Raw genomic sequence first — 288,358 nt, forward strand, 5'->3', positions numbered from 1 at the left:
CATTCACCAGCGACAGATTTATGTTATTAACATTCTAACTGAATGAGATTTTCACTCTGCAGCGGAGTGTGCGCTGATGTGAAACTTCCTGGCAGATTAAAACTCTGTGCCCGACCGAGACTTGAACTCGGGACCTTTGCCTTTCGCGGGCAAGTGCTCTACCACTTGCCCGCGAAAGGCAAAGGTCACGAGTTCAAGTCTCGGTCGGGCACACAGTTTTAATCTGCCAGGAAGTTTCAACATTCTAACTCTTTATTTTTCATGTCTACATATATATTTCTCAACATAGTCACCCTGGCGAGGAACACGCTTATTCCAACGAGAGACAAGTTAGTTTATTCTGTCACTGTAGAATGTATGACTTTGTAGACAGACCCACACAACCTTACCTGTGCTTGCACTTTCACTGCTTCATGACTATGGAAGTGAAGTTTTTGAAGGTGTTCTTTAAGTTTTGTCAACTGATGAAAGTCAGGGGGGGCCAAGTCGGGACCGTACAGAAGACAATCAATGATAGTGATACCAAGGCACTGAGTGTTGCAGATTTCACTGTGCTCGTGTGTGGTCTGGCATTGTCAGACTGAAGGAGAGGGTGCTCCATGTGTGGACAAACTCTTTGAATTCTAAACATGATTACAGCATGTCGTTTCTCATGTGCTGACTTAGGTACATTACATACCACCATGTTATATGCTACCATTTGAAGCCCTCTAGTCCCAGAAGGCGGCAAATATGAAGATGTGAAGAGTGAAGACATAGGATTTTAATAAAATTTGTCTTATTTAAAACGCTTTAAGAGTTTCCATATTAAAAAATCAGAGGCATTACTGTTCAGCTAACACTCATATTTTTCCTAGCACACCTTTGAAACCCTGAATAATCTGAATTTGAAACTCCAAGATGGAAACAACACAATAATGGATGTCAATGATGCCATGAGGGCTTTCTTGGAAAGGACACAGCTATGGGAATTGTTGTCTGGTTGCTCCCATTACTTACTCTTTATCATTCCCTCAATTCAATGAACTTCTGAAATAGACAACAGAGCAATGTCAACAACTTGTGAGTTATCATCGGTGAACACCTGGAATAGCTTTAGGAACTTTAATTTCCTCATTTGTCTACAGAAACTGGCAGTGAAAATTAGCAAGATCAACATACACAATTGATGGGCATGCACTTCCTGATGCAACTGAACTGAAATGTGATATGAATGCTAAAGAATAGTTTCAAAAATGTGGTTGGGAGAATTTTGGGCCAGTTTCCTTACTGTTTATCCAGCAGTGGCAAAGGAAACCTTAAAAGTTCTCACACAGTTCTCATCTACATATCTGTCTGAGACTGGATTCCTGACACTTGCCTTGTGAAAACAAAACACTGGAGTCACCTGAATGTGGAGAATGTGAAACCAAACATTTGAGAGCTGCTTAAAGAAAAACAATTTCAACTGTTTCATTGATGTTCTGAATTTTTCTTGTGACTTTCATCACATAAAAAATTTATAGACGTAAAAGGTGTTACTCAAAACAATATCAACACACACACACACACACACACACACACACACACACACACACAGGTATATACACATTCTGGGATTGCAAAGGGGGGCACCAGAAAGAAAAGGTTGGGAACCAAAGGTGTAGATGGATGTGGTACACACAGTGACAAGCAGGGCACTGGGTGGTAAAGGAGCTGTGGAAAATGATTGGTGTATTTTTTTGTATGATGGTATGTTACAGGCAATAGCCTGAAGGTGCTGGTCCACAAGGGAGTTGATTCTCTCTGTGCAGGCTCAGAAACTGGCAGCAATGGGTTGTTTTGGGTGATCACATTTATGTATTTTAGGAAGCACACAGAAGGTGGTGGTGCAGGAAATGGTGATTGTGAGGAAAGATATAGAACCAGGGGAGAGGATCTGGGATGAAACTCAGGATTTGAGAAGGGAATGGCGATCCTGCTGGATTTCTGGAATGGGAATACCGTGTCAGGGTTTGTATGTGGATGTATCCGAAACTGATGGGAGTCCGTCTGTCAGGTAGTTCCTGTGGTTCATAGCTGCAGTGGTGGAACCTTTGTCAACAGGTAGGATTATAAGGTCAGGATCAGTTTTGATACGGTGAAGTGTGACACTTTCTGCAGAAATGAGGGTATTGGGAAAGACAGTGGGGCAAGATTCAAAGTTAGGAAATTCTGGAAGCTAACACTTTGGAGGCAGTGGGGATAGAGTAAATTGAATCAGTCATGATTCAATGTTGATTCTGGATTGAGTCTGATAGTGTTATTGGTGAAAAAAAATGTTTCCACTGTAGGGATTGGGAGAAGTAGAGAAGACCTTTAACAAGCCCAGCATCAATGAATTTGGAAGTAGGGCAAAACAAGGCCTTTGGAAAGGACTGATATTTCTGTGAGAAAGAGGCTTTCAGAGGACAGGTTCATGATTGTGTTACAGGGCTCTTTAGACTACAGGTTCTGTAGGGTGAAAGGAGAGAGCTTCTGAGGGTATGGAAGACCTAGTATGTCTACAAAGCACAGTTCAGTGGCTAAGAGTAACCATGGGAGAGGTTTGATGGAGGCTCTTGCAGTGGTGATGGATGGTTGTAGTCCAATGTGGCAGTATTAGGCGAAGTGATTCAAGAGTTTTTTGAAGTGGCCTTGTGCTTGCTGCACCACTTTCTGGAGCACAAAGGTTTCAATCTGAGAGATGGGATGCAGCGGTCTGATATTGCAGAGGGGAGAATTTTACAGATGGAGAGAAGGTAGAACAAGAAGGTCTGAGCCTGATTTATATGGTTTTGCAGGACTAGGTTGGTGAGGGTTATGGACTGATATAATTTGAACAGCTAGGGGTCATTGTGGGAGGAGGGACTGCAGCTGGTGATGTGTATTTTGATGGTCAGGCCATTTGGGGGAATTCCATGAGCTAGGATACAATGCGGGAATACAGTTCTGCCTAGGAATATGGAAATTTTTCTGTATTGGCACACGTGGAAGGCATCAGAAACCATAGGTGAGGATAACAAATTCATGGTACAGCAATGGTAACCGGCATGTTAACCTATTCATAGGCCATCTAGAGCAATCCTTTCTAACCATCGGATTCTAATCATCCAGAATCCCAAACCCCTCACCTAGTTCAGATTCACTGAGGACACCTTCACGATCTGGACTGCGGGCGAGGACAATCAATCAATCAATCACATTCCTCCAAAACCTCTACACCGTCTCATCTATTTACTCTACCTGGTCCTCCACATCCCTCATGTCTATCTCTACCTGAAGGATGGCTACATCTGCACCTCTGTCAACATCAAAACTGCCAATCACCAACAATACACTAGAGTCTCGCTAATCTGACCATTCCTGGCACATATGGGTGCCGGATTAGCAGAAGTGCCGCATTATTGAGTGTCTGAAATTTGTTTTATTCATTTATTTTGTTTTTTATTTATTTTGAAAACATATGGGATACAGTGTGCTGTACTTTATTAAAATTAAGGATACAGTTTTAAAACATAGAGGATATACTTTTATTAAATCCAAAAATACATTAATTTTCAAAGAAAACTTAGTCCTTGAGTGTATACTGTACATAATTATAGTCGTATCACTCACTATGAAACATGTCCCTAATTTTTAACTGTCGCAATCATGATACGCAATGGTGGCATGCTTTATCATGCAACCACTTTAGAAGCATTACATCGGTACTGCCTGTATATGGTTGTTGCATATTGTACTCCAGGAAGACCTTGGCAGCTTCAGCACCAGCAGTGTGAGAAATCTTCATACTGTCTCCTGCTGTGTCCTCTTCTTCATCACTTTCATCATTACTTTCTTGCACTCTTTTGATTATTTCTTCATCTGTTAAAGTTTGGTCCATACCACAGTTTTCTTCATTCAGCCAGTTAGTATCATGTTCATCATCAATTTCTCATCCTCCTGGAAAGTTGTGCTACATGTAAATGTGCAAAGTGTGAACTGACTGGCACATCGCTGCCACACACTACTGGATCCAACTCAGCATCCCATGCTTTGGCTGCTTCGAAAACATCACTTATGTTAATTGCTTTCCACACCTTCAGCATTGTCTCAATAGCATCGTTTTCACTTTCATTCAGCAAGGAGACGAGAAGTGAATGTCGATAATGATGTTTAATTGATTCCAAAATTCCATGGCCCTAGGGCTGAATTAGGGCTACCACATTGGGTGGGAGAAAGAGTGCCTGTACATGTATACCATTGGACTTTAGAAAAACACCTGAAGTAAGTGGGAGCAGTGTCAATTATAAAGATAGCTTTCAGTGGAAGCTTTTTCTTCTTTAGCTTTTTTCCCACTGCTGGTAAAAACATTTCATGGAACCACCGAGAGAATATTTGTCTGTCCACCCATGCTTTCCTCCGAGTGCAATACTGCACTGGTAGAGAATTTATGTCAGTGTGTTGAAAACAATGTGGATGTTGGGATTTTCTGTTCACCATAAGCATTAGTTTATGACTCACATTTGCATTACAACACACCATTAATGTTACGCGTTGTTTCTGTTGCTTGTAACCATGAGGCTCCTTCTCGTTCTTGGCAGCTAATGTTTTTGAAGGAAGCATCTTGTAAAAGGGTCCTGTTCCATCAGCATTATACAAGGAATCAGCAGTTAAATCTTCTTCCTCTATTATCTTCTTCATCAGCATCCTTATCGTTAGCTGAGCGACTTTCCCCAGTGACTATCAGCCGTCGAATGCCTTGTCATTTTTTCCAGTTTGATAGCCAACCTTCGGTCGTTGCAAACAAGTTACCACCTCAATTTAACTTATACAAAGCATTGTGTAACTAAGTATTTTTTTGGTCGATAATTTATTGTGCACGTGTTTTTGTATGTGTGCCGGATTCAGAGAGGTTCGACAACTGGGGGCCGGATTAGCGAGAGTCTAATGTCCTTCCTCTTTGACTGCTAACACTCAAGACATCTCATTCACACAGCCTAGCCACCCACGGTCGTTGCATCTGTCGTGACAAAGAGCTCCTCTCCAAATATGCCAAGGGTCTCACTGAGGCCTTCACCGACCATAATTACCCTCCCAACCTTGGCCAGAAACAGATTTCCCATACTTTGTCTCCCCAATCACCTACCCATCCACACACTCACCGCCCAGCTACAAAGCACCACTCCTCTTGTCACACAGTACCACCAGGACTGGAGCAACTGGATAACATTCTCCGACACAGTTTTGACTACCTCTCATCGTGGCCTGAAATTAGAAAAAGCCTCCACACAATCTTACCCACACTCAAAAAATGGTATTCCGCCACACACCAAACCTACACTTTATCCTTGGCCATCCTTACTCCACTCCTTCTCCCAACCCCAAGGCTCATATCCCTAAAATATACATAGAAGCAAGATATTTCTCATACATCCTCCCATTTCCACCAACTCTAGTCCTCACACAGGCATCTCCTATCCTGTCAAAGGCAGAGCCACCTGTGAAAGCAGGCATGCCGTCTACAAACAGAGCTGCAGCCACTGTACCACACTGTATGTGGGCATGGCTACTAACAAGCCATCTGTCTGCACGAATGGCCACTACCAAACTGTGGCCAAGAGACCGCTGGGCCACCCTCTTGCCAAGCATGCCACCTAACACAATGTACTTCACTTTCACGACTGCTTCACAGGCTGTGCCATATGGATACTTCCCACCAACATCAACTTTTCTGAACTGCACTGGTGGGAACTCTTCCTGGAACACATCATTCGTTCCTATAAAACTGCTGGCCTCAACCTTCACTAGACCCTGTCTTTTCTATCCTCTGCCCCATGCCCACTCCAGTATTTTATAAGCCTTCTATCCCACCAATGCATGTACAAGGTCCTGGCCCCTTCTCTTCTTGTCTCCAGTCCCCTCCCTCCTCTGGTTCAAATGGCTCTGAGCCCTATGGGACTTAACATCTGAGGTCATCAGTCCCCTAGAAGTTAGACTACTTAAACCTAAGGACATCACACACGTCCATGCCCGAGGCAGGATTCGAAGCTGCGACCATAGCAGTCGCGCGGTTCTAGACTGAAGCGCCTAGAACCGCTCGGCCACAGTGGCCGGCCTCCCCCCTCAGCAGCAGTCTCCCAGTACTGGACCTGGCAGCACATCCTTGCATACTCCCACAGACAGTATTAGCATCTTGCCCCCCCTCCCCCCCCCATACTATCTCTTCCCATCCCTGCCCCACACCTCTTCTATCCCCCCCCCCCCCCGCCCCCCCCCCCCTCCCCACTACCCACCTACCCTAGCTAGACAGCTGCTCAATTCAGACACAGTTGCATTGAGAACCAAGCTCCTGGAGACACTAGTGGCCGTGTGTGTGTGTGTGTGTGTGTGTGTGTGTGTGTGTGTGTGTGTGTGTGTGTTTTTGTATAAACACATATCTGTGCAAATTTCTTTGAGCAAGATGAATGTATGACTGTTGAAACTTTTTTTTAACAAGGGATAGACTGGGCAGTTTAAGAATCAGCCCATTAAAAAATCTCAGATCTTTTCAACCAAATACCAGGCTAGCTAGCAGTGGGGCAGAGGGATTCCAAATTGAGAGTAAATGAAATAGGGGGGAGATTACCAATGGTGGCATCTGCTGTACAAACAAGAGAAAACTCCCAAAACCCCTTGTCAGGACCTGGGGACTGGAACTATTTTTAATTATGCTGATTGTTCCAGGTCATCCTCATCATCCTGGACAGTTTCCAGCCTCTGGTCAAGTCTGTTTGGAGCATAAGCCTCTCCATCGTCTTTTGTCTTGCCACCATCTCTCTGCCTTCCTTCACCTTTGTCCAGTCTTCTCCTTTCTTTTGGATTAATTCCTCCACTCCTTTCAGCCATCTGTCTCTCAGTCTTCCTCTTGGCTTCTTTCCTTTCAGTTTCATCTCGTGTATCCTCCTGGGTATCTTCTTCTCCTCCATTCATTTACGATGCACATACCATCTCAGCCTTGATTTCTCTGTTCCCTCCTGTAATGGTTCCACCTTCATTTACTCTCTGATCCTCTCATTTCTTTACCTGTCAGTCTTTGTCACTCCGATACTGATCCTCACGAATTTCATCTCACTAGCTTGTATTTTGCTTTTCTCTCTTCCTTTCATGACCCAGGTTTTGGATGCATATGTCAGGATCGGGACATAGTATGACCAGTATATAATCTTTTTACTGATCTGGAAGCCCCCAGCAGGTTATTACTTTATTGAGAAATTAAATGGAGTATTAACAAGGCTTAGTATAAATAACTTGGAAGTGTGTGTCTGTGGAGATTTCAGTATCAATTTCATCCTAGGTATCTCTCTTCAAAGGCATCTCAAGTTAGTGATGTCCACCTTTAGTGTGGCTGCCACAGTAACATTCCCAACAAGAATAGAAGTACACAGCACAACAGCAACTGAGCGTTTATTTCTGAATTTCACTGTCTTTAATGAACAGATGTGACCCTCATAATAAATGCTTTAGCTGAACTTGATGGTTAAATGGCAGCTATAAAGCATTTAACTAAGAAAGAAAAGAAACATTTCACAAAAGTGTAAATCCTGACTACACTATTTAAAGATAATTTACAAGATGAAAATTGGGAAGAAGTTTACCAAGGATATACAGTATATGAGAAATTAAATTCCTTCCTAAGAATATTTTTACAACATTATGAATCCAGTTTTGTTTTACAGCAGGTCAGGGATATTTACAGTGGAAGCTGAGAAAAAGGGTGGCCAACAACTGATATCAAACTGTCATGTATTAGGGAGGAAGGGCTTCATTTAATGCAAATGATTAGCTCTAATCACGACTTCAAATTGCACTAAAAGCAGAATTACAAAATTCTTCTGCATGCCATAAAAATGGCAAAAACTAAAACACTACACACTAAAAATTCAAAATTACAAGGATGTAGCAAGGTCAATTTGGAGCGCTTTTAGCCACTAAACAAACCCTGCAGGGTACACGATACTGAGCTGAATGATGACAGTTAAATTTAAATCACTGACTACTAAATTCAATGAATTTTTCATAACAGTAGCTGTAAACATGAGGACAAAAAAATACCAGCTTTCCAACTGACTTCATAGAAAGATCACAAAAATCATTAGGTCAGTAAAAAGTAGTATCTCTTCTGGCTATGATGCTACATCAGCTTAAGCACTGAAATCCTGTATTGACTTGGCAACACCATCCTTGAGTACATTTGCAACCAATCAATGAGTCAAGGTGTATTTAGTGAAGGATTGAAGTATGCAGCAGTAAGACCAATATACAAAAGTGGAGAGATGTACTGACCTCTGATTATAGTGTGATATGCCTCCTTCCCAAGATTTCAAAATTTTTTGAGAAAGCAAGTTCAACAGATTACTGAATCACTTCTCTGCAAATAATCCCTTAACAATAGCTCAGTTTGGTTTCTCTTCTGAAAAGACAATATATGAGCCCATGAACTCGATTCTAGAAGAACTGAACAATAAAAATTACCCTGCTGGTATTTTCTGTGATCCTGCCAAGATCTTTGAGTAGATCACAAAATTCTGCTACAGAAACTAAAATGTTATGGCATTAAAGGAAAGGGTGACATTAGAAAAAAGGGATAAGTTTAAATTCGAAGTGTAGGAACATCAAATATGGATAGCTGCAATGTTCAGCTGCTCAGCCCACTCCTGTTCTTAGTCTACATAAATAATTTACTCTCAACACTGGAGGATGCTTCAAAAAATCTAAAGTTTGCTGATAACACAAGTACATTGTTAAAGGACCAAAACCCCATCCATATAGACACAACCAGAAGAATAATGGAACAAGCTTACAACTGGTTCTCCGACATCATCATGTCCCTTATAAAATCTCACATTGTACAACTCCAAACAAATCATAACGACATACAGGTACTAGAGTAGAGATCAATGGGTATACTCTGGACGGGACTCTACGTGTGAAGTTCCTGGGCATGCTGATGGATAATAAACTGAGTTAGAATCAGCAAATGGTTCAGTTCTGCCTGCTTTGCACTTAGAATCTTTTTCATTGCTTTGAATCACCGACAGGATTGTTAGTATAATTTCATTCAGTTCCATCCTACGGCACAATCTTCTGAGCATTGCAGCTAAGGAGAAAAAAGTATTTATTCTATAGAAGTGTGTAACATACATGTTGTGTAGTTGCTAATTGAACATCTTACAGAGACCTCTTCAGGGACCTAAGAATTCTTACACTTCCATGCTAATACATATACTCCCTAATGATATTTGCGTTTAATAACACAAGTGAATTTACAATCAACAAAGTGATGCACAACCACCGTACATAGAAGTAGAAATGATTTCCTAATGGACTATGCATCTTGCACTAGTGTTCAGAATGGAGTTTTATATTCTGATGGAGAAGTCAAAGACATGTTGTCAACAGCAAAAAGTTTGGGATTGCAACTAATAGTATCCACTACATAATTAATATATGAGATGGTGAGTAATGATCCTATTACATTTTCCTGAATCACACCTCAAATTACTGCGAACAACTCTGTACCCAGAATAACATATTCTGCCTATAAAGAAGTATTTGGTGTGGTAACAAACCTGGTAGGTATCCCATACATACGCAATTTCATATGCAAGAGTTATTAAGTGGGATTCTTTATCACAACAGTGTGAAACCACACATTGGTAATTAGAACATTAAACAATATTTTAAAAGTGAAATTTGAAATTACCAAAATTTTACCTGTAGCTCCATATATTTCCTATCTATATATAAAAACACTACCAATGGGCTATGAATATCATTCCATTAGGAGAAAGATATATTTTCATTTCTTTAAATATAATCATCACATTAATCAATTTCACATACATAATTAAAATGCTTTCAGATCAACAACTGCCAACCATTTAAACAGGCAGAAACAATAAAGAGCAAACCTATACAGTAGAAAGGCATAATTTTCTACAAAGGCTATTTTATCAATAGATGCAAATTATACAGAGATTTGTACAATACACAGTTAAATATAATTTATTTATAAATTTTTACTGAAAAATATGCTACGATAAACACACAATTCACAGATTCTGTTGACAATGTTGCAAGTACAATGTTAATAATACACAACATTTTGAATGGCACAAAAGCTGGAACACACACGTAAAAGTCACAAGAGTATTATAACTTCAACTTTGCAGCAGACTTTTGCAATATGGCACTGAGTGACCAAAGTGTAGTGTTTGTCTTTACCTTTTGTTCTTCAGCTCTTTCTTGAATGCCTTTTCATAACTCCTTTTCTTACCTGTTTCTTTCATTTACTTCTGTTTCTTTTTCACAATCTCCTATGTTTAATATATACTTGCAATCACAATTTGGCACTAACAGTTTCAATTTTTATTCTGCTGAGTACTAGTAGTTTTACCGGCTATCCATACATCTGTTTTCAACTTAAAACTTTTCATCTAATCCGTACCTACATTTGATTTAATATCTGCACCAGCTACATATTTATTTTCAAATTCTTACTGCTTATTCAGAGAGCAGTAATTTTAACAAAAAACATATGAGGTAAGTTATCATTTTAAAAATTTTGTAGATATAACTAAAACTTTTTAACGATTCTGATGTGTCCGCATGTGTAACAAAAGATTATGTTTGTGTTTTGACTTCTTATGGCAAATAGGGCACTCAAACTTAGGCTCGACACCACACTCAAATCGCAGGTGCCTGTTCAAACTGTGAGGTCTCGCATAGGAATTACCACAGCGTGAACAAGTAAAGCTGGCTACTGTTTGATGCTGATATGCAGTAGATGCAGATACACCAGTTGTGAGAAGCTTCATGTAGATATTTGAAGGCAGCAGTGCTTTTCCTCGAAATTTCATTTCTCTTCGATATGACTCTGCAGAAAATGTAAAAATTATTTACTTAATTTATAACTGGCATATTGTTCATTACTCTATTTCTATCAACATGTGACTACAATGTAAATTACAGTGATCACTGTCACACAAAGAAAATACATTAACACAAGTAGGTTTCATAACACATTTGTGACACATTTAAGTAGTGAAAAGCACTTTACTTACTTACAACAGTGAACTGCTTACAATATATCCTAATAGGTAACATTAAGTTAGTTAAAACCTATTTTATCAACAAGATAGTGAAAGAAAAGAAACTATTTACATTGTTCATTGGACTTCATTAAGGGGCATGTTGCTGTAATACAAATTACCGAACATACAAAATACACCCAAGTAAGATGGGCATTCAAAATTTGCCTGCAACACATTTCAAGCAGTGAAAGCTTTCTAGAATGAATTTTCACTATACAGCAGAGTGTGCACTGATCTGAGACTTCCTGGCAGACTAAAACTGTGTGCCGGACTGAAACTTGAACCTGAAATATCTGCCTTTTTTCAGGCAATTGGTCTACATAGTTTTAGTTTGCTAGAAATTTTCAATGCAAGCCTTTTTCCCATCATGCAACACAATACTGTTTAAAACATTATCTAAAGAATAAAAAAAATATTTGAAGCCACAAAAGAAAATTAGTAACAAAGGTGTGTACGAGATAAAAGGGCTGTATACATCAAAATTAGAAGAGCACTCAGGCCTAAATGACCAATCAAGAATTGTAAGCAACTTGGAATCAATCAGCTCCCACAAATAATAAAACAAAAAAACAAAAAATTTGGTCACATAACAAACAAGCAGTCAGAAGGACATACGATTTTTAGCCACTGCATGTTTTTATCAGTAGTTCCACACATTAAGAACTCTATATATTTCACTGATAGAAACAATTTTTTTAAAAAATTTTCTGAACACTTTGGGAATTATACAAGTAACACACAACCCAGTGACTGCTTGATCTGTGGTTAATGATGGGATGTAAAATGGAAGAATAAATGGTTACATGCAAAATATGTAGGAGAAGATTTTAAGTGTGAAGCAACTGTTTTCAATCCACTGCACTCTCCTGGTTCATAATATTACCTTGGGAACAATAACAAAGTGTGCAGTAACACTTGAGTATCCCTTTGAATCAGTTCCTATTAATGCAGCACATCTGTCAGAAAAGTTAGTTCAATTTTAAACTTGATTTATAAACAAGGTGAAAAAGATAATTTTGGACAACTGCTTGTATTTCAGAGAAGACTTTTTACTTACAAACCTGTAACTAGTGCTGCTCAAAACATCAGCAAACTTACTTGTGTTATTAAACTATTTTTTTTATCTTCATGGTATTCATGTATAAACAATAATCAAGTATCCATATTTAAATACATAATAAAAATCACACAAAAACACATTAAACTGAAAACCATGTGTAAAGCTATTGTCTAATCATAATTTGAAAGTGGTTGGGGGATCTGATATGACCCTCCTGTTATCGCAAAACACCGGAAAATTTGATAAGAATGAGAGTATGTCAAATGTAGAAACAAGACAAATATAGGAAAGTAAAATCATAAAGGTCTAGTTAAGTCTAGGAGGAATCTAGACAGGATCAAAAAGAACAACAAAAGTATGGTAACAGAAAGGGAGGAAAAAGCTGGAAGAGGAATTTGAGTTCAGAGAGAAGAAATTCAAGTTTTAAGATTGTCGATGACATTGTAATTCTGTCAGAGATGGCTTAGGACTCAAAAGATCTGTTGAACGGAATGGATGATGACTTGAAAACAGGCGATAACATGAATATCAATAAAACACAGATGATGGAATTTAGTCTAATGATACTAGGGAAACTTGATTAAAAATCTGACTCTAGGATTTGTAGAAGAGTTTTGCTATTTGTGCAACATCAAAACTGATGAGGGTATAAGAGAAAGGAGATATAAAATGTAGCCTGGCAAAAGCATGCCAAATTATTCTGAACAAAAATTAATACTGAATATAAATTTCAGTGTTCAGAAATCATTTTCTAAAATATATGATGGGAGTACAGCATTATGTGGAAGTTAAAAGCTTTTGGAATGTGGTTGCACAGAAGAATGTTTACATTGTAATGGGTAGAGAGGGTAGCTAATGACAAGATAATGAACTGATTCAAGAAGAAAAGAAATTTAATGATAGGACACACCCTGAAGCATCAAGGAATAATTAACTGGTTCATGGAAGGAAGTTTGGGCACGTAAAATTGTAAAGGGAGACCACAGTTAGACAACAGTAAGCTCGTACAGATGGACCGAGGTCACAGTAGTTATCCGGAAACACTAAGTGGTCTTTGGTTTGAAAAAAACAACAAAATCATTTAAAATAGCATATTACTACATGTAAACCTTTTTTTTTAATCCCACAATGTTAAGGTGATTTAATCAAGAAATACTCACATTCACTTTTTCTCAACTAACTTCTTGGTTTTAACAAGCCAGTAAAATGCAATACTCTAGTCTCAATGTCAGATTTTTCTAGTAAAGCAATGGGAAGCCAATGCATTAAAAGCTCCATCAGGTTATCCCTAGTTCCTTTAGACTACAACACTCCATAGTTAACATAGTCTGCTGCAGTAATAGAAACAATTCTCATGTATAAACACAATAAATTCTCCTGAAGACCATGTTCAAGTGCCTCTGAAAAATTATGCTGAAGAGAAAAAAATTCCAAATAAGACAGAAGACAGGTACAAGACAGGTGGATTTAAAATGTTATATGCCCAAGGATATCAGTAGAAACATGTGAGAATCAGATTCTTGATACTCTTATGTTTCTTATGATACTACTGGGCACTTAACATTTTAAACCCATCTGGCTTGTACTTTTCTCATTTGGACATCGTTTCTCTGCATCATAACGTTTCAAAAACTCTTGAAAATTGTCTAACATACATGCTGAAACTGGTAACAGTCTCACTGAAGTTCTCAACAGCAACTGGGGTGGTTTTTCATTAATTAACTTAATAAGCCAAGAGTTTCTGCAAAGGAAAGAGATCCATAGATAGCAGGTATGTAGTTCCAACTACCCAAAAGATGATGATGTTGAAGGATGAAAGGCAGGAAAGTTAGAGTTTAAAGTCAATGAGTTCTTTAGAGACAGCATATGTGACAGGATCGAGGATGGGGCCAAAAACTGACCATGATATTTTTTAAGGAATCATTCCAACATTCACCTTAAGTATTTTAAGAAAACTACATAAAAAACTCATTTTTTAAAATCAGACATCAATTTCAGCAATACTCTCCCTGACTATGAATTCTGTGTCTTAATCATTGCATCAGTACATTATTTAGCTGGCAACTGTTGCCAGTACCTTATATTCCAGATGATATGTGCACGGCATTAACAGTATAAAATAGAGATCAGCTTTAACCTTCTACATCAGTTATATAACATTTAGTAAATGGAAGGCAGCAACGAGCAGTATGTGTGTGACCATGTTATTGTTGGAACAAATACTAAATTACACAGTTATAAATCTAATTTAAACTTTAAAGAGAGCATTTATCCTTTAAATCTACAGAGAAGTTATTGCGCCTGTAACAGTCCATTCTGGCATATATATATTTTTTTATTTACTTCAATAAACTATGACATACATAAAATATACAGTATTCCACAAAAATATTTTAAATAAAATGAATGGTTAATTGATTCTCCCATCACTGCTTTGTAGAACAATTTCATACTTACGAATAAATGCACAAAAATGCAGATATTCCACAGGATGTGGTAAAAAAGTATACTCTAGAACATCCATATTTTTGTGCTTTTCATTTATAAAACAAAATTAATTATTATAATTAACCACAAAAAGCATTCATTTCACAGTACAGAATCTAATTACCACTAAGATACATTTTTTCAGACTCAAAAGAACATCACTACACGGCAGATGATGAATTTTTACAGCTAACAGAGTTGCCATCTCAGACATACAATCTCGTATCAAAAGGAAAGTTCAGACGAGGAAAACAAAAACACAAGACAAAATATCTTGCCAATCCTTTTCTTCAGGAGGCGTTAGTCAAGAACTGCCAGTAGGCACATACAAAAAGCACAAAAACTATATCTAGTTCTTGGAACTGCGAGTTTTTTTTTCTCAAGGATGAAAGAGAGTTTGGTTGGGGAAGGTTAGAAAGGAAGAGCAAGTCATTCAGATTCCAAACCACACCTGTCTTTTGGCAGTACTGGAATTTTGCAATATGAAGACAAGTATCGGCCAGCCATTCTGTCTCCTTGTAAAGGAATATAATATAGAATAAATAAAGTGTACCCAGTACACATCATGTTAATATCATTGTCATTGGACAGTCAAGTGCCAGGATGAGAACAAACATGATAATATTTTACATATCAAACATATCACACACACACACACACACACACACACACACACACACACAATACACAACTAATTCAAACATTTTTGAACAGACTTGATAAAGCACCATCAAAATGTGCAAAACATGTCTGATAGACAGAAAGTATACCAGACTTCAAGTTAAGAATGCATAAAGTTTTTATAATATGTTTTGGACAATGACTACGTACGTCCATTTGGTTTTATTCATTAGCACAGTTTTTTGGTTAATGACAAGACCACGGAGGGTGAAAACTGAGATCAGGAGGTACCTTTTCTTAAAACAAAAATGTAACTCTTTTCAACTGCTTTTTAACACTTGAGTGGCATGCCTAAGTATGACTGCACCAACTACAAATAACACAGTCTTGTACCGCTCCACTGTTGTTTTACAACTGTGAGCTCATATGTATTCCTTCATTATTGCTTCAACAAACAATGTGATGTGTTGTTATATGCCCCAGAGAGCAGTAGTAATGTAAATAGCAGCATGATCCCACAACAAGGAAACTGTTTACGAGATAATTAGCAATCGAATAAACGGTTGGCTGCGATCAAATGCATCTTTCCTGTTTAATGATTAGAGCTGGCCATTACTGTGGGAAACACTTGTTTGAGGCAACAGGGTGATATAATGAAAGTTTATTTTATTATTATTTAATTAAAAAGTGATTTGGTTTAAATAAAGTAACTAAGATGAATTCTGATATTCCTCATACATGATTACCTTGGTAAAAAACAGACAGCTATTCTTGACATGTATACAAAGTACATCACACACCTGTTTATGTTATAGAGAACAGCGCACATGCTCAAGGATTAAAAAATGCTTTGCACATGTGACTTTTAGTAAAAACAGACCACTTTTCAGCTTGTGTCCAAATAGCCTCTTTTACAATGGATGCCATATTTCATCTTCAGATGAAGTGTTTATAAGAGTTATCATCACAAAATTTTGCTAGATAACCTAAGTGATGTCCATACCAATGGCAATCTATTTGCATGGTTGAAGTATTGCATTCAAAATGGAAAACAGTTTGTCCTAGGGGCATGCTGCAACAAATAGGTAAGACTATTCTTGACTTGGAAGAAAATGTAGTTTAGCATTCAATATGATACCACATTTCATCTGCTAACGTTCTTGACTTAAACAGATTACTTGCAGAGTCAACAGTAAACATTTTAAAAAAGAAAAAATAGTACACTACCCACTGATGATGCATATAAATCTTGAATTGAACTATACCAGGCTACAATCATAGTAAGAAGTTTACAGTAAACCAGTGTATCATTAAATCTCACAAAAATTACACACATCCTATCTGACAATAAAATTTATTTGTGATAAGCACTGTTGTTGTTTTACGAGAAGAAATTCAATGTGTTAAATTTTTTTTGTGTTCGAGTAGATAACACATTAAAATGAAACCATCATATCTATAATCTGAAAAAAATGATCTGCATGTGGGAAATATTTTTCATTGTGTGGACTATCTGATAAATATATTAGCATATTCTTAAATTTTTCACTCATTGGTATATTGCAAAATTACCTTCTGGGGACAATGATGCAATGGGCACAAAAAATTTATTCTACAAAAATAAGTAATAAGAATATTAAACAATGGAAATTCCAGGATGGAACAACAACAATATTATGACAAGGATAGACTATAATGTAAATGGATAGATAAAAAATCTACTCACCAAGCGGCGGCAGGGGAACACACACATAAGGATTTAATGCTTACAAGCTTTTGGAACCAGTGGCTCCTTCTTCTGGCAGAAGAGTCAAAGGGGAAGAAAGAGGGATGAAGGGAAAGGACTGGAGAGGTTTAAGGAAAGGGGTACAGTTCCCTTGCCACTGCTTGGTGAGTAGATTTTTTTTTATGTATCCATTTACATTATATTATCAAAAAGGATAGAGTGCTACTTGTCTCATAGAGGAAACAATGAGTTGCAAACAGGCACAGTAAAAAGACAGCTATACATTTTTAGCTTTCAGCCAAAAGACTTCCTTCTGAAGCAGAAAACACACACACAGTCACACAAGCACAACTCTCACACACATGACCACTATCTCTGGCCACCACTATCTCTGGCCGCTGTGGCCAGACTGAGTCGTAGCTGTACCTGATGCGAGTAGCAATTTGACTGAGGGGCTAAGGAGGAGAGATGGTGTGGGAAGGGAAGGATAGCAGGGTGGCTTGGGGGTTGGTTCAAATGGCTCTGAGCACTATGGGACTTAACATCTGTGGTCATCAGTCCCCTAGAACTTAGAACTACTTAAACCTAACTAACCTAAGGACATAACACACATCAATTCTCAAGGCAGGATTCAAACCTGCGACTGTAGCGGTCGCGCGGTTCCAGACTGAAGCGCCTAGAACCGCGTGGCCACACCGGCCGGCTGGCTTGGGGGAAAGGATAACAAGGTGCATGGGGGAAAGGATAACAAGGTGGCATGGGGGAAAGGATAGTGCTGCTTGTGGGAGCATAAAGGCACATCAAGGGGACAGAATAGGGGCTACTATCTGCAGTCGGAAGGTCTGGATGGGGATAGGGGTGCGGGAGGGAGAGGGGGGGAGTGGAGAAGTGGGGAAGGGTGTGCGGGAGGGGGAGGGGGGGGGGAGGGGCAAGGGGGAGTGGAAAAGTAGAGAGAGGGAAAAGCACTAGTGAGAGTGTTGGTGAAATAGAAGGCTGTATTGTGCTGGAGTGGGAGCAGGGAAGGGGATAGGTAAGTGGAGGACAGGGACTAGCAAAGGTTGAGACCAGAGTGGAGAAGGGTTACAACAACACAGGATATATTGCTGGGAGAGTACCCATTTGCACAGTTCAGAAAAGCTGGTGTTGGTAGGAAGGATCTAAATGGTGTAGGCTGTGAAGCAGTCACTGAGAAGTACATTGTGTTGGGCCACATGTTTAGCATTCGGGTGGTCCAGCTGTCTTCGCCACAGTTCATCGGCGGCTATTAATGCAGACTGACAGCTTTCTACACATAGTGATTAGAGCTAAGTTTGTAGACCACAATAACCAAAACGGCCTTGCTGTGCTGGTACTACGAACGGCTGAAAGCAAGGGGAAACTACAGCCGTAATTTTTCCCGAGGGCATGCAGCTTTACTGTATGATTACATGATGATGGTGTCCTCTTGGGTAAAATATTCCGGAGGTAAAATAGTCCCCCATTCGGATCTCCGGGCGGGGACTACTCAAGAGGATGTCGTTATCAGGAGAAAGAAAACTGGCGTTCTATGGATCGGAGCGTGGAATGTCAGATCCCTTAATCGGGCAGGTAGGTTAGAAAATTTAAAAAGGGAAATGGATAGGCTGAAGTTAGATATAGTGGGAATTAGTGAAGTTCGGTGGCAGGAGGAACAAGACTTCTGGTCAGGTGACTACAGGGTTATAAATACAAAATCAAATAGGGGTAATGCAGGAGTAGGTTTAATAATGAATAGGAAAATAGGATTGCGGGTAAGCTACTACAAACAGCAGAGTGAACGCATTATTGTGGCCAAGATAGATATGAAGCCCACGCCTACTACAGTAGTACAAGTTTATATGCCAACTAGCTCTGCAGATGACGAAGAAATTGAAGAAATGTATGATGAAATAAAAGAAATTATTCAGATTGTGAAGGGAGACGAAAATTTAATAGTCATGGGTGACTGGAATTCGAGTGTAGGAAAAGGGAGAGAAGGAAACATAGTAGGTGAATATGGATTGGGGGACAGAAATGAAAGAGGAAGCCGCCTGGTAGAATTATGCACAGAGCACAACATAATCATAACTAACACTTGGTTTAAGAATCATGAAAGAAGGTTGTATACATGGAAGAACCCTGGAGATACTAAAAGGTATCAGATAGATTATATAATGGTAAGACAGAGATTTAGGAACCAGGTTTTAAATTGTAAGACATTTCCAGGGGCAGATGTGGACTCTGACCACAATCTATTGGTTATGACCTGTAGATTAAAACTGAAGAAACTGCAAAAAGGTAGGAATTTAAGGAGATGGGACCTGGATAAACTAAAAGAACCAGAGGTTGTACAGAGATTCAGGGAGAGCATAAGGGAGCAATTGACAGGAATGGGGGAAATAAATACAGTAGAAGAAGAATGGGTAGCTTTGAGGGATGAAATAGTGAAGGCAGCAGAGGATCAAGTAGGTAAAAAGACGAGGGCTAGTAGAAATCCTTGGGTAACAGAAGAAATATTGAATTTAATTGATGAAAGGAGAAAATATAAAAATGCAGTAAGTGAAACAGGCAAAAAGGAATACAAACGTCTCAAAAATGAGATCGACAGGAAGTGCAAAATGGCTAAGCAGGGATGGCTAGAGGACAAATGTAAAGATGTAGAGGCCTATCTCACTAGGGGTAAGATAGATACCGCCTACAGGAAAATTAAAGAGACCTTTGGAGATAAGAGAACGACTTGTATGAATATCAAGAGCTCAGATGGAAACCCAGTTCTAAGCAAAGAAGGGAAAGCAGAAAGGTGGAAGGAGTATATAGAGGGTCTATACAAGGGCGATGTACTTGAGGACAATATTATGGAACTGGAACAGGATGTAGATGAAGATGAAATGGGAGATATGATACTGCGTGAAGAGTTTGACAGAGCACTGAACGACCTGAGTCGAAACAAGGCCCCCGGAGTAGACAATATTCCATTGGAACTACTGACGGCCGTGGGAGAGCCAGTCCTGACAAAACTCTACCATCTGGTGAGCAAGATGTATGAAACAGGCGAAATACCCTCAGACTTCAAGAAGAATATAATAATTCCAATCCCAAAGAAAGCAGGTGTTGACAGATGTGAAAATTACCGAACTATCAGCTTAATAAGTCACAGCTGCAAAATATTAACACGAATTCTTTACAGACGAATGGAAAAACTAGTAGAAGCCAACCTCGGGGAAGATCAGTTTGGATTCCGTAAAAACACTGGAACACGTGAGGCAATACTGACCTTACGACTTATCTTAGAAGAAAGATTAAGGAAAGGCAAACCTACGTTTCTAGCATTTGTAGACTTAGAGAAAGCTTTTGACAATGTTGACTGGAATACTCTCTTTCAAATTCTAAAGGTGGCAGGAGTAAAATACAGGGAGCGAAAGGCTATTTACAATTTGTACAGAAACCAGATGGCAGTTATAAGATTCGAGGGACATGAAAGGGAAGCAGTGGTTGGGAAGGGAGTAAGACAGGGTTGTAGCCTCTCCCCGATGTTGTTCAATCTGTATATTGAGCAAGCAGTAAAGGAAACAAAAGAAAAATTCAGAGTAGGTATTAAAATTCATGGAGAAGAAATAAAAACTTTGAGGTTCGCCGATGACATTGTAATTCTGTCAGAGACAGCAAAGGACTTGGAAGAGCAGTTGAATGGAATGGACAGTGTCTTGAAAGGAGGATATAAGATGAACATCAACAAAAGCAAAACAAGGATAATGGAATATAGTCTAATTAAGTCGGGTGATGCTGAGGGAATTAGATTAGGAAATGAGGCACTTAAAGTAGTAAAGGAGTTTAGCTACTTGGGGAGCAAAATAACTGATGATGGTCGAAGTAGAGAGGATATAAAATGTAGGCTGGCAATGGCAAGGAAAGCGTTCCTGAAGAAGAGAAATTTGTTAACATCCAGTATTGATTTAAGTGTCATGAAGTCATTTCTGAAAGTATTCGTATGGAGTGTAGCCATGTATGGAAGTGAAACATGGACGATAAATAGTTTGGACAAGAAGAGAATAGAAGCTTTCGAAATGTGGTGCTACAGAAGAATGCTGAAGATTAGATGGGTAGATCACATAACTAATGAGGAAGTATTGAATAGGATTGGGGAGAAGAGAAGTTTGTGGCACAACTTGACCAGAAGAAGGGATCGGTTGGTGGGACATGTTCTGAGGCATCAAGGGATCACCAATTTAGTATTGGAGGGCAGCGTGGCGGGTAAAAATCGTAGAGGGAGACCAAGAGATGAATACACTAAGCAGATTCAGAAGGATGTAGGTTGCAGTAGGTACTGGGAGATGAAAAAGCTTGCACAGGATAGAGTAGCATGGAGAGCTGCATCAAACCAGTCTCAGGACTGAAGACCACAACAACAACAACAACAAGACTACTATCACAGGTAGCCCTGCCTTTAGTAGGACAGGAGACATCTGTGCATCTGTGACAGGATTGGAGTAGGTGGTGGTGGTGGTGGTGGAGGAGGGGGGGGGGGGGGGGATTGTATGGGACAGGTCTTGCATCTAGGTTTATTGCAGGGATATGAGCCATGGGGCAAGGTGCTGGGAGTACAGGTGGACAAGGATATTGCAAACATTTGGTGGTTGGCAGAATACCACTATGGGGAAGTTGGGAAGGATAATGGCCAGGCCAAGGCACTCACTTTTGTCACATCTGCAGTGATTAGCAGCCCCTCTCCAAGTACACCAAAGGTCTCACAGGGGCATTCACAGACCAAAGTTACCCACCAACTTTTACAGAAACAGAACCCCTGTGTCTTGTCTCTCCTGTCACCAACTACCCCCTCACATAGCCACCGTCTGGCCACAAAGGAGCATTCCCCTCGTGACTCAGTACTGCCCAGGACTGGAGAAACTGAATCACATTCTCTGCCACAATTTCAATTCTCTCCCTTAATGCCCTGCAATGAGGAATATCCTACCCACTATTCTACCCTCTATATGGTGAGTAGCAATCTATCCTTCTTGTAACATTGTTGATAAGAATATTATGTACAGTAAATAATCAAGCATGGTGCAGAAATATTTTCATGAATCTTGGGATTTTTAAATGCGTGTCTGACAAATATGCTCATCAATGTTACTCATAACAAACAACATAGTTCATTTCAAATTAAATGTCATAGATTAACACAATACAATTTATGAACATTATTTTCATAAGAACTCTGCACAAACAAACAAGCTTTATTCTAATGAAGAGGCTTTAGCAAGTTGCACACAAAGAAGTGGTAGGATACTTCATAAATTGAAAACTAAATTAAAATTGTATCTTTTAAGCAGTTCCCATGAATTATCTAAATATTTGTATTCTGTTTGTAAAAACACACCAGTGGAGGTTGATGATAATAAGCTTCAATTAATATGCTACATATTACCTGTAATCTTTTGACAGCAATGAGTATATCTACTTATTATTTCATAGTGATGATCGAATAACAGCAGAATAGTATTCCTATTAGTTGTAGCCTTCCCACTGACTCTGAAAGACATTTACTTATGCTCATTTCAATGGCAAATGCTGTATCATAATAAGTACCTTTACCATGTAACAATCAGATTCAGATCAATAGTGATAGTTTGCTATTAATGTTGTCAGAAAAAGCAGCTGATCATAGCTACACCTCTATGATTTTATACATTTGAATTGTTAAGTTTTTTGATGGAAGGTCTGCAATAGAAAGTGTGAATGAGTGCACATTCATTGCGACTGGTCATTGCTGCAGATGATTCAATGATATCCTTAGTGGTAAGTAATCAACAACATATTAAAGAAACATACAAACAAGAATGTCTGGTTTGTGATCATGTCATCATGTTTAGCATTCTATTGTTGTGTGAACTTGTATGACATTCATAAAAGAAAGAACAGTTGTTATTGAAGTGTGATGGTTGAATATCAGAAGATTAGGGTCATTCTCACATTCTCTTGTGTGTTCAACAATATCACAGTTCTCTTCCAAGTTCATTTATCCAAAATCACAGGAGTTCATCAGTTACAATCAAACAGAGATGAATAATTTACACTTTCTGAAGAATAAGGTTTAATTTATATATGTACAGCATACTTTGCTCTCAATCAATGGTAAGTAAAATGATGTGCTTAACTACGAAAATAACACACAAACTGACTCAACAAAATGCCTCATATGCGATATTGATTTATTGAAATGCTTGCAATCACACTGTAAAATCCTTTTACAGTCAAAATTGCTCTTATTTCACTGTAAGTTCCTGAATCTGTCACAGATGTTTCTTCTTACATGCGTTGCGAGAGTAAACCTATGCTTAAATTTGCGACCACATGAGAAACATGCATGTCTTCCTTCTTGTCCACATTCTACACGCAGATGGCGTTGGAGAGAAGTATTCAGGTGATAATATTTCCCGCAGTTATTGCACACAAATCTTGCCTCTAAACCAATTCTTTCATCAGAGCCCTCCACACAATTTTCAGACCAGTTAACTGCTTCCACTGGCCATGTAATCCCTAAACGAAAAACTAAATGTCAGTAAAATTCTATAAATTTTCTAATACTAACAAAAGCTTTACTTGAGTTTTAAACATGTACATTTAATATGTTGAATATCTGTGAAAGGAATGATCACTCCTTGTTTCATACAAACTGTGATTTGAATCGTCTCAGTCAAGTATTTGTTCGAAGTGTAAGCCGCTCTCTTTCTTTTAATTATCTTTAAAAAAAAACACTGGTTCATTGCTTTCACAGTATCAATTGAGTGAAATGATACAGAAGTTACTACTCAAGGCACACTGGATGTAAATGTCAGAAATGATACATAACATCAAAGCTACTTGTAAGAAACGATAATACAAAGATACAAAGAACAAAAAAGAAGAATAGAGCAGAGAATGTGTGGGGTTCTCTGTCAGCATAAACAAGAAGTGGCTATTCCCACCTGCGTCTGTGAACACCTAAGTGATTAACAAGGTGATGCTTATGCTTGAAGCGACGACTGCAGATGGAGCAACAAAGGTTTCCCTCTTTTCCACATTCTAATCTCATATGTCTGCGCAATGAGATCATCCAGCGATATACTTTGAAGCAATTAGGGCATGAATACTGCTGATTCCAATTGCTGTCTGGAGCAGCCCAGCTTTGTATGTGTGGAACAGTTAGCATCTGGCCTACAAAATTGATTATCCTGTATTACACCATCACAGAACACCTGGAGGTATTCTCCTACTGTATAATGGATACATAAGCACTCTATAAGCCTCAAATAATATAGTCTGTGTAAATGCTGCACATTAGTGGCACTTATTCAACACTAACAACAATATATTGAATTCTGAAATGTAAATGCAGTCCGTCAGGAACAAGGTTTTCCTGTTTCTCCTGTTACTACAGCCTAAATGACCAAGTGAAATGCATTTATCATTACACAAAATCAGTATCTGACATTATAGCTCCAACATTTTGATCCACAGATAACTACAAATAATTTGAATACATATTTTAGAAACGCAGGAATGCACTCAAGTGTGAATACATTTGTGACCGAATAATGGCACGTATATGGGTCTAATTACTTAATGATGCCTGTATGCTTTGTATAAAGGAGATAAATAAGGAATTTAATTAGAAATTAATTTTGGAAACTGCAGCACCTATAAAATAACAGAAATGAAAATTAAATCTCAAAAGAAATGCCAACATTGTAACAATAATTATTGCGCTTGTAGCTTATATCTACAATGTGGTTTCTCACGATATATGCAATCACATTTAATACATTGATTCTTGTAAATAGCATCCAGATTTGTGTTATAATAACATCAACAAGATTACTACATTTTCTTTTATAATGATAGTCTATAAAATAAAAATTAGCATCACTACACCTCAAATTTGTAAAAATGAACATATGTAAAATTTATAAGCCGTTAATGGAAAAAATAGGTAATAAATTACAACATTACTTATTCATTCGTTAATGTTTGTTGACACTGACTGCAAAGGTACCCAAATTCTTTTCCAAAAATAAATTCTATACAAAAACATGATGGACAAGCCATATTTAAAAACTCCTGATGAACAAGAATCTCCCCTTCTCAGAATCGCAACAAAGTCTCAATTCTCTATGTGCGTCCAAGACTTACCTATTGATTATTGAGACAAATTACATTTTAGGAAAGATCATTCCCTCAACAGCAATTAGTCTCAATCCATTAATATATAGTAATCAAATTTTCACATTTAAAAATTCATATTAACCAATAGAAAATTATTCATCTTTTGGATTTTGCAGTTCTTGTATTTTTTTGTGTGTTCGCAGTTAAAATTATTGGATATGGGTTCCACCTTTTATGCAAAACACTGTATTTTCTTGTTACCCAAACATGTTTTGGCACCTCTGTGCCACCATCAGTGGGTTTTGTTTATTGAACAACTTGATTTTACATTATTTGGTGTTGCAGGATCATCTGTATGGTGTTCTACACTGATACCTTGTCATGTTTTGTTGGGACTGACCCTTCTTCTTTCACATTCTGAGGGCACTGCACACACGTTAAACATACTTTGCGCAAAACCAAAATTGCGCAATCAGGTAATTATTCTTCTGAATCTTCACCTCATGGTATTCTAACACACGCAATCCATTTTAATAATTAACCACACAATTCAATAGCACTGTGGATTTACTGACTTGACACCTTCTATGCTTCATTCTTAGAAGCATAAAGTTTTGTCTGTGACTGACACTGATAGTCTTATCTTTGATGTAGGCACATTTATCCCAAAGAATTGTGCCAAGTGGTTGTAATTCTATCATTGACTCCCACTGAAGATGGCTGCACGGTTGTCTGCAAATATATCAGAAGAAGAATTTTTAACATGCAACATGCACACCAGAAAGATGATGGTATATCCTGTCCACTGGGAAAATGTCAAGAAACACTTCTCCATGCATTAATGAATACCACACCCAGAAATAATTCTCTGACCCCTCTGCAAGTAGTTTTACTGAGTGAAGAGCCATTGTGTATACGAGACTGTGCTTGCATTCTCATGTATTAATGGATGTCATATCCAGAATGAATTCCCTGAACTCCCAAAAAGTAACTGTATCGAGTGAATTGCCACAGTGGATATGAGACCAGACTGGCATTCTGGAGGACAGGAGTTTCTAATCCTTGTCCAATCATCCCAATCTAAATTTTCTGTGGTTTCTAATATCCTTTACATTAAATGCTGAGAATGTTCCTTGAAAAGGATGTTGCTGATTTTCTTCCCCAATTAAAGCTTGTACTTCACCCTGATGATGAACCATCAACAGAATGTTAAGACTCATCTCCCCCCTTCAAAACTGTGAAAACGTTTGATAGCAACAATTCAACATTATTTGTCTATACATAATAATAACCACAAAAACAGCAATTAGACATACTGCTGACAGTGTATTTGCATGAACCACTTCAATGAATAATTAATTACATAATTAACAAATTAATCATTACTTTGAAGAAGGATTTACTGACAATAAACTGAAAACAGTGGCGGATTTGGATGCATATGGCGATCTTGTTGAGAAATTGTCAGTTAACTTTTCTGAAGTAAGTTCAGTTGTCATTACAGTCCAGTTCTATCAAAAACTGTTGAATCGGGATTCAAGCTAGGATTGTAATTGACTGGCAACTCTGCATCAACTGCATCTTACAAAACACACCAAAAGCACCAGTAAAAGAGAAAATAAAACTTTTTGTGTACTCAGGTATATAGTAAACTCACTGTTAGCTGCGAGCGGATTATATGTGGCCTATTTCTCCCAACTTTCTTCCTTCCTTTTTTTTTTTAGCTGCTGGATGCTGAAAATTTTTCTTCTACCTGGAAGGATAATGTCATGTTACAACACGAGTGTAGTAAACGATGTGCTGTTCAAACACATCAAGTGCTGGACTGTACTGTTGCGGTGGATACTGTAGTCATTTGGTTTCTGTTATTGCTACACACAGTCTTAAAAGCAAAAATGTGTTGTTATCATGATACAGCAGAAACTGTAAATAACACACAAACTTGAAGAAGGCAACACTGATAAGTAGAATCTGGCACTGATTTACAATGTTGGTGAAACAACAATCTGTGATATTTGGAAAACAACACAAAATAATTGAATTTGCCAAACTACCTTCTTCCACATACAGTTCAGATAATATCCACGACAGTAATACCAGGAAAATTTGTACTTATACAGAAGAAGACAAAAATCATTCTTCCTGCACACATTATGAGGATGGAATCGATAGGAGCTAAAATGATACTGGTACACTATGTGCCCTCAAAACATCCAGCTTGACAGGAAGCAACATGTAGATCTTGATGAATGTTTGTCATACTTGCTGCCAACGTAATGTGTAAGAAACATGTTTCATCACCAAGCAGTCATGTACCAGTGAACTGTGAACTCATATTCACACGATCTTCATTTGTGGTATCTCAACCATAACTTCATATAACTTCACCATATCTTTAATTCAAGGCTGCTACTTACAGCAAATAGTGTTAAGGTTGATGGATGGATGGATGGATGGATAGATGTGTGGATGGATGGATGGATGGGTGGGTGGGGTTAAAGGAACCAAACCGTGAGGTCACCACTCCCTTAATCCTTTGTGTGACAATCTGGGAATCAGAGAGGAAGGACACAAAAGACAAATCACAATGGGCTCAACTGTATCTGAGAATAAAGAGTCAGAAACAAGTAGAAGTGAGAGAGGGGTAAAAGGGTGAAGGTGGAAGAGTTGCCCTGCCTAGAAAGCAGCTGGAGACCCAGTGACACATTATGCAGCTAGAAACAAGTCCTCTGCACCCAAATGGTGATGCCATACCCTCTATAACCACAAGTAAACTAGCTACATGGACAAGATAAAATCTCAGGAAAGAGAACAATTACGTCAAGTCTGTCAACCGACAATAGATGTGAAAGAATAACATGATTTAAAAAGGTGAAAAGGGCATGAGCTAGGATGGACCACTGAGCAAGGGCAGCTGTAGTACCCTCGGTTCGGAGCAGGTGATTGGGGCATCCCTCCAATCCCTCACGCAGCCAATGAGGCTAATGTGCTGTATGACACAGAGAGGATGAAAAACTAAACTCACAAGTAAAAAATTAAACCAAATCAACTGCTCTGGTCTCGTCTGCTAGCACCAGCGTTATTGCATCAATATATTTAAAGTTTCACCAAAAGGTGGCCAGGACAGTAGATTCTCTAATTAATTAAAACTTCTGGGCTAAGAGGCCATGGTTGAGCAGTAGAAATTCTTCCTGATGTTTCGTTGCTAGCTGCAGGCAACATCTTCCAAGGTGAGTCAACAACTGGCTCCTGGACTGTGGACTGCAGAGGTCCCGTTTATGTAGAGTGCATAGAGGGTACCATCACTTGTCACATGCTGTCACCAGTGAAACTATCTCTGACAGTCAAAGTTGGCAGCCATATCTTATCTAACTTTAAGGCTTCTTCTTTTCTGTTAAAATTATTGTGGTGTTCATAAATCTTCTTGGTGTGTCTAAAGATTGTTTCAACTTCGAAAACTTGGGCCATAACTTTCCCAATACGGTCCATAGTATTGTGGATAAATGGAAGAAAAATTTTCCCAGTCGATGGTTGCTGCTGCTGCTGCTGCTGCTGCTGCTGTTGTTGTTGTTGTTGTTGTTGTTGTTCCATGTTTTTGGACACTTTTCTTCTGCGATGGAGTGCTCAGCCTATCTCATTATCAGTGTATCCATTTTTCTTCCAAGCTGTTTGCAAATGATCTAGTTTCTCATGCAAATAAACTGGCTCACAGATTTTATAGCCTTGTCCATCAAAGTTTTAATAACACCTCTCTTCTGCCTGGGATGAAGGTTCAAATCGTTATGGAGGTAATGGTCGGTACGTGTATCTTTCCTATATACTTTATGACCTAAGGTCCATCGCCCTTTTAATTACTGAAACATTCAAAAAATTAAGCTGTCCATTGCTCTCTGACACTATTTAAATGCACCAAGAAACCATTCAATTCCTCTTCATTGTGATATCACAAAAGCATCATCCACAACATCAATACCACTTCAGAGGACTTTTATTGGCTGACTGCAGCGCCTGCTGTTCAAAAAATTCCATAAAAAGATTAGCAACTGGACTTAGAGGGCTTTCCATTGTCACTCCTTCAATCCGCTCACAGAACTCATAATTATACTGAAAATAATCATGGATAGGGAATGTCAAAACAAAGATACCGTAACAGTGGGAAACTTATCAGCCACATAAGAAAGAGCTTCGTTAATCAGAACCATGGTGAACAGGGATACCAAATCAAAACTGACAAGAACATTACTTGGGCTGACAGTAATCTCCTTCAATTTTTCAATAAAGTGCATAGACTTCTTAATATGATGGTTAGTTTTTCCAATATACAGTTGTAAAAAGAAGGTGAGATGTCTAGCCAACTCTTGAGGAGTGGATCCAATAGCACTCCAATAGCACTTGAAGAGTGAAGGCAACCATACGAAGATCAGTGATGTTTTGGAGCCTACCACTTATAAAAAGTTGAAAAGGATCCTACAACAAAAGTGTTAACAGCTACCAATCATTTAATAAAAAAAGTCTTCCATTCCTACAGATGATAAAAAATACCCTTGCAAAAAAAAGGAAGCATACCCTCCTAGATTTTACGGGCTACCTAAGGTGCATACGCCTTCTGTCCCATTGAGACCAATAGTGAGTACTATTGGATCCCCTATTGAAGTTTATATTGGAACAATGAAAAGAAGTGTTAATATCTGCCTAACCGAACGAAAACGAAACTGACACCTGGGAATCACTGACAAATCGGCTGTAGCAGAACATGTTTTTGAAGATGGTGATCATGAATTAAAATGTAGTGAGAAAAGCATGGTAGTTATGACATAGCATTATTATGCATGTACGTACAGAAAAGCAATAGAGATTTATAAACATCACAATAATTTTAACAGAAAAGAAAAAGGCTTAAAGTTAGGGAAGATATGGCAGTTGACTTTGTACCAATGATGTGACAATTGATTCCTAGTCTCCAACAACTGTCAGCATGGAGTCAACCGAAGGTCTGGTTCTGCTACCCCCACCTCCAAAGTTGGCATCCTGGTAGCCAATTTAGCCATACAGTCAGCATGTTCATTCCCAAGGATCCCAATGTGACCAGTGGCCCATACAAAGATGTCTGACCATCCAGCATGGTGGAGATTATACAGGAGATCCTGGATAATGACAACCAATGAGTGTTGAGGGTAGCACTGGTCGACAGCCTGAAGACTACTCACGGAGTCACTGCTGATTAAGAACAGCTTGCCAGTGCAAGAATGAATGTGGTTCAGGCCTCGAGCAATGGTCACCAATTCCACAGTCAGTACACTGCATCAACTCAGCATAGGTGTAGTTCACTGCATCTTGCATAAGTGTACGCAAAACTGGTTCACCCACTGACTTTAGAACCATTAGTATACACCACGTCTGAGCCTGGAAATGCACTGAGGACAACCAGGAACAGGTTATGAGAAACCAAAGGGTCTATAGAGTCTTTTAGTCCATAGGAGAGGCCAAGGCAGATCTGAAGATGGGTTACACACCCTGGGAGTGCATGTGATTGCTCCCTGACACAAAGCAACAGTGGAGAAAGATGGAGTTCAGGGCAGAGATTTTGTATGCGAACTGCAATCATGATGCCAAACCATGACCTCTGTTATGGGAGGTCAAGCTCATTAACAGGAAAAAGTACACGGTAGTTCAGATGCTCAGTTGAGCAGTAGCTGATGACGGCCGATCTATATGGGATAGACGCCAGCTCTGTGACCAGGCTGTTCACAGGGCTAGTCCAAAAGCTACCTGTTGCAAGTTGGAAACCATAATGGTATATCGGGTCCAGCCAGTGTCTGAAATGCTGAAGATGATGCCAGGCTTCCATAATCAGGGTGTGAAAGAATCAGAGCCTTTTAGAGACCAAAAGTGTAGAACAGTCTTCACCGCAGTTGGTGTAACAGAGACAGCGATGAGTGTTAAGGTGTGACCAGCACATTTGCTTAAGTTGGGGAAGATGAGGAAGCCACATTAACCAGGCACTGATGACCAGTCCGAAAAAATGATAAGACTACACCACACTGAGCATTTGGTCTTTGGAGTAGATTTCAGGTTGGGGATAGACAGAACGACAGCAACAGAAGTGCATGACACATCTTTGCGGCAGAAAACCAGAAGCCATGGGTGACAGACGAGGACTGCACATTTGAACAGCACCCTGCAGTTGGCATTCAACAACACCTACAGTTCAGGAGCAATAGTGGATGCAAAAGTCATCAGCATACGAGGAAGGTGACACTGCAGACTCCACAGCTGAAGCTAGACCATTGATACCCATTATAAAAAGAGGCACACGCTATACAGAGTCTTGGGGACCCTATTTTCTTGTATATGGGGAATGCTGTCGAACCCAGAAAGTATAGTAAGGCAAGAAGTTTGAGACAAAAATCAGGAGTTGACCCTGGAGACCCACACATGGAGGATAGAAGGGATGTGGTGATGACATGTCATCTTGTAAGTCCTATGTCAGTCAAAGGAAGACAGCAATAAGATGCCAGTACCAGGCATAAGCTGACAGAATATCAGATTCTAGGCATACCAAACTGTCAACAGGAGAATGGCCTTGGCGAAAACTGCTCTCGGATGGCACCTGAAGACCCCTGACACAAGGTACCAACACAGCCATCACATCACCATACAATCGAGCAACTTGCAGAGAACATTCATGAGAACATTGGTGATGTTAATTGGGCGATAACTGTCCATATCAAGGGGATGATACAATCACACTTTCTGGCCACTGATTAGGGAACTCATCCTGTTATGGTTGAAAAGGCAAGGATGTGATGCTGGCAATTCACCAATAAGGTGGTCATGGTTCGCAGTCATGTAGAACTTTTTAAAGGACATCATATTTGCTGATAACTGTAGAAATTATTTGTTTCGCAGTTGCAATTTTGGGTTTTGAGCCATTTTCAAATGGTGCTGCAAAAGATTTTGCTTCAGCACATGTCGGACTTTCAAATTCTCCGACATCTATACATGACATCGTCAAAAACAAGCCTTTTCATTGCAGAAATACAGTACGCAAAATCTTTTGAAGTCCCAATTGAAAATGGCCCAAACCCAAAATTGCAATTGTGAAATAAATAATTTCTACAATCAACAGCAAATATAATCTCCTTTAAAATGTTCTACATGACTATGAACCCTGACCATGAGAAGTTAATCCATTATTGATGATTGTTTGAGTGTTTGGCTGTGGATGCAGTCTGGCCCTGGACCCATGTCAGGGCAAAGAGTTAGGGCACTGATGAATTCCCACTCACTGAATGGAGCATTATAAGGTTCCACAAGACATACAGGAAATGGTGTAGGAAGTGACTCTACCCGCTACAGATGACGAGGGTACAAAATACAGGCTGATAATTATCAGGTGCAGAGGCTCATGCATAATGAAAAGCAGAATGTTTGGCAACAGTGTCTGGATCAGTGTAGACATCATCATTCATAGAGATACCAGGTACACCCACGGCCTACTGATATCCATAGAGGCATCAAATCCTCACCCAAACCTGCAAAGGGGGGCTATGTGGTCCAATGGTTTCCACACCCTGCTCCCAGCATCCTTGTTTCTGTCATTTTATGAGGTGGTGGACCTGAGCATGGAGCCATTTAAAGGCAATGAATTGCTTCCATGATGGATTATTATTATTATTATTATTATTATTATTATTATTATTATTTTACACTGGAGAACTTGCCTGCAATCGCCAATGGTTGCAACGATTTCAGAGGTCCACCAAGATACTGTCTTCCAACAGGGGCACCCAAGGAAGAGGGGATCGCTAAGTCTCAGCTGCGAATAGAATGGCTGCAGTTGTGCTGAGGGCAATGGCTGTTGTCAAAGCACCCTGTCAGCTTTGGAGAGAGACTTTCGAGGAGGGTCAAAACAATCGGAAAATGATCACTGTTGCAAATGTGATCATGGACTCTCCAATGGATGGATGGGAGAAGACCTGGGCTACAAATAGAAAGGTCAGCGGCCGAATATGACCCATATGTCACACTGAAGTGTATGGTAACATCAGTATTCAAAAGTCACAGACTGAGCTCAGGGAAAAAGTTTTCGACAACTTTACCACAGCCAGTGTCATTCTTACACTTGACAAAGGGTTATGGGCATTGAAGTAACCCAGTATTAGGAAGGGTGGAAAGAGGAGGGGGTGGAGGGGGGGACTGAGAAAACCACGCAGACAAAACATTCTGGGACGTTTCATTGTCAGAAGGGAGACACAGGTATTAGAAGGTAAATTCTACAGACTTCTTCACATGAACGGTCACAGCTTCCAAAGTCTTGTTGAGAGGCACTTGTTTGCTGTAGACAGAGTACAGAACGTTTTGTTTACGACCTTCCACTAAGGAAGGGATTCTATTTGTGTTTATCTGCTCTGCATAGTAACTAACAGTTCTTGATAAAACTTTATGTAGTTTTCGTGTTAGATTTCTTAGTGTTTTCTTGATCGTTTAGAACAGAAAGCGCCCTAAAACCGTCTTTTGTTTGTTTCGCGGCCGTTAGCCACTAGTCACTTGAATCAGCAGTTGTCTTGTGACAGCCAGAGCGAGAGCACCAGCAGCAGCGAGTACTGTTTGTATAAAGCGTTTATTTTGCATTTTGTTTACGACCTTCCACTAAGGAAGGGATTCTATTTGTGTTTATCTGCTCTGCATAGTAACTAACAGTTCTTGATAAAACTTTACGTAGTTTTCGTGTTAGATTTCTTAGTGTTTTCTTGATCGTTTAGAACAGAAAGTGCCCTAAAACCGTCTTTTGTTTGTTTCGCGGCCGTTAGCCACTAGTCACTTGAATCAGCAGTTGTCTTGTGACAGCCAGAGCGAGAGCACCAGCAGCAGCGAGTACTGTTTGTATAAAGCGTTTTTGTACTTATTTGCTGCGCTTAGCTTTTAAATAGTTTTTCTGGGAAAACCTAGCGTAGTTTTCGCGTCTCGTATTTCAGTGAGTGTTTCTTGATTATCAGAGTAGCTCTTCAGAAGATTATCTTGGGAATTTGTCACCGTATAGAGTAGGGTAAACATAGACATGTGTAGGGACTGTGGTTGTTGTGAGCGGACGCAAGGAGAATTGGCCACTCTTCGGGGGCAGGTGGAGGCTTTGTCTGTTAGGCTCATCGAGCTCGAGGCGCAGGCGTCGGCTCGTAGTGGCGTTGGGGCAACTGTGGTGAGACCTATGCCTACTTCGGTGGCCTTGGAATCACATGGAACCCCTGATGTCGCTGCGTCTTCCGGCAGTGAGCATCTTACCGGTCAGCCATCACTCCAGGGTGAATGGCGGACAGTGGTGGGCTCGCGCGTGCCTGGCCGAAAGGCGAAGGTGGGATCTGGCCGCGTGGCAGCTGCCTTACCCCTTTCCAACAGGTACGGGGTGCTTCCTAGTGGTGATGACATCGTTTCCGAGCCACCACAGGATGCCTCGCCTGTTGGGCCAGTGGCCGATTCTCCGGCAAGGTCCCGACAGTCACAGAGGGCGGGCCTATTAGTTATAGGGAGCTCCAACGTTAGGCGGGTTATGGAGCCCCTCAGGAAAATAGTGGGTAGGTCGGGGAAGAATGCCAGTGTGCACTCGGTGTGCTTGCCGGGGGGTCTCGTCCGTAATGTGGAGGAGGCCCTTCCGGCAGCTATTGAACGCACTGGGTGTGACCGGCTGCAGATAGTAGCACATGTCGGAACGAATGACGCCTGCCGCTTGGGTTCTGAGGCCATCCTTGGTTCCTTCCGGTGGCTGGCTGATTTGGTGAAGACAACCAGCATCGCACGCGGAGTGCAAGCTGAGCTTAATATCTGCAGCATAGTGCCCAGAGTCGATCGCGGTCCTCTGGTTTGGAGCCGTGTGGAGGGTCTAAACCAGAGGCTCAGACGACTCTGTGACTATAATGGTTGCAAATTCATCGACCTCCGTTATTGGGTGGAGAACTGTAGGGCCCCCCTAGACAGGTCAGGCGTGCACTACACACCGGAAGCAGCTACTAGGGTAGCAGAGTACGTGTGGCGTGCACACGGGGGTTTTTTAGGTTAGAGGGACCCCCCCTTGGGCGAAACGATAAAATACCTGACGGCTTACCAGAGAGGACATTATCATCGTTGATAAAGAACGTCCGTCCTCAGAGACCAAAAACAGGAAAAGTTAACGTAATATTGGTAAACTGCAGGAGTATCCAGGGCAAGGTTCCTGAATTAGTATCTCTTATTGAAGGAAATAGTGCGCATATAGTATTAGGAACGGAAAGTTGGTTAAAACCGGAAGTGAACAGTAATGAAATCCTAGACACAGAATGGAATATATACCGCAAGGATAGGATAAACGCCAATGGTGGAGGAGTATTTATAGCAGTAAAGAATTCAATAATATCCAGTGAAGTTATTAGCGAATGCGAATGTGAAATAATCTGGGTTAAGTATCAAAGGTGGGTCAGATATGATAGTCGGATGCTTCTATAGACCACCTGCATCAGCAACCGTAGTAGTTGAGCGCCTCAGAGAGAACCTGCAGAACGTCGTGAAGAAGTTTCGTGATCATACTACTGTAATAGGGGGAGATTTCAATCTACCAGGTATAGAATGGGATAGTCACACAATCAGAACTGGAGCCAGGGACAGAGACTCTTGTGACATTATCCTGACTGCCTTGTCCGAGAATTACTTCGAGCAGATAGTTAGAGAACCAACTCGTGAAGCTAACGTTTTAGACCTCATAGCAACAAATAGACCGGAACTTTTCGACTCCGTGAATGTAGAAGAGGGTATCAGTGATCATAAGTCAGTGGTTGCATCAATGACTACAAGTGTAATAAGAAATGCCAAGAAAGGAAGGAAAATATATTTGCTTAACAAGAGTGATAGGGCACAAATCGCAGAATATCTGAGTGACCACCATCAAACGTTCATTTCTGAGGAAGAGGATGTGGAACAAAAATGGAAAAAATTCAGAAACATCGTCCAGTACGCCTTAGATAAGTTCGTACCGACTAAGGTCCAAAGCGAGGGGAAAGATCCACCGTGGTATAACAATCATGTACGAAAGGTACTACGGAAACAAAGAAAGCTTCATCATAGGTTTAAGAGTAGTCGAATCATAGCTGATAAGGAAAAGCTGAACGAAGCGAAAAAGAGCGTAAAGAGAGCAATGAGAGAAGCATTCAACAAATTCGAACATAAAACATTGGCAAACAATCTAAACAAGAACCCTAAAAAGTTTTGGTCATATGTAAAATCGGTAAGCGGATCTAAATCCCCTATTCAGTCACTCGTTGACCACGATGGCACCGAAACAGAGGACGACCGAAGAAAGGCAGAAATACTGAATTCAGTGTTCCGAAACTGTTTCACTGCGGAAAATCGTAACACGGTCCCTGACTTCAGCCGTCACACGGACGCCAAAATGGAAAATATTGAAATAAACGATATCGGAATTGAAAAACAACTGCTATCACTTAGTAGCGGAAAAGCATCCGGACCAGACGAGATACCCTTAAGATTCTACAGTGATTATGCTAAAGAACTTGCCCCCTTTCTATCAGCAATTTATCGTAGATCGCTGGAAGAACGTAAAGTACCTAGCGACTGGAAGAAAGCGCAGGTCGTTCCCATTTTCAAGAAGGGTCATAAATCAGATGCGAATAATTATAGGCCTATTTCGCTTACGTCAATCTGTTGTAGAATAATGGAACATGTTTTGTGTTCTCGTATTATGACGTTCTTAGATAATACAAATCTCCTTCATCATAACCAACATGGATTCCGCAAACAGAGATCATGTGAAACTCAGCTCGCCCTATTTGCCCAAGAAATTCACAGTGCCGTAGACACTGGCGAGCAGATTGATGCCGTATTCCTGGACTTCAGGAAGGCATTTGATACGGTTCCGCACTTACGTTTAGTGAAAAAAATACGAGCTTACGGAATATCGGACCAGGTTTGTGATTGGATTCAGGATTTCCTAGAAGAAAGAACACAACATGTCATTCTTAACGGTTCAAAATCTGCAGATGTAGAGGTAATTTCGGGAGTACCGCAGGGAAGCGTGATAGGACCTTTATTGTTTACAATATACATAAATGACTTAGTTGACAACATCGGTAGCTCCGTGAGGCTATTTGCAGATGACACGGTTGTCTACAAGAAAGTAGCAACATCAGAAGACTCGTACGTACTCCAGGAGGACCTGCAGAGGATTAATGCATGGTGCGACAGCTGGCAGCTTTCCCTAAACGTAGATAAATGTAATATAATGCGCATACATAGGGGCAGAAATCCATTCCAGTACGATTATGCCATAGGTGGTAAATCATTGGAAGCGGTAACGACCGTAAAATACTTAGGAGTTACTATCTGGAGCGATCTGAAGTGGAATGATCACATAAAACAAATAGTGGGAAAAGCAGGCGCCAGGTTGAGATTCATAGGAAGAATTCTAAGAAAATGTGGCTCATCGATGAAAGAAGTAGCTTACAAAACGCTTGTTCGTCCGATTCTTGAGTATTGCTCATCAGTATGGGACCCTTACCAGGTTGGATTAATAGAAGAGATAGACATGATCCAGCGAAAAGCAGCGCGATTCGTCATGGGGACATTTAGTCAGCGCGAGAGCGTTACGGAGATGCTGAACAAGCTCCAGTGGCGGACACTTCAAGAAAGGCGTTACGCAATACGGAGAGGTTTATTATCGAAATTACGAGAGAGCACATTCCGGGAAGAGATGGGCAACATATTACTACCGCCCACATATATCTCGCGTAATGATCACAACGATAAGATCCGAGAAATTAGAGCAAATACGGAGACTTACAAGCAGTCGCTCTTCCCACGCACAATTCGTGAATGGAACAGGGAAGGGGGGATCAGATAGTGGTACAATAAGTACCCTCCGCCACACACCGTAAGGTGGCTCGCGGAGTATAGATGTAGATGTAGATGTAGAACATACACGCAAACACCACCTGATGCTCTTTCATTGTCAGTGCAATTCTTAAAATAGCCCCCACCGCCATGGAGGGGAGGGGTCCTCATGGCTGGGAAACAAGTTTCCTGGAGGGTCACACAAAAAACAGGGAAAGTGAATAAAAGATGATGTAGTTCAGTCACTTGGTGAAAAAAACTGCTACAGTCCCATTGCATCATGCTACCAGTATCCTGTTGGGGTGTGAAGGGACCGAGGAGGCACGCCATGCCTCAGTGCTGCCTGTTGCCACTGGCTGTGAAGATATTCAATCAATACACATTTGTTTCGAATCGAGGCATGTGTGTGTGTGTGTGTGTGTGGGGGGGGGGGGGGGGGGGGGGGGGGGGGGGAGGTTGCTGGAGCTATAGGTGCCAACAGGAATACTGCCTTGGGTACAGAGGTGGAACATGTGAAGTGTAATGGCATGGGAGCCATCAGAATCTCCCTGCTTTAGGAGGAAAACTTTTTGTCCTTAGATGATTTGGCTCCTACAGCCACCTGTTGGCATCCAGCTGCAGGGCAGTAGAGCTCTGGGAAGGGAGTGTCCCAAAGGACCCCTTCCTGGTAAGGGGTGCTGGAGTAGGATGCTGCTTCTCTGGAGACTGTCATCTCCAGAGGATAGGGAGTCGATGATCCCTAAGGGGTGTGTGGGAGAAGCAGTAGGACAGCCCCGAGGCCTGACATAGACGACACAGAGGGTGATGGCGCAGTCACTAAAGAAGGCAATGTCATCATAGTAGTAGGAGATTTCATTGTTTCATAGTAGTAGGAGATTTCACTGTTACATGCATACAAAGTAGGTGACTGCATTTCTTCTTGGCCTCTTGATATGTGAGGTGGTCAAGGGTCTTGTATTCCTCGATTTTCTTTTCACGTTTTAAAACGGTGCAGTCAGGTGAACAGGGAAAGGTTTCATGCCACTGACCCAGATTGGGGGGGGGGGGGGGGGGCGGGGGAGGGGCACAAGGCTTGTGTGGGGAGCTTTCAGCAAATCAGGCACCAACAGTGTGATCCCTGTGTGGGGGCTACCCACTTGACAATGCGACCTACTCCCCCCCCCCCCCCCTCCCCAGCACAATGGTGTGACTACTGGGTGGTAGCCATTACAAGAAAGAAGGGTAGAAAGAGAAAAAGGCAAAATTTTGGAATACACACCACACTGGGCAGCCTTCCATGCATGACGTGCACTTCTGTGAAATTTAGAAAAGAAGTAGCAAGGGAAATCCAGCAACAAGAGGACCACACAATTAATAACGAAATGTTGTAGAAGATAAGAAAATGAAGGTCCAAAACACAAACCAGGTCCAAGCACAATTGGCACCAAGAAGACCATCCAACAGAAAGGTAGAGAGGAAAAACCAGAATAGGAGAAAGATAGACTTGCAGCATAGAAAGGGAAGTAGCACTGCAAGGGCTGGGGCCCCGTGGTGGCCAAGCACGTACTCACAAAAGAGATGTGAGCCCCCTGGGGGGTGTCAAGCTTGATGTACATTCAAAAAACACTAAGTATCAGTAACATGGTTATTAATGAAAGGGACATCAATAAATGAGCCTATAATCAAATAAAGGGAGAAAGGAATCAATTAATATGTGGCAAGATATCGGAAATTTATTTGTGACACTCAATTTTCGCAATCGAACTCTGCCATTGCCAGTTCCAAGCCCGGTGCCCCATCTAACAAGCCATGGGTAAGGAGGAGGGGGAGGAGTAACAACCTCGTAAAAAAACCTGGGTCCATCTGGCTCCGGATGGTAGCACCCAGTTAGGGCTCCTACCTAGGGTTACAGGCAAAGCCCAGTCAACAGTCTCGAAGGCGGAAAAGGAACGTCGCTTCCCAACGGCAGAGAGAGTGGAAGAGCCACTGAAACAAATCAGGTAGCAGCTGTACTTCATGTTAGGGGCAGCTACCAAAGGCGTCTGTGTCCCCATGTCAGGGGCGGCCTGAACCCATCTTCTGGGGGCTAACAACTACAGTCGTATAACTGGACGGACATGAGCTGTCCCATCAAAAAAATTGTTTAGCTCATGGAATGGATCGCACTATGGAATCGAGATTACCCTAGGGGGACAATCACCCGTTGAGCAAGGTCGACGCAAGCGGGCATTCGGATTCTGGGGGACCTGCCAAAAAGTGCATAACAGAAGAGTCGGAGCTCCCAAGAACCTAAAAGAAGATTAAAACTAAAAAGACTTTCAGAATTGGAACCATAAATGTACAGACAATGATTAAGACTGGTAAACTTAAACAGGTAATAAATGAGATGAAAGAGAGAAGCATTGAAATATCAGCAATGCAAGAAACAAGATACACTGATGAAGATACAGTGTAGTCAGAAGGCTTCATAATACTGAAGGGGAAACCAGGAGTTAAAGTGGGAAAGGAAAGACATGCACCTAGATGCTTTGGTACAGGGTTCATAGTAGACAAGAGAAATGAGGATGGCATAACTGAAACGAAGAGCAGGTCAGAAATGATATCAACACTGACATTTCAAGCAGGGAACAAAAAGTATACAATAATAAATGCACATGCACCTACAAATGACAAAAACAGGAAAGACAAGAAAGTTGCAGATAGCTACTGGGAAGAGCTAGATGATACACTGAAAAACATACCATATAGGCATGTAAAGATACTCGTAGAAGATTATAATGTACAGATTGGAAGAAAGAAGCAACATAAAGGAGTAGTGGGCGAGTACCCTGCACACCAGCAGACAAATAAAAATGGAGAAAGACTAATTGAACTGTGTCGAGAGCACAAAATGAGATTGATGACAACACATTTCAGGGCCAAACCGTGTAAGAAAAAGACATGGGCAAATCCATGCACCCACCTTGGGGAATAACAAATTGACCACATAGCAATCAGCTGGACAAATGCTAAAGAGATCATGAACACAAAGGTCAGAAAGAACACAAGAATAGAATCGGATCACTATCTTATAGAAGTTAAGTGCCTTTGGATTCCAGACAGGGACAGACTGCCACACACGAATAGAAGAACAGAAAACATAAATGTATACAGAGGCAAATTAAGACACAATCAATCCAGATATGGGGAAGGAATTGAATCATTCAATGAATGGGACGACATGAAGCGAAATATGGTGAAACAGGCTGAACTATGGGGAAAGGAAGCACTGGTGGTGGAACAAGGAATGTGAGGAAGCGGTAGAGACTCAGAGGAAAGCCTGGAGAGACTGGAGCAGCAAGAAGGACCCGGAAAAATGGGAAGTTTCCTTAGGAGCAAGAAAGGAAGCTGCCCGAACAATAAGACGGACCAGAAGACAAAAGATGAAGCAGGAACTGGATGAGATTGAGACCAACTTCACGGAAAACAACAGCAGACACTCTTTTGGGAAATTCAAAAAGAGTCTGATTGGATACAAGGGTAGAGAACTGTTTATAAGAGATAAGAAAGGAGAGCTGGCTGTCTGTGTGAAGGAGAACTGTCAGATTTTTGCAGAGCACTTTCACGACCTGCTGACCTGTGAACCACCTCAAGAAGAGCTGGAATTGGGGACTGACACACAAGAGAGAGAGTCACATCCTCCAACCAGGGATGAAGTCGCACAAGCCATAAGCGATCTAAAGACTAATAAGGCAACTGGAGAAGATGGTATAGCAGCCCAGATGATAAAAAAGTGGGGAGGCAACAAAGCAATAGACAACATGACCAACATAATTCAGCAGATCTGGTGAACAAAGAAGTTGCCAGAAGGATGGAAGAATGCAATTGTAGTACCAAGACATACGAAGGGGGACAAGAGAGATGCAAACAACTATAGAGGAATATCACTACTAGAGGTCGGATACAAGGTGCTGTCAAAACTATTGCTCACGAGAGTAAATGAACAGGCAGAAAGTATACTTGGTGACTACCAAGTGGGTTTCAGGAAGGGAAGAAGTTGTATAGAACAGATATTTATCATGAAGCAACTGATAGAACATAGGGCATTAAAAAACAAAAAGACAGTAATAACCTTCGTGGACTTCACGAAGGCACATGACTCCATCGACAGGCAGACTCTTGTTAGGATCCTGAAGAACAGAGGACTTGATGGAACTACACAAGAACTCATAAAAGAAATTCTGACAGACACAAAAGCAAGGGTCAAATTCAGAGGGGCGCTGTCAGAAGAATTTGAGATCAAGACTGGTGTTAAACAGGAAGATGGATTGTCACCACTGTTGTTCAATATAGCACTGGACGAAGTGATCAGGCAGTGGAGAGCAATAAACGAGGAAATGGGAATACCAAAGACCCATGTGGGGGACAAAAAGGACAACAGGGCTCAAGTGGACTGTCTAGCCTTTCCAGATGACATAGCAATAGTAAGCAAGACGGAAAAAGACACAAAGACACAACTCGGCAACTTAAGTAAGATAGCCAGAAAGGTGGGACTAAGGATGGCCTATAACAAGAAAAAGACATTGAATACCACTGCAGACTGGGAAACACCGGAAGGCACTGTGCAAATGGTGGACAAATTTAAATACCTGGGAGAATTTATAACAGGAAGGAACAGGAGCAAGGAGGGAATAACAGAGAGGATAAAGAAGATGAGGTCAGCCTTCTGCATGACGAGAGAGATATATAATAAAAAGAATATATCCACAGAGGAAAAGATAAGTCACTACAAGGCAACGGTAAGGAATGCAGTATTATATGCTGCTGAGATGATGACACTAGGAAGAAACGGGGCAGATCAACTAAAGAAAGAAGAGAGAAAAATACTGAGAAAAATACTAGGTCCCAAAAGATGTGAAGAGAGGTGGATGCAAAGAAGACCTAGGGAAGAATTGTACCAGAACAAGAGAACAATATCTGGGGAAATCACACTCAAAAGAGCAAGATTTGCTGGACATGTAGGATGAGTATGGACAGAATGACGAAAAGAGTGTGGGAAACAACGGGGAGGATATGGGGAAAGACAGGAACCAAGTGGGTTGTTGAACTTCGGAAGGACTGGTTGGAATTGGGGATCAAGGTTGAAGGAAAGGAAAATTGAAGGAACAAATATACAATGACCAATATGCCGGAGATCAATGACAAAGAAGAATACAGGAAAAGATCAGAGTGTCACCAGTGGAGCCAACAGGAGAAATGGAATCTGAAGATCTCTGAAGAAGAGTGGGAGGGAAGAAGAGAAAGAATGAAGAGGTTCTGGGAAAACAAGAGGAAAATGCAGTCCACAAAGGGGCTACCCGTGGTCTTACTGAGGCCATAATGCAAGAAGAAGAAGATGAAGAATTTTCACAATCGCTGATCACATATATGTTCAACACATTTTATTCAAATAATTATTATTATCTTTTTAATTACATGTATGTATCTTTTGTGATTAGAGAAATTGTATTTTTCTGTTTCCATGTAACGGCTGATCACATGAAGAATGTGTGATGCCTTTGAAGACGGGTCGCACTGTCGAATGGTCACAAGCCAACACACATTACGTTATCATCCTTCAGAGCGACAATCACATATTGTCTCTGTGTATCTTGATGTTTTTGGAGCATAATAATTCATCACATTGTTCCTACTTTTTCTGAGAGACATATCATGAATTCATAACATTATGTTAATGAATTTGGGAAATCTTAGTTCATTATTTATTGATATGTCATTGAGACTTTGTCAGCCAACTTTGAAGATAATAAAAGTTGTATGAGAGTTGGTGTTGCTTACTCACATTAAAAGTTATATATTAATGGAAGTAATGTACTGATTTATTGAGATGTTGAATATTATTTTTATCTAGAGATATATTTTATTTTTACCAGATGAGAAGACAGATAAAGTAGTTACAGAATTTTTAAAATAAAGTGTTGGATTCTGGAAAGTTTAAGTATATTTTACGTGAGAGAAGAATTTGATTTTTTATTTGTCTACCTTATATAGATGTTCTGTGCTACTCAGAGGTGATTTAATGAAAACTATTAAAAACAGATAGATATGAAGTTTATCACAGTTATTATTATTGTTCTACATATGTTGTTATCTTTTCCTTCTAGAGATGGAGCAAGCCGATCCTGCAATCTAAAAAATGGAAAGTAATATTATTTGGGTAAGAAGAATTTTGGTATGTAGCAGGAAACAAAGAACTTTGAGCGAGATTGACTGCTGTCTTAATTATCGTGTGTTGTTCAACAACCTTGAATAATACAAAAATATAATAAGTACAAAAACTATGACATGTCACCACAACTGTTTATTTCCTTCATGTCCTCATCTGCCATCTCTCTTATGACCCATGTCCTGGATAATTTTGTTACTGAAGACTTGAAAAATGCATTTCTTGTAAACCTGATTAATGAATACGTGGTTCCAAAAGGCAGCACTTATATCTTCTTCAGTTTGATGTAATATATACTGCATTTGGTAAATGCCAGTTTGTCTACATTTGCTGGACAAAGTTTATCACTGTAAGTCATGTGCAGTTGAAATTTTGAATTTTTTTGAAATTTTAAATTTTATGATAATTTCTTGATGGTACTGCAATTTTTGTAACACAAATGAATTTTGCAATATTTTTAACAACAGTTAAAGCTCGCAATAATTTCAATAACAATTTAGAAAATGTTGATAAATTTTTATTGGAGCAAACCAATGATTTCATATTTAAATTATTCATACTGGTAGATTATAAACATATTCATTGCTGTAAATGCCAGTTGACTTGCAAATATATACTTTGCTGTAAATCACTTTTTTGCAAGTTTACTGAAAGCAACCCTTGAAAATATTCAGGAACGTAATTCATTTTTTCTTTCTTTTTTTCTTTTATGTGACCAAGTGTATTGTTTAAAACATTGGGAATGATGTTTTAATGAAGTCAACTGAAACACTACTGAAATTAGTAGTTACTGAATGAATTTACGGAAAACCTAGCCATTCTTCTTTTACGGCAATAAGGGAATGTCTCACACACAAATATACAACATCCTACTGATAAATAAAACAATAAATAAACAAACACAACAATGAAAGCCAAAAATTTAAAAATACCAGTCACTTCCCAATAGGAGTATCCCTAGGGCAGTAACCAGCTAATGTGGTTGCAATTATTACCAAAGTGTGGAAAAAGCAAACTGAACAAAAGCAATGAAACAGCTAATAAGAGAACAGAATAATACATATTTATATATGAAAATTGGCACACAGCATAGCACGTTAAATGCATATGGGAGTCAGAAATCTAGATGTTTAGCTCCAGAGCAAAATTTAAAAAGAAACTTATGAAAAAGTTAACATAATATTATTTTAAAAAAAATAACCAATTTGTTGCTGTTATCTAAACTATTCCAACTTTGACATTTAAAGATTTTGTGTTTCTGTATGCTTCACACTGAAAACAGAACAAAATATGCAGTACAATAATTAACTTAAGTTTAACACCTACAGCAGATCCAGTGCATAAATGTTGCTCACTGACCATACTTCCATTAGGGATTATCACTGTTTCACAATCGTGCTGAATGTGTTACAGTCTTGATAGCAAACAGGTAGACGCCTGAAATCTGTATTACTTCAAATTTCAACTTTTCAGTTTTCATACTTTACACTTTTCAGTAGAGATTAGATATACTCATCTAATTTGGCTCTGTGTTCAGAAAGCCAAACATTCAAAGAAAGTGAGATGAGAGAGTTCAAAGAGCTGTAATGATTACATCGCATGGAGAAAGTGTTAACAGAAAGTCACTGAAATAAAAAGATGATTTGATATGATGGTCAAATATAATTTTCATATTTCATACATTAAAACACTACTGCTCCAGTTATCAATAAAGTAACATGAGAAAATCAGTCTATGTTAAAAACTGCTAAGATCACTTACGAGTCTTCAGCACTTTAGGTGAACTCCAAATAATTAATGTTTGACTCAAAGATAAAAAAAACTTCCTATCTTGTCACAGTATTTCTAATTCACACAAAAATATACATAAGAAATTAATTGCCATCTTCTATTAACATATGTTACCTACCTCTACGTAAACAAACATTTATTTCCAAATCACATTATATTTATGATTAATATACATATCAAATTATTTGATTGACATCAGAGAATCAAGAAGAACATTTTACTCCAAGGTCTCAAATTGGAGAGTGTGTGACATTTTCAGACGATGACCTTTTTCTAACAGTATAGTTGCAATTCATGCTTCAAATTAAGATAATGAGAATTCCTTAATTTATACTGTTGGTGTTATAAAACTGTTTTGTCCTCTACACTTAGAACAAGATGCAGTTTTATGTTTTTTTTTTCCGGTATTTTGAACACAGTACAATAGATGGATGTTCAGAGAAATAAACTGATATGATTTGATATCAATGCTCAAAAATTTCTTTGACCACTTAACTTTATTAATATTATTATCATCATTACTGTTATTTATAGCACTAATAAAAATAAATATGTATATGTTTAATAGTTTCTTTAATTTCCTGGTTTTGACTCGACCATGTTTTTATGGCAAATAACATAACAAAAAGTAAGCCTAACATTATTGTACAAACTTAGACTATAAATATTTGTGGCAGTCTCCATACAGCTCTTAAGTCTGCTATTTCAGATCATATAAATGACATTGCAAAAACAAATCTCCTTAATATTATAATGTACTTTCTGGTGGCAGGAATCTTTTTTTAACATGATTGTCCACATGTACATACCTCCACCAATCTTGACAACCAATATTATCAAAATGTCAAAATAAAACTATGGAGATCTCTCTAATCTAACGATGTCTTCACAAACTCACTTTGACACTATACATCATACATCCAATAAAGAGATAACGCTTTCTCTGTGTCTTGGAATGGCAGCTACAACATAGTTTTTATTTCTGCACAACCACGTATTAAAATGTAATACTTGTAATTTAAATAATTCACAGTATCCTGTCCCACTTCACATAGAGCAAAGGTTTATTTTGATAAGTTTCAAGTGACTTGTCCAAAGTAGTACAAAATTAACTGCTGTAGTTCCCATTCAGGCAGTTTCAGGTGGGCTAATCCCAATATTAAAGAGGACAACTAGAGTTTCACAGCCTATAGTAAAATTTAAGGTTGAGAAATACAAGCCATTGCTGAGAACAGTACAACTTTGAGGCAACAAATGCAGGTTGGGCACCTCATGACATCTAAACATCAGCTTATGAGAACTATGTAAGCAAGCATTTTGACACTGCGGTATATTTAGTTTAAAATAATCAGTCATGACAGTAGGATGTTCCAGGATTCCAATATCAGAAGGAGAGTCAACAAGTTTTGAAATCACGCAATAACACATGATAAACATCACTTGCTGCGTAAAATTTGCTGTCAGCTTTAAAGCGCCAACAAAAAATATTAGTATTCCATTCTTACTGTTAACACACATATCAGAAAGTCACACTAAAAATACCATTTAGTATTGGTATAAACAGTGGACAGAAATAGACACACTATTTCATCTATCAAGTATTTTTGGTTTAGACAGGTGAATAAGAGAGAGGATGGGGGAATAGCTGCTGCTGGCAGAGTGAATCACCAGGATTGAAAAAAGCCAGTCAAGAGCCCAATCCAGTAAATAAACTTACTTAAAATTAAAGAAAATAACACAAATACATAAAAATTGGCATCATTAGGAAAAGGAATTAAAAAAAAAACTAATTGTGACAAACCAAACTGTTAAATTAAATCAGATCACAAAACAATTAAGAATAGAAAAAAAATCTATATTATAGTTGGACATGTGGGGATGAAACTCTCATTTACACAATAAAACCCTAAGGCTATGTTGCTGACTCACACCCATGTGTTAATAATATTTGTTTCCATGAGTGAGTTTCGACACACTTCACAACTACGTTGAGCACACTAGACAATATACAAATTCTGTATGTAACAAAAACAAACACACAACAGACACACCAGACACACTGTTTAGGTGGTGGTCTTTCACACCATACCTCTATCTGCAAAAATTATACTAAGGAGTGTCGACTAAAAATATAACAATTTTCTGCATTCATACCACGATGAAAATCATGATCACTACTCTTCTTTCACAAATAATGAAACAAACCACAGTTAATTTTCCAGTGTAAATACTAGATTTTCTACTTAGAAATGGTCAATATGTTAAGCCATGAACATGCAAGACATGTCTCTGCATTGGTGCCTTTTGTTTTGCTCTGTACGGACACACTGGGCATGAAAAAGTTGGTTCTTTACCACATTCATATTTAAGGTGACGGGCAAGAGACGTTTGAAACTTATATTGTTTCTTACACCTGGGACACACATGCTGAAACTTTGGGCGTTGATCAATCCCGTACCTCCATGCTGCAGCATGCAGTGGCAGCCAATCTTTCAGTAGCAGTATTCCTGGAACAAATAATTTTACATTAGACTAAAGTTGTTTTAATTTTTGTAGTGAGTCTCTGTGAAAACACAAGTTTAAAATCTGCATAACATAGAGACTGGCAAATTATTCTCACTGCCACATTTTCTTTCCTCCTTTCTTTCTTACTTTTTTTAAAATATGAACCACAATTCACCACATTCATATAACATTGCCTTGTTTTTACATTTTCTAGCTGTTATTTATACAGATTCTAAGAGATTCTGCAGAAACATATTTCAGATATGATCATACTTTCTGAATCTATTTTCGAATTATTTTCCAATCTCCAATCTTGAAATTTTGTATTAAACATGAATTACAAATCATATCAGTGACATCCAACACAGACAACAAACTAGGCAGAGGTCATCATGCTGTAAATATTTGAGTGTCCACACTTACAGCAGTCTTTCACAAGACATACGTTATATACAATTCAGGACATGACTGGAAGTAGTCCCAGTAAATTATATGAATGAGTGTGTTGGGGCAGGGTGGAGTGAACATGTATGGTTTACACAACATTGGACAACCCTTGTAAAACTGCTTGCTTGAATCAATAGAAAAAATATACTAAGTCACAAAACTGGCACCAAATCATATCACTGAATCCAGTTTTAAGTCATAACACATTTTAGTTCACTGGTAACTCACATAATATAATGTGGTTAAGATACTTTTGCTTTACAGGAAATAAACTGAATAGCATGAAATTGTGTATAGAAATATATATTCTATTTTCCTACATTATTTTTACAGCTCTTGCTTACTGAACTATGATGAACTATGTGTTAGGGGCGACTAAATGCACTTTTCTACTGAATGATATTGCAATGAAACTCTTTTCTTTATTGCTAAAGATAACCTCTGTGAAGCACTTGTGTGAACTGCAGAGTAGTCATGTAGGTGTAGATGAACTAAAGTAATAAACAACAGCTATTTACATATCCCTGAAAATGTGGAGGCACACAGCTAAAACAAATGAGATGGAGACCCTTTTTCCATTGTTGCGTTAATACATGCTATATATGAAGACACACATGGCCAAACGGGATAACCCTCAAACGTAAAAGCTTAGAGATAAGTGTTGCCATCTGTTGCTGGCTACGGGAACTATCAAAATTCACACCGGCCTCACCCCTAAATATCACATTAGGATATTTAGGCGTGAGAGCAATGTTAATTTTGATAGTTCCCATACCCAGCAACGGATGGCAACACTTATCTCTAAGCTTTTACGTTTGAGAGTTAGCCCATTTTTCCGCAGTCTTCATATAAGAAAACTGCAAAACCATAAATGAATATCAGAGAACGAGCTTTATCTTGTGTATGACTTACAGTAATATAATAATGAAATTTCTTTCTCTTTTTCAGAGTATTCAGTGAAGTGAAGATTCATTGTAAGTTAAAACATGTGCCACACTGAGACTACAAATATCGACATAAATCTAGCACACACCACACAAAAAAGTTCTCTTGAAGCCATCATTAATAACAATTAACAGCTTCTTCATGTTCCAATGCTGAAAAAGTGGAGTGAATATGCGCCTGCCTAGCAGTATGTATTCATCAGAATTCACAGTTCAGTGTCACAAATTGACCAAGATGATGGTCAGTCTTGCTTTTAACAGTTTCAATCAATGTGCAGTGTATTGGTAACAAGTACGGTTAACATGGGTGTTACTGATGAAATGGTGAGTGTTATGCCGTGACGGAAGCTTGGAAATTGCTGACAACAAAGTGTTAAGTTAAAGTTTTGCTTGAATATATTGCAAAGCAGATAGTATCTTGGTGAAACGTAGTACTAAGAGTGAACTTTAGTCCTAAGACAGTGACTGCAGCTAATGCTATATCCTCTTTTTAGCAGTTGAAACATCTCTTTTTTTCAATGGTGGACCACAGCAATACAGTATACTATGGCACTAAGCTTGTTTGTATAGGTAGTCATCACCACAGTCCAACCACATATATGACACTGCTATTATTGTGCCTCCATTACGGGGGAAAAAAAAGGAAATCTGCTGCTTTAAGGTAAAGTTAGTCCTCCCTATACAATTCCACGAGTGCTGCAATTGTTGTCAAATTTTGTAATGTATTTTAACATGTGCCCATCAGCAGTACCTCAATTTCATCTTTTGAAGATAACATAATTTTAGTTTTCTATAGTGAACCCTCCTTTTGATACACTAACTGTATATCCATACATTCAGTCATAGCATTTTGTTATCCACAAAGTTCAGCAGTTTTCCTCTTATGTATTGCAGGTACATGAAACAATGGCCACTTTAGTACTGTTCAGATTCTGAAGTTGGGTTATGAGACACATCTGGTTATCAATAAAACATATTGTGGTCCATGCAGAATAAGCCATTGCTATTCTAGCTCTTTAACAGTACAATATACATGACATGTGATAACCTAATGGACACAAACAGTACACACATGAATATTCACAGTATATTTCAGTTACATGCAAGTTCTGTACTGCCTGCGATTTCCAGTTTAATGAGATGACTCTTTCACTGGACTGTAGTTTTTGCATATTGAGACACAGGTAACATTTCACAGACATAGGTAACACAGTTACTTTGGAAAGTGAATAAGAAATATCTTCTAAAGATAGGGAAAGAACAAAAGAAAAAGAGGAATCATTGATGGAAATAAAAGGATATAACATTCGCAACTACAACTCACGTCAGGCGAAGACCAAGCAACAGGATGGATGGAGTCCTCTCTTCCTTCTGAGCTACAGGATATAATTTTTTTTCTATTTATCTTTGTAACCTTTTAACCCCCCCCCCCCCTTTCTCCTCTCCAGCATTTTCTTTATACTCAATAAGACTATATTTACTTGTCACTGCCTTCTTTTATTTGACTTAACACTTCCTTGTGCCCTGCATCACACTCCTTATTCACTTTATCCAGATCAGTACCCACTTTATCTACTATTTGCTACATTTTAGCTATACTTGCTGTTCCCATTACAACCTACACTTACCAAATTGCTTATGACATCTTGTGCAAATTTGCCACTTCAAGTTTAACACTGGAGCTGATCTGACCATTATTTTGTTTAGTATATTTACTAATTTTCTCCCAAAACTCCATTAAAGTTGCAGTCAGTGACGCAAGAAAAAATTTTTCTCTAGACCTGGTACCATGACATCAGTACGATCCACCACTGACTCTGGTTTTCTGTTGAGCAGCCTCGGTCCCCGCAGGCCTTGAATCACTCAAGTTTATTGTCAGTCCTTCTTTCTAGTCTGTCTCCATTAACTCCCCCCTACTTGACTCTACTCTGCTTCCATCAGCGATTAATCTGCATCTTCTATCACTGTATCACTGTCATGTAAGTAGGAGCAACATACACAACATTTATAGCCATAAATCATAAACTGAACTCAAAATTTTATTGTAGACTATATGAGTTTTTTGGTTCAATTGCAGCAGTCATTCTGCTTCCCAGCATTTGCCCCCAGAAATTTAAGGAAGCCATGGACAACACTAATATGAATGTCTGGACAGAAAACTAAATCCCAATACAACAAAAACTGAGTCCTGTCTCTTAACAGTACTAAATTTGCAGCATTTACAGAACCAGTACTACAGTAACTGAAAATAATTAATCAAATAGGAAGGGTGAAGTTAAAAACTATGTATTTTTTAAGATGGAGACACTGATAATGCAGTGAGAAAGAGTTCAGTTACATTCACAGCACAGTTTACAAAATTTTAAAAACACGAAGAACAGTGACAAAGACAATATTTTACAAAACCATATCCATTCCCAATCTGTTAAACAGAAGTAATATACAGCTTCCAATGAAACAAAAAGAACTATTTACAGAAATGAAGTTTCTTAGGAGAATAAAAGAGTACACAAGAGACAGAAAACAAAACTAGGAGTAAAGAAGGAATTACAAATATAAAAAACAAGAGATCACATACAGGATGTGGAACAATGAGGACCATACTTAGATGCCTTAAAAGACGTATCAACCTAGGCAACAACAGCCACTGGGGTAGCTATGAAAGTGATAAAAGTGAGGGCAATGTAAATAATAAAAAGAGTGTGCAGCTGAGAAGGTAGGTGGTGGGAGACAGGGTGTAGGAAGAGGAAGTGCAGCACATGATGATGTAGCCAAAAGAATCATTTGATATCTGTATATATATGCTTTCTATGGTCTTTCAACAGGTGTTTTCTCAGACCTTGGATACACAACAGAAACAACAAACATGAATTCACAATATACAGGAAGCCCACAAACACCAGCACAGTTATCAACAAATAATCCAATCACTGCATATCACAAAAAAACACAATGAATGGAACACCTATGAGCAACCACAACAAAGCAAACTGCACAAGACAATGGCTATAATCCACAGACAGTAGCTAAAATAAATAACAAAATACAGATGCAGATAACTCATAATCAGTAAACATGCACACAACACAAAAACATACAACACAACAAATCAGCATACAGTAGGTAACAAATGAGACATAATGATATAAACAAGAAAGTCACACACAGTGTAGATAACATACTGAAGAAACAAGGACTCAAGCTACCATGCTGAACTAACAACACAATACAGAACAGACTTTGAAGACAAACCAGTAACATGATAAATGCAGCCAATCTTGTATCTGCCAATTAATTTGTAATTGCTGTCAATCTGTATATGTGAGCCAAACATGTAGAACTTTTAGAACGAGATATACAGAACATCTCAGAACAACATTTGCTGCTCACTTAACCCAAATCATCCCAGCACTGCCATATGGCAACGCAGCACAAGCGTAGTTGTTTCTGCGAATTGGCGCTACACGCTTGTTGTGTCACAGATAATCGCATCAGAATTACATTGTTGGAAACTTGAGCAGGCATCTGGTACAAGCTTGGGTCAGTTGTTGCTTTGCCACCTGTGAGAGAAGACTCGGAAAATCAGCGCGATGTCGGAGAAAGATGATCCCTCGTATATGACAAGGTAAAAGTTACTTTTGAATTATTTACGTATTCAATGCAGTAATTATACTTATTGGAGATTCTTGTTGATACATGTGTGTTTATTTTAGTATTGTCATTTCCCAAAAAAACTATTTTAAAAGTAGTTTTATGGTATATTGTATTTTTGTTGCCATATGGCAATGCTAGGTCATAAAGAGCTTCTCCCTATTGTTGACATTTTTGGTACGCTATTACATATTTTACGGTGTTTTGAATAGTTTATTTAGAACTGAAGCTTGATTACAATAGATGGATAACTTTCTCCCTGTTTTCACGTTATTTTAGGCTCATTTCACTGAAAGAAGCCCTTGATTACTTCGGGGAAATTATGGGTGAAGATGACGAGCCAACAGCATTGTATTTACAACTCTCTGAACCCGAATATGGAGATGTTAGCAGAGAAGAGGATGAGGGAGATGAAGAAGGTGGGTTACCAGATAATGTGTGCTGTGGACAGTTAAAAGGTAATTGTGAAATAGTTATGAAAAGTGGCAGCCGTATTGAGCTATTGAACAAATGAAATCACAACAAAACATGGAAGCAGAAATTCAAATAGATGACAAAATTTTGGCTGAAGTTTTAGAATGTTCTCAACGAACTGTGAGTACTAATAATGGAGATATTATAAACAAACCATCTTGCAAGCCTTCAGTGAAGTTACAATGTGTTCAGTCAACGAGGTCTACATGTACAATTCCATCATTCAACAAGAACGCAGATTTAAAATGGGTGGAAGACAAATCTGAATCAATTGCTGCAGTATTTCCTCCCGCTAAATACCAGGATTGTTTTGGAATGCCACCCAATGAACAATTTGAGAAATTTTTCAATGACGCTCTATTACAACATATTTGTGATGAGTCAGGAAAGTATGCCTTATTTCTTGGGAAGCCTAATACTAACATTACTGAGGAAGAGTTGAAAGTCTTTATTGGTCTTTTACTTGTAACTAGATACAACTATCACCCATGTGTACAATCATTTTGGAGCAATGATGGTGATCTAAAGAATGAAATGGTCTCAAATGCCATGCGAAGAAACTGCTTTCAACAGATTCTGCAGTTGCTTCACTTTGAGGACAGTCAGAAAAAAGGAAGTGAGGGGGATAAAATGTGGAAATTACGTCCCATTACAGACCGTCTGAAAGCAAATATGCTAAAACATTTCCATCCCAAGCAGAATCTTTCATCTGATGAAAGAACAATAACGTACTTTGGACGTCATGGCTGTAAGCAGTTTATAAAGGAGAAAACCATTGTGATTTGGATACAAGGTTTGGTCTTTATGCACACAAGCAGGTTACCTAATAAATTTCGAAATATATCAGGGTAAAAATCCACAAACAGTTCAAGAGTGTGAAGCAAGATTTGGAAAATCGGCAGCTCCACTTGTGACTATGATTGATGAGTTCGTGTGGCGTCACCGCCAGACACCACACTTGCTAGGTGGTAGCCTTTAAATTGGCCGCGGTCCGGTAGTATACATCGGACCTGCGTGTCGCCACTGTCAGTGATTGCAGACCGAGCGCCACCACATGGCAGGTCTAAAGAGACTTCCTAGCACTCGCCCCAGTTGTACAGCCGACTTTGCTAGCAATGGTTCACTGACAAATTACGCTCTCATTTGCCGAGACGATAGTTAGCATAGCCTTCAGCTACATCATTTGCTACGACCTAGCAAGGCGCCATTATCATTTGCTATTAATCTTGTGATGCATGTACCGGCAGACCGATGTTCACCTATTATGGATTAAAGTTAAGTATTCCAACAGCTACGTACTTTATTTGCTAGACTCAAATCCTTTAACTGTTCCAGACCTCACGCCAGCCTGCGTGAGCTTAAACGCGTGCCTTTCGGCTTCACCTCCTAGTGGCTTGGCTGTCTTGCCAAGTCACAACAGTTCGAAACAGATGTCCATTTTATTTTGATAATTTATTTACTGGATTTCCATTGTCAGCAGAACTGAAATCTCATGGGTCCTCTGTAACAGGAACTATCTGTGAGAACAGAATTCCGAAAAACTGCCCACTTGAAAGCAAAGCAGTTCTAAAGAAAAGGCCAAGAGGATATGTTACCTCTATCAAAAGGGAGGATACTGGTGTAATTGTCACCAAATGGTTAGATAATGCTGTTGTAAATGTTGCATCGACATCATATGGAATGAGTGCTGTTTCATTGGTGCAGCGTTATTCGAGAGAACACAAAAAGAAAATCTGTGTTAACCAGCCCTGTGTTATCAAAGAATACAACAGATCAATGGGAGGCAAGGGCCGAATGGACCTGAATGTAAACCTTTATTTAATCGGGAATCGTGGTAAAAAATGGTGGAGTGGCATCTTTACATAGTTGGTTGATGTGTGCGTGCATAATGCATGGCAGCTACATAGAATTGCCCACCATATCATATCTCACTTAGAATTTCACTGCCACATTGCCATCTACTACTGCAACCACTATGGAGAAAAATCCAAAGGCCCAGGACGCAAGTGTGCTTTACAAGACACACCTTATGAAAATCTATGTTAAGATGGACTTAACCTTTGGCCAGTTCCAATTGAGAAGAAAAGGAGATGTGCAGGTGAAAAGTGCTCCACAATCGGTCAAACTGCATGCTCAAAGTGTGAAACTGGACTATGCATAAAATTACCATTTAAAATTTTAAAAAAGGTACCAAAACCCATGTAAAATATTACTGTATGTTCATACGTCATGTTTATAATGAAATTTCTCATGTCTGTACACAGTAAAAGGTAGTATGGAATGAAAAATGCGTTGGAGTATTATTTTCCTGTGTATGGCCCAGCGTTGCCATATCGCAACGCATTTTTGGGAGAAAGTGAGAAGTGTGAAAAGAAAAGTATTGATAGTTTTTAGATAAATGCATCTGTCTAGTTATGGTTATGGACATTTTTTGTATTCTTTTTGAAAAAATTAATTTGGTACATAATGGGTTAATAGCCCAATATCACCATCCCACAAACATGAAAACTGATTAAATTTTTTTAAAATGAGCTTGTACTAAAAATTGACAATAGATGAGAATTATCACATTCAAAAACCAATAAGTCAAGAAATGAAATTACTAAATGAGTACACGTCACTATCCGATAAAATACTACACACACACACACACACACACACACACACACACACACACACACACAAAAGCTACACATCTCAAATGTCAAAACACTTTGGAATTGGGTGACACCCTCCAAACAAAACAAATGAACAACACACAGTGAAACAACATGCGAAATGGTGACAGAAACAGTGTGCATGCATAACAGCATGAAAGAACAGCAAATGTAATTAAAATGTTTTAACACACATTAAACAAGGGAAGCAAGCCTACACCATAAAAAGAACAGTAATCAAGATGCTAAATAATGCGATATATAGTACTTCTCAGCATGAAATGGATGAAAACAGGAATATAGAAAATGAATTGTTGTCTGCAGATAACAAGCTGTAGAATGTATGGTACGTATAAAACTACCAGTACATAAAACTAATAGTTTCATATGAGGTATGTGAAGAAATGTACAGGGTGGCCCATCTGAAATTTTGGATGAGATTATCTTGAAAACTATACATCGGGTAAAAATAGTGGGTAAGACAAGTTTGTAACTTTAAAGAGGGACATCAAATGATACTACACATGACCTCCAGACCCCACCCCCTTGGGTGGGGTGGAGGCAACTTTTAAATCTTACATGGAAACCCCATTTTTTTTATTGCAGAATCAGATTTTTGATAAAAAAGTAATCAAGTTTTGTCTGAAACATTTTTTAAACCGTTGGCAGATGGCGCTGAAATCGAGAAAAAAGTAAGATTGGGGATGAACTCTGATTTATTTAGAATCATCCGAGAATGACGCATCAAATTGATAAAAAGTATGCACCAATTCTTTCATTATGCCAAATTAAGCTATTTTTGTACAAAATCTACTGTATCCTACTTTTAGCGTTACCCTGGAATGACAACATGGATGTAGAAGAATGGTGTTCCCATGGGGTGCTCCATTAGTGTGAGTCCCCTTGCCTCTCACACTTTGGGGTGCTTAATTAATGAAATTAGCCACGAAGAAATTGTTCAAAATTATCCCCATTTGCTTCAATGCATAAAGTCAATCGTCTGCAAAAGTTGTCCACAGTTTTGAGCAGCACGTCCCGTGGTATGGCTACACATGCTCTTCGAATGTGTTGCTCCATATTGTTTTGGGTTGTGGGCTGTCTGTCATAACAATATTTTTTAAATGACCCCACAAGAAAAAATTAGGAGATGTTAGGTCTGATGAATGTGGAGGCCACTGAATTGGTCTGCCGCATCCTATCCACCGACCAGGGCACCATAAATTTAAAATGTTCTGCACATTTTTAGCATAATGGGGAGCTGCTCTGTCCTGTTGGAACCACATTTGTTGCCTATTTTCTAAACCAACATCGTCCATTAGCTCCAACAAATGATCACAGAGAAGTTGTAAATAAGATTACCCTGTAACATTTCGATCAAAAAAAATATGGTCGTATCAAGTAACCACTTCAAATTCCACACCAGACCATTAACGACCATTTGTGTTGATTGTCAATGGGTCTGTGCCAGTGTGGATTGACAGGGGACCAATAATGACAATCACGACAATTTAATTCGCCATTGTTTTTGAATATGGCTTCATCGGTGAACATGACGTATCTAAAAAAATCATTGTCAACTCTATCATTTCCAAGGCCCATTAGCAGAAATGCACGCATATTTGCATATATTTGGGCATTAATGTCTGTGTCAGCGTGATATGACACGCATGATATTTATGTGCCTTCAAAATCCTCAAAACAGTTGATTTCAGTATTCCAGTTTGTGTCTGAATCGTACAACTACTCATTTTGGGATCCAGTTGAATGCAGGTGAGAACCGTAAGGGTACGAGCATCATTTTCATTGTATTTACGAAGATGAGGTGGACGGTGCATTTATCCATTTTGAGCTCGTTGAGTGCAATTTCAAATAGTGCTTTCACTTGGATGTCGTCTGTTTGGGAAACAATCTGCATACAATTGCACAGCTGCAGAATAATTGTTATGGCATTCATCTAAAATTAACATCATATCGACAATCTCTGTAGAAGGATAGTGAGCCATGTTTCACTAAAGAATAATTTACTTTCGTCAGTTGATGTTTACGGTTCACAGTTTGAAAGTGAAGTGACACCTGATCACATTGCACCAACCTTTATACTGAGCCATAGTTCACAGTTTGGTCACGGATGCTCCACAGTCAGGTGAGTAATGCAATTGTGAAGAGTTCTCTAATGAGATTTTAATACCATTCCACCTCCATCCATCAAAAACTGTGGCGGATAGGATACATTTTGTAAAAAATAAAAAGTTTAATTTGGCATAATGAAAGAATTGGTGCACATTTTGTATCAATCTGATGCGTCCTTCTTGTATCATTCTAAATAAATCGGAGTTCTTCCCCAATTTTAATTTTTCTCAATTTCAGCGCCATCTGTCAATGGTTTGAAAAAATGTTTCAGACAAAAGGACTCGCAATACGGCGGCCGAACTCCCCCGAATGGGGCCTCCCGGCCAACAATGCCATATGATCATTTCATTTCATTTCCAAATTTAATATACCAGACCTAAATCTTTCAGTAAAGCACATGTGGACAAATAATGCCACAATTTGTGACATGCCTTCAGCTATATTGGCTCTAAGCACTATGGGACTTAACAGCTGAGGTCATCAGTACCCTAGACTTAGAACCACTTAAACCTAACTAACCTAAGGACATCACACACATCCATGCCCGAGGCAGGATTCGAACCTGTGACCATAGCAGCAGCGCGGTTCCGGACTGAAGCGCCTAGAACCGCTCGGCCACAGTGGCTGACCTTCAGCTATATACCTCACACAAACTACTGAAAGATATTTGTTACTTAATTATAACTTTTTTTTGCAAGTTTAAATAACCTTTAACAAAAAATTCATATAACCTACACAATACGTTAACATGCAATAATAATTTTTCAGAAAGTAAATAAACAAATAATTCCATTACAGTGTTGAAACGTGATTGGATAATATTACAACCATTTAAAGGGTGTCTTGCATAAAGCGGAATTTCTCTTCAATTCTCGAGATGCTTGCAGTTTCGATTTAGAATAATGTAGATAGAGTTTTCCCACACAAATAGTGCTCATCACACTTCACTTCACGTAATGTCCAGGGCCTCTGACTTTCTTCACTCCCCCCCCCCCCCCCCCACACTCACCCCTCCAAATTTCTGTTTTTCCCTTTACTAACAACAAGGGAATTGTATGTGCCCATTCAGTGGAATAATCTCAAAAGTAGTAAGTATGATATTCAGTTTAAAAGCATGTATTAACAGTAAAGGGAGAGGTAACAATGTAGAACTAATGTAGCCTGTGAGAGTACTTTTTCAAAATTTACTGACTTGGTGTTTCATTTCTCAAAAGCATTAATGTTCTGCTAATGTTCTACTATGTTCAGAGATTTAAAAACACACAGCTGCAGTGTTCTACTCGTCATATCAGCAAACTTTTGTTTGAATGTGTTCCTCGTCCAACTTGTTCTGTCATGTATGCCACCTATGTTGGGCTGTTTGTTTGCTACCAATAGACGTTACTGGAGTACAGTTTATTCCTTGTGTTTTGCCATCCCTGTGAAGAAGTGACATTAAGCCAAATATCATATTAGACTAATTACAGGAAATAATATAGAATGGGCATAAAAAATGTCAACAAGAAAAAAAACATTTTGCTAGTAACGAGGAACAAACTAATGTTTTCTGTTGACAGTGGGCATCACGGGAAACACATAATGACTAGTATTCATTTGAGATGCTTATATTTACACACTTCAACAACAAAATTGCAAATATATACTTAAATGCCAAAGAAAATGTACCTGACGACTGTCATTAAAGTCATCTGCTGTGTGCGTTTGGTGAAAGGGAGCAAGAGTGGGGAAACTAAAGATTGCAGAAACTAAAGATTGTAGACAAAAATTTCTCCTCTATTTCTTTGTTTGGCTAATAGTTTAGTTAGTAATGAAGTTTTTTGTTGGTACAAATAACCTGTAGAAACTGCCTGCGGTCAGAAAATGCAGGTAGACACTGATGTTGGTGCAAGCAGTTGACCAGGAAACTCCCTGGCTCATGTTGAGAATACACGACAAATACATACAAGGAAAATAACATCATGTTTCTTATACAACACATAACAAGTAGCTCTGCCAGACATGTCTGTAGGAAATAAAGCATTTTCAAAATTATGACCCCTTTTGCTTGGTTCCTTACAGAAACTTTTTATGCATGCTGTGACAAACATGCTTCATTTAGACAAAGCATCTCCATGCAGTCTTTATAATGTGATATTTTATGTATGAATCAGTTTATTTTATTTACTTCAGACTTGCTATTTGTGAACGAGAAAGATGTAGCAATAGCTCTGTAAATTCTGGTTTGCATGAAAAAAGGGAACACATTTTTTTCAGTTCCTTTCCAAATTATCTGTACAGTGTTCAACTTTCTGTATCAGTGATAGTGACAGTAATCACAGCAATGGCTATCCCTTAGGTATCTGGGTAGCTGATGCAATTATCAGTATCAAGGATGGGAATTAACTTGTAACTAGGACCTTAAATTGCCTACCAGACTCACCCATACATGTATCCGAAAACCTTAGAGAAAACCTCAGTTCGCAGCTAAGTATGTTTCCCAATCACACTGCAATAATCAGAGTAGACATTAATCACCCAAAAATTGCCTAAGATAATTACAGTTTTGTAGGTGATGGGTGCTATAAGACATCATTGAACTAAATGCTTACTCTGAAAACTAAATAGAACTGATGGTTCAGAATCAATCTCATGAATGAAATATATTGAATCTAACAGCAAATGAATAAATGAGACCTCTTTGGGGATGTTCACACCATAGGTTTTGATAGCAATAACCATAAGGAGCTATAGAAACAATGTTCACCAATGTACGATGGGCAATTAAAACAATTCACTGTGCACTAGATAGGTACATGCCTAGTAGAACAGTTCATTATGTGAGGGACCATCTACGTCTTATACTGCTAATTTTTAAAGGCAACAGACCCATCTACACAATATGTATATAAAAAAAGAATAGGTTTAATAGGTAGAGAGATGCTACACAAAATGTATTTGGTTATCAGAAGGTCAATGTATAAAGTGTTCATTGACTACCACTGCAGAATCTTACAGAAGAACTCTCACAACCCCAATTAATTTCAGTTTATATGTAAAAATATATGAAAAAAGAGATGGCTTGTCAAGTACTTAACCTAGCTCAATACAGCAGACAGTCAAACAAAACTGATGAAAATAAATAAAACCTAGCTTTCAGAAATATTTTCTTTCATTAAGGAGGAGGGAGGAAAAGTGGCGGTGGCGGTGGGGGTTGGGGCGTTGGTGAGGGGGTGGAATGAGGAAGAAGCGAAAGCGGATGCAGGTCACTCAGAACCTAAAATAATAAAAAATGAAGTGTGTAAAACAAGAAGGGGGTATCAGGCGTGAGCGCGCGCATGCACACACATACACAAAACTGCGTGTGCGCACAGATGTAAAAGACCAAAGAGGAGACAGGTATAGAGGTCAACATAGGTTGACTCCAGGGGGTTGGTGAGATGGAAGGATGTGTTGGGACGCAAGACCCCACCTGTGCATTTCCAAGTAACTGGTACTGGGAGCGAGGATCTAAGTGGCTTGTGTGGTGTGGCAGGCAGCTAGATCCTCAGAGTTATGCTGGAGGGCATGCTCCAGCAATGGATATTGGGCACTCATAGGCAGACAGTTTGTCTGATGCACTACCTTTGACTTATAATACTCCATCTTTGCTTACCTTCCCCACTGTTAAGCAGTGTGTGTGTGTGTGTGTGTGTGTGTGTGTGAGAGAGAGAGAGAGAGAGAGAGAGAGAGAGAGAGAGAGTCTGTTGGTCATTATGTATTTTGTTATCTTTATTTTCTTACTTATTATTATTTTTCATCTCACATATATCTCTTTACTTCTCAGCCTACCTTCTTTGCTTGACAGCTGGCACTGTAGTTATAATGCACCTTCTTGGAGTTTCCTTTGACATCCCTTACTCCATCTTTGACTTTCCTTTATCCCCGTTACCTTATAACCCAGGTTGTGGGTGGCCTGCATCCACCTTATCTTCTTTTCCCATTTTCCCTCCCATCTCTCTCGACCCTGACGAAAGGGCTAGTTAATGAAAGGCAGGTTTTACTTATTTTCATCAGTTTTGTGTGACTGTCAATTTTACTGGGCCAAGGTAAGTATTGGTCAGCCCATCTGCTCTTTGTATACTTTTAACATTTCTGTAGATTTTGCTTTCAATCAGCTGACTATATGCAAATTCCGGTCATAGAGCAAAATTTAGTATAAACACACACACACACACACACACACACACACACACACACACACACACACATTCCTTTCCAAAGTATGAATACTGTTTCCGAGGTTGATTGTCATAATAGCTAAACTTGATTTTGACTCTGCCGATCTAATCAGTCATAGGGAAGTGCTTCCAAAACAGACACTCATATTCTATAGCCACAATGTTCATCTTCTACCTATTGATTTTTTTTCTTCCATTAAGAGTATTGGAATACTTTTAACTTTTCTCCCCTCATGATATAGTCAACATACTCCAGTTTTCTGGTTCTGACTGTGTTCCTTAGAACTTCTCAATTGGTAATTGTCTGTGTTGAAGATATTTCTAACACTTACCGATAAGCAACATTTCGAAAACCTCGTTCTTCTTATTTGTTATCCTATGCACTATTAAGTGTTCATGCCTACATTGTATACAATAGTGGCTGTGTTACTGTGATGGAAAAGGCAACGGGAAACCATTCCATTATTTCTCTAGTAGAAATCATTATGGCTAAAGTAACACTGTAATATTAATGTGTCACAATTGGAATCAGTCAACACATGCAAATATGTGGTGTAATAGTTTGTAGGCATATGAAATGGGATGATAGAAAGTGAATTCTTTATTACAGGTTACACGCTGTTAAGAAACAGTGATTCCTATCTCCAAAATCAACATTCGACCAGGAATCACGATGCATCAGTTGCATAAACATTTAAACATCATCTTAAACTCAAGAGAGAATACAGCCGACAAGCATAACAGGAATACACAAATTTTTTTTTCCATGTGCGAACAAAATCCCATTAAAAAAAAAAGAGAAAAAGCAAAGAAGAAATAATAAACAACACAAGTGACCCTATTCGAATGGCCAGATGCCTTTACATGACCTCCACCACTCCACCACAATAATCTGTGGCATCATGTAAAGGAGATCGGTGAGCGACAGCTACTTGCAGAGAATAAACAGCAATTAAAAGAACAATGTAATAAACTAGGAGACATTTTCTTTGTTCCCAAAAAATATCTAAGTGCAACGTGTCTTGACAAAAATGGTCTACATCTGAATCGGATAGGCAGAACAGATGGAGGGCGGGAGGGAGGGAGCGAGGGAGCTACCGCAGCAGGGGGATAGGGAGATAGGGGGAGGGAGGGAGAGAGCGCAGCAGGGGGGATAGGGGGAGGGAGGGAGGTACCGCAGCAGGGGGGATAGGGGGATAGAGAGGTAGGAGGAGGGAGGGAGAGCGCAGCAGGGGGGATAGGGGGAGGGAGGGAGGGAGCGTAGCAGGGGGGATAGGGGGAGGGAGGGAGGGAGCGTAGCAGGGGGGATAGGGGGAGGGAGGGAGGGTGCGCAGCAGGGGGGGATAGGGGGAGGGAGGGAGGGAGCGCAGCAGGGGGGATAGGGGGAGGTAGGGTGGGAGCGAAGCAGGGGGGATAGGGGGAGGGAGGGAGGGAGCGCAGCAGGGGAGATAGGGGGAGGTAGGGTGGGAGCGCAGCAGGGGGATAGGGGGAGGGGGGGAGGGAGGGAGGGAGCGCAGCAGGGGGGATAGGGGGAGGGGGGGAGGGAGGGAGCGCAGCAGGGGGGATAGGGGGAGGGGGGAGGGAGGGAGCGCAGCAGGGGGGATAGGGGGAGGGGGGAGGGAGGGAGCGCAGCAGGGGGGATAGGGGGAGGGGGGAGGGAGGGAGCGCAGCAGGGGGGATAGGGGGAGGGAGCGCAGCAGGGGGGATAGGGGGAGGGAGCGCAGCAGGGGGGATAGGGGGAGGGAGCGCAGCAGGGGGGGATAGGAGGAGGGAGCGCAGCAGGGGGGATAGGGGGAGGGAGCACAGTAGGAGGGAGGGAGGGAGCGAGGGAGGAAGCGCAGCAGGGGGGATAGGGGGAGGGAGCGAGGGAGGAAGCGCAGCAGGGGGGATAGGGGGAGGGAGGGAGGGAGAGCAGCAGGGGAGATAGGGGGAGGGAGGGAGGGAGCGCAGCAGGGGGGATAGGGGGAGAGAGGGAGGGAGGGAGTGCAGCAGGGGGGTGAGAGGGAGGGAGGGAGTGCAGCAGGGGGGTGAGAGGGAGGGAGGGAGTGCAGCAAGGGGGTGAGAGGGAGGGAGGGAGTGCAGCAGGGGGGTGAGAGGGAGGGAGGGAGTGCAGCAGGGGGGTGAGAGGGAGGGAGGGAGTGAGTGCAGCAGGGGGGTGAGAGGGAGGGAGGGAGTGCAGCAGGGGGGTTTAGTGCAGCAGGGGGGTTAGGGGGAGGGAGGGAGGGAGTGCAGCAGGGGGGTTAGGGGGAGGGAGGGAGGGAGGGAGGGAGTGCAGCAGGGGGGTTAGGGGGAGGGAGGGAGGGAGGGAGGGAGGGAGGGAGTGCAGCAGGGGGGGTTAGGGGGAGGAAGGGAGGGAGGGAGGGAGTGCACCAGGGGGGGTTAGGGGGAGGGAGGGAGGGAGGGAGGGAGTGCAGCAGGGGGTTAGGGGGAGGGAGGGAGGGAGTGCAGCACGGCGGATAGGGGGAGGGAGGGAGGGAGTGCAGCACGGGGGATAGGGGGTGGGAGGGGAGGGAGTGCAGCACGGGGGATAGGGGGTGGGAGGGAGGGAGTGCAGCAGGAGGGATAGGGGGAGCGAGAGAGGGAGGAAACGGAGCAGGAGGGATAGGGGGAGGGAGGGAGGGAGGAAACGGAGCAGGAGGGATAGGGGGAGGGAGGGAGGAAACGGAGCAGGAGGGATAGGGGGAGGGAGGGAGGGAGGAAACGGAGCAGGAGGGATAGGGGGAGGGAGGGAGGGAGGAAACGGAGCAGGAGGGATAGGGGGAGGGAGGGAGGGAGGAAACAGAGCAGGAGGGATAGGGGGAAGGAGGGAGGGAGGAAACGGAGCAGGAGGGATAGGGGGAGGGAGGCAGGAAACGGAGCAGGTGGGATAGGTGGAGGGAGGCAGGAAACAGAGCAGGTGGGATAGGTGGGGGGAGGGAGGAAACGGAGGAGGACAGATAGAGGGATGGAGGGAGGAAACGGAGGAGGACAGATAGAGGGATGGAGGGAGGAAACGGAGGAGGACAGATAGGGGGAGGGAGGAAAGGAGGGAGAAAAGAATATGAGTAGGAGGGACAGGGGGTGGGAGGGAGGGAAAAAGAGGAACATGAGGGATACTGGGAGAGAGGGAGGGAAGAAGCGGGATGCGAGGAAGGGAGGGAGGGAGGGAAGAAGCGGGATGCGAGGGAGGGAGGGAGGGAGGGAAGAAGCGGGATGCGAGGGAGGGAGGGAGGGAGGGAAGAAGCGGGATGCGAGGGAGGGAGGTAGGGAAGAAGCGGGATGGGAGGGAGGGAGAGAGGGATGGAAGAAGCGGAGTGGGAGGGAGGGAGGGAGGGAGAGGGATGGAAGAAGCGGAGTGGGAGGGAGGGAGGGAGAGAGGGATGGAAGAAGCGGAGTGGGAGGGAGGGAGGGGGAGATGGATGGAAGAAGCAGAGTGGGAGGGAGGGAGGGGGAGATGGATGGAAGAAGCGGAGTGGGAGGGAGGGAGAGAGGGATGGAAAAAGAGGAGTGGGAGGGAGAGAGGGATGGAAAAAGAGGAGTGGGAGGGAGAGAGGGATGGAAGAAGCGGAGTGGGAGGGAGGGAGGGAGGGGTGGGAGGGAGGGAGGGAGGGATGGAAGAAGCGGAGTGGGAGGGAGGGATGGAAGAAGCGGAGTGGGAGGGAGGGATGGAAGAAGCGGAGTGGGAGGGAGGGAGGGAGGGATGGAAGAAGCGGAGTGGGAGGGAGGGAGGGAGGGATGGAAGAAGCGGACTGGGAGGGAGGGAGGGAGGGATGGAAGAAGCGGACTGGGAGGGAGGTAGGGTGGGAGGGAGGGAGGGAGGGAGAGAGGGATGGAAGAAGTGGAGTGGGAGGGAGGGAGGGAAAGAGGGATGGAAGAAGTGGAGTGGGAGGGAGGGAAAGAGGGATGGAAGAAGTGGAGTGGGAGGGATAGAGAGGGGGATGGAAGAAGTGGAGGGATAGAGAGAGGGATGGAAGAAGCGGAGTGGGAGGGATAGAGGGATGGAGGAAGGGAGGGAGCAAGTGGACAAGGAGTGGGACGTAAGGAGGGAGGGAGGGAGGAAGCGGACAAGGAGGGGGACTTAGGGAGAGACGGAGCGGACCACGAGGGGGAGGTAGGGAGAGACGGAGCGGACCACGAGGGGGAGGTAGGGAGAGACGGAGCGGACCACGAGGGGGAGGTAGGGAGAGACGGAGCGGACTACGAGGGGGAGGTAGGAAGGGAGTGAGCGGACCACGAGAGGGAGGTAGGTAGGGAGTGAGCGGACCATGAGGGGGAGGTAGGTAGGGAGTGAGCGGACCACGAGGGGGAGGTAGGTAGGGAGTGAGCGGACCACGAGGCGGAGGTAGGTAGGGAGTGAGCGGACCACGAGGGGGAGGTAGGTAGGGAGTGAGCGGACCACGAGGGGGAGGTAGGTAGGGAGTGAGCGAACCACGAGGGGGAGGTAGGTAGGGAGTGAGCGGACCACGAGGGGGAGGTAGGTAGGGAGTGAGCGGACCACGAGGGGGAGGTAGGTAGGGAGTGAGCGGACCACGAGGGGGAGGTAGGTAGGGAGTGAGCGGACCACGAGGGGGAGGTAGGTAGGGAGTGAGCGGACCACGAGGGGGAGGTAGGTAGGGAGTGAGCGGACCACGAGGGGGAGGTAGGTAGGGAGTGAGCGGACCACGAGGGGGAGGTAGGTAGGGAGTGAGCGGACCACGAGGGGGAGGTAGGTAGGGAGTGAGCGGACCACGAGGGGGAGGTAGGTAGGGAGTGAGCGGACCACGAGGGGGAGGTGGGTAGGGAGTGAGCGGACCACGAGGGGGAGGTGGGTAGGGAGTGAGCGGACCACGAGGGGGAGGTAGGTAGGGAGTGAGCGGACCACGAGGGGGAGGTGGGTAGGGAGTGAGCGGACCACGAGGGGGAGGTGGGTAGGGAGTGAGCGGACCACGAGGGGGAGGTAGGTAGGGAGTGAGCGGACCACGAGGGGGAGGTAGGTAGGGAGCGAGGGGGAGGTAGGTAGGGAGTGAGCGGACCACGAGGGGGAGGTAGGTAGGGAGTGAGCGGACCACGAGGGGGAGGTAGGCAGGGAGTGAGCGGACCACGAGGGGGAGGTAGGCAGGGAGTGAGCGGACCACGAGGGGGAGGTAGGCAGGGAGTGAGCGGACCACGAGGGGGAGGTAGGCAGGGAGTGAGCGGACCACGAGGGGGAGGTAGGCAGGGAGTGAGCGGACCACGAGGGGGAGGTAGGCAGGGAGTGAGCGGACCACGAGGGGGAGGTAGGTAGGGAGTGAGCGGACCACGAGGGGGAGGTAGGCAGGGAGTGAGCGGACCATGAGGGGGAGGTAGGCAGGGAGTGAGCGGACCACGATGTGGAGGTAGGGAGAGGGGAAGCGGACCACGGAGGGGAGGTAGGGATGGACAAAGCGGAGCCGGCTGAAGTGGCCGTGCGGTTAAAGGCGCTGCAGTCTGGAACCGCAAGACCGCTACGGTCGCAGGTTCGAATCCTGCCTCGGGCATGGATGTTTGTGATGTCCTTAGGTTAGTTAGGTTTAACTAGTTCTAAGTTCTTGGGGACTAATGACCTCAGCAGTTGAGTCCCATAGTGCTCAGAGCCATTTGAACCACTGACAAAGCGGACCACGAGGGGGAGGTAGGGAAGAAGCAGAATGGGGGAAGGAGGGGCGAAGCAGAGCAGGAGGGGGGAAGGAAGATGGAAGCAGAGCAGGAGGGGGGAAGGAAGGAGGAAGCAGAGCAGGAGGGGGGAAGGAAGGATGAAGCAGAGCAGGAGGGGGGAAGGAAGGAGGAAGCAGAGCAGGAGGGGGAGGAGGGAGGAAGCAGAGCAGGAGGGGGCAAGGAGGGAGGAAGCAGAGCAGGAGGGGGCAAGGAGGGAGGAAGCAGAGCAGGAGGGGGCAAGGAGGGAGGAAGCAGAGCAGGAGGGTGCAAGGAGGGAGAAAGCAGAGCAGGAGGGGGCAAGGAGGGAGAAAGCAGAGCAGGAGGGGGCAAGGAGGGAGGAAGCAGAGCAGGGGGGTGAAGGAGGGGCGAAGCAGAACAGGAGGGGGGAAGGAAATAGGAAGCAGAGCGGGGGGGGGGGGGGGAAGGAAAGAGGAAGCAGTGAAGGGGGGAAGGAGGGATGAAGCAGAGCAGGAGGGGGGAAGGAGGGATGAAGCAGAGCAGGAGGGGGGAAGGAGGGATGAAGCAGAGCAGGAGGGGGGAAGGAGGGATGAAGCAGAGCAGGAGGGGGGAAGGAGGGATGAAGCAGAGCAGAGGGGGGAAGGAGGGCAGGAGGGATGAAGCAGGGCAGGAGGGATGAAGCAGGGCAGGAGGGATGAAGCAGGGCAGGAGGGAATAACGAGAGCTGGAGGGAGTAACGAGAGCTGGAGGGAGTAACGAGAGCTGGAGCGAGTAACGAGAGCTGGAGCGAGTAACGAGAGCTGGAGCGAGTAACGAGAGCTGGAGCGAGTAACGAGAGCTGGAGCGAGTAACGAGAGCTGGAGCGAGTAACGAGAGCTGGAGCGAGTAACGAGAGCTGGAGCGAGTAACGAGAGCAGGAGCGAGTAACGAGAGCAGGAGCGAGTAACGAGAGCAGGAGCGAGTAACGAGAGCAGGAGCGAGTAACGAGAGCAGGAGCGAGTAACGAGAGCAGGAGCGAGTAACGAGAGCAGGAGCGAGTAACGAGAGCAGGAGCGAGTAACGAGAGCAGGAGCGAGTAACGAGAGCAGGAGCGAGTAACGAGAGCAGGAGCGAGTAACGAGAGCAGGAGCGAGTAACGAGAGCAGGAGCGAGTAACGAGAGCAGGAGCGAGTAACGAGAGCAGGAGCGAGTAACGAGAGCAGGCAGGGGGAGGGAGGAACCGAAGCAGGAGGGGGGGTGAAGCAGAGCAGGAGGGGGGGATGCGAAGCAGAGCAGGAGGGGGGTAGGAGGGAGGAAGCAGAGCAGGAGGGGGGTAGGAGGGAGGAAGCAGAGCAGGAGGGGGGTAGGAGGGAGGAAGCAGAGTAGGAGGGGGCTAGGAGGGAGGAAGCAGAGTAGGAGAGGGGAAGGAGTGCGGAAGGAGAGCAGGAGGGAAGGAGGATTCAGAATAGGAGCAGGAGGGAAGGAGGATTCAGAGTAGGAGCGGGAGGAATGGGTGAGGGACGGGGGGAGGGAGCAGAGCAGGAGTGGGATAGAAGCTGGAGGGAGGCATGGTGGGAGGCAAGGAAGAAGCAGAGCAGCAGGGGTGAAGGAAGGGGAAGGGAAGTAAAGAGGAACACTGAAGGAGGTGGGGGGGAAAGGCGTAGGGAAATAGGGTGGAAGAAGTGCAGGGGGAAGGAGGGGAGAGGAAGAGAAGGAGGGAGAAAGCAGAGAAGGAGGGTTGAGGGAAGGGGAGGGATGGATGGAGGAGGCAGTGTAGGATGGTGGAGGGAAGTGGGAGTAAAGAATGAAGGAAGGAGGGAGGAGGGAAGAAGGGAGGAAGCTGTGAAGGAGGGGGAAGAAGGGAGGCAGCTGTGAAGGAGGGGGAAGGAGGGAGGAAGCTGAGGAGGGGGAACGAGGGATGAAGCAGAGCAGGAGGGGGAAGGAGGGAGGAGACAGGGGAGGACGGGGAGGGAAGGGGAGAGGAAGCTGAGCAGGATGGGGAGGGAAGGGGGCGAAATCTGAGCAAGAGGGTGGAAGGGGCGGCAGCTGGTCTGGGGGGGGGGGGGGAGGGAATGAGGGAGGAAGCTGAGCACTAGGGGAGGGGGGGTTGGAGGAAGCTTAACAGGAGGGGGGAAGGAAGGGGGAGGAAGCTGACCAGAAGGGCAAGGGAAGGTGGAGGAAGGCTGACCAGTAGGGGGGAGGGAAAGGGGGAGGAAGCTGAGTAGTATAGGGGTGGGAAGGGGGGAGGAAGCTGAGCATGAGGGGGGAGGGAAGGACGGAGTAAGCTGAGCATGAGGGGGGAGGGAAGGACAGAGTAAGTTGAGCATGAGGGCGGAGAGAGTAAGCTGAGCTGGAGGAGTGAGGGGGAAGGAGAGAGTTAGCTGAACAGGAGGAGTGAGGGGGAAGGAGAGAGTTAGCTGAGAAGGAGGAGTGAGGGAGAAGGAGAGAGTTAGCTGAGCAGGAGGGCGGAGGGAGTTAGCTGAGCAGGAGGGCGGAGGGAGTAAGCTGAGCAGGAGTAAGGGGGAAAGAGAATGCAGTACAAGAGGGGTAGTGGGAGGGCAGTATGGAATACTGCAAGAGGGCCGCAGAGAGAGAGAGAGAGAGAGAGAGAGAGAGAGAGAGAGAGAGAGAGAGAGAGAGAGTGAGAGCGAGGGAGGGAGGGAGGGAGGGACGGAGGGAGGGAGGGAGGGAGGGAGGGAGGGAGGGAGAGGGTGCTGAAAAATCCAGAGTGTTAGTCAGAGATCGGGCAGGAGAAAAACGTAAGACGAAGCACAGTGGCATTTCCTTAGTCAGCAGGTAAGATGACGAAGTCTTGGTCATCCTAAGTATGCCGCATCTTGACTCAAGCTTCATCTAAAAGGTCCAAGTTTAACACCACCTCAGCGGAAAGGAATGCTCTACGAGAATTGAGAGAAGACCAAGACATCATCATCTTACCTGCTGACAAAGGAAATGCTACTGCGCTTCTCTCACGCACAGAATATAACACCAAGATATACAATCTGCTCGACGATCCTACATATAGAAAATTAAAAAGTGATCCAACGGGTAGGATCCAGAGGAAAACTGTGGAACTCATCAGGAAGAGCTCAATTCAGCGATAGCCGCTAAGGGTTTGCATCAACAGGCTGTAGTTCCTCCTAGACTCTATGGCCCACCCGAGATCTATAAGAATGGGGTGCCTCCCTGTCCCATTGTAAGTAACATAGGAGCACATACTTATTTTGTTGCCAAATACCTGACATCACAATTGGGACCTCTCGTAGGAAAGCATGACCATCACATTCGAAACTCTGAAATATTTCATAGGTCGCCTGAACACCCGTAGATTGCAATCATCGGATCAATTACTAAGTTTCGAAGTTGTGTCTTTATTTACAAAGGTGACCTTGCAGGACTTTTTGGAGCTCATTAGCAACAAGTTTGAGGAGGACATAGTATCATTATGCAAACACTTGCTTACTTCAACATACTTCTTATTTCAAGACCAATATTTTGAACAAGTGGACAGTGTCATAATGGGAAGCCCTCTGTCTCCTTTGGTGGCCAATTATTTTATGGAGAACTCTGAAGAAAAAGCACTACAGTCAGCCACTCTCAAACCCTCCTGTTTTCTGCAGTATGTGGATAATACATTTGTGGTGTGGCCTCATGGACTACCTATGTTTCTTCAGCATCTGAATTCGCTCCATCCAAATATAAACTTCACAAAGGAAGTGGAAAAAGATGGTACTTTACCTTTTCTTGATGTCTTGGTACAAAGGAAAGCAGATGCAACCTTTGGACACAGCGTCTACCGCAAGCCAACGCATACAGATCTATATTTGCAGGCCACAAGCTGTCATCATCCTGCACAATGCGGTAGTGCATTACGTAAGTTAGTTTATAGAGCACATGTGGTATCTGATCCTGAGAGCCTGTCGAGTGAAATACAACATTTGAAGACAGTGTTCCGACAAAACGGTTACTCTTAGAGACAGATACATAATGCATCCAGGCCCAGGAGAGTTCAATCTATCAAGCAGAATGAAGATACGAAGACACCCACCACTTCGGCCTTTTGCTGTATTTTGGTGCCATGTCGTCAAGAATCAGAAGAGTCCTTGAAACATACAGTTTTAAGTACGTTTTTCAACCATCTGCAAAACTGAGAAACCTGTTGGGTTCAGTTAAGGATGACCTGGGATTGAGGAAATATGGTGTGTACAAGATCCCTTGTCAGTGTGCGGCAGTGTATATAGGCCAGACATGCTGCACAGTACAAGAACCCTGCAATGGACATCAGTGTCATACACACCTTCGTCAACCAGAAAAGTCAGCAATTGCGGAACACTGCCTGAATACAGGACATCTTATGATTTATGAAAAGATGGAAGTTTTATCCCCGGCATCATCTTTCTGGGACTGCGTCATTAAGGAAGCAATACATAACCATACATCCGATAATCTCATCAACAAGGATATGGGATTTCAACTGAGCACAGCCTGGAACCCTGCATTGGCTGCTACTAAATCACAATGCGAAAATCAAGAGTCTTTGATAATAGGCCCGTCTTAACACTGGCATAGTACGGCTGTTGGTGAGTAACGTCTGGCCGCACTGTTGGCAAATGCAGTGAACAGTGCACGTGCGGGAGAGCAGCTCTGAGAAGGAGTTTGAATAGGGCAAATCACTGCACATGTGTGATTTCCGCAGCTGCGCATTCTTTGCGCACGTATTCTAAAAACGGGACATCGGTGTGCTGATACCGTCAGCCGTACCTAGCCACGAGCAAAGTTGAACCACCTGAAGATGTCGGACAGTTGCTCCGGGGAAATATTGTGGAATTTGCACAACGTGATATGGCGGCAAACCCGTGAAAACTATTTACAACACATCCACCGGGAAAGCTTGAAGAGTCACAATATTAGAACTGTCTAGCAGAGACGCAAGGAATATCAGTGACACACTCAACTAACACAACCAAGCAAATCAGCTGCCACCAACAAGTAATATAATATAATAATGAAATGACATATAATGAGGTGACTATTGTGATCCAATTACCAAGTTTCTGGGATAGTGAAGTTAAGGAATCTATCAAAATAAATCTTTCAGAAAATCCAATAAACACATTGGAAGTTTCAATTTAAACAGAGTTTGGGATCCAGCATTAAATTTATTACAATTTCTCCATCCATCACATCCACCAGAGCATGGAAACACTGAGAGAATGTGCATTTCACAGAAAATCGTTGCAGGCTCTGAAAAATAAAAGGGCATCAAGGCATGTAGAGAGTGTCGAGAGTCAAACTGAAACGCACAATCAGTTATGGTGGCATGAAACCAACAACAGCTCACAGGTTGGTTGGAATCCAGGCAGTGAATACACATAACAGCATATCTCGTATCATCTGAAGAAGATGACTGGGTTGGAAATCAAAACACTGTGAAAATAGAAATACAAACTCGGCTGAACACCTGGATGTACTCCATTAATACCTGAACTTCCTTCTCGACTGTATGGTTTATATATAAATATCTGATAATTACACAATTGACATATCATTCTGATCACATACAATGAGAGCAAGCTAGTTTACAGGCTGTTAACATAATTATTTTTTTGTGCATGGGCCCATTTACCCAATTATAGGTAAATACATACAAGAAAAAAAAATACTTTCCTTCATCTACAATAATCTAAATCATTTTTCATAAAAATATGATAAAATCTTATATACAAATATTTGTCTACGGAATGGGAGTTGACATGAACAAACAGGTTTCAACCCCAAATATAATATTTTTAATATATAATTTTTCTGTACTAATTCCTTTCTATTAACCTGCCTCAAGGTTCTGATTATGATGGAGGTGATGTTTGATTCAGCATCTGGCAGTAAGTCATTTTTGTCACTGACTTTCTCCACTAATATCAAGCTCTTTCTTTTACCTTATAACTTAACATGACAGACACCCATATTTTTAATTTATGTTTAGAGTCTTTATTCAGTAATTAGTACATACCTTTAATTAATAATTAAGGAAATTAAATACTATACTACATTCACTATTTCCTGTTTTGGTTTTTTAAATCTATTTACACTCTTCAAAACAATAAGGAACAAACTATAAGAGACAGTAAATTGGCTACAAAAGAGAAGTACACTTGCAAACATTTAAACAACATTCTATTCTCAATAATTCCCCTATTTTCAAATTTAAAAAGAAAGCAAAACTGGATAATTATGGGGTATCTCAAGACATCATGAGCAAACATTGGTTGCCCATCAAGAAATTGGGATCTATATACACCAAGTAACAATGTAATTAATACAAAAAATATATGTTGCTGATATCTGTTGAATATTTCTTTACAAGAGTAGACCCTCTTTCACTCCAACAAGAGCATCACTGAACTCAGCCACATTGATAAAATATCTATGGGTCATATTATGATGTGATATGAAATGGGACATATGCATAAAATCAGTTGTAGGGAGACAATAGATGACATAACATTTACTGGCTGGATTCTAGGAAGAACTGCAGTACAATGAATTATTATTTTTGTGTTGAGTGTAACTGTTTCATCACATTATGTTTTAGACCATTACCCAAAGGTGTGCTCATTACTGATTAAATGCCAGAAAGGTTATTGGGCATTGACTTTTATTATTTACGAAACTCTCTATTAAGAACTGTGAAATTTATTTAAATGATGAAATTCCAGTTGTGACTGAACGGTGAATTTTGGAATAAAATGTGGTCAGAACATTACGCACACACGCCGCCCCCCCCTCCCCCTCCCCATACACACACACACACACACGAGTATCTGAACAATGATGAAACTTAGCATTTCTCACATTAACAAACATTGCCAGAGATTGACTGAAAGTGATAAGTGACAGATAAAAATCCTACAACTAACCATGGGTTGAGATTGATACCTCTGGATCTGAGATGTGGCACCTTACCACTGAACCACTCAGAAAAGAAAGGTAAGAGCGGAGTAGAAAAGGTGGCGGCAATGTTTGGGAGTGGCATTGACATATAAACAGGAATGGGATAGGAACACGAGATGGGGTGGGGCAGTTGGAGGAAGGAGATTAGCAGAAACCATACCAAGGAATTTGTGGGAAATCAACAGATATAGAATGGAGGGTTCCCACTTTTGCAATTCACATAAGAAACTTCCAAGTGCTAGAGGATGCAGATGGAACAGTTTGTGAATGAACCACTGGAGTCCACTGTATTGTTTTCAGCAAGATATGCTTAACTGGGTGATCAAGTTGGCATCTCGCTACAGTTTGATGATGTTCATTCACCTGGTAAATAAGAGTGTCTGTGATCTCATCCAATAATACTGCATGCTCTGCATCAGTTGCTGTGAAACTGAATTAGCTGCTTTGCTTTTGTGTGTGTGTGTGTGTGTGTGTGTGTGTGTGTGTGTGTGTGTGTGTGTGTGTGTGTGTTTCGATGCAACCTCATGCACATAATTATATCCTTTCCTTGAATTTTTGTTGATATTTGAATGTCTCATTTATTTGTATTTATTTCAAATTACCCCAACATTTAAATGAACGTAATTCAATAAGCCAGTAGTCTGGGAAGTCTCTACACAAGTGCCACATAAGCCTCTGTTCCTGTGCATCGCTAGGGAATTCACGAAGTAAATCCAAAAGAATAATTTTCATTTCTATTCTATCCCACTTCCCAGCCAAAGCCTCTATCGGGCAAAAAATATCGCCCATAAATAGTCAAATTACCAAAGGTGGACTGTCACTAAAATTTGACAATGATCAGCATAGAGTAGTACACTTCCCCACAAAACAAAAATCCTAAAAATTGAACTAAAAGGATATACATAAAATGTGACTAACATAAACGACCTTCTTTATGCAAACATTTATCAGAAGAATTTATCAACAGAGTAACAAAATATGTGGGCAAAGACATAAACATTCTAGTAATCTGTGTAATTAACATATCAATTATGGCATAAACCAAGCACAAGAATTTTCATAATGGAGAAAGAAAAAATGAGAAAAACACACAATGTTTCTGAACGTAAGTGAATCCCTCCACCATGATATCATTACTGTACTGTCAGGTCCACTTGTATCTGCTAGGTCAATGAATAGCCCAAAATGTATTGATAAATAGCAACAGCAATGGAAAAGGAAAAGAGGGAAAAACCAATTAACCAAGGGATTAACTCACTGTAATTTTTAGCATGGCATACAAAAAGAAAGCGCAATTTCTAACACAATAATCCAAAATAATTCTGTTACACAAAATAAAAAATAATAAATCAAGTGTACATTTAGAGATACAACATGTGAATAGTTAAATTATTTGTGATTGACATAGTAGTATGTTGAGCAGTATCCAATTACCACTCACTGTTGAAAAGTACGAGATTATTTGTTTTCTCTTCATGGAGATACTAGCTCAACAATTTTTCTTTGACACTTTCTGAGGGCCATGCTGCAGAATGCAGTTATCTAACTACACAGGATGAACGCAGAAATGGAAAAAAGTGAAGGCACTATTTGTCTTTCATACTTACAAGGGAACCTCCCCATTGCACCCCCCTCAGATTTAGTTATAAGTTGGCACAGGGGATAGGCCTTGAAAAACTGAACACAGAACAATCGAGAAAACAGGAAGAAGTTGTGTGGAACTATGAAAAAAATAAGCAAAATATACAAACTGAGTAGTCCATGCGCAAGATAGGCAACATTAAGGACAGCATGAGCTCAGGAGCGCCGTGGTCCCGTCGTTAGCGTCAGCATCTGCGGATTGGGAGGTACTAGGTTCAAGTATTCCCTCGAGTAAAAATTTTATTTTCGCAAACTTATGATCTGTCCGTTTGTTCATTGATGTCTCTGTTCACTGTAATAAGTTTAGTGTCTGTGTTTTGCGACCGCACCGCAAAACCGGGCGATTAGTAGATGAAAGGACGCGCCTCTCCAATGGGAACTGAAAACATTTGATCGCAAGGTCATAGGTCAACCGATTCCTCCACAGGAAAACACGTCTATAGGACACTGGTGACGGCATGTGCGTCACATGACAGGAATATGTTGTCGACCCACCTAACTTGTACACTTGGCAAATGGGTAAAAAGATTCTTCTACCTTGCCCGACTTAGGTTTTCTTGTGGATGAGATGATCACTCCCAAAAAAGTGATGAAAACATAAACTGCAACAAATGAATGCAACAGTTCACAGTCACACAGTTTTCCCTGTGTTTTTAACGTTTTCAAATTTTTCGGTGTGTAGACCGTCAAATCCTGCATATGTCCAAGCAAATCTGAACATGTCCTGGAATTTTGGAGAGCGAAGATGATTATGTGTGAGTGCCTGAACTTTGATAATTGACACACGATCACGTAAACAATACTGCTCTGTGTTCTTGTGCAGCTTCGAAAAATCATAGAATCTTTTCATAAAGTATTTCACTTGCTGAAAACCAAACACATCTATTGGTTGCACAAGAGGTGTACACCCTGGAGGAATGGTAATCACGTCTTCTCCCACACTAAAATTGTACAATGCCTGATCCTTCTGTCCTGTATAGCTGTCAAGGAGATAATAATTGTCTGAAAATGTTGTCGTTGTTGTGGTCTTCAGTCCTGAGACTGGTTTGATGCAGTTCTCCATGCTACTCTATCCTGTGCAAGCTTTTTCATCTCACAGTACCTACTGCAACCTACATCCTTCTGAATCTGCTTAGTGTATTCATCTCTTGGTCTCCCTCTACGATTTTTACCCTCCACGCTGCCCTCCAATACTAAATTGGTGATCCCTTGATGCCTCAGAACATGTCCTACCAACCGATCCCTTCTTCTGGTCAAGTTGTGCCACAAACTTCTCTTCTCCCCAATCCTATTCAATACTTCCTCATTAGTTATGTGATCTACCCATCTAATCTTCAGCATTCTTCTGTAGCACCACATTTCGAAAGCTTCTATTCTCTTCTTGTCCAAACTATTTATCGTCCATGTTTCACTTCCATACATGGCTACACTCCATACGAATACTTTCAGAAATGACTTCCTGACACTTAAATCTATACTCGATGTTAACAAATTTCTCTTCTTCAGAAATGCTTTCCTTGCCATTGCCAGCCTATATTTTATATCCTCTCTACTTTGACCATCATCAGTTATTTTGCTCCCCAAATAGCTAAACTCCTTTACTACTTTAAGTGCCTCATTTCCTAATCTAATTCCCTCAGCATCACCCGACTTAATTAGACTACATTCCATTATCCTTGTTTTGCTTTTGTTGATGTTCATCTTATATCCTCCTTTCAAGACACTGTCCATTCCATTCAACTGCTCTTCCAAGTCCTTTGCTGTCTCTGACAGAATTACAATGTCATCAGCGAACCTCAAAGTTTTTATTTCTTCTCCATGAATTTTAATACCTACTCCGAATTTTTCTTTTGTTTCCTTTACTGCTTGCTCAATATACAGATTGAACAACATCAAGGAGAGGCTACAACCCTGTCTTACTCCCTTCCCAACCACTGCTTCCCTTTCATGTCCCTCGACTCTTATAACTGCCATCTGGTTTCTGTACAAATTGTAAATAGCCTTTCGCTCCCTGTATTTTACCCCTGCCACCTTTAGAATTTGAAAGAGAGTATTCCAGTCAACATTGTCAAAAGCTTTCTCTAAGTCTACAAATGCTAGAAACGTAGGTTTGCCTTTCCTTAATCTTTCTTCTAAGATAAGTCGTAAGGTCAGTATTGCCTCACGTGTTCCAGTGTTTCTACGGAATCCAAACTGATCTTCCCCGAGGTTGGCTTCTACTAGTTTTTCCATTCGTCTGTAAGGAATTCGTGTTAGTATTTTGCAGCTGTGACTTATTAAGCTGATAGTTCGGTAATTTTCACATCTGTCAACACCTGCTTTCTTTGGGATTGGAATTATTATATTCTTCTTGAAGTCTGAGGGTATTTCGCCTGTTTCATACATCTTGCTCACCAGATGGCAGAGTTTTGTCAGGACTGGCTCTCCCACGGCCGTCAGTAGTTCCAATGGAATATTGTCTACTCCGGGGGCCTTGTTTCGACTCAGGTCTTTCAGTGCTCTGTCAAATTCTTCACGCAGTATCATATCTCCCATTTCATCTTCATCTACATCCTCTTCCATTTCCATAATATTGTCCTCAAGTACATCGCCCTTGTATAGACCCTCTATATACTCCTTCCACCTTTCTGCTTTCCCTTCTTTGCTTAGAACTGGGTTTCCATCTGAGCTCTTGATATTCATACAAGTCGTTCTCTTATCTCCAAAGGTCTCTTTAATTTTCCTGTAGGCGGTATCTATCTTACCCCTAGTGAGATAGGCCTCTACATCCTTACATTTGTCCTCTAGCCATCCCTGCTTAGCCATTTTGCACTTCCTGTCGATCTCATTTTTGAGACGTTTGTATTCCTTTTTGCTTGTTTCACTTACTGCATTTTTATATTTTCTCCTTTCATCAATTAAATTCAATATTTCTTCTGTTACCCAAGGATTTCTACTAGCCCTCGTCTTTTTACCTACTTGATCCTCTGCTGCCTTCACTACTTCATCCCTCAAAGCTACCCATTCTTCTTCTACTGTATTTATTTCCCCCATTCCTGTCAATTGCTCCCTTATGCTCTCCCTGAATCTCTGTACAACCTCTGGTTCTTTTAGTTTATCCAGGTCCCATCTCCTTAAATTCCCACCTTTTTGCAGTTTCTTCAGTTTTAATCTACAGGTCATAACCAATAGATTGTGGTCAGAGTCCACATCTGCCCCTGGAAATGTCTTACAATTTAAAACCTGGTTCCTAAATCTCTGTCTTTCCATTATATAATCTATCTGATACCTTTTAGTATCTCCAGGGTTCTTCCATGTATACAACCTTCTTTCATGATTCTTAAACCAAGTGTTAGTTATGATTATGTTGTGCTCTGTGCAAAATTCTACCAGGCGGCTTCCTCTTTCATTTCTGTCCCCCAATCCATATTCACCTATTATGTTTCCTTCTCTCCCTTTTCCTACACTCGAATTCCAGTCACCCATGACTATTAAATTTTCGTCTCCCTTCACAATCTGAATAATTTCTTTTATTTCATCATACATTTCTTCAATTTCTTCGTCATCTGCAGAGCTAGTTGGCACATAAACTTGTACTACTGTAGTAGGTGTCGGCTTCGTATCTATCTTGGCCACAATAATGCCTGAAAATAAAAAATTAAAATTCTCACTGGACGGAGTGCTTGAACCAAGGACCTCTCGTTCCGCAGCTGTTCACGCTAACCACGGGACCACGGCGTTCTTGGGCTTACACGCTCCTTGATATTGCATATGTTACCCATGGACTTCTCAGTTTGTATATTTTGCTTATTTTTTCACAGTTCCACACAACTTCTTCCTGTTTTCTTGATTGATCTGTGTTCAGTTTTTCAAGGCCTATCCACTGTGCCAACTTATAACTAAATCTGAGGGCGGGGTGCGATGGGGAGGTTCCGTTGCTAGTTCAACAAACAACAAAATTGGAATATACATTCCTTAGTGTGTTTCAAGCTTCCATCAAATTAAAACTGGTATGCGGGTGTAATAAAGGAGAAAACAGTTCATACAATCAAAGCTGAAACTTCTTCAGTGATCAGAGTATTGTGTGGCTGGGTTTTTTCTGTAACAGACCAGAAGTAGGTTCATGCCCTATCACTAAACAATGACACTGTGGTTGCTATTGTGATACTAGTTTTGGATCAACCAGATTCTCAAACACTTTTGACTTCTACTTTCAGCCATTTCATAATTTGGGACACAAGACGCTGACACAGTGGTGCATATGCAAAATCTGCAGCATACCAGTAGCGGTGAGGTAATTGAGACTACTCTGTCATATTCCTAGCTGTCAATCACAAGATTCTGAGAATACCAAACAAACAAGCACAGTCTTTTCGGCACAAAAGAAGAAAATCCACAAAATAAAAACTATCATAAGAACTTAATAACATATATATTGTTTACTTACAATGTCGTTTATGTTTATACACTTCAATTCTGCTGTGCCATTAACCACAACTGTCCGCTGATGAAGCATGCATTATGTTCAGTTCTTGTACTTTATCAAAATGAACACTGAGAATGTGTCTCTTAAGGTTTTCCTTGCGTTTAGTGCACATTGAACAAAACTGGCATTGCAGTTGAGGCTTCAAGCCACACTCGCGACGTTGGTGAGCAACCAGATTCCTGAAATGTCGATATGACCGTCCACATTCTGCGCACGTGTAACTACGCCACTGTGTGGCTGCGGCCTGCCTTGCAGAAGAGTTATCTTCTGCCACTGGCAAACCTACAATTGTTAAGGCATTAAAAAGCCTCCATGAAAAGAAGTTCTGTTAAAAACACAGGCAGACTGAGAATATATACAGCAAACCACAAACCTGACTACCTTTAGATGAACCACTATCTTAAAAATACATATGTTATTGCATAACACAAAGTATAATAAAAACCATCACATCTCTCTGGTCACGTCAAGATAGCAAGCAACAACACAGTCTAGTGATGACATTACAATACTTTAAACCACAAATATTTCTTCAGTGCTACCACAAATAACTATAAAAGAAAAGATAATCTGATGTAAGGCTTAGAAGACAGAATTCTAAATGGTATGGAAACTTTTTCAGCTGCAAATATATATTGTAAATAAAAACTTTTGCATATTCTGTCAAGATCTCCAGATAAATATACAGAAACCTAGTAACAACTGTATCATAAGTTGGAAGTACAGACTCATGAGGCATAATATTAAAAAAATAAATAAATAAAAATAAAAAAATGGTACAATGATGAAGTCTAACTTTCTTCATCAAAATACTTTTGGGAATGACAAAAGTAATGTAATGTCAACAGCATTCATGGGTACCACATGTTGTGGCAGTAACTTTCGAACTGACCACTGATTACGTGAATGAGCATATTTCACTCTGTGCCAAGCAATATCAGAAAAACTGTAGAGTATATTTTAAAAAGTGTGAAATAAAAGCTGGGTATAAAGTTCTTTTGAAAAAACTGAGACAAACTGTAGTAATGTGAAAATTATACTTCGAGAAATAAACTCTATTTGGGAACTAGTTTTAGCTTAAATACACAAAAACTGAGATTTACACAGCTTGTACTCAAAAATAATAAACGCCATGTTTTTGGTTATAATAGAGGGAAACATTCCACGTAGGAAATATATATCTAAAAACAAAGATGATGTGACTTACCAAATGAAAGTGCTGGCAGGTCGACAGACACACAAACAAACACAAACATACACACAAAATTCAAGCTTTCGCAACAAACTGTTGCCTCATCAGGAAAGAGGGAAGGAGAGGGAAAGACGAAAGGATGTGGGTTTTAAGGGAGAGGGTAAGGAGTCATTCCAATCCCGGGAGCAGAAAGACTTACCTTAGGGGGAAAAAAGGACGGGTATACACTCGCACACACACACATATCCATCCACACATATACAGACACAAGCAGACATATTTAAAGACAAAGAGTTTGGTAAGTCACATCATCTTTGTTTTTAGATATAAACTCCATGTTTTGAGAGAGATGGGATAAGAAGTTGGAAAATGGATTCAAGATTTCATTATACAGCAATAAAACAGCAAATCTTACAAAAATAAAATTTACTGTTTCTTGTATTAGAATCTGCTGTCACATTTTTTCCTCAATGATAATTGGATTTGTTTAATTACAGAAAATCTTCAGATAAACATTAATTGCAGAGCAAGAAATCAGTTTCAGATCCGTTTGGACACCATAATAAGTAACTACGGACTTAGTGCCCTATGAACTATGTGTACAGCAACCAGAAACTGAGTGGCTGCAACTGCTACTGATATGAAGCAGCTCTGCAACCAAACAAAACTGGTTACCATTGACAAAAAAGTGTGACAGTACACTGTCATATGATACCACAATATTGAGCTCTTGCAAGGTATTTTGCTTGATAATATGTCAAGCAATTATAAAACTGAATGTTTCAAAGAACATAGAGGACACAAAAAGATGACAGTCTGTCCAGTGTGACCCATAGGATGTGGCACTGAATGTAACATGAAGTTCTTAAGATTTCAAGTTTCAAACACAAAATGATTAGGTGAAAACTACTTCTGTCTTTTCTAGGATTGTAAAAGGAATTATGCACACCTTAATCAAAATAATTACACTTTTATTTATCCTCATAGTTGAGAGATCTACTGCAAACCCAAAATACGTTGGAGGGATCAGAATTTCAGCTACTTCTCTCTCCCTTCTCCTCTTCTTTGATTCTCAAATACAACCAACTTTTTCTAGTGCAGTATATTAGCCAGACTCCACATACAAGGTGTTAAATATGATGAGTCTTATTTTTCGTTAACATATCTGTTGGAAACTAGGTTTTGAAAAATATACTTCCAACTGACCAACGTGTGTGACAATTTCAATCTCCTACATACTATTTCAAGGTCAGCACAGTCATTTTTGTATGTCTTAGACTCAGTAACAGCAAATGATGATGATGATAATGATGATGTCTGCAGTGGTCATCAAAACACAGCCCAGATCAATGGAATTGATAATCCAGATGGATATGCAGAAATATTTCTTTCCTTTACTCATACTATCTGCTTCTTATCAACATCTATGTTCATGATTATCACACATTCCAGCACCATTTATTTTGTCGTCATGGGGCCTCAGAGAACACATCATATAATCATTGATGTCACAAGTATTCACTCATTGTCAGTACAGTGATGTCACATATGCCATAGCACAGATGAATCTGACCACTTAAATAACACATAAGGAAATAAAAATGATTTCATGGCACCTAGGAAAAGGCCCGATTATGCAATTTCATGAGTCTGACACTAATTATGTTCCAACATATGATCAACAACAACACAAGGTGAGCACGAGTCCTTGTTTTTTAAATTATACAAGCAGACAAGTGCAAAAAGGTGGCCAAGTGTGACATCACCATATCGTTGTGCTATCAGCATGTCTAATATACCAGATAGTATATACATTCTGAACAAATACTTGTAACATCTACAATTTCATGGTAGCTTTGCTTTGGAATCCAATGCTGGAGTTTACCAACCATGAACTGCATTATATTTGAATATAGCTGTTAATAAGAAATTAATTTTGTGAATAAAAAGTACATGGCATTACACCTCAGCAGCTCAGACCATCTTTCAATGGAATCTCCCAATATATTATTCATCAATTAAACACAGAAAACTTCATAAATTACAAGCTCATTTGTGATGTTCCTCTTTTAAATCATCTACATTTCGTCCTTTCTGCCTTTTTCTCCTCAACCTTATAGCCTATATGAAAAGATATATCAAAGCCTGACAACTTTTCATGTTGACACTATTTCTACATGTAAAATTACTTCAACATATTATTTTGAAAACAGATATCTTTCAAATTGTGTATAAGCAGTATCTGCTGCATCATTTTTTGTCTTCTTTTATCATTATTGTGCGTGCCTTTCAGTGATGGATCGGAACAATTTGTGTGCAATTTGTGATTATAATGATGTTGATCTTTTACACTTTTTCATCATGCTGTTAGATAAAACCCAAGTTTTACATACTATGGGAAAACAATGTTTCAAAAGAATGATTACAAATTCCCAATGAAGTTGTTCAAAGATTTAACTTTTTGGTAAGATACAGAAAGTGGCATCTGACAGACTCCATACAGGCTGTAATGTAAGGAAATGCCTGAACAATAACACAAATAAAATGTATTGAATTGCAGTTTTTGATGGTTTCCAGTAATTAATTAATACAACGAAAGAAAATATTCAAACAAATTACAAACTAAGGTAACTGTTAATATGTTAAGCAAATCTGCCCTTTTAGTGAAGTGTTGTAGTTACACAGTTGCAATTCCCACACTTCTATGGAATATATTAAGCACAATGTAAACATGACAAACAAAGTTTTAATATGATGGGTAAAAATCAATTAAATGATGAAAATTAAATCAAATTTATGTTGTTGTCTCCACGTCAACTTATACACCCAAGTATTGAACTCAACACTTCAATACTTATTTTATGAATTCACCAACAATGTTCATACTCTTCAGATTTTACAGCAGATGTGTTTCATTTTCTTAATTTTTGCCAAATGACTCATTCCACGTCATTATGATATATCATGCAAAATGATCCATAGAACATGTAAACCTAACTAACTAAATAACTAATTAACTAACTTGCAATAATAATGCTGCTGCATTTCAGCTGCAACTTTTAATATTTGTTGAGTTACAAATTAATACCATCAAAACTGTGTGTATAGAAAATGTACTAGTCCAACATGTTCTACGAATTGGAACAATACAGAAACAACTGTAGTGTTATGTAACAGCTTCGTCTCTGATTTCACTGTTCAGTATTCAATAGATGATCTCTAAACCTCAACATCTTTCTAACATTATACTTTCTGCACAAGCAATTTCAATATCAGTAGCTCTTCGTGTACCAAACTCATATCACTCTTCCTTTTGGAAATGAACCTATACATCAGAAATTAACCTACTACATACATCTTTGGTAATATAAGACCCATATACTTTTGTCAAAGAGCTGTAAGTTGACTGCTAGTGTCAACTCTCAATGGCTGTCAACACTCATAAAACAACCATTAAAAAGTAAATTGCCTTCAGACTATCTGCCATATAATTTGTCACATGTCTTTAAACATGTCAGAACATAGTATTAATTTATTTGATTCTGACTAAACACTAAATTTAGTTATACAGACATAACCACTGCCTCCACATGAACAAAATTAAACTTAGAATTTTTAAATTGATAACAAACAACTGAACACGTAAAATTGCAATACATTCAAATTCACCAACAATGTTATTAAATGTTGCATAAGTGCAAACTGTTTACTCCACATTTATCAAAAATAATACACAAACATTACACCTGAGACAAAGCAATTTCTATCAAAAGTAATGTTAATATAATTCTGAAAGTATGAACTGTTGATGAATGTAACACCTATCCTATCATGACTCCTGAACACGTAAAATTGCAATATATTCAAATTCACCAACTATGTTATTACATGTTGCATAAGTGCAAACTGTTTACTCCACATTTATCAAAAATAATACACAAACATTACACCTGAGACAAAGCAATTTCTATCAAAAGTAATGTTAATATAATTCTGAAAGTATGAACTCTGGATGTATGTAACACCTATCCTATCATGACTCCCACTGCCTTCCTGCAACGATGCAGACCACATTAAAACACAGCTACAGTTCCCAGTGCAATAATACAAGCTGCAGTGAGAATCACAATTTCACCCCCATGAGCAGAAATAGTATTCTCTGAGCAATGGACAATGGCTATATCTCCCACAAGAAAGGAAATTTCTTACAAATTAGTTACCTCAGTTTGTAAAACATTTCCTGTCATTTAGGTGTTATCTGGCTGGTGCAAACTATCAGAACATACACAAAAAGAATAGGAATAATTCTATATTCATAAATTATCACTACTTTTATACTCTTGTACAAACACATTTTGCTCGTCCATTTACAAGTCGCAGTCCAATATTCATATAACACAGGTCAAACATTAGAATATAACAAACTCTTGCAAAAGTATTTAATTTAATTCCTTAATGTGATTCTTCCAGACCATTAGTATTTTTTAAAACAACATTGCCATTTGATTTTCACACATATCTGAAACATTGGTCGCCAAGGCCGCTATCCCTCAGCAACCAAAAATTATCTTGCTTCAGATCTAAATGACATATGAAGTGACAGAAGAGAGAATTCAGTCTCAAATCATTGGGAACATATTAACAAAACAGGAACAGAACAGAGGAAAGTAAAGACTGGAGGAATTACAGGTCCTAAACTAGTAAGTACAACAAACTAACACAACTGAATATAATGTTCTCTTCATTGTCCTCTAGTATTTTTTCTTAGGTGGTCTATCATCAAAGAAAATCTTAAGGATCTTTTTATGTTTAATTTGTACTCACATTGTCAAATATGTGCAATACTGAAATTGAGAGCATAGCAGACCAGTACTTACCTTCACAAAACAAAATTATAATACTGCCACCAAACACAGAGGGAGGACAGAGAAATTGCTTTGGAAAGTTTAGAAAACAACGTTGCCTTTGATGAACAATGTATAGTAGTGGTTGCCTCCTCCCCCAAAGGTCTGAGTGACGAACCATTCAACATTGTTTTCCACATAAGAACACTTCACATATATATTTTAATTACCATTATGAATAAAAAGCTCACAAAACATCCCAAAACTAACTGCTTCTGCACATGCTCATGTTACATGATGCATAAATAGGTGACAGGCATCAAGGTGACAACGTTTTACAGCTGGTGTGTAGACCACTCAATAGATACACAGAACCATCTAACATTCAGTGTTCCTATTGACATCATTACACACCAGATGAAGTTTAGTCAATCATTTGCTATTTATTTGTAATTTAAAATGTGCTCTCTTAGTATTGCATTTGAGTATTTAAAACATAACTCAGTGCTTACAAGTTCTAAATTTAAACCAGTTTGCAGCAGCCTACATTGTACCGCAATTCATTTTTACTCTATTAATCACATTGTTTGATATTTTCAGTTTAACATAAATATATATACTGTGTGTGCTTAGGTATCCAAATAAAAAATAAAAATTTCAGAATGTCATCATTATGAAAAGGACAGAATATTACTCACCATACAGCTGAGATGTTCGAGTCACAGATTGGCACAACAAAAACACTGTTGAAAGGCCTTCTTATGAATAAGACAACAATCCATTAACGCAAATGCAACTCACACAAACATGACCACTATTCTGTGAGACTCGAGAATCTGCATGCATAATGTGATCTGATGGGTCCACTATGGCTCATAACATGGAGCTGAACTTGGCTGCTGATACTGGTGTGTTACCAACAGAGTCTGGCCTCAGCAGCAAGAGACAGTAGTCATGTGGTCATGTGGTTTTGAGTTGTGAGTGTGTGTGTGTGTGTGTGTGTGTGTGTGTGTGTGTGTGTGTGTGTGTGTGTGTTGTCTAATTTGGAAGAAGCTTACTTGTTAACATCTTTGTGTTGTGCCTCTGCAACTTAATATCTCCACAATATGGCGAATAGCAATCTAACCTTTTCATAATATTATCAGTATTCAATACTGGATTTTCAGTTGTTAAATTGCAGAATGTGTCATAATAGATGTACTCCTGGGTGTCACAACATTCTGATATTTTCATTATTCTGCAAAATGTTTCAAAGAGTTATCTTGTTGTTCTTACCACTTGCTGACAGCTACTATCTTGGACATCTCACTACCTGAAGTCCAATCAAACTGGGATGATACGTTTTTGCTAACACGCCAATATCAGCAGCCAAGTTCAACTGCCTGTGTTAACTACATGTAGCCCATGTTGGTGAGGTCAGTCATCAGAATATTATACAAAATAATGGAGTTATCAGCATAGTAGGTCATCGCAAAGTACATGTCTTAACAGGGAAATCATTAGAAACTATCATTTTGCCCAAACTGCACGCTTCTCATTTCACAAATGTTTAATTCTTGCGTGGTACAAATACTACTACCTTCTACGTAATGTGATGCCACCTTTAGTTGTAATTTTATAAATTGGGAACTGGTTATTTGATGGGCACCTCATCAAAGAATCAAATTAGAAGTGGTGTATTCATTGTTTACAACCGTATTTACAGAGACAAAAAAGTCCTTCATTATGAATTGTTGCTTAAAACATCATCCTAAAGTACAACCTTATTTACCTATTTAATATCTTTTGTAAGTAAAAGTGTGCTTCCCACACCTTTTACATCGTACTAGTCCAGATGCATATTGTAGGCTATGTGACATTCTCAATGCTTACAAATATAATAGGAATGCAATCTCTGAAATGTCTCACAGTGAATTTATATTAATAAAGATTTTCAGCCAAGTTTTTGAACTCACTTTTTAATATAATTCTTTCCAGTTTCTATACATGTAATCTTTTATGGGATAGCAGCTACCCTGGTAGTCTGTGGCATAAAATATATAGATGAAAATCATAAAACAATATGGTATCACAAAAGCAAAATGTAACTATTCAAACACATAAGAGTTATTGTTCACTTCAAAAACTCAACAAAATACACAGAGAGGCATCTCTGATCATATTTGAATACCATGTTAATACTACTGCTTGAAGTGACTTAAATGATCTGCATATTTATGGTGAAAAAAAGAACATGGAGAAGAAAAGTTTGATCTTAAAATAAAAAATCACCCTACACAACTTTAAGCAAATGCACCGGGATGACAGCTAAAAAGATGTCGCATTAAACTGTGGCGATGTTTTGTCCGTCTAGGACAAAGGGGGCACTGCTGTGCAGCCTCTTTCCCACACTCCACACGTAAGTGTCTCCGAAGTGTATACTCGCAAGTATATCTGCGACCACACCGTTCACAGAAATGCTTCCCTGGTGGCCGAGAGAGGCTGAGCCATACTGCAACAGTAAAGAACAACATGGACTTTTGTGATCTTCATGTGGCAGTTCAAAGAACATCATTGTAAGTTAAAAACTAATCTCAAACTGCCTCTTCTCATTCACACCAAAATATGCATATGCAGCAAAAAATTTATTCTTTTTGTGTTCTGGAAATGTAAATCTCACACTATAGTTATCCTACGCAATAATTGAAAACCTGGTGTGTACGAGGGTTGGAACTTAAATAGTGGCAACTATTTATTCACAACCAACACAAAAGAGTTACATGTTTGCACCTATTAGTGTCCTTCAAAGTAGTCACCAGCGTTGTGTAGAACCCATTGCCAGTGATGTGGAAGGCGTAGTACACCATTAGCAGAGCCTGTTCTGTTGATGGTGCGAATGGAGCGGTCTACTGCCTGTCGAATCTCTGGAACAGTTCTGAAGCGAATGCCACTGTTAATGCACAGTACTTCTGTTTGTTTCTGGAGCATCACCTGCGACCAGCTTTGCAAAAGAAGCAGAGACACTTTCTGCACAACTGACCCATCATTTTGCATGACAATACACGGGCGATACAGCAGAAGCTGTGGCTGTTCTGTTCGGTTGATGGGACTGGGAAGTACTGTATCGTCCACCATAATCCCCACACATAAGTCCTTGTGACTTTGATTTGATTCCAACTTCGTGGCAATAGCTTCAGAACTGTTCCAGAGATTCAACAGGCAGTAGACTGCTCCATTTGCACCATCAACAGATCAGGCTCTGCTAACAGTACACTACGCCTTCCACACTGCTGGCAAGGGGTTCTACACAACACCAGTGACTACTTTGAGGGACAGTAACAGGTGCAAACATGTAACTCTTTTGTATCAGTTGTGAATAAATAGTTGCCACTATTTATGTTCCAACCCTCTGATGTGGACAATGCAAATGACATCTTTTTTACAGTGCTTATTTCACTTAAATAACATACAAATTAACATTGAACTGTGTAGCTACCTTTAAAATCAATTATGACAAATATGAAAGTACTTTGTCTTGTTTTCCTTGTAGCTTGACAAATTTCTTCACATTAAAGAGAAAGTTTTAAAAGCGAAATAGTTTCTCATTTTGAAGATACATAATTAACATAAAATATCATGTACAAAGGAGGGATTATGTAAAGAGAATATTATCTAAGTTTAAGGAAAAGGTGCTGTTGTATAATACTGTCTGTGTTTAGTCTACACTTTCTCAATTTAATATATGAGGAAAGGGAAATCCCTTCCATTATATTTATGCACGAAAATTCTTAGCATAAGAGTGCTCTAATATAGCAACAGACAGCAAGATATTTTTTATGTAAATATTTTATATCTGTTTCGGGACTTGAAAACCACAAACAAGCAGATCATCAAAATTATTTTTTAACCAAATGGAATAGATTCATCAAGTATTCAAGATTAAAGATGAACATTCAGTAACTTTTTTTTTGTATCTCCTATTAATTGAGAGACAACCCTAAGTACTACTAGTAGCATAATCTTTGAATGTAATCACCCACAGTGCGTGATCTAGAAACAGCACATTAGTACAAGTTAAAAACTGAACTCCACCTGACATTTTGCGCACATACCATTCATCATCTTAAACACTTAGTACAATGGTGAGCCATGTGATCAAGAAAAACATTAATTAGGAGATGTGGAAGGAAACTGTCATTAAATAAATCTCTCAAACTCACAGGCACCTCTGCTGAAAACACACCTCAAAAAGAAAAAAGTTCATAAAAAATTAATAGTAATAAAAGCATTTCACTGATATATGATCTGACTTGAAGAACGCAAGGGCAGATATTTGGAAAAATCAATGCAGCAAAAGAAATAGAGTACTTACTCGTGTATAAAAATAATCATTATAAATGTGATTGCTATTGTGCAGTTTATGATTACAATTCAACACATTCTCAGTTGTGAAAGTTACCACGTACCTTCAATTTTTCCCAAAACAAGGCATACATGTTGGCTGGGAGTTAATATACAATACAAAGGAAAGTGCAGGCAACAAGAAGCTAGTGTCTATTTTCTATTTTTAGAGACAACTTCATGACTGCAGCATTTTAAACCGGATATCAATTGTGGCAAGAACCTGCAGGCCCACTGCTTTTACATTACGAAGAAAAGAAATATAGTTCTATATGTCACACTTCTCAACCACATCCAAATCATCTGCTCATCAGCAACGTAACTGAATTCATTGCATGACTCATAATCCATAGATTCCAAGTGAAGAAGTCACTGGGGTGTGGAAAAAAGTACAATATTTACAATTTATTTAAGTGAAATGCAACACAGCAATGAAAAGTGATTACACATTGTACTAGCAAACTGTTAATATGAATTACGTAACAAAGAAAACTGTGATGGATCTCCTCCACAGACTAAAGGTAGTTGCAGAACAAACAATTCTTTGTATTAGTCAACCTCCATAAATAAATACGTCTACTATTCTCTGACAGATTGTTTAATAGTTTTTTGTACCAATGCCTCCAACTCCTTTTTAGGTGATGAATGGCAGACCCTTGAAGACTGCAGATTCATTTTTGATGCTGCTCCCACAATCATGATTTAACAAAACTGGCTATTTCAAACCTGATATAAAAACAAATACAATGAATCTGCACTATTTTTTACAAAAGCAATGTGATTAATACAATTGTGTCTACAATAAACAATTCCTTTTCTGCACTGAAATCCTACAAGTACGAGGACTGTACATGGGATATGCACAAACATTCTATAGGGAGGAAGGCAGTGGGCGGGAGGGGGGGGGGGGGGGGGGGGCAGACATTTCAAACTTGTTTGATGTGGCCCACCACAACTTGGTCTCCAAAAAAAAAAACACCAATTTTCTGTACAAAATAGTTTTCAGTGAATGAGTAAAAAAAAAATTATGGTCAGAGGAGAAACACTAATCTGTATTTAGCAAACACACACTAATGTTCACGTAACTGTGTACAACATATTCTAATTGTGTGTAACATATCCTCAGACACAGTCATGTTTATGATCTCTTAACTATATAACTGTCCCATTGTTCATAACACTGCACTATAATGCTAAAAACACAAAATGTGAGTGAACTACACAAGATCAACAATTCTATAGACCTTCACAAGCTTTAATAAAATGCATACAACATAAGGGTACAATAAAACCAGTGATGATTCATAGAAGGACAGGCAGGTATCCCACAAATCAAATTTAGTAACAATAATACTATGTACAATAACACGTAACTGAAAGTCTTGTTAAACAGCATGCTGTTTTATGAGACTTGGAGTTATTTTACATGGTATATTCCTGTTTTAATCTTGAAAACCAGCTTATTGTAACTGTTAGCTTCACACAACATTTGCATTTTTTTTTTTTTTTTTTAATGAATAAAATGTAACGTGTCACTGAGAAAGGAAGTAACTGAACAGAAACGGCATTCAGATAATGAATGGAAATATTTAGCCTTGTGCTAATATTTTAATAATTTACTAATTTTTCAGTCATGAAGCTCCAAATGCCAAACTCAAACTCAAGTTTCATAACTGGGAAGGATGGATGTTAGCATGCCTGACTCCCTGGTGCTTAATCAATTTATCTTTGTATTTAGTTCTGTAATGGAAGTGGTTACAGTGCTGGTGTGCCTCTTTGCCATTTTCCACATGCTGATGCCTTGGCAGGTTCTCACGATGACAGTATGCTCGGCCACAGATGTTACAGTCGTACCGACCAGCTGATGATCCTACAATATTTGCAGCGACATTTATAGCCACAGATGGAATCTGGTGCACTGAAACTATTCCTGAAAGATAGAATGCAATCTATGATAACTAAAAACATTAATTCGTAATCATGAATAAAATATTTCACAATAAAACAGTTTCTAAATTGCCACCTGCTTTGAGAAACTTTACACAATGTCACAGCAATTTCTACTTACTTTGAACAAAGTCGACATACCATGAAACATCAGTGAGATGTTCTAAAAAAAAAAAAAAAAAAGTATGAACCACACAAATTCATTCCTATGGAAGATCTCCGCTGAGGATTGTTTAAGATGTTTTAAAAATTAAGCTAATCATACTTCTAAGGAGCATGCTAGAAAATTATAAAAATTACAGTGCACATCATCACTTTTCTTACTTGACATCATGTTATGGGATGAGATAATAAAAATAGCAAGACCCTTAATTATAGTTAAAAGTGAAAATTTTAGATCAATTCCATCATAGCAAACAAGAAATTCTGAGAGCAAAACAAACAAAACACTCACCATTCTTAGTGTCCTGTGGAGTTACCTTGGTGTCTTCTTGCAGATTTTCTCTGAATTACAAAGGTAAATCTTTACACAAAAGAAACAAAGGAAAACACTCACTTATAGCTAACTAATGAGTGGAACATAGGAACACCCAACAGAGAACTACTTATACTAGCTTTCGAGCTCTCGCTCTTTCTCTAGTAAAAGCGCACGCATCCAAATGCACATGCTACAGTGAGACTGACACTTGATATTGCAGATCAGTCAGCAGCTGCATAACAAGATGAAAGGAGTTTAGAAGATAGAGCATGTAAGAGGTAAGGAGGGGGAATGGGGGAAAGGAGAGGAAGAGGGAGATCAGGTCGAAGGCAGGGAGCGAAGAGAGTTAAGAGAGAGGGGCGGACAAGGAAGCGAGGGGGAGTAGACTGGAGTGTGAGGAGAAATGGGATGAAGGGAGAGGGGGGAAGGGGGGAAGGGAGGCAGGGAGGGGGGAAGGGAGGCAGGGAGGGGGGAAGGGAGGGAGGGAGGCAGGGAGGGGGGAGGGAGGGAGGAAGAGAGATAGGGGGAGGGGGAGGGGGAGGGGGGAGGGAGGGAGGGAGGGAGGGGGGGGAGGGAGAGAGAGAGAGAGACAGAGAGAGAGAGAGAGAGAGAGAGAGAGAGAGAGAGAGAGAGAGAGAGAGAGAGAGAGAGAGAGAGAGCCTGTATGGGGGAAAGGGAGAAGGCAGCAATTACCTACTCCCAAAATTCCACATCACAAACCCAACACCACAGGTCTCCCTATGTAATGACTCGAGAATTTCGGGGTAAATTCTATAACCACTTGGCTCTCCACCGTCTCAACAGTTGAGAAGGTACTCTTGAGAAAAACTTTTGTCTTAGCCTTGTTGAAGGGAAGATGTTTAATATAGATCATGTTGAGACAGGGCACAGTGTTTAAGTCAACTTTTTCTGATATGTAAATTAGTTTGTTTATAACATTTAGATACACGAGAGGCTTACAAAGCAGTATATATTTATATGAAGAGTGAGATTTGTAATATGTCTGAAGTTCAAATATATGCTGTTAGTTGAAGCAAATGAAATTGGTATGTTTACTTATTTTTATACGTAGAAAGAGTGTTAAGAAATTCCTGTACCTAACAGCATACTTCAGAGAGGAAATTGAAACAGAGTAAGCAGCAGCAGGCTAACCAGCAAGGAAAGTCGGCCGAGCATGTCAAGTAAGCCATCTCTTAAAAGAAGTGGAAGTTAGTATATTTACTTCACACGTAAATTATTGTCCAAAGCCATTAGACTTGCAACACACTTCTCTGACAACTGACCAGCCGTGTGCAGTAGCAGCAGCCACCACCAAATGAAGCCGAATATCTGGCGGGTCACACACAGTTATACTGTATGAATAGAAATGAACACTAATTAAATTTCCCTTCAGTGAGTTCAGTATAACTTGTGCAGAAACCAATCATGAAATATGCACTTATCTGTTTAGTGACTTCAAATAGTATTACACAAATATTTTGTTTCTTATGGTAATTAATAATGCACACTACTTAAACTTCAAAAAACAGTTCACAATATTTGGTGCAGGGATTACTAACAAGAGAAATAATAGCTATATATTTCAAAATTGTACATAAAAATAACAGGATATTTTGTTGTTGACTGATGAGTAGCAATACCTATAGTGAACATGGGTCTTATTGATAATTGATTAACACACTAAACATTTATGGAAAACACAAGACAACAATTGAAACCAGATTCAATCAGGTAGATACTAGATTCAACATAATAGGAGAAAAAATGTCTCATCAGGGAAAAGATGGCTAGATTAGAACATAGATTTGAAATGGGATTCAGACATGTTGAAGAAATGGATAAATGATTAAAAATAGTAGAAGACAAACTAGATGGCAAACTGGGACACACACACACCGTTAAATCAACACAGGACAAGTTGCTTGAAAGAATTAACATTTTAGAAATGGAGCTATTAGTAACAAAAACTAGTTTAGAGAAAGTGGTAAACACATGTGCAGATCCGACATCAATGCTGAGCAGTGAGTTAGTGTCGACAATACAAAGGCTAGAATGTTGTTGTTGTTGTGGTCTTCAGTCCTGAGACTGGTGTGATGCAGCTCTCCATGCTACTCTATCCTGTGCAAGCTTCTTCATCTCCCAGTACTTACTGCAACCTACATCCTTCTGAATCTGCTTAGTGTACTCATCTCTTGGTCTCCATCTATGATTTTTACCCTCCACACTGCCCTCCAATGCTAAATTTGTGATCCCTTGGTGACTTAGAACATGTCCTACCAACCGGTCCATTCTTCTAGTCAAGTTGTGCCACAAACTTATCTTCTCCCCAATTCTATTCAATACCTCCATATTAGTTATGTGATCTACCCATCTAATCTTCAGCATTCTTCTGTAGCACCACATTTCAAAAGCTTCTATTCTCTTCTTGTCCAAACTATTTATCGTGCATGTTTCACTTCCATACATAGCTACACTCCATACAAATACTTTCAGAAATGACTTCCTGACACTTAAATCTATACTAGAAGTTAACAAATTTCTCTTCTTCAGAAACGCTTTCCTTGCCATTGCCAGTCTACATTTTATATCCTCTCTACTTCGACCTTCATCAGTTATTTTGCTCCCCAAATAGCAAAACTCCTTTACTACTTTAAGCGTCTCATTTCCTAATCTAATTCCCTCAGCATCACCTGACTTAATTCGACCACATTCCATTAGCCTTGTTTTGCTTTTGTTGATGTTCATCTTATATCCTCCTTTCAAGACACTGACCAATCCGTTCAACTGCTCTTCCAAGTCCTTTGCTGTCTCTGACAGAATTACATGTCATCGGTGAACCTCAAAATTTTTATTTCTTCTCCAAATTTTTCTTTTGTTTCCTTTACTGCTTGCTCAATATACAGATTGAATAACATCGGGGAGAGGCTACAACCCTGTCTCACTCACTTCCCAACCACTGCTTCCCTTTCATGCCACTCGACACTTACAACTGCTATCTGGTTTCTGTACAAATTGTAAATAGCCTTTCGCTCCCTGTATTCTACCCCTGTCACCTTCAGAATTTGAAAGACAGTATTCCATTCAACATTGTCAAAAGCTACAAATGCTAGAAACGCAGGTTTGCCTTTCTTTAATCTTTCTTCTAAGATAAGTCGCAGGGTCAGTATTGCCTCTCCTGTTCCAATATTTCTATGGAATCCAAACTGATCTTCCCCGAAGTCAGCTTCTACCAGTTTTTCCATTCGTCTGTAAAGAGTTCGCGTTAGTATTTTGCAGCTGTGACTTATTAAACTGATAGTTCGGTAAGTTTCACATCTGTCAACACCTGCTTTCTTTGGGATTGGAATTATTATATTTTTCTTGAAGTCTGAGGGTGTTTCGCCTGTCTCATACATCTTGCTCACCAGATGGTAGAGTTTTGTCGGGACTGGTTCTCCTATGGCTATCAGTAGATCTAATGGAATGTTGTCTACTCCCGGGGCCCTGTTTCGACTCAGGTCTTTTAGTGCTCTGTCAAACTCTTCACGCAGTATCATATCTCCCATTTCATCTTCGTCTACATCCTCTTCCATTTCCATAATATTGTCCTCAAGTACATCGCCCTTGATAGACCCTCTATATACTCCTTCCACCTTTCTGCTTTCCCTTCTTTGCTTAGAACTGGGTTTCCACCTGAGCTCTTGATATTCATACAAGTGGTTCTCTTTCCTCCAAAGGTATCTTTAATTTTCCTGTAGGCAGTATCTATATTACCCCTAGTGAGATAAGCCTCTACATACTTACATTTGTCCTATAGTCATCCCTGCTTTGCCATTTTGCACTTCCTGTCGATCTTATTTTTGAGACTTTTGTATTCCTTTTTGCCTACTTCATTTACTACATTTTTATACTGTACTGTGCTGTACTGTAGTGAATGATAAAATGGGATTGTCTCATTTAAAACTGATTGTGATTCTGTACATCATTCCCCCTAGATTTCTTTTTGTTCTCTAAAGGCCAGAAAACAAAAAGAAATCTAGGTAGAATGATGTACAGGATCACAATCAGTTTTAAATGAGACTATCCCATTTTATCATTCCCTACAGTACCATTAGCACTGACTTCAACATCAAATAGTAAGGAACATACTTTTCATTAATTATTAATAACAGACAAGTAACCGCTATTTCTTTAAGTAACTGTGCACGAAATGTAGACTGCAGAGGTCATAATGAGAGACAGACAGATAGACATGAGAAAGAGTCAACTAAAATCAAATTAAATTATAATTCAAATGGAAGATTTTAACAAATATATTGAGTAAAGATATAAACCATAACTTCCCTAAATCCACACCATTTGGTGATTTACACCCTGTTTTATTCTTGGAAGCATTTCATGCAATGCTACCAAACAACTGGGCTCAAAAACAAGTTTTGTAGTACAGGGGATAGGCAAAATAATGTGAACACCTGTACTTACTTGGAAACGGTTTATTATTAAGGGGTTGGACCCCCATTTGCCTGTGATACAGCTGTGATTCTTCTTGCAATACTGGCATACAATGATTGGATAGTCGTTAGTGAAATGTTATGCCACTCTTTCATCAGAACCTCTTCTAACTCCTGTAGTGACAAGGCAGGCAGAAATCTGCTCCAGAGTCTATGCTCCAATACCGCCAACAAGGATTCTATAATGTTCAAGTCTGGGGACTGTGCTGGCCTGGGAACACGCTTCAATTTGGTTGAATGCTCCTCATACCAAAATTGTACTGTGCTGGCTGTTTGAATAGGTGCTCTATCATCCTGAATTATGGCATCATTGTTGGGGAACAACATTTGAATTACCTAAAATGTTCACATAATCACAGGATGTAACACAGCCTTTGAGACTAATGATGAGACCAGCAGAATAGCATGATATGGCTGCCCACACCATCACACTTCCACCTCCATTCTTAACTGTTGGAGTCAAGCAATCAGGATTGTAGGCTTCATGTAGTTTTCTCCAGACGTAAACCCGGCCTGATGCTGGAAATAACAAAATTGTTGTTGACCATATGACATGTTTCCATTGATCAGCCATCCACGATTTACACTCCTGACACCATGTTTTACGAGTTTTTGTGTTGGTTGCCATCACTAACTGTTTTGAGAGAGCAGCTTGTTCATGAATAATAATCACTTTATGGATTTCTTGGCGGACAGTGTTGATAGATACGGTGGGTCAAAGGTGGCTACTGAGCTCTGCAGTCGCGACAGCCGCCATACTTTTATGCTGTTTTGATACAATTCATGTTAGTGTACAATGATGATGATATTAGTCATTTAGTTTTGATTTGTGCCCACTATTATGTTTACAGGATGATGTATTTCCATGTTTCGTCTAGACTGTCATGACTGTTGAAACAGTTGCTCTTGCAACATTCAATAAGTTGGCTATCTTGGTTACTGATGCTCCAGCTCATCAGGACCCCACAATCTGCCCTCTTTGGAACTCTGTTAGGTCTTTCATTTCACGTTAACCTCGACCTCTGAATGCAAGTACGAAGTGTGCACTACTCGAAAACAATCTGCACTTATGCCTAGTCTGTACTGAATATGCACAGTCCAGCGCAGCACATGCCTTATCTGTGTTGTTGACCGTCAAACACAACCATCCAAATACTAACACTGTTCACATTACTTTGCCTATCCCCTATACATCACCTAAAATGAGATGCAGCAGAATAGGGTATGTTAAAATTGGATAACTTTAAAATAGACTACAGTGTTGAGGTCGCATTTCAATCAAATACTGGAACAAGGGAGCCAAGAAAAAACTTCATGTGGAGTTTTGAGGACCAAAACCATACAACAGCAATGACTGGATTTTGTTGAGTACCATCTGAACAAATCTAAGTACTTAGACAACCCAGTTAGAGACAAACATCTCTTAAAGGTAATTATAAATCATCTACCATGGAAAGTACGGGATAAACCAGTAACAAAGGACTGGGGAAGGGTAAGGAACCTACAAGAATACAATGATCAGATAGATTGCCAGTCAGGTAGGTGGGATACCAACTATAAGGTAATGCACAATAACACGAATGAAAATAACAATAATGGAGACACAGGACCAAGGAATACCGAAGTGGTGGTGCAAGACAAAGGTGGAGGGATAATGGCAATAATAGGGACCAATTCAATAGGTAGGTAGGTTGGTTGGTTTAACGATTAAATGGAGCAGACTATGAGGTCGTATGACCCTCTTACTGGGAACAGGCAAGTCAACAAAACTACACCCCAAAGAAGGGTATATGTGCAAAACTCAAGGAATGAAAACCTTAAGACCTACTGAAGTCAACAAATCCTAGAGAAAAGAACAATGAAAAAGAAAACGGAGGAGGGGGGGCGAAGAAAAGCTGGCGAGGTGCCCCACCCAAGGCGGAGGCCACAAAGGGCAGAAAGTGCATTGGGGGACATGCCCACTGCCAGTGACCAGAGGCACACCACACACAATACCCAGAGAAGACTATGGTCCTACCAATACCTCAATGTGAAGACAACGCCAAGGTGCCCTCCCTTGGAGAGAATGGTAAAAACCCCTCCATGAATAAATTGTAAAGCCAGGTCAGCCACCAAGGCATCATCCGCTAACACAAGGCATAGTGCATCAGGAAGATTGAAAGTCCATCACAGGACAGCTAGGTTACAGTCCAGCAAAATGTGGATCACCATCACATAGCCACCACAGCGACAGTGGGATAGATCCCTGCAATGGAGGAGATGGCCACGTGTTGACCAATTACGGCCAATGAACAGCAAGCAAAGGAGGATGGAGTCCATGCGAGAGGCCCAATTCAGTAGCACTTTTGACAGTACTACTAGTACTACAGAGAGGGAAAACCAGTAAGATTCCAGGGATGGGCTCAGTCTCCAGAAGTACACAAAAACGAGCCACATCAAATAAACTCACACCTTCTAAGACACAACAATGCGATTAGTACGGATGATGACTTGTTAGAGGAAACTGAACAGCCTATTAGGGAATATATTCGACCAAAACTAAAAGGTACATTAGAAAATGTACCAACAAATATCATTTCAGATTCAGGTAGCAACGTGCGCGTACAGACCAAAGCTTTCTAGAACAGAATGACATACTGCAGCACTTTCCAGCATTTCCAGTAGTTGGAGTCACAGGAACCAATGGCAAACCAATACAATCAGAAATGATAGTGTGATTTAGTCTTTAAAAATAAACATTTAAATACTCCATGTCATTTATTTTAAGATTAAATGTCCCAATAAGTCTAGGTACAGAGCGAGGAGTGTTATTAAATTTCAAGAAAAGGGATAATAACATCCATTTATGGGAAAGATGCAGAATTAGTGACACTCCCTTTTGGAACAGTTATGTCGCAGGATTCTAAAATAACACTTATAACACAAACAACTTTAGACAAACATGACAAAGTCCATATATATGATTATAATAAGCAGATAAATAAAGAGGAGATGGTAACTAATATTAACAAATCCTCAGGACATGGAATCAATGAGAAGGTAGATGTGACAGCCCCGCTACGTAAATACGAAGACATTTTCTCCATGACACCAGGACTCATTAAATATTTTGAATGTTCACAAAAGGTATAACCTCACACACCATTTTTTCGTTACCCAATATTGGTAGTAAAAAAAGTTTCAGTAAGACAGGAAATTAACAAGTGGATTGCATGGGACATTACAGAAACTTCTAATAGTTGTTATATCAGTGCATTGGTAGTCGTTAAAAAACCCGGTGGATCAGTGTGATTAGTACTCAATGCAAGAAGAGTTAATAGGGACTTATTAACTAAGTTCACAGAGACAAAATATATCAACACAATGGATTTGACACAGCTTATTGGCAAATAAAATACACTGCATTGTTGTTTGACAGTAGATCACATCACTTCAAAGTGTCGCCACTTGGTCCAAATATTTCTGTTTCATTTCAGAGCTTTATACAAAGCAATAGGTAGTAACTTATGAGAAAATGTGTTACAGGGTTACCACGAGCAACCCCAAGTGAAATTCCCTGATTTCCACATAAGTTTTAGCACTTTTCGCTGACAAATATTGAGATCTCAAGAGTAAGTAAAGACATAAGTTGACACTAAAAATGTAACAACTTCTGTATTTGTAAAAGTGTTATTAACCCTCTAGTTTTGAATGAACAGCAAGTTGTCTACTTTACAGGGATTTATGATCTGAAGGGTAAGTAAACATTTAAGTTGTGTAAATGGAAGCTACTTTTAGATGAAGAATTTTTGTATTTATTGATGAGTTAACTGTAACTTTGAATTAATAGCAATCCCACAATTGCTGACATTAAATCAGAACTTTTCTTCTGTTACTGTTAGTTTACTTTTTTAGTTCATTTATTCAATTCTTAAATACACACATGGTGAACATTACATTCTAAAACATTCAGGTAAAACTACTATAAACATATCAGTCCTCTTCAAATGCAGAACTAATATTAACACACACCTGTATGTTGTATTGCTTCAAGAATTTCCGGGTTAGTTCTAGAAACTTTTGGCTCTCCACCACCTGGAACACCCAATATTTTAATGACGAGGGTGGGAGAGCCTTTTTACTGTGCCACACATATCTGTGTGTGCAGGAGGGACAGCTGTCACGAGAAGCCAGGAGCTGCATCAGACGAGCGGTCTCGACAAGTGGTTACCAGCAGCGCCTTGGAATTTATATCAAAAAGTGAAAGAGTGTTTGTATAATGTTCTGTGGTTTGTGGTGTCATGAGGACTGTTACAGAGACAGATAAAGCGCGTATTTTATAGAGACTCTTACTTCATGGCTTGGCTCTGCATGAGGCAGCACATGTGTAATAGTGTGGGTGTTTTGTCAATTCTGACATTTATCTTGGAACCAGATGGCTTGCTGGAGCTTGTACAGAATAACTGTTACTTTGGGGATGAGAGTTGAAAATATATTGTTGTTAAACTGAAAAGGTTATACGAGTACATGATTTATTTCAAGAGTAGAGAGTTGGTTCATATTATTCCCTTTAACGTGATACTGTCTTCGGAGAAGAATTAAACGGCGAGAGTGACATAGCTGATGACCCAAAGAAGAGGATCAGCTGCACGCACAATGTATGAGTCAACTGGAAGAGACATGCAAGTCGTGCAACCCAACACAGCACTGTCTCTTGTTGTCCAAGAAAGTGTTAGAACATGGTGACCAAGTGACAGGACACAAAGGAAAAGGGAAATTGTAAACCAAAAAGGGAAGAAGATATTTGAGTTTCCATAGCAACCAGGCATAACAAGACTGAGAAACTGTTTCGGGTAATTGCGTTGTGTCTACTGAACCAAAGGAAGAACGTTGCAAATGCAACACAATATAAGACAGAAGAAGGTAATAATGTCAAAAGAACAGAGGGAAGATCTCAACTTTTCGATTAAGAAGATTTGGGCGTGGGGAGGAAGCAATTTTTACACATGCAGTAACCAGCCACCGAATTCGACGCAGTAACCAGCCGATGCAGTAACCAGCCACTGATGCCAACACAGTAACCAGCTCAGCCACCAATGTCGACGCAGTAACCATCTGACGTCGACGCAGTAACCAGCAGACACCGATGCAGTAATCAGTCACCGACGCTGATGCAGTAAGCCGCCAGTGTTGCTGACTGCAATGGCTGCCGTTCACGGTTGCTGACTTCGCATTTGCTCACGTCTGTGCGATCCTACACCTGCTCGCCGATGCAGCATAAAACTCTACATCGGGTGAGCGAACAACAATAATTGTTGAGTAGAGAGAAAGAGAGTTGGGGGGGGGGGGGGGGGGGGGAGAGGGACTGTTCAAAGACTGTAGTACTGTAGCTAGTACATTTCGAGGAGAAGTTTTGTTAGATGATCATTAGGTCAAAAATCAATAGGGATATGGATAGCATTCAAAAAACAGAGGAAACCAGAACCAGCCATGGCTATGACAGTGAGTAAGGAGGCACCAGACTGGTCTGAGGTAGTGAATTTACTGAAAGCCCAGAGAGCAGATAGCAGATTCAGCAGCTTTACGAAAAGAACTAAATGCTCAAAGACAAGATTTAAATGATCAAAATGCTTCTTTAAGACAAGCACTAAGTGATCAAAGTCTTAAGTTAGATTCAGTAAATACACAATTAAACATCAAATTAGATGCTCAGTGTGAAATTTTAAAGTTATCAAAGCGAAACCATGAACAATCAAGCAGTTAATATAGTTTTGTTAAAGAGTGAATTTGACTCTTTAAATAATAAGGTAGGAAATCTCAAGTTAGATTTAAAGAGTGAACTCACTAGTTCTTTGAATACTCATGTTAATCAACTATTCATTGACTTTAATTAGAGACAGAATGAAACTAAATATTCAAATGACTTCTCATCTGAGTACCGTTCTATCTGTCCCTCTTTCCATATGCATATACTTCTATCACTGAAGTCCTTCTCATTCTCCGTGGTTTCCTATAACCTTCAACTTATTTCAAATAAGTAGGCCAAATAATCAGGCTGTACGAACACACATCGACGTACGCACAATATTACAGTTAGACACAAACATGAAAATTACGGGCTAGAAACTAAAGCGATGTCAGAACTACCAAGGGTTAAAGGGGAATAAAGACGTATGTACATCTGGGTAGATGCACATATTGTATCGTTGATATATGATGGTTCTGCATCATAGATGCACATATTGTATGGTTGATTTATGACGATTCTGCAGTGTCCCTTTTTTATCTTTTATCGCTTCTTATATATATATATACATAGGTATAAGAACAGAGATGGTTCTATATCGCAGCACAAGGAAGTGTGAGAAATGAAGAACTAATGAGCAGAAGCCAGTGAGGAACTAATGGTGATAATTATTTAGAAATATCAGTCGAATATCTGTTCGGCTGATTTGTAGGATAGTGGGACAAGTCTAGAATAAGGAAAGGTATGATATAGTGAATTATATATAAATATGAGGTCTGCTGAAAGTGTAGAAGTTGAAAAGAAGTGGAGGACTCTAGGGGATCAAATAAGGTACCCAGAGGTAAGAGTGAAGTGTGAAGTACAATTGAATTTCGCCAGGTAATATTTAGCGACAGTATACATAAAGATGTAAACTAGGGCAATAAATCATGGGGCCTGCTCACAAAGGATAAGGGGGGTTACACCCAGCTTTTATTGAATGAAGAAAAGGGAAGATAGGCAGACCGAAGAGAGGCTGACCTACACTGTGCGAGCAGGGGTACCAAGAAGGGGATTGACCTGTACCATAGAATACAGGAATAAGAAACGGACGTACCTACCAAAATGGAAGGAGGTAGTGCATCCATAGGATCAACCCGGAGGTAAAGTATAGGTACTGTGCCTAAAGGGAAGGACATTATCATGACAGAAGTCACACAATTTTATAGAGATTATTCTGGTAAGTTTGGATTCTTTACATCGACAGCGTTATTAGGAGTTACGAGTGTTGGAAACAACATGTTCATTTTTTTTCTCCAGAGTTTCCTCCAGAATACAAGTTACTGTAGGAAATGAGACTGTTAAGTACTAAAGAAAAGATAGTTTAGAGAATTATACCAAAGAATGAGGCAGTTAAAAGTCTATGCAACCTGGAGTTTTTGACTGGAAATCAAAAGTGTTGTCCACGTGATTACTAGATGTAAAAGTACTAACTCCAACATCGGGTGAAATGCTCAGATAGTTATTGTTGAAACGAACAAAAACAAGAAAAAGAAAATCTAGGTATTTAGTACACAAGACTTAAAAGAGATATATTGTATATTGATTGAAATATAAATTAGTGTCATGATAGATATTAATGTACATGATGAATATGTGTAAAATATCGTTTGTTTGAGCTAAGGGGAGGGTTTCTTGGATGACAAGAGACAGTGCTGTGTTGGGTTGCACGACTTGCATGTCTCTTCCAGTTGACTCATACATTGTGCGTGCAGCCGACCCTCTCCTTTGGGTCATCAGCTACGTCGCTCTCCCTGTTTAATTCTTCTCCGAAGACCGTATCACGTTAAAGGGAATAATACTAACCAACTCTCTATTCTTGAAATAAATCATGTACTCGTAGAATCTTTTCAGTTCAACAATAATATATTTTCAACTCTCATCCCTAAAGTAACAATTATTCTGTACAAGCTCCAGCAAACCATCTGGTTCCAAGATAAATGTCAGAATCGACAAAACACCCATACAATTACATACGTGCTGCCTCATGCAAAGCCAAGACATGAAGTAAGGGTCTCTATAAAATACACGCTTCATCTGTCTCTGTAACAATCCTCATGACTCCACAAACCACGGAACATTATACGAATACTCTTTGACTTTTTGATATCAATTCCAAGGTGCTGCTGGCAACCACTTGTCAGGGCCACTTGACAGCTGTCCCTTCTGCACACACAGATATGTGTGAAGCAATAAAAAGGCTCTCTCAACCTCATCATGAAAATATCAGGTGTTCGAGATGTTGGAAGCCAAGTGTTTCTAGAATTTACCCCGAAATTCTTGAAGCACTACAAAGCCTATGATGTACCCTTAAAAACACAAATGTATTACAGCAAAGAATTAAAGTGTATACAGAAAATTCTACTTGGCTAAAACTGTTTTGCGTCTAATAGCTATGACAGTGACATATTATGAACTCATAATTTAAAAGAAACTTTTATGGCAGAACCCAACATTTAATTACAATTTATCACTCCAAAATCTCCTACATTGTGTCAAATACTTTGATTTTAAGATGTTTATATTAAGCCCATCAATTCTTTTCAAGATAAAACACATTTTCTATGGAATCAAACCTTTTAAACATATGTGAGGGCATTTTGCCTTTTCATTAGGTGTTACAATATGTGGAAATTCAGAAATTTTCAGCAAATTAGGTGCCACTTTCAGTCCATTCAGGTAAAATTCAAACAAATTTTAAGTTGTGAGAAAATACACTGCATGTCTAAAATGAGCAATCAAAGGATTCAGGCATTATAATTAGTCTTAAATGATAGAGAGTTAGGAAATTTTAAATTTGTGCTTGAAATTACCTTCCATCAAATACGTATGTTTCCAAATGTATCTGGAAAGTTGTTAAGAAAGAAAAGAAGAATTTTAACAACAATTCAAATCATAACTTTAGTACAGACCTTTGTAACTTGTTGCCTGGAAATGGCAATTCACCTGTGCATTAACATTATTGATTTACTGCTATCCTGTTTTTAAGTTTTGTCTCAAACCGTATAAGTCAGTTTTCAAATGATGGGCTGAGGGTAAATATTGCAGCAGAGATGACATTAAAAACTATTCTTCAGAATGCATCTTTCTTTCCACAGAGGATTATCAGTTGTCACGCACCCTCCTGAAACATTAGCAGTGTGTGCTGCATTAGGACACAAACCTACACTCTTGCATTGAACTCCAGTTGAATTGGAAAGTTGAGATAGATACTGACAGAATGAAGCAGTGTTATGGGTAATGACACGTGCCTGAAAAGGCCGGAAAGTAAGAGGTTCCTCCACAAAATGGGTGAGAGGTTCCTTCACAACTGATAGAACTGGAGTAAGAAATGTTTTTAGATACATGGCTTGAAATACTTTTTGGAAACAGATTGTAACATGTTTTTTAACTAATTTATTTATGAATTTTCTTTTCCTTGTGAGCAGTAAACATCTGGCACGTAAGCTGCTTGGCCATTATTTCCCTAAATCAGCATAGATTGTTATGGGCTGTCTGCTGCGGTCAAGTTTCTGGCACTAAAAAAAAATGGACATAAATTACAGTGTATAAAACACACATTTATATCCTGACACTCCGGGCAAACTGACCATCAAAATGTAGACAGAGGTCTTTTCAGTCACCTTTCCCATTAGGTTTCATACTTTGGTAACACCTTCATCCTGTCATATAGGATTTATGAACTTTCCTGGCAAGATAATGCATCAGACCAGACAAACATAAAAAATGTAATATAACATAACAATAAAGTTTAAAAAATAAGAACAGCACTGGGGTAAATTTAGTGACTTTTCTCTACCAAATAATAATAATCCGTATTTTTTCAAACAACCAGTTCAAATCTCTTCATCAATTCCACTTAGTACAGTGGCCCTTTTGGCCAGTATCTGTGACTTTTTGGCCTTCTGTCCTTTAATTTCTTCATGTTGCTTCTGCTTTAAAGCCTCACCATACTGATCTCAAGCGCTGCGATAGTTCAGAATTATTCTCTTGTTAAGAACAATCTTGAAGACATCGCCAGGTCATCATACACTTGACATATGGCTATCAATGACTTGGCTTGGCTGACTCTCATACACTCTTTATTAATGGAAAAACTTTGCTCTACAGAGACTTGAACATGGCTCAGAAAGAGAAGCTTTTGAAGAAAGCTTTAAGAATGCTGACAGGTAGTATCACCATCAAATAAGTCCCTCCACATGTGATCAGTTCCCATCTCAGTCCTCTTGCAGTTTGCACAGAGAACTAAAAATACATCCTTACCAAAAAGTTGCTCAAATTCAAAAGTTTCATCTCAGTCCTTAGCACTTATCCAATTCTGTGAAGAGAATTTCTGCAAGGCCTTCAAGATTCAAGTCTTGCTAGTTCTTGGGCCAGTATTTATCACAAAAGCTTATGTATCTACGAATACTGTACTTCAAAGATGACTTTAGGATGATTAGAAAGTTGCTGCACCCAGTCCTGAAAGTTAAAATATCTTTGGCAGGCACTTTTATTTTTCTGAGCTCAGACTGCACAGTATGACCTAAGTTCATGTCTATTGCAGAGATAAGATTAGCTTTATTATCAAGTTTCATATAACACACTGATTTTGCAGCAGATAATACTTCAACCTTAATAACTAAGGACTTCATATCAGCAAATAGAAATGACAAAGCACTGTATTGGAAAGGTGCCATGGGGGCCACACATTGGAATTCCCTCAAAACTGGCATGACCTGCCCCAAAACAAAGTTAAAAAAAGATGTTTTAGCCAGCAGCAGAGGATCTTCAAGGTACTTCAACATCTCTCGCCGGCTGTATCTATTTTAATCTTGTGCTTGGTCCGCATAAATCTTCAGAAAGATGATAATTTTTACAACCCAGTCAACACATCCTCATTTTTCAGCCAGCGCATGGAGAAAAATATTTTACTGGAGGAAAATGTTTAGGAAAGGTTGAATTTTTGGGTTTATTAAATCTTTTATAGTCATCTCTTCTTGCACTTACTTTATACATCAATCTCAGAAAAGGTACAACATCCTAGTTAGTCTTTAAGGCTGCAGTCTTGAAACTGTGATGAATTGTATGAAGACCACAAGATCTCATATCAATAAAAGTTTATGCACTGTCCCAAAAGTTGATGCACTGTCCCAAAAGTTGATGCACTGACCCCATGAATACTCTTCAGATCAAGACACAAATTCTTCAAGAATGCTCAATTGACATTAGGACCATCCATTGATAACTGAAGCATGTTGGTAAGATTCAGATCAGGAATTTCTATCTTAGAACCATCCAATATATCAGCAGCAGTGATATGACCTAACATACAGATGAAAAACAGTGCATTTCAGCTTGTTTGTTAACTTTGTGCCAATATATGAGAGCAATAACCATTTGCTGCAAATGCCTTGTTAAGGCTCTGATCAAATAAGATTACAAAGGAATGTCTCCTCCATGATCTTCAAAAATATTTTTCCTAAAGTGCAGAGCTAAACCATGAACAATACTGTATGATATCTTGGGCTGCCCAAGCTGCATCTTACTAGCTACATTATTGTTAGGGAACATGACCAGAAACAAAGCAGTCCACCTTCCTGTGGTAGAAAAGAACACATGATTTTTGAGGGCCTGCAAAGTCTATAATACTTCTGCCCTTGTAACATCACCCTGAATCAGACACTGTGAAGTACAACTGTTAGCCAATGCACTGTTAGCGGCAGTGGAGGAGGTGACAATACGACTGTTAGTTGATGTAGCGTTAGTGGCAGCAGTGGAGGTAAAGCCAGGCTGCAATAGCTGGGAGGTCGACAAACTGACTTCAACTGCAAGCTTCCCGATTCACAAGTCACCACAATCTTATTACGTATAAAGGGAGCATTTTCATTATCCCCAGTCATACTGCTAGGTGACAGGGTGTTTGATCCAGAAATATCAGCACCCTTAAAATAATCAAATATCCAAATAAGACAATGACATGATCCTTGTGACACTACATATCTGCCAAACTTTACAACTAAACATCAGGAGATGCAGTTTAAAAACATCAGGAGGTACAAATGATCAAAAACTGCTGGTCATTTTCAGTACGGTCTCAAGACAAATGATGTGAGTCTTTTCCTGTGACGTCAAAAAGCTCTGTAATGGATATAAAAATACTGGAACTAACCAAAGTATCAATTCCACACCTGTTGTCTGTAGCGTAGTTCAACTGCGGAATTAGGCTGGGGTGTTTTTGACCACTTCTTCTGTGATTGTGACAGTTTTGCTCTTGTAGAGCTGTATTTTTTCATTATATTGCTATCTGACAACACTTTTCTGAAAATGTTCACTTGCATTGTCAGTGCAATTAATTGGCAAATTGTAAATGATGTAAGTAATTCTAACACCAAATTCCATTTTTTCCCCCACAAACTTAACATTTTCTCAGTGGTTTGAAACATCACTTTTCCCACTATGTGATATACAAATGTCACATCAGCAAAGACAAAATATCTGTATTGTGCAAAAAGTGGAAACTGACTGTAAATAAAGAAAAGTGTGATAAAGTGTGATAAATCACACGAATCTCAAGGCTGTAAATTCAATTAAGTACATAGTAATTACAATTACAAACAACTTTAATTGGAAAGACCATATACATAATGTATGGAGAATGTGAAGCAAAGACTGCGCTTTGGTGGCAGACACTTAGAAGATACAGCAAGTCCATTATAGTGACTGCCTACACTACACTTGTCTGTCCTCTACTAGAGTACTGCTGCATGGTATGGGATCGTTACCAGACAGGATTGACAGAGAAAAGACCAAAGAAGGGAAGTTTGTTTTGTACCATTGTGATACACGAAAGAGTGTCACAGAAATGATACATGACCTGGGGTTGCAATCATTAAAACAAAGGCGTTTTTTGTTGTGACGAGAGCTGTTTAAAAAATTTCAATCACCAACTTTCTGCTCTGAATGTGGAAATATTTTGTTGACCCCCATCTATATATGGAGAAAGTGTCATCATAATAAAATAAAACAGAGTGTGAACAGAAATATTTAGGTGTTCATTTCTTCTGCATGCTATTTGAGACAGTCTGGTAAAGAAATAATTTGAAAATGGTATGACAAACCCTCTACCACACACTTACATGTGAATTGCAGGCCAGTCACATAGATAAAGATTATAAAGTGCAATCAATATATCTTTCCTTCATGTAATAGTGCATGGAAATTGTTGCATAATTGCTCCAAGAAAACAGAATAAAAATGTCTGATGTCAGCTGATTTCAAAAATGTTGAAATGATTGCTTTGGTTGCAACACTTAATATATCATTGTTATTCCTAAACTTTTGGACACACTAATGTCAGTTGATTCATTAAGTGTTATACATGCTGTCACCAATATCTTGCAAGTTTTTCACAAAATCATATTTATAACTGCACTACACTTTGTCCTACGTATTTGAAGTTTTCTGGCAACATCAAAGTCTGAATTTAGTCATGTACAACTCACTCATGTGGCCACATGATATGATTGCACAATGGCAAACAATGCAAGGGAAGCCTCAGCTTGATTCATTTCTAAAGATTCTTTCATGGTTTTGAAAGGTATCATTGTCTAGGGTGTGGCAGCTGTCTTGTGTTATCTTCCACTATGGCTTATATGTCAGCATAAGGTGCTAACATAGTTGTTGTTGTTGTTGTTGTGGTCTTTAGTCCTGAGACTGGTTTGATGCAGCTCTCCATGCTACTCTATCCTGTGCAAGCTTCTTCATCTCCCAGTACCTACTGCAACCTACATCCTTCTGAATCTGCTTAGTGTATTCATCTCTTGGTCTCCCTCTACGATTTTTACCCTCCACGCTGCCCTCCAATGCTAAATTTGTGATCCCTTGATGCCTCAAAACATGTCCTACCAACCGATCCCTTCTTCTAGTCACGTTGTGCCACAAACTTCTCTTCTCCCCAATCCTATTCAATACCTCCTCATTAGTTACGTGATCTACCCACCTTATCTTCAGCATTCTTCTGTAGCACCACATTTCGAAAGCTTCTATTCTCTTCTTGTCCAAACTAGTTATCGTCCATGTTTCACTTCCATACATGGCTACACTACATACAAATACTTTCAGAAACGACTTCCTGACACTTAAATCTATACTCGACGTCAACAAATTTCTGTTCTTCAGAAACGATTTCCTTGCCATTGCCAGTCTACATTTTATATCCTCTCTACTTCGACCATCATCAGTTATTTTACTCCCTAAATAGCAAAACTCCTTTACTACTTTAAGTGTCTCATTTCCTAATCTAATTCCCTCAGCATCACCCGATTTAATTCGACTACATTCCATTATCCTCGTTTTGCTTTTGTTGATGTTCATCTTATATCCTCCTTTCAAGACACTGTCCATTCCATTCAACTGCTCTTCCAAGTCCTTTGCTGTCTCTGACAGAATTACAATGTCATCGGCGAACCTCAAAGTTTTTACTTCTTCTCCATGAATTTTAATACCTACTCCGAATTTTTCTTTTGTTTCCTTTACTGCTTGCTCAATATACAGATTGAATAACATCGGGGAGAGGCTAAAACCCTGTCTCACTCCTTTCCCAACCACTGCTTCCCTTTCATGCCCCTCGACTCTTATAACTGCCATCTGGTTTCTGTACAAATTGCAAATAACCTTTCGCTCCCTGTATTTTAGCCCTGCCACCTTCAGAATTTGAAAGAGAGTATTCCAGTTAACATTGTCAAAAGCTTTCACTAAGTCTACAAATGCTAGAAACGTAGGTTTGCCTTTTCTTAATCTTTCTTCTAAGATAAGTCGTAAGGTTAGTATTGCCTCACGTGTTCCAACCTTTCTACGGAATCCAAACTGATCTTCCCCGAGGTCCGCTTCTACCAGTTTTTCCATTCGTCTGTAAAGAATTCGCGATAGTATTTTGCAACTGTGACTTATTAAACTGATAGTCCGGTAATTTTCACATCTATCAACACCTGCTTTCTTTGGGATTGGAATTATTATATTCTTCTTGAAGTCTGAGGGTATTTCGCCTGTCTCATACATCTTGCTCACCAGATGGTAGAGTTTTGTCATGACTGGCTCTCCCAAGGCCATCAGTAGATCTAATGGAATGTTGTCTACTCCCGGGGCCTTGTTTCGACTCAGGTCTTTCAGTGCTCTGTCAAACTCTTCACGCAGTATCTTATCTCCCATTTTGTCTTCATCTACATCCTCTTCCATTTCCATAATATTGTCCTCAAGCTCATCGCCCTTGTATAAACCCTCTATATACTCCTTCCACCTTTCTGCCTTCCCTTCTTTGCTTAGAACTGGGTTTCCATCTGAGTTCATGATATTCATACAAGTGGTTCTCTTCTCTCCAAAGGTCTCTCTAATTTTCCTGTAGGCAGTATCTATCTTACCCCTAGTGAGACAAGCCTCTACATCCTTACATTTGTCCTCTAGCCACCCCTGCTTAGCCATTTTGCACTTCCTGTCGATCTCATTTTTGAGACGTTTGTATTCCTTTTTGCCTGCTTCATTTACTGCATTTTTATATTTTCTCCTTTCATCAATTAAATTCAATATTTCTTCTGTTACCCAAGGATTTCTATTAGCCCTCGTCTTTTTACCTACTTGATCGTCTGCTGCCTTCACTACTTCATCCCTCAGAGCTACCCATTCTTCTTCTACTGTATTTCTTTCGCCCATTCCTGTCAATTGTTCCCTTATGCTCTCCCTGAAATTCTCTACAACCTCTGGTTCTTTCAGTTTATCCAGGTCCCATCTCCTTAAATTCCCACCTTTTTGCAGTTTCTTCAGTTTCAATCTGCAGTTCATAACCAATAGATTGTGGTCAGAATCCACATCTGCCCCTGGAAATGTCTTACAATTTAAAACTTGGTTCCTAAATCTCTGTCTTACCATTATATAATCTATCTGATACCTCTTAGTATCTCCAGGATTCTTCCAGGTATACAACCTTCTTTTATGATTCTTGAACCAGCATGATTAAGTCATGCTCTGTGCAAAATTCTACAAGGCGGCTTCCTCTTTCATTTCTTCCCCCCAATCCATATTCACCTACTACGTTTCCTCCTCTCCCTTTTCCTACTGACGAATTCCAGTCACCCATGACTATTAAATTTTCGTCTCCCTTCACTACTTGAATCATTTCTTTTATCTCGTCATACATTTCATCTATTTCTTCATCATCTGCAGAGCTAGTTGGCATATAAACTTGTACTACTGTAGTAGGCATGGGCTTTGTGTCTATCTTGGCCACAATAATGCGTTCACTATGCTGTTTGTAGTAGCTAACGCGCACTCCTATTTTCTTATTCATTATTAAACCTACTCCTGCATTACCCCTATTTGATTTTGTATTTATAACCCTGTAATCACCTGACCAAAAGTCTTGTTCCTCCTGCCACCGAACTTCACTAATTCCCACTATATCTAACTTTAACCTATCCATTTCCCTTTTTAAATTTTCTAACCTACCTGCCCGATTAAGGGATCTGACATTCCACGCTCCGATCCGTAGAACACCAGTTTTCTTTCTCCTGATAACGACGTCCTCTTGAGTTGTCCCCGCCCGGAGATCCGAATGGGGGACTATTTTACCTCCGGAATATTTTACCCAAGAGGACTCCATCATCATTTAATCATACAGTAAAGCTGCATTTCCTCGGGAAAAATTACGGCTGTAGTTTCCCCTTGCTTTCAGCCGTTCGCAGTACCAGCACAGCAAGGCCGTTTTGGTTAATGTTACAAGGCCAGATCAGTCAATCATCCAGACTGTTGCCCCTGCAACTACTGAAAAGGCTGCTGCCCCTCTTCAGGAACCACATGTTTGTCTGGCCTCTCAACAGATACCCCTCCGTTGTGGTTGCACCTACAGTACGGCCATCTGTATCGCTGAGGCACACAAGCCTCCCCACCAACGGCAAGGTCCATGGTTCAAGGGGGGGCTAACATAGTACTACAACAAAATTGCAAGATGCTCTTGTGTCATCACCAAATTTCCTTCTAACCAGTTTGCAAGTTTACTATCGCCTAGGTATTCAGCACATCATACTATGCCTTTACTTTCCCTATGTTTAGCACTAAAACGATATCCAGTGATGTATAAAACACCACATTAACACTGGCACTGTAGGTATGCACAATGCATTCAGCTGCAGATTTATTACTACTGGAATACACAACAATACGGATACAAAGACAGAATACAGTGTATTATAAATGTTTAGATGATATAAATTCAAGAGATAGTAAATGTTAATAAATTAAATAGTGCTATTTTCTGTATGTTGAATGGATCAAGTGATTTTTAAAAGCAATTTTACTGTAAAATCACACCAATATGTTTGAAATCTACCGTAATTCCCACTAACCATTACACAGTCACTCAAAACCGCCAGATTTAGTGGGAAAACCACTTACTTGGCAGTACTGACACAGTGACAATACACAAACCCCAAGTCCAGACAGAGCACGAATCTGTGCAATATGAGTATACATTTAACAATATGCGCCAGGAAAGAGGAGGAAGTACAATCTTTAACACATCGCACATGACTTCCTGATTTCTACAAACTCTGAGAAGTACATCGATTAAACAGACTAATAAGCAAAGGGCTTTCCACAACTGACCAAAAACTGAAAGATGGGTTTTCAAAACAACCATTTTGGGCTTGACGACCATTAGCTAAAAATCAGGAGAAATAATGGAATAATTGAGAGGTGGGAGCAAAAACTGAAAATTGGGAGGTGGGAGCAAAAACTGAAAATTGGGAGGTGGGAGCAAAAACTGAAAACTGGGATTCTCCAACCTCAACCAGGAGAGTTCACAGTTATGTACTATCAGGGGAAGAACAGTGGTTGTCAGTAGATGGGTATGTCTGGTTTCAGAACGCAAGCACGGTGAAGAAGAGATTAATGAAATTATCTCATCTAAAGAGGAAGCAAGAAGAACATAAACATCGGTAAAGCAGGGCGGCAAGGTGTACCTTGCCGATCCTCCTCCTTCACTGAAAAATCACAGGCAAGTTTCCATAATGATGTCAAAACTTGACATTAGAAAAGGATAGGTTACATTAAGCTGCACAGGGGTATGTTGAAAATGCCAAAGTATGTTGGTTTCTTTTGAGTGCCCCTCTGTTGGCTAGGTTTTCCAGCTTGTCCGATGTTCCTGTTCTCCATGCTATGTTTTAAAGCATTATTGGAATACCCTTTTAAAGGCCTATTCCATTATCAAAATGGCAAGGTCAAAAACAATGCAGTCATTGAAAATAAAATCATATTAAGATCAGTGAGATGCTGGGCAGCCTTTAAGAGTCTACGCATCACTTAACAGTCGTAGAACTTCACTTACCAAGTAATGACGAAAAATACAAATGTCCACTGTCTTCTTGACTGCCACGACTGCCTTGAAGTGCTTAGCTCCTTCCACAAGGCTGATTAAGTCATCTTCCCAAGTTGCTGAGAGCAAAAGACTTGCTGCATACTGTGCAGTACGCTTGGAATTCTGATGTGTTATGGGCCTTAATGGCCTCAAACCTCTGTCATTCAGCCATTCAGCATTGAATTTCACCTTGCTTGGTTTCACCATTATATACAACCAGATCACTGCAAGAGTTGAAACATGGTTGAAGACGGAAAGTTGTTTGTTGACAACATTTCTGCAACAATCAAAAGTTGTTGCATCTTCAAAGGCGAGATGCCTCACAAAAAAAGGATTTTCCTGATGGGTCATGGATATTCCCAGTTGATTCTTTGATGGCTGCAGCCCGTCTGCATGTTTGTCGAGGCCCAACCTTGAGACTGTACCAACCAAATGTGATAATAAAATATTCACAGCTTCCCTCATGCCTCATAAATGGTCCACGTTATTTAAATGAGATTTTGGCAAATGATAGTACAGAAACATTTGAGTATTTTTCTACTAAGGATGTGGAATCTACCACATTATATGGGTAACAGCAGACTTATGTAATTGAATGATGTAACTTTTCTAGGTCTTCGATAGCTACTGAAATGATAATTAGTGTGGCTTTGCAATGAAATAAGTTAAGAAATCACACATTTGTTTTTCTACTGAAAATGTGATGTTTAATAAACTTTTGACCTGACTTGACTGCACTTCCTCATTTAATAAACCACTGTTTCAGGATTCTGTCACAAATGCAAGGGTGTCAGGATGTTAGCGAGATGACATTGTGCAAAGTTTTGCCAAAGAAAGTAAATTTTAACAATAAAACCAGAGATACGTAGCTGTTACTTGAAATTTGATACTTCTGAGTGATTGGTTTTCAACAGGCAGCAAGTTTTACTTGTTACAAATGCAATGTTAACTAACATTACAGATGACCTCCTATAAATGTAGGTTCTACTATGTTTATTATTGTTGGTTATTACCAGTGTGTAATGTTTATTACTTTACACCTATTGTGTGATTTTTCTTTTGAGAAATACAGTATATGAGTACATAGCATACAAACTGGCAGTGACTCCCACAACTCTCTTCTCCTTATCACCCTTACCTTCTAATAAATAAAGTACTTTCGAAGTGCCAAAATGTATTAGAATAAATAAAATGTCTATAAAATGCTGCACTGTACAGTATAACTATGGTGCGAGTCGCAATTTCTGAAATCCATTGCCTGTGGTCTCTGTCCATCTGAGGAGCACCGCAGTCCTGGGTCCATGGATAAACCATGAAAATCCACTGCATTTCGCCACACATAAACAGATCCGGCCTGCGGGCAGATCAGTGAGACTAGATCCAACAAGCAGGGCCTGCACATTTGTGGGAATTGACAGACTTCACATCAGCAGGCCCAATCCATTAGAGATACCCGCAGAAATGGCCTGCGATTTTGGCCCGTCGCAGAAATTTGCTCTGCTATTCACGAGTCACAGACAGCATGTTGATGAAATGAGACTGCAGTGATCAATCTATGCAACAGATAACTTGTGCGAATACTCTGAGAATCAACAATAATTAGCATAGGTAGCAACTCCCTGTAAAGACGACCACTGAGCCGCAGGCAGACACACAGGAAAGATTATCACAATTTCACAACTAAATTTTAAGCCATAGCCTTTGTCAATGAGACTGAAATGAGAATTAGTGTGACTTTGCAATGAGATAAATTAAGAAATTACACATCTGTTTTTCTACTGAAAATGTAATGTTTCATAAACTTTTGATCTGACTTGACTGCACTTCCTCCACTAAAACCACTGTTTCAAGATTCTGTCACAACTGCAAGTGTATCAGGATGTTAGCGAGATGACATTGTGCAAACTCCACTTTGTTTTGCCAAAGAAAGTAAATTTTAACAAGAAAACAAGAGATATGTAGCTGTTACTTGAAATTTGATACTTCTAAGTATGCTGAAATTCCATGGAGAAGAAATAAAAAGTTTGAGGTTCGCCGACGACATTGTAATTCTGTCAGAGACAGCAAAGGACTTGGAAGAGCAGTTGAACTGAATGGACAGTGTCTTGAAAGGAGGATGTAAGACGAACAACAACAAAAGCAAAACAAGGATAATGGAATGTAGTTGAATTAAGTTGGGTGATGCTGAGGGAATTAGATTAGGAAATGAGACACTTAAAGTGGTAAAGGACATTTGCTATTTTGGGAGCATAATAACTGATGATGGTCGAAGTAGAGAGGATATAAAATGCAGACTGGCAATGGCAAGGAAAGCATGTCTGAAGAAGAGAAACTTGTTAACATCGAGTATAAATTTAAGTGTCAGGAAAACGTTTTTGAAAGTATTTGCATAGAGTGTAGCCATGTTTGTAAGTGAAACATGGACGATAAATTGTTTAGATTAGAAGAGAATAGAAGTTTTTGAAACGTGGTGCCACAGAAAAATGCTGAAGATTAGATGGGTAGATCACGTGACTAATGAGGAGGTACTCAATAGAATTGGTGAGAAGAGGAATTTGTGGCAGAATTTGACTAGAAGAAGGGATTGGTTGGTAGGACATGTTCTGAGGCATCAAGGGATCACCAATTTAGTATTGGAGGTCAGTGTGGAGGGTAAAAATCATAGAAGGAGACCAAGAGATGAATACACTAAGCAGATTCAGAAGTGTGTAGGTTGCAGCTGGTACTGGGAGATGAAGAAGCTTGCACATGATACAGTAGCATGTAGAGCTGCATCAAAACAGTCTCTGGACTGAAGACCATAGCAAGAACAACAACAAGGTGAAAGCATACTTAAAGACACCGTAATCCCTCACACATTTCATTCGAGTCAAATACAATACAATAATAAGTAAAGAGATTCAATACTATAATACTGAAATGTCAATTAGAACTACATTACACAGAAGAGTCCCCGTGAAGGATCTCTTCCGTGTAATAAGAGTTATCCAATAGAGAATTCTCTCCATCAGTCTTAATTTCGTCAAATAACACACAACACATTCACTACACTCTGAAAGATTGTTGAATAGATATACACCCGTATCTCTGACCCCTTTCTGGCATTGTACTGTACCCCTTAAAACTTAGGAAGAATTGTTTTTGTTATCATACATCATAAAATTGACAACTTCATACTCAGTATGAGAATGAATATAATGAAAATTGTATCAGGAGTTATAGTTTGGAAGAAAGTCAATCTGTGATGCTTGTTACTATGTGCAATAACTAAAATTTTAGGTTTCTTTCAAAACATTTCGACATGAAGATGTATTTCTTTGAAATGTAATCATGCAAGTAGAAAGAATGTGTACTGGATATGCATTTATTTTATGAAATGCACAATACAGAGGGGTAAATTACAGTGATATCATTCAGTGGAGTGTAGAAGGGTACAATACACATTGTTTGAGAAGAGGTGGAAAGAGGATAGAAATAATAAATGTTGATTTACAGTAGTAATATATTTCAGTAAGTCAAACCATTAACAGCAAATGGAGAATGTAGCTGTCATATCATTTAATGATGGTCAATCGCTGTCAGTGTCATACATTTCAAAGCTATGTTTAATTATACAACAATATCAGCAAATTTTTTTATCTCAGATTGAAATTAATTATAACAGTACTAAGTACTGGTAATAATATACTGGAAGGCTAGCTGAAAAGTGTGATATTTTTCTGGGTTTATAGTGTTTTACTTTATCTATCCTTCTTTTTGGCTTTCATGTAAACCAGCTTGCTATAAGTTAGCTTTTTCATTTCATTTTCTGCAATCTGTGAACCAAAAATCTGCAATGGGCAATATCATTAGATAGAAACACTGGTGCAGTGAAATAAAACATTATACTTCCACATTTAATATCAGAAGAAAGGAAAGGCTATATTTCAACCACTATCTGATATTTTACTAACTTACTGATCAAAAATAAAAAAGTTACAATACTCAAAATAAAGTTTCACAAGTGGCAAGGATGGATGTCAGCATGTCTATTTCCTTGGTGCCTAACCAAGTTATGTTTGTATTTAGTTTTGTAATGACAGTGGCTACAGTGGAGGTGAGCCTCTTTGCCACACTCCACACGCTGATGCCTTGTCAGAGTGTCGCGATGACGGTACACACGGCCACAGGCGTCACATCTGAATAGAACTGCTGTAGATCCTAGAATATTTGCAGCGATGTTTATATCCACAGGTGGAATCTGGTGAAGTGAAAATATCCCTGAAAGACAGAATGCAGTCTATGCCAATTAAAAATACTTACAAAACATTCAACAAAAATATTTTACGGTAAAGAAGGAATTCTTTTCAAAAGCTGCCTACCGTGAAAAACTCAACACAATCTCATAGCAATGTCTACTTACTTTTAATAAAATATCTGATGTTATGAAACAACAGAAAGACATCATCAAAAAAGTGTGACACAAAACTCACTATTATTAAATTACTCCATTGTGCACTGTTCAAGAAGTTTTAAAAATTAATATTATCATTCCATTAAAGATTATAGCAAGTTATAATAATTACGGCACATATCATCATCTTTCTTGCTCCATTTTCGGGCACGCACCCACATAAATTCTGCTTCTTTTTCTAATATTTTGGCTGAATACCGTCCAGCCATCTTCAGAGTGAGCTGAGGTGACTAACGCTCCGGGCTGCACACACAGTGGTTCGGTCCTCGAGATTAAAAAGGTAGAGCAAGTGCTGGAGCGTTAGTCACTTCGGCTCACTATGAAGATGGCTGGATGGTATTCAGCTGAAATATTAAAAGAAGAAATTGAATTTATGCGGCTGCACACCCGAAATTTTATGGAACAGTCTTTACGCCACGAAAACATGAAGATGCACATCATCTCTCTTATCTGACACAGCAGTATGGATTATATAATGTAATGAGCAGGCACTTTCACATTAAACTACGAGTGACAATTTAAAATCAGTTTCATCACAGCACACAGAAATTTTGAGAGCAAAATAAATAAAGCGTTTATTTTTCTTAAACTACCATCTAGTTACCAAAGGCCTTTTTTTCGTATGTTCTCTGCATTTTAAAGGTAAATCTATGATGTTGGTTTAAGCTTTATATGTTTATAGCACCTTATTTATTTAAATTCTTTTCACCAACTTTTTACCACCATTGTAATTGTCTTCTTGTGGAGCATTCCCTACTTAACTATTATTCTTGCACTGGTTTAGAGTCTGTTTCCCTTACTTATAAAACAAGAGTGTCTCATTCCTTGTAGTAATTATATCTGTTATTCATTGTTACCTCCTGTACGTGAATGGTGTGATGTCTTACATTCTCCCAGAAGGGCAGCAATTGGCATCTTTTGATGTAAACATATGTCCTCATACTTTTCTGCTAGCTGTCTGTGTAAAAGCATCAAAGTTGCGCAAATATATGATAGTACCATAAATATTTACAATTTACCTTATCATCATGGTTTGGAAATTATTTCAGAATACCAAATTAATTTACTCTTCTTGTTTTTGTTCTACAGCATTACTGTGGAGTTAAACATTTGTAACTTACATCCTTTGCCTTGCAGATTTTTTCACTGTAACTACTGTTACTAATTTACATCCCTAGATTGCAGCTGGGGAAAAATGTATTCTACGTATTTTAATTTACACAACTGTTATTCATTCCATTATGAACAGGGGAAATATACATTTGTTTTGTTAAGACTTCAACACTGCAATCTGTATTTAGTTCAGTTCAAATCTGAAGTAGTGTAATTTGAATGCAAGACCTGTAGACTAACAGTCGTACCACAACATAAGGCTGTAGACAAAGACTGAGTAAGAATTTTTTTTTTTCATCTCCTTAAATATGTGTACCCATATTTCCATTGCAGCACCTGTCATGTCATTTAAGCAGTACTGAATGAAAAGAATATTAAAAGTAATATACAAGATAAAATGCTGTAATTATGAATCAAGTGTAATGTACTGTATATAGAAGTCCTCACCAGTTCTAAAATAAATTATCATCATAACCTCTGCTACTCACTGGTCATACAACAGACTTTGCCAAGTCGGAACGCCATCTGTAATACAGGTTTGGGATTTCGATTTTCTGGACAGTGCAATGGTTTTGAGAACTTGGGCAAATTGGAGTCACTACATCCCACATGGGTTACCAGTTGTTTAGTTTTATTATACACATTTTTAGCATTGACAAAAATTACTTGGCACACGAAACTTATTTCATACCAAACTAAGTCAGTAGGTGTTAACAATGAACGTTATATCAATTCCAACCATACACAGTAATACAGGATGTAAAAGAAAATGGAAAAAGTGTTATGCACACGAGGCAAAAATAACTGGATTCAACAATATCTGAAAATGTAACTGAAGTAACCTGAAATGTGCTAGATGTTTGAATTATGAACTTTAGCAGTTCTCTGCTGGGTTGTTTGACAATATTACTTCTGGATGCCCTGAAATCTAGATTTTTTTTATGCATAGCGTCTATCCACAAATGAAGAGTTACTGCCCTTAATACCACAGCTTACAGGATCATGAGAACAACATGATCCGATTGCCTCAGCACCTCATCTGACTTTTACAGATTTTATGCAGCTCTCCAACACTTTAATTGAAATTTATTTCTAATTTTGTCCTGAGTTATCTGCCGCACCCTCTCAACCAGTGATATGTAGCTCTGTAACTGATGATTATATCAGGAGGATACATTCTCGAAAACATTCAAATGCTTCTACAGCCGTTGTACTATACGATACTTTTAATTTTAGAAGTACACACCACTACATGTGCTTCATCCTGTAATGCAGCCATACAAGTACCAACAATTTACATTGGATATGGACTTTAGCCTAAGAGAAGAACAATACGGCAGGGGCAAGACTCAGAGAAACCATTCAAAACTGAGTAAAAGGGTATGGTGCAGTATGTGGGTTGGGGTACAAGACTGGTAGAGATAATAAATGATATTCTGCCCTAGCAACTGCCAGTGAGGGAGTTAATGGACTTGATAAGAAGGAAAGAATTTCCTTCTTATCCTGTATGGCAAATCCCACTTGACCCTTTTTTCCTAAACCTCACCCATCCTTTCCTTCACCCCTCTTCTTTCCCCTCCAACCCTTCTGCCAGAACAAGGAGCCACTGTCTCCAAAAGTTAGCAAGCTGTAACACCTTTTATTTGTGTGTCCTCCTTCCATCTCTTGGTGGGTAGATTTTTTATTTATCTTATACATATATTTTCAAAAATTGATTATTTTTGTTGATAGCATTATGTACTGATAATAAACAACTAGATGAATCGCTGAACAACATGGTGTTTAATGCCACTGACTGTATTTTGCTTGATGCATCCTTGTTTCCATTCCACTTGACAAGCAGCTTACTAACAGTTAGCTTCATGTACAACTTTTAACTTCAAATACTGCATTTTATGAAATAAAACTGAATGCTGAAAAGTGAGATCACCAAATAAAAACAATATTTCAATGAAAGAAAACATTGCACTTCCAGTTTTAATACATATTCAAGTAAACAAAAGCAATCTTTTATACTTCTCTGACATTTTGTTATTTTTTTATTCAAACAGCTCCAAATAACGCTCACAACTGGTAATGATGAAAGACACCATGCCTGGCTCTCTGATGCCTAACCAAATCATGTTTGTGTTTAGTTTTGTAATGGCACTGACTACAATGCAGGTGTGCCTCTTTGCCACATTCCACACGTTGGTGTCTTGTCAAAGTCTCACGGTGACGGTATGCTCGGCCACAGACGTTGCATTCGAATAGAATTGCTGTTGGTCCTAGAATATTTGCAGCAATATTTACACCCAGAGAGGGAATCTTGTGAAGCGAAAATATCCCTGAAAGACAGAATGCAATCTATGCTAATTAAAATTATTTATTAGCACTCAATAATAAAATATTCTGCTTTGAGAAACTCTACAGCAATGGCCACTTACATTTAACAAAGTTAGTCATGACAGGGAGAGCTTTCATTTTCATGACAGGAAGAGATTTCATTTTCTCACAAGTAAAAATTTAAAACCAATTATTCATCTCACAGACTCAGAAATGATGAGATCATTATAAACAAAGCACTACATATTCTTGATCTACCACTTAGTTATGCTAGTGTCTTTTTGCAGTTCTCTGAATTTTGAAGGCAAATCTGTGCTGTATGTTAAAGGCTTAGCTATGATTATAACATCTTGTTTAGTTGAAAGCTCTTTCTCCCAATATTTTACCACAATTTATCTGCTCTGCATAGTAACTAACAGTTCTTGATAAAACTTTACGTAGTTTTCGTGTTAGATTTCTTAGTGTTTTCTTGATCGTTTAGAACAGAAAGCGCCCTAAAACCGTCTTTTGTTTGTTTCGCGGCCGTTAGCCACTAGTCACTTGAATCGGCAGTTGTCTTGTGACAGCCAGAGCGACAGCAGCAGCGAGTACTGTTTGTATAAAGCGTTTATTTTGCATTTTGTTTACGACCTTCCACTAAGGAAGGGGTTCTATTTGTGTTTATCTGCTCTGCATAGTAACTAACAGTTCTTGATAAAACTTTACGTAGTTTTCGTGTTAGATTTCTTAGTGTTTTCTTGATCGTTTAGAACAGAAAGCGCCCTAAAACCGTCTTTTGTTTGTTTCGCGGCCGTTAGCCACTAGTCACTTGAATCGGCAGTTGTCTTGTGACAGCCAGAGCGACAGCACCAGCAGCAGCGAGTAGTGTTTGTATAAAGCGTTTTTGTACTTATTTGCTGCGCTTAGCTTTTAAATAGTTTTTCTGGGAAAACCTAGCGTAGTTTTCGCGTCTCGTGTTTCAGTGAGTGTTTCTTGATTATCAGAGTAGCTCATCAGAAGATTATCTTGGGAATTTGTCACCGTATAGAGTAGGGTAAACATAGTCATGTGTAGGGGCTGTGGTTGTTGTGAGCGGACGCAAGGAGAATTGGCCACTCTTCGGGGGCAGGTGGAGGCTTTGTCTGTTAGGCTCATCGAGCTCGAGGCGCAGGCGTCGGCTCGTAGTGGCGTTGGGGCAACTGTGGTGAGACCTATGCCTACTTCGGTGGCCTTGGAATCACATGGAACCCCTGATGTCGCTGCGTCTTCCGGCAGTGAGCATCTTACCGGTCAGCCATCACTCCAGGGTGAATGGCGGACAGTGGTGGGCTCGCGCGTGCCTGGCCGAAAGGCGAAGGTGGGATCTGGCCGCGTGGCAGCTGCCTTACCCCTTTCCAACAGGTACGGGGTGCTTCCTAGTGGTGATGACATCGTTTCCGAGCCACCACAGGGTGCCTCGCCTGTTGGGCCAGTGGCCGATTCTCCGGCAAGGTCCCGACAGTCACAGAGGGCGGGCCTATTAGTTATAGGGAGCTCCAACGTTAGGCGGGTTATGGAGCCCCTCAGGAAAATAGCGGGTAGGTCGGGGAAGAATGCCAGTGTGCACTCGGTGTGCTTGCCGGGGGGTCTCGTCCGTAATGTGGAGGAGGCCCTTCCGGCAGCTATTGAACGCACTGGGTGTGACCGGCTGCAGATAGTAGCACATGTCGGAACGAATGACGCCTGCCGCTTGGGTTCTGAGGCCATCCTTGGTTCCTTCCGGCGGCTGGCTGATTTGGTGAAGACAACCAGCATCGCACGCGGAGTGCAAGCTGAGCTTAATATCTGCAGCATAGTGCCCCGAGTCGATCGCGGTCCTCTGGTTTGGAGCCGTGTGGAGGGTCTAAACCAGAGGCTCAGACGACTCTGCGACTATAATGGTTGCAAATTCATCGACCTCCGTTATTGGGTGGAGAACTGTAGGGCCCCCCTAGACAGGTCAGGCGTGCACTACACACCGGAAGCAGCTACTAGGGTAGCAGAGTACGTGTGGCGTGCACACGGGGGTTTTTTAGGTTAGAGGGACCCCCCCTTGGGCGAAACGATAAAATACCTGACGGCTTACCAGAGAGGACATTATCATCGTCGATAAAGAATGTCCGTCCTCAGAGACCAAAAACAGGAAAAGTTAACGTAATATTGGTAAACTGCAGGAGTATCCAGGGCAAGGTTCCTGAATTAGTATCTCTTATTGAAGGAAATAGTGCGCATATAGTATTAGGAACGGAAAGTTGGTTAAAACCGGAAGTGAACAGTAACGAAATCCTAGACACAGAATGGAATATATACCGCAAGGATAGGATAAACGCCAATGGTGGAGGAGTATTTATAGCAGTAAAGAATTCAATAATATCCAGTGAAGTTATTAGCGAATGCGAATGTGAAATAATCTGGGTTAAGTTAAGTATCAAAGGTGGGTCAGATATGATAGTCGGATGCTTCTATAGACCACCTGCATCAGCAACCGTAGTAGTTGAGCGCCTCAGAGAGAACCTGCAGAACGTCGTGAAGAAGTTTCGTGATCATACTATTGTAATAGGGGGAGACTTCAATCTACCAGGTATAGAATGGGATAGTCACACAATCAGAACTGGAGCCAGGGACAGAGACTCTTGTGACATTATCCTGACTGCCTTGTCCGAGAATTACTTCGAGCAGATAGTTAGAGAACCAACTCGTGAAGCTAACGTTTTAGACCTCATAGCAACAAATAGACCGGAACTTTTCGACTCCGTGAATGTAGAAGAGGGTATCAGTGATCATAAGTCAGTGGTTGCATCAATGACTACAAGTGTAATAAGAAATGCCAAGAAAGGAAGGAAAATATATTTGCTTAACAAGAGTGATAGGGCACAAATCGCAGAATATCTGAGTGACCACCATCAAACGTTCATTTCTGAGGAAGAGGATGTGGAACAAAAATGGAAAAAATTCAGAAACATCGTCCAGTACGCCTTAGATAAGTTCGTACCGACTAAGGTCCAAAGCGAGGGGAAAGATCCACCGTGGTATAACAATCATGTACGAAAGGTACTACGGAAACAAAGAAAGCTTCATCATAGGTTTAAGAGTAGTCGAATCATAGCTGATAAGGAAAAGCTGAACGAAGCGAAAAAGAGCGTAAAGAGAGCAATGAGAGAAGCATTCAACGACTTCGAACATAAAACATTGGCAAACAATCTAAACAAGAACCCTAAAAAGTTTTGGTCATATGTAAAATCGGTAAGCGGATCTAAATCCCCTATTCAGTCACTCGTTGACCACGATGGAACCGAAACAGAGGACGACCGAAGAAAGGCAGAAATACTGAATTCAGTGTTCCGAAACTGTTTCACTGCGGAAAATCGTAACACGGTCCCTGACTTCAGCCGTCGCACGGACGCCAAAATGGAAAATATTGAAATAAACGATATCGGAATTGAAAAACAACTGCTATCACTTAGTAGCGGAAAAGCATCCGGACCAGACGAGATACCCTTAAGATTCTACAGTGATTATGCTAAAGAACTTGCCCCCTTTCTATCAGCAATTTATCGTAGATCGCTGGAAGAACGTAAAGTACCTAGCGACTGGAAGAAAGCGCAGGTCGTTCCCATTTTCAAGAAGGGTCATAAATCAGATGCGAATAATTATAGGCCTATTTCGCTTACGTCAATCTGTTGTAGAATAATGGAACATGTTTTGTGTTCTCGTATTATGACGTTCTTAGATAATACAAATCTCCTTCATCATAACCAACATGGATTCCGCAAACAGAGATCATGTGAAACTCAACTCGCGCTATTTGCCCAAGAAATTCACAGTGCCGTAGACACTGGCGAGCAGATTGATGCCGTATTCCTGGACTTCAGGAAGGCATTTGATACGGTTCCGCACTTACGTTTAGTGAAAAAAATACGAGCGTACGGAATATCGGACCAGGTTTGTGATTGGATTCAGGATTTCCTAGAAGAAAGAACACAACATGTCATTCTTAACGGTTCAAAATCTGCAGATGTAGAGGTAATTTCGGGAGTACCGCAGGGAAGCGTGATAGGACCTTTATTGTTTACAATATACATAAATGACTTAGTTGACAACATCGGTAGCTCCGTGAGGCTATTTGCAGATGACACGGTTGTCTACAAGAAAGTAGCAACATCAGAAGACTCGTACGTACTCCAGGAGGACCTGCAGAGGATTAATGCATGGTGCGACAGCTGGCAGCTTTCCCTAAACGTAGATAAATGTAATATAATGCGCATACATAGGGGCAGAAATCCATTCCAGTACGATTATGCCATAGGTGGTAAATCATTGGAAGCGGTAACGACCGTAAAATACTTAGGAGTTACTATCCGGAGCGATCTGAAGTGGAACGATCACATAAAACAAATAGTGGGAAAAGCAGGCGCCAGGTTGAGATTCATAGGAAGAATTCTAAGAAAATGTGACTCATCGACGAAAGAAGTAGCTTACAAAACGCTTGTTCGTCCGATTCTTGAGTATTGCTCATCAGTATGGGACCCTTACCAGGTTGGATTAATAGAAGAGATAGACATGATCCAGCGAAAAGCAGCGCGATTCGTCATGGGGACATTTAGTCAGCGCGAGAGCGTTACGGAGATGCTGAACAAGCTCCAGTGGCGGACACTTCAAGAAAGGCGTTACGCAATACGGAGAGGTTTATTATCGAAATTACGAGAGAGCACATTCCGGGAAGAGATGGGCAACATATTACTACCGCCCACATATATCTCGCGTAATGATCACAACGAAAAGATCCGAGAAATTAGAGCAAATACGGAGACTTACAAGCAGTCGTTCTTTCCACGCACAATTCGTGAATGGAACAGGGAAGGGGGGATCAGATAGTGGTACAATAAGTACCCTCCGCCACACACCGTAAGGTGGCTCGCGGAGTATAGATGTAGATGTAGATGTAGAATTACAGCTGTTTTCTTGTGGGATATTCTCCATTTCACTGTTGCTCTAGTCTAGTTTCAATTCTGCTTCATTAATTTATAAATCAACAGCGACCAGTTCTCTGTTATAGTGAAAGGTACTACTCATTTGGTAGTGCCCTTCCTGTACCAAATATAACATAAATATATAGCACCACAATATGTATTTACAGTTAACTATACTTTCTTCCATTCCAATGGATTTCAAAATCCAAAGTTCCACTTAGACTTGTCAACATTTTTTTTTTTTTTACTACAGCGTTACTGTGGAGTCTACCATTTTTGACTCAGTTCACCAGCCTTGCTGCTTTCTTTCTAGTATCCAGAATTACTAAGTCACATGTCTAGAACTGCACATGGGGCAAAATGTTGTTATATGAAAATTATTTTTAATTTGCACTTACCTAAACCATTATTTGATCCATTACAAAATGGACAAAAATATTTTATCTTGACTTTGTTACCAGTTCTGCACCACAATTCATTCTTAGTCTAGTCAATTAATCACTATACTACAACAAGGGGCTGAAAAACCTAGTTACAGAAAATGTAACAGCTCTTCAATCTAGTGTATTGCCCCTCACAAGAAACAATATGACTGCTGCTCTTCATGACATCTGCGGACACTCCCATATTCACAGAGCATTCCTTCAGGAAAGAAATGTTTCTTCAAGCATCCATACCTTCAGTTATCAACCTATTTTCTTTTCAGTAACCAAACCTGCTAAAACAGAAGGTGAGAAACCACAAAAACAGCTGCTAAATGCCTGCAGTTACTGGTATCAAAGAAGTGTCCTTTTCAGTTCAACAATTTTATTAAAATTGATAGCACAGCAAAAGACTGTGATAACTCAAACATGATGAATAAAGACAAATTGAGCGACAAATGTAGTGTAATATTCTTAACAATTAGGTGGTTAAAAATGAAACAAATAACTTTCATATACAAATGCATGATCTCACGACGTTATGTCTGAATAAAATCATCTTGGCCTTCCACCCACATTTAGTGGTTATACATCCCCGAGCTTCTGGTGGAGAGCTTCTCGGCCATTGTCAGGCAGGAACTAACTGTCGTGTGAATACTGTCCACATTTGTTCATAGCTATCGTACTGGTTGTAATGCCACATGCCTTCTATCGTGATGGACTGCGTACTGCTGATGTTACAGGCAGCATCATGCTTATATATGGTCATGGATAAGAGCAGCAATGACCAGCCATCAGGTACCACTTTCCAATAGCAGAGGAAGACTTGGCTGAAAGCTCATGGACATACAACCACTTGACACAGATAAAAACCCAACAAGACTTTATTCAAAAACCTTAATACTGGATAAAATTCGGCAGAAATAACAACCCAAATCTGATGTACTGACCCCTAATTGAACATCATTTAAAAACAGGAAAACAGTTGTGTAGTGCAGGGAATTATAAATAAGTAGCCATTTATTGGAGAATCAAAGAGTGAAAATGACTTGTCATATACGTTAAAAAAGCTACAAATAATTCAAAGTAAGACCACACAATGAAGCACTATTTTTTATACTGGTATAACATAAACATGTTTCAAATAAGTATTTATAAAGCCCCAGTGAAAGCCACATGCCTATGTTTCAGATACTATTGGGAAAACTTTAAAACACAAACGTGTTACTTGTCAACCAAAAAAGACCAGTAATAGTTTACCCTGACTACAATGATAATATTTGCAGAGACAAGTAAGTGACATGTACATTACTTAAAACTTACAGGGTTATCACAATGGCAGACTTTCAACATAGACTTAGGTAGCACAGTGACACCTTAATTGAACAGTTTTTAATGTTAAGGCATACGGATGGTGGGAGAGGAGAGGAGGGGGAGAGCAGAGTTGTTTAATGTAACTCTACATATGTTTGTCTCTGTGAAAAAATCTATATTTGTCTCCATGGAAAAATCTATTTCCAAAGTGTAAGTGTAAAGTGTGAATGAATACAACAAAAAAGAAACAACAGATGTGTAAAGTGTGAATGAATACAACAAAAAAGAAACAACAGATCATAAAAGAAACAGTAGATGACAAATGAAATTAAAATACCACAAAGGGAGAACTGCAACAAATAGTTACAACACACAGGGATGAGCAACTGATGTTAACTTTCGAAAGAAGTACTGCACATTTTGAGAACACCTGCAAAAAATTTAAAATCCTTGCACATTATAAACAAAATTATTAATACCAAAATCCAAACGATATAGAACAGAGGAGGCAATCAAATATCAAGATTAGTAACATTATTAAAGAAAATGAGTAAATAATGCTTGATAGTACACATACATCAAGTTTCATAATCACATGCTAAGAATGGTAGTTTAAATAAAAAGCACAGTACAATACATGTAAGAAATAGTACCATTAATACATAATATTTTCAAGGTTTCATCTGTTCTACCAAAATTAAGATATATAATAACCTTACAAAAAGCAAGAACTCTCGTGCAGTTGGTTAAATATTTCAAGAAAAATACAAAAAACGCATTCTACTCACACAGCTATTGTAGTCAATTATAAAGGTAACATGTCATTTCCATGAAGTTTCTCTACAAGAAAAGTGTTGTTATCCTATTTTTTAAGTCCTATGATAAGGAATGTGTAAATTCGTATATTAGTAATTAGGCTAGCTTCACTGCTAACTCACGTGTTCAAAGTTTCTAAAATGGTACAAAATATTCTATATTCTCTAGGACATCTTCCTCCATCTTAATTACCCCTTGTCTTCACAACAGATGAGACCTTCCTAAGAACAGGACACACATTTCCAAAATGTAGATAAAATTTTTTTCCCTCTTTTATGTATGACTATCTGCAGTACTTTGCATTTTGTGTCATGAATGTAACTACTGGCCTGTCACGCGTCTCCTTATAATGTTACAATTATATTCAAGAAAAGTTAGAACCTCCTCCAACAAAACTTGGCATAAGTCATAACCCAGATTCTACAAAGGACTTCCTAATGGACACTGAGCAAGGTGGCTCAGTGGTAAAATAATGGACCAGCATTCCGAAGGACAGCAGTTCAAATTCCCGCTCAGCCCTTCAGATTCTGGTTTTCCATCGTTTTCCTCAATAATTTCAGATTACTGATGTGCTGGTTCTTTTGAAGTTGACACTGCCAAATTTCTTCCCACTACTTACCCTGTCCGAGCTTGTGCCTCATCTCTGTTAAGCTTGTCACCGATGGGACATTAAACCCCAATTTTTCTTTGTTCCTCTCTTCCTGCTATACAGTCCATCAATCAAATGACCAACAGCATAAAAATATTTATCCAGCAAAATTTCACAAACTAGTATTTTCTGTATGCAAATCACAAAACACTTTTGGAGAGTTTTGTGATATGTCATGAAGTATACAATTAACAGCTCATTCCCTAATATTTAAGTAACAGGCGAGAAATCAACTACCCCTTACCTTAGCAAAATACAGCAAGTACAGATCTGTACATGAAAGTATGCAATTTCATACAAAGGTGGGAGAAAGGCAATATGTGCAATACACTGCTCAAAGCTTTGAATTTAGGCATGCTGATTATCTATAAATCTCATATTTATTATACATAAATAACATTAAGTTCTCATTCAGTCACTCTTTTATTTAAATCACTAATGGGTTTCACAGGTCATTTCCCCATTTACTCCTTGTACTGCATTTATGGCATGTGCAAGTGATGTATTCCTGCAGGCAATGGTGAGATAAAAGGTGTATAGTTGCTCTAAACATTTATGCATATTTTTTGGAACTATACATAATGTGTAACAGAACAGTAACACTTACTAGAGGCTGCCATAGCACATCACCTGTAAAAGTCACTATAGATTTGATACAAACTTTGTCACTCTTAAGGCAAAGACCTGTCACAACAAGTATTTTAGAATTCTGCAAGTATTGTGTTAAACGTAACATCAGCAACTGTTGTTCTAGACCAAACTGCATCAATGAAGTGGTCAAAAAGTTGGCTTACTTTCCATATCTTTATTCATTCATAAGTTATTATGTTTTGGGAAGAACATTCATTTGGAAACACAAACTTGTTGCACAGAATGTAATATTTTCCATACATCGTTAAACCTGCTACAAGAACTGTTTACGGAACTGGGTATACAAACAACAACTCCATAACATGTAAACCTTAGAAGTTTCCATTATATAACCATAAATTTTGTGATAATTTTGTTTCATAACAAATTAGTGTATTTATACTATTCTTAAAGTTTTTCCACACCTCAATAACGTAAGAGCTGCGTTTGTTGTCAATTACCAGGACATACTATTATTCCCTGTTTCCAGCTATTACATTGTCTATAATTCCTTGCGTACATTTTATAGACATCAGGTAAGGTGATAGCTGCGGGAAACTTACATCTAATACCTATAACTTTTTTAATATAGATTATGTTGACCTGCCATTAACACAGATCTGCAACATTGCTGTACATTCAGTTATAAAGCCTTTAGCTGTGGCACAGACTACTTTCTTCATTCCTATTACAGAGGTAAAAATTACTCCATCATACAACATTCATGTTTCTTTAAACAATTCCCTAGTTGTAACACGTATTTTTATTTAATATTTCATATGCCTTTACATATCAATTTAAATGCAAGCAATTCACTTCATATTGTCCTCTTACTTATGACAGATTTTATATTTGTCCTCCTTCTGAGTACACCCCCCCCCCTCCCACCTCCGTCCACCCCACACCCCCATCCCTAATCTCGACACTATCTCTCCGAAAACTAGTACACAGAAATTTATGGATTTTCATGTGCAAGCTGTAGTTTTTGAACCAATAACCTTATGATAAAAATTAAACGTCACACAATCAAAAATCTGACATGCCTGTGGACGGAGAGTGTGGGTCTGAATTCTGATGCCAAAGTCATCACTATGTTCCAATCCAATACAATGTACAAAATTCGGATCTCTCATTAATTCAGAAGGCAATCAAAAGCATAACTTATTGGCTGTGCTACAAATTATCTGATTATCTTCATTCTAGACTTAACCACTGTTGTTAGACGAACAGAATTCTTCACTGTAAACAAGCCTTTATTCTTATGTCATGTAGATACTTGTTGTTCCACAATAACTACCTGCATGGCGATGCAGGTGTTAGAACAGCAGTAGGAGACAAAACGCATCTATTGAATACAGAGACCACAGCAGCTTTCTGCAAAGTTGAGTAAACACAAATAGATTATGGCAGTGTAATGACAGTTAAACATTACTGCACTTTCTGAAAGCCGAATCACCTTTTTTATATACACCTGGACCCATACAGAAACCCTGAAGTTTCCCTTTATGATGAGATTTATGAAACACAATGAATGAATGAATGAATGAATGAAAAATTTCACAGATAAAAATTTGGAATTTGATGTACGAAATTAAAATATCATGTAAAATAGTTTGACACTGGAAGTTGTGTCAATATAACTCAGAAACAAAGTTACTTTTGCATTTGTTTTAATTAAAAATAAACTTGTGTTACACACCACTGGTTTTTTACATCACATCAACCAAGATAAATATTACATGTAATACTCAACTTGTTACTAACATTATTGCAGTAACACCTAGTCTACAACTTTTAAAATGGAACACACTTACATCTTATAGAATTTTTCTCTCACTTGCTAGTATTTCAGGTTATGAGCTATATTCCAGGTTTATGGAGTATAAATGAAGATTTTAATTTGCTGTACTTCTTAATGTCCTGCAAACTAAGTATAAAAATACTTTTATCAGTAATAATTTATCATCACTGTCTTTTTCAAGAATTGCAATTGCAGCGAGAAAAATTTCTATGTTACTCTGAAGTTTCTGTTCTCAGGTGGCATTACTGTGGTGTGCAAGTTAGAAGGTGGCCATGTGATACATTCTGTGCAGAGGAAAGAGAGGGAGAGAGAGAGAGAGAGAGAGAGAGAGAGAGAGAGAGAGAGAGAGAGAGGAGTACTTTGTCATGTCACCAGTGTACTCTGTGTCTTTGTCACACTCCACACAGTCAAGGTGTTCAGCTGTTCTCTCCGTTGGCAAGTTGCAGTTCTCCACAAGAGAACAACTACTTCTGATTCTCTCTTAAACAATTTAAATCATCAAAAAACTATGGCTAGTGCTTGAAGCGCAAACTTCAGACAGTTGCAACAGAGCAACACTAATGGCCCCTGTGCCATTTAGTACACTGCCACTTACTGTTAAGCATCACCTTAGCAGCCACCTTCTTAAGTACACATCACTCTAGAATATGTGTATTTGTGATGAATCAATACAAAAATCTAAAACAAGTCTGATCTTTAATAAAAACTCCATCCCTACGCAGCATTACACAAAATCACCAGGATGACATCTGAAAAGATGTCGCATTAAACTGTGGCGATGTTTTGTCCGTGTAGGGCAAAGGGGGCACTGCTGTGCAGCTTCTTTCCCACACTCCACACGTAAATGCCTCCGAAGGGTATACTCGCAAGTGTATCTGCGACCACATCTTTCACAGAAATAATTTCCAGGTGGCCGTGTGAGGCTGAGCCATACTGCAACAGTTAAGAATGATGTGGGCTTATATGATCTCCTTCAAATGAAAGCTTTAAACACAATAAAATAAGAAATATAAATTTCTATAATGACGCTGCCTGCCTGACATTGAAAGCCTCTTTTGCTACCTGGCAGTGAAACTTTATTAAAAGTCTGATAATGTAATCACTCCCTGCAAAAACTACAAAAACAGAATGTGGGCAAACTGTGAAGAAGGGTATCAGTTCTTTAGTGCTTCATTTAGCTGACTCCTACAGTCGTTAACAATACACAAACAGCTCTACTATAAAAAGGGAATAACAGGTAATTATGTAGATGAAGAGTGAGTTTTGTTCTGCTTTTTATTATTCCCAACACATAATTATAATTGCAATGAGCAAGTTACCTCACTCTGTTGATGGTGACTAACACTGAGAAAGAGCAGAAGAGTAGCAACAGCCAAATAACAGCACACTAAATATATAGTTAAAACTAGACAACACATATTCATGGACAACCATGTAAACAGCAAACAACAGCTCTCAGAACAAAGTCAATAAATGTAGCAAAAAATGAAACAAGAAAAGCAATATTCATGCAATGTTATGTTTGCCTGTGCGTCGCACATCAATCATGTGCAGATGAGAGGTTCCCCTTCCTCATTTTTATTTATTGTTTCCACCTGGGAATTAGCATTATTGTAATAGTGGCAAACATCTTGATGCAAGTGTGGATATATATACAGTTTACAAAGTTGCTCTCAAATATTTCTGTATTTTCGTTTAAGATATTTCTGTAAAGTGTGGTGCATGTCAGGTTTCTGCACAAAATGGGCAAGAAGATATAAATATTACAAGTAGGCCTAATACTGCTCTGCTGTCCACCACTAACGTGATTTGCCATAGCCATATATTTCTGTCACAGGGAACAAAACACTTTTTGATGGAAAGAAAAATAAGTAATGCACTGCAAGCAAAGAGAAACCGACCATCGTGACATGAGTTTTTTACAGAGCACCCTACAATTAAAGCTGCACAGTTTACATACATGAAGTAAACATTTACCTCAAATGTCCCTGAATAATAATTTAGCAAACAATGATAATGCAGAACTCTCAGTGATAACACTCTGATAAGTATTTCATAATTTTTGAACATGTCTTAATACTCAAATGTTCTGAGTCAAAATTTTCTATAACTTCCTATAAAAGCTCTGGTATCATGTGGCGGCCTCAGTCACACTTTCGATGCCATTATAAAAATTATTTCCCACAATACAAAAGTAAAACAACACCACACCTTATATTACTTGTAGCCTGTTGCTATTATTATCACCAGGCTTCCAGTGCAAAAATAAAATAAATTACTGCAGATCAGTGAATAACGAAGAAATGTAATGTCATGTTTAATTCATCTTCAGCTTGAAAGCAAAATAACACACATTTGAAAAACTTTGATATAATTTACCATTGTTTATAACGAAAAGTTTTGTGTCAGCAGTTGAAAGTTAAAGAGAGAGACAACATATTACCATGTGAACAGTATATGTGACATGCTATTATTAAAGCTCATCATCATCATCACCATCAACATCACCATCACCATCACCATCACCATCATCATTGGGAATTCATCTTCTTACGACTGTTCCACCTTTTCTGTGGTCTTCCTTGGCTACATTTCCCTACGGATTTGTAATTACATATTACTTTTAGATATCTATTAGCAGCCATTCTTTCAACTTAATTTCATCATTTTATCTGATGTGCTTCAATTTCTTCCAGCACAATACTTACACCTAATCTGAGTCTTACACATACATTTCAGATGCAGTCAGCTCGTCTTACCTAAAGTGAAGAAACCTCATTTATGATGTATGGATTCTTCTAGTTTCCTTCTAAATATTCCATGACCTCGTAAAGCAACCCATCAAAAGCTCACACACTGTAATCTTACAACCAGGAAAATTATTTACAAGAGTTGCAGTTTGGAACTGAGGAGAATACATTACACTTCGACTTTAACATATTCAATTTGAATTTCTCCACAAAAATGCAAAAATATGACCAACAAATTAAATACTACAGCGCTTTAAATTTCGTTCACTGCACAAAGTACAACAGCAGCAGCCTATCAGGAATTAATGGAATTTACTGCACTCTAAAACAAAGGAGTGTTTAAAACATGCAAGCGCCTTTTAAATTCATTTTAGGATTATATAACCTATTTTGAAAATTATTCACACAACTGGTTTTCAGATGGAGGCCCACATAAAAATGGTACAGATTAAGGTATCTAGTACACAAATCATTGCTGTGGTAATGGACTCTCAAGTCCGGTATGATCAGTGAGTTAGTTAGTTAGTTAGTTGGTTATTTAATTAGTACACAAATTATTGCCTTTAACACCACTATGAACAGCAAATCTTGATTTCTCCAACTTACTTAGTAATTTTACCTTTTTAACTTAATTATTTATTTCTGACTCCAGTGCAGTACACAGCTCTCATATTTAACACATTGAATCACAAAATATGAAGTTCCAAAATCAAAGTATGTGTCAGCTGCAAGAAATATGACTGCTATAGATTGTCACCACAAGAGTAGTCAAAACAAAATGTTAAAAATAGATTGAACGTAACAAACATTTGAAGGACATAAACAGATTACAAAATGAAGATTTCTATCAAAAAATATAGAAAAATTAATATAAATATAGTAGCATGTGTCTTCAACTCAATCATCAGCTAGAAATGTGGCTTGAACAGCACAATGTTTTACTCGGTAAGGTCCTATGTGAGTTGCTATGTCTTTGCTGTCCACCTGCACAGATTTTCTATTTACAAAAACTACAGCATAAAAAGAAACAATATTGGATTTTACACAAAAGTAATGCAGAACCAATTATACATTTCATTGCATGAATATTTTCTTGTCTATCCTGATACTGATTGTGGATCAAACATACTTCACACAGAGTTCTAATACCACATCTCATTCTCCTCCTCCTTATAAGAATTATGGAGCCTCTACACAAGCAGATTCAAGAGCAACTGAAGAACCACATACATGCCCAGGTCACAAATCATAAATTGTACAAATATTTAGTGTCACATAATTAGAATGGTATGACAAAGATTCGGTAGGCACAATAACAAGACACCTCCTCATACACGTAATCTGCCTGCTATTTTATCTAACTGCAACTTAATACAAAATAAATATTTAAATAATTCAATAACATTTTCTTATAAAATTTCAACAACTTCATATACACCATTTTCATACCAAAACATTCAACTGAGAAACTGTTCCTTGTGTACATTCAAAAACAATTGTACAACACTTTTCCAAAATGTGAGATCATGAACCATCAGCAGTGATGGAATAAAATAAAACTTTACACATATAGTTGTAACACAGTATCATAAACAAAAGATAAAAATATTCTCTTATGATCTCCTCAAATGTTTGACCATTTGAGAGAGGAAAAAAAGCACCATTATTTGCAATCATAATCACATTTCATTTCATGATTGCAAGGGACGGAAATCAGCATGCCTATTCCTTTGGTGTCTAAGTAAGTCATGTTTGTGTTTTGTTTTGTATTGGCAGTGCCTACAATGCATATGTGCTTCTTTGCCACACTCCACTCGCTGATGTCTTGTCAGATTTTCACGGTGTCGATATGCTCTACCACAGACACTGCATCTGAATAACGCTGCAGATGATCCTAGAATATTTGCTGTGAGATTTATACCCAAGGATGATATCCTGTGCAGTGCAAATATCCCTGAAAGACAGAAAGCAACTTGTGCTAATTAAACATCATTTAATGCACTTATGAGCACAAACATTATAGTAACACGCAATTTGAAAAAGCAGTCTTGTGATAATATCAACATATTTTCAAAAAATGAACTTAATTAACTTTGGTACGGCATCTATCACTATCATTTTACATGAATTCAGTGTGGTTCATATGAACCTTCAACAAATAAAATAAATGCATGGAAGACAATTGTTTTACTCTTTAGTGGAGTACATGCTGCAACCAACATTTGCATCAAGATAATAAAGCATGCCACATTGAGACTAAAATGCAGATCTTTGGCCTTTTTTGTCACTGTGCCACTAACTGTAGCGTTCTGGCACACCATCCACACAGTCTCATAACTTCGAGTTGTAAAGAATATGTTACATGACCAATTAAGACGGATGTGTTTTTACTAATTCATAATACAACATGATGCCAAGGTATAGGATATAAAATAGAAAACTGATTAGATTAGAAACACTGTTCATTTTGTATATCCACAGGGGGAAGAAACTCAAGATTGTGAAATATGTCAGAAAAACAAAACTATGTAACACATATTCACAAAGAACTGATATACTAATGTTCCTTTCAGAGATAATTCAAAGAAAAGGTTCTCAAGGATACAGAACTACACAAAAATTATGAGCTTTTTTTCATTTGCACAGTAGCTTAGAAGTGTATGACAGGCAGTTAAACATACAGATGTAAAATGCATGAGAAAATTTCCAGGCTATTGCAGATAAACACGGTTATAAAAAAAAAAGCTGTTTAAAGGCTTACTTACACAGATCACATTACTGGACTGAAGCTATGCTGGAATCATGTATAATACAATATTCATGTCACCAGATGAAGTTAATAATAAATACACCAGCTGGTTCTGTTAAGATGTAAATCAATAGAGTAGAAGCAATTGGTTACCAATTAAAAATTTAGACTGTTCTTAAACTGAACTTTTTAAATAGCTATACATTTTTTGGTTGCTGTACAATATTTGAAACTGTGCACTCCAGAATAATCGACACTTTTCTGGGCTAAAGCGAATGTTTTTAAGGCCTTACCAAGAAAATATTATTCCTGGCCTAGTATGGATTCTGTGAACTGAGCTGTTGGTTTGAAATAGAGATATACTACTTATGACAAATCTCGTTAAGGAACAAATATTCTTAAAGAGAGTAGTTAGGATTCCCAGTTCCTTGAACAAGCTTCTGCAAGATGTTCTTGGATTCACAGAACACTTCTGGATCTTGGAACTCCAGTTTGGATTGATGAATTACCCCAAAATATGGTACCATATGACATTATTGAATGAAAGGGAGCAAAGTATGCCAGATTTTTACACACTGCCTATGTCTTAAAACACTGCATTGCAAATAAAAATGTGTTTCCAGATTGCAGCAATTATTTTTATGTTATTTCCAAATTACTTTATCATCAAATTTTAATCCCAAAAATTGAACACTGTCGACCACTTCTATCAGCAACTCCTCATATCTTACATAAATTTAGGTGGAAAATTTTTGCGGGTTCTGAAATCTACACTCGTGCTCATAAATTCAGGATAATGCTGATACATGGTGAAATAACGCTCTGGTGGGCAGTTTGCGGGTTTAAATCACCTCGGGGTACGACCATGCGGTGCATCTGACATGATGTCATCGCACGCTGGCACTGGCAGCAGTCCACAGACGCAGAGGTGCATGTCAGAGTACGGTACAGCCAGTTAGTATGCAGACGTTTTTAGACATGCTAATGGTGACTGTGTGTTGAAAATGGCTCAAAGAATACATATCGATGACGTTATGAAGGGTAGAATAATTGGGCAACTGGTGGCTGGTCAAACACAGCAGGTCGTAACACGGACCTTCCGTGTGCCACAAAGTGTGATCTCAAGATTATGGTAACGATTCCAGTAGACAGAAAACGTGTCCAGGCACTGCAGTACAGGACGTCCATGGTGTAAAACACCACAAGATGACCAATATCTCACCATCAGTGCCCACAGACGGCCACATAGTACTGCAGGTAGCCTTGCTTGGGACCTTACCGCAGCCACTGGAACAATTGTTTCCAGACACACAATCTACAGACAACTCAACAGACATGGTTTATTTGCCTGGAGACTTTCAAGGTGCATTCCACTGACCCCTGGTCAAGGGAGAGCCCGTAAAGCCTGGTGTCAAGAAAACAGTACATGGTCATTGGAACAGTGGTCCCAGGTTATGTTCAGGGATGAGTCCAGGTATAGTCTCAACAGCTGCTTGACCATCCGATCCAGAGTATGCAAACCCATTGTGTGGCCTGTGTATGTGTGCATGGTGATCATTTCCCATATTGACATCGGGGTACATGCACAGGAAACAGTAACGTTTTGTAGCACATGTGTTTCGGGATGGTTTTCTTGACTTATCACCAATACCATGGACTTACAGATCTGTGTCGCGTGTGTTTCCTATGTGCCTATGCTATTAGTGCCAGTTTTGTGTAGTGCCACGTTGTGTGGCACCACATTCTGCAATTATCCTTAATTTATGAGCATGAGTCTACATAGTGAAGGTTTGTGTCCTAATGTTTAATAACAGTGAACTGACTATAAACCATTTATTAATGTACTCAAACATTTCATTATCAGCCTTTTCCAAAACCACATTTGATTCACTGTTGATAGCAATATTTGCATTGTCTAAAAACATATGGGATTCTGGTAATGTGAATGTTCAAATGTCATTAATGCGCACTATAAAAAGTGAGGGCCCAAAGACAAGACATTGTGGAACACCATATGTAATTAGTTCTCATTTGGATGATGCCTAATAGCTTAGTTTATGAAACCATATAAAAGACTGCCTCCCCTCCCCAGCAATTTGGGGATGGGGCCCAACAGTTTACAAAATTTTAGTGTTGCCGAGTGTGGTGGGCTGATCTTCAGATTAACCGAAGGCTGCTCTGATGTCAGTATGCAAGACATACATAGCCATAACATGCTGAACCAACAGTGGCACACAACAAACATCACAGAGTGGTGGAGCCTCCTGCCAAAGGAAGAAACTGTGTTAAAGAGCTATGTCCTACACACAGTCTCGTGCGCAGCACTTTTTTTTCCATTAGTGTGGTTGGTATGAAGTCCGCCATGCATGTGTGGTCGATCTGAGTCACTACAGTTTGTTTTCTGCTACCTCCAACCATTCAGTTTCCCTCTGATATACAATTCATATGTAAGACATGAGACGATGGCGAGCAAGGGAACAGCATATTGACATACAACACCATCCTGATATGCTTCTTTGGCTGCTTTGTCAGCTATGTTATTTCCCTGTGTCCAAATTTGTCCATGAACCTAGTGAAAGATCATCTCCTTGCCACAGTGTAGTAGCAGCTAGAAGGAGTCATGGGCAACCTGAATTAACTGGTCTACGGAATACATTTGGTGGACCACTTGTACAACACTGTGCAGGTCAGAGCAGATGAGAAACCTTGTATTGCGATGCTTGTGAATCCTCTCCAGTGCAGTCACAATGCCATTTAACACGGCATCATCATAATTAGCAACTTTTTTCTGAAAGGTGCACTTTGAAAACCCTACCAAGGAAAACAGTTGAGCAACCAAGAGCATTCACTTGCTGTGATCCACCGTATAAACAACAAGAAAACCATGGTAACATATCCTGAAAGAGAATTTACACAGGAATTATCCCAAAGACCTAAAATAAAAAATTACACTTGAGAAAAATTATAAATTCAAAGAGAATTTTCTCAGAATATAGCACTAGTTTATTTTGAATCAGCAAGAATAATTCAATCATCATCTCTACACCTCTATCTACCATATATTCCACCAAAAGCCACCATACTGTGTTTGACAGAGTATGCAGTGTACTAGTATCCCCTCACATTCCATTTCTGGATGGTACACAAGAAGGAAGTCTTTCGGTACTCCTTTGTTAAGCGCCCAAGTTTCTCTCAATTTCAGCACCGTTGTCATTACAAGAGACATTATTTCTTTCCTTTCTCAGGCGTTATGTCTGGTTAAAAATGGAAAGTGACACAGACCTTGATCAAGCGTGACTTCCTTTTAACTGTACGGTATATGTTACATTGCATTTAGGAACTTTCGGGTAATTGAACATGTATCAATAATTACAGATTTCTGTAGTTGTATATATACATTTGGATGTAGCTGTATTGTGTTGATGTACTGGTGGATATTGTGTGGTATGACTCCTGTAGTTGATAGTATAATTGGTATAATGTCAACTTTATCCTGATGCCACATGTCCTTGACTTCCTCAGCCAGTTGGATGTATTTTTCAATTTTTTCTCCTGTTTTCTTCTGTATATTTGTTGTATTGGGTATGGATATTTCGATTAGTTGTGTTAATTTCTTCTTTTTATTGGTGAGTATGATGTCAGGTTTGTTATGTGGTGTTGTTTTATCTGTTATAATGGTTCTGTTCCAGTATAATTTGTATTCATCATTCTCCAGTACATTTTGTGGTGCATACTTGTATGTGGGAACGTGTTGTTTTATTTATTTATTTATTTATTTATTTATTGTTCCGTGGGACCACATTTAGGAGAAGTCTCCATGGTCATGGAACGAGTCAATACATGAAATTATAACACGATTGTAGAAACAGATAAAATGAAATATCAGAAACATATTCAGATGACAAGTCGTTAGTTTAAATAAAGAAAACCAAGAATGTAACACTGGAATTTGCTTAATTTTTTAGCTCTTCCAGGAGCTCCTCGACAGAATAGAAGGAGTGAGCCATGAGGAAACTCTTCAGTTTAGACTTAAAAGTGTTTGGGCTACTGCTAAGATTTTTGAGTTCTTGTGGTAGCATATTGAAAATTGATGCAGCAGAATACTGCACTCCTTTCTGCACAAGAGTCAAGGAAGTGCATTCCACATGCAGATTTGATTTCTGCCTAGTATTAACTGAGTGAAAGCTGCTAACTCTTGGAAATAAGCTAATATTGCTAACAACAAACGACATTAAAGAAAATACATACTGTGAGGGCAATGTCAAAATTCCCAGACTATTGAATAGGGGTCGACAAGAGGTTTTCGAACTTACACCATACATAGCTCGAATAGCCCGTTTTTGAGCCAAAAATACCCTTTTTGAATCAGAAGAATTACCCCAAAAAATAATACCATATGACATAAGCGTATGAAAATATGCGAAGTATACTACTTTTCGTGTTGAAATGTCACTTATTTCAGATACTGTTCTAATGGTAAATAAAGCGGCATTTAGTTTCTGAACAAGATCCTGAACATGGGCTTTCCACAACAGCTTACTATCTATCCGTACGCCTAGGAACTTGAACTGTTCCGTCTCGCTTATAACATGCCCATTCTGTCTGATTAAAATGTCAGTTCTTGTTGAATTGTGGGTTAGAAACTGTAAAAACTGAGTCTTACTGTGATTTAGCATCAAATTATTTTCCACAAGCCACGAACTTATATCATGAACTACATTATTTGATAATGTTTCAATATTACACACAAGATCCTTCACTACCAAGGTGGTGTCATCAGCAAACAGAAATATTTTTGAATCACCTGTAATACTAGAAGGCATATCATTTACATAAATAAGAAACAGCAGTGGCCCCAGCACCGACCCTTGGGGAACGCCCCATTTAACAGTGCCCCATTGGGACTGAACATCATTACCACTCTCAATATTGCGGAGGATTACCTTCTGCTTTCTGTTCTTAAAGTAGGAGGCGAACCAATTGTAAGCTACTCCCCTTACTCCATAATGTTCCAACTTCTGCAGTAATATTTTGTGGTCAACACAGTCAAAAGCCTTCGTTAAATCAAAGAAAACACCTAACGTTCGCAACCTTTTATTTAATCCGTCCAAAACCTCACAGAGAAAAGAGACTATAGCATTTTCAGTTGTTAAGCCATTTCTAAAACCAAACTGTACATTTGACAGCAAATTATGTGAATTTAAATGCTGCAGTAACCTTGTATATACAACCCTCTCGATAACTTTAGCAAACACCGATGGCATAGAAATAGGTCTATAATTGTCAACATTATCCCTGTCTCCCTTTTTATAAAGTGGCTTCACTACCGAGTACTTTAATCGGTCAGGAAACCGACCACTCCTAAAGGAAAAGTTACAGATATGGCTAAGTACTGAGCTAACATATGTGGAACAATACTTCAGTATTCTGCTAGATACCCCGTCATATCCATGAGAGTTCTTGGTCTTTAGTGATTTAATTATTAACTCAATCTCCCTCTTGTCAGTATCATGGAGGAGCATTTCAGGTAACAGTCTCGGAACACTTTTTTCTAAGAGCGCTATATGATTCCCTGTTGGGACTAGGTTTCTATTTAGTTCACCTGCTATATTCAGAAAGTGATTATTAAGTACTCTACATATATGCGACTTATCAGTAACACGGACATCCCCACTACGCACTGATTCTATATTCTCGACCTGTCTCTGCAGACCAGCCACTTCCTTTACGACTGACCATATGCAGATTTTGCAGATTTGTTCTTCATTTATAATTTTGTTCTGTGTTGTATGTGTCATTAATTTCTGTGTAATGACTGAAGTTAATATTTTGTATATTGTTGGTAGGCATGTTATGGGGCAATATTTTGCTGGGTTTGCTGTGTCAGCTTGATCTTTAGGTGTCAGATATTTATATCATTGCCGAATACTTCTGTTATCTTTAGTAATTGGTTTTATTAGTTTATATTGTATGGCAAGTTGTTGATGTATTATTTTTGCTACATTGCCATGCCTTCTGATGTATTCTGTATTTGCTAGTATTGTACATCCACTTGTGATGTGATCTACTGTTTCTATTTGTTGTTTGCAAAGTCTGCATTTATCTGTTGTGGTATTGGGATCTTTAATAATATTTTTGCTGTAATATCTGGTGTTTATTGTTTGATCCTGTATTGCAATCATGAATCCTTCCATCTCACTGTATATATTGCCTTTTCTTAGCCATGTGTTGGATTCGTCTTGATTGATGTGTGGCTGTGTTAGATGATACGGGTGCTTGCCATGTAGTGTTTTCTTTTTCCATTTTACTTTCTTCGTATCTGTTGATGTTATGTGATCTAAAGGGTTGTAGAAGTGGTTATGAAATTCCAATGGTGTAGCCGATGTATTTATATGAGTGATTGCTTTGTGTATTTTGCTAGTTTCTGCTCGTTCTATAAAGAATTTTCTTAAACTATCTACCTGTCCATAATGTATGTTTTTTATGTCGATAAATCCCCTTCCTCCTTCCTTTCTGCTTAACGTGAATCTTTCTGTTGCTGAGTGTATGTGATGTATTCTATATTTGTGGCATTGTGGTCGTGTAAGTGTATTGAGTGCTTCTAGGTCTGTGTTACTCCATTTCACTACTCCAAATGAGTAGGTGAATATTGGTATAGCATAAGTATTTATAGCTTTTGTCTTGTTTCTTGCTGTCAATTCTGTTTTCAGTATTTTTGTTAGTCTTTTTCTATATTTTTCTTTTAGTTCTTCTTTAATATTTGTATTATCTATTCCTATTTTTTGTCTGTATCCTAGATATTTATAGGCATCTGTTTTTTCCATCGCTTCTATGGAGTCGCTGTGGTTATCCAATACGTAATCTTCTTGTTTAGTTTGTTTTCCCTTGACTATGCTATTTTTCTTACATTTGTCTGTTCCAAAAGCCATATTTATATCATTGCCGAATACTTCTGTTATCTTTAGTAATTGGTTGAGTTGTTGATTGGTTGCTGCCAGTAGTTTTAGATCATCCATGTATAGCAAATGTGTGATTCTGTGTGGTTTTGTTCCAGTAATATTATATCCATAATTTGTATTATTTAGCATGTTGGACATTGGGTTCAGAGCAAGACAGAACCAGAAATGACTTAATGAGTCTCCTTGGTATATTCCACGCTTAATCTGTATTGGCTGTGATGTGATATTATTTGAATTTGTTTGGATATTAAGTGTGGTTTTCCAATTTTTCATTACTATGTTTAGGAACTGTATCAATTTAGGATCTACTTTGTATATTTCCAATATCTGTGGCAACCATGAGTGGGGTACACTACCAAAAGCTTTTTGGTAATCAATGTATGTGTAGTGAAGTGACCTTTGTTTAGTTTTAGCTTGATATGTCACCTCTGTATCTATTATCAGTTGCTCTTTACATCCTCGTGCTCCTTTGCAGCAGCCTTTTTGTTCTTCATTTATAATTTTGTTCTGTGTTGTATGTGTCATTAATTTCTGTGTAATGACTGAAGTTAATATTTTGTATATTGTTGGTAGGCATGTTATGGGGCAATATTTTGCTGGGTTTGCTGTGTCAGCTTGATCTTTAGGTGTCAGATAAGTTATTCCTTGTGTAAGTGTATCAGGGACTGTGTACGGGTCTGCAATGTAGTTGTTAAATAATTTAGTTAGATGTGAATGTGTTGAGGTGAACTTCTTTAGCCAGAAATTTGCTATTTTATCATTTCCAGGGGCTTTCCAATTGTGTGTAGTAGAATTAATTTCTCGGGTGACTTCATGTTGCAAAATTATCACTTCAGGCATTTGTGGTATCATCTTGTATGTGTCTGTTTCTGCTTATATCCACCGTGCATGTCTGTTATGTTGTACCGGGTTTGACCATATGTTGCTCCAAAAGTGTTCCATGTCTGTTATGTTTGGTGGATTGACTATTTTAATGTGTGTGTTATCTATTGTCTGGTAAAATTTCTTTTGGTTTTTGTTGAATGTTTGGTTTTGTTTCCTTCTATTTTCACTTTTTTCGTATCTTCTAAGTCGTTTGGCCAATGCTTGTAATTTCTACTTCTTTTCATCTAATTGCTCTATCGCTTCTTGTTGTGAGATTTTACCTAACCTTTTTTGTTTTTTGTCTGATATTTCATTTCTTATAAATTGTGTTAGCTGTCCGATGTCTTTTCTCAGTTTTTCTATTCTGATCTGTAGCCTGTGTTGCCATGCTGGTTTTGTGGGTTTCTTCTGTGTGTTGGTTGGTTCTGATCTCTGCCTAGTGTGTATATTTAGTGTAGTGAGTGCTCCTACATAAACCAGTAGTTGTAACTCTTCCATAGTTGTATTTTCATTTATTTTGTTGTGTATGATTGTGTTGATAGTTGTTATTGTTGTTTCAACTTGTGGGTTATTTGGTGGTCTATGCAAGAATGGTCTAATGTCTGTATTTGTGTCTTTGTATTCTATATATGTTAGCTGAAATTTTTCTTCTATATCTAACATGTGTGTCACTTCGTGTTCTATTTGTGCTTGTTCTGGTGGCTGTCTTAAGATTTCGTTTTCCTCTGATTGTTTAATTGATGCGTGTTGTTTTTTGTTTGTTTGCTCTGGGATGTTTGAGTCCATTACTGTATTTTCTTCTTCTTCTGATTGCACATTATTTTGTTCCAGTATTTGTTGTACTTGTTGTTTGATGTTTTCTAATTCTGACTGGGGCATCCTGTTATTTTTGATTACTACACGGATCTGATCAGCTAGTCGTTGTTCTGTTGAAGATTTTAATTCTGGGTATCTGGTAATAAATGTTGTGTATACTTGTGATCTGTATCATTATTATTATTATTATTATTATTATTATTATTATTTACTGTTATGGACTCACTGGACCACTGTAGGCCAATCATTTATTGCTCATGTTCTTCGATAAGCACTTGTTTCTCTGCTTTCAAACTGCCCAGTATTTTTTTAATGAATTCTGATTTTTTCCATCTTTCCTCATCTGTAAATCTCTTTTTCACTGTGTGATTTGTCTATTTTTGGTTTAAATCCTATTTTTTTGTTTTTCAGTTTCTTGAAATTTTCTGCTTTGTTTTGCAGACTACCCAGGCTTATTTCTAGTTCTTCAGTGTTGTTGTTGTTGTTGTTGTTGTTGTTGTTGTTGTGGTCTTCAAGTCCAGAGAATGATTTGATGCAGCCTTCCATGCTACTCCATCCTGCGCAAACTTCTTCATCTCCAAGTAACTACTGCAACTTCATCCTTCTTAATCTGCTTCGTGTATTCATCTCTTGATCTCCTTCTATGATTTTTACTGTCCCCACTGCCCTCCAATACTAAATCGATGATCCCTTGATGCCTCAGAACATGTCCTACCAACCGATCCCTTCTTCTAGTCAAGTTGTGCCACAAATTTCTCTTCTCCCCAGTTCTATTCAGTACCTCCTCCTCATTAGTTATGTGATCTACCGATCTTATCTTCAGCATTCTTCTGTAGCACCACATTTTGAAAGCTTATATTCTCTTCTTGTCTACACTATTAATCATCCATGTTTCACTTACATACATGGCTAAACTCCATACATATACTTTCTGAAAAGACTTTCTGACACTTAAATCTATACTCGTACTTTCTGAAAAGACTTTCTGACACTTAAATCTATACTCGAGACATACATACATTAAACCTTGTTCCACAGATTATGAATACGACATTTTGTAGTAATTTGGAATGTGTCACTTAAACGTAAGTTTTCTTTACCTTTTTCTTAAATTACGACCTCATACTTAAGAATTCATCAATTGAGTAGAAGGAGTTGTCATTCAGAAATTCTTTTAAATTGCTTTTATATGTTGCTTGGCTATCTGTCGGGCTACTAATACTATATGGCAAATGACTAAAGATTTTTGTGGCAGTATAATTCACCCCTTTCTGTGCCAAAGTGAGATTTAATCCAGAATAGTGAAGATCATTCTTTCTTCAAGTATTGTAGCTATGCACTTCGCTGTTATTTTTGAATTGGAATGGGTTATTAATAACAAATTTCACAAGTGAATACATGTGTTGCGAAGGTACTGTGAATATCCCAAGTTCCTTAAATAAATGTCTGTAAGGTGATCTTGGGTGGGCTCCAGTTATTATTCTGATTACACACTTTTGTGCAATAAATATTTTCTCTCTTAATAACTAATTGCACCAAAATATGATGCCATATGAAGGCAGCGAATGAAAATAGGCATAGTAGGCTAATTTACTGATACATTTATTACCAAATTCTCCAATAGCCCTAAAAACATAAGTAGCTGAAAAGGTGTGTTTCCAATAGCCCTAAAAGCATAAGTAGCTGAAACAATGTGTTTCTTCCAGTTCAACTTCTCATCAATGCACACACCCAGAAATTTTTAGTATTCTGCCTTAGCAACAGACTTCTGCTCATAATCTATTATCAATGGTATTATGCCATTTACTGTACAGAATTGTATAAACTGTGTTATCTCAAAGTTTAGTGAGAGTCCATTTTCAGAGAACCACTTAATAATTTTGTGAAAGACATTATTTGCAATTTCCTCGGCTGATTCTTGCTTGTTGGGTGTGATTACTATACTTGTATAAACAGCAAAAAGAACTAGCTTTGCACCTTCATGAATATAGAGTGGCAAGTCGTTAACATATATACTAAGAACAAGAAGGGAACCAAGACTGAAACCTGTGGGACCCCATTCTTGTTACCTCCCCAGTTAAGAGGACTCTGCTGGATTTTACAGACTATCTACACTGTTAATTCCCACATTCTGCATTCTTCCAGTTAAGTATGAACTATATCATTTGTACACTGTTCCACTTGTACCACAATACTTAAGCTTATCTAGAAGTTAACAAATTTCTCTTCTTCAGAAATGCTTCCCTTGCCATTGCCAGTCTACATTTTACATCCTCTCTACTTCAACCATCATCACTTATTTTACCCACCAAATAGCAAAACTCATCTACTACTTCAAGTGTCTCATTTCCTAATCTAATTCCCTCAGCAGCACCTGATTTAATTCCATTATCCTTATTTTGCTTTTGTTGATATTAATCTTATATCCTCCTTTCAATACAACGTCCATTCAATTCAACTGCTCTTCCAGGACATTTGCTGTCTCTGACAGAATTACAATGTCATCGACAAACCTCAAAGTTTTTATTTCTTCTCCATGGATTTTAATTCCTAGTCTGAATTTTTCTTTTGTTTCCTTTACTGCTTGCTCAATATACAGATTGAATAACATTGGGGATGGGCTACAAGCCTGTCTCACTCACTTCCCAACCACTGCTTACCGCTCATGCCCCTCAACTCTTATAACTGACATCTGGTTTCTGTTCAAATTGTAAATAGTCTTTTGTTCCCTGTATTTAACCCCTGCTACCTTCAAAATTTGAATGAGAGTAGGCCAGTCAACATTGTCAAAAGCTTTCTCTAAGTCTACAAATGCTAGAAACGTAGGTTTGCCTTTCCTTAATCGATCTTCTGAGATAAGTCGTAGGGTCAGTATTGCCTCACAAGTTATAATATTTCTACGAAATCCAAACTGATCCTCCCCGAGGTCGGTTTCTACCAGTTTTTCTATTCGTCTGTAAAGAAGTTGTGTTAGTGTTTTGGATCCGTCACTTATTAAACTGATAGTTCAGTAATTTTCACACCTGTTAACACCTGCTTTGTTTGGGACTGGAATTATTGTATTCTTCTTGAAGACCGAGGGTATTTCACCTGTCTCATATGTCTTGCTCACCGGATGCTAGAGTTTTGTCAGGGCTGATTCTCCCAAGGCTATCAGTAGTTCTAGTGGAATGTTGTCTACTACCAGCGTCTTGTTTCGACTTAGGTCTTTCAGTACTCTGTCAAATTCTTCACACAGTATCATATCTCCCATTTCATCTTCATCTATGTCCTCTTCCATTTCTACAATGTTGCCCTCAAGTACATCACCCTTGTATAGACCCTCTGCCTTCCCTTCTCTGCTTAGAACTGGTTTTCTATCTGAGCTCTTGATATTCATACCAGCTGTTCTCTTTTCAAAAATGGTCTCTTTGATTTTCCTGTAGGCAGTATCTATCTTACCGCTAGTGATATATGCCTCTACGTCCTTACATTTGTCCTTTAACCATCTACATCTACATATATACTCCGCTAGCCACCAAGTGGTGTGTGGTGGAGGGCACAATTTATGTCGAAGTCATATTTCCCCCCATCTGTTCCACTCGTGGGTTGTGCGAAGGTAAAACGACTGTCTGAACTCCTCAGTACGAGCTCTAATTTCCCTTATCTCTGAATGGTGATCATTGTGCGATTTGAAAGTTGGTGGTAACAATATACGCTCTACATCCTCGGCAAAGATCAGATTTCGGAATTTAGTGAGCAGCCCCTTCCATTTAGCGTGTCATCTATCTGCAATTGTGTCCCACTTCAAACTTTCTATGAGATTTGTAACACTCTCGTGGTGACTAAATGTACAAGTCACGAATCTTGCCGTCCTTCTTTGGACCTTCTCAATATCTTGAATCAGATCCAACTGGTAAGGATCCCAGACAGATGAACAATACTCTAAGACTGGACGAACTAATGTATTATAAGTAATTTCCTTTGTTGAAGGACTGAATCGCTTCAGGATTCTACCAATAAATTGCATCTAGAGTTATCCTTGGCCGTTACTTGTGTAATCTGATCATTCCATTTGAGATCATTTCTAACAGTCACACCCAGATACTTGACGGATGTTACCGCTTCCACAGACTGGTCATTTATTTTGTACTTGTACATTAAAGGGTATTTTTGCCTTGTTATACGCATTAGGTTACACTTACTAATATTGAGAGATAACTGCCAGTCATCACACCATACATTTATTTTCTGCAAATCCTCATTGATTTGTTCACAACTTTCATATAATACTGCTTTCCTGTAGACTACAGCATCATTGGCAAACAGTCTAATTCCGCTGTCAATACCATCAACCAGATCATTTATGTAAATCATAAAAAGCAGCAGACATATTACGCCGGCCTGGGGCACACCTGAAGTTACGTTTGTTTCTGTTGAAGTCACCCCATTCAGGACGACATACTGCTCTCTGTCTGTTAGAAAACTTTCTATCCACCTGCATATGTTATCAGATAGACCATAAGCGTGCACTTTTTGGAGCCAGCGACAGTGTGGAACAGAGTCGAACACCTTTCAAAAGTCGAGAAATATGGCATCAACCTGGGAGCCAGTATTTAGAGCCTGTTGTATATCATGCACAAAGAGGGCCAGCTGTGTCTCGAATGACCACTGTTTCCTAAAACTGTGCCAGTTTCTGCAGATGAGCTTCTCAGAGTCTAGAAAGGTCATTATGTCTGAACGCAAAATATGTTCCATGATTCTACAACAAATCAATGTCAGTGAAATTGGCCGGTAATTATGTGCATCCGATTTTCTACCCCTTTTAATACATTGCTATGACCCGGGCCTTCTTCCAGTCCCATGGAACATTCCATTGTTCCAATGCTCTCTGATATATGATGGATAAGAATGGTGCTATATTTGTAACATAGTCAACATATAATCTTATGGGGATACCATCTGGGCCAGATGCCTTCCTGGCGTCTAAGGATCTTAACTGTTTTACAATCCCAGATACACTAAACGCTGCTTAGCCATTTTGCACCTCCTGTCAATCTCATTTTTGAGACGTTTGTATTCCTTTTTGCCTACTTCATTCACTGCATTTTTATATTTTCTCCTTTCATCAATTAAGTTCAATATCTCTTCTGTTGCCCAAGGATTTCTACTAGCTCAGAGAGCCAAATGGGGGACTATTTTACACCCAGAATATTTTGCCCAAGAGGACGCCATCATCATTAACCATACAGTAGAGCTGCATGCCCTCATGAAAAATTACGGCTGTAGTTTCCCCTTGCTTTCAGCCATTCGCAGTACCAGCACATCAAGGCTGTTTTGGTTAATATTACACGGCCAGATCAGTCAATCATCCAGAATGTTGCCCCTGAAACTACTGAAAAGGCTGCTGCCCATCTTCAGGAACCACACGTTTGTCTGGCCTTTCAACAGATACCCCTCCGTTGTGCTTGCACCTGTGGTAGAGCTATCGGTATTGATAAGGCACGCAAGCCTCCCCACCAGCAGGAGGGTCCATGATTCTTCCTTGATCCACCTTCCTTGTTTCAGATTCCAGAGTTTCTCTAAAATTTTTCACATTAATCTGGTTTTTGGTGTCATCATGACATGAGCAAAGAAAGAAATACTCTTCTTACATATAGTAGCCGTAATAGGCTCCACTTTCCTGTACACCACTATCGTCGATTGTACTTTTCTATTTTTTTATTTATTTATTTATTTATTTTTTATTTCTCAATACTCTAGCTGTTCTTCTGTCTGCTTATAGGATTTTGTCAATTCTATCTTTCCAAGTGACTTTAATAAGAGTTTCACTTGCACACCTTACCTCTAGCTGAACCATTGTTTTGTAGTGCTTTAATTTTGTTTTGACTGATGAATACATTTTATTGTACGTAGAACATGTTAGTTTTTGAGCCTTGAGCATTTTATTAGTCTTTCTTGCTAAGCTGGTTGTTTATTTAAGCTGCATGTTATAATTTCTTTTAAGTATTTAAATTGTTTCAACGTTTCTATTTTTCTATTATTTACTGTATGTGACTTAATACTAGTGGATTTGTTACCCTCGTCTCAGCCTTTTCCAGCTGACTGTATGAACTAAGGTTCAAAGTTTTGACAGAGTTGCGCTGTTTATTTGTAGCAACATAGCGATTACACAACACGAGAAATCATTTTGTATATTGGCATGTGGGCACAGTCAATCCACTGTACAAGTGCAACGTGCATTCTGCTGTCGATTCAGCAAGAAGGCACCTCTGCACAAGCAGGTTTATAGCTGAAATACAAAATTGTTGGAAGGTGGTTGCATATGCAAAAGGAAGAGCAGTGATCAGTCATGCACTTCTGATGAAAATGTTGAGCATGTCCAAGATGCGTTCACATGGAGCCCCAGAAGCCCACAAAACAGGCCGGCTAGGAACTTCACCTTCTTCAAACAATAGTGTGGCATTTTGTGAAACAATGCCCGCATATTAAGTCTTACAAATTGCAGGTACTGCAAAAATGACTTCCCGGTGACCATAACAGAAAGTATGAATTTTGCATTTCAGTTGTCCAGGATGTGGCAGAAGACACTGTTTCCAAATGACTCATCTTTTCGGATGAATCAAAATTTCATCTATTGAGCAAAGTAAATTGCCATCATGAAAGAATTTGGAGGTCACAAAATCCTGGCATCATCGTCAAACATAGAAGAAACTCACTGAAAATGAACGTGTCTTGTGCCTTTTCTGTTCACAAAGCTCATGGACCTTCCTTTCTGTGGCAGCAATGTCACATCTGGACATGCTGCAAAATTGGCAGTTTCCTCAACTTCACAAAGATTCCAATGACTTCATTTTTATGCTGACAGTATCTGTCTCACTTTCACCCTTAGGTGCAGTGTTACCTTAACAAAACAATCCCACAATGTAGGATTGGCAAAAGGTGGACAACAAGATCTTTTACATTGTTTTTGGCCTCCCAGGTCACCAGACCTCACATTACCTTAAGGTAGACTAAATGCTGCCTTTGCTTCATCTACATCTACATCATACTCTGCAAGCCACCTACGTAGTGGTGTGTGGCGGAGGGTATTTTCGGAACCACTATCTGATCCCTCTAACCCCGTTCCACTTGCGAATAGTGCATGGGAAGAATTGTCAGTAAGTATCTGTATTGGCTCTAATTTCTCGAATTTTCTCCTCATGATCCCTATGCGAGATGTAATAAGTTGTCGACTCTTCCTGAAAAGTGCTGTCCCGAAATTTCAATAGTAAATCTCTACATGATGCACAACGCCTCTCTTGTTTCATATATCTGTATCGCTCTCTTGCCAGCTAAACAATTCCGTGATGAAACGCGCCGCTCTTTGTTGGATCTTCTCTATCTCCTCTATCAGTCCTACCTGATAGGGATCCCAGATAAATAATATTCAAGAATCGGGTGAACAAGTGCTTTAAAGGCCACTTCTTCCGTGGATGAGTTACATTTCCTTAAGATTCTTCCAACGAATCTGAATCTGGCGTCTGCTTTTCCCACTACCTGTTTTATATAGTCATTACATTTAAGGTTGCTTTGGATAGTTACGCCTAGATATTTTACAGCAGATGCTGTCTCCAGCTGTTTGTCATCAATAGTGTAGCTGTACAGTAAAGGATTTCTTTTCCTATGTATGGACAATATTTTACATTTATTTATGCTCAAGTTCAACTGCCAAGTCTGCAACATTCATCAAATCTCTGCAGGTTATTCTACAAATTCTTACTATCTTCTGGTGTTGCTACTTTGGTATAAACAACTGCATCATCTGCGAATAACCTTAAAGAGCATCCGATACTTTCTACTGGATCATTTATATGTATTGTGAACAGCAACGGTCCTATCACACTTCCCTGTGGTACTTCGGATATTACCTTTACATCTGACAATTTAGTTCCATTAAGAGCGACGTACTGAGTTCTACCTGCAAGAAAGTCTTGAATCCACTCGCTGGTCCGCTCTGATACTCCATAAGCTCATATTTTTTTTCATTAAATGGCAATGCGGGATGGTGTCAAATGCCTTACAGAAATCGAGGAACATGGCATCAACTTGAGCATCATTGTCCACTGCACTGTGGCTTTCATGATGGAACAGAGCGAGCTGAGTTTTGCAGGATCTCTGTCTGCGAAATCCATGTTGATTTTTATAGAGGAGATGTTCATTTTTCAAGAACGTCTTAAACTTGAGCATAAAACATGTCTCATAATTCTACAACAGATTGACATCAACGATATAGGCCTATAACTGTGTGGATCTGTCTTATGGCCTTTCTTAAAAACGGGAATGACCTGTGCTTATTCCGAGTCATTAGGTACCTTTAGTTGCTCAAGCGAGCTACAATAAATTACTGCTAGAAGGGGAGCAAGTTCTTTTTATAGAATCTTATAGGTATCTCATCTGGTCCTGAAGCCTTTCCACTACTACGCAATTGTAGCTGTTTTTCAACTCCACGATCGAGTATCTCAATATCTGCCACTTAGATATTTGTACGATGATTGAAAGGAGGGACAGTGTTACGATCTTCTGCAGTGAAACAGCTTCAGAAGACTGAATTTAGTATTTCGGTCTTCTCTCTGTTATCTTCCATTTCGGTGCTGGTGGAGTCGCTGAGAGAATGAATAGTTGATTTTGATCCACTTACTGATTTTACATATGACCAAAATCTATTAGAGTTTTCACTCAGGTCAGTTGACAACGTCTTACTTTCAAAATCATTGAACGCTTCTCTCATTGCTCTCTTTACGCTCTTTTTTGCTTCATTCGGCTTTTGTTTGTCAGCTAGGTTTTTATTTCTCTTGAATCTGAGATGAAGTGCTCTTTGTTTACGCAGCACTTTCCTAACACAGCTATTAAACCATGGAGGATCTTCCCCATGCCTTAAAACATTACTCAGAACATACTTGTCTCGGGCATATTGAACGATACCTTTGAATTTTTTTCCATTTGTTCTCCACATCTTTGTCCTCACCATCAAATATTTGATGCTGACTGTTGAGATATTCCGAAATTTGTATCCTATCACCCTTGCTGAGCAGATATATCTTCCTACCTTTCTTAACATTCTCTGTAGGACCTGCAGTGATAGATGCTTGTGATTACGCACCTTTTCAATAAGAACATATTGTGTTCTCTTCACAAGTACATTTAAATATTATCACACATCTTTTCGATATTCCAAATGCAAGTATTTTGTTTACAAGGCAACAGTGAGAACTATCAAAGGCTTCCTGAAACTCAAGAAAGCGGGGCTTCAACCTGTACTCTGTTATCTGCTGCCTTATGGATATCATAAATGAGCGGAGCAAACTGTTTCAGACAATCTGGTGCTTGCAGAAATCATGTTGATTCCTACATAAGAATTGTTCTACCACATTTTTGCCCGATCTCATGGCATACTCCAATGTTTCAGTGACCTATGGTAAAATGTTGCTACCAGAAAAGTAATTTCTTCTGTACATTCAATATAGAATCTGATGGCTACACCATCAGGTCCTGCAAATGCATGTTTAAATTCCGTGATCATTTGATATTTATTACTTTTTTCTCATTTCAGTGGTTGAACGCATTAAATGCACTGAGATCTTCAGTGAAGCAGTTATGGAAGATAGAACACGATGATTTTGTTCTATTGCCTGATTTTTCATAAGTCCAAACTATTTCCAAATTTCTGGCACATGTCCACCTCATTCTCTTCAGAGCTCAGTGTTTCATTAGATATAATTGACTGAAGATTCCTATCTCTAAACTTAGCAATCAAAAAAAATTTGGGCCCAGTAAGTTTCTGTTTCAGGTAGACTGTCCCACTGTTTTCTATAATTAATTTTCGGAAAATATGTTTTGTACAGCACCACAAAATTCTTTGTTCACACTCTCCATTCTAAATGCACATGTCCAACAGAAAAGTAACTGGATTAATATTTGGGAAAACACTGTCAGAAAATTATTTTATTTATAAACCCTACAGCTGCTACAAAACAGCAGTCATCTCCAAGAACAGCTGAGGACTAACATTTGAATCTATTATGGGTCCCCCACCCCTTCTTGAGAGAAGTGTTTAAATGCTTCACAGGTGACCTATCGTGATTTCAAGACACCAGTCTCTTACATAAACCGGGTAACTTAACAATACATTGTATCAAAGATGAAATGCACAGCACTACTGTGATCATATCAAAGGTGAAATAAGATGATTCATGTTGAAAATGGAATTTATAATAACAATAATAATAATAATAATAATAATAATAATAATTCAGTTGCATACCCAAAAACTTACCAGTGGCAAAATTTCTAGACCTACAGCAAATGGATTTGTTTTCTTCAATGTTAGTACATAAAGCATCCTTACTGAATACAGCTCGTAAGATGTGTGAGCTGGGTTATAACTGGTTCACAGCAAACATTTTATGTCTTAAGCTCGTAAAGACACATAGCATGCCACTTTAAACAAGAAATAAACACCTGCTAGCACCAGAAGTACACATTAAAGACCTTCTTACACTACATGAAATAAAGTTTGGCAAATTCAAGGTTCAACTGGATAACAAGCTAGAATGGCATTAACACACCGTTAAACTAATCAAGAGGTTCAGTTCAGCATATTTTGCTCTTGGAATTGTCTCTCATTATGTTGACCTAACAGTCTTGGGTTATTCTGCATATTTTCACTTTTTGTTATCTTGTGAAATTACCTTCTGGGGCAGTGCACCGAAAGCAAACATTCATTCAGCAGAAACATGTTGCAAGGATACTGTGTAAAAAAGACGGCTGCACATTTTCCAGAGGCATTTTAAAAGAGCCACTGAATTCTTGTACATACTTTCAAGTATATTTACTCCTTAATGTTTTGTTTCTGATAGTAAAAACCAGTTTGAACTGAAAGTGGATTGCACAATCACAACAGACAAAAACATTTCTGTGTACATGTTGACTCACTGTATAGGGTTCAAAGTGGAGTTTATACTCTGTAGGTATCCAAAAATCTCTCACCTAATATAAAGCAAGGCATTGGGGATCCTTATCAATTCAAAACAAAATTAAAAAACACACCTCATTAGCCACTCCTTTTACAAATTGCCTGATTGTTTAGCTACAAGCATAGAAAATTCCTGCTGGCCACATAACAAGGAGTAACATTCCCTGTGAAGCATTGCGAGACATACTAGTGAAGTGTAAACAGGTCTCTATTCTGTAGTGTAGCATATCACTCTAGTGACATGATGTGTCACACAAACATTCACTGAAACAATGAATGATGATCAGCACCACAAGAAGTTTATTTAAGTAATGAACTAGTATAGCCTGCTGTTTAGATGAGTGTTTTATTTAGGTGAGCGTATTCTGGAATGGATGGATGGATGCAGCATTAATGCATTCTGGGACGATGACAGAAACCTTATTACATTCGCAGTACTTGCTAATTCAGCAGTGTATTCTGAGGCACTGGGTGCTGCCTTGGGAGATTGGATGTGAGACTAACAAAATGAGCAAAACCATAAATCATAGTCTTCTCTTGCCAGTCAATAGCACTAAAAAGAAGCAACGGAATATCGCATGTGGCAACTGGTGACAGCGACCCAGAACAATTACAGCTGAGAGTACTTGAAACTGATGAAGTATAAGTACAGTAACCGGAAATCTGAATGGGTGAAGAAGACTGGTAGTTTCTGTATGAAGATTTGATGGAACTGATAGCTGTTGTCCTTAGCAACAGAGGTTAACAACCAAGGTCATGCAATTGATAGCTCTGTGACAAAAATTTTGAAGACACTTGAGTAGTCAATGAACAATTATTAAATCCTTTGACTACAAATGCAACAGAGAAGAAACTAATCAGTCCATGAGTCACAAGAATTTTGACTATGACTATGGAGGGCTTCAATTTTATTACTCCCACTATGAGTTTATAGCAGCCATCACAGATTGCAACTACGGCTAATCAACCTACAGCAATGGCTGCATCAGCAGTAAACTCACTTTCGATAATGCAGTCCCACCAACACACTGATCCAGCTTCTCACTGGCATCTCGTCGCAGTGATATTCCAGTGAGCTGGTGAACTGTATAATATCCGAGTTGATTAATTTTGAATTTTTTTGTTTTGCTTTGGTGGTGTTGTCCGTGTTGTGGGGTAAGCAGCAAGTGGTTTTATAATGAGAGATTATGGATATACTACAGTATCATGGCTGGTGTTGTTAAAGTATTAAACTAAGTTTAAATAAACATGTATCATTGTGGCTATGCTGGTGATGACAAGATGTACAGACACAGAAATACTTCAATGGTTTAAGATATTTAGTGCCCAATTAAGTACTGACACAGATAAGTTATATTTAGTACTCAATTAAGTACTGACACAGAGAAGTTAAATGCTAGTATAGGGATTAGAAAATTAGAATTAAAAAATGAAATAAAAGCAACAAACACCACACTCAAATAAACAAACACCTCACTCAAGCAGCAAATCAGTGAGTCATATAAGGAAAAACTACAAATTCAAAATAAAATTTTGCAACTGCTGACAGCACTTTTCACCTTAACAGAGCAGTTAAATTCTGAAATAATAAAACCACAGTGATATTTAGTTCATAATGATTAGAATGAGCAATTTAGGGATGTGGGCAAGGACTTAAAACAATTAAAAGAATTAACTGTGCAGGAGTTTAATGTAGCACACAAACAAATATCATCAGTAGCACAAGTAAGGTTAAGAGTATTAGAACAAAGCAAACACTCAAATGTGGTGGCTATTTCAGACTCTACACTTGCCAGCTTGGAGGAGCATGTAGTACATTTAATCAAGAATAAAGTATAGGAAAATAATCAAGAATAAAGTATAGGAAAATACTGAGTCATCTGTAGGTACACCTCATTCTAATGCAGAAGCAGATAGAACACTGAGTTAACTGCAGAAAATTTGGGACAAATTAAGTAAGACCAAGGAGGAATTAAACAAAAATGTTTAGTGGGATTATTGGTGCTGTCAGCAGAGCTGATAGAGGAGTTTCAGTTGGGAAATGGGATTAATCCGTCCAAACAATTCCCTAAATTTAAACTGGATGGGGAAGTTTAGCCCACATACATTTAAAAAGTATTTCCTAAATCTTCACCAAAGCAGTGGGATGATTTGAAGATGGTAAATTTTGCCCAAGTTATTAAGACAAAGTTTAAAAAGAAGTACTGGTCTTTCAGCACTCAAGAAAAACTGACACTTGAGCTTCTTGACCCATGGTATTATAATAATAGTTGCGAAACTTGCAATATATTTATACTGAGTGGCACCTAACAAGGTATAAATACTTTGATGATCTGACAGAAGAAAGTTACTTCATTAAGGTTTTAATGCATAGATTACCTTTCATGCAACGAAAGAGATTTGCTACTGAGGATGGTCAACAGTTAATGACTTGTTGGCATTTGTTGAAGGTTTGGATATGTTAAAGAATGTGGGGATTATATATTTGGAGGTAATCATCATGCAGATAACAATGAAGGAAACAGTCATCCACCCCAATTCCAACAAAAGTAAATACTGTAAAACAAGGAAACATGATAACAATAGTTGCGCAATCCAAGCAGTAACCCATCACCAATGCTTTCTACAAATAATATAAACATAACATGTACTTACATACCATCAGACCATTTGAGTTTGAACAAGTCATCTGTAAACCAAGAACATTCTAGAGCCGGAACCAGGACATGACAATGGAACGATAGGCCCTCATGTAAAAAAGTTAGTAGCCTTAACCAGCTTTATGTAAATGCGTGAGTGATTGCTGGAAGGAGGAAATCAAGAGGGAGAGGAGCAGATAAAACCTATTATACTGGGAAAAATTTTTGATGGGGAAGCAGATATTCATTTAGACTCTTGGTTTCTTTGACATTGCAAGAGTTAATGTTAAATATATGTCACAAATATAGCTGTCCAACACTATCTGTAACCACAGTTTAAGTGGTTGAAATGACCAACAGCTACGAAAAGATAATTAAAGAAGAAACCAGGTTACCATCAACCATTAATCATTTTAATAGTTGTATCAAATCTTAATTTAGAGGTAGTGTATAGTTTAGAATGACCAATAGAAAATAAGGCCTCACATGTGTTTAACATGAACTGAGTAATATGCCAAGAAGATAAACGGCAAATGTGCTTCAAGAAGAAGTCTGTAGATTTCAAGGAAGAACTGGAAGAAGTAAGTTATGTTAACTCGGTAGCTTCACCCAGAACAGTAGCAATGCATAGACCACTCACAATAGATAACTCACATCACAAGTCACACTATTGGAAAACACATTAGTTGAGTCGCAGGAATCTAGCGTATTAACCCAGGTACACAAAGATGAACTACAGGAAATATTACTGAAGTATCAATAAATATTTTTGGATAAAGTGGGAGAGATTTTATGTTTCAGATAAAAGATGGTAACAGTTTTTTTCCTTCTGTCTCTCTCCCCCTCTCCCTCTTTAAAGAGACTGGTATAGACATGTGTATTCAAATACAGAGATATGTAAACAAGTAGAAAACAGCACTGCAGTCGGCAATTCCTATATAAGACAACAAGTGTCTGGCGCAGTTGTTAGATGGGTTACTGCTGCTGCAATGGCAGGCTATAAAAATTTAAACAAGTTTGAACCTGGTGTTATAGTCGGCACATGAGTGATGGGACATAGCATCTCCGAGGTAGCGATGAAGCGGGGATTTTCCCATATGACCATTTCATGAGTATCGTGAATATCAGGAATCCAGTAAGACATCAAATCTCTAACACCACTGTGACTGGAAAAAGATCTTACAATAACAGGACCATCAATGATCAAAGAGAATCGTTCAACGGAAGTGCAACCCATCTGCAAACTGCTGCAGAATTCAATGCTGGGTTATCAACAAGTGTAAGCATGTGAATCATTCAACAAAACATCAAAAACATGGGCTTTCAGAGCCAAAAGCCCACTCATGTACCCTTGATAAGTGCACGACACAAAGTTTTACACCTCAACTGGGCCCATCAACACCGACACTGACTGACTGACTGGAAACATGTTGCCTGGACAGACGAATCTCATTCCAAACTGCATCAAGTGGATGGACATGTATGGTTATGGAGATAACCTCATGAATCAGTGGACCCTGCATATCAGTAGGGGACTGTTCATGCTGGTGGAGGCTCTGTAAAGGTGTAGGGCATATGCAGTTAGAGTGATATGGGATCCCTGACATATCTAGATATGACTCCAAGAGGTGACACATATGTAAGCATCCTGTCTGCTCACCTGCATCCATTCATGTCCATTGTGCATTCAAATGGACTTGGGCAATTCCAGCAGGAAAACGTGACACTCCACACGTCTAGAAGTGCTACAAAGTTGCTCCTGGAACACACTTCTGAGTTTGAACACTTCCGCTGTCCACCAAACTCCCCAGACATGAACATTATTGAGCATATCTGGGATGCCTTGCATCATGCTGTTCAGAAGAGATCTTCATACCCTTGTACACTTATGGATTTATGGACTGCCCTGCAGGATTCATGGTGTCAATTCCCTCCAGCACTACTTCATAAATTAGTTGAGTCCTTGCCACATCATGTTGCGGCACTTCTGCATGCTCGCAGGGACCCTACACGATATTAGGCAGGTGTGCCAGTTTATTTGGCTCTTCAGTGTATGAGTCTTCGCATTGCAGTACAAGAACAAATAAAGAAAATTATTGACAGTGGTATTATAGAATTAAGTCTGAGTGCATTAGCAGTCGGAAAACGGGACATGGGCATTTGTTTGGTATTAGAGGCTTGGACTTTGAATAAGCATATTGTAGTGCATCCATGTAAGTTTGTACACTTTCTGAAGTTTTTCTGTTTGTTCTGTATTGGATGCCTTGTTTGAGCCTCCTATTCTACAAGATACTTGAATTTTTCCACTCTGTTAACCAATCCGTATTTTGTGTGCATGGTTTGTGTATTGTTATCCTTTATTTTCACGTATTAAGTTTTCTCATATATCTGTGACCCCATTTTGGCACAGACTTCATGCAAATATTCCAGGGCTTCTTGCGCTGCTTCACTGTTGTTGCTGAGTATTGCCAAGCCATCTGCACAAGCTAGGCACTTTATCATTGTCTTGTTTGCACGTGTTCTTCCTAACTGAATTACTTTTACTTTTTCTTCCCACTGCTAGATAATTTTGTCCAGGACTATGTTGAATAGAAATGGTGAGATACCATCTCCTTGTCTGACCCCTGTATGTATCTCAAATGGCTCTGAAATTTCTCCCTTAAATTTTATTTTGGATGTGGTGTCTGTAAGCATTGTTCTATCAGTGTGTAACGCCAGAATTGCATATCCTCCTATTTCCATCTATTGTACTATTATTTTTTTTTCCTTGTTTTGTTGCCTCAAGATATGACATTTCTGTCTCTTTATATATTGTAATTGTTTTACTATTTGTGTATATATATATGCACTTATGTCGATGTATATGTGGTTTGTTTTGTAAATATTATTTGTATTTTTACGCTGGGTCTTGCCTAGGGAAAACTGCTATCGAACGATTACATCGATAGGTCGTGTGAAGAATCAAGGTGTGTAGGATCTTTGGGAGTGTTAACTCTGCCGCGTGGAGCGCGGGCAGAGCAAGTGAGAGTCTGGCTGGAGTAGCGGGTGGAGCAGGTGTGTTGTGTGACGCTCCCGCGAGTTGCCGCGCTTTCGGGGTTTGGCAGCATGTAATTGCGCTCGACTTGCGATAATAGTTTCTGACACGGTGTCGCGGACGGGAAGCATTAGCTGGCGCACATCAAGAGCCCGTTTCGTCTGGTGACCGTGTTGAGAAGAAGGCGCGCCAACATCCAGCTTCTGCAACAGCGACGGCCAACAATGAGTGACTGTCGCCACCTCCTCCATCGACGGCTTCAAACCTTCAATCAACCAACAAGGAAGACTGGAAGCACGTAAAGTTTTAGAACTGTATGGCAGACCTCAGCTTTTCAAATTGTTCCATTTGCCTCGCAAAATTACAGCAACTTAGCATGAACCTTTGTTGCTCATTGTCCCAATTGCATTACCAAGCAGGGTCCCTTCCTTTTCCGAAATCAACCCGAGTGTTGTTGAAATTCAGATGCCAGCATTAAAGTACAATCATTCCATTTCACTGCTTTAATTTCAAAGTTCAGTTTAAGTATTCATAGCTGGCTACAATATTTAGATTACGCAAGCACAAATTAAGAGTGCAAGTTTAGTTACCGTATTTTAGCTTACCTGTGACTGCAGCTCAGCTTGGTACGTACTAAATCTTACTATTGTTAATTGTTCAGAATCATTTGATTCAAGTTCAAAGCTAAATCTCTTATTTCTAAATTGCGTAGATTCAAGTAGCTTTTGAAATGATTGTTGAGGTAGTCCAAGACTAACCATATTTTACTGAATTTCGATGTGCTTAAGAAAGAAAGCTTCTTATTAATTTCAGTCACTAAATTAACTTTCAGTTTTCCGGTTTTATTAATTCTTTTGCTAAATTAAGTCAGAGTGCAGCGAAAGTTATTACTTCTGACAAACTTTCAGTTTTCACACTACACGTGTCAACCTTCAGTTGCCATGCTTCTAGTGCTAATTATATGTGTAATTACCTTTCTTTTTCAGTTACTATAGTAATTGTCCTTAGGACTGGCGACCTTAATTTCCCCCAAATCTCAAATATTTAATTACCGCTAGTTAATTGTTAACGTAACGGCCGCACATTTACTTTCTTCATTAACTTTACCCCTTTTCAAAATTAATTTCCACCAGTTTCATTTGCATTTTTCCTTTCATTTAGATGTAACCCTTTCCTCCCTCTTTACCGACAGATTAACTTCGGTGACGATTGCTTTTCCCAAATTTCCATTAGGTACACGCGGTTTAATTTTTCACTGTCATTAAGGTCGATAAGTGAGGGGGAGGTTACACGTGGCGACCTGGTGACAGGACAATCTTCAGTTTTGAGGTTGTTCTGGACACGAATTTTGTATGGTGCAAATCTCGTAACAAAGTACTGGTTACGTACAGGCCGTTACGTCAGCGAGAATAAGTAGTGGGAGTAATCCTAATTATATTTGAGATTTTGCATTTATATTGAAATTTATTTAAATGAGTGAAGGCAACAATTGCCAAAATTTGGTAGACTTGGATACGGAACAATCGGTCGAACAGTGGGAAACGCGCACCGCGGTACCCATTGTTCAGGGGCAGGCGGCTAGCATGAAAGACGCGACCGCCGAAACGCAACAAAGAGCAGAAATGGAATTCCAAACTTTAGAAAATGTTTCGGAATCGGAAGTGAAAATCAAATCTGAATCCCTTGATGACGAATACAGGGGGACAATTAAAGAGGAAGCCGCTACGGAAGTAAAACCGGTAGTTTCCGGGAATTTAACTGATTTATTGAATGTTTTGATTAACGAAATCAAGAGTCAATCAGCCAAGCAAGAAGATCAGGCTGCCAAGCAAGAAGCTCAGGCTGCCAAGCAAGAAGCTCGGGCTGCCAAGCAAGAAGCTCAGTCTGAAAAATTTGAACAGATGCTAGACAATCAGAACATAGCTATTAACGTTGTTATCAACAATGTTGGAGTTGTTAACACAAAAGTTGATAAAATCAAATAAGATATTGTTGTAATTAATACCGAAAGCGGTAATCTTAAACAGGAAATGATAGGCGTCCAGGCGGAAATTGCGAGCATAAATACTCGTTTTAATTCCGAAATTAGCAGAATCGAGAAAAGTGTAGGAGAATCAGTTGCTCCGATCATCGAGAATAAGGTGACGGAACAAATTCATGCGACAACCACTTGCCAAGTAATTACGAGAGTGTCGGAATTAGAAAAGAAACTTGACGGAAAACAGAGCTATGTGCCAATCTATGCACATAGTTCGGAATTGTTGACGAAAGAGGAGCGGTTCGACCCCTTGAAAAAAGGCGGTATACACGCGACGGATTTCATTAAGAATTGTGAAAGAGTTTTACCCAGATCATGGACTGATGAGAGAAAAATTAATGCGATTATTGATGTGTTGGCTGGTGATGCCAAGCGTTGGGGCTTAAACCTCTACATTACGAACCTGACTTTTGACGAATTTAAAAATTTGTTTCCGGCTGAATACTGGTCAGAGCAAAAACAGCAAAGTGTCTGGCGCGAATTTGTCGTATCGAGGCCTTTCGCTGCGAATTCGCGCGGTTCGATGAAGGAGTTTTGTGAGGGCTGGATCCGCAAGTTGGAATACTTGCGTGATCGCCGCACGGAATCCGAAATAGTCTGTGAACTCTACAAAAAGCTTCCAGATGATACAAAACGATACGTAGGAAGCAATTACAGGACAATAAATGATTTCGTGGAAAGAGTGGAGGACGAGGACTATTGGCGCAATAATCGCGACAGTGGTAGAGGCCATGGTAACAACAACGGGTACCACAGCAACCACAACAACGGTAACTATGGGAATAATGCATACCGCAATCTTGGCAGCAATAACAATAGTGGTTCGGGCCGTAATGACAATCGGTACAATGCAAATAATAACAGGAATGACGGAAACCAGTATCATACTAGCGTGATACGGGCTTCGCAGAATAGTAATAACGCCAGAGGGTGTGATCAGCCGCCTCAGCAGCATCCGGGGAGCGTATCTGCTGGGACGAGACAGGAAAACCATTAGCCGCGCCGGTGAGGGGCCGACCGGGCGTGGAGAAATTTTGGAGGCCCAATAACAGGAGAAAACCCAGGTGTCGTCGTTACGAAAATTCCATATGGAATAATCAACGGCGGGAGAGTGTGCCAGTGTTAAGAGAAAGGAGTGCGCCCACAAGTAGTAGATCAGCTGTAGACACGGCAGTAGAAAATACATTCACTGTCAGTGAGAACAATGTAAGTAGTGTTCCGGAAATAGATTATAAAGTGGCAGCTGTAACACCAACAGCAGAACTGGAGATTGAGTTTAAGAATGATTCGCAAGTGTTGAGAGAAGATCAGATGTCGGATAAAACGTCCGTCATTGAGCGAGGGGATGCAGAGAGGGATGAGGTCTGGTTAATGCAGTTCGGTCGCTTATACGACGAACTAAGAGATTATAGGGGCCTGTACGGGAGAAGCATTTATGGAGAGCGCGGGCAGAATTTGCCGCGTCTCGTCCCACAGGAAGATAGTATTTGTGAAGTGATGGAAAGTTCTGGCCCTAACCGGCAGACTTTACCAGAAATAGTTGATGTTAATGGGGAGCACGAGCAAGATTCGTCATGTTTCGTCCCGCAGGAGTTAGATGGTGAAGTAGTAACGGAAAGTTCTGGCCCTAACCGGCAGACTTTACCGAAAGTTATAGTGGTAGAAGTAGCCGACCCATCCGACGCAAACCTCCAGTTTAAACTTTGCGAGAGTATTAAGGAGAAAGATTACGAAAATTTTAGTGATAGCCGGACACGATTGGTAGAAAAGCACATAGATTACAGCGTGTATGAGGTTAGAGCTGACATTATACAGTCAGACGATAGCAGTGTGGGTTGCGCAGATCCAGAGGAAGTAATTTCAGATGCTACTGGGCACATTCCTCCAGGTAGATTGGCAGATGAGATCAATCTGACCAAAGTGGAATCAACGAAGGTGACAATTAGTGAATTGATAGCAAAGCAGCACTCACTAGTTGACGAGTTACAGGAAAAGGTTTCGGTATTGGAGGCGAAGCTAGAGACTAAGCCTCAGGACAAACGTGTTGAAATTAAAACTGTATGTGAACAGAGGCTGAAAAAGCCGCCAGATAAACCGGATTTAGGATCAAAGCCGGATGGTTTTTTCTGGAATGACCTAGATATAGACGAGGATTTACTGTGGGAAAATAAAGAAACAGTCGAGGACAAGTGTAGACAGATAGTAGTTTCTGTTAATATGCACGACCTACAACTAAACGTGTTGATTGACACCGGTGCAGAATTGAGTGCTGTATCTGGGAAAATATTTGAGTTACTGAAAGACAGACCTGGCATCGTAGTTATGCCAGTAACAGGAGTGAAAATTATCGGTGCTACTGGGAAGGCCAGTAAACCGGTCACAAAACAGATTTTTGTCAACTTCGAGATATGTGGGGCACGATTTGAACAAGAGTTTGTCGTCGTGCCAGACTTAACTACGGAAGTAATTATCGGGTTAGATTGGCTATTAAAGTACCGTGCAGTGATTAACTGCGAAAGCAAAACTTTGACATGTATGTCACTAGATAAAACAATGGTTGTTGGTTTTGACGAGGCAGGAGACGGTGTGCATAGGCAATACCAGCCTATACACATTGTTAACTGGCCGGATGACATTGACGTAGGAATGAGTTTGAACTGCCGTAACATGAGGAATTTCGGCATTGACAAAAGTGTAGAAAGTGAATTGGAAGAGATAATCAAATTCCCTCCACGGATTAACATTAGTATTGGTGTGAAAAAAGATCGTTTGCGAGAAGTAATGAAGCTAAAAGCCGATGCTCGCATACGTCGTCATGACGCTAAAGCGCGTTTTGCTAAGTTTGCAATCGGAGACTTAGTACTTGTAAAAGCTCATGAGAAATCGAGCGAGATAGACCATGAAATCCCTAAATTTAAGTTTGTTTATAATGGACCATATAAAGTCATTGGTATACCTCACACAAATGCTTATTGCATAGAGTATCCAAGCTCTGGAAAACTATTAGGTATACGGAACATTGTAGACTCGAAATTGTACCAACCTAGGATCGATTAATACCACACAATGGGTAATTTATACAGTATGTAAAATAGAGTGTAAGATTTAACGATTTGCTAGATTGCCATGCTTTTGACTGACGAAGGTCATTAAAGAAGTTGTAATTAATAAGTAATTAATTTTGATTAATCAATTTAATTTTAATCAATTTAATCATGATCTAATCAACTGAAAAATCCAAGCTGCTAGTTTAAGTTTTCAGCTGAGTCACAGTAGATTAAGGAATGTAAATATGATTTTGTAAATAGCTGTAAGATTTCATAAATATGTGATTTACTAGTCATTGCCGATGTACTTAGACGCTGTTTTAAGTTTCAGGCTAGTACATGCGTGTGATGATGGACAGTGTTGAGTTATCCACTGTGATAGTGTTTATGGACTCCTTGAGATTACTCGGGAGTGAGTTTTTCCGAAAGAATTCAGTGAAACGGACGTTCTGGAAACGCCGTCACAAGGGCGAGTGAGATCAAGCGTGCCGCACACGCGTGCGCAATAATACTGGCGAGGCGAGCCGCTGTCGGCTCTTGTGCCACTGTTGGCTCTTGTGCCGCTGTCGGCATTCTTTGTACTTGCGAGTAAGGAAGGCGGAATTGTGTTTCTTCCTGGACAGCTGAAAGAATTCTGCTGTTAATATTTATGTTTTTGTCGATCTGCTGTACATTATTTTCTTGTTTAGCGTTAAATAGATTCTCGTGACGAGAATATTAATTATGAAAAGGGTATATAAATGGGTGTAGTCTATTTAATTATTTATTTGCGTATTTTGATCTACCTGCTTTTATGACCATGCACTCTAATTAATTTTGCAAATAGTATTCCATTTCTTGTAGTGTTACGAATTTTAATGATTTTGGAATAGCTAAACCATTTTCTATGTTTTCTATTAATTTTAATATGTTGTCAACCTGTTTTATTTTGTGCAAGATGACAGAGTGGAATAAGATTAGGAGTGTCTCCACTCAATTATTATGGTCTAAAAATTGATTTATGGTTAATTAGACGAATGCTAAATTTTGTTGATGTTTTGAGCATATGCATTTCCGCTGTTTCTTTTTTGGGACATTTTCTGAGTCTGTTTACGTTACACGAACATCCTCAGACAATGTGGGGCACGTGTAACGCCGGAAATGCATATCCTCCTATTTCCATCTATTGTACTATATTTTTTTTCCTTCTTTTGTTACCTCAAGACATGACATTTCTGTGTCTTTATGTATTGTAATTGTTTTACTATTTGTGTATATATATATGCACTTATGTCGATGTATAATTGGTTTGTTTCGTAAATATTATTTGTATTTTTACGCTGGGTCTTGCCTAGGGAAAACTGCTATCGAACGATTACATCGATAGGTCGTGTGAAGAATCAAGGTGTGTAGGATCTTTGGTAGTGTTAACTCTGCCGCGTGGAGCGCGGGCAGAGCAAGTGAGAGTCTGGCTGGAGTAGCGGGTGGAGCAGGTGTGTTGAGTGACGCTCCCGCGAGTTGCCGCGCTTTCGGGGTTTGGCAGCATGTAATTGCGCTCGACTTGCGATAATAGTTTCTGACACGGTGTCGCGGACGGGAAGCATTAGCTGGCGCACATCAAGAGCCCGTTTCGTCTGGTGACCGTGTTGAGAAGAAGGCGCGCCAACATCCAGCTTCTGCAACAGCGACGGCCGACAATGAGTGACTGTCGCCACCTCCTCGATCGACGGCTTCAAACCTTCAATCAACCAACAAGGAAGACTGGAAGCACGTAAGGTTTTAGAACTGTATGGCAGACCTCAGCTTTTCAAATTGTTCCATTTGCCTCGCAAAATTACAGCAACTTAGCATGAACCTTTGTTGCTCATTGTCCCAATTGCATTACCAAGCAGGGTCCCTTCCTTTTCCGAAATCAACCCGAGTGTTGTTGAAATTCAGATGCCAGCATTAAAGTACAATCATTCCATTTCACTGCTTTAATTTCAAAGTTCAGTTTAAGTATTCATAGCTGGCTACAATATTTAGATTACGCAAGCACAAATTAAGAGTGCAAGTTTAGTTACCGTATTTTAGCTTACCTGTGACTGCAGCTCAGCTTGGTACGTACTAAATCTTACTATTGTTAATTGTTCAGAATCATTTAATTCAATTTCAAAGCCAAATCTCTTATTTCTAAATTGCGTAGATTCAAGTAGCTTTTGAAATGATTGTTGAGGTAGTCCAAGACTAACCATATTTTACTGAAATTCGATGTGCTTAAGAAAGAAAGCTTCTTATTAATTTCAGTCACTAAATTAACTTTCAGTTTTCCGGTTTTATTAATTCTTTTGCTAAATTAAGTCAGAGTGCAGCGAAAGTTATTACTTCTGACAAACTTTCAGTTTTCACACTACACGTGTCAACCTCCAGTTGCCAAGCTTCTAGTGCTAATTATATGTGTAATTACCTTTCTTTTTCAGTTACTATAGTAATTGTCTTTAGGACTGGCGACCGTAATTTCCCCCAAATCTCAAATATCTAATTACCGCTAGTTAATTGTTAACGTAATGGCCGCACATTTACTTTCTTCATTAACTTTACCCCTTTTCAAAATTAATTTCCAGCAGTTTCATTTGCATTTTTCCTTTCATTTAGATGTAACCCTTTCCTCCCTCTTTACCGACAGATTAACTTCGGTGACGATTGCTTTTCCCAAATTTCCATTAGGTACACGCGGTTTAATTTTTCACTGTCATTAAGGTCGATAAGTGAGGGGGAGGTTACAAGTGCCCTGGGTTTTTTGTCTAGTCCATATTCTTTTAGTGTGTTAAAGAGTGTCTGCCTGACAATGGAGTCATAGGCCTTCCTAAAGTCCACAAATGTAACTACAGTGTTGTTCGCAGGTTCCAAATTTGTTCAATACAGGATCTTCCCTTTCTGAACCCTGCCTGGTATATACCTATCTTTGTATACCCTTGTGGTTCCAGTCTGTTCAGTAACACATTGGATAGAAATTTGTAATGAGATCCCTCTGTAATTAATAGGGTCTGTCCTGACTCCCTTTTTGTGGAGTGGGTGAATCAGTGCACATTTCCAGTCCATGGAATTTTTTCTGTACTCCATATTTCCAAGAGAATTTTATGAATTTTCTTTGTAATATTTTGGTCTGCAAGTTTCCAGATCTCAGTGATAATGCCATCTTCCCCTGGGGCTCTGTTGTTCTTTAGTTGTTTTATAACCACCTCTACCTCTGTGATTGTAGGCGGCTTTGAGCCGGGGTTTGGTCATGTTTCCGTGAAGTGTAATTTTTCTTTGGGCTTCTCACAGTTGAGGAATGTATCAAAGTATCCTTTAAGAATATTGCAATTTTCTTTGGTGTTTGTTTCTAGAGATCTATTTGTTCTTCTGAAGTAGATATTTGGAGGATGATACCCCATTATATTTTCCCAGAATGTTCTGTAGAAATTCATCATATTATTTTTCTTTAAGTCTTCCTCGATTTCATTTAGTATATGTTTGTCATATGCCCTTTTCACTGCTCTAATATCTTTCAAGGATTGCTTTTGGACTTTGTGGAAATCCTGCCATGTTTCTGTTGTTCTGATCTGTTAAACTTCCTTCATGCCATAACTCTTCGTTCAACTGCCTGATCACAAGTTGCATTCCGCCATCTATGATTGCATTTCCTGGGAGGCTGACCCCAATGCGTTGTCTTCTGACTTGCCTTTGCCAGGTCTGTCCAATTCTCTGTTGTATTCTGATTAATATCTTCAATAATTTTGTCTTTGTTTATCTCAATGTATTCTGGATCTCATAATTTTGTTCTGTGTTGTCTTTCTATTCCTTGGAATTGGCCTAATCTTTACTTGGAGCAAATGATGGTCAGACTCGAAGAATCTTTTGCGATTTCTCACATTTAAAATTTCACTTGTATTTTTACTTATTATGGCTATGTGTCTATTTGGAATTCTCCCCACATGTTTTTGGGTGTTTTCCACATTGCAGGTTTTCGTCTTGGTTTCTGAGATTGTGACAACACAACTTTTAAGTTAAAATCTGACAGTAATTTATGAATTGCTCTCCATTCTTGTTTGTGCACTTGTGTGCTGTATGTAGGCCTGTGATTTACTTGTACTACTACTCTTTCACTAGTTGTTCATTGAAATCTCCTAGTACAATTTTGACTTGTCTTTCTGGTATTTTGTTTGTCATTTCTTCCATGTCTTCCCAAAAGTCTTCGACTTCTTGTGGTCTCTTCTTGTTGTGATCATTTGGAGGTGCATGTGCATTGATACTGTGTATCGTTTATTTCCTGATTATTGTGGCAATTCTTTCTGATACTGAATTGAAATTTATGATGTCTATGACAGATTTGTGTACTGAAAATCCTGTGCCAATTATCATTATTATTATTATTATTATTATGGACCATTTGGGTGTGTGTGTGTGTGTGTGAGAGAGAGTGTGTGTGTGTGTGTGTGTTTTGTCATTATTACAAGACTATAAAATAAGGAGATATTGTAAAGCTATGTAATGATCCATACTGGTGTAAATATTTGTTGCCTGAAATTTCATATTCATAGTAAGAGAATGATTGCCTTGTGGAGGTGTAAAGAGACTTAATGTGAGGGGATAACAAATACATGCCTATGATTAAAGGTTTATAATTCATTGTGAGACACTTCACAAGTAATAAACATGGATAGGTACATTTATTGCAAATGAGATACAATTACAACTGTGATCAAGCATCAAATGGACACAAGCTGTTGATAATTTTAGTTAAGAAGGTTAAAACTAGTTTTGAACTTTAAATGTTTGTTGCTTATTTGGGTTTTAGAATAGTGATGACATCATTCACCTAAGGTGAGGCATTTGTAGTGTAACATACCAATGGTGAAGTTATGTGTGACACAAACATTTGCCAAACCAACACCTGATAACTGCCACCATAGAAAGTTTATATAAGTAATGAATTTGTATAGTGTGCTGTCTTGATGTGTGTTTTATTCATGTGCATGTATTCTGAAATGAATGGACACAGTGTATCTACAAGTCACGATGACAACAGAACTCTTATCATGTTTGTGGCACCTTCTAGTTGGATGGTTTATTCCGTGGCATCAGGTCCCGCCTTCGAGATGTGATGTTAGCCATGGAAGAAGAACAGCCATGGCAATCCAAATGATTTCACAGGGACAAGAGAATAAATAATGTATCCTACATAGTACTCTCATTTACAAAATGACTGTCTAATAGTGACACATAGATGTTGGCAATTTTGACAACTGATTTATAGCATGGTGTTTATGTTCTGCTAAACAGGGATGACTCTGTAAAATGTGGACCCATCTGACATTTAAGACTTATACCATACAAGATTGGGGATATTCACATCTTTTTAAGATAAAACAGTAGAAAGAGATTTAAAATATGAAAGTAGACAGGCAGTTCAATGTCCTTTAGTGAGTACACTACATAACAAGTACTGTCTCCCCAGCTGGGTGCAACCACTCTCTATTTCTTGGTTCACACTCTTGTTCTACTACTCTCTCTGAGGATTCTTACAAAGTAATTGTCTTTTACTATTTTCAATCAGAATTAGTGGTACAATGTAAATGGACTTTTTGTGAGTCGAATAGCAACAGTATCCTTAGGAGGTTGAAAGCTAAGAATACTTGAATGTTAGTTACATTCATGTAAAAATGGTTAATTTTATTGCTGGAAGTATAGCAAGGGTGAAAGTTTGCACAAAATGAGAAATCTCTTTCAACTAAAAATATTAAAAATCAGAGGTAAACTCAAGTATGAAATAATGTAGAATTTATCTGAAAATACTATTGCAAAACTGAACAGAACAGTAAGTATGCAAAAGAATGTCAAATTTATACAGCAGCAGTAGAGAGAAGGTTTCAAATAAATTTAGTGCCATTAGTGTAAGTATTTGAGAGTTATGTTAAAGCCACGTGTCAAGTTAAAGTGATATTAATTTCATTTGTTTATATTTAAGTATGTTTTTTAGTAAAGTTCATCATAGTGGAGCATTCCAGACACCACCTCCACAAATTATCCAACCTGCTGACATCATGCTACTGCCTCGGGCCTCCATTATCCAACCTCTATCATACCCACATTGTTCCTCCTCAGCCACCCCTCATAGCAGCAGGGTCTCCTCCACCCTTGGATGAGGCTCCCCGGCAGATATATGGACAGCATTTCTTTGTGGCCCTGAACATTATTTCCCTAAGGGGTCCATAATGTGACTAAAAAACCACTCCCCCCTCCCACCCAATATGCCTGCCTGCTTGGATCCTACAGAAGGAGTGGTCACCTGTCCACTCACACGGTGAATGGGTGAGGGTAGACTACAAGTGTTCACATTGTCCCTCTGCCTTGATGTATGCGAACACGCCAGCACAGCATGTGGGCGAAACAAGCGACATCTGAGGTGTCCCACATAATGTGTCAGATTTTCTGCCACAGCTACAACCTAAGGCAGCATCATATTTCTAAATTTCAAAAACACTTATGATAAATATACTGACAAAAACTCTTAAATAGAATGAGGGAACCTGAAATACCTTTGAAGTTAATTGGATTAGTTAAAATGCGTGTAGACGAAACTTTATGTCATATAAAGGCATCTGTAATGACAACAGAAAATTCTGAGGTGTACACTGAACTAAGACAAGGGGATGTCATTTCACCTATTTTATTTAACCCTGTGTTGGAGAAAATCAATAGATAATTTACTAAAACTAATCCACAAGGGCTCCAACTGCAGGGTTGCCTATGCAGATGATGTAGCATTAATAAGAAGAATTAGTCAAAACGATGCAAAATTATTATAAAATTACTGAGAAAAAAAGATTACAGTGAGCTCTCGATTATCTGCAGTAAACAGGAACTTGAAATCCAAAGCTAATCAAATTCCACAGATAACCCACAGTTAAAGTACACTGTAATCACAATTAAAATCGCTTTAGTAATGTCTATAATAAATACTACTTTATTCATCATAGTACATGCGAGAATACAGTATGTACAAAGAATAGAGTCAAGCCAATTTCATATTTTTGAAACAAAATAGTCTAAAATCGATTTCTGTCTCAGTGAGGTAGCTTGTCTTTTACATAACGCACTACGAATTTTACACATCACAAGTTTGTCAGAAAGGGGAGCATCTTCTTGCTGTTCTGGGTAGTCCACTAACCCTTCACCCCTTCGAAGTGCTGACGCATGACTGACTGCTGTTTCTGGAATTACAGGAATGTTGTCAACTTCCTTGGATTTCGATTGTACTCATTGAACAATAGCATTGTTACTCAACATCTCATGACCTGACTCTTTGCGGTTGACGTCAAACCAATCAGAAATATTTTTTACTTTATACATTTTATAAATTGCGTCTAGCATAGTTAATTGTTTCTAAAATGTTGATGAAGATTGCTGCTCTCATCAGTAAGTTTTTGCAGCAGACTACCTCCATAAATTTTCTTCATGGCAGTGATGACACCCCAATCCACTGGCTGTATTCAGGCTGTCACGTTAGCAGGTAAATATTTTACAAATATCATCCCGTCATCCAGTTTCAGAATATTTTTGTTTGGATGTGGTGGTGCATTGTCTAGTATCAGTATAGCCCTTGCAGGTAGACCCTTCAACAGCAAATGTCCTCACACCTATGGCACAAAACAATCTTTGAAATATTGTGCAGTCCATTCAGGCCCGTTTCTGGTGAAAATAATGGATATGTAATACTGCATTTCTGTACCTTTGAAAAGGTCTGGTTTTTTAGCTTCACCTGTTACAACAAACCTAACTTTATGGGACCCCATAACACTAGCACAAGACAACACAGTTATACTTTCCTTACTTGATTTTTAACCAGGTGCTCTACAATCTGTCTCAAAAGCTAAAGTCTTTACTGGTAACAATTCCAAAACAACCCAGTTTTGTCCGTACTGTATACTTACTCCAGCTCTAAATTTTCTCATGCAATAAACTCCTGAAAATCATTACAAAATTCAGAAGCAATCTTATTGTTCCCACTTCACTTTTCCCTTTGGACAACAATCTCCCAGATACCATGACGCTGTTTAAATCTTGTTAACCCGCCAGAACATGTATTAAAATCTCCTTCAATCCCCATAGATTTGAAGGAAAACAACCTGTTTGGCATGTATTGAACCAGATACTCGCATGCTATCTGCTCTTTCCTGCTGAAACCATTTCAACGTGATTTTATCCAGCTGCATGTATGTAGATATTTTCATAGAGTTCCACTTTGACAAATCTGTAGATGAGTCAGAACTGCTAGCAAATTGAATTATTTTGTCTTTATTTTTCTGAATATTATGAATCGTGGTTTCACTCACATTGTAAATCAATGCCAGATTATGCATACCAATACTACCTTCTTTGAGTTTGTGTATTATTTCCAATTTCTGTTGTATTTTTAACATGACACATTTTCACTTTTCAGACATTGTCCAGTACTAACATAAAACACTGACTATCTTCTGCAACAATTACAGTCCAGCACTTGCAGTGTTTAAACCACACACTGTTTACCACACTTGCGTTCTAATATGAGAGTATCGCTCACCTGCGACCACTCCTCGGTTAAAGAAAAATATTCAGCAGGAAAATAGTAAAAGAAAAAGGGCATGGATATTCTGCAAAGCATATAACCTGACAGCGGATAACTGCGAGTTTATTGTACTTGTTAATGAAGAGAAGACAAAATATCTGGTCATAAGTAAGAAAATATGAAGTGATGCACCTTTCAAGACAGTTGATTTCTTCAAGTACTTAGGCAGTCCTTTTATTAACAATAATGGAACAGATGCCCATCTAGTAGCAGCAAACAAAACACATTTTTGGTTTTAGCGAAATCTTAAAGAAAAGAGCACTGAGTACTAACTTCAAAATCTGCTTGTATCAATTGACTATTAAATGGTAACATAATGAAGGCACCAAAGAATTTATATTTAAAAAAGAAGAAGAATAAAACTAATAATATTCAAAAGAAAAATGCAAAGGACTATTCTTGGATTTGAACATGTTTAAAATAATATGGAATGGACTAAAAGAAGAAAATGAGGAATTCAGAGAGCTGTGCAAACACTGTAATATCTTTGATGTGCTAAAGAAGAGAAGGTTAAACTGGGCAGACCATATAGCAGGAATAACAGATAATACACAACCTAGAATAGCATTCTGCAGAACAACAAATGGAACATTCAGGATGACACAACTACGGTGAACATCAGCACCAGATGGACAAATGGTGCACTCAACAGAAAGGAAAGGAAAAGGTTCATAGCACAGGTATATGAACGATAAAGACTTTGCCACATGTATTAACGCAAAATAAAATAAGTTAATTCAGAAAAGTAATGGTAATGTTTAAAGTGTCCCATAAAATTATTTTCAAATGCCGACTGAAAGCTTAAATATTTAATAGTTCGTAAGGTGTATACTGCTGTGAATATGTTTTCAAAATGCTGAAATGTTTAGCTACTGTGTTATGTAAATTTGTCATCATTCTGTTTTATTTTGTGCTAATGATTTCAGATAATAATGTGTTATGAAAAACTAGTTTTATGTATAATTAATCTGAGTAACTAGGGAAAAAACTGACAGAAATTAACAACATATTTCAGTAATACTAAAAGTAGCTGAATTTTGGATAATACCTAACTTGTTTAGGTCTTCAGTATAGCCTCCATCTGCTCAATTTTAAAGTCATCATGATGACTTGAAAAATATAGTAAATATTCTCTGTTTGTTGTAATGATTTGAATTTTCTACAGGTATGTTGCAGATTTATAACACTGATTGCTAATGTAAGTCTTTTTTGTTTGTTTTTCATGTAACTGAAAAAAAAAAAAAAAAAAAAAAAAAAAAAAAATCGACACTGAATAATGTAATGGCAGTGCCAAAAAGGACTAAAAAGCACTTTTTGCAAGGGCTAGTAGATACTGGGGATCAAGTTATGGAATGGACTCCTGTAGAAATGTACTCAACTGTGTGATGAGAACATAAATACGATGAAAGTGCAGATTTTTTTTTTTTCCTTCACAAAATATACAAACTAGAAAAAAAATGTTTCTATTTTCTAAATGAAAAAAGAAAACATTTTAATATTACAGGAATTTGCCAAATTATTAAAATTTAAAATTATCAGTGTAACATCAGTATAAAACACACACACACACACACACACACACACACACACACACACACACACACACACACACATACACCTATATGTTGCCGTGAGGATTCAGCTGGCACCATGTGGAGACATTTGTTTGTGTGTGTGTGTGTGTTTGTGTGTGTGTGTGTGTGTGTTTGTGTGTTTTTGGGCACCCGCCTGCTTGTGCATGTGTTTTATTCTAGGTCGTCAAAGGATAACTCCAAAAGCTAGCAAGTTATTTTTTTTTCACAAAATATACAAACTAGAAAAAAAAATGTTTCTATTTTCTAAATGAAAAAAGAAAACATTTTAATATTACAGGAATTTGCCAAATTATTGAAATTTACCAAAAATTTAAAATTATCAGTGTAACATCAGTATAAAACACACACACACACACACACACACACACACCTATATGTTGCCATGAGGATTCAGCTGGCACCATGTGGAGACATTTGTTTGTTTTTTGTGTGTGTGTGTGTGTGTGTGTGTGTGTGTGTGTGTGTGTGTGTGTGTGTGTGTGTGTTTGGGCACCCGCCTGCTTGTGCATGTGTTTTATTCTAGGTCGTCAAAGGATAACTCCAAAAGCTAGCAAGTTATATTTTTTTTGTGGGTGCCCATTGTCAATTCAATATTTCTGCTTTTCAGTGAGTGGTCTCCCTTAATCCAAAAGTATTTACATTCTACAAGAACTTTCCTACAACTTTTATATGATATAATTGTTAATGGTCATTACAAAATTTTAATATAATAAATTGTTGCAATTTGATATGCACTGACTGTACTATGCATTTATGTATATAATTTTTTTCCACTGGATTATCTAGTTAACAGGGGTGATGTAATTCTTATATCACCTCTGACAACAATACAATTTTTTTGTTTTATTTGATTTTGTTTTGTTAAGAAAAAATAGCTAATTTCTTATTAGTGCTATATTTCACTGACATTTATTATTCACTGAACAGTTTTGATACCACTGATAATAGTAATACTTTTGGTTGTGACTGAAATATTTTCTTTAACTAAATATTTAGGATTTACTATAAAAACAAACCATAGGAATATGAAATTTTCAGTCTGCAAATAGGTGTTTGTTTATAAAGTAACACAGCTCAGTTAAAAGCCCTCATTCCCCTATTTTCAACAAATGTCTTAATTTTTTCAATAACTTCATGTGTCATGAATTTATTTATAGTCAAAATGTTCATATTTCATAATGTACCATCTTAAACAGTGATTCTTTTCAGAAGTCAGTACAACAGTTCTGTAGCCCAGACTTTTCTATTTCCAAACTTTCACATAATAACTTTCACGTAATAAGTTGTTAGTTTGTTAATTATTCAATTTGGATTTTTTTTCACTTTCCTGAAACTTTTCAGTGGGCTATGGGAATTTGTCCAAAAATAGAAATCATCCTTATAAAGTAGTACCTATTTTTTTGCTATTTTCTAGTAACACAGCTCATAATTAAATAGACTTGTTTCCTTGCCTATTACATCTTTGTGTTGCCCAATTTTGCTACATTTTAAGTTAATTATTCAAAATATATTAGTGCTGCAATTCAACATTTTATGATTTTTCATATTACACTTGTCTATAAACAGACATGGAGTACAGCACCACAGTCAGTACCAGTTTGGTTACCAGTGCATAAACAACATGTTGTAAGTCAGTCAAATTGCCAACATCTATGTGTCACTACCAGTAAGTCAGAGAATAATTTTCATAATAAATATCATGCACTGGGTTAAAATGTATTTTTACTTTGATGATTTCGTGGTGAAATATCAAAATGTAATAGTCAGGTGTTATGCCAGTCAGTGCCGAACTGGGTAAAATGTGAATCCACTTGGCCTATAAGAAGCTGTGGACCCTATTTTGTTAGTATACCAATAGAGAACTTTATGACATGTTCCCTATGAATGTAGTTTGTCTGCCTGGTGCATTTATTTTAAATAAAAGAGAGCAAATATTAATTACTGCTATGTGATGTACATTATTTGACATATGTTCATCAATCCTTCACCACCTGGAAAACTGCAATCATTAAGCAACTATGGAGCTACCGAAAGCTGAATATGAGGACAAACTTACTAAGTACAGGAAGCAGGGACAACTACAGCTGAAATACTAAACCTCCTGCAGGAAATGAATGACACAATTTTTGTAACTAATTCTAGTATATCCAATTTAGACTCAAATTTAAATTCTAAAACAGATTTAACTAATTCCAGTATTGCTAGTAATAATGAGTCCTTGCTGATCCACAAGGAGGAAGTAAGTTCAACTAATGCTGAATTGAGAAATGATTTTTTTTTCTAAACTGGAGACAAATCAAGTGGCTATTAGTAAAAGTACAGACGAAAAATTCGAACAGCACATGCACTGATTTCTTGATTAGAACTTAACACTGTAAAAAAAAGTGACCTAAAAGCTGACAGAGATCCAGTACAGAAGCTCTGTCTAGAAAGATCTGGAAGTTTAGAAAAGTATGTGGCAGAAAAGTAGATCGGATGTCCAAAAATCAGCATCAACAACCATACCAACACAGTAACCAAAACTGGAGAGCTTTGCCAAATTTAAGTGCTGTAAGCAGGGAATGTAATAATCAGCATGCACAGATTTATAATGAAATAGCTTCACAGTCCAAAATGAAATACGATACAAATTTAACAATGTATAAGTGGTAACTGCAGAGCTTAATGTGACAGTGTTAAATAGTAATCTGACAAGAGGTATAAAGGAGGCACAAAACCTGCCTCCAAGAAATAAGACATTAAGTAGCAAGTAGCCAGGACAATATATTATTGCATTCATTGCAAGCAGGCAGTTTTGGCATTTTGATCCTGATCTTTCATGCATCATCCTCTGTAAGATTAAAGATTTATTGTCTAGATGATGGACTGATACACAGAAAATTTCCTATGTAAGGGATCACTTGTAAGGATAGTCTGTACGTTGGTAAGGAGAACTAATGCTAAAATTCAAAGCTTTGGCCAAATACAAGGTTCCCTTCATTAAAGAGACTGGTCAAGAGACAAAGAGAACAAAGTTTGGTGTGAATTCATTAGCCAGACAAATAGGAACCCAAGGTTGTAGTGTCTGAGTTGGAGATCAAGTTCCCTATTTACTGGTGTGAAAGATTAATTTCAGCACCTTGCAATAGTACTGACAAGTTCACTCAGTACTTGGACTAGGCAGACAGAACAGCTGAGGAAGAGGAAATGCAAAACATTGAGTACAGTGAAAACGTAAATGTGAGGTGCCTGCTTTTCCAAAAAAGAGACAGAATTGGGTATGAGAGGCCATGGGGGTTCTTTTACAACACTGCCACGATGGAGCAGAATAAGGAACAATGGAACTGAAAGTTGCTGTCAGGTAAGGGTGGCAAGGAAGCACACTATCTGCCAGTGCAAGAAGTAAATAGTGCTTCTACACTGCTACCGGAAAACTGTAACTTGTCCAAGAGATAGCTGGCACTTGTGAGGCGGCTGTTTTATTGTCAGCAAATAATATAAATACACACACAGAACAAGTAGAAGAATTTTTAGCACCGGACAATGCAAAACCTATTAGATGACTGAGACCGAACAGCTGAGAACAAAATTCCTAGTAGTAAATTTATGCAGTTGCATCATGGATCCTCTAGAATAGTAGCAAAACCACATGAAAACATCTACTGCTTAAAATATTCTACAAACCATATGGTTTGTGTCATGTGATTGATTTAAAGAAATAGAACAGTGATTCAAGTACACAGGTGCTTGTGAAATTTCATTTCAGGTTTCATCTTTTTCTATCTCTGTCACATAAAGTTCTATTACCGAAGCAGTACACAGTGTGCTAGTAGTAGTTTTGCTACTACATGATTTGCTGGTAGCCATGCACTCTTGGTTGGTGAAACTTTTTCTTTCTTTCTTCCAAGTTTCATCTTCCTACAGCTAACAAATCTTGAACTATACAATCATATTCTTCTGCACCACAAACCACACCGATTAGTGATGTCCCCGATTATGATGTTTACTATGAAGTGTTTAAGTGCAATTGGAAGGCTCAATGTGTGTGTATTGGTTGATGAAAACCTTCCCAATGAGACAAAATGTTTGCCTTTTTGACATTATTGCTATTTCTTTTATACTTTTTTTCACTATTTTTGACATGAGTTTTGCATACTTTACCCGTGGTAATCCAAACGACATAAAATGTTGTACCTGGAATGATTTGATGGTTTTTGCTATTTCGATTAGTTAGATAACCACTATCTAATAACAAGTATATAGATGCCCCTACGTAAGATGGAACTGACCACTATGTGTCATGAGAGGCAGATTGTAATGGAACTGACATATAGACCTCGTTTTGTTATATTATACACTAATTAAAGTTGGGTTAAAAAGCATTTGCTTAATATGATATTAGGATATGTGTTTCAATCAATAATCTATATTGAAATAGTATGTTCTTTGTAGCTATGACTGTGATCTTTTGACACCAACAGGGTTTCGGTCACTTGAGTTTTGGCTGCAGTCGAGTGTAGTAGTATCAAAGTTCTGGCAAAAAATGTATATATATATATACCGTGGAATCCTGTGTCATGATTTCGTTACTCCAGTGATAATCAAAAACATGCACCTTTTCTTGCACCCAGAGCAGCAAATGAATCATCACCTAGACATTGAGACCACATCAATAGGTACTCAGCAGTATCAACAAAGGAGATGTCATGGCCAGCTCTACAAAGTAAATTACAGCCATTAGCCACACTTTAACGGTGTCCTTATGGAGGTAACTTTTGCAGCGTAGTAGAGAGGGCCCACGATACGATCCACCAGTATAAAAGGAGGTGGAGTGTACCGTGTTGTCATTAGAGAAGCAATAACAGCAAAATTGTTCAGTCAGGAGAGCTCACTGACTTCGAATGTGGACTGTACATTGGCTGTCACCTGAGCAACAAATCCCTCTAGGACATTTCAACCCTTCTAAAGCTGCAAAAGTCATCTGTTGGTGATGACAATGAAGTGAAAATACGAAGGAACAACAACAGCTAAACCAAGACCAGGCAGATCCCTCATACTGACATACGAACCACTGAGCCTAATGGAGGGGGCTTGTAAAAAAAAATTACATGAAATCAGCAGAACAAATTACTCAAGTGTTCCAAAGTCCTACCAGCAGTCCAGCTAAGACAATGGCTGTGTGTAGGTTGTTAAAAATAATGGAGTACAATCATCAAGCAGCTCCTCATTAGCAGCATATTTCTGCAGTTGGTACTAAGTGACACTCGAGGCTGTGTAAAGAGCAACACTAATGGACAGTGAATGACTAGAAGAATGTGATTTGGAGTGATGAATCATGCTATACCCTGTTGCAATCTGATGTTTCAGTTTGGCGACTGTCTGGAGAATGATACCTCATCTCAAGTGTTATGTCAAAAGTGAAGTACAGAGGAAGAGTTGTGTTATGGTATGGATTGCTTTTCAAGGTAGTGTTTAAAAAAAAAAAAATGTTAAAAAATGGTAGAGATGATGAGTGATTGTATCGGCATGACAATGCACTCCATCATAGAGGAGCACCTGTGAGGCAATGGTTTATGGACAATAACATTCCTGAAATGAACTAACCTTCCACAGCCCCGATCTGAACCCAATGGGACACCTCTCGAACAAGTTAAAATGCTGATTTTGCTCCAGATCTCAGTGTCCAAAATCACTAACTTCTCTCGTTTCGGCTCTTGATGTGGAATGAACTGTCATTCCTTCACAGAGATTCAGGCACCTTATTGAGTGTCCCCAGCAGACTTCAAACTGTCATAAAGCAAAAGGTGGCATACACCATATGAATGGCTACTAACATATATTCAGTTACTTTTGATCAGATAGTGTAGGTCACACTTTAATACACACACATGTGATTTGATGTGATGCTTTGGTTCTTTGTGGTGGACAACTAAAACTACTTCTGAGTGATCTGATTTTTGAATTAATTACTTTTGTTCATGTTATGTGGAAGCTGTGAATACAAAGTTACATTGTTTGATTATACATAATGGGAAAACATAAATCTTGAATGCTATCGTAGTAGCCAGATGGTTATAGGTATGTGCATTGATGATAGTAATCACATAGCGTGTTTAATTTGGTGAACATCAGTGTTATGTAGTGTAATATGATGATTCTTTTGTGCTGTGGGCACCTGTCATAGTACCAGTTGTTTGTTTAGAAGTAGTTTCCTATTCAGTGCAGACTTGGAACTAAAAGTAGGTTGCCACTGAGGCAGTGTGCGTCTAGATTAGCAGGTATAGGCAAAGGAACACCAAAGAGTGTGTAGTACTGTTTGTGTGGAATTATGCAGGAAGCAGTCTTATGGTAATATTTGCTCCACAGCGAGCAAATCTGCGGGTGTAGTTAAAGGGCGAGCAAGCACAGTGTCGGGAGGGGGAGAGAGAGAGAGAGAGAGAGAGAGAGAGATGTAGAGATGTGTTAAGTGTCTGCTACTTACAGAAATTTTGCCATTGTGTGAAATATGAGCCACAGAAGTCACAAGGTCTTGCTGCATGTTAAATGGTGGCTGTTATTGTGTAAACAAAAAGCAGAAGAAACTTGGGTATGTATGATGAGTATTAGTATTGGACTTATCCTAAATGTTACAATGTTTGGATGTTGTGGTACTGTTTTTGTTAATGAACTCACGAGGACAGAAATGTATTGCAGATTTTGCGAAGAGCTATAATATCAACTGGACATCCACTATAACGCTGGAAGTGTATGTAGATAGTATATAGTTGAACCATTAACCACGTAAAGATTTCAAAAACTAACGTGCATTAAATTCATCACATGTGATGAAGTTACGTTGTATGGTTAACTTCAAAATTGCTGGTGTATACGAGAAGCAACTTGTGTAACAGTTTCGTGGACATAATCCATAGTTATATAAAGTGTATTTTAGTTGTAAGTTCATTTGAGTCTATTTTAGTTGACAGACTAATTGATTAATTTGCCTTGTTTCATATTAGATTAATTTGATATTTCGTTTTGAATGCAATATATTTTGTGATTATTTTCCATTTCAAATAAATTAGTTTGTCAGATTCAATGTGGTGTCTTTTTACTCGGGCCCCTCTTGAGGAATCATTGATTTTAATTACTGAAATCTAGATATGGAAATGATGAATCTCTGATGTCATGTACTGACATCCTTCAATTTTTTATTTCATGACAAATATTTTGAACAGACTGCCGGTGTGATAATGGGCAATCCTTTATTCCCCATAGTCACTAATTTTTTTTTATGGAGGGTATGGCTCTGAAAACATATTTTTGAAGCTCTCTTTTTTTTTTACTTTTTTTATGTTGACAATATGTTTCTTGATTGGCCACGTGGAATAGATTCTTTGGACCAGTTATTGGAACATTTACTTGTCTTTGCCCTAAAATTAAGTTCACGATGGAAACTGAAAAGGTGAGAAGTTATCCTTTTTGCATGTACTGGTTTATAAAAAACATGACGGAACTCTTGGACACAGAGTTTATTGAAAACCGACATATACTGATAGGTATTTACAAGCTACCAGCTGTCATCCACTGTTTCAACATACAGGAGTCCCACGGACCTCAGTCAAAAGAGCATGTGCTATCTCGGATACTGGAATTTACGACAAGAGCTGTAGCATCTTAAAGATGTCCTTAATCATAGCAGCTATACAGGCAGACAGATTCAACGTGCTTTAGAGTTTGGACCACTACCTAAGCCACCTGTAGACGCTTTTAGTTCTGTGGCTTTCCTTCGACATGCTGGGAACTTGTCTGCCAAGATAGGTAGGGTTTTGATGAAACTTGAAATCAGATGTGTATTCTGTCCACCACCTCAGATCAGAGCACTTCTTGGCTCTGGTAAGGATGATTTAGGTTCGAGAGAGCCTGGAATTTACAAAAATCCACGTGAGTGCAGTAAAATATACACTGGCCAAACTATTCTTACTGTCAATTACAGGTGTGTTGAACATCATCGCCATAAGTGGTTGTTACAACCTGACAAATCTGCAGTGCCTGAGCACTGTCTTACAGAGGGACATAGGATGCTATAAAATGAGACACAAGTGGTTGCAAACACCTCAGGTGGTCTATGAGGCCAAAAGAGCCATCTTCATGTGCAATATATAACAGCAGATCACTCGCTTTGGTGTCGTCTGCTGGCACCAGATATAGCATGTCAGGAAGATTAAGATGCTCCCTCAAAGCAACCAAATTTGGGGCAGTCCATAAGTAAGTGGACCACCGTTAGGCGGGCTCCGCATCACCAGTGGGGACTTCATGCCGGAGAATGCAGCCACAGTCAGCCAAGTGTGGCCAATGCAGAGTCAACAGAGGATGGTGGATTCCCAGCGAGAAGCATGCAGGGAAGACTGCCATGTGGCCGTGATATCCTTAGCTGTCCTCACTTTGCTTGGGGAGATCAGGGCAGACCATTCTGAGCTCCAGACTTCCAGTAATCGATGGCATGGCTTGGGTCCGGTTCTGGGACGCCCATTTCCAGGAGTGGCATCCCGGTGGCCAGTTTGGCCCACCGGTCAGCTTGTTCATTTCCTGAAATCCCAATATGACCAAGAGTCCAAACAAAAACAACTGGCTGAAGAGCTAGTTGGAAGTCAGAAACAAGATCCTGGATAGCAGTAACCATGCTTGCTAGTGCAAGAACGAACATGGCCAAGGGCGTGAATGACCATCAATTTAGCAGTGAAGACATTGCAGCCCTTTGGCAGAAAGTGGAGTTCACTGCATCATCTTGTGCGTATGCAAGCCTGTTCGTCTGTCAACTGTTGAGATATCTGTGAATACCACTTCTGACCCTGGATATGTCTCAAGGACAGCCAAGAACAGGGAGTGAAAAACCATGGGGTCAGCAGAAATTTTTGGACCAAACGCTACTTTGAGACAAATCAGAGGTCAGGGCACAAGCCAGTGAAGTGTATTGAGGTGTTGCCAGTACTTTCCGTAAGTTGGCAAAAGTGGGGAAGCCCTGTCAGCCAGGAGCCTAAGACCAGTCTCAAAAAGTGGTGTGTCTCAACAACAAGAAGTAACTGATCATCTATGTAAAGCTCTGGGTGTTGGTGGGACAGAAGTGCATGTCACAAGTCTTGGTGGCTGAAAACCAAAAGCCATGGGTGAGGGCCCATGACTGCGCCTTTTGTACGGCACCCTGTAGGCGACACTCAGCAACACCCATACTAGAGGAGCAATAATAAAAGCAAAAATCATTGGCATGTAAGGATGGGGACACTGAAGACCCCACAGCCGCCACTAGACTACTGACGGGTAGCAGAAAAGAGGAGGACACCAGTACAGAGCCCAGCGAGACCCTAGTCTTTTGGATATTGGGAGGAGGGGGGGGGGGGGGGGGGGTTACTGAACGAAGCACACATTTGAACCAGAAAAGTATCAGCAGTGGAGCCGCCTTTACAAAAACCATCTTGAGATGCAGCCAAAAGGCCCCGGACTCAAGGAGCCAACACAGCCACTTGTTCACCATGCATTCGAGCAACGTACAGGGAACATCAGTAAGGCTGACTGGGAGATAACTGTTGATCTCCAGAGGTGTCTCACCAAGTTTCAGTACCGGAACTACAGCGCATTCTCAGCACTGAGATGGGAACTCACGCTCGTTCCAGATCTGATTGAAGAGGGCAAGGATGTGATGCTGACAATCCAATGAGAGATGTTTCAGCATTTGGTAGTGGATACAGTCTGGCCCTGGGGCCGTATCTGGGCAATGGGCTATGGCCCTGGAGAGTTCCCATTCACTGAATGCCTCCACATAGTGGGTAGTACAAGATCAGTGCCTCCATTCCACCTGGTGTTTAATGAGCCAAATGGTGGGACAGTAGTTCTCAGACACAGATGCACAAGCATAATGTTCAGCAAAATGTTCAACGGCAACATCTGGATCAGTATAAATGGAACCATCTAAGGAAATACTTGGTACACCTTAGGGGACAGGAAGCTATAGACATGTCTGATCTTAGTTCATACCGGTGCTGGAGAGGAACATGATATAATGGTGGAAACTTACCGTTCCAGGGTTCTTGTTTTTGTCACTTTATGAGGTATCATATGCAGGCACAGAGCCATTTAAAGAAAATACAATGATGTGCTCCAATGAAGGGCGCCACTTATGGCATTGGAAAGCCTGCCTACAATCTCTAATGGCTGCAGCAATCTCTGGGGTCCATGAGGGTACTGGCTTCCAACGGAGGGATCCTGAGGAATAGGGGATGGCTTGATTGGCTGCCAAAAGAATGGCTGCCACTATATGCTGGACAGCCCCACTGATACTGTCTTGCGATGGAACCCATCCCAGTCAGCATTACAGAGAACCCACCTGGGTGTGTGTCCAGGGGAGTAATACTGGGGAGGGACACAAAAATGAGGACGAGGTCACTACCACATAATCATCATGGATCCTCCAGTGGATAAATGGTACAAGAACAGGACTGCAAACGGAGAGATCAATGGCTTAATAAGTTCTGTGTCTCTTACTGAAGCGTGCAGGGGCACCAGATTTCATGAGGGAAAGATTGAGCTGTACCAGTAAAGTTTCTGCATCTTTACATTGGCTAGTGATCATTGTACCACCCCACAAAAGGTTATGGGCACTGTAGTTGCCAAAAACTAAGAAAGGGTGGGGGGGGGGGGGGGGGGGGGGGAAACTGAGTAAGTAATGCAGACAGTACATCCTGGGACACGGCATCATCGAGAGGAAGATAAACATTACAGATGGTAAAATTCTGATGTGTCCTTAAATGAACAGCCACAGCCTCCAAAGGTGTACCAAGAGGCACAAGGTCACTGTATATAGTGTCCAGCACATACATACAAACTCCACCCAATACCCTGTCACAGCCAGTATGATTCTTAAAATAACCTCGGTAGGCATGAAGGGCAGGGTTTCCAGTTGCGGAAAACCACATTTCCTGGATGTTGATACAGAATGCTGTGTAACCACTTACAAGCTTCCATAGCTCAGCCAGGTGGTGGAAAAAACCTGTTACAATTCCATTGGAGGATCAGACTGATCGAATACTGTGGGGGCATGAAGTGACGAGGAGGGGTGGGGAGCAGGTTATGACCCAGGGTCAAGTGCTGCAATTGGCTGAGATGTCAGGGGATCCACTGACATACATTCTGCGGCACATCTGGGGAGATCATGTGTTGTGGGTTGGCAGGAGAGCCAACACAGTGTTCATAGAGGAAGCCGAAAGGCACGCGCTTTAGCTCACGCAGGCTGGCGTGAGGTCTGGAACAGGACAAGGAAATTTGACTTTAGAAAAAACGGACGTAGCTGGTGGAATACTTAACTGTAATCCATTAATGGTGAACATCGTGCTTGACGGTACATTATTTAAAATATCAATAGTGACTGGTAATGGTGCCTTGCTAGGTCGTAGCAAATGACGTAGCTGAAGGCTATGCTAACTATCGTCTCGGCAAATGAGAGCGTATTTTGTCAGTGAACCATCGCTAGCAAAGTCGGTTGTACAACTGGGGCGAGTGCTAGGAAGTCTCTCTAGACCTACTGTGTGGCAGCGCTCGGTCTGCAATCACTGATAGTGGCGACACGCGGGTCCGACATATACTAACGGACCACGGCCGATTTAAAGGCTACCACCTAGCAAGTGTGGTGTCTGGCGGTGACACCACATCATGTGCCTCAGAGGCAACCAGGATCTCCACCTTGGGCACAGAAGAAGTACATGGAGAGTCCAGTGGCATGGGAACCACTGGAGTTTCCTTCATCTCAGAGGACTTCTTGTTGTCCTTCACCTTAGAAGACGAGAGCTGGGAAGGTGTCCCGGAACTGGTTTCAGGGACAGAGGAAGAATGAGAAGTCCAATGGCAGTAGCTTGTGGTTCCTTCAACCTCCAGCCAACAGCTGGCGTCCTGCTGTGGACCAGCAGGAACCAAGGAAGGGAGCCCCAAGGGATCCCTTCCTAGCTAGATTAGCTAGAAAAGCTGGAGGAGGATGAGGTATTTCTGGCTGGGGATGGGGATTGGTGTCCCTGGTGGGAGGGTAGCCAATGTTCTCGAAGTAGGTGCAGTGGAGGCACCAGAATGGCCCTTGACTGCCTGGGATGCAGTTATCAGTGGGCAGCTCAGTGTCCACTGTAAGAAGCACAATAGACGAAGGCACTAACAACAAAGAAGGCGACGACATTGCAGAGGTACAGTAAGATTGTGTCATTTGTATGGGATTAAGATACTCGCTACTATTTTCTGGCCTCTTGAAATGCGAGCTTGTCCAAGGTCTTTTACTCATGGATTTCCTTCTCACACTTAAAAATGGAGCGCTCACTGCAGTTTACACAGATGCAGCGAGGGCAATAAGGAACATTTGCGTGCAGCGGATACAATTCGTATAGACAGGTGTAGTGGTGCACTGGAAAGACATATATCCGAACTTCGTACACCTGAAGCACCTCTTAGGAGGAAGAGCATAGGGTTTCACATCACATCGGTAGAACATCACCTTGGCCTCCTTATGCAACATATCACCCCCAAAAGCCAAGATGAAGGTCATGGTAGCAACTCTGTTTTCCCTTGGTCCCCTAAGGACGTGATGGATGAAGTGCACACCGCATCGCTCTAAGCTGACCCACAGCTCATCATCAGATTGCAAACGAAGATCACGGTAATGATGATGCCCTGGACCATTTTGAGACGCTTGTGGGAAGTGACCGTCACGAGAATGTCACCCAACTTCCACATGAGAGCAGAGCCTGTGACTGGGCAGAAGATGACGTTTTAATCAAGAGGGGACGTCTCTTCATCTTCAAGATGGTTGCAACTCCCCGTATTTGTCTTCAATGTGTTCCATGAAAAATAAAGGCTCTGTGGTCAGAAAGGTTCCCCACTGGGGCTGGTACAGACTAGGTATTGTATTTTAGTCTTGCATTCCTCCTATGGCATGGCCAGTGAAGGGAACGTGTTGGGATCATACTTTGTTGCATCATATGTGGTCTTTCCGTTTGAAGAGATTGCTGGAGCCACGTGACCACCAGCAAAAAGAAAGTTTAAGTCGCTTCATGTGCGAGCTATCCATCCACCTTAGTGCCACCCACTCTGAACGGGGGCTCGTCCCATGGGTGCCACCCAGTTGCAGTAATTCATTGTCGGGAGGCCCCATGTCCCAGTCATGACAGGCACGTACTCCATGGCATACATGGGGAGTGTGCAGCGTAGGCACCAACAGTGCGATACCTGTGTGGTCGGGGGCTACCATTGTGCAGGTATCTGATGACCCCCGACAATGGGATGGATACTGTGCTGGGTGTTGGGCATACTATAACAACAGCAAGGAAAAGCGTCCAGGTGAAGGTGCAGCAGAGGCAGAGTATACACCACACTGGGTGACCTTCCCTGCATGACACACACTTCTGTAAAACTTGGAAAAGATGGCAGGTCAAACCCAATAACAGGGACAATATAATTGTTAATGGAAAGTAAAGAAAGTGCCAGGAGTGAAACTAAAAATCAAGACTGAAATTGTTAACAAAGTCCAGGCAGGGTCTGCGCAAAAATGACCATCTGGCGGAAAGTCCAAGAGGTATGAGGTAGTCAAAATGTAAGTTTGTAGCACAGAAAGAGGAGTAGTGCTGCAAAGCCTGGGGCCCCTTAGTAACTAAGCAAGTACTTATCAAAGAATAGTGAGCCCCTTGAGGGGTGTAACACTGACTATTTGTAATACCCAAATAGTGGTGTGATCCCCAGTTACAACACGATTTTCGAGCAGAGTTTCAAAAAATTACAATCAATTGGAGATTACTGGTGATTTCTTGTAGTATCCAACCACTTCCCACTTTTAGAGAAAAGCAGCATATGGTGGGTGGCCTAAGTTTTCTTTTACTTGGCTATCTAATTTAATATTTTGATTCCAGATCTCTTGGAACTGGGTCAAAATTTTTCAATCTTTGTTTGATTTCTATGTTCACTATAGGATGTAATATGAGCAGTTTTAAGCATGTGATTAAGCTGGTGTGGAGAAAATCCAATATAACAGGTGTTTCAGCAATAATCACCTTTCCTATGGTCGAGGAGATAGTCTGCGGTAGAACTACAGTTATACCAAATTCACGTTAGTCGTTTCTGATCTGATTACAGTGACAAAACTGTGTACTTGGAATATTTTTGGATAACAGTGACAAGCAGAGAAAGAAACAGACATTTACAACACATTTCCAAACTTTGCTTTTGGAGAGTAACACCGCACAGACATTCAGAAATTTTACTGTGTGATCTATGCTAATAAACTTAGCACTCTCAGTTCCAGCCCTATTCTGTGTACCCAGCTCCAGAAACCAGACAACTTTCTCAACATTTAGAGACCTGCTTTGGTGGCATTTGTTAATATACTTTGACAAATAGCTCATCATTTAAATTCTACTTCGTTCTACTTTTAAATTATGTTGAGATGTTTATGTTGTATTTAATAGGGTTTTGAAGGTAATCACATAATTAACTGCCATGTTTTTGTAAATATAAAAAGTCATATATTCAAATAAAATACAGCAAAAAATTTATAAAGTGAAAATATTTTATTTATATCCACTCTTTGTATTCCTCAACTCAATTCTCACACCGAATCATAATGTTTCTTTGTGAGGAATATTTTCAAACAACGTCCCATGCACAATGTGACACCACACTGCTCACATTGATACCGCGTTATTTTGCGGGAAGCTTTTCCAGTTCCTTTCTTGCTCCCAGAGCTGCATACATGGCACACACATGCAGCACGCTTCTTGGATGTTTATGGTATGTGCTGCAGAAAATGCCTTTGTAATAATCTGCCCACAGTTCCACACTTTTTATATTTGTACCAGTGACTTGTTGCGCTTCCTCCTGACTGAACTCAGCTGCAAGTGTTATAAAAAAAGTCAGTGATTGTCATTTTCTTCTGGTGCACCGAATTGTACAACAAGAATGAATTTGACACTCCAATAAGCAGCAGGTGAAAATACAGTTCCCTCCACCATTTTACTGTCCTGTGTCGAAATACATTTTACTGTAAGCATTGTTCTGCAAGATCGACACCCAACCTTGTTGCAATTGTAATCTAGAACTAGAAGTGGCTTCCGTACAAATGTACCATTCTTTTTTGTGTGTGTACCTATGTCTAGTTGATAATGAATACACATCCCTCTTGTCCTTCCATTTCATTGCCAACATATTACCTCTATGCCTGTATGTCATTTCTCCCTTCTGTAATTTAGTTGCAATTAAATCTTGAGGCATCGATCTCCTTGACTTGCTCACAATGACTACAGCAACAGTTCCTGCTTGAGCCAAATGCTGAAACAAATCTGGACTCGAATACAATCTGTCTAAGTGCACAGTGTGGCCTTTATGCAACAGATTGCCTTCAGACAGGAGCCTCAAGAGAACTGCTGATGACGCATTGTTGAGCACCTGCTTTCCAGCATACACTCCAAAATTGAGGACATAACACTGCTTGCCTCTGCAACAGTGTGTGGCTTCAAGCCGTATTTGTGAGGTTTGTTCTGTATCTACACTCGAAAACTTACATGAGCTCGTAATGGGCATATACCTTCATCTATTGTAAGTTTTTCTGATGGACGACATGCTTGAATACAACATTCCCTCAGCCTGTTGTAGTAAGGAAGGATTTTGAAGAGTGGATGAAATCCTTCTTCTCCTGGCTTTTTTTTTCTTATGATTGTCAGTGAGCTGTAGGAACGAATGTATCTGAATATACCGCAAATGACTCATTATATGCGAACAGAAATTGCAACTTACAATTGGATTAGAGCACCAGTGAACTGTCATTCTTGGCCTTCTGGAAATGCACATATGGAAAATGAGGCCCAAGAAACTCATTTTAGTCAATGTAACTGGCTTCCATGAACACAATAATGAATGAGGTTTCAGTTGATTTGTACTATGTTTCTTTATAACTGTTTGCGCTGCATATGGATTTGTTTGTGCTTTCAAGTCTCTGATATCTCCGTCCATTAGAAACACTTTAGCACAAACTTAAAGAATTGATGTCTGCAAGTATTTTTCTTGGCGTTGTGTTGATAGGCAAAGACGGTAAAAAATCTGCTGTACTCCAGATGTCAGCTTCAGCGACAGAAACATCAAGTTGTGCTTACTGAAATTCATCATCGCTTCCAGCCCCTTCTGACGAGCTACTTTTGTTCAGATCATCAACTGAAAAGAATAATATAGCCTGTGATAGTGTGGTTGCAGCAAAGCCTAACAAAATGCATAAAACGGCATAAATAGTAACATAACCACGTAATGTATAAGTAGTAATTCACGTATCTTCAAAAATGCCATTCTCTTCCTCATCCTCTTCTGCACTCTCTGTATCATATAAAGCCCCTTCCATCATGAGTAAGTCACTTATTTCCCAATCGGATAGTACTCTCTGTGCCATTTCGAACACCATTCACAACCGACAATTGGCCATGTGCCGGCGTTGGCACGAACAAAGCGCTGCGTGCCAACGTTGGTGTGAAGATACATTATTCCTCAAACATCACTGAGAGAAAGATACTTCTCGTGCCATCTCTGAACACAAGCCTGAACTAAGATCCTAGGAAGCCCATATCACCATCCAAAGCCGTCAGAATAGCATCAAAGAGCTGATACTCAACGAAAACACTGTACCCTGTAAATTCTATGGGCTTGGCAATTTTCGCAAGTCCAGTGGCCCGTAAATTTTATGGGCTTGGCGTGGAGAGTGTTAAAACCTTACTGTGGGTGCTGGACTTTTGAGTTTGTATTTTCACTTAGATTCAGGACTTTAATAATTTTGATATACATATTCACATATGGCACCTCAGAACATTTTCGTACACTTTCCATTCAGTGATATAAAATGTCCGTGGCAGCTCTAACATATTTTGGACACACATTATCATTAGTATTTTATGGTGAACAGGGGCAGAAAATAAACTAAGAGAGACAATTTACAAACTATATATCCTATTTGATTAAAAAATACAAAAAATAAGTGAATTAGTGAATGAAGGGCATTAGTCCATGTTTCTTCGATTTTCGTTATGATTTGTTTGCAATTTTGGGTTCGGCATGGGCAGCTTCATTGTTTCACGCTGAAAGGACCATTGTCCACCACTTTTAGAGACATATTGGTGGCTGATAAGCACAAGTTTCCGAAGTTAATAAATTAAAAGGGCAATAGTCCAGACACTGGCCACTTTAACATGCAAGCGATGCCGCGGTCACCTGGCATGTTACCTCATGATATTCTAGAGGTTGTTGCATGTTGGCACATATCTCATCCTCCCCCCTCCACCAGCATAGTTATTTGACTTTCAGTTCGATCAAGTCTGTCACCACAGAAGTACTAATGTTTGCACGCACTGTGTTTCACATCGAGTACATGAGGGATACAGCTACATGTGATAGTGATTTATTATGTAGCTTGTCTTGTGGGTGAAAAAAAAGCCGACCCAACTGCTTATGCCAGGGAAAAAATAAAAATAGTCAAACTGCATGGTGAAGGGTGCGTCATCCACAAAAATGACCTTGTACCAGCAAAAAGTTGGACTGCCTTGCTCTTAAGTAAAAATACAATCACAAAAATGTTGTTCATTCTCATGCTATACAATATTGAAAAATCATTTAGAATGATTTGAATCATGCTTTCATTTTTGAGGTGCAAGAACGTTTTTTGGAACATAAAGGGGATGAACAAAACAGCATTCTGAAAGCTTTTCACACAAACTTTGCAATCAAGAACAAACAAGATGGCTGTCTACAAGGCCTCAGGGATCCACACCCGATCGTGCAATGTCGGAGCACAATAGATGAAAGAGCTTTCAAAAGGACTCATCAGTGGAAGTACCACATATTGCAAGATGTCTCATGAGTAAAGGTATCTTTGAAGGCATTTTTATCAATTTTCGTCATCTCCAACAAAAAGTTTGACATCTGAGGGCTCTCTGCTTGAAACGAAAAACTCCCATAGTCAAACGAGTCAAACATGTCAGTTTCATTTGAGCTGCTGAAACGAGAAGAGTGATTCATCAGTACATTGCTAAGTTTTCCCACAAAATAGACACACTAGAGCAGGAACATGTCAGCATTTTTGAATGCTGAGGTACGCATAAAAACAATGTTTGGTTTGTTCAAAATACTTCATCTAGAAGTGAAAGGAGTGTGTAACAGATCTTATATGACATATTTTCCCGAGAATTTCAGTTCTATGTTTGGGCAACTACAAGATGCACTTGTGAAAAACATGAAGTGAAAATAAAATCTCTGCATCTTTCTGGAAATGTAAGAAGGACAGCTGCTGCAGAACTTTTACTTCACAAATGAAAAAACAAGAAATTTTACAATGTGTTTATGGCTAAAGCGTAAAATGCCAAAGACAAAAAAGATGCATATGTCCCAGCTTCGTGTTCTTTTTTCATGGACAATGTCCAACTGCCGAAAATACCAGTGTAGGAGCTTTTCTACCTGAGGCAACTAACTGCCAGTGTCTTCAACATCCATAATATAAAAACTAACCACAGTTACTAACCATAGTTATTTTTATGTATAATACGAGGAAACAAATAAAAAAAATCCCCAAATGAAGTATGCTCCTTCTTGATGGACTTTACTCATCAGATTTCCAAAAATTCACTGCACTTCACATGCATTCAGACAACTGTTTCAGCCAAAACTAAAATAATGATTTGGTTCATCTACTTCCTACTTTGGCGGATATAAATTGATTCCAAAGAATCAGTCACTTGTTTCCTGTCTGGCATCCAGTTTTCTCCCCTGTGATCCTGATTTCTCCATGGCAAAGAGAAAAATGAGGAAGATGGACAGAATTTTTTCACTCTGCAAGGTGACTGAATTTAATTTGAGGCTACTACAAAAAACATAGTTTTTCTGCGGAAAGACAGTAGTAGTCAAAATCTGTGCAGGGGAAATCTTTGGTCTAATGATTTTCACATACAGATATGACTCAAAAGAAGTGGTTGAAGCTCGTAAATCAGAGCTCTTAAGTCAGAGGAAAAACACAGCTTCTTCCTCAACAAGAAGGCATCCAGTGACATCATCATTTGTCTGCCTACCGGTGCAGCTACACCAGTGAAAAAGTCACTATAAACCCAGGAAAACTTGAATCAAACAATGGAAAATCTAGATTAGAATGTAACAATATTTTGAAAAGGAAAGTTACTAATCACCAAGTAGCGGAGATGCTCGTTCGCAGATAGGCACAACAGAAAGACTGTAACAAATTAGCTTTCAGCCAGTATGACCTTTGTCAAAAATAGAAGACACACACACACACACACACACACACACACACACACACTTGTGCAAATGCAACACACACACACATGACTGCAGTCTCTGGCAACTGAAGCCACACTGTGAGCAGCACTACCAGTGCATGATGGGAGAGGCGACTGGGTGGAGGTAAGGAGAAGGTTGGGGGCGTGGAGGGGGAGGGATAGTAGGATGGGGGTGGGGAATAGTGAAGTGCTGCTGGGAAGTGCACAGGGACAAGGTGGAGAGAGGGTAGGGCAGCTATATGCAGTCGGGAGGTTAGACCAAGGGCAGTAGAGAGGAGGGGGGAGCGGAAAAGGAGAGAAGTAAAAAAAGACTGGGTCCGATGGTGGAATGAGCACTGTGTAGTCCTGGAATGGGAGCAGGTAAGGGGCTGTGTGGGTGAGGGCAATGACTAACAAAGGTTGAGGCCAGGAGGATTACGGGAACATAGGATATATTGCAGGGAAAGTTCCCACCTGCACAATTCACAAAAGCTGGCGTTGGTGGGGAGGATTCATATGGCACAGGCTATGAAGCAATCATTGAAATGAAGAACATCATTTTGGGCAGCATGCTCAGCAACAGGGTGGCCCGGCTGTTTCTAGGCCACAGTTTGTCGGTGGCCACTCATGCAGACAGATAGCTTGTTGGTTGTCAAGCCTACGTAGAATGCAGCACATTGGTTACAGCTTAGCTTGTAGATCACATGACTGGTATCACAGGTAGCCTTGTGTTTTATGGAATAGGTGATGTTTGTGACCAGATTGCAGTAGGTGGTGCTATCAGGATGTATGGGACATGTCCTTGCATCTAGGTCTATCACAGAATTTTGCGGATGGAGAGAAGGTACTGCAAGGAGGTTTGAGCTTGGTTGATATGGTTTTGCAGGACTATGTTGGCGAGGGCTACAGATAGGCGGAATCTGAAAAGATGAAGGTCACTGTGGAAGGAGGGGTGGCAGCTGGATTCAGATTCTGCCAATCAGTAGTCCTCACCAACATAGTCCTGCAAAACCATATCAACATAGCCCAAACCTCCTTGCAATACCTTACCTCTTTACAATACCTTATCTCCATCCGCAAAAATCTCCTGCTGTGCAATCCCAAATTTATGGACACCCGCATGGCACCATCCTATGCCAACCTATTCATGGGCCATGAAGAGGAATCCTTCCTAAAAACCCAGAATTCTAAACCTTACTGAAGACTTCACAGAATGTAATTGTCCTCCCAAACTTGTAAAAAAAAAAAAAAAAAGAAGAAGAAGAAGAAGAAGAAGAAGATTATTTCCTGTGCCTTATCTTTCCAGTCTCCCACCAGCTCCCAAAGTCTCACCTTCTGCCCACAGAGGAGCATTCTCCTCATAACTCAGTACCACCCAGGGCTGGAGCAACTGAATTACGTTCTCCACCAGGGTTTTGACTATCTCTCGTCATGCCCTGAAATGAGAAATGTCCTGCCCACTATCCTTCCCACCCCTCCCACAGTGGTATTCCGTCATCCACCAAACCTAAACAATATACTCACACTGGTGCTGCTGCCCACTGCATGGCTTCAGTTGCCAGAGACTGCAATTGTGTGTGTGTGTGTGTGTGTGTGTGTGTGTGTGTGTGTGTGTGTGTCATCTATTTTTGACAAAGGCCATACTGGCTGAAAGGTAATTTGTGACAGTCAGCATCTCTGCTTTTCAAGAAAACTTGAAGATTTAAAAAACAAGTCTAAGAAAAAGCAACAGAAATATTTCAGGAAATCACCATATGATGGCCAACTTGAGATAGCCAAACACCTGAGTACAGTGATTAAACGACAACACTCCTTGAATGTTTTTCGTTTGTCTTGAGGTCTCTCTCTTATACTTTTCACTGTTCACATAAAAAACATTCTGTTTTCCTTGAACAATGTTGGTTTCCATAAAAACCTTTGCTTTCCCATAATTCACCAGAAAAACCAAAGAAAATTGACTATTTCTTTGTGGCATGTTAATAAGGCAGTAGTCCTTGATCTTCTAAAAGGTCTATAGAACAGAGAACTTGAACTAAAATTAAGTTTTCTCATCAAGCATTTCTCTGAATGCTGGTTCCACAGAAAAGTACCATCCAAATGAACAATTTGCCAATATTTTCAGAACGAGACAGTTTTGTTTGTTTTACTGAAAATTGGCCTCAATGGACTAGTGTCACTTTAACACTCATCACTTCAATTTAACTGCAGCCTGAAGTTGTCCATTATCTGTAGGATCAATATTACAAGATACCCCATATGTTTATGAAGATAATATCTGGAGGCACAACAAAAGAAATACACAAAAGAGTAAAAATTCATTAGTAAAGTAAATTGGGTATTCAAAGTTAAGCTTTGATTTGTCTGAAATGGAAAATTTGTAATAATCACACAATACCTGATCTGACATAAGGTAGTGAAACATGGTATTTTAGTGTGAAATCTATACAAAAATCAAGGGTTACTTAAAGATACAGTTGTTCAAATTACTGGGTGAGACAGGGTAACAAACAAATGGATCAAGGAACAGCATGAAAAACACAATCATAACTGCATTGAAAATTGAACAAAGTTGGCAGCAGGGTTTAGGACCACCCAGATTAAAAAAAAAAAAAAAATTACAATCAATCCAGTGGGTAAATTAAGTTTTCATGGTTTTTATTAGTTTCTTTGTATTGTCAATCAAATAGTTCAATTTAAATTCCTACAATTAATTTATTCAAAACAGTAAGACATTCTTGCAAATACTTTATTAATATCTCATTTCTTGCTCTGTCAGCATTGCATGCTTTGATAGAATCTTCTCTGTCTATAGGCTTGCCTGATAAAAAATTGGGAGATAATTTAGGAGAGAAAAGACCCAAGAAATAGATGAAGAGAAAAAAGTTTATGCATTTAAACCAAATTGTACTTTATAGTCATTATGATTCTACATCAAGGCAAAGTTTCTTTTTGTGTAACTGTTTTTTAAATGTTTGTTTTATTGCAAGAAAAGTTAAAACACAATATTAAGAAAAATAAATTCTTGTGACAGTCAATAGTTGCCTTCAATAAATATGATTGCTCTTTAGTTTGTGCAAGGCTAACTCTGTAACATTTTGTATGTTAATTAAATTTTCATAATTAATTATATTTACGTTTTGTTGGGTTTTCTGGATTTTTTAATTTTTTCTTGTTTTTTGTAACACACAGTTCATGTTTGGGTCAGGTTAAATAACAATAATCCCACTGCCAGACAATATAAGGCCAATGGATCACAGAAATTCTCTGGTAGATTTCAAGAAATAACAAAAGATCAAGAAAAGAACCTAACAGAATGTGGGTAAATGCTATTACAACTTACGCAGGAGATGCATGCAGCTTATTGCTCACATGGATTCCAATCAATCTGTTCTTCTTGGACAAGCACTAAAACTTCATTGCACAAACTGGCAGTTAACAGTATGGTAAACAAATGACTGTTGTACAAAATATATTTTATGTGATCACTGGAATTAGTTGCTAGTTATGTTGTAGTTTTACTCACACAATCAGTTTCGACTCAATTACAAATCATTCTCAAATGGCTAAGCCAAAGACAGTATGGTCACAAAATTAAAGGTATGATCAAAATTGCAGTGTAACTGGCAACTGGAGAGTTTGATTTCGATAAACATGTAATCGATAGTTGCAAAATAAATCTGGCACTTTAAGGAGAGGCAACTCAACTACTTCCTCATAAGCGAGACAATATTTTTTGTACACTCACTGAATGATGAGGAGCTGCCTTCTGATTTATCATTAAGCTTAAAAGGCATCTGTGCAAAGGCTGATAAGGAACCTATTTATTTATTCATTCATTCATTCATGGCTCACTTCACAATCATATAGGCTATGCTGTCATAAAACAATGAAAATAAATTGCTCAAATATACACTGTTGGGTGACTTGCGGAGTATAAATGTAGATGTAGAATATGTAAGTATGTTCTTATGAGGACTAGACATGTGGTTGGCTGAGGCCTTGCTGGAGGAACTATCCTGTCCTGACATCTACCTCAAATGATATAGAAAGCCTGCAGAAAGCCTAAATCTGAATGGCCAAAGAGAGCAAGCTCCATCCTCCTGGATATGAGGTCAGCATCTCGACTACTGTATTGAACAGCGTGCTTTTGATTACGAATGCTAATTCTATAGCCATTGTAACTGCCTCATGGCCCATTAAACCTAATTTTTAAATATGATGAATAAGCAATGCATAAACTGTGCATGAGTATGCTAACTTCCATGACACAAAAGCCCTCTAACACCAAAGTAGACACAGTTCGTCTATTTCCCAAGTTCAGTGGGCAATATACTTCAAAATGTTCAGAGCTTGCTGGAATCTTTCCTTCAACCCCCTCAGACCAGCAAAGTAAACTTCTATTTAAAAAAGTGAGACCCAGTAACCTTGCCAAATCCAAATTATAATATAAATGGCATCACACCGTCGAAATTCAGAAAATTAAAAACAGGAAGTAAAAACTTTACAAAACCTCTGAATTGAAAAGTTTACACATATTCATTCTACGTACATCTCCAGACAAGCTATACAGGTTCAAAAGTAGAGTTCTACTTTCTGATGCAAAAACTGTAATGAGCTGGCTTCAGGCATAAGGCAATTAATTGGGACTTCCATATTAAAAACTAATCTGCTAAAAGCACAACACATTAGGCATCCTTTCTGTAAATTATCAGATTGGTAGTAAAATTCACAGTAGGTATGTTTTAACTGTTTTGAAAATATGAGTATTTCACAACTACCAGTGTAACCATTTACATTTTAAGTAGTAACTAATTAAATAGAATAACTGTAAAAAAGCAGCAAAGTTTATCTCCCACCATGTCCCACTCCCTAAAGTAGTAGATTTTCATTTTTTCATTCTCTTGAGCACAAATATAGGTGACAATAATTAACAGTAGTTAACTGCTAAGGTAGCCTTTGGAAGCTGTTTACGATAATAATGATAACATGGAAGGAGCCAATGATCCTGAGCAAGAGAAAAAGTCTTTGGGAATGATGGGGTGCAAGAAACCAAAACAAGAGCACAAATGTGGCAGCCACATGGATGGATATGTTGGGGGCATAAAGCACTTTGAAGTCAATGAGACAAAAGGCGACTCCAAGCATCTGCACAGTTGATTTTTTATGGACAGAATCTCTCCAAAGCTGAGGTGAATGATGTAATAAAATGCCATTAGAAAACTTACTCTGAGGTTTTGCTAAATAGTGAACTTCGATTTATCAGTGTTCTACGTCTCTTGGAACACTGGTTAAAGGCAGAACCAATTGCTTCATTTTTGATACCAGGCTTCACACTTGCAAACTGCTTCTGTAGAATAGATCAGAAATAATGGAGCTACTGCTATTTTAACTAAAAGTATGCAGAAAGAGGCTTTAAAGCAACAGTCGTAGAAATAAGTGGTGAAAATACAGTTGTCATGTGTATCCATCACTCTCCAATTGGTAACGTTGAGTCACAATCATTAAACTTTACACATTACTAAATAGGATACATGTCAAAGAATCAATAGTACAATGTGGAGATTTCAAAATTAATTTTCTTTGAACAAGTGGGATAAAGGAAATGTTACTCAACCTAACAAATACTTTTGATTTAAAACAATTACAGTCCCCAACAAGAATTACAAAAACTACTCCTACAACTCTGGATCTAACACTTGTAAACACAACCTATACTGCAAAATGCATAAATGCAGATTTTATGATCATGAAGCACAAATGGTAATCCTCTTAGCCTACTTACCGCACAGCTGAAACCATAAAAGACCTATGACTGCAAGAATGTTCAACACACAGAGCTCAGAAACATTCACTCACTTACTGTCAATAGAAAGGTGGGAAGATATTTCTCAGATGTACGATACCAACAAAAATTTGATAAGTCCTCTGACATTTTCAAGTATTATTTTGAAACATCATTTCCACTCGAAAAATAGGTAGTAAGGAACACAGATCTAAAAACAAAGACACTGATAACAAAATGCAAAAAAATTTCAAGCAACACAGAAAGAGAATTGTGTAATGACAGAAAAATCCACAACGTAGCCCTATCCTTAACAGTTATATTACAAAATACATTTAGGTATATAGAAAAGCCATGTGTCAGGCAAAAATAATGCACAATGATAAGTTTATATCAGAGTCAGAAAACAAAGGACAACTATCTGGAAAGTAATAAAACAGAAAGGAAATAGTAAAAGGGAAAAAGTCATGCTGAACTATGAAAATAAGAGTATTAGTGACCCCCAACAGATGGCAAATCTCTTCAGGCAGAACTATGCAGCCAATACAAAAAATAAAATAATAATAATAATCATCATCATCACTAATATGAGAGATAGGCCAAACAACTATGAACAGAACAAAGCAAATTCTTGCCTCCCCTCAAACAGTCTCTATGAAACAACCCCGAATAAAACATTCATATAGTAAAAACCTTGAAAGTCCTCGGAAATTGATGGTATTCTTGATTCCATCACGAAGGAATGTATTATAATCAAATATAATCAACTTGTCCTTTTCGACAGGAGCATTTCCTGACTATTAAAATTGCCAAAGTGATCCCTGTTCATAAAAATGTGACAAAGCACATTTAAGAAACTATAGACCAGTCTCTTTATCATCAGGTTTTTGCAGAAATCACTGAAAGGATCATGTATAACTGATTAATGAATTCCTGGACAAGTGCAAAATCCTCACTAATGCCCTGCATGGTTTCTGGAAAAATAAATCTATTAGTGCCATCTGTAATTTTTACAGAAGATTCTAGAAGCAATGGACAAAAATAATAATAATAATAATAATAATAATAATAATAATAATAATAATAATGCTGGCATTTTCTTAGATCTAAATGAAGGTCTTTAAATCTTGGACCACAAAATCCTATTGGAAAAGCTCCAAAACTAATTAATTAGAGGCCCGGCATTAAAATGGTTCTCCTCATACTTAAGAAATCAGAAACAGAAAGCAGTAATATCACATGAGCTAAATGACAGCACCAGAACATATTTTTCATAGGCAGGAAAAACACAGTGTGGTGTCCCTCAAAGATTCATTCTTGGGCCTATCCTTTTCCTTATGTGCATAAAACACTTGGATTTAAGTACTGAATCGCAAAAAAAGAGTCTTGTTTGCAGATGACATTAGAATCCTTCTTATGGGGAAAACCCCAAGATAATTACAAGCAAACATAGATACAGCTACAGACCAGCTAAATGACTAGTTTGAAAGAAATAAGCTACTAATGAATACATATAATACAACTTTTCTAAACTTCCATTCATAAGGGAAAAGTCTCTGTGACTAAGAACTCCAGCAAAATCACATGCTAACTGGAAACAAAAAAATTTTAACCATTTGGCTTCAACATGAATTTAAATGTTAGACACACATAACAAATGCAAATGTGATGGTGAAGAAAGCATGCTGCAGGTTATACTTCCTTGCATACAAAGCAAGCTTCCACCTAGTTTGAGTTGCACAATGCTCATTTCTACAACATTCTACAGTATGGGATTATATTCTGAGGGAGCACAGTCATCTTCTTGATCCAAAAAAGAACTACAAGATCAATGTGCAATGCACGACAAACACATTCCTGCACACCCCTCTTTCAAAATCTTCCATCCCCCCCCCCCCCCCACTCCCCTACATAATAATTCAACAAACATGTAAATATGTAAAAAAAACTTTAAAAGAGGTAAATAAAAACTTTAATATAAATGGACATGATACCAGGTGAAAAGAAAAACTAGATGTGCAGTCAGTAAGGACATCAGTCTTTGAAATCTCCACTACAAATGGGGCTACACAAATTCCCAATGATCTCCCACATTTCCTCATTTTACTGAGTTATAAATCCCTAAAGGATTCTTATTAGACCATTGCTACTATTCAATGGCAGAATTTTTAAACTACTTACAGTGCACACGAAGCAAGAATGTACAAAAACTGCTACTGCTCCTAAAGCAAGAACTAATAGAATTAATTTATTGCACCGTTAAAATAATATTTTGGTGTTACATGTAGTGTGTGTATGTGTGTGCGTGTGTCTACGTGACCACACTCTCATGTGCAGATGGCATTCTACAATCTGTTTAACAAATAATAGAGACTACCATGAGCCACAAACATATTGAGCATCTTTGGTCAGAATGTAAAGGTATCGTTCACCACGTGCTAGAGAAGTATGTGCCTAGAAAAAATATAGGGGAGGAAAAGGATCCACCTTGGTACAACAAATATATTAGGAAGTTACTGAGAAAGCAGAGAATTTTGCACAGTCCTTTTAAACGTAGTCACTGCCCCGCTGACAAACAGAAATTATGCAAAATGAAAGCAGCTGTCAAAAGGTCAATGAGAGATTCTTTTAACGAATTTGAAAGCAATATTTTATCGGCAGATTCTAAAAATAGGCCCAAAAAATTTTGGGCGTAAATAAAATCTATGAACTCTACAAAGAATTCAATATCTTCTCTTGCTGACAGTATGGGTAATGTAACGGATGATGATAAACAGAAGGCCGAAATTCTAAACCTAGATTTCAAAAACTCATTTATGACAGAGGACTGCAGCACCATTCCCCCTTTCAATTATTGAACAAACGCAAGGATGGCTGACATAGTGTACCTGGGAATGTAAAACAGTTAAGATCCTTAGATGCCAGGAAGGCATCTGGCCCAGACGGTATCCCCATATGATTATACACTGACTATCCATCATCTATCAGAGATCATTGGGACAGTGGAAAGACGACTAGTCCAATTCTTGTTTACTTCATATACATTTGCTTGCATCTCATGTTGTTATTACTCCACGCTATCCCACTCTCTTAGTTCCATTTTTGTACCTGGCTGCACATTGAGACTCTCTGCTCACTTATTAGGTTAATATCCCCTTTTTGTTCACGGAGCCACATGTTGCGGTAATATGCTGCATTCCAAGCTTTATGCGAATGCTACCATCTCCCTATGAGAGACATAACATTTGGTGAAAAGAACTTGCTATGTGTGTATATACTTTTTATATTAAGAGTCATATATTGTGGTCATCATGGATACGGCATTTTTGGAGGGTTGGGGACAACAAATGCAGCTGCAGGACAAGCAGCTGAAACAACAGCAATGACAAAAACAGTTGGAACAGCAGCAACAACAATTGCAAATGCAGGAGCTCACCTATTTGCTGGTTATGCAGCCAGCAACGAAAGCACAGGCAGTACAGTCTCCGTCACCGGCCCTATTTGTAGTAGGTTTTGAGGAGATCACAGAAAGGTGGGAAAATTATTTAATATGTTTTCTGCCTAATGATCAGAGCACTTCATTGCTATCCAGTTGTAGTAGTAGTAGTAATATTTTGTATCAGATGGTACAAAAATTGCAACCCCTTACCTGCTCTAAAAAGGTAGAAGTTGCAGAATTGTGTCAATTGTTAATGCACTAAGACAGTCAACAAGTACACATGGTAAGTGACTACTTGTAGTGTAATCAATACGATAAATGTCCTGGGCAGTCTTAGGCGATGTGAACAGGCAACTTACAGGTGTTAGCATGTAGATGTAGCTCTCAGTGTAAACACTGTAGCAACTGCTACAGCGACTACCTAATTCATGAAATAGTGGTGTGGCTGGTGCCAACAAGGGCTGCATACACTAAAGCCTTAATGCATTCAGAGCAAACATTGGACAAAGTACCACATATTTCAGAGTCTGAGGAGTTGACTGCAGCATCGCAAAATGTGTTTTCAGAAGATTGGCAGGAGGCAAAACTTGACAAGCCACACTAGTGGGACAGGTGCCCATCGGAAGTTATTCAGGCTTCAGTAACCACATCGTTGAGATGGGCATAGTACTGGAATGGGTAATCCGGTGTCCTGGTGTAGGTCTGCTAAAAATATAGAGACCACATGGGACCATTGTCAGCCTCTTCCACATGAGTTTTCCACTAAGTTCACACCAGCCACAGAGTACCGTACTTTCACAGAGCCGGACTCACCCCTGCAGGCACAGCAATCTTCCCCAGATTTCTGGTCTTTACATGAGAGGAGACAATACCCACTTTTCTTTGCAACTTGTCAAATCTGCCATAGGCCAGGACATTCAACAGTTTTGTGTGGAAAACATCTGCTGGACAACATCTACGTGTTCGCAATTGACTCCACATGCACATCGGCAGCCGTGCAGCACAATATTATGGTGGACAACAAGATAGTTAAACACACGTGCCTCAGCCAGTCTGACCAATTTAGATACTTTTCAATGGATGTGGTGTCCCCCTTTACAGTGCACTCAGTGCCAAGTGGTATATTTTAGAAGCAGCAGACTCTCTTGCAGGAACAACTACTGGTTGTGGCCAAATATGAAAATGTTGGGACACCAACAAGTTTTTTATTTTAAATTCACAGTTGGCAGAAAATACTTTCTCACTTGATGCTTCCACTATATTTGGTTTTGATGTAACTGATGAAGTTAACCTTTTCTGCACATAAAGCCATTTCAACACTTGGCGGCATTGCTGCAGTTATACGATCAACATATTGGTAAGAATCTAGGTAGAGCCACCACTTCTGAGACCCACATTACAATGAAACCATTGGCAGTTCCTAGGCTCTGTCTAGCCTGCCCCATGCCATCCGCTATGCGAGATAATGCGAAGATGGAACTCAACAGATGGAATGAATCTCTGTGTGGTGTCATTGATTCCATCAAGCCAATGAGCCACCCCCATGTTCATCGTCAAATAACCCATTGGCAATGTTCACCTTTGTTGCAATTTTAAGCACAGAATTGATGCACAAAGTGAAAAGATTTTTGTAATATACCCCATTCTGTCAAATTAATGACTAAGTTGGCCAGCAGTCAGTATTGTTTCAAAATTGAGCTCACAGATGTATAGCTGCAGTTGGCACTGTATGCTGAGTCTCAGTGGATTTTAGTATTAAATACTTCTTTCGGGTGTACCAGTTTTATCATTTGCGGTTGGGGGTTAACTTCAGTTTCACAAATATTCCAGTGACTTCTTAAGCAACTTATTAAACATGCCCAATGTTATGTCAACTATTTGGATGACATTTGGGTTACTGGCTCCCAGAGAACTTGTTGTTGTTGTGGTCTTCAGTCCTGAGACTGGTTTGATGCAGCTCTCCATGCTACTCTATCCTGTGCAAGCTTCTTCATCTCCCAGTACCTACTGCAGCCTACATCCATCTGAATCTGTTTAGTGTATTCATCTCTCTGTCTCCCTCTATGATTTTTACCCTCCACACTGCCCTCCAATACTAAATTGGTGATCCCTTGATGCCTCAGAACATGTCCTACCAACTGATCCCTTCTTCTACTCAAGTTGTGCCACAAACTCCTCTCCTCCCCAATTCTATTCAATACCTCCTCATTAGTTATGTGACCTACCCAACTAATCGTCAGCATTCTTCTGTAGCACCACATTTTGAAAGCTTCTATTATCTTCTTGTCCAAACTTTATCGTCCATGTTTCACTTCCATACATAGGTACACTCCATACAAATACTTTCAGAAACGACTTCCTGACATTTAAATCAACACTCGATGTTAACAAATTTCTCTTCTTCAGAAACGCTTTCCTTGCCGTTGTCAGTCTATATTTTATATCCTCTCTACTTCAACCATCATCAATTATTTTGCTCCCCAAATAGCAAAACTCCTTTACTACTTTAAGCGTCTCATTTCCTAATCTAATTCCTGCAGCATCACCAGATTTAATTCGACTACATTCCATTATCCTCATTTTGCTTTTGTTTATGTTCATATTATATCCTCCTTTCAAGACACAGTCCATTCCGTTCAGCTGCTCTTGCAGGTCCTTTGCTGTCTCTGACAGAATTACAATGTCATCGGCAAACCCCAAAGTTTTTATTTCTTCTCCATGGATTTTAATTCCTACTCCGAATTTTTCTTTTGTTTCCTTTACTGCTTGCTCAATATACAGATTGAATAACATCGGGGATAGGCTACCACCCTGTCTCACTCCCTTCCCAACCACTGCTTCCCTTTCATGCCCCTCAACTCATATAACTGTCATCTGGCTTCTGTACAAATTGCAAATAGCCTTTCGCTCCCTGTATTTTACCCCTACCACCTTTAGAATTTGAAAGAGAGTATTCCAGTCAACACTGTCGAAAGCTTTCTCTAAATCTACAAATGCTAGAAATGTATGTTTGCCTTCCCTTAATCTATTTTCTAAGATAAGTCATAGGGTCAATATTGCCTCACATGTTCCAACAGTTCTACGGAATCCAAACTGATCTTACCTGAGGTCGGCTTCTACCTGTTTTTCCATTCGTCTGTAGAGAATTTGTGTTAGTATTTTGCAGCCGTGGCTTATTAAACTGACAGTTCGGTAATTTTCACATCTGTCAACACCTGCTTTCTTTGGGATTGGAATTATTATATTCTTCTTGAAGTTTGAGGGTATTTCGCCTGTCTCACACATCTTGCTCACTAGATGGTACATTTGTTAGGCCTGGCTCTCCCAAAGCTATCAGTAGTTCTAATGGTATATTGTCTACTCCCGGGGCCTTGTTTCGACTCAGGTCTTTCAGTGCTCCGTCAAACTCTTCACGCAGTATCATATCTCCCATTTCATCTTCGTCTACATCCTCTTCCATTTCCATGATATTGTCCTCAAGTACATCACCCTTGTATAGACCCTCTATACACTCCTTCCACCTTTCTGCTTTCCCTTCTTTGCTTAGAACTGGGTTTCCATCTGAGCTCTTGATGTTCATACACATGGTTCTCTTTTCTACAAAGGTCTCTTTAATTTTCCTGTAGGCAGTTCTACAGGGTGTCACAAAAAGGTACGGCCAAACTTTCAGGAAACATTCCTCACACACAAAGAAAGAAAATATGTTATGTGGACATGTGTCCGGAAATGCTTACTTTCCATGTTAGAGCTCATTTTATTACTTCTCTTCAAATCACATTAATCATGGAATGGAAACACACAGCAACAGAACGTACCAGCGTGACTTCAAACACTTTGTTACAGGAAATGTTCAAAATGTCCTCCGTTAGCGAGGATACATGCATCCACCCTCCGTCGCATGGAATCCCTGATGCGCTGATGCAGCCCTGGAGAATGGCGTATTGTATCACAGCTGTCCACAATACGAGCACGAAGAGTGTCTACATTTGGTACCGGAGTTGCGTAGACAAGAGCTTTCAAATGCCCCCATAAATAAAAGTCAAGAGGGTTGAGGTCAGGAGAGTGTGGAGGCCATGGAATTGTTTCGCCTCTACCAATCCATCGGTCACTGAATCTGTTGTTGAGAAGCGTATGAACACTTCAACTGAAATGTGCAGGAGCTCAATCGTGCATGAACCACATGTTGTGTCGTACTTGTAAATGCACATGTTCTAGCAGCACAGGTAGAGTATCCCGTATGAAATCATGATAACGTGCTCCATTGAGTATAGGTGGAAGAACATGGGGCCCAATCAAGACATCACCAACAATGCCTGCCCAAACATTCACAGAAAATCTGTGTTGATGACGTGATTGCACAATTGTGTGCGGATTCTGTCAGCCCACACATGTTGATTGTGAAAATTTACAATCTGATCACGTTGGAATGAAGCCTCATCCGTAAAGAGAACATTTGCACTGAAATGAGGATTGACACATTGTTGGATGAACCATTCGCAGAAGTGTACCCGTGGAGGCCAATCAGCTGCTGATAGTGCCTGCACACGCTGTACATGGTACAGAAACAACTGGTTCTCCCGTAGCACTCTCCATACAGTGACGTGGTCAACGTTATCTTGTACAGCAGCAACTTGTCTGATGCTGACATTAGGGTTATCGTCAACTGCACGAAGAATTGCCTCGTCCATTGCAGGTGTCTTCGTCGTTCTAGATCTTCCCCAGTCGCGAGTCATAGGCTGGAATGTTCCATGCTCCCTAAGACGCCGATCAATTGCTTTGAACGTCTTCCTGTTGGGATACCTTCATTCTGGAAATCTGTCTCGATACAAACGTACCACGCCACGGCTATTGCCCAGTGCTAATCCATACATCAAATGGGCATCTGCCAAACCCGCATTTGTAAACATTGCACTGACTGCAAAACCACATTCGTGATGAACACTAACCTGGTGATGCTACGTACTGATGTGCTCAATGCTAGTACTGTAGAGCAATGAGTCGCATGTCAACACAAGCACCGAAGTCAACATTACCTTCCTTCAATTGGGCCAACTGGCGGTGAATCGAGGAAATACAGTACATACTGACGAAACTAAAATGAGCTCTAACATGGAAATTAAGCATTTCCAGACACATGTCCACATAACATCTTTTCTTTATTTGTGTGTGAGGAATGTTTCCTGAAAGTTTGGCCATACCTTTTTGTAACACCCTGTATATTACCCTTAGTGAGATAAGCCTCTACATCCTTACATTTGTCCTCTAGTCATCCCTGCTTAGCCATTTTGCACTTCCTGTCAATTTCATTTTTGAGACGTTTGTATTCCTTTTTGCCTGCTTCATTTACTGCATTTTTATTTTTTCTCCTTTCATCAATTAAATTCAATATTTCTTCTGTTACCCAAGGATTTCCATGTGCCCTCATCTTTTTACCTACTTTATCCTCTGCTGCCTTCACTACTTCATCCCTCAGAGCTACCCATTCTTCTTCTACTGCATTTCTTTCCCCCATTCCTGTCAATTGTTCCCTTATGCTCTCCGTGAAACTCTGTACAACCTCTGGTTTAGTCAGTTTATCCAGGTCCCATCTCCTTAAATTCCCACCTTTTTGCAGTTTCTTCAGTTTTAATATACAGTTCATAACCAATAGATTGTGGTCAGAGTCCACAACTGCCCCTGGAAATGTCTTACAATTTAAAACCTGGTTCCTAAATCTCTGACTTAACATTATATAATCTATCTGATACCCTCTAGTTTCTCCAGGTTTCTTCCATGTATACAACCTTCTTTCATGATTCTTGAACCATGTGTTAGCTATGAGTAAGTTATGCTCTGTGCAAAATTCTACCAGGCGGCTTCCTCTTTCATTTCCTACCCCCAATCCATATTCACCTACTATGTTTTCTTCTCTCCCTTTTCCTACTATCGAACTTAGCATTTGTAAAATTTGTAGGCAGTTTTTCAGTGACTGTGGTAATGCACTATGATGCAAGATTGAGAAATGTTTTTTGCTTCTAGAGTGCAGTACTTAGGGCATGTGTTATGTACGGAAGGTATAATCCCTACAGCAGAGCATGCTGTAGCAATTACTACACAAAATTTACAAAGGCTGCTCACCTTTGCCATTCACTGAACCAGCTTTGAAGAAAGGAGTGATGGGAGGCATGTCAGGTGGCATTTCAGACACTGAAACAACACCTTTCCTCAGCATTTGGCAATGTTCAACCCAGCCTTGGACTTTGGCTGTGTTCACCTAAAAAGACTTTGTCAGCAACACGGAGCAATATTTTACAGATCGAGAAGGATGCCTTCATAATCATATTTGGTGTAAAAAAGTTCCTCAAGTTCTTGTACAGCACTAAATTTCACCTCCTGACAGCCTGTTAGCAGCTCATCTCCCTGTTTTGTCCCCAATACAAGCTCCTGGGCATATCAGCACAGCATTTACAGGATTGGGTCTTGTTTCTGAGCAGTTACTCTTATGATATTCAATACTGGCTCATCTCCCAGCATGGAAAAGGAGACACTTTGTCACGGTCCCAACACTGACTTTGACAAGAAGGTGATAATTTGTTTGACAATGAACCACAGCCATTAGGATATCCTGAACAAATTTCTGTTGACAGTGTGGGAGGTTGTGGCAGTCGTGAGCAAGGATCCATTCCTAAGCAGAGCCATTATGGTGGTCCACAAGGGATGGATAGAGTGCTTTCCTGCAGGGTCAGACCCAACATTCCAGATGGGCTTCACATTCTCGACAGTGTCTCACAGTGAGCTACGGAAGATCAGAAATGTTATTCCACCATCCTTGTGTCAAAACATTCTGTAGACATTGCTACCACATCATTGACTGATGTCTTGAATGAAAGCACTGGACTCATAAACGAAAGTGGTCACCTGGCAATGCACCTACTGGCCTGCAATTAACTCCACCCACACAGTGTATGCCTTGTGAGGTAACGGGCGAGTTGTCGGGTCCTGAAAATATTCTAAGCTCTGAGTTGGTGTGGCCGCACGGGCCGCTCGGCAAGTCGGGGCTCGTCAGCAACCTTGTGGTGCTGTACATTAGCCGTAGCAAGAGGGGTAGCCCCAGCACGTGGTCCAGCTCTGTCGTGGAATGGGCTTTGAGTCGATGAAGGAGATATGTATGCCATAGAGTGCCAAAGATGGCGGACTTCTTGAAACCATACTGGCTGAAATTTCACAGTTCATATAGGAATTAATAGTAGCCAGAGGAATCATGATACCTCAAAAAGAAACATGTACATTACCATTATTTGCATGACGATTCTGATGGTGTAATCAGATTTTCAATATCTTTACTAGTTAAAAGTTTAGTATCTGATGATGAATTATACAAGTAACACCCAGCAATGAATTTCCAAAATCTAAACGGTTCATCCAATTTTGTCGATTGATGTGTCTTTAGAAAGCTATTAATGTAAACCTAAATTGGTATAAATTACAGGCATGTAACTTGAATAGTACATGAGTTATTGTAGGTCAAAGTGGCCGATTACTATTGATCGCGTCAGGGCATAACTACTCCACAGTTACACGAAAAAAACAGTAGCAGCATGCTTACAAATATATTTATTCATCTATGTCTTTGTTTATATCCGATATATATTATTCATGAAGAAATTGGTCAATTATTTACTGTGTTTTAGAAAGCACATAGACATTAGGCCACTGGCTTACTTCAGTTCTATTCCTGTGATATACGTTTATTTAATTTGTTTATGTATTTAATAATGTGTGTTAGAGCGTGTTTATGGTACAACCATGGGAATATTTATTTAATTTCAAGTTATATAAATGTAAATCCAGTATTTAGAATGTATTTCATTATGTTTGTGAGTGTGCATTGGCTTGGAGACAGGGCGGCAGCACTCTAGCCAATCACAGCGATTGTTCCAGAAAGGAAACATGAAGAGACTGTATGGGAGTGGGGGAGGAGCATCGTTTCGACAGAGGACAGGGGAGTTCTGGAGAGGACACGAGGGAGTGCTGGACAGGAAGGTGCAACAGCGGTCGCAGGAACTACGTTGGAGAGTGGAGTTTTGCGCGTGGCTGTGGGAGATACAAATATTTTGTAGTGCTAACTTGTGCACTTGTGAGAGTTCCGTGGCTTCTGCAGTGAAGACGTAGTATGTGTTTAGAAGTGAATATCTCGCAAGCTACGTCGTTGTTCATAACTAATTACGTGAAGTAGGCATCTATTGTTTCCCTGTTATTCAACTTTTATTTTATTTTATTGCTGGACCATCAACACCAATAAGTGTCTTACAGTATTTCAACTCTGAGTCTGAGGGTACGTAATTGAGGGCCACAACACTCATCACATCATTTTCTATTTGAAATCCCGCAATTGGAGGTTTCTCGTCTGAGATTTGTGTCCTGCAAAATGGTAATTCCTTTGTTCCCTCTTATTCAGTGTACTATGCGAAATGTAAAAACCTTTGCAAAACCAGCAGAGATTTCTGTAGAGTGAACCTCTCACTAAACACAGTGTGAGATTTTTTTTTTCTTTTTTTTTTCGCAATTAGGTTTCTGGAAATAGTGAAATTATGCAGTAATTTTCACACCTAACACACGCTATCGATAGAGGTCCTAATCTATCACGTTAAAGGCAATTTATGTGGGGGCTCAGAGTCTAAATAAGTTGAGTCTTCGAGTACTCCCGAGCAGTCTTCAATGTCGACTTCCACTACAAATGAAGGCATCACCATGGCAGAGGGAACCATCTCAGATCAGATAAGTGTCTGCGCAAATAGTGAGATAGTGTTTAACTCTGAAGTTCAAGCTCCACTTATAGATCTCACAAATATAAAACAGTCACCTAGTATGTGTAATTCTGGAAATGGAAGAGAGGCAGTTAGTCCAAAATCAGAGTGCAAAAGTATAAGGAAACCAGGCAAGGGGAATGAATGTGGGGGAGATATGATGTCTCAGCTAATGCAAATGATCCAGGGAATGGCAAATAATATCAGTACAAATTGAACAGATATGGGTATAATGTGAACTGAAATAGGTTCCGCTATGAAAGAGGAAGTTGAAAAAATTATGGGTAACCTTGAAAAAGCAACTGATGATAAATTAAAATGTGTCTGAGCGGCTATAAGGGAAATTACAGATGAAGTTGTGATAGTAAAATCTAAAATCGAATCAGTGGAAAAAAGATCTTGGGGGAAAATGGATAAGATATAGATGGAATTTGGGGGCAAGGTAAGCGACTGTATAAAAGCGCAAGATACTCATAAAAGCGATATAAGTTAAGCAATTAGTGACATTGAAAATCGTGTAGGCAAGGGGGAGAAAGAAGTGGGCAAAATTAAAGATAACATAGAGTCCAGTATCACTAGCGAAAATGAATTTAAAAAACAAATGCAACAGATAAAAAGTAATTTAAATACATTAGCCTCCCAACAGGCCACACCGGTTATAAATATCCCGTGGGCAAATACCAGATATGTGAAATGTTACACAGACGACGGAAGATATCACCCAGTAAATTTCTTGGCTGCGTGTTCACGGCAAGTCAGACGAAGCGAAAATAAAATAATTTAAACGGCATTTGGAGGAAGACCCACAGTCTCGGGCAAATGTTAAATGTAGTTCACGCAAATCATACGAATAGTTTGAAAAGTGTTTTTTGAATAAATTTTGGAGTGAGGCAAAACATACGCGAATCCAAAATGAATTTTTAAACAGGCCGAGTTACAGGTATGGTAATGGGACAATGAGAGATTTTTGCAAGTGCCACCTTGGCAAGTTCATGCATGTGAAATATCTGTTGGGGGTTTCAATGCAAATCACCATGTTAAAAAGGCGACTACCCGAAAATTTGCAGTGGGGTCTTGTCCATAGTCCATGTGATTCCATGGACGAATTTCTAGAATTTGTAAAAAAATTAGAGAGGGCTTTGAAGTTCAAACCTCAGAGCAAACCGGGTGATAGTTATCAAAATGGGAATCCAGATAAACATCACCAAAATAATAATCGTCAGAGGAATCAAAGGAATTCTCAGGGAAATAGTAGTTGGAATGAGCAGAATGATTGGAAAACGAACATGAGTGATAACTTCCGTGAATGGGACCCAAGTAAAGAACGCAGATTTGACGGGGGAAATTCGTGCGAAGTGCAATCGCGTAACAATCGGTCGGGAAACTGACGTTCGCCACATCTCAGGCCCAGGGATGGTGATATGAACAAGCGATGAAAAGGACTGGAGATAATGGTAATGGTAGAAATGTTGATAGGTTTGGAGAAAGGCAACAAATATGTAATAGGGAGTATGTTAAGGAAGAAGGCTATATAGGTGGCTCTCTCAATAAAAGCAGGTGCAAACGGTGGAAGCATAGATTTGTGAGAGATCTTAGTAAAAGTAATGGGAATAAATTTGAGGGGAATGATGTAAGTTATGGATGTGTAATGAATGAGTGTGTGAATGGTGATGAATGGAAAGATTCAGTGGTTCAAAAAGAAGTTAAAAAGGAGATGAATTTTGTGAAAACAAATTGCATAGGGTGTCCTGAACAGTGCGGCGTGAGGGACAGTCGCACAGGACACAGGGAGAGCCGTGGTCGCGAGAGAGAGAAATGTTTTGTAGTGCCGACCTGTGCACTTGTGAGATTTCTGTGGCTTCTACATTGAAAACGTAGTATGCATTTATAAGTGAATACCTCGCAAGCTATGTTGTTGCTCATAACTAATTACGTGAAGTAAGAATCTATTGTTCCTTCTGTTATTCGACTTTTATTTTATTTTATTGCTGGTCCATCAACACCAATAAGTGTTTTACTGTAATAAAGGACATTCTTAAAGGTACTTCTGCTATTGCACTTTGTCATTTAAAGTCATTAAAATAGTACCTGCAGAATTTATTTAACTGCAATCTTTCATGTATAAATGTATAGTTACATTCAAAATTTGCAATTGCCAAGTGATAGGAACTTTCGACCATTCGATTCTTGTGTATATTCATATTGTTTACTGTAGACTCAGCAGTATTTGGCTTGTAATGTGGCAACTACATACCCCAGCCCCTAGACAACACAACCAGCCAAAACTTTCAATATTTCAACCCTGGGTCAGAGGGTACGTAGTTGAGGGTCATTACACCACATCATTTCATTACTATTTGAAAGCCCGCAGCCTGTTCAAGCTTGTGCCCACAACCAGGCAGCCCATCAGCAAAAATTATCTTCACGATCCCTGCCAAACAGCACGGGGTGAGGTGCACATGGATTTCATTGGTTCCTTCTTGGGGTCCATGTGGTTGTTAGTGGTAGAACCCTGTCCAATTTGCCATACATTGCTAGGTTGTCTTCCACAAGACTGCAAGCTACAATTTGGGCCTTAGCCACCCTTTACGCTATCTAGGGTGTTCCACACACCCTTTTCTCAAACAATGCTCACCAGTTTGTATCAAAGGAATTTGAATAATTCTGTCACCAAAATGGTATTCAGCACCAGCATCCAACACAATGGTCAAGACGTTGGTCAGGATCTTCAATTCATTAATGGGGGGAAAAAAAAAGTTTCTGAGGTTCCTAGAGAGGATGCCCTGTCCAGTTTTTCGACATCTTACTGAGTGATTCCAATCAAACACTGCAGTCTGGCTGAGGTGCGGAATGGTCAGCCTCGCAATCTCTTCAACATATTACACCTGGTGCCATGTGCCCCTGGTCCAAGGGCAGCGACACAATGTCAGCAAGCATTAACCAGCAGAGGACGGCCTTCCAGTTCTCATCAGCCTTGAATGGACTATCAGTGTATCATCACCCATGATGTCCCAACAGAAAGTGCCCAGGTGGAACTCCTGGCACAGATCGCCATCACATCTCACCCCTGCCTCAGCAGGCCTGGTCATTTTTGGCTCTAAGTGTGTCTTAAAAGGGGAGGGGAGGGGGCGGGGAACTTGGTACCCCCGGCAGACTCAGACATGTCAGATGATGAGTTGTTCGCAGTTGAGAGTCGGACTGATCTGTGTCTCCACTATAAGCAGCACGAGTCTCTCATACTCTGGAGTCTTAACTTAACTGGTTCTGTCAAGCAGAGTTCAGAGTTGGCCACATGCTAGTACTAGTCTGATTCTTCTTTACTCAGTATACGGTCACTTGCCACTTCCTGTTGTTGTTACCTTGAACTGTAATGCTCTTTTACTCCTGTATTTGTCCCTGACCTCACTTTTGGATTTTCTGCTTGCCAGTTAGGTTGTTCATGGGCATCTCATGTCATGGTTCTATGTGCTCATTCTGAGTATTACGCAAGCACTACCACCTTGCTACATGAGAGATGACATTGGCATTTGCCTCAAGTGATTAAGGGAAATCACAGTAAACCCAAACTGGATGGCCAGGCAGGAAATGATGACCTAAATGTGAGTCCTGTGTCTTAAGCACTGTGCCAACTCACTTGACAGGAAAAACAGAGATTGGAAGAAAAAGTTAACTTGAGGCAAAAACGGATCATGACAAGGAAAATGGAAAGATGAACACAAATGGATAGCTACAACTAGGAAAATACCTAGGAAACTGTAGTTGCATAATGTTAGAGGGGAAAAAAGAAGTGTTTAGAAGCAGGACAGTTATGGGATACAGAATAGGATTGTGGGGGCAGAGAGCAATTTCATATATCAAAACTATCTTTGAAGTCAAGCAGGCACTTGATATTTCACACGACACTGTGTCAACAGATTTGGGAAAAACCAGCACCACCAGTCAGTTTTTGTGGATTGCAATAGTTCATGGCACACCACAGAGCTGTAAAATCAATCACCAATTCACTGCTGCATAATAACAATAAAACAACAGCCATGCCATCCAGAACCACAGCCTCACTACAGACTACTGAATACATCAATTCACATGCACCTCTGCTCACTGCATTTACCTTCACGGGGTACACAAATTGGCATGGATACAAGGAAGCCTCCATTAGATGGTCAAAGTATGGGAAAAGACTGTTTGGAATGGAGTGTCACAGTACACTATATGCCACCAATGGGAAAAAGACTGGAATGGAGGGTCACAGTACAATATATGCCACCATTGGCTGAACATGATTTCCTCAAGGAACATATGAAGCAATGATTTGCAGGCTAACAAGGCACAATGATGAGGACATTCTTGTGTGTATGTTAGATGGTTACATGAGATAGAAATGAGTTCCAGATATGTCTGCCATCATCCCTCACTAGCAAATGGTGTAGGAGCTTACTGCCTGATGTAAAAGTACAGGAGAGAGATTCGTGAATGGAACAATATGATTCACTTCTGTATTTCATTTTATGGACCTAATCTTACAGTTCGTATATTGCTTCATAGTCTATTCAATCGCTCCCATTCTTCTGTAATTTTTCTCTTGTTCAGATTCAGTATTCCATAAACGAATAATTAACCAGATGAAACAATAATAAAAATATGTAAAACACAATTGTTAACATTACATGATTAATGTAAGCAGAAGAGACATTAATCTTGAAAAGTTACAATTACTGGAAGAAAGTTCAGACTAATTTATATTCTAATTACATAAACAAACAATAAAAGATACAAGAAAAACATCTTATGTGAAAAGTCTTATGCAAGAAGTCTGGTAATTTCACGAAAAAAGTAAAATTATGACAATAAACAACCATGGTAACCATATTAATTTAAAATGCCTTATAAATTTTAATGTGAATATTCAGCAAAATAATTTGGATTATGACAATGAATTACATCATAAGTCTTAAAGAAGAAGAAAACTTTTTATTGATTGTCAAGAAATTATAAAAGTGATCACGGCTGCAACTGCAAAAACCAGTGTTCAGTCATAGGGCCAGAAGCAAAGTGTCATGTAGTCTGTCAGTCTGAACTCTGTGTGTTATGACCAACAACTGTCATCCCTTCCAGTTCAACAAGATAAGTCACTAATTATTTATGTGAATCTTCCTGCTCCAAGACACTTTTTATCATTTGGCAAGAACCATGATGACATAACATACAAAATGCAAATAATTAGTGTGTTTCACTAAAATTTTGACTCGATTTTTGTCTTTGTTGGGTGCAAGAATGATCTCAATCTCACATAAAACTTCTGGGATGCCACCAAGCAAGAAGTGCCTGCCATGGACACAGTTCAGCCTAATCTAAACGAGCCGTGAGAGCCTTTTGATGGGCCGTCATCAGGATAGCTCTCAAATGCTTTCATCGGTCTCACTAAGCCCATGTGACAACACATTACCACTGTCATCACGACAAATGGGGGTGTTGCACACTACTAGGTAAATGTTAATGAATTCAACTATTCCACGTGTATGCTACTCACCATATAACAGATATGCTGAGTCGCCAATAGGTACAAAAAGAAGACTTATCCTTCTTCGAAAATACACACACACACACACACACACACACACACACACACACACACACACACAAAAAAAAGGCACATGACCATAGTCTCTGGCAACTAAAGCCAAAGTGAGCAGGAGCACATAACGGGAGAGGCAACCAGGTGGTGGGGATAAGGAGGAGGCTGGAGCAGGGAGGGATGGGATAGATGGTAGGAGTGCGAGACGGTAAAGTATTGCTTGTGGGAACATACAGGGACGAGGTGGAAACAGAATAGGGCACCTAGGTGCAGTCTGGAGGTTAGGCGGAGGGCAGGGGGGTATTGGAAAAGAAGAGACATAAAAGGACTGAGAGTGCATTGGTGGAGTAGATGGATGTGTCGTACTGGAATGGGAACAAGGAAGGGATTAGATGGGTAAGGACAATGACTAATGAAGGTTGAGGCCAGGAAGATTAGGTGAACATAGGATTTATTGCAAGAAGAGTTATTACTGGCACAATTCAGAAAAGCTGGTGTAGGTGGGAAGGATACTTATGGCACAGGCTATGAAGCAATCATTGAAATGAAGAACATCATTTTTGACAACATGCTCAGCAAATGGGTGACTCAGCTGTTTCTAGGCCACAGTTTGTCAGTGGCGACTCATGCAGACACACAGCTTGTTGGTTGTCAAGCCTATGTAGAATGCAGCACATTGGTTACAGCTTACCTTGTAGATCACATGACTGGTATCACAGGTAACCCTGCGTTTGATGGAATATGTGATGTTTGTGACCAGATTGCAGTAGGTGGTGCTGGGAGGATGTACGGGACATGTCTTGCATCTAGGTCTACTACAGTGATATGAGCCATGAGGCAAGAGGTTGGGAGCTGGGACTGTCTAGGGTTGTGCAAGTATATTGTGTAGGATCAGTGGGTGGCAGAATACCACTTTGAGAGGGGTGGGACGAATAGTGGGAGACATTTCTCATTTCAGGGCACGATAAGAGGTAGCAAAACCCTGGTGGGCAATATAATTCAGTTGCTCCAGTCCTGGGTGGTACTGAGTCATGAGGGGAATGCTCCTCTGTCACCGGATGGTGGCCCTTTTGGAGGTGGTGGGTGACTGGAAAGGTAAGGCACAGGAGATCTGTTTCTGTACAAGGTTGGGAGGGTAATTGGTCTGTGAAGGCCTCAGTGAGACCCTCGGTATATTTTGAGGGGGACTGCTAGTCACTACAAATGCAACGGCCAATGGTGGCAGCACTGTATGGAAGAAGGGACCTCTTGGTATGGAATGGGTGGCACTTGTCAAAGTGGAGGTATTGCTGATGGTCAGTAGATTTGATATGGACAGAGGTACTGATGTAGCCATCTTTGACATGGTGGTCAACGTCGAGGAAGGTGGCTTGTTGGGTTGAGTAGGACCAGGTGAAGCGAATGGGAGAGAATGTGTTGATGTTCTGGAGGAATATGGACAGGGTGTCCACCCTCACTCCAGATCACAAAGATGTCATCAATTAACCTGAACCAGGCGAGGGGGTTTAGGATTCTGGGAATTTAGGAAGGATTCATCTAGATGGCCCATGAATAGGTTATCATAGGATGGTGCCATGCAGGTGCCCATAGCCGTACTCTGGATTTTTCTGTAGGTAATTCCTTCAAAGGAGAAGTAATTTTGGGTGAGGATATAGTTCGTCACGGCAACTAGGAAGGAGATTGTTGGTTTGGAATCGGTCAGACATTGAGAAAGGTAGAGTTCGATAGTGGTAAGGCCATGGGCATTAGGGATGTTAGTGTAAAGGGAGGTGACATCAACAGTGACGAGCAGGGCACTGTGTGGTAAAGGGACAGGAACTGCAGAGAGTGGGTGGATGAAATGGTTGGTATCTTTTATGTAGGAGGGTAGGTTACAGCTAATAGATTGAAGGTGTTGGTCTACGAGAACAGTGGGAGCACAGTAACATGCCACAATGAGGCATCATGGTTGCGATTATGGACATTAGAAAGTATGTAGAAGGTAGGAGTGTGGCGAGTGGTAGGGGTGAGCAGAGAGATGGACTCCGGGGAGAGGTTCTGGAATGGGCCAAAGGATTTGAAGAGTGACTGGAGACACTGCTGGATTTCTGGAATGGGGTCATTGTGGCATGGTTTGTAAGTGGATGTATTTGACAGCTGGCAGAGTCCTTCTGCCAGGTAATCCTTGTAGGATTATAATGTCAGGATCAATTTTTAGATGGTTGACTGTGGTTCTTTCTGTGGATGTAAGGTTAGTTCGCATGTTGAAGGATTTGGGGAATGATGGTGAGGCAAGGTTCAAGGTTAAGAAATTCTGCGAAGTTAACAGGGGGTGATCTGGGGGTAGTGGGTGTGGATCACGGTTGGAAGGAGAAGTGAAACGAGTCAGGCAGTCTGATTGGTAGCGTTGATAGCGAAAATGTGTTTCCACTGTAGGGACTGGGAGGAGGAGATAAGGTCTTTAACAAGTCCTGCATGACTGAATTTGGGAGTGGGGCAAAAGGTGAGGCCTTTGGAAAGGACTGATATTTCTGTGGGACTAAGGCTTCTGAAGAAAGGTTCATAACTGTGTTACAGGTCTGTTTTGGTTCTGGATTCTGTTTACTGGTGGGAGGGAGTTTTGGAGGGTGGGGTAAAAGTAGTAGGTCTGTGAGACAGGGTTTGTCAGCTATGAGGGGACGTGAGGGAGGTTGGTACTCCAAGGTGGCAGTAGGAAGTGAGCAGGGTAGAGAGCTTTCTGAGGTGGTGTTGTTCATGTTGCTTTAGTTCCTGGAGGGCAAGAGTTCCAATTTGTGTTATGGGTTTCAGGAATTTGGGATTGCACAGTAGGAGAATATTGTGGATGGAGAGAAGGTACTGCAAGCAGGTTTGGGCTTGGATGATATGGTTTTGCAGGACTATGTTGGTGGGGGTTAAGGACTGATGGAATCTGAACAGATGGAGGTCATTGTGGAAAGACAGGTGGCAGCCAGAGATGGGTAATTTGATGGTAAGGCCATCTGTGGGTATTCAATGAGCCAAGTAACAAGACAGGAACAGAATGTCGGACTGGGTTCTGGCTGTGATAAGGAAACTTTTCTGTATTGACACAGATGTAAGGAGCAACAATCCATGGCGGTGGATAAAAACTTATGCAAATAACAAAGAATTACACCTGAAGAAATTTGGAAAAGTACAGCCAAAAACAAACAGTCAGAAAAAATCAAGAAAAGTACGAAACGGATGCAGTAAGGGGAAATAAGGTTAAATCTGAGGGAGCAGGCCAATAGTGAAAGACGAAAACCAAATAAAATCCTTCCCACTCCTCCCATAGTGGTATTCCGCCACCCACCAAACCTACAAAATATCCTCATACATCCCTACACAACCCCTGCTCCCAACCTTATCTCTCGTATTCCTGTAATAGACCTAGATGCAAGACCTGTCCCCTACATTCTCCCACCATCACCTACTGCAATCTGGTCACAAGTATCACCTATTCCATCAAACAAATGACTACCTGTGAAACATGTCATGTGATCTACAACCAAAGCTGCAGCAGCCACTGTGCTGCACTGTACATGGGCATGGCATCGAACAAGCTGCCTGTCCACATGAATGGCCAGCAACAAACTGCGGCCAAGAAACAGCTGGAGCAGCCCATTGCTGAGCATGCCATCCAACATGACATTCTTCATTTCAGTGACTGCTTCACAGCGTGTGCCATCTGGGTCCTTCCCATCAAAACTATCTTTTCTGAACTGCACAGGTGGTAACTCGCAAGGAGTATCCCACATTCTCGTAACCCTCCTGGCCTCAACCTTCATTAGACATTGTCCCTACCCTTCTAGTCCCTTCCTTTCCCATTCCAACACTACACAGCCATCTATTCCACCAATGCACCCTCAGTCTTTTTACTTCTCTCCTTTCCTGCTACCCCCCCCCCCCCCTCCCCTGCCATCCTCCTAACTTCCCGACAGCACCTAGCTGCCCTACCGTCTCTCCACCTTGTCCCTGTATGCTCCCACAAGCAGCATGTTACCATCCTCCACCCCTAGCTTGCTATCATTCCCCCACCCCACCCCACCCCAGCCACCTCCTTACCCCCACTACCCAGTTGCCTCTCCCATCATGAGCTGATGGTCGCAAACTGGCTTTAGCAGGTGTGTGTGTGTGTGTGTGTGTGTGTGTGTGTGTGTGTGTGTGTGTGTGTGTGTGTTTGTTTGTTTTGTCTATTTTCAATGAAAGCCTTGTTGGCCAAAAGGTCGCTTTCCAAGAGTCTTCTTGTCTATCGGCGATTCAGCATCTCCGCAGTGCAGTGAGTAGCATCCATCCTTTTCATAATATTGTTATATTCCATCCTGGATTTTCCATTGTTTGTTGAAGTGTATGCTCATTTATGACCACAGACTTGGTAAGTGGACTCGGTAATCTGCTCAAAGACCGATACTTTCTTCAACTCTGTACAGTTGAATACTTCTTTGACTCAACACTAATATGACAGGTTGCAGGAGAACGGCACAGACTGTCACACTATGTTACCTGGAGCTTGCTCATTTTCCCACATGCCCTGATAACCAACAGAATGAGAGACGTTTCCCCTCCTACTGCAGCAGCGTAAGTGTATTTTGTATTTTTTCACTGAAGGTCCACGATGCCTCGTCTTTTACAACTAATTCATGATAGTATACAGTTCTGTGCAACATAAATTAAATATATCTTGAAGCACATTAAATTTGTAAGCAAAACCCTGAAAAGGTGGTCAGGGAAAACAGTTTAACAACTAACGTGCTCCTTACTTTGAACCTTCAGTACATACTAAAATAAAATCAAGGCAATTATCTAAAACACTGTGAAACCAACATTTAAAAGTTACATGTGGAGAGCATTAATTTCCTTCAATGCGTTAAATATAAATTGATTCTGGATCACCTACACCTACATTTACATCCATACTCTGCAAACCACCACAAACTGCGTGGCAGAGGGCACATCACTGTACCAGTCATCAGGATTACATTTACGTATGTAGCGCAGGAAGAATGACTGGATGAACACCTCTGCGCGTGCTGTAAATATTCAAATCTTGCCCTCATTATACCTATGTGAGTGACATGTAGGGGTTGTAGTATATCCCTATAGTCATCATTTAAAGTTGGTTCTTTTAACCTTTGTTAGTACTTTATTGGGATAGTTTACGTCCATCTTCAAAAGTCTGCCATTTCATTTTTTCAGTATCACTGTAACTCTCTCCACCGGGCCGAATAAACCTGTAACTACTCTGTGACGTTCACCTGCTTCATTTCTTTGTTGATAGTCCTGCCATGTCCGAGGACATTGTTGTATGTCCTCGGACATGGCAGGATTTTCACAAAGTCCAAAAGCAATCCTCGAAAGATATTAGAGCAGTGAAAAGGGCATATGGCAAAAATATACTAAATGAAATTGAGGAAGACTTAAAGAAAAATAATATGAGAAATTTCTACAGAACATTCTGGGAAAATACAATGGGTTACCATCCTCCAAATATCTTCTTCAGAAGAACAAATAGATGTCTACAAACAAACACTAAAGAAAACTGCAATATTCTTAAAGGGTCATTCCATGTTAGTTCAACCTGGGGCTCCAGCTCATAGTCTCAGATTCGACAAATTCAGTACACTAATTCTACCATGTGTGGAACACTCGTGTACAAAGTATTAGTTTACTCTGCCAATTAGTTCAGGATTATGGCTTGTGAAAGAAGGTGGCGTGACCCGGAAATTGCAACCTGCATCTGGCACTCTATCTTCATATCCAACTTCAGGTCTTAATAACTTTGGAACTATTCCACACAGTCCAGTGAAATTTTTACGACCCAGTAATATCCATTTAGAGAACACACCAACAACACCAATAACATTTTCCGAGGGAAAATAAAAAATTCCAAAATGTGATTAAAAAATCTTAATACATTAAAAGGTACATATTGGAGGTGCCCTCTATGTCAAATATAATTCACTCAAAAAGGGTATAAATTTTTTTGTAGTAAGCTTAACGTGGCCTAAATACACACAGAAAACTCATCATACCCATATCAGTCACGCAAACAGAGTTACATGCACACGAAAATACAAAAATTTGAGAAATTACCTGAAAAACATGAATTTTCTAAGTGTGGTAGCACAAAAGGAACAAGTGGTATCCAAGCCAAATTTCAAACACTGCATAAGTAGACCATAGTGATATATATCCCAAAATTTCAGCATGTTATTGCAAGACATTTGTGTACAATTGAAGTTGACAGGTGTATTTGGTGATGTGGCCATTGTTCCACAACACAATTTTGTAAAAACACATCGTAAACTGTTCTGCCTCTCTTATCCTCTCCCACAACTGTTTAATCACTAAGCAACAACATATAGACAGATTAACACAACCTATCATTAATGTTCACTGCACCTTAACTGCTAAAAACCAGTCAATTGTGCTTCAAACAGAAGTTCTCCCACACTTTAGCTACTGTACTCTCTACATTGAGTGGCAAATTGTACTGTCTTCCTGACACTGTTGCAGGAACTGGAACTGTCGTAAGAATATGTTCAAAAGGAATCCAACACCTGTCTGCCAAACGTGGCCAATGAAATGATCTTGCTGGTCCTGCTGGTGCCATGACGTTCACAAATACATCACCTTCTGCTTCACAGCACTCTACGACTCATCCTAAATACCATTTGTCATCATAAGCAGCAATAACATAGCAACATGGTTGTACGTTGCTGCTTTTGCTTCTGAATCCTGAGTCAGACACTCTGTGAAGACACATGTTGTGCATGAACCTATAGTTATAACCGGACAGTCTGCTCATCTGCACATTGTCAGAGTCTGCTGACAAGAAGTGATGATGGCTCCTTGTGGCTGCAACAGTTTTAATGTGTTCTAGTCTGCTTTTTAGCAACTTTTCGACTGATTTCAACTCATCTTTCGAAACAGAGAATGATTGTATGCCAGAGACATTTTTCTGTACCCAGGTAAATAACTGAAGAGGTGTTAGAATGTGACCTTCTGTAGGATGCTGCAGCCTAGCTCGTGATGCCATGCGCTTAATGGTAGCACCAATACCATCACGTACATTTTTACCATGACTTGTTGCGAAAAAATTCCATTCTGTGTGAATCTGAAAATCATGGTAATGCATGCATACATTTTTGAGATTTTTACAGTTTTTGTACTGACTAGCTGCCTCATCACTGAAGTATTTCGCAAAATGTATGTGAGGCAGCTTGTTTTTCACATATGCCATGACAGTGCGAAAGTGGGCATCAACTGCAATGGCATCAAGAATTAAACAGTCACTAAAAACGCACAGGTTCATGACAGACACATCACCTGATTCACCTCTATAGTAAATCACAAATGGCTGGAGAGTTGCCGTATGGGACTTAGTCTCTGAAAAATGAAACTGTTAATAAGTTCGTTATTTGTCAGTATAGCTGGCTGACACTCAGACAGCTGATTATTAGTAACTATACATCTCATTTAAGTTAAAGAAAGTTGAAATATAATGATTTTCAAAAAATTATGTTATCCCGTACGCGTGATGTAGAATAACTCACAGCACGCGTGTACGGGTAGGATCCACCAACCCACCCCCTACAACTGGCCTCCGTGCGATTGCACAGGACATCATGCTGTTGCTAGATCATCATTATGGACAGTGTTTATTAATTATTTATCCATTTGTTGCATCCTTGAGCCCCTGGTTCGCAATATACGTCTACAGGTTTGTGACATCATCGCTCAGAGATTAAGGGACGAAAGTTAAAGTTCTTATACATTGAAAGCCGTATGGGACTTAGTCTCTGAAAAATGAAACTGTTAATAAGTTCGTTATTTGTCAGTATAGCTGGCTGATACTCAGGCAGCTGATTATTAGTAACTATACATCTCATTTAAGTTAAAGAAAGTTGAAATATGATGATTTGCAAACAATTGCGTTATCCCGTACGCGTGCTGTAGAATAACTCGCAGCACACGTACGGGATAACACAATTTTTTGCAAATCATCATATTTCAACTTTCTTTAACTTAAATGAGATGTATAGTTACTAATAACCAGCTGTCTGAGTATCAGCCAGCTATACTGACAAATAACGAACTTATTAACAATTTCATTGTCCCAATGATATCCTCGGATGGCATCTTGAACTATAAATGCATCATTTTCAGAAAAGTCTAGTATTACTATAATTTCATCTTGTTTCAAATTATCCTTACAAAACTGGAGATAAGCCGATTGTGCTGTTGCTGTGAAGCTGTGTGGGGTCAGATTGTCCGTTTTTTGACAACACATTTCAACAAAATCTTCCACTGTACTTTGCTCTGCTTCAAGACTTGTGCGATCCATGTGTGTCCATTGTTTATAAGAAACTCAATTACTTACCCCGAGCCTGCTGAAGTTGTGGAAGCACTCCTTGGGTTGCTTTTAATTTCCTAGCTTGCTTTACCATATATGTATAAACATTGAATTCCTTTGCAGTGAAGTCAAGGGTAAGAATAGCTACTTTTTTTCTGGCGTGTGGATATGGTACATTTTTCTTTCAAATCATGCACAATTTTGTCCAAATCAGAGCATTTCTGGCATGATTTCTGTTCCTTTGGAGCAGATAGTTCTTCATCTTCCACCATTAGTGCGTCAGCTATTTTGTGTTTTAATTCCATTTGAGCTTCTTGTGGTTTTATAGCTGGACCTGCATCTTTTCCCAACTTTGTGTGTCTTCATGGGAGACAAATCAAGAGCAGTCACTGAAGTATTTAATTGCTCATCCGCTGTGGTTGTAGGTGGCTGATACTTCTGGTCATTGTAGTGTAAATTATCAGAATATTCTTTTTTTTAGCAGTGTAACACACCTGGAACATAACTTTTGTAATGGTTTCGTGTTAAGTCCCATGCACTGATTCACTTTCAATACTGATTTTATATCAGTTTCTCTGAGGCTATACTTCACTGTCTTTTTACAAATCCGAAATGGATCAAAACAACTTCTTTGTAGGAAAGAATACTTATCCAGAAGCACTTTCATATGATGATAACAAACACTAAATTTTCCTGGAACTGTACTTCTTGTGCCCACAGGCTGTATCCCGAATCTCCATAGCAACAAATCTTGGTCCGATTCATCCAGATCATACAGTACAAAGCGAATGTAACATTTTGTTCCACATGTTGTTTTATGACATTCAGATGCTTGTGCTCTACCAATATTGCAACTTGTTTGAACAAAAGCACCACTAGTACACTCTTCTGCCTCCATACTGACTTTCCCCAACAGTACTGACCAGTCTAAACTACAATCTTAAAAACATGAGTAACCTGTAATTCTTGCTTGTTTCCTCTGTTGTTCCTGCCTAACAATGACTCATACTGTACCTGAAAACTACCATTGTTTGACTTTCTGTTGCCTAATGGTTCCCAACAATTGCTGCAGCTTTATCTTAAACAAGCTGTCTGCATCATCACTATTACTTGTTAAATCGTGTTAAAACAAACGTAACCAAATACATCTCTGTCAACTTTTATTGTACACAATTGCCTTGCAATAAAAAGTTGAAATTTTGCCACATATTATATTATGGTCTACTTATGCAGTGTTTGAAATTTGGCTTGGATATCACTTGTCCCTTTTGTGCTACCACACTTAGAAAATCCATGTTTCTAGCTAATGTTTCAAATTTTTGTATTTTCGTGTGCATGTAACTCTGTTTGCGTGACTGATATGGGCAAGATGAGTTCTGTGTGTGTTTAGGCCACATTAAGCTTACCACAAAAAAAAAAAATTATACCCTTTTTGAGCGAATTATATTTGGCACAGCGGGCACCTACAATATGTACCTTTTAACATATTACTTTTTTTTTTTTAATCACATTTTGGAATTTTTTATTTTCCCTCAGAAATATGTTGCTGGTGTTTTGATTCATAGAGTGTGTTCTCTAAATGGATGTTACTGGGTTGTAAAAATTTCACTGGACTGTGCAGAATAGTTCCAAAGTTATTAAGACCTGAAGTTGGGTCTGAAGATAGATTGCCAGATGCGGGTTGCAATTTTCGGGTCACGCCACCTTCTTTCACAAGCCCTAATTCTGGAACTAATTGGCAGGGGAACTTATAATTTTGTACATGAGTGTTCCACACTTGGTAGCATTGGTGTGCTAAATTTCAGCCACATCTGAGACTATCAGCTGGAACATTTTCTCAAATTGGTTGAATTGACATGGAATGACCCTAAAGGATACTTTGATACACTCTTCAACTGTGAGAAGCCCAAAGAAAAATCACACTTCACAGAAACATGGCCAAACCCAGACTCAAAGCCGCCTACAGTCACAGAGGTAGAAGTGGTTATAAAACAACTAATGAACAACAGAGCCCCAGGGGAAGATAGCATTATCGCTGGGATCTGGAAACTTGCAGACCAAAATATTACAAAGAAAATTCATAAAATTCTCTTGGAAATATGGAGTACAGAAAAAATTCCATGGAATGGAAATGCTCACTGATTTACCCACTCCACAAAAAGGGAGACAGGACAGACCCTACTAATCACAGAGGTATCTCATTATCAATTTCTGTCCAAGGTGTTTCTGAACAGACTGGAACCACAAGGGTATACAAAGATACAAGGGTATACAAAGATAGGTGAATACCAGGCAGGGTTCAGAAAGGGAAGATTCGGTACTGAACAAATTTGGAACCTGCAAACAACACTGTAGTTACATTTGTGGACTTTAGGAAGGCCTATGACTCCATTGTCAGGCAGGCTCTCTTTAACACACTCAAAGAATATGGACTAGACAGAAAAACTAGGGCACTGATAGAACAATGCTCACTGACACTACATCCAAAATAAAATTTATGGGAGAAATTTCAGAGCCATTTGAGATACATACAGGGGTCAGACAAGGAGATGGTCTCTCACCACTTCTATTCACCATAGTCCTGGACAAAATTATCCAGCAGTGGGAAGAAAAAGTGAAAGTAATTCAGTTAGGAAGAACATGTGCAAACAAGACAATGATAAAATGCCTAGCTTGTGCAGATGACTTGGCAATACTCAGCAACAACAGTGAAGCAGCGCAAGAAGCCCTGGAATATTTGCATGAAGTCTCTGCCAAAACGGGGTCAAAGATATACGAGAAAACTTAATATGTGGAAAGAAAGGATAACAATACACAAGCCATGCACACAAAATACGGATTGGTTAACAGAGTGGAAAAATTCAAGTATCTTTGAGAATACGTACAAATAGGAGGCTCAAACAAGGCATCCAATACTGAACAAACAGAAAAACTTCAGAAAGTGTACAAACTTATATGGATGCACTACAACAAAAGAAGCATCTCAAGACAGGTGAAACTCAGGCACTACACTACAGTTGTACTACCAGAAGTCCTCTGTGCAACAGAAATGACCACAATTGGGGCATCAGGCACCACAGAGAGAAAAGATAGAACGTAAAATCGGTTGTAAAAATTTTGGAGCAGTACATAGAGATGGTGTATGAATGAAGAGGCCAACCAAAGAACTGTACGAACATACAGACAGACTCACCGATATAATCAGAAAATGTAGGCTAACATTCTTTGGGCACATACACAGAATGAACAACACCAGACTTACAAAGAGGATTTTTTATATAGTCAACAGCTTTTTTTTTAAAAAAAAAAAAAGAAGAAGAAGAGAAGAGACCAACTGGTTTCATGAAAAAGAAGAAGACCTGAAACAAGCAGGAGTCAATAAAGAAATGATACAAATTCAGAAACAAAATTATGAACACAAAATTTGAAGTAAAAGAAAGGAAGAGACTGGGGAAAATATGGACATAACGAAGGAAACACCAACACAGTCAAAGAATGAAGTGGTTTTGGCTAGAGGGAAAGAAGAAGAAAAGAGACTAAAGGTCGGCAATAATAGCTTGGTCAAAAGCCTGGAAGCTGCTCATTGAGACAGTGCATATTAAAACACAGTCAAGAGACGCCCATTTAATAAAATGGAGGCCTCTGCTAACAGCTGTCAGCTCTGCTGCAAACACATTACGTGTTCACAACAGCGAATGGCGTTCCTTACCAGCAGGAGATATAAAACCTTATCTTGTCTGACCCACAGTCTTAGAGCTGTCATTGTAAAAGATGGTAGCAGTCTGGAAGTCTTTAAGACCTGGACGTAACAGCTGCTGGATACTTTAGGATCTTGGAAGAGATCAGTCCTAATTTGAGGCCTGGGCATCATCCAAGGGGGAATGCATGAGAAAACACAGGTAGCACAATCCAAGGAGGGAAATGTACATCTGGGCAAAGGAAAGAGAAGTGCATTCCAGTTGGTAGCCCCACCCAAGGACGGGTATCAGGATGATGACACCAACAGTATGTAAGAGAATGGGATAAGTGGGACGATCAAGGAATCATCAAATGGCAATTGCATAGGATTCCAAGAGTTGGTACCATCTAATCTGAAGGGGGAAGATCCCCTCTTCAGCAAGAAGGCTGTCTGCTAGATTAGTCCAAGAGGCACCAGTGGCCAAATGCATGTCATGATGATGGACTGAGTATAGCAGTTTTACAGCTGAAGGAGCTGCCACATTATAAACCTTGCATTCATAGTCCAGTCAGGAAGAAACCAGAGCCAGTAAATACAAACAAGAGAAGTACTTCACCTGAAGATGACCGATACGAAACGTTCTGGCAAGATGACGCCGCCACTCGGCTGATAACCCGAGAAGATTTCATCATTCAATAGTAGCATGTTCCACACCCCAAGATGTGTAGGTCCGGAAGCAGAGAGGGTTAAGCTCCCGCATACAACTAGCCTTCATGTGACGAATATGGGGGAGCCAGGTCAGCTTTTTACCAAAAAGGAGTCCCAAGAAACAGAACTATGATACAACACCTATGTGCTGAGTACCTAAGTAGAGTTCCAGGTGAAGAAGAAAAGTGGTATGATGGCAGGAATAGATGACCACGTTACTGTAGGAGAGAACTGGAAACCATGGAAAAGAGCCCATGCAGGAGCCTGCCAGATGGCACTTTGGTATTGGAACTCAGCAGAGGTTACCAAGTGGGAGCCGTACAAAATGCAAAAATCCTTGATGGATATCACAGACGCGACCCTTGGCCCAACAGAGGTCACTAACTGATTAATGGTGATGGGGAAAAGAGTTATACTCAACACAAGCCCTATGGGATGCCATTCTCTAGGAAGCATGAAGAGCTGCATGAAGTGCTGACTCTAACACAGAACAACCAGTGGGATATAAAATGATGGATAAAAACCAGCAGTGCTTCAAAAACCTCAGTCATGGAGGGTGTGTAAAATGAGATGATACCAAATAGTGTCATGCGCTTCGTGCAGGTCAAAAAAGACTGCGACAAAGTATTGGGATTTCGAAAACACCATTACTGTTTCCAACCTAAGCAGATGGTCAGTTGCAGATCATCCCTCCCAGCACCACACTGACAGGGAGACAAGAGACCCCATGATATGAGAACAAACCATAATCTGTGGGAATCATGCTTTCAAGTAGCTTGCAGAGTATATTAGGCAGGCCAATCAGCCAGTAACTATTGAGAGACGTTCGGTTCTAGTTTGGCTTAATGATTGTGACAACTATGCTATCTCACCACTGTGAGGGGAAGGCATCTTGGAACCAATGGTGGTTGAAGATGCTGATGAGATCTTTGTGGAAAATTCAGGTATAGGGACACCTGGATGTGCACTGAATCACAGCCTAGGGATGAGCCCATGTGCCAAGGCAAGAGCCTGAAGTAGTTCCCAGTGCCTGAAGGGTTAATTATATGGAGGGGAGTGAAACATGGTGGTCTAGCTCATATTCACAAAAGATGTAATACCCCTTGGGGGAGGAGAGGGGGCAGGAGAGATGTAGTTGGACAGAGGTCAGAGGAAAGGAGAGGATGAATGGAGAGAGGTGGGAGAGTAGATGGGCAGGGAGAGGGGGGAAAAGAGGAGATGCACGGGGAGGAGGGGGGAAAAAAGAGGAGATCGCCGGGAAGGAGGGGGGAAAAAAGAGGAGATGCACGGGGAGGAGGGGGAGAAAATAGGAGATGCACGGGGAGGAGGGGGAGAAAATAGGAGATGCACGGGGAGGAGGGGGAGAAAATAGGAGATGCACGGGGAGGAGGGGGAGAAAATAGGAGATGCACGGGGAGGAGGGGGGAAAAAAAGAGGAGATGCGCGGGGAGGAGAGAAAAAAGCGGAGATGCATGGGGAGGAGAGGGAAAAAAGAGGAGATGCATGGGGAGGAGAGGGAAAAAAGAGGAGATGCACGGGGAGGAGGGGGGAAAAAGAGGAGATGCACGGGGAGGAGGGGGAAAAAAGAGGAGATGCACGGGGAGGAGGGGGAAAAAAGAGGAGATGCGCAGGGAGGAGGGGGAAAAAAGAGGAGATGCACGGGGAGGAGAGGGGAAAAAGGGGAGATGCGCAGGGAGGAGGGGGAAAATGAGGAGACAGATGGAATGGAGACAGGAGGAGGCAGTTGGGAGAGGGAGAGTTTGAGGAGGAAGATAGAGGAGGAATAGGTTGTTATGAAGCTGGTGGAAGAAGGGAGAGATAAATAGAAGAATGAAAGTAGAGTAGGAGAAAGATTTTAATTTTTCCTGATGATTTTGATGAAACTATTACAACAAAATTTGGTACATATCTGCTTCATTTTTTTGTGCAAAGTAGTGTGAGAGTAACATATCCCTACTATCCCTAGGGAGGGGAATGGGGATCAAAAGGGACTGGCACATAAAAATTGTCTAAAATTATTTAAAACCATCTACTGGTAATTTGTTTCCTGTATTTAGTTGACTCTGAACACCTTAAAAGCATGAAGTGCAATTTCTCTCTTACTCGTGTTGTTCAGTGTCTCAATCAAGCTGCAAGAATCAGAAATGCAGAAGGCCAATATTTCTTTCAATGTGTTTTGGGATCAAAGCTCAGGTAACACAGCTGAATACCACAGAAAAATGTAACATCCTCTCTGGAGCAGTATGGTGTAAAACATCATAAGAGTCAGACACACAGGTGTGCAATATATGTGACAGATGTCCACAGTGGCAAAGCCAGAGACAAAAAGTTAGTTCACAATCAAAAAGAGCCTGCTGAGATTTATTATTTAACTAACTTAAAAGCAACAAAGTTCAATATAATGGAGCATCTGGACCCACTTCTGAAAGAAATTTTTTAATAATGTCTACCTGAAATCTAATTACTTTTCTAACCAAACTGGTAAGGAGCTCATGAACATCAGCAGTACCAAAGAACACAATCAGTTTTTATATGTATTACAGTTGAAATTGATTGATAGCTTCCAGTGTAGGATAAACACAAGTCTGAGTGAACATTGTTCCACGTTTTCATTCCCCGTAAAATTAACGTTGGTTAACTGGATATTTATTATAAAACAGCAGTCACACACGCTTGTAGAAACATGCATTAGGCCTCTTTACAATGAACACTGCTTCTTTATTATGCTTTAAATTCTTGAATCTATAGTCTCTCAGAACTTGTAGTAGTAGTAGTAGTAGTAGTAGTAGCAGCAGCAGCAGCAGCAGCTGCATCAATGGCAGTGGTAGTAGTGATTAATATTTTGAATTGCATTTATTAGTATTCCTACTTTCTTGCTTTATATCAGGTGAGAGATTGTTGAAGATGTGGATCAAATACAACGACCCTCTTTTTTACGTTGTATGTGGCATATCTCATGGATCACATCACGAGAGGGCTCTGAGACGTGAATGGAAGTCAACTGCGTGCATTTAAGTACGACAGAACAGACCTGCTAAATTTTAAGAAATATTATAGTATTGCAATTTTCAATTGCTGATACAATAATCTACCATCTTTAAATTTGCGAGTCCATGTGAAGATGCTTTTCAGTGACATAGGTGCTACACACACACACACACACACACACACACACACACACACACACACACACACACACACACATATACATCCCCATCCTCTTTCCACGCTAACGATAAACCTTTGATGATTTTTAGAGGTTATGTTTGCTCTTAGTATTACAAGGGTGATTCAAAAAATAACAGTAAACTATTTCCTGCAAAGCACATATTTCACTTACAGGTACAAACAAGATGTCATTTTTCAACATAATTACCCTCCTTTTCAATACACTTCTCATACTGTTGCACCAACTTTTCTACTCAGTTCAAATAAAAAGTTTTTGGTTGTGCCCGCAACCAAGAGTTCACCACTTCTTTAACCTCATCATCACTTTCAAATCACTGTCCTCTGATGGTGGCCTTCAGGCATCCAAATGTGTGGTAATCTGAAGGAGCAAGATCAGGGCTGACGGCGATGCAGTATGACATGAAATATCAATCTCCGAATAATGGCAAGAGTTGCAGTGGCGGTGAGCGGACGCACATTGTCGTGAACAGTATGAACGTGTCTATACAGATGTCCTCTGTGATGGCTCCATAATGGCTTTCTCTCATTCTCCAACATGGCACTGTACTGGGCACTGTGCACTTTTCACCCCTTTGATGAGAGTGCTAGAAAATCAGCCCAATCATATCCCAGAAGAGGGTGAAAAGGACCTTTCTGACAGAGGGCTGAGACTTGAATTTCTTCTTGGCTGGAGAAGATGTGTGTCACCAAGACTGTCTTTTGCTTTCCAGTTCACACTGATGCACTCATGTTTAATCTCCTCTAATGATACATGTCAGGAAGTCGTGCCCTTCAACATTATATAGTGCCACAAATGATGTGGCAGCCTGAACACGCATCATCTTGTGTTCACCAATGAGCATCCTAGCCACCTATCGTGTGCACAAAAAACTGTACTTAAGAACCCCACTAATAATGGAATGAGTGGATGTGACACTGACACTCATTTGCCTGGCTGAAGCTTCTACAGAAATACACCAGTTCTCACAACTAATGGTGTCAGCACGTCCTACATTTTTGTCAATAATGGCCGTGCTGGGATGACCAACTTGTTGCTCATCTGTGACAGATGTATGTCCACTTTTAAAGGCATCTACCCATTCACACACACTTCTGTCACTAATGCAACTACTTCCATACCTTTCCAACATCCTTCTATGGATCTGCTAAGATTTTACACCCTCCTACCAAAAAAACCATATTACTGCTTGCTGTTCTTCTACGGTGGGCTAGGTATATGGCCATTTTGTTAAAGCTACTTTTCCTATTCAGTTTGTTATATCATCTACCAGCATATGCCGAACTTTCTCAAAGCATGTATCTTCACATCCCAGGAACTTCAAATGCTTGATGTGTTAATTGCATTCAATACTGACACTTTCCTGTTACTTTTTAAACTGCCCTCATACAATCACAAGTTGTCTTTCTTCTTTTAATAAAAGGAAAATATTGGATTCAACAATGGACACCAATAAATATATGGTCTGTTAAACAGTTTCAAAACTATCACATTTCTTGACTACAAATAACCCAAGAAATTTAACAATCTTTCACTTATAGTTGAGGCAGTGGGAAGAACATTAGGTATATAAGCAATACTGAATTTTTCACTTGACTTTCGGATAATAATGTCACAGGCATGGCCACCTGTGAAAGCACTCGTGCCTGTAGAGCCGATTGTGCGCACATGATGGCCAACTGTGTGCCCACCCGAATGAATGATCGTCTCCCAACTGGGGCTAAAGGAGAGTTGACTGTCCAGAGTCAAAACACATTGCTGAGCACAATTTGCTTGACTTCAATAAATATTCACAACATATGTCTTATGGATTCAGGTTCTCTGAATAAAGTGAATGGGTATTCTTACAACACAACCACACTCCCACAAATTATTTTGGCCTCAGTCCTTGCCAGACCATGTCCTACATAGATAGCAAAGAAAAATACTCTTGTACAGGCAAGTTACATTTTAACACAACTCTTTCTGAAATGCACTTCTATCAACTGAAACTGATTTTCATTATTTGCATAGATTACCAAGAGTAAGGCTAAACATTCTGGATAGTAATTGAGAAAATTGCAAAATCTGTGACCATCCCTATGGAAGATGTTAGTTGTCAATCATACACAGTATTTTTGTGCCTACATCTCACTCCACAAGCTTCCTCATTGGAAGGGTACTTATGGCCATTTTCCCCATTTCCTGTCCCATTCATGTATGATGTGTGGGAAGAATGACTACAGATAAAGCCTCCAAACGAGCTCCAATTTGCCTGATTTGATTGTCGTGATCATTTAATGAGACATATGGTGGAGAAAGTAATATGTTACCTGACTCTTCTTGGAATGTACAGTCTCAGATTTTAACAGTAAACTTCTCCATCATGAACAACACTTCACCTTTAGTGTCTGCAAAATGAGTTTGATTAGCATCTCTATAATGCTTACTAAATTACCCTGGAGAAAAAAACATAACTTTCTGTTTGGCTTTCTTAATCTCTTGCATTAATTCTATGTGGTAAAGGTCACAGACTGATGAACAACACTTATGAAATTTTCAAACGAGTATTTTGTAAGACTTCTTTCATGGTTGAATTACATTTCCTTAAGAACTCCAACTGAATCTCAGTCTAGTACTTGCTTCTCGTACAGCTTTCATGCAGTCATTCCACTTTAGGTTGCTTAGGACAGTTACTAATAGGTTCTTATTGTTTCCACTGGTTTATTGTCAATAGTATTCAAAAAGCAGTGGATCCCACTACCTATTTACATCCAATATGTTACATTTATTTACATTCATGGTCCATTAGCAGTCCTTGCACCATACCTCAGCAGGTCTTAAAAGCATTTTTCAACAGTTGTTTGATACTGTCACCTTCCAAAACAGCAGCTTTGTTTGCAAACAGCCTCAAGGTTGGAGAACTAAAATAGTTACTTTTAGGCCTGTAGAATTGATCCAATTAAGAATCATGCATTAAGGTCTAACCACAATATTATAAAAAGGGTAGATTGCTACTCATTATATAGACAGGCACAAAGAAAAGACTGCTATGAATTTCAGCGTTCACACACATTCACAAAACTTGCACACATATGGCCACTGTGGCTAGACTGTGGACAGTAGCTGCAACTGACAGGAGCAGCAATCTGGTGAAGGTGGTGGGTATAAGGACAAGGCATAGGACAGGGAATGGGAGGGGTAGGAGAGTATGGGTGAGGGAAGACATAGTGCTGCTTGTGCGAGCATGCAGGGACTGTGTGGGGGCAGGATAGGGCTGCTAAGAGCAGGCACGGGGAAAGGCGGGAGGGAGGGGGGGGGGGGGGGGGGGGCAGAGAAGTGGAGAAAGAGGAAAACACTAGCGGGTGCATTGGCAGAACTGGAGGACATTTAGTGAAGAAGTGGGAGCAGGGAAGAGAGTAGGTGGACAACAAGGACCAGCAAAGATTGAGGCCACGTGGGTTAAAGAAACATATGTTATATTGCAGGGAGAATTCCAACCTGTGCAATTTAGAAAAGCTGGTGGGGATAGGCTGTGAAGCTGTCACTGAAGTGAAGCACAGTGTGTTGGACAGTATGTTCAGCAACATAGTGGTCCAGCTGTCTCTTGACCACAGATTGTCAATGGACATTCGTGCAAACAGCACGTAGAATGCAGCGCAGTGGTTGCAGCTTAGTTAGGAAATCACATGGCTGCTTCCACAGGATGTCTTGCCTTTGATGGGATAGGAGATACCTGTGACTGGACTAGAGAAGGTGATGGTAGGGGGACATATGGGACAGGGGTGGGAAGGATACTGGGTAGAAGGTTTCTCATCTCATGGCAAGACGAGAGGTAGCAAAACCCTGGTGGAGAATGTGATTCAGTTGTTCCAGTCCTGGGCGGTACTGAGTCACGAGCACCCAGTAGTCTTTTCCCCCTTCTCTTTTCTGCTCTCCCCCACACCCTCCTCACAATCTTTCCAACTGCACCTAAGAGCTTTACCCTGTCCTCACCACATTCCTACATACTCACAGAGGCAACTCTACACCTCCTCCCACCCCTACCCTAAAATCCCTACCCCCCCCCCCCCCTGCTGCACCCCCCCCCCCCCCTCACACACACCAGATTGTTGCTCCCATCACTTGCAGCTGCTGTCAGCAGTTCAGCCATAGTGGCCAGAGCCAGTGGTTATGTGTGTGCATTTACTATTCTGGAATAAGGCATTTGGCTGCAAGCTTTAATTTACAGCAGCCTTTCAACATCCCAGTCTGCGACCCAGTGTCTTCTCTATATGGTGAGCAGTTATCTAACATTTACATAATATTGTTGTTATTCCATCCTGGACTTCCCATTGATTGATTTTTCCTAATTGCTTTTCTTCCATCCCACAACCGAGCACTGTTTGCCTTTGTTAGTTTTCTCCATCATGTAACTTTACTCAGTGGCTCTGAGCACTATGAGACTTCACAGCTGTGGTCATCAGTCCCCTAGAACTTAGAACTACTTAAACCTAACTAACCTAAGGACATCACACACATCCATGCCTGAGGCAGGATTCGAACCTGCGACCGTAGCGGTCACGCGGTTCCAGACTGAAGCACCTAGAACCGCACGGCCACACCGGCCGGCTAACTTTACTCAGTGTCCATCCTTTTCTTTATCTTGTGTGTTTTTAACTGTTGCCTTGCAAACTGCACACAGGCTGTCTTATGAGCCACAATGCATCAATGCTCTCATCCGCATACAATACATGGCTACAAGACTGCATGGATTGTTGGTGTGACATTTCGTGTCCCACATTCTTCCCACCAATATAATTATTCCCAAAACTTCAAACTGATCACACTTCTTCCCTCACTCTCACTTATTTTTCCATGTTATTTTCCACACCTTCCTGTGCCACAAGAACTTGTTGAACCCTGTTTTTACGAACCCCCTGCCCCCCCCCCTCTCTCCCCCTCTTATTACAGCACACATATAATAACCTCACCTTATCCACCTACACTCCAACCTGCATTCCACCATTACTGTCTTTTAAATTATTTTTCACTTCGGTCTCATTGTGTTTTCACTTTGATTTTTGTTTTTTTCCGCCCTTCATAATTGAGCCTATCCCCCAGGTTCCATTTTTTCCATGTATTTCACTCATTCCATCCTTTTTGTGAGTTTTTCCCGTGTGTTTTACATGTGTTTACCTCCACTATGGTTCCTTGTTCCTTCCAACTATACCAAAACAGAAAAGTTTCCCTATTCCTAGCCATAACCAAGTCCTACATAATGTTCCTGTGTTGTTGTCTAGCTCACAGAATCCCCAACAATTGTGTGACCAGCAAATTACCCACCTCTGGCTGCAAACCCTCCTTCTCCTGACCTCTACCTGATCAAATTCATTAAGTGCATAGCCCTCACCAACCCAGTCCAGCAAATCCATGCAAAACAGACCCATACCTCTTGCAGCACCTCCACCTGTAAAACTCTCCTGCACTGCAAGTCCAAATTTCTGCATTCAATCTCTCACATTAAATTCCTTAAAGTAACTGGAGCAGCATGCAAAATTCAACCTCAAAAAACTCTCCACATTGTTCATTTCTACTCCCACCACAGACTACACCACTTTTATGAGAGCCTCCAGCCTCTCCTGCATCCCTCACAGACGACAAACCCCGCCTCGCAGACCTACTTAATTTACTACACCCTCAGAAACTCACTCTCAGCACCTCATAGAATCCAGAACCTAAACAAACTCAAAACCCAGTCTGCGATCTTTCCTCCAAAGGCCTTATATGCGCAGAAGTATCAATCCTTTACAAAGGCCTTACCTTTTGCCCACTCCCAAATTCAGCCATGCTGGACTTGTTAAACAGCTTCTCTTCTCCCCCTTTTCACCACCAACCCTCTCAATTAGACTCAATCCAAAATTAATATCAAACACCGTCTGGCTCAATTCACTCCTCCAGCCAACTGTGATCCACCCCCCACTGCCCTTAAATCAGCCCATTAGCTTTCCAGCATTACTTAACCTCGAATCTTGCCTTACCATCATTTCCCAAATCCCTCAACACAGAAAATCACATTACATCTGCAGAAAGGGCTGAAATCCACCACCTAAAAACTGATCCCAACCTTATAATCCTGTTCAGCAACAAAGACTCCACACTGTAGTTTGAACTGCAGGGGCTACCTGACAGAGGGACTCCACCCGTTGTCAGATTCGTCCATCTACAAACCCTGCCACAATGACCACATTCCACAACTCCAACAGGATCTCCAGTCCTTCCTCAAATCAGCTGGCCTATCCTGTGAGTCTCTCTCTCTCTCTAACCTCACAGGCTGCCTCATTGTGACCAGTTACTGTGCTCCCACTTTGAGAATATCTGTTCTTGTGGACCAAGACCTTCAGCCTATCACATGTAACCTACCCGCCTGTACAAAAAAAGTCAACCATATTTTCCACCAACTCTCCCCAGTTCCTGTTCCTTTACCCACAGCACCCTGCTCATCACTGTTAATGCACCTCCCTCTACACTACACTAACATCCAAAATGTCTGTGGCCTGGCCTCTATGGAATATTACTTTTCCCAATGCCTGACTAATTCCAAACCTACAACCACCTTCATGGTCAAATTACCAACTATATCATCACCCACAATTTTTTCTCATTTAAAGACATCGCCTACAAACAAATCAGTGGTACAGCAATGGGCACCCGCATGGTGCCATCGTATGCCAATCTATTCCTGGGCCATCTATATGAATCACTCCTAACCACCCAGAATCCCAAAGCCATGACCGGTTCAGATTCACTGGTGATGTCTTCATGATTTGGACCAAGGGTGAGGACACCCTATCCATAGTCCTCCATAACCTCAACAATTTCTCCCCCATTCGCTTCACCTTGTTCTTCTCAACTCAGCAATCCACCTTCCTTGATGTTTACCTCCACCTCAAGGATGGCGACATCAGACCTTTCATCCACATCAAATCTACATACCACCATCAATATTTCCACTTCAACAGCTGCCACCCATTCCGTATAGCATAGCCACCCATGGTCATCATATCAGTAGTGATGAACAGTCCCTCTGCAAATATACCAAGTGTCTGACGGAAGCCTTCACAAATCGAAACCAACCTTCCAACATTGTACAGAAACAGATCTCCCATGCATCGTTAAAGATAAAGAGCCAATATGAAAGTGAAACAACTGACTTGGCAGAAAACTGGAAAATAATACATCGGCAAAACTGAAGGACAGAATAAAAACAATTTTTGATACTAGTAACACACATCAACAACTCATTAAGTCATGCATCTAGCAATAGAACTGTCGAGTGCTTCAAAAATAATGAAAAATACCATCAAACTATGAAATACCCAAACAAAAAAAGAAGCTAAAAATAATCTGTGCCACCAAAAGCAGTTCCTTATTGTTTGCCTCTGACCATTTGTAAAACATATTTGTTCTGAACTACTCTTTTGACTAAATTTCAGCTGCAATTTTTGGAAGTCAGTGCTTTTATAAAATGTTCGTGTTACCTTCTACAATTTTCAAGTATGACTAAACAAACAAGCTCATTAATAGTAAAATGCATCAAATAACTAGACAAACTTTAATCAGTTTGTAAAAGTTATATACAAAATTACTCAAGTATGAATATTAATCAAAATAAAATCACAAACAGCACTAATTTAACAAATTAATTTTCTAATTCTGAATAAAAATATCTACAAAGATTAAATTTCACTTTAAAGCGTAATACGTGACTGAAAGGAAAAAAATGAAATAAAATAATTCTTTTAGGCCTAATAATCAAAATACTGACAACATAATAAGAGGAGAGCTCTGCATTTGGTGGCTTCATATGCATCTGCCAAAAGCTATATATAGTGTGCATGCTTCTTCCACCACACATTCTATTTTGCCATGTTTTCACAATATTACATTTGTACAAGTATGACTGTTTCTTGGATAACACACCTCACACACCACTCTTGACAATTAATACACGGTAACTAATACTCATAAACACTTCCGATTGTACCATTAACTGTTTGTTTTATCAGCAGCGAAAGAAAGTCTTCTAAATTAAGAAAAAGGACAGATAAGTCAGAGGTCATATAAACTTTGTGTATAAATATTCCATCTAGCAATGTAACATGTACACCTATTTCTCAAAATGGTAACACACAGTTATACAGAGCATCGATTACGCACTACAATAGGTGCCAATCTAAGTTTTACATCTATCTAGCATATTTATAAACAAATGAATGAAAAATCTTCACCTTTTCTCAATAACATGCAATGACTGTTTCAAGTGTTCTGGGAAAACATGAAGGGAACAACATCTCTGACATGGGTAATTCAAAATAACATTGTATACACCAACATTAACACAATATAGGACAATAAACAAGAAGATAAATTTACTCACAGCATGCTACCATCCTTACACAGATTTCAGTGTATAGTGCAAAGTATAGAAAACATTTTTACTTACGTTCTCACACACACACACACACACACACACACACACACACACAAACACACACACACACACAGTAGCTACCTTTCTTCTTTTTTTCTGACATGTAAACAAATCCACTACACAAGAAACAAAACTTCAAATAAAGTCTTATACTACATTTAAGATAAGTCATGAAAGTGATAAACAAGATATAGCTAGCCAATTTACATGATTTACTGTAGTACTGTAGAAGAGCATTCATCAATCAATAACTGTTTATCTTGAAAATTTATTTCATTCTCTATTACCAATTTAGAGTCTCTTCATACTGTTCACAGATCAAGTGTCCATACACTGTGCTCATATTTTGTTGGTAACTATGACACAATAAGTAAGAAAATGGGAGCATTGTGAACAAATACAAAAACTAACTGTTTGGGCCTAGTGAACAACCCAAGTGCGCACTTGCAGTAGATGAATATGGAAACATCCAAAATAGATAAATAATGATAAAATAAATTTGATAACATAAATACTGACTGAGTGCTGCAGTCCTTCCCACAGCAATATATGACACAGTCAAAGTGTTCATATATTATGGAGAATATAATAAATTTACGTCATGACTGTTTACACACTGTATGTAGCTAGGCTATCTCAAATATTATGACTAGAACAAATATCAAAGTGAGCTCAATATGACAGCTAAGCTATTGACATGAATAAAAGAAAACACGGGAGACATGAAATGTGCGAACTGTATTGGACTTACACATAAACAACTAAGTCACATAAACAACTAAGTGGTGTGAAGGCACGTCATCTGAAACACATTAATATCCCAAAAACTAGTGTACTAATTTAACATAGGCCTACTGAAAATGGTGTGACGGCCCCTTGCTTTGGAAATCTGTGGTAAGTTCTTATGAGACCAAACTGCTGAGGTCTGTGTATTTGTACTTCTAACATCACCATTATAAATGTATTGGTACTGCAACTTTCATCTCTATGCACTCATGTATGCATACACACTAGTACTGACCCGAAATTGTCTCAAATGGCTATATAGTCAGTTATCCCGCCACTATTTGTTTTTTTCCCCCTATTCCTTCTATTCCAATGCTTTCCTAAAAACTGTGTATCACAAGCGTCATCGAATGCTTGTAATTAATAATCCGTTCAGCTGTAAAAACAATACATTCCCCTCAAGAATACGAAGCATTAAGGTCAATCAAAGGCTGGGATGGTATGACACTTATGTTAGGTATTACAGGGTAAGAACGCGAGTTCTATTAAAATAATGAATAGATTAAATTTCTGTGTGAGTGTTCTCATTACTTATATAAAGCATGCCAATAGATTTTTATATGGAAACTTTGATACCAAATACGAAGAATAACATGAATAAAAGAAGGATTTAAATTTTCAATACTGACAGTTGCTTATCGTACCAACTTACGCTTATCACACTTACGACGGCTTACTGGCGGCGTTGGTCGGTTTCCAAACCTGTAAAAATAAATAGAGTTCACACAAGAACGCGGGTCTGCTAAATAAAACGTTTTTGATTTTGCTGCGATTCACGTTACTCGTCCGTTGCTGTCTTGGTCATTATTACCGGTTCATATAATATTTAAAAAATCAAACGATTCTACGCATATTGCGGCGTATCAGGAATACAAACATAAAAATTCGACTTTTTGCACTGTTCCGTCTAGCGCATCCTCATTCATCCTGTTTACAAACACAATGTCACGACAAGGCACAATTAAACAAATGAATAAAAGCCAAAGATACCTACGAATACAGCGGAATGTCAACCACGGCCCCCTCTATTTCTGAGGTGGCTGTGGGTCACCGCAGAACTTCATACATGATTCATCCAAATATTTTGCACAGAATAGAAATATCCATTGTATGATTATCGACTGGCGTCGAATCTAATACTTTAAAAAGTGGACTCTGTTTTACTTGGTAAAGCCGTATAATTATTGAAAACATCGGATGGAAGAATTCATCACTTAGGAAATATATATTTTTTATTTGGTTTTAGATGACATTCACCTATTAAACAGCTACTTTGTTTCTACATAAGGTACACTTTCAAGATTTACTGGTTTTACGTTCTAATACAAAAGTGAAAGTAAATTATAATGTGACAGACATATATAGGAGAGGTTGGGGTTAACTGAACCTCGGGGTTAATCGGCCCATCACATTAATTAACGATTCAAGAGGGAAAATAATTTTTTGTATCATAAAGTTGTTAGTTAGCGGTGTTATCTGAACTTATATGACAGCTGTATACTGACAAGCCAAAACATTATGAACATCCTCCTTATTAGCTTATTTGTCCTTCTTTGGAACGAAACGCATTACTGGTTCTGCGTATCAGGGATCCGACATTTCTTTGGTAGGTTTTTGGAATATGTGGCATTAGATGTCTACGTATAGGTCATGTAATTCGCGCAAATAAAGAGCACTGATTCGCGTACGTGGTGATGACAACCATTACCGATCGAAATGGGTTCCATAGCATTTACATCCGGTGAATTTGGTCACCCAGACATCAACGTGAGTTTACTATAATGCTCCTCAGACCACTGTAGCATAGTTCTGGCTCCGAGGCATGGACAATTATACTGCTGAAAGAAAACATCGGCGTCGGGGAAGACATCAAGCAAGAAGGGATGCAGGTGGTTTGCAGCTGTCAGCGTGTCTTCGGTTACTACCACAGGTCCCATACAAGCCTAGGAGAATGTCTCCCATAACATAATATTGTTCCTACCAGCAGGCGTCCGTGGCGAGCTGTAAGTTTCGAGTCCCCATTCACCTCAGTGACAGGTTTTCTAGAGACGACCACTGACATAGTGAAGACAAATGTGATTCATCCAAAGAGCCAACAAGGTCCATTGATCGACAGTCGAATACCGATGGTCCCTTGCCCATTGCAATAGTAATTGACGATGTCGTAGAGTCAAAATGTAAACATGCAGAATTCTGTGTTCAACAATGAACGATGAACAGTATGCTCCAGAACACTTTTGTGTGCACCAGCATTGTGCTCTTTCGGCAGAGACGCCACAGATCACCAGCTATCCTACTTTACAGAGCAGACAAGCCTCTGAACCCCACGTTCTGCGAAGAGTTATAGACGTCGGACAATTTAAGGCCTAGTGGCAGTTTCATTGTCCTTCTATCTGTTTCCATACGTACTCATAACAGTAGCATGCGACCAGCAGATGAAAATTCGACCAGCTTCGCAGTTTTTGAGATACTTGTCACAGGCTCTGAGTAATAATAATGTAGCCTTTGTCAAATTCGCTTCTCGCAATGCATTTCCCATTTGCAACCCATATCTTCGCTAGAGTGATCCTCCTTCTGTGTCTGTTCCATTTACATACATTTGCCATCGCGTCACCTGCCCACAACGTCACCAGATGCAGCCCAATGATGCGGTGCGCAGTGGTCATAATGTTTTGGCTTATCAGTGTGTTAGCTAATTTTGCAGATTTGCATAAAAATGTGAAATCCAGAGGTAAAAGTAATTTTTTCTCGCATCTAAGTAATTCTCCTAAAATTTTAATACCCAATAGTACAAATTTTGTTTCTTTAAGTCAAATTCAATGGTTATTGCTTTATGATACTCCGTGACATACAAGCTGTGCATAGAGTCATATCCTCACTATTTGGAAGATTTTCGATTATGTGAAGTGGACCAATAAAAACTGGGGTTAGGTGGACTGGTTCAGTTAACAACAGAAATTTGCTGTTAAATGAATATAATGAGTAACTTCTCAGGAACACCAACAAGAGCCTACAAAATTACCATATGAGTCACTGCAGCCTCATAGGGGTAGCATATCCTATGGCTTTTACTGTCTTCCACATCTTGCAAGACTTTAGTGTCAGTGGTATTGAGCATTTCAATTCAAACATATTTACTAGTTTTTTTTTTTTTTTTTTGCTATCAAATGCAATGGACACACAACTACCAAGTTAGCGACAAACAGCCGACGATTCACAGGCAGAAGGTGCTAGAAAACCTGCAGATGACAATGCAGAGAATATTGGACGTCAGATAATATCAGCAAAATGAAGTTAAACATCTTGCGCAATTCTGGCCATATTCTGACACTGGTGCAAGGGAAACAGAAACAGGTAGAAAGAAACAAAAAACCAGCTGCCCTTAACAGACTGTTAATAACAGTACACCAATTAAACAACAGACAGGTGCAGCAGCGAAAGGCAGAAGATCAAAACAGTTTCAAAAAAACATGAATTCAACATAGTACAGCGTTGAGTCAAATGCCGATACATAAGCGGTCAACCGCCTCTTAAGCTGGGTTTACACTAGCAAGTCGCTTGCAGAAGTTATTGCTGCAAGTTATTGCTAGCCGCTTGCAGCTGTGTTTACACAGCAGTACAAGAATTAAGCAAGATTATTCAGCAAGTTCTTTGGCAAGAAACTTGCGTTAACAACTTGCTGATACTGTTTACATATGCTTTCAGTACCACTACGAGTGTCAGCCAGAGTGTAAAATGACAAGAAGGCGGGTGTGAGATGCTGCAGCTCTTGTAATTGTAATGCAAAACATGAAAAAGAAAAAGAGAAGTATTTGGGTTACAGAGTAGATAATGAGAAGATCGCAAAATGGCGCCTGTAATAACCTTTTGTAAGAACTTAGTATCGAGAGCATGGATACTTTTGAAAACCTTTGCAGAATGTTCTCAAATGATTCTGAGTATTTGTTGATGTTAATAGCGCCCGTCATATCAAAACGAGACACAAACATCGGTACTGCTATTTTAGCAAAGGAACGTTTGCTAGACACTCTATGATTTATAGCTACCAGTGAGCTACGAATAAAATAGGTATTTTATTTATTAATGTGTAACATACAACCAAAAAAAAGTTTGAATTTTGAAATCTTTTCTTTGTAGGAGACTCATACAAGTTCCTAATGTACTTGTTTCATATTCCCGTCAGCATGATTTCTCTGATCGTACCGGATGTATGTAGAGCCTTTTTTAACGTCTTGAAAAGGGAAAATTATTTGAAAGTATGTGAAAACACAACAATGAAATTAATTTTTTATTGAAATAAACTGCATTTTACAGAATGATATACTTATAAAAATGTTTTTTTTTCTAATGCTCATAAAATGTAAAGTGACAAGGTAAGTAAATAGAACATGTAATAATTACACATTGTCTTTTTCTAGACTCCTAAAACAACAAGCGAGTGGATGCAGGTGGCAAAGGGGTTGTGTCTTCAAGTTATGCTACTTTCCATGTACTTCTTTTATAGATGAGTCGAACATCGACCAGATTTCATTTAATGCGCTCACCTTCTTCACTCTATCCTCAAAGTCTCGGTTATGCACGTTCCGTATTTCGTAGCTCTCCACGGCTTCAATAAAATCCTGCTTCATCCACTCACGTTTCTCCTCCATTTCTGAAATTTGTTTGCATATAATAAGATGGTTGCATAAAATTAAGTCACCACATTAAGTAAAATGTTAAATATGAGTGTTATGCAGACAACATACTTACTATAACTTGCGCTTCCTACTTGCAGGAAATAGAAATAAATCCTAAAAGCTGCAAGTTACTTGCAGATACTTCTTGCGTGGTGTTCACACTGGAAGCGGAAAACGTGCAGCAAGTCACTTCCGCAATAAATTGTTACAGTCGCAAGTCGACTTGGCGATATGTTTACACTCGCAAATCGCGCGGCAAGTTCCTCCGCGCAAGTAAATTGCTGCAATAACTTGCTACTGTAAACCGAGCATTACCCAGGAGAACAATATATCTTTGCCTCACACATGTCGTAATAGGTACTATCGATAGTCGAGCGTCCAGTGCGCCAGAGGGTTCAGTGTTGAGACTCCGAGCAAGCAGGGTTGCCAAGTTTGCGGAATTTTCGCTAAATTTGATGGATTTTACACTCTGTCAGTGGATGAAATTTTGCATATAGCACCCAACGGATTTTGTAACGTATTTGTGGGTTGATGTCTGCTACAGTATTTTTCCATTTAATTAAGTCTTTCCAATATACGATTTGAAATTATATTTAGTGTGACAAATCCAAAACTGGTTCCAGCTATCTCTTAAGTGCCAGATTCTGATATAGTGTTTCCCCTGCCTCAACATAACAGAGTAATCCTTTCCCCTCCTAGTTGTTTGCTTTTAGCATTGCCCATATCCCAATTATCCACTTTGGTCCCAAGGCCACCCTCACCTCTGCCCAGCCCACTTCCTCCTTCCACCAGCCCCAACCACCTCGCCTCCCACCGACACTCACTGCCGTGATCACTCAGCGTAGTCCGACGATCACAGAGGAGGAGGTGTTGGCGGAGCTTAAGGAACACCCCTACTTAGACGTGTGTGCTGTCTGCTGTATCTACAATCCTGCCGGTCCCACCTGCCTTATGCGGGTGTTCTCCTAGCACGCTCCCTTTAAAGACCTTCTCCTAAAGGAGGGTGCCCTCCTGTTTCCTCACCGCTACAAGTTTGACCTCCCCCCCCCCCCCCCCCCAAATCCATCCGCTGCCAGAGGTGTTTGTGCTACAATGAGGCACACTTTCTCTGGCAGTGTCCCAACCTCCAGTCCCCTCCTTCCTGTAACACCTGCAACCTTCCTCAACTCACCTACTCCCAGAAGTACAAGGCCTGACCTCCACCCTCCACTCCTGAACTCACCATCCCCACCCGTCCTCTGGATGCCCCCACCCCTCCTGGCAACTCCCTTCGTCCCCCCCCCTCCCCCCACTGCCGAGGACATCATCAGGTTCATTACCATAATCCTCCAAAACGTCCATCCTTTCCAATGTCCCCACAGCCTCCAGCAGATATCCCTCGCCACCCGCTCCATTTTCCACCTAAATACCTATGCCACCTACTCCCATAACCAAGCCCACTTCACCTTCCCCCATCTCGACACCCTCATCTAAGTTCCTGCCATGGCACGACACCACCATATCCTGTTCAACAACATCCACTCCCTTCCCCTTAACAAGAACCTCCTCATGCATACCATCACAACCCACTGCATGGATACCTTCCTCCTGAACAAAACCTTTCTCCACCCTCAACATCCTGTCCACACATCGCCCTACCTCCTTCACTGCTCCGATAATCCCCTCCCAGTAGTGCATGTCGGGATAGCCATTGGCCACCACCGCCAGATCCCTGTTCGGCTCCAACCCCTCCTTCCTGACCCTATGGAACACCTGATCCTCAGTCTCTTCTTCCCCAGTCTTACCATTACCTGCGCCATCATCTATGTCTGCCCGTCAGCCCCTATTCCTTTCGACTTCCTTTCCCGCATCGACCACACCTTCTCCTCCTACATGATTGCCACGAACCTCAACATCCATAGTCGTTCTGCTGCCTAGCTACAGTGATGGCATTGGTTCCTCTCCACTCTCCAAGGTGACGTCGTTCCCATTCCTCAACACACCTACCCTGAATCCAATACCACTCCCAATGTTGTCCTGGCCTCCCCTAACCTCGTTGGCCGCATAGCAGTAGACGTCGTCGACCCCTATTGGCAGTGCCTATCTCCATATCCTCCTCACCGTATAAGATGGTCATCACCTCCATCCCGAACTTCGCATCAACCCTCCCCTGAAATATGTCCATGACTATTCCCGTGCCAACTAGAATGCCTACCGGGATAACCTCACCACCCGACTCGATAGCCACCCCCTTGCCTACCACCACCCTGATGACATTACCCGTGCTGCCTCCTTTCTCCAGCAGACCTTGTCTGAGGCCATGGAGGCCCACATCCCTACTGTTGCCTTCCACCCACACTGTCCCACTTTAACCCAACAGGCCATCCTCCTCCTCCATGAATCCTGCCGTCTATGCCGTGCCTTCCATCACACGCATGACTGGGACGCACTACGATGCCACCGGGATAACCTCACCACCCGGCTTGAGAGCCACCCCCTTGCTTACCACCACCCTGATGACGTTACCCGTGCTGCCTCCTTTCTCCAGCAGACCTTGTCTGAGGCCGTGGAGGCCCACATTCCTACCGTCGCCATCCACCCACGCTGTCCCACTTTAACCCTACGGGCCATCCTCGTCCTCCATGAATCCCGCCGTCTATACCGTGCCTTCCATCACATGCATGAGTGGGACACACTACGATGCCGCCAGCAACTCCAACGACATATCCGAAACTTGCTCGCAGCCAAGAAATGCCGGGACTGTTGACAGACATGCACCCATCTTAATGCTGCCCTACCTATCAACTCATCTAAGTACTGGTCAGCCTTCCGCCGCCTTACCAGATCTAAACTGCACCCCTCCTACCCTCTCCTTCATGATGACCATCCCTTTCCTGATAACCTCAGTAAGGCCAACCATTTTGCTTCTTACCTCTCTGATATCTTTACCCTCCCTGACGATCCCCAGTTTGATTATTCCCTCTTCCCTGATGTTCGCGATCGAACTGACACCTCTGCCCCTCCACTTGCTTCTGGCTTCCTATACTTGGACAACATTACACACACTGAACTCAATGCCCTGATCACTACTCAAGATATCATTTCTACACTCCGCACAAAACGCAACACCGTTCCCGGTCATGACCGTGTTAGCTATTGTCACCTCCTTGAAGCTCCCACCTCCTTCCTCTCCAACCTGGTCAGGCTATATAATGTGGTCTTGTCGACCGTCTTCTACACTGACCTGTGGAATACCTCCCGGATCCTGATGTTCTTGAAACCTGATAAACTACCATCTGCTGTCTCCTCCTACCATCCCATCAGCCTTATCTTGGTCTTCAGCAAGGTCTTGAAATCCATCCTCACCCAATGCATCCACCAGCATATCCACCAGCACTGCCTCCTTCCCGCTACCTATGTGGCTTTCGGCCGTCCTTCTCTGCCGATGACCTTCTCCTTCACTTCACTCACCTCCTCTCCGAACAACTCAACTCCCGTTGCTCTGCCATCTTCCTCTCCCTTGACCTTGAATGTGCCTATGACTGTGTATGGCATTCTGGCCTCCTCTTCAAGCTCCAAACCTTTGCCCTTCCTATTAACTACATCTATCTGATCACCTCCCTTCTTTCACACCGTCCTTCCTATGTCACTATCCATAACACAGATTCCTACACCTTCTACCCCTCCACTGGTCTGCCCCAAAGATCCATCCTCTCCCCCATTCTCTACCTTCTTTACATGGCAGACATGCCGCCACCTGCACCTCATTTACACCTTCTCCAGTATGCTGATGACACTGCTTCCTTGCTCTTGCCCCCACCCTGCAACGCTCTCAGCACCTTCTCCAATCCCATCTTGACCGGTTCACCACTTGGTTTAACCAGTGGCTGCTTAAGGTCAATCCGTCCAAGACCCAGGCAATGATTGTAGGCAAAACCACCCCTTCCTTCCATCTCTTCGATTTCTATCTCACAATCTATGGCCGTCCTATCAACCACACCCCCACCCTCAAATACCTTGGTGTCACCCTTGACTGTCGCCTCTCCTGTACTCCCCATCTCCAGAGGATCCAAGCCAAGGCATGCTCCCGACTGCACCTCCTCAAGCTCCTTTCTGGCTGCACATGGGGTCTGGACCCCTCCACTGCCTTCCACACCTATAAATCCCTCATCTACCCTATTCTCTGCTAAGCCCATCTTGCCTGGATCGCCGCCCCTCCTACCTTGTACAAATCCCTTCAAATCCTGGAACGCCATGCGCTCCACCTCACCTGTCGCATCCACCTCCCCTCCCCCACACCGATCCTCTACAACTTAATTCCAGTACCACACCTCCTCCTTTTCCTCAAACGGATACGGATCCTTTACACCTCCCGCAAACTTGATCCCCCTCACCCGCTTGTCTCTCCCATCCCTTCCCACCCCTATCTACTGCCGCACCTGTACTCCCACTTCCCACCTGCTCTCCATCTCTCCATGTTCCATACCCTTGTCCAAGGTGGCTCCCGCCAACTGCCCCTCCCTGATGTTGCCCTCATCCCCTCCATCTATCCTTCCTACCAACTTTAATCCTCCCCTTCCTCTACCTTGTTTTTCCTCCAAGGCACCCTCTTTCCCTTCTCTCCCTCCTCTTTTTATACCTCCCTCCCTTGCCCCCCCCCCCCCCCCCCCAGGCTTTGTCCCTTCTCCTCTCCCACTGGCAGCAACACCCTACCCCTCTCCCTTCTACTTCTACCCGCACCTTTTCTCTTTGGCAGGTCCCCAGCTGTGTTTGTGAACAGTGCATCTTTGTGCGCCGGAGGTCATCGCCAGTGCTTGTGTGTGTCTTCATGTCAGTGTCTCTCTGTTTGTGCTCCTCAATTTAGGTGTGTAAACTCCTTCTTCCCTGTTGTGTACAGTGATGAACATTTTTTATCCAATCAGTATGCCCATGAATGGCTTCATTTATTTTTACTATGTCTGTCTCCAATTTTTGTCTACCGTATTTGTTTGTTTTTCTGTCTTTCTGTTTCCTGTATGTGTTCACCGTGGCCAAATAGCAGTGTAGATAGGCCACTGCCAGCCTACCTTTATTGTAAAGGCACTGAAATAACAATAAAGGAAAAAAAACAAAAAAACAAATAACTGGTTTTTAAAAACCTGTGGCATCTCTGACATGAAGTGACACTTCTTTGAATATTCTCTTTGGCTTTGCTTTCTGTCTTTGTTCTCTCGCGCCATGTTCAACGTCCACTACTGTGTTCGCTCTGTTCAGTGTCAAAATAAATTTTCGTTTTGACTCTACAAGTGTGGTATTACGGTTCTACACCACATAATACCCACAGTGTTGACCCTGTCTTCAACGTCGCTTTGTGCTTGCTTTCACCAGTACTGTGTGTGTCAGCCCACATTGTCTTGAAAACAATGGATCTACCAGTGTCATTTTGTGCAAGAGCATTGCACCCTATCAGTTGTGCTTTTAATAGTGTTCCTAAAGTTCAGTTGGTTAGTAGTGAACAATTTTCTGGCCCTGGCCATGCCAGCGGCCACTTAACCATTGCCGGCCCAACAGGGCTACTGTCAAATGCTACTACACAGCAAGGCCTGCCACCCAGACAGCGCACTTCGCTCTCCAACTTAGTGAATGATAATCGTGTGGAGGACACTGTGTTTCATTCCTCCAGTTAAGCAGTTGCCTTCTGGCTGGTTCGATGTGCAGATGCAGTTCAAGAGCTGTACTCTGAAAGCTCATATGCGTGGGGTTGCACATTCTTATGATTGCCGGTTGCTATGACCATCGCTCCGTAGTTGCATCAAGATCACTTTCCACCTGCTCCTTAACGGCACTGGCCATTTCTTCTGCACTGGTTTTGGGATCAGCTCCCCCTTGGTTGTTTCGCGACCACCTTCTGCCCATTGTTATACCAGCAATGGCTGTTACGACCTCACCACGCCTGCCTCTGGGCCTGCAGTTGGAACAGATTCTAACCACAAGCCTCACTCAAGGATGCAACGGCAAAAACTTTGCTTATTGAATGCCTTTCTCTCCCTCCGACTGAGGCCATCCACCACATCATCAATGATGAGCATCTCGACGACTGCATGCCTTCGCAGATCTACTTATATTTGTTAATTTCATCTTTTAAACAAATAATTCGACCTGACTCTTGTAGCAGAAGAAACTGTTAAAAAGAACCAATTCTTCAATGTAATCAGCTAATTTAATGAGTTAAGTTTTAATTGTAATTTCTGTAAATTACGCATTGAACAATGTGTAGTTTCAGGGCCTATTATTATGATGATATATAAGGGCCCGATTTTTGGTCATGAGACTATCAGTTACGGCTGAGGTTAAGATGAGAAACCTGTGTTGGTTAGAACAACGACAATGCATCAGTGAAATAAGTGTTACAAAATTAGGCCATGTGTTAAAATAATGACTGTATCTGCTCCATAGTCAGCTTTCTATTCTTCAAGAGCTGTGAACTTTGAGGTCATGTTTTTTACTGCACGTAGATGTTCAGTAGTAAACTATTGTAGCAGTATGTGGAGGATCACCTGGAAACTATTAATGAGGCTTATTGAAAGTTAAACAATTGTGCGCTGGCCATATTAAATGTGTATGTGGTGGGTTGTGAAAAGTGAAAGTAAATAACGTGAAAGGCAAATGTGCACCTATTGGTTACATCATGTGCAGTAGACAGTACTGTACTTCCACTCCCTATTTTTCAGCCAGTATGACACCGAGGACAATTAATGAAGAAATAAAGATAGCGAAAAGTCACAAGTCTACATAAAACTTGCTCCTGAAGTATTAAAATGCATTAAAAAACAATTGTATTTTCTGTAAGCACTCCGATGCATGACACTCTAGTATTGTTATTTAAATTTTGACTGACTTTCTTCTCCAGTATTCCAAAGATGCACATAAAATGATTCTGAACATTTATCACTGTAACAAATAAACTCCTGCTACACACTGAGCTTACAAGGAACTAGAGTCACACAAGCCTCTTCCCAATAACCAGCCTATAGTTAAGTCAGAGTAAGTTGATCCATGGCAGCTGCATTGGGCTGAGTGTGACAGCTTCATGCGCCTACCGTAACTGATAACGTTATGCAATATTGTAAACATCTCTAAGGAAACACCTCAGTGATGTCACAGCCCTATAGGCAGTTACTGTTTTAACCTGCAGCTGTTTGTGCTTTGCAGCTGAAAAATGGCAACTGTACTGTGAGCTGTCAGGGATCTTCTTATGCTGTCTCAACTATAGTGTCACCACTGCAGCCCAAGGGTTGTAATCTCATGGCTGCTCACTCTCAGCGAAAGCCATTTTTCTCTGAGGCAGCCAACACCTCCTTACTTTGTGTATTTATATCATAACAGCTTCTTGTTAGAGCATTCCACTTTGTTACTTTGTTAGAGAGAGAGAGAGAGAGAGAGAGAGAGAGAGAGAGAGAGAGAGAGAGATAGGAAGACATCACCCACCTTGACCACCAGCAAAAGTCAAGGCAGCCCCATGCATGATAGGTAATGCTAGACGATATGGTCTTGGCAGCTCTCCGTGGCACCAGCCACCAATTGTCAGGTATTCCACATAGTAGAGGTAAGACTGGTGCAGATCACAGAACTTACACACTCTAGCACTATTTTGTTTCTAAAGGACCCCCACCCACCAGCACCGCCTGTATACCAGAGAAAGCCAATGGTTCAGATTAGAGTGGCTAGAGTGACATGCTAACAAAGAGATAGAGGGGCTGGCCAGTACTTACCTCAGCTCAGTACAGCCGATAGATACACAAAAAACAGAACCAAACATTTACGTTCCTAGCTTTCGGAACAAATGTTCCTTCATCATGGGGGAGAGAGGGGAAAGAAAGGGAAGAAGGGAAAGTAGATTCAGTTACTCACAACCCAGGTTATGCAGCAACAGGGAAAGGAAAACAGGGAGGGTAGCAAAGATGGAGGCATGGTTGTCAGAGGGAAGCCAAAGATATTCTACTGTAAGTACTGTGCCAGCTTCAAACCAAAGAGGATGCATACAGAAGTAAAGAGGTATATAGTATAAAGATAAACACAACTATGTAGGATGAAAAGATGCGTGAATGGCTAAAGAGGAAAGGGAAAGAGGAGAAGACTGAAGAGTAAATGGGAGTGAGATGGTTTAACATAGGTTCAGTCCAGGGGGATGGCGGGATGAAAGGATGTGTTGGAGTGCAAGTTCCCATCTCCGCAGTTCAGAGGGACTGGTGTTGGGTGGAAGAAGCCAAATGGCACATACAGTGTAGCAGGTTCCTAGGTCCCTAGAATTATGCTGGAGGGCATGCTCCGCTACTGGGTATTGGACATCTCCTAGGCGGACAGTTCGTCTGTGTCCGTTCATGCGCTCAGCCAGTTTAGTTGTCGTCATACCGATGTAAAAGGCTGTGCTGTGCAGGCATGTCAGTTGATAAATGACATGTGTAGTTTCACATGTGGCCCTGCCTTGAATTGAGTATGTTTTACCAGTAGCGGGGCTGGAGTAGGTGGTTGTGGGGGGATGCATGGGGCCAGTTTTGCAGCGGGGTCGGTTACAGGGGTAGGAACCGCTGGGTAGAGAAGGTAGTCTGGGAATATTGTAGGGTTTAACAAGGATGTTACAGAGGTTAGGGGGGCGACGAAAGGCAACTCTGGGTGGTGTGGGGAGAATTTTGTCAAGGGATGATCTCATTTCAGGGGTTGACTTGAGAAAGTCATATCCCTGGCGGAGTAATTTGTTGATGTTTTTGAGGCCAGGATAATATTGGGTGTCAAGGGGGATGCTTCTGTGTGGTCTGGGGATAGGAACATTGTTGTTGGACGGGGAGGAACAGATCTCCCGAGCAATACGATCCTTTCATCTTTCCCTCTCCTTCCCTCTTTCCTGACGAAGCAACCATTGGTTGCGAAAGCTAGAATTTTGTTTGTATGTATGTGTCTGCTTGTGTTTCTATTGACCTGCCAATGCTTTCGTATGGTAAGTCACATCATATTTGTTTTTAAATATATTTTTCCCGCATGGAATGTTTCTCTATTATATTCATATTAAATATTTAATTACGTAACTCTGTAAATCCTGAGAATATTTTCAGTAATGAGTCGTTATTAAAATAATCACAACACAAGTGGAATATCATTCATCATTATTTCTTAAAATTCATTCCACGACCATGAAATTGGCAGTTTCCGATGATTTTCTGGGAGTGTTTCCCACTTGAAACTCCAGCCATATTTAAAAAAGAAAAAAAATCATGACTGGCAAGACTGGAACATGTGTTGCAAGCATTTATCTGTTTCACATTTCAGTATGATAGTTGTTTGGACATAGGCATGTGCAGTCCCTGGGTTTGTCTCTCATGTCAGCAGTAAAATAGGATTCATTGGAAGAGTGATAACAATTCTCACAAAACTCTGCTGGATGATTTTAGGGAATGTGCGTTTGAAGTAGGCTGCACGATAATTCCACTCCAGCCGTTGTAAATCTTGCATAGAGGCCATATGAATAAGATAAGAGAGATAGCTGGAATGGAAAATAGATCTAATAATTTGATATCTGTATCACCTAATAATATTACACACAAAGCAGTGAGACATGTAAAAAGTTATAGCATTTTTCATTTTCCCAACATGCTATTCCAGAGTGAAACGATTTTGACATAGGATTTACTGTAGAGTGGCATCTCTTACATCTGCTACAGTAACCTCAAAGTAAGTTCTTTAATGGTGATCTACCTATGTCTATTCATTACATCACCATATATTTTTAACACCTAGAGAATAACAAGATGCACATTTAGGTACTATCCTCTTTAAACTTATCTAAGTAGGTATTTCATATTATTATGGACAGAAAATCTATGCCAAGTACCCTCTGCTCTCCTGTGTAATATAAAAATTAAAGATAAAGATGAGGTGACTTACCGAACAAAAGTGCTGGCAGGTCGATAGACACACAAACAAACACAAACATACACACAAAATTCAAGCTTTCGCAACAAACTGTTGCCTCATCAGGAAAGAGGGAAGGAGAGGGGAAGACGAAAGGAAGTGGGTTTTAAGGGAGAGGGTAAGGAGTCATTCCAATCCGGGAGCGGAAAGACTTACCTTAGGGGGAAAAAAGGACAGGTATACACTAGCACACACGCACTCTTTAAATATGTCTGCTTGTGTCTGTATGTGTGGATGGATATGTGCGTGTGTGCTAGTGTATACCTGTCCTTTTTTCCCCCTAAGGTAAGTCTTTCCGCTCCCGGGATTGGAATGACTCCTTACCTTCTCCCTTAAAACCCACTTCCTTTCGTCTTCCCCTCTCCTTCCCTCTTTCCTGATGAGGCAACAGTTTGTTGCGAAAGCTTGAATTTTGTGTGTATGTTTGTGTTTGTTTGTGTGTCTATCGACCTGCCAGCACTTTTGTTCGGTAAGTCACCTCATCTTTGTTTTTATATATAATTTTTCCCACGTGGAATGTTTCCTTCTATTATATAAAAATTAAAGAAATAGAACTGCTGATAACAGTAAGATAATAAGTAATAAAACAATAGTTGTTTGGTGGTGAGAATATAGATGAAGGCAAATATGTAGTTATACAGACCAATGATCTCAGAAAACCTTGCTACTGTGCCTTTCATTCTACTGTGTTTAGTGTGGTGTTTGTATATCAGATAGAGTTGAGTAGATCCCAACCCCCAGTAACTCATCACTCTTAGTTGCCTGATAATGCACTGCATGATACATATGTTTTTTAGGAACTTAAGTGGCTTTTAAAATACAAAAATTTCCTGAGACAATCCTAGTGTCTTTATGGGGACTGTACAAAGAAATCAGATTTGTAATACCCTCATGTCACCTTATGGTGTGTGGTGGAGAGTACATTAACACCCATCCAGCTGCACTCACATGAAAAGAATGGCTGTTTAACATCCAAAATTCCCTGTTGTGGTCATTTTGCAAGACAGATGTGGGAGGAAGTAACATACTGCCTGCAGCATAATCCCTCTGACTTTTGCAACAAAAACTTCTCCACTACGGAAAATGCCTCTAATGCAACAGCCTTCACCTCTGAAAGAAATTTAGAGGTTTATAATGTACTAAAGCGATGCTTATATTGTAGGTTGGCAGTTATATTGCTTCTCTGTGCAGTAAAGCAACACATACTGCAAAACTCAAATCTATCTACAATGCTTGCAACAGTTGTGAACCCACACCAGAATTATTGGCTAACAGGTAAAGGGTTCCCATGGTTGCTTCGAGAAATGTAATCCATACTTTGCAAAAATAGATTTCAGATACTTCACCTTTCATCAATACAGTGTCTCATGCTTGGAATGCATTTAGTGTAGCAAAATGATCAGAATGCCTCTCATGAGCATATGTTTTATCTTGATGCCAATTGCCTATATCAGTAGCATCTTGATGTCAGTTGCGTATATCAGTAGCAAAAACCTCTGTGGAGGTGGAGCTGCAGTTGATCTGTATTCTGAAGATTATTTGCATCTGTTACATACATCTTGTATCTTTAGAATATATATGAAACTTTGACAGCTGGACTGTATTCTGTGTCACCAACATATGAGACAGTACAAATGTGTGTCATCATTGCTAGGTGGTCATGGAGTTAGATTTTGTAAAAATAAAAAAAAATCAGTAAACATAAAGCAGTATTTAAGACATTAAATGTTATCATTCTGTCCTCCACCACAATCCATGTGTGTATTTTAGTGTGTATATAATGGTTAGAGTTACCAGTTTGCATTGTGTGTTGACTGATGTTTTTTTTCTGGATTCATATCTGGAAAAAGGAAAGAAATACATGAACTTGCAGACAATTCATAGTTTCTCTCTGGCTTAATGGGGAGAATCTGAATCAATGTTGAGTGCCACAGAAACTTAGTAGGGTAATCAATAAGACCACAAATATTCTTGTACATTTGCACATAAAATATGGAAAAAAACATAAAAAAGGTTGTAAAATGTGAAAAAATATAGAAAGAAACGTGGACAAATGCAGATATGAAATGGGAATGCAGGATATCAGTATTATTACAGAGGAGGTAATTGAAATCTGTGATGTAAGCTGTAGGACTTGAATGTAAGCGGTAGATATACAGGGTGATTCCATGATGTTGTTGCAAACTTTCAGGGATGATGAGCATGGCAAATGTGTCCATTTGAGGTAAGGCCCCTTGGTCTGGAAAAGACTGAGTCCCAAGTTATAAGCAAAACTTGTTTTGATAACTCTGACAGTGGAATTAATGTACCAGTACTGTTGCTAAGATGTTCTGATACCTCTGACACTGGAATTCATGTACCAGTGCTGCTGCTAAGATTATAGGGTAGGCAACTTCCAGTGATGGTAGTATGGACCAAAACAAGCAAAAAAGTCTAATAAACAAAAAAATGGATACCAATATCTAAAGAGCTATGAGTGCTAGATCATCGATACTGTGAAATACATCTCTTCTACTGCAAGCTCTTTGATTTCCATATTTTGGGATGAAGAAGTATGGACCAAAAGAGCTCTGGGCAATTGTTCAAATGAAGATATGTGTTTCATAGTATCAATAATGAACAAATGCTCATAGCAGGTATGCATTTTAGAATCCATGTTTTCTAGACATTTTTTCCTGTTTTGTTCCATGCTACCATCTCTGAAAGTTGCTACCATTAAATCTTGGCAACAACAGTACCTGTACACGTATTCCATCATCAGAGGTATCAGAATTGTTTTCAACTATTGTTGTTGGCTGCCCACTTCATTCATCGTAGTGCCTACTGCATTGGCCTCTGCTTCACATCCAACCAAGAAGGGATGCCTGCATCATAAGGTGTATATTCATCAAGAAAACCTACGTTGTCTGTGTTGTCAAAACAGATATTTACCAGCGGCCCCAACACAACACCAGGTCTCCATCAATGGCCACCATGGTCCACTACCCATTCATAGAGCCTGGAGAACAGCTTCAGCAGAGGTCACAGCTAGCCCAGGAACTACTTTGATATGCCAGGCATGTGATCGCAAATAGTTCTGGCAGATACATCTGCCAAATGGGCTTTATAGGGCAGTGAACTGCCGGCAAAGGGCAGTTTAATGCACCGCTTGGAAGAATATAGAGCTGCCACCCCGGCAGCCATGGCCAGACGCCTCTTCTAGCTGGCCGATCTCTTGCACATGGACTTGTTACAGTCGACAAACATCTTGACATTGTAGAGTTGTTTTATTATTGTATGTTATTATATATGTAGGTGACAATCAGCATTTACAGGCAAAGTCCACCCCTCCCGCCTTTCGGAGTGCTGTTGTAGGGGTCCCACTCCAGTTCCCCACTTCTAGGGCTCCGTGCCATGCCCCCTGCATTTTCCAAGTTCGAAAAATCTATTAAGCCTTGTGGCAATTACATGGCTCATCTGGAGCAATACTTTACTGCTCATGATGTCTCTGGTGATGTTCAGCGTGTGCATTTTTTCTTGCCTATGTGGGACTGGAAATGTATCACCTTCTGCAACAGTTGCATCCTGATGCAGAACCTCATGCTCTCTTCTACCAGGTGTTGACTTCTAGCCTCTTGGATTATTTTGACTCTCAGGTCCATGTGGTGATGGCACATCACAAGTTCTTCTGTTGTCAGAAGCTTCCCACGTAGTCATACAGGGAACGGATTGTTATGCTGCAAGGTCTCTCCCGAGACTGTCATTTTTTCTGTGTCAGCCCCCATTGCAAGCAGTCTTGTGGTTTGCCACTCACTCGAGATATGACTCTTGTCCATGACCCAGATGATACCTTATGGGCTGATCTTCTGAAGCTGACAGATCCCTCTTTAGACACCTATTTATCCATTACCCACACTCATGAGCAGTCTTTTTGTTCTTCTTCCATGGTGCCATTGCCGGCGCAGGTCTTTGCCTCCAACCCCTCACAACACCAGTTCACATCACCACAGTGGCGCTGAGAGCCCCCATCAGAGGCTGCATGTGTAGGTTGATGATGAAAGCCCAAAGCCCCCAGAATATTGTTAAGGTGGTATTTATATAAAAAAAGAAACACCGATTGAACGTAAGAGTTGGCAGAGACATTAATTGTGAATGCGTGGTGGAGCGCAGACAAATGAAGGGACTTCATTCAATTATTTGTACATGATTTTGTTTTTTACTCTTACACTCTCTCGTAGGTAGAAGGAAGATGAAGATGTGCAATTTTAGATATGAAGTATTGCGAGCTCTATGTATCACATGTGTGCGTGAATAATATTATATGGAAAAACAGTACCAAGTATTTTTTATTTATTGAAGTAAGTGAAGGAACATATAAGGAAGATTTTCTTTATTACAACAAGAGCCGGTATTCCCGGAGTCCACCGCCTGCAGCTACAATTAAAGAAGTAAGAAACGAAGTCCGATGTCCTGCGGAACATTTCTAGTAGCGCAATCATGTTGTATCAGTTTAAAGAGTGTTTTCATGTGCATATTCAGTAATATTTATTTATTCATTTTTTTATTACATCACAACTGGTGCCCTGTGTGCCAGGACTTCAGGGCACCGGTTGTGAGTAGGGTTTGTTAATTATTGTTATTGTAAGAAATTTCTGTGACATTGTTATTGGTCATAAAAACTAATTGTCTGTATTTTCTGTTTGCATGAATCTTGAAAAGGAGCAAGTATTGCAAAAAGGCAAAAACTGAGCAGAAAATTTTTGAAATGAATAATAATTGGACAAAGGTCATGTAAAATTTTCCTTAGTAAGCTGTTTGGTTTGATGGAGCAAAGATAGGATAGCTACACAAGTTGCTTGCATAATTATGCTTGAGAACACCTCTTTTCAAGTAGATAGAAACCTTTTCCTCATTATTGCCTTCCTTGAATTGTATTTGCAAAAAATTTATGGAAATTTTTAAATGTGATACATATTGTCAGAAAAACATAAAAAAAATGCAGTGCAATAGTTTGCACATTGTAATAGACGCAAAACAGGCTTTGAAATTATGTAAATTACAAATATCAAGTATAATAATTAGCATACGAAATTTTAACATTTTTTTTTTCTCTTCTTTTTTTTGCTTATTCATGTAACATGGCCAAAAAATATATGCCCATTGTTGATAGCGATAGCAAAAATGCAATCAGCCAAGATGGCATACAATTGCATGACTGAAAAATTGAAATTCCGGCATTATACATGCCTTCTGCAGAAAGTTTAAATAGATCAGAGATGAGTGTCGTTGGTGTGAAAAATGATAGTGACACTCCACAACAGAATAACCTTGATGATACAATGTTTACAACTGATGAGACAATATTACCTACCTCCCAGAGCAACATACTGCTCATGAATAAAACATTTGCGAGTGATTCTAAAATGAATTTAGACAACACGTTACAAAAACCACTTGTGCATAACACAAACATTAACTTAGAAAGTACAGCTGACAGCAATCACAGTAGTACAACTGAAGAACTACTATGGCAGTTATTATCTAAATAAATGTGAAATTTGATGATATGAAACACAATATGACCACCAATTTCAGTGATATGAAACAAGATATGAGTACCAAAATTCATAATTTGACACAGAATCTGAACACCATCACACAAGATATGAACACCGTAAAACAGCAACAAAACACTTTTACACAAGATCTAAATACAATGAAGCAAGAACAAAAACAAGTATTCAAAGATTTACAAGACAAGGTCTCACAGAAATTGGATGACTTAGCCAAAAATTTTTGCACTGAAATCGACACAATTTGAATGATATGAAAACATAGGTAAAGCATGAAAAAATTTTTGCACTGAAATCAACAAAATTTGAATGATATGGAAACATAGGTAAAGCAGAAGTACTTTCTGAAGTTAAGAGTAACATTATGGAGTTAAAACAGATGGTAGATTCTTTTAATGACCATCACGATCTAGTAAAGCAACAAATAAACAAAATCACAGACACAAACACAAATATTGAAGCCACACAAAACCAGTTGGTTTCGACTGAAAAAAACGTAACCATTTTCGTTAATGAACTAAATAAAGACTATGAAGGTGTACCTCTAGCTGTGGAAGAGTTTACTTTAAGGGTAGCAACATTAGAAGTTGACTCAGCATATGCTAAGAAGGAGAGAGACAGGATCAATGAAAATCAGAGTGATATCATTAGTCAAGCCACATCAGGTATGCTAGATAAGGGTAATATCATTGCAGAGAAGCTAGTAACAGATTGTAAGATACATACAGATGTAGTAGGAAAGGCTATTCAGAGAAAAGAAAATGAAATCATGAACAAGGTAAACATTAACCTACAAGCTGTGGAAGATAGGATTCGCAATCTTTTAGAAGAAAATATTACCGGACCTCAAAATATGCATGTAGATAATACACAACCCTGTTGGTATTTATACACAATTGTCATGAGTCCCACAGCAGGTATCAGTGACAGCAATTGGATGGAAGAACAGAAAATCGGACTTGTCATGGGATACACGCAAGGTGATGTGCTTTTATGAGCAATTGAAGTAGCCAAACATTGCAGCACTTAAATCCAATTTGAATGAGCTTTCCTCAACAAATACTGGTCTGAGGCAGTGTAAGAAAGACGCAGATGCGAGGTTTTCAACCCGGCACAACTCAATGGCAAATACGGTAGTCTACTTGGACACTCTGAAAAATACCTGGACAAGACAAGCTAATGGATGAACCCAATATCACAGGTAGATGTGTTAAAATTATGAAAAGTCATTTACCATCGCACATTAGAGAGAAATTAGTCTCAATGCCAGAGCACAACACTGAATATTTCCTGTCAGTGTGTGATTCTATTCTATTGACTTAATCTATGAGGAAAGACCTGTACCCAATAGGGCAACAGAAAATCGGGAACAACAGCAACATAGTTATGTAATTCAGTCAGTAAAACGTCATTTAAACATACAGTAAGGTTGGTACACACAGCAGTAAAATTACATACCCAGAGGTAATGAGTACGATAACGGGAACGGAGAAAACCATCAATTTAAAAGAAATTTCCAAAACAGCAGGGGTAATTTCAACGCACAAATGAATTACAATTCACCATCACAAGACCCTATGCTGAATATGAATAGAAACAGTCACAGCAGTGGCTGATGCGTGGCAACAATGCCATGCCTTACGCTCTACCTCAGCTGGCCTTTGGGCAGCAAAATAACTGCACAGCAGCTAATGATGACAATTGGTGAAGTACCCGCACAGTAAAATTAAATGAAATATCTCCAGGTAATGAATTAAGTCACACTACACCATCAGAAAACAGCAACCAGTCATAGTTTAGCCCCAGGCTATTGACCTCTCAGGGAGTGGGGGCAAAGCAAAACTACAAACATGTTTCATAAGGTTTGACAAACAAGGCGACATCAAGGATGATTTGTATCAGCATGAGTTACATATAATAGATAAAGTCAAGCAGGAACTAATATGAGTAATCATTAACGTGAAAATATTTAATATTGACACACAGTTAATTTTAGATACAGGTTCAACTACCAACCTAATGTCAAATGTATTTTTTTGTGAATTGAAGAAGAGCAGCTAGTTCCCAACATTTCCTGACCAAATATGCAATAATGGAAATGCCAGTTTTTTGTAAAAGATCAGATCTTTTCTATTGATTTAGTCAAAACACCTGATGAAAGTAACAAAAACAAACCAGAGTCAAAAGTTGTAAAACAATATTCCATTCCAGCTGTATATTTCACAGACAAATCTGATACTGAACAAGAAGCAACACTGATGTTACTTATGAAATGGTAGAGCAGAAACCAAGTGAATCACAGGTACTAAATGATATGCAATGACAAGAACTTTCTAACTTGGTATGTAAGTATGCAGATGTTTTATGTAAGGAGTCAGGAGTAATGAAAGACTATGAATATAAATTTGAAGTGTATCCACATGAGACATTTTGCTTAATGTCGTGGACAAACCAAGAGGCAGTAAGGGAAGAGATCAATCATATGATTAAATGGTGAATTATACAACCTTAATTTTCACCCTATTGTAGTCCTATATTACCAGTAATAAAACCAGATGGTTCTGTAAGATAAGTTCTCGGTGTTAGTGGCATCAATAAGATTATAGTGCCAGTATACGTAAGATCAGGCAACTTGGATGAACAACTTCTGAAGTTTTACAATACAAAATATTTCAGTATACTCAATCTGAAGATGTCCTACTGGCAAATAAACTTCCATGAAGAAAGTAAAAAATATACCGCATTTGTTTGAGGTGGCATAAGTTACAAATTCTGTGTTCTACCTTTTGGACTTAACGTTAGCACAGGAGTGTTTATATCTGCATTGGACAAGGTTTTGGGACCAGAATTGCTTAGCAAAGTCACTGTTTATATAGATGATATGCTAATAGCTACACCCACTTGGTTAGAACAAAACAGACTCATTGAACAGGTGCTTCAATGATTTGCAGATTACGGAATAACAGCCAATTTAAAAAAGTGTAGTTTTGGTAGGGAGCGAGTCAAATTTTTAGAACATGTTGGGTCAGAACAAGGTATATCACCTGATCTAGAAAAACTTGATGCCACATGCAATTGTCCAGTTCCAAGGAACAAAAAACAACTAAAAGCATTTTTAGGACTAGTCTCCTTTTTTCGTAAATTTGTACCACAGCAACTGATGAACAGTGACGCATTTTTCAACTTGTTACAAAAAAATAGCCTTTGGTTATGAAATGATAAGTATCAAGAGGATTTTAATAACATGAAGCAGGCATTAGTCAATGCAAACATTCTTAGCCAACCAGACATGCCCAAGGATTTTTGTCTGTGCACTGATGCCTCATCTCAAGGGCTGTGAGCTTGCTTGTTCCAGATGCGAGAGGAAGAAGGTAAAGGAAGTACCCAAGGTCATCAGTTTTGCTAGTCGCACATTATCTGAAGCAGAAAGATCTTATTCTGTGTCAGAATTGGAAAGTTTAGCTGTAATATGTGCTTTTAAAAAGTTTGAATATTTTTTGTGGGGCAAGAATACCAAAGATTACTGTGACCATCAGTCACTGTCATTTCTTTTAACATGTAAATTATTACACCATTGATTAGCTGGATGGTACCTATGTCTACAAGAATTAAAATTTGAGATTATTTATATTAATATAATGGAAGGAAACATTCCACGTGGGAAAAATTATATATAAAAACAAAGATGAGGTGACTTACCGAACAAAAGCGCTGGCAGGTCGATAGACACACAAACAAACACAAACATACACACAAAATTCAAGCTTTTGCAACAAACTGTTGCCTCATCAGGAAAGAGGGAAGGAGAGGGGAAGACGAAAGGAAGTGGGTTTTAAGGGAGAGGGTAAGGAGTCATTCCAATCCCGGGAGCGGAAAGACTTACCTTAGGGGGAAAAAAGGACAGGTATACACTCGCACACACGCACATATCCATCCACACATACAGACATTATATTAAATGAAGTTATAAAGTTACTGCATATGCCTTGTCCAGGGTATCACAAAGTTCAGAGGAATTTGGCAAATTAACAGAGCAGGATGCAGAAATCAGAATATTGTTAACATAAGGTACAGCACAACAGTCTGATTACCATAAGTTTTGTACGCAAATGAAAATTATACAACAGCAAGATCACAGATGGAGTAAAGTCATGCAAAACCTTAAGCAAGATGAAGGTGGAAAGGTAAGTAGATGGTATCAGGAGTACACAGGCAATTTCTTTCACACAAAACATGAAAAATCTGATAAGTGGTGAGTGTGTATTCCTGAAGATTATATCGATGAATCTATAAGACACACACATGAAGTATGGGGACATTATGGAGTAAGCAAGTGTACTGAAAAAATTGCAACACTTCGTTATTTTCCAAATTTGAGAAGGTGAGTCCTACAGATATTAAGAAAGTGTGCAATATGTCAAAAGTCAAAACAGTTCAGTGTGTCAAAATATACAGAGCTACAACCAATACTAAATGTATGCCATTAAAAATGCAACAGCCACAAATATCAGAAAAAGAATTGAGGGAGACTATCTGAGAAGAGTACGTGAACCAGAGGTACTACTAACTGGCAATGCTTCATATTTCGTTGGGCAAAAGTGGAAACAATTTATGACTTCACAGGGCATAAAGCACATATTAGTAAGCCTTTTTCACCCAGAAGCAAGCCCAGTAGGATGAGTCCTTAAAGAATTTAACCAGTTTATTAGGACATACACAGCTCACAAACACGCCCGATGGGTAGAATATGAGACTCCTTTCATGCAAGTGGTCAATAACCTTCCACATTCTTAAATAGGTTTCACAGCTAATGAATTGATGTTCTGCTGGACAATAAAACGAATGAGTAGGAATCGCCCATACCAAAGGTACCTACTAAAGAAATGACACTACAAGCCTAAATCAAACAAGCCATAGTTACACTAGAAAAGAGGGCTGAGTATGAAAGGAAAATTTATAACAAGAAACTGAAACATGTTACATAATTTTTGAAGGGCAACAGGACCTCTTATGGATGCACCCTAAATCAACAAATTTGGCAAACTGAATAAGAAGTGGCAATTACTCTATTGAGGACCATATGTAATCTCAGAATTACCACATCCTGGGATGTACAGATTAGTTTATCAGAAAACGGGAAGAGACAGTTGTCTCCACCACCACAAAGATATAAAAGTGTTTCTAGAATGACAAAGCGTGGTAACTTCCCCCTCCCCCCTCCCCCCCCCCCTCCCCCCCACACACACAAGATAATTGTATCTAGTGTACATAATTCTAAGTGACTTTTCTTCTGGAGTGTATTTTAAGATAAAGTTATGTGTTTAGACATAAGTAATTCTTTTGATTTGTACACATAGGCATAAATAAATAGTAACAGCGATGAGAAATAACACACCACTTAATACAAAGCAAAAGTATAAACAAAATTAGCTTATGCCTTAACTGTTGCATGCTCAACAATATGCACTGACATAAGTAGCAGGAGAGGAGACATTGACCTGTGTGCATGCGCAGCAGACTAGCAGAAGGCACAACCAAAACAGGAATGCAATATGTACCTAACTGAAATACAATGTAAACGGAAATACTATGCAAATACATCTACTATCTAAGAACTAGGGAACCTATTCATATATGTACACAGAGATTTAATTAAATACTAAGCTATATACAACATATTTACAATGAAAAGGAAGCATTATGAAAAACTATCCAAGACATGTAAGCTATGGACTAATGACAAAATACTGTGAGAGATGTCAGGTAGTTTTCTTTGCATGGTAAACAATCATAATGTGTAACAGAACAAATAAATGTCTATGAATTTACACAAAGTATGGAAATATCTGTGGATGTACCAAATGTATCAGAGGCCACCGAGCTATGAAATGTAATTAGTTTTAAGTTTTTTTCTTTCTCCAACCAGTGCATCATCACGGTGCAGAATAAGAAAATTATGTTTAGAGTAGCAGGTACCAAATGAAGAAACGGGCCACACCTCGAGTAAACAATTTAGTTATAAGAATATTTATAGAAGGATCATAAGGCAAAAATTAAAAATGAAATATGCATCGCCGCAGTGGGTCTCTGTGGCAATTATCAGTACCTATTCGCTGCAGAGTACACATAAACATTTAAGCATGAGATTTTACAAAAACCAGTTAATTTTTATTGTGTCACATGAAAGCTTGAATAATGACATTTCCAGGTATTAGAGAAAGATAAGTCTGTTATGGTTAAAACATCAGGTTTCGCTCTTATCTACATGTGAATTGAAGTAGACAGCACGAAAACATGAAGAAACAACATGATACTACTGGGGTGATTAGTCGGTACACATTATTTTGATGAAGCACAAGTTTCTAGGTAACTAGTCCTTCATTATACGAGTAACATTTCCTCATAAATCTTTGAACCAGTAGATGAGTATTCCCTTTTTCCCTCCCAAACAAAAGAGGTGGTGCCAAGCGTAGTTAGGCCAGCAATATGCAATGTTTTAGTCCTATTTCCAATGTTTTTCTCCCTCTTCTACTTAAGGAGGAAATAAGCTCCCACATAAGTGATAAAAGCCTGTCTATAAAATGAAACATAAATGTATCATATGCTTGTACTGTGTCATATAATGTGATATGTAAATAATCTGTATGTGTGGTGTGAATGAAGAGATGTTGAAACTAATAAACCAACTGTAGTAACAGAACCCAGTTAATAAAAATTTTATGACTTTGAAACTTAAGAAATTTATGTTCATAATATAAGCAATGGATGGAATGACAGCCATAGGTATAAGCTATCATGTTATGTATATTGTTGTAACTCAATACTTATATGAATTTGCATTGGAAATCAAACTCCAGGTGAAGAAATGAACTTTAAAGACAATGTTTTGGGTGGCTATATGTGTCTTTCAACAAGTGGATGGTCAAGTGTGGTGACATTAACATGCATCTGCAAAAAAATAATTTCTAAGTATCGTGGCCCACAACACTTGATACATTAATAAGTGAAATATAGCTGTTTGAGCCAATACTTACCTCATTGATGGATCCTGTTGGTCAGGGTTTTCTCCACTGAAAATGATAATATGACAGGTAATAACGACACTCAGGCTATAAAAATGGAGATCTTCTGCCACAGCTCAGATTTTGAACAATAAGCGCACACCAATGCACGCAGGATGAAGACAAACACCATGGCAATTCTTCGATATGTGACACTCAGGTAAAAGTTTGACACTCAGTGTGAAATCAACAGTAAGAAAGTGAGTGCACACATGTGTGATGGTAGCATCTAGCATGTGACCTTTAGCGCTGAGCTCTTAGCTGCTAAATCAGCCAGTGAGCCTGCACAAAACCCGGCAGTGAGAATGAAGTGAACTGAACATTATCGTTAGCACGCTGAATTTGAAATACACTCCTGGAAATGGAAAAAAGAACACATTGACACCGGTGTGTCAGACCAACCATACTTGCTCCGGACACTGCGAGAGGGCTGTACAAGCAATGATCACACGCACGGCACAGCGGACACACCAGGAACCGCGGTGTTGGCCGTCGAATGGCGCTAGCTGCGCAGCATTTATGCACCGCCGCCGTCAGTGTCAGCCAGTTTGCCGTGGCATACGGAGCTCCATCGCAGTCTTTAACGCTGGTAGCATGCCGTGACAGCGTGGACGTGAACCGTATGTGCAGTTGACGGACTTTGAGCGAGGGCGTATAGTGGGCATGCGGGAGGCCGGGTGGACGTACCGCCGAATTGCTCAACACGTGGGGCGTGAGGTCTCCACAGTACATCGATGTTGTCACCAGTGGTCGGCGGAAGGTGCACGTGCCCGTCGACCTGGGACCGGACCGCAGCGACGCACGGATGCACGCCAAGACCGTAGGATCCTACGCAGTGCCGTAGGGGACCGCACCGCCACTTCCCAGCAAATTAGGGACACTGTTGCTCCTGGGGGATCGGCGAGGACCATTCGCAACCGTCTCCATGAAGCTGGGCTACGGTCCCGCACACCGTTAGGCCGTCTTCCGCTCACGCCCCAACATCGTGCAGCCCGCCTCCAGTGGTGTCGCGACAGGCGTGAATGGAGGGACGAATGGAGACGTGTCGTCTTCAGCGATGAGAGTCGCTTCTGCCTTGGTGCCAATGATGGTCGTATGCGTGTTTGGCGCCGTGCAGGTGAGCGCCACAATCAGGACTGCATACGACCGAGGCACACAGGGCCAACACCCGGCATCATGGTGTGGGGAGCGATCTCCTACACTGGCCGTACACCACTGGTGATCGTCGAGGGGACACTGAATAGTGCACGGTACATCCAAACCGTCATCGAACCCATCGTTCTACCATTCCTAGACCGGCAAGGGAACTTGCTGTTCCAACAGGACAATGCACGTCCGCATGTATCCCGTGCCACCCAACGTGCTCTAGAAGGTGTAAGTCAACTACCCTGGCCAGCAAGATCTCCGGATCTGTCCCCCATTGAGCATGTTTGGGACTGGATGAAGCGTCGTCTCACATGGTCTGCACGTCCAGCACGAACGCTGGTCCAACTGAGGCGCCAGGTGGAAATGGCATGGCAAGCTGTTCCACAGGACTACATCCAGCATCTCTACGATCGTCTCCATGGGAGAATAGCAGCCTGCATTGCTGCGAAAGGTGGATATACACTGTACTAGTGCCGACATTGTGCATGCTCTGTTGCCTGTGTCTATGTGCCTGTGGGTCTGTCAGTGTGATCATGTGATGTATCTGACCCCAGGAATGTGTCAATAAAGTTTACCCTTCCTGGGACAATGAATTCACGGTGTTCTTATTTCAATTTCCAGGAGTGTATATAATGGGGTGCCACATTATGTATATAATCTTTTAATTTCTTGTAGAATTCTAACATAAATAGGATAAGCTGGAATATCCATCCCATTAAATAAAAAAGGAAGTTGACAATAAGTGCCATTGACCCCCATCGGCAAAAAAAAAAAAAAAAAAAAAAAAAAAAAAAAAAAAAAAAAAAAAAAAACCACACACTGAATGTCTCCATACTATGTCAATGTACAATGTGGGAGGCAATGGTATAGGTACATGATGAAAGGCCCCAGGATATCGTGAAGTTAGTATTTATTAAAAAAAGAAACAAAAAGTGAAACACCGATTGAACGTAAGAGTTTGCAGAGACATTAATTGTGAATGTACGGCGGGACACAGACAAATGAAGGGACTTTCATTCAATTACTTGTACATGATTGCTCTTACACTCTCTCATAAAAGGATGATGAAGATGTGCAATTTTAGATATGAAGTATTGCAAACTCTATGTATCACATTTGTGCATGAATAATATTATATGGAAAACAAGTATCATGTATTTTTTACTTATTGAAGTAAGTGAAGGAACATATAAGGAAGAAGATTTTCTTGATTATGGAAAGTGCCAGTGTTCCCAGAGTCCGCCGCCTGCAGCTACAATTACAAGTAAGAAACGAAATCTGATGTCATGCGGAACATTTCTATTAGCACAATCGTGTTGTACCAGTTTAAAGAATGTTTTCATATGCATATTTAGTAATATTTATTTATTTATTTTTTATTGCAACACATATGCCCCCCCCCTGGACCAGGGCGCAGGTCTCCACCTGCGCCATTGGTGGCCACAGCGGCAGCAGCAGCGACTACTGTTACCCTCCTGTAATCAGCACTTTGTCACCCATCAGGGGCAAGATTGCCATTTCCAGATGGCGACCGAGGTCTGTTGGTTGTCATAGTTGATGGCCGTGGACCCCACTGCTGTGGACACCTCTGACTCCGTGGTGGATGAGATGGACCCACTGCCGCCAATTTCCTTCATGCAGTTGGTTTTTATGCACATGACAGCAGCAGCAGTCACTCTGACTGTGCAGTTGGACAGCACTTCTCTCCATTTTCAAGTAGATATGGGGACTGCGCCACCATCATCGATGGGGATTCCCACTGTCAGTTGCGTTCACTGCCACTTTGTCCATTCCATACTTCCCTGAGGAGCTATAGCAATGACATCATCCAACAACAGGGGTGGTTCTTGGCTTAGGTCCAGTATCTCACTCACTATGTTCGCACTCCATTACAGACTACAGCAGGAGCTTCATCACCTGGAGATTGAGGGCATCCTGACCCTGGTTCCCCATAGTCCTTGGGCTACACCCATCTTGGTCCTTGAGAAGCCATACAGATCTCTTTGCATTTGTGGGGATTTTAAGGCCACTGTCAAATCTCAGTCTGTTATTAACTCCTATCACATACCCAAGGTTGATGACATTCTGTCCAGGTCGGCTGGCAGCAAGGTGTTTGCCAGAATTGACCTGCGGGATGCCTACCTCCAGTTGCCTTTGGACAAGTAATTGAAAATGATCTTGTGGGCTCTCCTGTTACAATCACCTCCCATTTGAGGTCACCAGTGCTCCAGCCATCTTCCAGTGCTATTTGGAAACATTCACAAGAGACATTCCTAGGATGGCTAATTACCTTGATCACATCTTAGTCACTGGCGTCTCCAGCCTGGACTTGACCGGGAACCTCCAGCACCTCTTCCATGTTCTTCAGGGTACCAGCTTACGTTGTAACAAGGAGAAATGTCTATTTTTTGTTCCTCAGGTGACCTATCTTGGCCATGTTTTGTGCACTAATGGCATTCAACCAACGCCCCAGTATGTCGAGGCTATTCAGCAGATGCTGCCCCCTAAAGGACATCTCCCAACTCAAGTCAGTCCTGGGCCAACTACTGCTTTTTTATCACACATGCTGTGGCTCTGGAGCTTGTGATACAGCGTTCCGCTGTTTGAAGTCTTCTCTCCTGACGCTGGTGTGCCTTGTCCCTTTTGACCCCACCAAGCTTCTCAACTTGGCTGCTGATGTGTCAGACCACAGTTTGGGGGCTCTTGTCTCACATCATCAATGGAGTCAAGCACCTGATGGACTTTATCTCCAAAATGCTATCTCTGGTACAGTGTAATTGCAGCCAAATTGAGAAGGAGGCCTGGGCCTCATCTTTGGCTTTAAGAAATTCCACGATTTCATCTACGGCCATTGCTTCACCTTATCCACCAATCTCAAGCCTCTGATCTCATTGTTCAGCGTCCACCATCCCCATGGGGACTCCTTGCTGCCTCCAGCACTGGGCATTCTTCCTCGCAAAATATTCCTACGACGTCCATTTTCAGGCCACAGCTCTCCATGCCAACATGGATCTTCTCTCTCATCTCCCAGTGGGTGCTGAAACTGAGTTCGATGCTGACTGGTTGAATGTTCCCACCTGGATGACGCCGCTGCCAAGGCAGTAGGTGATTTGCTGCTGGATGCCAAGCTAGTCGCACGTTGCACAACAGATAACCCGACCCTCCAGTCACTGATGCACCACATTCAGCATGGGTGGCCATCAGACCATCATCAGCTGCCACAGCTGGATGTCCAGGCCCACTGGCATTGCCACCAGAACCTGTCTGTCAGAGATGGGGTCCTCCTCATCTCGTGTGATAATGATCATTGGCAGGTTGTGCTGCTGTCCTCCCTCCAGCAGCGTGCCTTGGAGCTTCTGCTCGTTGGTTATTGGAGGATTGTCCTGATGAAATGGCTTGCCCACCAGCATTTCTACTGGAGGGGTATGGACACTACCATCACCCACATGGTGGCCTCTTGTTCCTCTTGTCTATGGCACCAGTTGGCACCCCCTTGACGCCAGTTCCTGTGATCTCCTGCTCCCACTCCTTGGTCCCGTTTGCACTTGGATTTCGTGGGCCCATTCCTCAGCTCCTCCTGGCTTATCCTTGTGGACACCATCAGTGGGTTTCCTTATGTCTCCTGCATGCTCTCCATGACATCCACCCATACCCTCCAAGCTCTTTCCCACAACTTTTCTATTAAGGGTCTTCAGGAGACATTGGTGACCAACAATGGTCATCATTTTACATCTGCTGAATTTACCTCCTTCTGCACCATCCTGGGCATCCAGTTGATTCTTACCACTCCTTTTCATCCTGCATCTAACAGGTTAGCTGAACGGTTTGTCTACACATTCAAAGTCCAGATGTCAAAATTGCGTCCCCAACACTCTCTGGACAATGCTCTTATCATCTTTCTTTCCTCCTGCCAGTCCACTGTTCAGGATGGGTGATTCCCAGCTGAAAATCTTCACGGCTGCCCTCATAAGTCCCCCTTGTCTCTCCTGTTTCTGTCTTCTACCAGCCCAGCTTCTCTGCGTTCAGCACAGTCTCATTTTTCTCTGCAGGATCCAGTCTGGGTAATGGTGTTCACCCAGAATCGTCCCCGGTGTGTCCCTGCCGAGGTCTCATCACTCATCGGCTGCACTATGGCAGCAGTCACCTTCACTGATGGCACAGTGGACCAGAAGCACACCAACCAGCTTTGCCCCAGTGTGGTCTGCAGCTGGCTCCTCTGCTGTCTCCATGGCTGTCAGCCCTTGGGGATGATGGTGCTCCTCTCCCTGCCCAACCGCCATCCCCACCATCGCCACTGGTCACACCCCAGGCTGACCCTCTGGCAGAGGTCCCTATGCCCATGGAGGTGGATCCTGCACCTGCGATGGCCCCAGAACTGATACTGAGATGAATCTTCCTCTCACCCCTGGGGGTGTGGGAGTGGGGAAGGTCTGCTGTGACTGCCCACTTCATGCAGTGAAGTATGTACATTCACCGGGAAAACCTTTGTTGTCAGTGTTGTTTGTGTTTCTATCAACCTGCCAGCGCTTTGTTTATTTATATATATATATAATAGAGGGAAACATACCGCGTAGGAAAAATATATCTAAAAACAAAGATGATGTGACTTACCAAATGAAAGTGCTGGCAGGTCAGGGCACACAAACGAACACAAACATACACACAAAATTCAAGCTTTCACAACAAACTGTTGCCTCATCAGGAAAGAGGGAAGGAGAGGGAAAGACAAAAGACGAAAGGATGTGGGTTTTAAGGGAGAGGGTAAGGAGTCATTCCAATCCCGGGAGCGGAAAGACTTACCTTAGGTGGAAAAAGGATGGGTATACACTCGCACACACACATATCCATCCACACATATACCGGCACAAGCAGACATATTTAAAGACAAAGAGTCTTTTCCCCCCTAAGGTAAGTCTTTCCGCTCCCGGGATTGGAATGACCCCTTACCCTCTCCCTTAAAACCCACATCCTTTCGTCTTTCGTCTTTCCCTCTCCTTCCCTCTTTCCTGATGAGGCAACAGTTTGTTGCGAAAGCTTGAATTTTGTGTGTATGTTTGTGTTCATTTGTGTGTCTGTTGACCTGCCAGCACTTTCATTTGGTAAGTCACATCATCTTTGTCTCCCCACCATGAACCACGGGCCTCGGCATTGGTGGGGAGGCTTGCATGCCTCAGCAGTACAGATAGCTGTACTGTAGGTACAACCACAACCTGTTGAGAGGCCAGACAAATGTGTGGTTCCTGAAGAGGGGCAGCAGCCTTTTCAGTAGTTGCAGGGGCAACGGTCTGGATGATTGACTGATCTGGCCTTGTAACACTAACCAAAATGGCCTTGCTGTGCTAGTACTGTGAACGGCTGAAAGCAAGGGGAAACTACAGCCGTAATTTTTCCCGAGGGCATGCAGCTTTACTGTATGGTTAAATGATAATGGCGTCCTCTTGGGTAAAATATTCCGGAGGTAAAATAGTCCCCCATTCGGATCTCTGGGTGGGGACTACTCAGGAGGACGTTGTTATCACGAGAAAAAAAACTGGCGTTCTAAGGGTTGGAGTGTGGAATGTCAGATCTGTTAATTGGCCAGGTAGGTTAGAAAATTTAAAAAGGGAAATGGATAGGTTAAAGTTAGATATAGTGGGAATTAGTGAAGTTTGGTGGCAGGAGGAACAAGACTTCTGGTCAGGTGAATACAGGGTTATAAACACAAAATCAAATAGGGGTAATGCAGGAGTAGGTTTAATAATGAATAGGAATGCAGGTAACCTACTACAAACAGCATAGTGAACACATTATTGTGGCGAAGATAGATATGAAGCCCACGCATACCACAATAGTACAAGTTTATATGCTGACTAGCTCCGCAGATGATGAAGAGATTGATGAAATGTATCAAGAGACAAAAGAAATTATTCAGATAGTGAAGGAAGATAAAAATTTAATTGTCATGGGTGACTGGAACTAAATGGTAGGAAAAGGAAGAGAAGAAAATCTAGTAGGTGAATATGGAAAAAGCCGCCTGGTAAAATTTTGCACAGAGCATAACTTAATCAAATCAAATTGGTTCAAAAATCATAAAAGGAGGTTGTATACATGGAAGAGGCCTGGAGACACTGGAAGGTCTTAGATAGATTATATAATGATAAGAAAGAGATTCAGGAACCAGGTTTTAAATTGTAAGACATTTCCAGGGGCAGATGTGGACTCTGACCACAATCTATTAGTTATGAACTGTAGATTAAAACTGAAGAAACTGCAAAAAGTTGGGAATTTGGGGAGATGAGACCTGGATAAATTTAAAGAACCAGAGGTTGTAGAGAGCTTCAGGGAGAGCATTAGGGAATGATTGGAAAGAATGGGGGAAAGAAATACAGTAGAAGAAGAATGGGTAGCTTTGAGAGATGAAATAGTGAAGGTAGCAGAGGATCAAGTAGGTAAAAAGACAAGGGCTAGTAGAAATCCTTGGATAACAGAAGAGATATTGAATTTAATTGATGAAAGGGGAAAAAATAAAAATGCAGTAAATGAGGCAGGCAAAAAGGAATATAAACGTCTCAAAAATGAGATCAATAGGAAGTGCAAAATGGCTAAGCAGGTATGGCTAGATGACAAATGTAAGGATGTAGAGGCGCATATCACCAGGGGTAAGATAGATACTGCCTACAGGAAATTAAAGAGACCTTCGGAGAAAAGAGAACCACTTGCCTGAATATCAAGAGCTCAGATGGATACCCAGTTCTAAGCAAATAAGGGAAAGCAGAAAGGTGGAAAGAGTACATAGAGGGTCTATACAAGGGTGATGTTCTTGAGGACAATATTATAGAAATGGAAGAGAATGTATATGAAGATGAAATAGGAGATATGATACTGCGTGAAGAGTTTGACAGAGGACTGAAAGATGTAAGTCAAAACAAGGCCCTGGGAGTAGACAACATTCCATTAGAACTACTGACAGCCTTGGGCAAGCCAGGCCTAACAAAACTCTACCAGCTAGTGAGCAAGATGTATGAGACAGGCAAAATACCCTCAGACTTCAAGAAGAATATAATAATTCCAATCCCAAAGAAAGCAGGTGTTGAAAGATGTGAAAATTACCAAACTAACAGTTTAATAAGCCACGGCTGCAAAATACTAACACGAATTCTTTACAGATGAATGGAAAAACTGGTAGAAGCCTACCTTGGGGAAGATCAGTTTGGATTCCGTGGAAATGTTGGAACACGTGAGGCAGTACTGACCCTACGACTTATCTTAGAAAATAGATTAAGGAAAGGCAAACCTACGTTTCTAACATTTATAGACTTAGAGAAAGCTTTTGACAATGTTGACTGGAATACTCTCTTTCAAATTCTGCAGGTGGCAGGGGTAAAATACAGGGAGCAAAAAGTTATTTACAATTTGTACAGAAACCAGATGGCAGTTATAAGATGTTATTCAATCTGTATATTGAGCAAGCAGTAAAGGAAACAAAAGAAAAATTTGGAGCAAGAATTAAAATCCACGGAGAAGAAATAAAAAACTTTGAGGTTTGCCTATGACATTGTAATCTAGTCAGAGACAGCAAAGGACCTGGAAGAGCAGCTGAATGGAATGGACAGTGTCTTGACAGGAGGATATAAGATGAACATCAACAAAAGCAAGAGGATAATGGAATGTAGTCAAATTAAATCAGGTGATGCTGTGGGAATTAGATTAGGAAATGAGAGGCTTAAAGTAGTAAATGAGTTTTGCTATTTGGGGAGCAAAATAACTGATGATGGTCAAAGTAGAGAGGACATAAAATGTAGACTGGCAATGGCAAGGAAACATTTCTGAAGAAGAGAAATTTGTTAACATCGAGTATAAATTTAAGTGTCAGGAAGTTGTTTCTGAAAATATTTGTATGGAGTGTAGCCATGTTGTTGTTGTTGTTGTTGTTGTGGTCTTCAGCCCTGAGACTGGTTTGATGCAGCTCTCCATGCTACTCTATCCTGTGCAAGCTTCTTCATCTCCCAATACTTACTGCACCCTACATCCTTCTGAATCTGCTTAGTGTATTCATCTCTTGGTCTCCCTCTATGATTTTTTACCCTCCACACTGTCCTCCAATGCTAAATTTGTGATCCCCTGATGCCTCAGAACATGTCCTACCAACCGGTCCCTTCTTCTTCTCTAGTTGTGCCACAAACTCCTCCCCAGTTCTATTCAATACCTCATCATTAGTTATGTGATGTACCCATCTAATCTTCAGCATTCTTCTGTAGCACCACATTTCATAAGCTTCTATTCTCTTCTTGTCCAAACTATTTATCATCCATGTTTCACTTCCATATATGGCTACACTCTATACAAATACTTTCAGAAACGACTTCCTGACACTTAAATCTATACTCAATTTTAACAAATTTCTCTTCTTCAGAAACGCTTTCCTTGCCATTGCCAGTCTACATTTTATATCCTCTCTATTCCGACCATCATCACTTATTTTGCTCCCCAAATAGCAAAACTCCTTTACTACTTTAAGTGTCTCATTCCCTAATCTAATTCCCTCAGCACCACCTGAGCCATGTATGGAAGTGGAACATGGACAATAAATAGTTTAGACAAGAAGAGAATAGAAGCTTTTGAAATGTGGTGCTACAGAAGAATGCTGAAGATTAGATGGGTAGATCACATGAATAGAATTGGAGAGAAGAGAAATTTGTGGCACAACTTGACTAGAAGAAGGGATTGGTTGGTAGGGCATATTCCAAGGCATCAATGGATCACCAATTTAGTATTGGAGGGCAGCGTGGAGGGTAAAAATCATAGAGGGAGACCAAGAGATGAATACACTAAACAGATTCAGAAGGATGTAGGTTGCAGTAGGTACTGGGAGATGAAGAAGCTTGCACAGGATAGAGTAGCATGGAGAGCTGCATCAAACCAGTCACAGGACTGAAGACCACAACAACAACAAGTGACAATCTGCAGTTGGGATTGAGTCAGTTGTTCTTTTGGAGATTGTATTATTGTTTCGTTTTGGTGAGTCCAATATATTGTTTTAGGATTTGGTCCTTTAACTGAAACTGATACATTCATCCTTCTCCATCATCTTTGAAAGCTTGTAACATTTCGCAGGATCACTCTATATATCAAGAAGCACTCCTGTTCTTTAAAGCCCATTTGATTGACAAAGGCATGAAGACTTTAAAAAAACTGTAATATTCATAAACAAAACTAAAGACACAACAAAACCCCCCACATAGCTCAGACCAATACATTTCACAGGGGTTTGAAGCTTTTTAACAAACATTCTGAGAACATAAAAACCATTAAGGAACAAAACTCTTCTCGAAATTCTTAGTCATGTTCACTGTGCTGTTGCTTTCACTCAGTCAGTGGACCTGTAAAATACTGTAATGTGTTCGGTTTTCTGCTCATGTATTTTTCTTTTAAATTTATAAACTAAATGCTAGTAGTAGATAGAATTATAATGGATGTTTAATTTCCGCAACACTTTAAAGAATTACATGTATAAAGCAGTCTACAATTTCAATGTACTTGACCTATTAAATATCTCTAGCACTCAGTGCTATTCTATTACAGATAAATTTAACTATTAAAGAAATAAATAAACACAAGGAAAGAGTGTGTCACTGAATGCATTCAGAAACACCACATAAGGTGGCTTCAACTAAAAGTTCTTTTATGAGGCAAGAATTAAAAACAGAATATTAAAAGGCTCTTACCCAATAAAGCTGCTGTGGATGAAAATATTTGTGGTATTAATGTGTTTGTCAATTTGTATGTTGAACTATTTCATTTGCACTGAACTTGTGTACCATAATAATAATAATAATAATAATAATTTTTATTATTATAACAGTAATACTGTGTGCTCAATGGCCTCCTGTAAGTCTTTCGATTGGATACTACTACAGAGATTAGCATGTCTTTAACTGCCCTAGTAATGCTACTGGGAAAAGGACCTATTGTTTAACATGGAATCCAAACACAGTTGGATAAAAGCACTAAGACCCTAATTAATAATGTTTTCTTTGATATACCTCAAAGCAGTAAAATAAATGGATAGCCGCTAAAAATGCTCATTCTGACCATGATACATAGACAGCTATAATAAATAAGATAGTGCCTGATGATACAGATACTTCTAAGTAGAAATCATAAGAATAATGAACAACACCAGAGTAAATGTTTTAAAAATAGTTTACTAGAGATGACCTGGGATGAAATTTATTATGAACCAAATGCTAACATAAAATTTAATCTATTCCATGATTAATTCATATAATTAATTGAAAACAGCT

General features: G+C 40.0%; 1 long non-coding RNA gene across 1 annotated transcript; it reads right to left on the reverse strand.

Annotated features, from left to right (window-relative positions):
- Nucleotides 1-23,133: 23,133 nt before the first annotated feature.
- Nucleotides 23,134-29,576, reverse strand: LOC126474487 (uncharacterized). Its single transcript, XR_007586585.1, has 3 exons — nucleotides 26,808-29,576; nucleotides 23,974-24,202; nucleotides 23,134-23,545 (listed from the first exon to the last, which is right to left on the reverse strand). It is a non-coding gene; the product is annotated as an uncharacterized LOC126474487 (long non-coding RNA).
- Nucleotides 29,577-288,358: the final 258,782 nt, after the last annotated feature.

Source organism: Schistocerca serialis, chromosome 4 (assembly GCF_023864345.2).
Source record: "Schistocerca serialis cubense isolate TAMUIC-IGC-003099 chromosome 4, iqSchSeri2.2, whole genome shotgun sequence".
NCBI classification, from domain to species: Eukaryota; Metazoa; Arthropoda; class Insecta; order Orthoptera; family Acrididae; genus Schistocerca; species Schistocerca serialis.